The sequence below is a fragment of the Ictidomys tridecemlineatus genome, chromosome 9 (genome assembly GCF_052094955.1).
Source record: "Ictidomys tridecemlineatus isolate mIctTri1 chromosome 9, mIctTri1.hap1, whole genome shotgun sequence".
NCBI classification, from domain to species: Eukaryota; Metazoa; Chordata; class Mammalia; order Rodentia; family Sciuridae; genus Ictidomys; species Ictidomys tridecemlineatus.
In genome coordinates this window covers 18,409,257-18,697,614 of record NC_135485.1, presented here as the reverse complement: position 1 = coordinate 18,697,614, position 288,358 = coordinate 18,409,257, and the positions used below count along the sequence as shown (strand labels likewise).

Here is a 288,358-nt window from a genome sequence, read left to right as displayed (position 1 = left end):
ACACGCTGACTGCTGTTGATAGAAAGTTGCTATGTGTCACATGACTACACTGTACCCATGATTCCACTGCTGGATGGTATTGCCTGAGTTGAGGATAAGGGTGACATTTCAGTTCAAAAAAAGAGCCTTCTTTAAAGAGAGAGAGAGAGAGAGATCAAGTTCACAATGACACAGGTATTAAGAAGCTTTGGCAAAACCCACAAAGATTGAACTCAAATGCCCCAACTTTGGGCATCAGTGGTGCCTGGTTTTAGGGGCATCTTCTCCTTTCTCCTCCCTTAGGGACGCCCACCTCCGTCTGTCCAGCGGGTGGGAAGGGGTTAGACAACACAGGACCCTTTCCCTCCTGGATACCAGCCTGTCCTGTTCAGCCCCCGTGGTTCATAGGTCAAGGCCATGCTCTTCAGATAAGACGCTGGGTGCCTTTCCCACACCCTAATCTAGAGACGAGAAGGGAGCGCCTCCCAGACTGGTGATAACTGCCTGGGCAAGGAACCAAGGGAGGGGACACCACTGTCCCTGATCTCCTCTTGCTGCTGCTCGGGCCCTTTGATGGCCCTCCTCACTTCACTGTTCAGGAGCTCCTTCCCCAGGAGATGGGGAAGACTTTGAGCTCTCTGGAAGGGGAAGGGTGTTAGCTGGGGATACACCAGCCTTCAACGTATTTATGAACAGCTCACTGTTTTTGGAGAGTGGGGCCTACTGGGAATTGACCCCATGGGCAATTAACCACTGAGCTACATCCCCACCCTTCTTTTGTATTTTATTTAGAAACAGGGTCTCACTGAGTTGCTTAGTGCCTCTCTGCGGCTGAGGCTGGCTTTGAATTTGCAATCCTCCTGCCTCAGCCTCCAAAGCTCCTGAGATTATGGGCGTGCACCACCACACCCCTGTACAAGTAGCCCACTCTTTAGTAGCTCAGTGTGGTCTCGAATCCTGACTCCTCACTTAGCCACCCTTTCCAGTAGACTCATGGACCCTGAGACTGGGTGTGGGATTTTATCCTAAGTCACCAAAGAGAGAACAGAATCCCACAGCTTAGCAACTAACCATCAATCACAAAGCAGGTTAAAAGGGTTGGTATCTGAATCTGAGACTATGCCCCCAAACCTTTCCTGCCAGGCTACATGGAACCTCTGTACATGGAGTGGAGAGACAGGGATGTGCCTGCTCAGCCCCGGGACACCAGCAAGACCTTCCCAGGTACCTCCTGGGAGCCCAAACCTAGGGAAGAATTGGACCAGTGATCAGGCGCCAGGTGAGGGCTCCCAGTTATGTTTGGATTTCAGAAACACAAGCAATCACTTTCTAGCATAAATATATCTCCTTCCAAAGACATAATTGACAGGTGAGTAAAGATGATTCACTAAAATTATGTCATCCTGGTTCATTGATCTCATAAGGAACAAACTATCTAAGCATAAAACATTGATTTTAATAGACTGCTATTATTTTCTTTTTATTGTTGAGATTAACCTAATCTTAATAGACTAAATGATATGGGTGTTAACCAAAACATAGAGTGTGAGATGTTAACTGTGGCTCAGGTAGGTTATTGTATAGCGCAGCACTAAGAATCAATGTGGGCTGTAGTATCTCTTCTCTCTTTATCTTTTGTAGTTTACTGGAACTGGAAAGATAAAAGTAAGCTCTTGAAGCCATCTTGTGAGTCTTTTATAAATATCAAAACTGAAACAGAAAGATGTAAAAAGTGTTCAACCCAACTAATTAAAAGAGTAAAATGTTACTTTTCATTTGTAAAATGAATAAATAAACTGCATCAGGGTAATAACTGGAGCTGCCCAGCTGTGGGTGCTGGGTAGGTGGAGGTGGGCGGGAGCTCACTCTCCACACCAGAAGGAAGCTCCGCCTTCTCAGGAGCAGTCTGGCAAATACATCAGAATATCCTTGACTCACAGATACGGCTCCTAAGAGTGTCTCCTACGAACATAACTTGGCTTTCGCCAAGATGGCACCAAAGATGTGGTCACCAGGCAGCCCTCCGTTCCCACCAGGGCTGGGGACTGGTTCCAGGACCTCTGCAGGTGCGCAGGTCTTCGGATGCTCAATTCACTTGTATAAAATGGTGTCGTATTGTATATGACCTACATACGTCCTCACCTCTGGGGACTGAACCCAGGACTTCATGCATGCTAGGTAAGCACTCTACCACTGAACTACAGCCCCAGCCCCCTCTTACATACTTTAGATCATCTCTAGATTGATTATAATGCCTAATGCGTTAGGGACACATGGCTTCATTTGCATGGATTTAGAATGGTACTCAGTAAGGGGCAAATTCAATTTTTGCTTTTTGGAGTTTTTGGAATTTTTTTTTCCCTAGGGTAGTTTTTTTTTTTTTTTTTTTTCCATTTCTTTTCCTTTTTGGTAGTGGGGATTGCACTCGGGGGTACTTTGCCACTGAACCACATTCCCAGTCCTTTTTATATTTTGAGACCTGGTCTCAAATGAGTTGCTGAGGCTGGCCTTGAACTTGCAATACTCCTCAGCCTCCTGAGTTTCTGGGATTACGGGCATGAGCCACTGCCCCTGGCTTCTGTACTATTTTTGGCCCATGGTTGTTGAGACCCACAGGCAGGGCTAACTGTATGGTGATATATGTAATTACATAGAACATTGACTGGGATTATGCAAGATTAATAATAAGATGTGTGTATATGGTACATACTATATACAGACAGCATGCCTGTCCCTCTACCCACATCCATGTGTTCACACTCTAAGTGAGGGAGGTAAGTCCTGCATATTCAAAGGCAGCATTTTAAAGGTTGTTAGAAGAATATACCAAGACACAGAGGTGTGCACTGAGGGCCGTCCTCCGTCCTTGTGGGACAGGGACCCAAGGCTGAAGGTGAAGCAGGGCTCCTGCAACCAGAAGGTGGAACATCATGGGGACAAAGCCACATGCTGAGGGAGGCCAGGAGGAAGGAGCGAGGAGTAGGAGTATCGGCAACTTGGGGGATCCCTTGCACCCCCAGGGTTCCAGCTCCAGTCTGCTTAGCAATTCGCTTGTTCTCCCCGGAAGCTCTTAGAAATTTCTTTTTCTCAAAATCACGCACACACACACACATACACACACACACGTACACACAAACACATCTATTTATATAAATGTTTAATTTTTATAATTCATATATAATTTAATATCGAGGATGTGAATGACTTAAGAAACATATAAGATGTATGTGAAAATCTTATGAAAAGTCATGGAAGACTTGAACTTGTATTTTCACCCAGTCCTCAAGACAACACTTCACGGGACTTATTAATTTGTTTTCTACACCCACTAATGTTACAGAGATTAAGCCTGGCACAGTGGTGCACTCCTGTAATCCCAACAACTAAGGAGGCTGAGGCAGGGGGATGGCAAGTTCAAGGCCAGCCTCCGCAACTTAGCAAGACCCTGTCTCAAAATAAAATACAAAATATAAAAAGAAAAATAGAAGGATTAGAGAAATTGCCCAAGTCCACAGCTGAATTCCAACTAGATTCCTGTGTTTGTGCTGACTGGCAATTCCTGCCAGCCAAACAAGCTGACATATATTAATGAAATAGCAAAAAGTGACTTTGAATATTTCTATACCCCAAGATTACTCTTTCATGCAAGTTCTGGCTTGAAATTATGGTAAATTTCTAGTTGGTCGTAAAAACTAAGCATATATTTTTTATGTGTATCAAGAACCATCTAACAGTGAAAGGAGTTTTGGAGTAAATATTCATCAGATTTTAAAATAAATAACCGATGAAGATGTACCTCAGGGCCTTGGCGCCTGCTTTTCTCTCTGCCTCTAAAGCTCTTCCCCTATATACTGAGCTAACTAGCTTCCTCACTCCTGCTAGTCTTTGTTTAGATATTACCATCAAAACAGAGTTCTTAGCAAGACATGGCGGTACATACCTGTAATCCCAGCAATTTGAGAGACCAAGGCACAAGGATATCAAGTTTAAGGCCATCCTCGGTAATTTAGTGATACCTTATCTCAAAATAAAGTGAAAAGGTCCCGAGATGTTGCTGGGGATAGAGTGCTTGCCTACTGTGCGAGGCCCTGGGTTCCATTCCCCGGTGCCATTAAAGAAACGGAAAAAAAGTTCCTTTCCTGATCACTCCATTTCAACTTGCAGTCTCTCCTTTAGTCCCCCCATACTGTCCCTCTCTACTTTCTGTGTCATTTACCTGCTTAGTGTCTTCTCCCCATTCCCCACTCTAGCCCCTCCAGAGTGGAAGCTTCAGGATGGAAGCAGGAATTTCTTCTGCTTCGTCATCAGCATTGAGAATAGGGCCTTGGTTCATTTATTTTGGGGGATCTGGGGATTGATCTCAGGGGCGTTTTACTATGAGCTACCTCCCCAGCCCTTTTTATATTTTGACACAGGATCTTGCTAAGGTGCCCAGCTGGCCTCAATTCTGCAATTATAGGCGTGTGCCTCGGTGTCCGGCAGGAACAATGCCTTGTAGTGCGGTACTGGGGGGCCTTTTTATATTTCGGTGATACAGGATTGAACTCAGAGCCTTGCTCCCGTGAGGCAAGCACTCACCACTGAGCTACGTCCCCAGTCCTGGTACTCAGTGCTTGTTGAGTGAATAAATGAGCGAACAAATGAAACTAGAACACAGTGCTACTAGCAAATTAAGAACTGGATTCCAAGGTCATCCCAAGGTCACAAAAGAGGGACAGGAGAGACATGGTTTAGTTCTATCTGCTTTTGCACTTTCTTTTTTTTTTAATTGTACAATATATATATTTTTTAATCTGTTTTAAATAGTTACACATGACAGCACGATGATCTTGACATATCATACCTTTGAATCAGATGGGGTCTGATTTCTCATTTTTCTGCGCGTACAGGTTGCAGAATCGCATTGGTCATGCAGTCACGTAGATACCCACAGCAGTAATAGTGACTATCTTATTCTGCTGCCCTTCCCTCCCCCCTTCCCCACCCCTCTCCTCCCGTGCTTTGGCACTTTCTGTGATTCATTCTTTTGATGTCCTCTTAGGACTCATACCATGGGACTTATTCGAATTCTGATCGCAGGGTTTCTCTGTCTTGTGTGAGTGAGCAGCTGTTAAATCATGTCTTTTCTATAGCAGTGTGAAAAGCTGTTGCAGAAATAATGTAAAATTTATTTCTCCATTCTGCTATTGGTGGGTGTTTAGGTTGATTCCTGTTGGGGTTGTTACGATCCACGCTGGAGTCTCCACTGTCTCAAGTTCTAGGCGTGTGAAGAATCTCTCCAGAAAGGTAGGCCCTTTCCCCACGATGCCAGGTAATGCCAAACTGCTCCCAACACCACTGAACTAATCAACAAGGCCCCCAGCACAGGACGGAGTCGCCGTAATGCCCCCCTCTTCCCCAACACGTGGTGTCATCAGGCTCTTTCTCTTTGCTATTCTGGTAAGAATAAGATGGCCTCGCCCTGTGGTTTTATTTTTAAATCCCCAGATGATGAACCAGGTTGGCAGTCTCATTCTAAGGTGTGTTTGTAGCTTTTGACTTCTTTTTTCTTTATCCCATGACCAAGCCTTTCTTGTACTCAGCCACCTGTATGTTCTTTTTAAAGTATTTTTAAATATTTTGTTTTATTTTTGGTGAACATGAATATGTTGCACATATTTAATGGGCTTTAGTGGGAAGATGATGATTTGGTCCTGGGGATTGAAACCAGGGGCACTTTACCACTGAGTTCATCTTCAGCCCTTCTAATTTTTTTTTTTTTTTAATCTTGAGACAGGGTCTCCCTAAGTAGTTGAGGTTCTCCTTCAACTTGGGATCCTCCTGCCTCAGCCTCCCTAGTCAGTGAGATTACAGGCATGCACCAGTGCACCCTGCTTCAGAGTGGTATTCCAGCCCTTGCATACAGCAGGCATTGATAAAACCCAGCTCCCTTATCCACCCTGTCCCACCCCTCCCCAGCCTCTAATCACTAATTTTATGTTGTTCTATCCTGGTCAACATATTTGGGCTTCCACATTTGGGAGAGAACATGCAGAACTTTTCTGTCTGGGTCTGGCTTATTTCGCCTGACATAATGTCCTTTAGTTGCATCCATTTAGCTGCAAATTCTTCTTCGTGGCTGAACAGTCTTTCACACTCACCTGTGTGCATAGACACAGACACACTCACCCAGCCATTCCAGATCTTTGCTCCATAACAGAGCCGCAGTAGATGTGGCCATGCAGGTATTCCTTTGGTACACCGATTTCGTTTCCTTTACGTGTGTCTGGAAGTGGGATCCATGATCTTATAGCAGATGTCCTTTTACTGTTCTGAGGACCCTCCACCTGTTCTCCCAATGGCTGTCTTAATTTATATTCCCACTAACAGTGAATGAGCTCTCCTTTTCCTCCACATCCTCACCAGCATTCTGTTTGTTTTATTTTATTGCTGTTGATGATGATGTTTGTGGTCACAGGAGATTGAACCCAGGGGGCACTGTACCACTGAGCTACATGCTCAGTCCTTTCTATTTTGATTCGGGGTCTGACCTTGAACTTGGAATCTACGCGCCTCAGCCTCCTGAGTATTGGAGATCACAGCGCGTGCCGCCGGGCCAGCTATCTTGTTTGTGGTATTGTCTTGAGGACAGCCCTTCTAACTGGACTGAGAGGATGGTGTCCTGGCAGCTTTGATCTGCATTTCCCTGGTGCCAGCAGCCACAGGAATCAGCCAAGGAGGAGGCTGTCGATAATCCCAGTTCAACTCAGGAACCATCAGTGTTTTGTCACACGTCCCTGTTTAAGTCGATTCTGCCTGGTCAGTCGTCAGATCTGATTGAGAGCCGCAGCTACTGTCCCTGGAACCGGTGGTTGATGGGGAGCACCTGTCTCGCTGGTCACTGTGCTTCGCGCAGCCAAACGCATGGGAGACTCGCTGTAAGGAGAGAGAGTCTCTTATCTGGAGAGCACAGAGCGGCCAGTCAATAGGATGGTGGCCAGCTCCCAGGCTGCTGAAATGACCCAGCGAGTCTCTGACTTCAGTCCAACAGAGTCGGTTACATAGGGCTCAGCACCTTCGGGAGGCAGCTTGTGTGTCTGGGGGTTTTTTTTGGAACAATTTTGCACGTGGGAAAACACAGTGTGAAGGAGCTCCAGGTTCAAGACTCAGAGGCAGCTCTTTCTTTTTTTTTTTTTTTTTTTTCAATGTTGGGGATGGTACATCTCCCAACTATACCCCCAGCCAAGTAATTCTTAAACAGAACTAGTGTATCACATCCCGTAACTCAGAAGCCGCAGGAGGAGGGAGCCTGAGAACTTAACACTTCCATCTCCCCTCCTTCCTGCTGGGGAGGCACCAACCTCATTCCCAACCTCACAAGGCAAATGTAGCAAGGCTCAAAAAGGCAATAACACCCTCAGAACAAATGGACTCCTCATTACTGATTTCTAATGCGGTTTTCAGACTGGGAGACCCTCCCACTTCCATGACATGCCAGATAAGGTTCAACCCCATCTCCCCATTAGTAAGTACACAGCCAAGCTTGGAAACCAGGAGAGCGCCTCTTCAGGTTGCAGAGCAGAGAGCAAGAAGGACAAGGAGTCAGCGCGTGAGGGTGGCGGGAACAGGGAGATGCAGGTAGATAAATATCAGGGTCCTGACTCCTGAGAGGCGGCAGCCGAACGCGGCTCTTCCTCTCCCCAGTCACAGGGCTGGGGACTTCGAAACAGAGGACAGGTATCTGTCCTTTGGTTGGCCAGGGGTGCAACAAGGAGTCGAGCATCTTCCAGGGCCATGGAAAGTCAAAGGTCCCCTCCAGGGAAAGCAGGATGTTCCTGCCCAGCAGCATGGTTTCAATTCAGACCAAGAACCCAGTGTGAGAAGCTGGCACACAACTGGTCTGGAATCTGTAGGGTCCCAAACAAGCACCTGCACTTCACAGAAAGCAGCCCAGCAAAGATAAGTTCAGGACAAAAGCATCGCTCACCTTGGGAAGTAAATAACTGCTGTAAGAGAATTAGTAAACACACACAATGTAGCAACACTCAGAACCGAGAACTGTGGATAGAAAGCAAAATCAGGCCGGGCGTGATGGAGCACACTTGTAATCCCAGCGGCTCGGGAGGCTGAGAAAGGAGGACTGTGAGTTCAAATCCAGCCTCAACAACATCAAGGTGCTAAACAACTCAGTGAGAACCTGCCTCTAAATAATAAAATACAAAATAGAGCTGGGATGTGGCTCAGTGGTGGAGTGTCCCTGACTTCAATCCCTGTACCCACCACCCACCCCAAAAGAAAAAAAAAAAAAAGAAAGCAAAATCAGACACCTTAAGATCCTACCATTCCAACACGCAATGCCATGAAGGAATAAAAGGCATGAAAGGAAGAAAGAAAAGAAAATGAGAGACTATGTTAAGAGGGAGACCAGGAAAAGAATTCAAGTGAACTTCTAGAAACAATCGTCATTAAAATGAAAATTTCATGGGATGCCTTACATAATACACTGACCAGAAGAGAGAACCAATATCATAAATTGTAGACTTGAGGAAATCATCCAGAATGTGGCTGAAAGTATAAAAGGAATTCAGAGACACAGTAACAGCAAGTATCTCGTGAGAGTCCCTCGGGAGGGACAGAGACCACAGGATGGGGCACTAGTCACAGCCAGGCCCAGTGGTGGGGATGAGAAGAAGATACTTCACACAAAGAAGTCGAAGAAATCTTGCTGCTGACATTCCCTAAGAGAAATCCCACAGGTGACCTCAGCCAGAGCCAAACCACACCCAGACACAACGCCAGATGGCGGGAGCTCAGGGAGCCAGCAAGCTCCTGATGAGGAGCCCCAGACCTCAAAACCGTGGCCACACCTGAGGATCCCTGGAGCTTTGTTTTTTTTTAAAGGTGAAATAAAATCTCACCCAACAATAATGTAGACCTGGAAGAGGGTGTTAGGAGTTTAAAACCTCCCAAGTTCCTTGTATTGTTTAAGAAAATAATAGGGATATTGATTAGATCTAAACCTTTATTCCTGCATGCTAATCATTAACCACCAAAAGAATAGAGATTGAATGTTTAACTGCTAAGCAGGGGAAGAGGAGAGAGGTGGGAGGAGAAGCAAAGAAGCAGCATAGTAAATAGAAAACAGAACATGAAACAAGCCAAGTAAACCAATCCAGGGGTATCAGCAACCAGGAGAAATATGAAGGGCCATGCGGAAATTCTCAGATCTGCCTGGGAAAAAATAACCAGCACGTTCATCACAGCATTATTATCATTATTTGTTTATTTTTGAAAAGGAGAGGTTGCAACAAAGCCATCTTAATGAGTTAGCATTTTTATTTTTTATTTTTTAAAGAGAGAGAGAGAGAGAGAGAGAGAGAGAGAGAATTTTTTGATATTTATTTTTTAGTTTTCGGCGGACACAACATCTTTGTTTGCATGTGGTGCTGAGGATCGAACCCGGGCCACACGCACAGCCAGGCGAACACGCTACCGCTTGAGCCACATCCCCAGCCCCACAGCATTATTTCTGATAGAGAAAAATTAGACAAAATTCAAATTTATCATCCATGGGGTTCTAGATAAATAATATTGTGCATATTTATAATTTGGAACTCCTTATAGAGGGTTAAAATAAATGATATTGATTTTTAAATATTCATTATATAATAAATCCATATATAATACATTGTATTACATTTCATCTATGACATATGCATCACATATTGTGTATAATATATATTATGTAACATGCAATACACATACATATATCATGTGTAATACATATTATATTATGTAATATATTATATGTAATACATATATAATATAATACATTGTATTTATTTTATGATATGTATCATATATAAAATATGTAAAATATAATACAATGATATATATCATATATAAAATATAATTCAATAGATTATATATGTATTGCATATAAAATATATTTTATATGTATTATATATAATATATAATATGTATTATGTTGCATAACAAAATTGACATGATATCACATATTATATATCATTATATAATATTACATATATAGCATAATGCATATATTACATTATGGTATAATTAATATACTGACATACATATGTATATATAACTGATATATGATACAATACATATTATACATTTCATATAATACATATATCCATAAATAATATATATGATAATAGACAAAACAAGTTGCAGAAAGATGTATATGGCACAATGATATTTGTTTAAACTGTTTAAACAAAAAGTCTTCATAAAGTTTATAAATAATTAAACTATAGAAACCTGGATGGAAAGGACACAGGTGCTTCTGGAAGAGGTCAGAGCAGAAGGGTGGGTCTAAAAAGAGAAACTTCAGCTGAGTCTACCTTCTGGGATGAAGCTGGGATGGAACTTGGGCTGCGTGCACTCTAAGCACGAGCTCTGCCTCTGAACTGCACCCCAGCTCCAGGTTCTCATGATTTAATTCAGCAAATAGGTGTTAATGAGAGGGGCGGGCAACACGTAGACTGAGCCCAGAACACTGCTGGAAGGCCCGTGGGGACTTGGTTTAGTGGCATTTTGTGAATTACTTGAAGTTCTGGGAGATTGATGTCCAGTTAATTGAGATTTTCCTGTAATATTTCAACTGACAGCAGCCACAGTGAGTCGGGGTGGGCAGTGAGGAGAGGCCCATTCAGCCACTGGATATTTGATTCCCCGACTATTCCAGTTCCACCCAGCACCTTCCCAAGGCATAAATCTGGTAAAAATTAACACAAAGAGAGACATTTCTCAGATTTTCTCATTTACTAAAGTGCGTGCTGTAAGCAGTTATCTGAGTGGCCAGTATTTCACTAGGAATTTCAGCATTAAAACAACAACAGAACCTATTACCCCAGCATCCAGAAGGTTAGAAAAACAAGATCTGGCTTCCGGAAGGGGGGTGAGGCTTGGGCCTTTGCCCTCAGACCACAGAATCACTGCAGGTCATTACATTCTTTCCATTTGGGCTTTAATTGCCTCTCTCCCAGGCACAAATTTCCCTGCCTCTCCTCCAACTGTCTAACCAAGGGTGAGCTGTGAAACACACCAGAGCCGAAGTGAACTGGCTCCACACATAGATGGTGACCAACATGCAGCAGGGCTCCAGCCACGGTCTGGTTAACACAGGGGAAATTCTTTGGGCTACAGAAGGGTTGGGGGAATACAAAACCACTAGTCATGCCCTCCTAAGCAGCCGGTCAAGTTCAGTGCTGTACCGGTTCTGTGGAGGGGTGGGATGGATTCACCCATTCATTCCATGGTTGTTTTTTGAGGTGTCAGGCCCTGGGGTAGGAGATAGAGACACAGATCTGGGAGCCCTGTTGCTGATGGTCCACAGGGAAGAGCCGTCCTGCAGCATAGTTTTTGAGAGAGTTTTAGGCCACCCAAGTTCCTAATAGACTGCTAAATCGTGGGGTCATCCTGTATTTTTAAATGGAATTGGGTGTCTTTGTAAAAGGTGAAGTTGAATTCATTCCAAAATTCCAAAATCATTGGAAGTCTCAATAAAGAAAATCCACCCTGCCCTGCCACCTTTGAGTCCTACCCAGGTCTTCATTAAACACCCCAAAACTTTTAATCCTGCTAGAAAAGATACACAGTTACCACCTTAGAGACTTTCTGAGAAAGACTCAAATTCTAACCAAGGAATCCAAATAGAAGGAGAAACAATGTCCCACCAGAGTGTCAGGATGAAGGGGATTCTGGAGAGAAGGGGGCGTGGCGGGTGTGTCTCCCTAGAGAGAGGGCCAGTGGTCACTGAGCATCTCCTGGGTTCCAGGGACCGTTCATCCATGGCTCCTTCAATTCTCCAACAACCCTGCACACGGGCCAGTCTCACCCCCATTTTTCCATTGAAGAGAACGGGGTCCGGAGAGGGGAAGCTCTCCAAGGCCCCGCACTAAGGAGCTGACATCAGAGCCTTCCAGTCTGAGATCTGACCTTGAGTCCGGTGGTCTGAGTTGGGGGGAAGGATAGGATGTTCCAACGTCTCTGAATCAGTGCGTGCACCTCTGATTAACTCCCCCGAGAGGTCAAGGGGGCGTCTAGAAGGCAGCTGAGCAGCTGGTAACTAAGACATGGAAACTGGAAACCAGAGTGAAGGACTCAGCGTTTATACGTCTCTCTTGGTTCCTTGCAAGCTCTCTTCACAACCCGGAAGGCCTCGGGTTCCTCAGTACCCAGGGAGCAGGGGGGTCTTCTCCATCCTCGAGTTCTGGGTATTAAATTGTAAAGCTCGTCTGTGCACACATCAGCAATCGTGTCACCTCTGATAAATCTTGCTTACTATGAAGGTTGCTTTCCAAATGACCTGATCCAACTCAATGAATCATTTAACAGTTGATTATCTGATGGGGACGCTAAAGAACGAGAGACGTGGTCTCCCAAGGCAGTCTCAGGAGGAACCCATTTTCCTTCTCCCTGAGATTTTGTTTCACCTGAGGTTGGCTACGACGGGTGTCATGGGGAGACCCTTTTGTCCCCATTGTCTCCTGAGGGAACTGAGATCTATAGCTTTTCTGATACATGCTATTTATTTGGACATGGAGATACACGTCTCAATCCCCAGCCAGGGTCGACAGGGAAGGAGGCTCACCAGGTGCCCACGCCTGGGCCCAGAGCCAGGGAGGCCGAGGGCAGCAGGGCATGGCCCTTACTTGGCAGAATTTAGCATCAGCAGATGGAGAGTGAGATGCACCTGGAAAAGGGATGCCAACTCCACACTGGGGTGTCAGGGGCGCTTCTCAGAGAGGTACAGTAAGAGCAGACAGCACAGAGTGCAGGAGAGAGGTGGCCAGGCACCTAGGAGCTGTGGCCTCCCAAGCAGCACGTGGGCACAAGTTGGCCAGAGGCCAAAAGGAGCAGTCGGTGTCTGGTCTCCGTGGAAACCGTGAAAACAACAGTCACAGATGCCACTCAGCACAGCTATGCTGATTGTGTTGGTGTTGACATTACTACAAGAGCCACTGTCATCAAAAAAGTCCCACTTTTCTGCAGCATTGAAAATCCTTGGGTGAGTTTTCAATCCAACAAAATGTGCTCAGCACTCAATTTCTTTAGCCTTGGCTTTTTCAGAACGTTCAGTTTATTGTGTATAATAAAACGGTACAAAAAGTACTCTCATTATATAAAAACAGGGTATGTTCTAGATGCAGATGATTACAACCATTATTCACCTATAGTCATGCAGGTATAGGGACAATTCTTTTTTTTTTTTTTTCTTTTTCCTTTAGTATGAGGAATTGAAGTGCTTAGCCATTGAGCCACATCCCCAGCCTTTTTATGTTTTTATTTTGAGATAGGGTCTTGCTAAGTTGCTGAGGCTGGCTTTGAACTCCTCTTGCCTTGTCCTCTTTGGGATTACAGGTGTGTGCCACTGTGCCGGTGGGACAACTCTTTAATGTACAGAACTGTTCCAGGTATGGAGGATGCCTCCTGTCACTGTCTCCCAAGCACAGAACACCCACATTACAAAGCACCCCCAGGGAACTCCCTGTTGGTGGAGGTTGGTGATCCTGGTCCCTGTGCCCACCCTCTCCGGCCTCTTCCCAGGGAGGAGCAGTGACTTTCCCATGAGCATGTTGGGGAGGTCACCGCCCCTTCTCTCCTGAGGCGTGCTGGAGGGTGCCTGCACCCTTGACTGCTCCCATCTGGGCAGAAATGTTTCAAGCCTCTGGTCCTGCCCAGGACTGGTGGGGGCCAACTCTAGGAAGGACAGCAAGCCCGTTTGCCTCAAGACTGAAAGCCACGTGTGTGTCCTTGTCAATGACAGAGACGACTTTCTGAGTCACCCTTGGTCTGTCTCCTCACTCTCCTTCTCCACTGCTTGACAGCGTCAGGGGAAGAGAAGGGCCTTGTTCACTCCCCCCGCCCCCCCCCCCCGCCCCCAGCCCATCTGCAGAGAGAGAGGAGGAGGAGTGGGCCGAATAGGGCGCAGAGCACCTGTGGCACCCGACACTTCAGAGTGGTTTGCAGCTGCACGTCTGGGTCCTGAGACTCTGGAAAGGTAATCTTGGGAATTCTGGGAAAAGGCAGTGTGGTCCCCAACAATGCCACCTGCTATTTCAACTGTGGGATTTTATAGAGCCGTGTTTGGGGGGCACACAACATTTCATTTGTTTAAAAAAAAAAAAGTTCTAAAACATCTGATCTAAAGAATGGGCGGAGAGCAGCTCACAAAGGAGAGTGATGAAGATGTACCAAACGCACAAGAGGAGCAGAAATATCTGTGGGCCAGCAGTCAAAGGAGGGGGACATTCAAGAGGGAAGCAGTGGCTAGGGGCAGCAGTTGCTAGAGGAGTCAGGTGACAGGAGGCAGGAGAGAGACCCCTGCTTCTGTGGACATCATCATCCTGTTGGCAGGAACAGGCTCCAGGCAGTCCCAAGGGCCAGCCCCAAGTGGCAGTGGACTCAGGGGTCAGTAGAGAAGACAGGGAGCCTGGATGTGGTGGTACCTGCCTGTAATCCCAGCAACTCTGGAGGCGGAGGCAGGAGGATTGCACGTTCAAGGCCAGCCTCGGCAACTTAGCCAAACCCTGCCTCAAAATAAGAAATAAAATAAAGGATGGGATGTAGCTTAGTGTCAGAGTGCTCCTGGGTTAAATCTCCAATAATGCAGAGAGAGGGAGGGAAGGAAGGAGGGAGGGAGGGGGATGAGACTATCCAACTTGAGGGTGAATCAGGCAGTGAGGACTGGCCGTGCCGTTTCCCAGCGCCCGTGGGTCGCACACAATGGAGGACCAGTTCCTGCAGCACACTAGACAATTGAGTATTATTTGTGGCAGAAACCGAGAAATCCTTCTGCAAACAGAGTGGCAGAGACAGGTGGAGGAGCACAGTGGCCAGCCCTTGGCTTCGTCCCTGACGGGCTGGGCATCTGGGTGTGCGCATGTTTTTCCCACATGGAAAGGAACATGAATCTTCCCGGGATCACCATGTGTCAGACGGCAGCTGCAGCTAACAAGGGCCTCTCTGTCCCTGATGCTTTAGTGACTGTGGGGTCAGCAGGAGAGAAACGACTCCTCCTCCCCCACATACCACATCTTGGTGGTGACAAGGACATGGGTGCTGCTGCCCAGTGACCCGAGAAGTCACTGAGATGACATCATTAGTGCTAGAGGCCTCAAAACAGCTTCTTCCTTCCTTATGAGACCCAGAGAAAAGTCCCAGGAGGAATTAGAAAGCAATTCCAAGAACTCTGTGGGACAAGACCCCGGAGGCGCGTAGACCCGTGGACCTGGGCTCTTCGGGCTCCGGCTCAGCTCCCGAGAACCCTGCCTCCCAACATTCCATTCTGTCCCCCTCTCTCCCCAGCCAGCTCACCGACAGTCCCTGCCAGCTTGCTTTCGCTGCCTGCTGCAGGCAGAGGAGAGCTCGCGGGCAGGAGAGGCGCTCTGTGCACTTACCCAGGTGTGGTCCCCACAGCCACCAGGGAGCCTTCCTCACCCATTCCACAGGCGGGAAAAACAGAGGCCAGGAGGAAACAGGTGACTCACATGAGGTCTCCCCGCCAGCAAGTGAGGACCTAAAAAACCATCCCATAGTGAAAAGGGCGTGATGGTCGAGGCGCAGGAAGGAGCAGTCAACCAAGGCTGCGTGTCTGGGGAATGTGAGTCACCTCCCCTGCTCACCGAGTCACTTCTTGGTTCCTGAACAACAGTTAGCCAGACCGTCCCTCCAGGGGTTGGCGATCCAGGGCCCCAAAAGTGACGAGCAGCCAGGTCAGGCCCCTCGTTCCTGTGGCACAATAATCCATATGCTTTGTAAATCGTAAAATCTCCACAAAACAGAGAAGAAGTTAAGAACACCATTTTGTGGTTGAATACGTTTTTGTATATCCCCCAAATGGGATAAATGCACCTGTTAAAGAACATGATGTGAAGAGCCGTGAGTGGCATTTTAGAGTGTTAAGAGGGGAAAATTGCATGTGGACATGAGGAACAATAGTTGAGGGCTGGGGCTGGGGCTGGGGCTGGGCCTGGGGCTGGGGCTGGGCCTGGGCCTGGGCCTGGGCCTGGGGCTCAGCGGCAGGCTCTTGCCTAGCCTGCGTGAGGCGCTGCCTTTGATCCTCAGCACCACATAAAAAGGAACAAATAAAATAAAGGCATGCTGTCCATCTACAACTACAAAAAAAAATTAAAAAAAAAAAAACCAGTCATTGACTTTGGGAAAAATGAGATTGTGGATCTTTTATTCCTTTTTGATACTTTCTTGTGTTTCCAAAATTCCCTTCAAAGAACAAAACTTTAAAATGTGTGGGATTTTCGGATGCCCTTGAGCACTTACCAAAGCCATCCCCGGAGCTCTCCTCTCTGTAGGGTGCAGGGCTTTCAGAAGCCCGGGTGCCTCTACCAGGGACTCGCTGGCTCTCTGGGTCGTGGTCTCAGGTCACTCAGCATCACACCGTTTGGCCTGTCTCCTGCGTGCTCCCAGCCAGAGGTTCCAGGCTCCGGGCAGCACGGTGAAAGCCGCTGTGGTCTGGGTGCTGTGGGACACAGCGCGGTGGGAATGATCCATCCTGAACAGAAACTCCCGGGGACCCAGGATCAAGGGGCTGCCCCGGGCAGGGCCTTCTTGCTGCACTGTCCCATGGCGGAGAGGCAAAGAGAAGGTGAGACAGAGCTGCAGGGGCCATCCTGACCTTACTGAGGGGCCCCCTCCCACAGGGAGAGCAGGGACCCCCCACGAGGGCAGATGCCTCGCAGATGATCACCTCCTCGCGGTCCATCTCTGGATGCTGGTGCGAAGGTGTGAAGTTCCAGCAGGAGTTTGGGAGGGGAGGAGCGTCCTCCTGCCTGGGTATTCTCCATCGTCAGAGCTCGCAGCCAGGGAGCAGGTGCCAATGCCCTGGGGACCAGCCCCAGCATCCCCACTCCCCACGGAACTGACCTCGGGCTCTGCCCTTCACTTCACGGTGCTCTTTGGTGCCCCCAGCAGCCCTGACCCTGTCTGACGTGAGCACACGGAGGACCCAGGGGCCCTGTGACTTTTCGAGGTCCCATGGCCATAAGGGGAGAAGTGGAACCTGAGCCTCACGTCGTCCGGCTCTGAACCCACAGTGCCAGGGACACCTCCTCCAGGGCTTCATGGGCCATCAAGGGCCACCCTATGCTGGCCTTCAGGACCATCACAATGGTCGCAGATGACTCCTTTGGTGACAGACAAGGAGCTGACAAGTGTCCAATGCTCACTCTTCCTGGAGGGAACCTGAATCCCAAGTGAGCAACCAGGACCAGGCAAAACGGAATCAGATGCCCAATAAACCCAGTAATAATTTCTAAAAATGTTTATGCCTCAGGGAAAAATGGCAGCCCAGTCCTCACCAGGTAGCCACTCAACACCATCACTTGTCAGGAAAACGCAAATTAAAATCATTCTGAGACAATGACCAGAATGGCTACATTAAAAACTGACAGTTCCAAGTGTTGACAAAGGATGTGGGGCAACAGAACATTTAGACACTACAGGTGGAAGAGAAAACTGGTTTCACCACCGGAGGAAATTAGTTGCCATTATTTACTAAGACAAATATGCCTATCTAAAACCTGGAAAATCTACTTCTAGGTGTAAATGACGAGAAATGAGTTCATATAGCCACTCAGATATGTGTGTATGAATGATTATAGCAGCTTTAAAATGAAAGTTAATTAGCAGTCCAAAATAAGGAACAACCTAATGGCCATCAACAAGAAGATAAATGAATTGTAGTATCCATACCATGGAATACTACACTGCGATAAAAAAGAACAAATGTCTACTATGTAGAAGAACAAGCATAGATCCTCCAGACAGTGTGTTGAGTGAAAGTAGCCCACACAAGGGAAATACATGGTATATGTGATCCGCTCGTGTGCTGGAGACAGCTCATATTTCACCTGAGAACAAACCAGGATGTTTTTAAGAATTGTCTAAACCAATTGCTAAATATAGGCTTTCTTAAAAATAAAATCTGATAAACTTACAACTAAATAAGGTACATATAAAACAAAGGCGGTGCAGTCAGCACTCGGAATTCTTGTGTTTAGTCATTACCACATTTGAATATCATCTTTGCAATTGAGGTGATTCGCACCTATTGAATCTGTTTGGTGGGCCAACTACAGGACTGGGTTGGAATGCACATCCATTTCCAACTCCACGTTCAACAATTCCACTTGAAGCTCACGTCAGCGGAGGTGGTTGCCAGGGAAATTGACCAAGGTGCAAATCAGGGCTTTTTTTTTTTTTTGACATTTTTAAATTTATTCTAGTTTGTTATATATGACAGCAGAATGCATTACAGTTCATATTACTCATATAGAGCACAATTCTTCATATCTCTGGTTGTACACAAAGTGGAGTCACACCAATTCGTGTCTTCATACATGAACTTAGGGTAATGATGTCCATCTCATTCTACCATCATTTCTAACCCTATATCCCTCCTTCCCCCCACCCTCTTCCCTATCTAGAATTCATCTATTCCTCCCATTCTCCCCTTCCCTACCCCACTATGAGTCAGCCTCCTTATATCAGACAAAACATTCTGCATTTTGTTTTTGGGGATTGGCTAACTTCACTTAGCATGATCTTCTCCAACTCCATCCATTTTTCTGCAAATGCCATGATTTTATTCTCTTTTAATGCTCAGTAATATTCTATTGTGTATATATGCCACATTTTCTTTATCCCTTCATTTACTGAAAGGCATCTAAGTAGCTTCCACAGTTTAGCTATTGTGAATTGTGGTGCAATAAACATTGATGTGACTGTGTCAGTATAATATGCTATTTTTAACTCCTGCTGCACTTACCTGACAATAAATAACCAACAGGGGCTATTAAGTGGTTATAAAATTAGCACCAGATAACACAATTGAATAATTGGGTATAGACCGAGGAGTGGGATAGCTGGGTCAAATGGTGGTTCCATTCCAAGTTTTCCAAGGAATCTCCATATTGCTTTCCATATTGGCTACACCAATTTGCAGTCCCACCAGCAATGCATGAGTGTACCTTTTCCCCCCACATCCTCACCAACACTTATTGTTGTTTGTCTTCATAATAGCTGTCCTTCTGACTGGAGTGAGATGGTATCTTAGAGTAGTCTTGATTTGCATTTCTCTAATTGCTAGAGATGTTCAACATTTTTTCATATATTTGTTGATTGCAATCAGGGCTTTTTATCTTTTTTTTTTTAATTGTTGTTGTTTTATTTGTTTATTTAAGACAGGGCCTCACTAAGTTAGTTACCCAGGCCAGCCTAGAACTTGCAATCCTCCTGCCTCAGCCTCAGCCTCCCCAGTAGCTGGGGTCACAGGTCTATGCTACTGCACGTGACTCAAATCAGGGCATTTGGGGAGGGAAAAAAAAAAAGCCAGTTGTCAAACATTTACTAGCTCCCTGCTGTGGTTCCATTTGTATGAAGGAAAGCTCATGTGGGGGTCAGGAGTCAGGAATGAGATGCCTGGGTGGGTGTTGAGGGGCTTCTGCCTGAGGGGAGGAATGCAGGACCTTTATTGGGTGACGGCAGTGTTTTAAATTCTGACCGTGGCTGGAGTTCCATGATGTCAACAGATGGATGTGCTTGACTTTGTGCAGGTGACACCTTGGTTTAATTTCTTTATTTATTGCAATACTAGGGATTGAACCCCGGGGTCTTGCATGTAACAGGCAAGTGCTGTCCCAAGCACTAAGCTACACTCCTAGTCCTTTTTATTTTTATTCTGAGGCAGGGTCTCCCTAAATTGCTGAGGCTGACCTTGACCTTGTGACCTTCCTGCCCCAGTTTCTGGGTAGCTAGGATTATAGGTCTGCACCACCAGGCCTACCTCTGATACCGCACCTTTCAAAATAAATTTTCAAAGGTTTTTCTAAAACAGGTACTCTGAAGGGAGCTCTCTCTGCGGGAAGGTGGGAGGTCTGGCGTACCACAGAAGTCATCCCATCTTTGCAGGGCAACCTCAGCTAGCAGAGATCCCGGAAGGCGCGTGTCGGTAACGATCTCCTATAACTAGCACATGAGCTTGGAGGACAAGACTGGCGTTGAATTAAATTTTATTATTGGCCGATGGTCCCCACTCGGTGCGGACAGCCAGAATAATAGCTCATGTTTACTGAGCACTGTTCTCGGGGCTTCCCGTGGCTTGATGCATTTAAACCCCTCAAAACCCAACAGGATTTTATGATCCCCATTTTTCAGATGAGGCAAACTGGAGGCAAAGCACGTGACTGACCACAGACCACACAGCGAGCAGGAGGCAGAGTCAGGATCTGAACCCAGTGACCCAACTCCAGGGCCCGCGTTCATTGCTACACTCACCTGACAATAAATAACCAACAGGGGCTATTAAGTGGTTATAAAATTAGCACCAGATAACACCAAGTGTCCCCTCTTCTGTGTCTCAATTACCTGTACCTGTGAAAAGGGACAGATAGGTAAAGTCCAAACGTCTGGCCTTGGTGACCTGCGTGTCCACCCTTTCCGACGTGGCAGGCCTGTATGGGACCTGGCCAATGTGAAGTCACCCCGAAGGGCAATAAACATAACTGATTGCAGAGGATTCCAGATGGGAGGCTTTCCGGAGGTGGCAGGAGTGAAACTTGGTCACCTGTGCCACCAGGGACATGGGAGTCCCAGGTGAACGCAGCATCCCCGAACTCACCAGTTTGGGATCAGCCTTGGCAAGACAGAGATTGAAGTCCTGAAGTGCAGTTCCCAGAAATCACCACCTTGACCCACCCTGTCTGAGCATGTGACGTTCCTCGCACACAACTCGACCTGCAGCACAACCAGGGTTGGGAAACTCGCTCTCCTCTGAATTAGTCCCCGAGCCATTGTGGAGACAGCCAGCCACACCTGCAGGCACCTTGTCCCTGCTTTGACTCGGGAGAAGACTCACGTCCAGAGGGGGGGTTGTCTCAAGGGACCCGAGAGTTGGCAAGACGTCCTGGCCTCCCGGCCACCCCTGGGGCCCGCTGCACCTTGCAGCATTTGGTGCCCAGAGGGGCCTCCCCAAGACAGAGAGCCTGCCCTTCCTGATCAGGCAGTGAGCCCCGCACTCATCTCAGTGATGACGTTGGTCCAGCGCCAGCAACATCTGGGAAAGCCCAGCAGAGCCAAGTTGGGCACCTCTGGGGACACCCCATGGATCCCACCGCGGGAGCTTGTCCGGAGCTTGACAGAGCGGGGCGCCCTGTGGGTCCCTCTCCACTCAGCCTCCACCAGCTTTCAGGCATCCACCATCCTCCTGGATCTGCCTCCTCTCTCCCGGGTTCCCCCATTCCCTTCTCTCCTCCCCAGAGAACAGAACGAGGCAGGGTCCAAGGAGTGACCTGGATTTGCAGGCACAGGCCTGAGACCTGGCCAGCGGCCTCCCTGGTCTGATTACAGAACCTGATGATAGAACAGGTGCCTCCAGGGCTACCAAGGCCTGGGAGAGGCTGCCTGCAGGCAAGGAGCTGAACACACACCAGGCTACTAGAGTGCGATGGGCTCAAACAAAAGGAATCATAATAAAAACCCCTCCTCCATCTGCTCCTCCCCTAGCCAGCAAGAGAGATCAGGCTTCGAACTCTGGAATTCTGCCTCTGGGTCCAACTGAGCGACTTTGGAATGTTCAAGGTCTTCCCATAAGAAGGTCCCCAGCCTGGAACCACCTTCCCTTCCACTTTCCAGTCACTAGGAATACGTGAAGGCTCAGCCCATCTCTTATCCTGCCTCCTCCCGCTTCTTCCCAGCACTACGGGTCATGTCATGACACTCGGAAGCCCTCAGGCACAGACCCATGACAGTCTCTTCTTTGTGGTGCCTTCGCTGACTGCCCCCTGGGGGGCGACCACCCTGCAGCATTGCACCCCCACGCCAGGTGCGGAAACCCTGGAAGCCAAAACAGGGCTGTGAGAGGTTCTGCTGCCCACAGGTGACTTTGCCTAGAGGAAGAGGTGGCACAGAAGGACCAGGGGAAACTGCGGGGCTGGTGGGAGGTGGGTAAGCCCCAGGAGGCCCGCACCCTCCTGCTGGAAGGAGGCTAAGGGGCAATCAGATTGTTTTTCACCTGAGCCCTGTGGATTCCTGGAGATTCCTGGAAAGGCGTGGGGGGAGGGGACAGGGTGACAGAGGTGGGAGGAGCCGCTCTGGATTCCCCTCCCCGTCCAGAAAGGAAGCCCTTCCACCGTTTTCCATTCTGGGCCAAAGTGCACGAGTTTGCTTGAGGAAAGGATTCGATGGCAAAAAGGAAGAACCAACGAACGGTCTATTCCAATTCGCCCATTTCACACATGAGGACAGCAAGGCTCAGAATATCCCTCCGGCTGTCCAAAGTCGCAGGCAGGGGAGCAGACCCGCCAGGCCCTTGTTGGTCACCCCCAGCCTTGACCGCACGCTGCAGCAGAAGCCTGGCATACCCCCCCACCCCGCATCACACCCAGCTATGACAAGGCCACAGAGGAGGGTGGGTGCCACCTGTCGCAGGAGCTCAGAGGAGGCTGGCGCACTGGGAGAACCCTGCCGAGGAGGAGAAGGAGGAGGAGGAGGAGGAGGAGGAGGAGGAGGAGGAGGAGGAGGAGGGCGGGGACAGAGTGGGGTCTCACCCCTCCAAAGCACGGCCCTGCACCCTGAGCTCAGTTGCTGTGATACTCCTTCCTCCTGCGCAGACCTTGGGAACCCCCGCTCCAACCCTGAGTGTTAAGGTCCCCCTGGTCCTCACACCAGTGACTCAGGGAGCACCAACACAAAGAAAAGGCACAAAGGCCTCTCTCATGGGGAAGGTTTCCTCATTTGTGTCTTTTGAAACCAGCAGACATCAGACAATGGTCCTTTAAGGATTTACCTCCAGCCAGAGCTGCCTGTTGGACCAGAAGTGTCTCAAGACAAAGCACACTCCGAGGAGAAATAAACAAGAGCTATGTCATTTTTTGTGGGTCCCGGTTGTCTGTATTATTGTCGCCACGGGACATGCAACCCTACCAACTGAGTCCCGTCAGGAGCCAACCCAGGTGTGGGAGGCTGGCTTAAAAATGAAAATAGGGCTGAGTGCTTGGGGCATGCCTGATGCTGCTTAAATGCAGGTGATGGTGTGCTCAAACACACAAGGACTCATGGGATTGATAATATCACAATCTTCATTTTATAGTGTAGGAGACAAGGCACTGAGAGGTTAAGCAACTTGCCTAAGGTTCCACAGCTTAAGAGAGTCAAGTTTGGTCTTCTTGCAGTCTGGGCTCAAAGCCACACCCTTAACTACCTTGCACTGCAGTCTCAGCACTTAGTAAAACCATATCAGAGTGTCTCTGGGGGAGCAAAGCAGAATGCACAAAATGATGAGCCCTTTGGCTGGTTTGATTCAGAAAGGGCAGTGAACATTCCTTAGGGCGAGACTGATATAGATTTGAAGATTGACATTTACTAGGGTTATGACCTTGAATGCATGGGGCTTTCTCTCTTTGAACTGCTCTTGCCTGGTGGAGTGAAATAGAGGTGTAACCCCATTCCGGCCCTTGCTAAGGGTGGATGCGGAAGCATTCTGTGCACCCCACTCCCAGCCTTTATGTACCTGAAACTCCCACCCCTTGATTAACAGAAACCCATGTTAGTTTGCTAAGGCTGCCACCGCAAAGTCCAACCAGGTGGCTTGAACCCTGGAAATGGGGCATGGGGTGTCTCAGTGCTGAAAGCTGGAAGGTCAAGGTCAAGGTGTCTGCTCCAGGCCTCTCTCCCAGCCTCTGGTGGCCTCCAGCTTTCCTTGACATGACACTACCCTGAGGCCTCACAGCGTCTTCCCTCCCTGCCTGTCTGTCTGTCTGACTGTCGGGGTTTCTAAAGTTCCCCTTTTTATAAAACACTCTTCTTGGATTCGGAGACACACAAATGACCTTACTTAAATCACCTGTAAAGACTCTATTTTGAAATAAGATCGCATTTACAGGTAGTCAGGGGTAGGATTTTGACATTTGAAGGGGGGGTACTGAGGATTGAACTCAGGGGCACTTGACCACTGAGCTACATCCTCAGCCCAATTTTTTATTTTATTAGAGACAGGGTCTCGCTGAGTTGCTTAGCGCCTCGCTGTTGCTGAGTTTCAATCCTCCTGTCTCAGCCTCCAGAGTCACTGGGATTACAGGCGTGCACCACCACGCCCAGCAAAGATTTTGACATTTTATTTTCCTCAAAGGGGTGATGGGATGGTTCAGATATGAGGTAGCCCCCAAAAGCTCATCTGTGAGATAACACAAGAACTTTCAGGTGTGAAATGATCACATTATGAGGGTGTAACCTATCCAGTGGATTAATCCACTGATATGGATTAATTAACTGGCAGGTAGGTATAGGCAGGTAGGGAGTAGCTAGAAGATGTAGGTCCCTGAGGCTTGACTTTGGGGTTCATATCTCGTCCCTGGTGAGTAGGGTTCTTTCTCTCTGCCTCTTGGTGGCATGCCTGAGCTACTGCTCTGCTGAGCCTTCCCACCGTGATGTTCTGCCCCACTCAGGCCCTCGCTGTGGGGTTGGCCTACTGTGGACTGAGCCTCTGAAACCATGAGTCAAAAGAGACTTTTCCTCCTCTTTGCTGTTCTCATCAGGTCTTTTGGTCACAGAGACCAAAAAGTCGACTAAAACAGGTGACATCACCCCAAGAGGACAAAACTGTCATATTCTTTTTATGTATTAAGCACAGATATGCACACAGTGGTGAGAGAAGGGGAAATAATTCGGCTCTACTAAATCACTCAGTATGTGGGTCACTGTTTCCCCAACACTCATGGAGACCCACGATAGGATGGGCAGTTGCTATGATTTGAAGGTGTCCCCCAGAAGTTTGGGTGCTGGAAACTTAATTCCTATGTTAATGGTACTTGGAGGATTAGGATTAATTAGGATTAGATGAGGTCACAGGGTGGGGCTCTAGTGGTGGAATTAATGACTTTATAAGAAAAGGAAGAAAGGCCCAAGGTGGCAGGCTTGCTCTGTCTGGACACGTGGTGCCCTCCGCCATGTTGTCATGCAGCAAGAAGACCCTCGCTGGACACCACACCCTGCTCTTGGACTTCCGTGTCTCCCAAGTCATGATCCAAGGAAACTTTTTATAAATTACCTGGGTCTCAAGTACTTTTTACCTGATCAACAAAAAAATGAACTAACACAGCAGTGTTCTAGGAGCCGGGGCTACAACAGTGAACAGTAAATTCATCCCACTTTATGGAGCTCACAGTCTAGAAAGGGCGGAGATGCGGGGAAGACAGACCATACCCGGAGGAGAGAGCTGGGGACTGCTGAGATTTTTACGGAGATGAAACTATTCTATGTGACACAGACATGATGGATAAATGTCCTTATGTGTTTGTCCAAACCCACAGGAACGGAGCAGTATAGAGAGTGAAGCTTAATGTGCACCGGGGACAGGGGTGGGTACCTGCAGCATGGATCCGTTCATGATGACAAAGGTCCCACACTAAAAGTGAGATGCCAATAATAGGGGGAAACTGTTATTAGGGGTGGGGGGTGTTCTGAACTCTGTGTACTATCTGCTCAAATATTCTGTAAATCAAAAACTACTAAATTAATAAAGTCTGCTTTTTTCTTTTTTTTTTTAAGCTATGGTTTGAACCCACGCAGAACTACAGAGAAAAGAAAGAGGGCACCACTGATACGTTTGGAATCAGAAGGTCTGGCAAACAGAGCTGAAAGCCATTTGAACTGTGAACGTGAGGGAAGCCGACTCACTTGGGTCCAGGGACGAGAATCAAGAATCTGTGCGCCTAACAGGAGGCAGGAGAAAAAGCCCACCCAGGGAGCACCTGGGGAGAGCTGCTGAGCCCAGAGAAGCCACTCACCACAGCTGGAAAAGAACTTGAGTCCTAAAGTCTTGAAGCCACAGCTGCCTGGAGTGGGAAAGGAAGCCAGGCAGGATCCATGTGAAAGGGAAGTTCAGGGCTGGCGACAAGGGAGATGGCAGCGGAGGCACATGGCGGGATTTAGGAGCTAGGAGTTGAGAGGAGATGGTGGGCCACGCTCAACGCCCTTCTTCCTCCCAGACGCATCTCCAGCTTCCTACTAATTACCATGGGTTTCCTGAGGTTTTCCAGTTGTACTGAACTATGAGAAATAATAATAAAGACACCGGACACTCTCTTATACCTTAATTCACCACGGGAGCCTCAACATCTACCACGTTGCTCCTGGCAGGGACCCCACAGGCCTCAACCTTGCAATGAGAGACTTGTGAGCAAGGATCAGACCTGCTGGGTTGGCTGGAGGCAAGAGCAGTGCCCTACTTTGGATATGAGGTGTCCCCCAAAAGCTCATGTGTGAGACAGTGCAGGAGCTTTCAGAGGTGCAATGATCAGACGATAAGAGGTGTGGCCTAACCGGTGGATTAATCCACTGATATGGATTCACTGGGGGTAACTGTAGGCAGGTAGGGTGTGGCTGGAAGTCTCTGGGGTTTATATCTTATCTCTGGTGAGAGGAGCTCTCTCTCTCTGCTTCCTGACTGTCATTTCCTCTGGAATCCACTCCCTCCACCAGGATGTCCTGCCTCACCTTGAGCCCAGAGCTTTGAAGTCGGCCCACCATGGACGGAGACCCCTGAAACTGTGAGCCAAAATAAACTTGTTCTTTTCAGGTGTATTGGTCACCGCGACACCAAAACTGACTAAAACAGGAGCTTTCGTCAACCCATGAGCTGCAGAAGTGGACTCTGAGTCTCTGAGTCCCCAGAGAAGCACCAGGGACTGTCAGAAGCACATCCAGAGGACACAGCCCTGCCCTGTCCTTCAGGGGATTGGAGTCTCACCTGAAACAAAGAGAGAATAAAGGAGGAGGCAGTAGTGCTCCCAGAACAGGACAGAGAATGAGCGCCAAGGGCTGGATGTTTCTCTCCCTCCAGGATTCACATTGGATTCACATGTCAGAACCGTGATCCTCCACATTATGGTCTTTGGAGGCGTGGCCTTTGGAGGTGTTCAGGTTGAGATGACGATGGCATTAGTGCACCTGTAAGGAGATGAAGTCCCCCTGTCTTCTCCTCTCCTCTCCCCTCCTCCTTCCCCCATCCCTTCCTCTCCTCTCCTCTCCTCCCTCCCCTCCCCTCCTCTCCTCCCTTCTGCCATATAAAGACTGCAATACTGCAAACCAGGAGGAGAGAGCTCACCAGGAACCAGAGCTACTGGAACCTTGACCTTGGACTTTCTTGACCTTGGACTTCCCAGCCTTTAGAACCTGTGGGGATAAATAAATGTCTGTGTTCCCAGTCTGTGATATTTTTGTTATAGCACCTCAAACCCCAGCTAAAAGTCAAAGGAGAGTTCAGGTTATGTGGGCTCAGCTGGGCTTCATCTTTAAGAGGGAGTCTGTATGTTGAACAAGGACCGAAGGCTACAGGACGTTAGGAGGATGGCATGGCAGCAATCAGGGGACCCAGGGACACTGCTGAGACAGGGTCACTGACCAGATCCTAGGCAGCATCACATCACCTACCGCTCCCCCACATTCTCTCCCTGCCTCGAGCCCCGTCCTCCTCCTGCCCAGAACACTCTCCGCCTTCCTGCAGTCTCCTCTGTCAACGTGATGTTCCTTCTTGGGGCTGGGCATCGAACCCAGGCTCTCGGGTCCCAGCATGTACTTCACCACGGAGCTCCACCTCTTGCCCACACACGACCTTAAAACCAGCATCAGCCAGGTGCAGAGCACACGCCTGGTTCAGGAAGCTGAGGCAGGAAGATCAAAAGTTCAAGGCCAGCCTCAGCAAGGTAGAGAGACCCTGTCTCAAAATAAAGAATGAAAAGGATTCAATCCCCAGTAACAAAAAAAGAAAAGAAAGAAAAGTTCAAGTTCTATCTTTGTTGAGAAGCCTAACATTGACCTCATCTTTCTTAGAATTCCACGGAAACACCGGTACACACCACCCACAGGGTCTCCTCACTTGCAACGCGGTATCATGATATCATGCTGAACTTACAGGATATCAGGCTCCACTGGAGGCCATTTCTCCCTGTGTCACCTTGAGTGGATTATTTATCATCCCCAAATCTCAGTTGCCTGATTGGCAAAATGGGGAAAAAAAATGAGAGGATCAAATCTCTGAGGATGTAGAGTCATGAGAATTCTTGTGCATTATTATTTGGGAATAAATTGATCCAAGCCCTTTGGAAATGTGTTTGCTATGTCTTTTTTTTTTTTTTTTTTTTTAAACTGAGGACTGAACCCAGGGGTGTTTAACACTGAGCTATATCCCCAGTCCTTTTTATTTTTTATTTTGAGACAGATCTCACCAAGTGGCTGAGGGCCTTGCTAAGTTGCTAAGACTGGCTGTAAACACGTAATCCTCCTGCCTCAGCCTCCTGACTTGCTGAAACTATGGACATGCACCACCAAGCCTGGCTTTTTCCATATTTTTATTATGCATTGTAATTATACATACTGGTAGGATTGGTGGTTACATATTTGTGTGAGCACATGATACAACAATATAATTTGGTCCATATCTTTCTCCAGTATCCTACTTCCCCCAATCCTCCCTCTCCCTGGTCCCTTTCCTCTACCTACGGCCTCCCTTTGATTTGCATGAGATCCTCCCCACATGTTTCTTTTCCTCTTTCCTCTCTTATTGGCTAGTGTCTTCTAAAGTTAAATCAATACCTTCTCCAAGAGCTAGAAACTCGATCCCTAAGTACACAGATACACTATAGAAATGAGAGCTGATGTTCACCAGGAACCATGCATCTTACGTAATTATATCATATAATCATAATAGTCACAGAAACAGCCCAAATTCCCATCAGCTGTAAAATAGGTATTGTTAATAGCAGCCTATTTGTATAATGGGGTATTATATGGCAATGAAAATAAACTACTGGCACAAGCTCAGAGGGACCGTGATGAGTGAAGGCATCCAGATGCACATAAGCACATATGAAGGTCAGACGGAGTGATTCCATTTATACAAAATAAAGAACCAGCAAGTTGGGTGAGGATGGAGGGCAGAAAAGGATATTCTCCGGACACTGAGAGGGGGTGAGCATAAGGGATCTTTCAGGCCGTCAGAGGTGCTATGTACCATCTGGGTGGCAGTGATCTGTATCCATGTAAATAACAGGCAAACCACTGTTTTAAAAACATAAAGTGTGGGGCTGGGGATGTGGCTCAAGCGGTAGCGCACTCGCCTGGCATGCGTGCGGCCCGGGTTCAATCCTCAGCACCACATACCAACAAAGATGTTGTGTCCGCCAATAACTAAAAAATAAATATTAAAAAAAAAACCAACCACGTAAAGTGTAAAAAGTAGGCCACACCCTGGGGATTTTTGCAATTTACTTCAAGTTCTACTTCAACCAGGAAATAAAAAGGAGAGTTGGATTTATAGGTCAGAGGTAGAGCCCTGCTTAGCGAGTCCAAGGCCCTGCGTTCGTTCAGTCCCCGGCACAGAGTGGAGGGAAGCAGGGAGGGAAGGAGGCCGGGCGCAGGAGGAGGGCTCTGGCCACTGCCTTCCTGGCTTCTGCTATCTCAGCCCGGGAAGCCACCCTCCACACAAAGATGCAGAAGACTTTATTTTTTCCCACCAGGACACCACAGTTACCAGTACTGGCTAATTCCCTACCTAAAAAGGGTCTGCAGAAACCCGGTGTCACCTCCCCACCGACTGACACCGTCCTTGCCTCCTGGACTTGCTCATCACCTGCCTCTCCTCTCTCTGACTTTGGGGGCCTCCGTAGTGCCCCGTGGACTTGCCCCTGCTGCTCAGAGTGGCCCAAGTGGACCCCAGCTGCCTGGCTGCACCTCCCTCTCTCCTCCCAGGTCACCTTGCCTCACCTCTCCCCCACCCTCTTGTTCTCCTGGGCCTTCGGCCTCTCCTCTAGCCCCCCCCCCAACACCCAGGGCATGGCTTCTCAAGGGAGGGGCCATCCTGTAGGGCTGCCTCAGCTGAGGGAGGCTCCTCTCGGGGCCATCGGTGGTCACGATCCTCTCCTGATTTCTCTAGAATACATATGCATCTTTAAGATTCTTCAGAAAGGCCCAGAGAAGAAAGCGGAAGTCATCCTTTGTCTCCAGATACCACACTGTTAATGCCGAGGTAACCAGCAAGGCAGCGAGCTCAGGACCCGGGGCCACTGTCTTTAGTTTCTCGAGGTCACTGTGAGAGGAGGGCTGTCCACTCGCAGTCTCTCTGTATATCTTTCATTATTTTGTTTAAAAAAGAAGAAGGAAGAAGGAAGGAATTATACCGTACGTCTCTTTTTGTACTGACTTCTCTCCGAATCTACAGGTAGAAGGTGTGCTCTGTTGGGGGCAGAGGGTGTGTGGCAGATGTTCAATCAGGCATTAAAAAAGACATCTACTGGAAAACCAGGTATGAAAACAGGTTTCAGAAGGCCCTTCCAGGACAGTGAGCCGCTCCAAGACAGCAGGAGGGAGGGGAGCTCCTGTGGGTGCTTCCCGAGGGCCATGCTCCTTCAGTGTTTGCCCTGCAAACTGAGGTCACAAAGGCAGGATAGCCTGTCCCCATTCCTGGCTGTGCGCTCAGTGGCCACCCCTCTGTCCCTGGGGATGGACATCTGGCTGCGCAGATCAGACATAAAAGGAAACATCAAGTTGGACAGGACCAAACGAAGCTGAATTACAGACTGAAGGTCCCTAGCCCCTCTCTGCTCCAGGGCTCCGACAGGAAACTGTGGCCCTCTCCTCTGCCTTCCCCCCGCCTCTCAGACCTGGGGGGTTCCTCCCTCGTGGTCGCTGTCAGGCAACTTCAGTGAAACCCAAGATACAGGACAAATTCCCAAGGCTGCCACTCACTGCCCCATCCACACTCAATCGGCCAACGTGGGAGCCACGGGCGCAGGTGGCCCCAGAGGACTGGAGATGGGGGAATGAGACGGCAGAACTGAGTCTTTAGTTTTTATTAATTTTAATTCAAAAACTAAAGCATGTGAAATCTTTTCCCACCATTTCAACTTTATTATTTTGCAGAAAGTGTATTTCATTTTAACCATGACATCACCTAAGATGTGATCAGATACTCCATTTTGTAGCTAGCAAATATCACTTTGTGTACTCTACAGAAACATATCAGTGAATTTCTTCAGTTCAGACTGTTTTCTATGCACCTATGTAACATTGTTATGTATTTGAATTTTTCTGCACAGAGGTACATAGATTTCTAAGTAAATCTTCATGAATGATGAAACTAAAATCTTCACTATAAAGTAATTTATTTTTTTCTAGCTTTTAAGAAAGTATGGGCACGTTTTTAATCTTTAAACAAAATACATACTACTGATACAAGATGCACAGGTAGCACTACAATCAGAAAAGTGAGCAAAAAGACAGTGAAAGGCAATTGCAATTTGCATTAAAAAATTTAAGACAATAAAGTAGACAATATTTTATTCTGAAGCAGTGTCAGAATATACATAGTGTATATGGTCGAAAGTTTTCTTTCATAGCCCGGTGCAGTGGTGCAGGCCTGTGATGCCAACAACTTGGGAGGCTGAGGCAGGAAGATCAGAGTTCAAAGCAGCCTCAGCAACTTATCGAGGATGTAAGCAACTCAGCGAGACCCTGTCCCTAAATAAAATATAAAAAAGGCTGGGGAAGTGGCTCAGTGGTTAAGCTCCCCTGGGTTCAATAACCAGTTAAAAAAAAAAAAAAAAGGTTTTTTTCCTTTTCTTTTTTGCTATCTGTCCTTCTTTGTTGTGTGTGGTGCTGGAAATTAAACCCAGGCGCTCCTTCATGCTATGTTGAGCAAGTGCTCTACCACTGAACTATATCTGAAGCTCTTTAATTTTTTTTTAAGACAGGGTTTTGCCAATGTGTCAAAATGCATTCTGCTGTCAAGTATAACTAATCAAAACAAATTAAAATTTTTTTCTAAAAAAAAGACAGGGTTTTGCTAATTTGCCCAGGTTGGTCCCCAACTTGCAAACTTGGCAATCCTCCTGCCTTAGTCTCCAAAGAGCTGGTATTTCAGGTATACCAAAAAAAGCATTCAATAGTCAAAAAAGAATACATCAAATTAGCTACCTAAAAGCAGAATTAAATGTTCAACAAAAATTCAATTTTTTCTTAATTTTCTTAATTTTTAAATAAATTTAAACAAGATATACACTTATAAATTTGGCCAGTGCTGAAAAGCTGGGATTCTTTTTTTCTGTGTGTGTGTACCGGGGATTGATCCCAGGAGTACTTAACCACCAAGCCACATCTCCAGCCCTTTTTATTTTGAGACAGTGGCTTGCTAAGCCGCTGGGGCTGGCTTTGAACTTGCAAACTGCCTCAGCCTCCTGAGCCACTGGGATTACATGCATGTGGCACATGCCCTTCAGAAAAACACTTATAGATGAAGAAATTTGTTATTGTTGTTTTTGTTTTGTTAAAAAAGTTATTTTTCAACAATGGAAATAGTGTTAGGAAATTTTACAGAAAATACAGAAAAAAGATTTTACAAAAAGTAAAAGCTCTTCAATTTAGCCACCAAATTATTGTCCATAAAATACAAAGACTCTTCTAACAATAGCAATCAATAAACTTGAAAAGTCACAAATAACTTGTCCTTGGTCAAGCAATATAATAGCTGCTGCTCAATTAATACTTTGGGTTTATTCTATCTCCAAGGACTTCTAATTTAAGAAGAAAATTTGTCAATTCACAGTCTACAAAAAAAAAAAATTGAACACATGACATAGATTTTTAAAAATCTTTTATGTCTGTCAAAGAAAAATTCTAAACAGATAAGAAAAAATTAGTTTCTTTCACCACAAATGTTAGCTTTGCTGCGCTAGTTCAAATATTCCATTCTTTGGAATTTTCACGTAAGGGACTGGTATTTGCCTGATTGCATATTTCTTTATATGATACATTTTGAATATATTTATGTGACGCTTTCTGCAGCATACTCTGGGAAAAGCATCGTGAATATATAGCTGTTAAAACCATTCATTATATACAGTCACATACTGTGAATCATCTTCAGTTTATGGAACAGTTGAAGGAAGTAGAAGACAATGGATCTAATGACCTTTTGTTCTTTGTCAGTTTTCTTTGAATCGTGGAAAAGTTTAACAAAGACTTACTGTCTCTTTAACTCCAATTCCAGATTTTCTTGAAACAAAAGGAATGATTGCCAAATGTTCAGCCAACAGAGACAGAAAATGACAGTATGACTTCTGTTTTCTCCCCCAAATCAGACTGCACACGAATGAGTAAGATTTAAAACTCCAAGGCAAGGAAAAATGAATTTATCACATAGTTAGGCAGGTACTGGAATTTATGTCGAAACTAAAACTTTTAAAAGAAAGAATAATAATAACTTTACCTTTTTCTGACAGGAACCAGTATGCAAATTATTTTAGTGGTAATTGACAAGTGTCATGTAAATCAGCTGCAAAGACTGGAAAATGGGAAGGACACTGTTGTCATTGATAACCTTCTAAATTGCTTTTCAATTTATGCAATATGCTTCTGCATTGACCCAAGAGTTAGCCAACTTATTTAACTCAGATACAGTTAGTTTTGAAACTGATACACTAAACTACAGTCTAATGAATTCTTCTTGGAAAGAAGAAAGAGGTTTGTTAATATGGATGCAAATATTAAAGAAGAATTTGTTGTTGTTGTTGTTGTTGATATAGAAAACATTTAAATGTATTTGTAACATCTTAGGTATGTGAGTCTACTTTTTCAATTATAATTTCATGAAATATAATAAAGATGAAGTATTCCAATGAATGGTTTGCATCTGAGTCAAGATACGTTGCAAGTAAAAATCAAACACTGAATCTCTCAGGAAAAAAAGTATACAAAATAGCCCATTAATAATTATCTTGGGGCTGGGGTTGTTGCTCGGTGGTAGAGCACTTGCCTGGCATGTTTGAGGCAGTGGGTTCTATCCTCAGCAGCACATAAAAATAAATAAAATAAAAGTATTGTGTCCATCTACAACATATATATGTATATATACAGATTTTCTCAAAGAAATAATTATTATATCACTCTCATTTTGAAATGATAATATTTTGAATATATTAGATAAAATAAAATATAATTTCACCAATTTTCAAAAATATGGATACCAAAAATTTCTGAAGTATGCATGTGACTCCCATTGTATTCCCAGGGAATTGTTCTGACCAGGAATGTAACTGCCATGCTCATATGAAAAGGTGCTAGGCCTTTGCCTTATCCGCTGTCTATCCCAGAGCCTAAAGGTAGCGCTGGGCACATGCCAGGTGCTCAGACTGTCCTGAGCTGTCTTTGCAGGGCATTTTGAAGTGGCTCTACACTTTGACTGTAGGTGAATGACCCAGTTTTTCAAAACTGTTGGGAAGAACGTTTTAATCTGCAAATAGAGTGTGTTCATTATTACTCTGTAGGAATTTCATAGCTATCGTCTAATATATTAAAACCTCATAAGAGACTGCCTAAAAAAAGGAATATGATGGCTAAATAAATGGATCTGCCTACAACTTAGGTGCTGCACCACAACATCTTGGTGAACTGCAGACCCCGTATACAGTGCCAGTCCCCACGAGGAAGTTGCCCCGGGCTGGGGGTGCAGCTCAGTGGCAGAGGGGGTGCTAGGCCTGTGTGGAGCCCTGGGTTCAATGCCCAGGAGGGAAAGAAAAAGGCTTCCTCCTCTGTGTAAGCATACTGTGTGACAGTCACACAGTGATGGAACCACCTCTGGACACCTTTCTCCAAACATACACCTGCCAGAGAGAGGCCCGGGGCTGGCACACCCACCACCAGGATGCAAACTCGCCCTCTCAGGAAGATGGCCCCGGGTCACTTCTAAGAAACAGGGAGGGACTGCGGTTTGCTCAATGATTTTCAAGAAAACGCCACAGGCCTGAGATGCTGGGCTCCAGCCCAGGCCTCGGACCAGCCCAGGGAAGAGCCAAAGGCTGTACTGGAGAGTGCACAAACACACCAGCCGTGCTCCTGTCATCAGGGAAGACGTGGGCACTTGAGTGAGGGACCCAGGAGAGGGTCGGGCCATGCCAACCAGGACATTTGACCTGGGAGAATTTTCACAGTTCACGAAACTCCTCTGGATGCATGGGCTCACCCACCATTATCCCTCCTCCCTCATTTTATAGAGGTGGAAACCGAGGCAGAGAAAATTTAAATTTTTAAATTTAAATTAAAATTGTCCAAGGGCAAATGCAGAGCTCAGGTCATGAACTCAAGCAACTCAGCACTGGGATTATCACACAGGTGGGAGTCCTATAGGGCCAAGTTCAAAGCCATCTTCTCCCACACAGCAGCCAGGTGTCCTTGGGCAGGTCGTTCTGAGTCTCCATCTTCTCAAGCATGAAACAAAGAAGTTAGCGTCTAACCACAAGTTTGTTGAGGAAATTAAATGAAAAGTTTTTGTAAAGACTGAGCTCTTGGGAAGAGTAAGGATTCAGGACTAGTGTCCATTGTTATGGTGACTCTTGCAGCTTTAGGACTTTTCCTCTGATCTGAGCTTGCCCTCTCGTTGTACAAACGTCACTGCGATCGCCGCAGTTTACTCTGCGATACTTCACGAAAGCCAACGCGCTCTCCGTGAAGGGGGGATGGACGTTGACAAGAGCCATTTGGTGGGATCAGATCTATGCATCCCAGGGCTGCTGAGCTGTCCCCAAACCAAAGACCCCACCCCAGAGACAACGGCAAGCCTCTGCTCTATTTTTATGGCCAATCCATACCCACAAGCTTTGCTGATCCATAGAGTGAATGTTAGAAACAGAGGTACCTAGAAGAGAATGCTGATCAGCCTAAGAAATAGGATCCCACTGATAAAACTAGTGAGACTCTAAATGTAAGTGGAAAATCAAAATAAAAATCTCCTCCTGCCCTTACTTGATCCTTCACTGTTAACCTCCAGGGATGGCACCAGAGTCTTGATCCCTCAAAGAACCTGTGTCCCACGGTGAACCCAGAACATCCAAGTTTCCTCAAGGGGGATTTTTATGGAATTTGGAGACCATCAAAGGGGACAGAGGACTAGGACTTCACAGAGCTTACAGACCATGGTGCAGCTCTCCTGCAGGGCCATTCTGAGGCTGTGGGCTGATAAATGTCCCTGTGTGTAGTAACCTTTCGTCTGATACTTTCTTTCCTCCCTCGTAGGGAGGTTGGGAGGAGGTTAGCCTTCAAATACCTCTAACCCTGAGGGCTCCAGTATTTACCAAAAAGAGCCTAATCCTCTGCCTGATCAAATGGACCAGCCAACTTGTAGCCATGGCTCTCCCAGTACCTCACAGAGCTGTAATTTAAGTCCCGATAAGAAATGCATGGGACAGTCCCATATAGGTTTTAAAGAACCATATGGACGGTAAGAAGAACAGGACGCTAGCACCTGTCTGCTTAGCCTCCTTTGCTGGTTCTCTCTGGGATTCCATCTTCAAGCCCTTTCTCATCCACATGCAGTCTGTGGCCCTAAATGTCCACCAGAGGCAATCACTGATGTGCTGTGATGTGATCTCTGGCTTTGGCCTCTCCCTGAGCTCCAAATGCCTGGTCACCCAACTGCCCTCTAGGCACGCCACCTCAAGGACGTCTAGCAGGCATCCCGGCCCCCTCATTCCCACCATCATCATGACCTGAGTCTCACGAGTCATGACCTTGTGCGTTAGCGTGTGGGTCTGGATGTCCCTTAAGGGTTCCCGTGTCGAAGGCTTGTCCCCCCGAGGTGGGACTCTAGGGGAATGCTTAGGCCATGAGGGCTGTCAGCTCATCATTAATTCATTGAGGGACCCCTTAATAATTTGAATGAACCTTTGGAAACTGTAGGAGGTGGAACCCAGTTAAAGGATACACTTGGTTTTCTCAGGTGCTCAGTCCCAGCCAGACAACACTCCTATCGACAAGATGGCACTGCTCAGGCCGAGACCCGGGAGCTGCCCTTGGCTGCCCTCTTGCTCTCGTTGCCCACGGCCCCCTCATCTACTTCACCGTGCCTTCTCACTGTCTCAGAGGACGCCATCTAACCTCCACCATCTCTCACATATCCCTCTAGGAGCCTCTGAACTGGTGTCCCTGACCTGACCCTCCCCCACCATGAACCAAATGACTTTTTTGGTGTGGGGGAGAGGGCACTGGGGGTTGAACTCGGGGCCACTCGACCACTGAGCCACATCAGTGGTCAAGATCCTCCTGCCTCAGCCTCCTGAGCCACTGGAATTATAGATGTGCACCACCACACCTGGCCTGAATGACTTTTTTAAAATGTGAATTAAGGACTAGGAACAGAGCTCAGTGTGCTGCCCAGGAGTGCTTACCTGCCATGCACGAGGTCCTGGGTTCAGTCCGGAGAGCTAGCCCTCGCTGGCTCTCTCCCTTCCCACTGTGGTATGCTCCTGCTGCTGCCTCTTGTGGGCAGCAGACTCAGCCTTGGAATGCAGACTGGCCCCAGTGGCCTTCCAGGGGGGCTTTGGGGCCTTTGGCCTCATGCTGGGGCTTCATCCTTGGCCTCTGTCTTATTCTGAGCTTTTGGCTTCCTGGATGGAGCAGCACCTGTCTCCCTGCTCCTCGGCCTACAGACTGCCATTGTGAGACATCTTGGCCTCCATAAGTAATAACCTCCCCCCTTACATTAAAAACCCAAGTCAAACCATGGGGCTTCCCATCTTACCTCCAATGGGCTTCTGTTCTCTCCCACTAGAACCAAAGCCCTGTGGGGGCAGGGGCTTCGTTTTACTCACCAAAGTTTCTCATTACCTCCCACATCATCTGGCAAGAAGAGAGCGATGGAAAACCATTTGTCCAACAAATCAATGAGTGATTTGCTTAGTGTCACTTCTACGTGACCTGTGGAGGTGCAGAAGCCCATCCATGAAGAGAACGTGGTAAGTCCGTAAACAGAATACCACTCAGCAGTGAAGGAGAACCAACAGAGGCAGGCACAGTGGTCCACACACCTGTAATCCCAGCGGCTCTGGGAGCTGAGGCAGGAGGATTGCAAGTTCAAAGCCAGCCTCAGCAATGGCAAGGTGCTAAGCAACTCAGTGAGACCCTGTCTCTAAATAAAATTCAAAACAGGGCTGGGGATGTGCCTTAGTGGTTGAGCGCCCCTGAGTTCAACACCTGGTACCTCCCCCAAATAAAAATATACAATAAAATATGATTCCCAAATCCATATTATGAAATATTCTCTTATGAAAAGCATTCTTCAAATACTTTTTCTTACCAAGGTGTAATTGTATATATGTGTATATTCTTTTATTTGGGGTTGTGTTATAAAATAATGATCTGACTTTGTTTTTCTAATAGCCAGTTGTTTTAACATTGTTATTTGAATGGGCCATCCATTTCCACTGACTTCATTTATTCTTGTGTATATATAATGTTCCATACATGCCTCTGTCTATTTCTAGGTTCTCTATCCAAGTCCAATTGATCAATTTCATCTTCTCTATAACAATACCACCATGTTATGATTGCAACAAGTTTGGACAAGGTTTTTGTATCTTTAGAACAAGTTCTTTACTCCTCACTTTTTCAATCATTCGGAAGAATTCATCTGCATGTGCTCTCCAGATGAATTTTAGAATCCATATATTAAATATCAAGAAAAATTGTACTGTCTCCTCATTGAAATGACAGTGGGTTTATGTTATTTATGGAAAACTGATTTATTTAAAATATTTAATCTTCCCCTCCTGGAGTGCAAGCTGTCTCTGTATTTATTAAAATATCCTTTTGCATACTTGAACATTTCTTTAGATTTGTTCCTGGGTTTCTTATTTTATGTTATCTTGGTCTATTTCATTTTGCTTTGGCTATAGTACTTTCGTGAATGGAGTTTTTCATAACATTTTGTAATGTATTGCTTTTATATAGAAAACTCTCTAATATTTAAACACCAATGTTATAGCCAACAACCTTACTAAACTTTCATTAGTTTTAATAGACCTTTTAAAATTGAGTTCTTAGCAAATAATCATATTATCTGAAAATAATAAACCATTTTGATCTTTGTAAGCTTTGTTTTTCTGGTTTTATTACAATGGTTAGAATCTATCTTGTTTTAGAGTGGTTTGGAATGCATGACAAGGATGGAAAGAAAATTAAGAGAGATGCACAGAATCCAAATAAGTCAGCAAGAACTGGGTCTATGCCCTACGGCCTAGAGCAAGACTTCCCGCAGGTGCCAGGAGAGAGCAGGAGAGGCGTCAGGCAAGGCGAAGGGCAAGACTGGACAGCACTGCACAGAGCCTGGGTCCCAACACCTACATTCCCAGCAGAAGAATCGTCTAGGATAACCTTCCTTCTGCAAAGTGAGACAGATAATATACTTGTCTATCATGACTTGACCTATGGGAGGAAGAAGAATCCTCCAAGAATGAACAACCACAAGCCACCTTTAACTATGTTTTACAGAAAAATCTGCACCACTTCTATAATTGTTTGTTTGTTTGTTTTTAGAGTTACCTTGCAAATGAAAGGTAAACCTCTCTGGAGGAACCCACACTTCAAAGAATTCCATCAGGGCAAATTCCACCAAAACATCACAAACACACACACACATGCACACACATACGCACTGGGTTCCAGAGTAGCACTAACCCAGGCAAAGAGAAGACAAGGGAGAAGATGAATCTGAGGATGGACGTAGAGATGGAGATGGAAAATACCCAAGATTAAAAGGTTCATAGGATGGGCTGATCAGTAACTGGAGTTCCTCAAGAAAAAGAAAAGAAACAAAGATACACTATTCAAAGAGCTTATGGCTGGGATTTTTCTGGGGGAAAAAATTATCAAGCAGATAAATGAAAAGAAATAATGTACAGTCGCTAAAGAGAAGAGAACGCTAAAACAAATGGAATATCATAAAAGCAGCCAGAGGGGAAAAACCAGATTCATTCTACATAGGGGCCGAAGAAAGATATGTTCAAAATGCTGAGAGACAATAACTGCCAACCTAGAATTATATCTATAACCATGCTCCCTTTCAAGATTAGAAAAACAATAAAGACATTTTCAGATTAAAGGAAAAAAACAACCCCTTTCCAGTTTGCTCTGAGACTTCACTGAAAGAATTTCTAAATTATACACCGGATTCTGTATCAGGAAGATGTACAGAAAGGTCAGAGATAAAAAGGCAGCCACAGACCAGGAACAAATTTAAAAAGTGGGCAACAAGAGACCACCTCTGTCTCCCTCTTTCCTTCCTCCTCCTGGCCACATCTCACGGAACTGAGGGCTTCACCGTCTGTGGACTTTGTGCTAAGCTTATAACAACCCTGTTATGGTTTGGATCTGACTGTCCCCCAAAGGCACAGGTGTGGAAGGCTTTGTCCCCAATGCAGCAGTGTTCAGAGGTGGGATTTGGGGAACTGACTGGATCGTGGGGCTCTGGCTTCACTGGTCACCCAATGCGTTCAGGGATTCATCATTGAATGGACTATTGGGAGGTGCGGGAAAGTGTAGGAAGTGGGGCCCAGTAGAAGGGACGGGTCCTTGGGGGGTGCCCTTGGGGACTGACATCTTATCCCAGGCCCCTTTCTCCCCTCCCCTCCCCTCCCCTCCCCTCCCCTCCCCTTCTCTCTCTCTCTCTCTCTCTCTCTCTCTCTCTCTCTCTCTCTCTCTCTCTCTCTCTCTCCTTCCCAGTTGACATGACCCGAGTAGTTTTCCTCTTCCGCCATGATGCTCTGCCTCACCTCGGGCCTAGAGCAATAGAAAGAGTCAACAATGAACTGAAACTTCTGAAACCAGGAGCCAAACAAGCCTCCCTGCCTTTAAGTTGTTTTTCTCCTGCTATTTGTCACGGTGACCAAAAAGTCGGCTCACAGACACCCTGTGAGGGAAAGAAGATCGTCACCATCTACTGACTCTCCTGAGGGAGGGTCAAGGCACGAAGCTTGGGCTGAACTTGCCACCTAGTCCAAGTTCACGTGGAATAAAAAGGCAATAAGACCAAATTCAAAATGCAAAGAAAACCCTAGATTCTCATTAGGGAGGAACTAAGAGTAGAGGCATCCAGAGAAATAAACCTGGGATACGAGATTTGACTTCCATTTCAGGGTATAATGGAGTCAGCTGACCAATCCATGTTCCCATGGAGAATGATTAGGAAGCCAAAGAAAAAGTTTTCAGAATCTGCTTCAGATTTTTCAAGCAGGAGGAAAACCACATGGAGGCAGCTCCTAGTCAGGCAGATGGAAACCAAAGATGAAGATAAAAGCTTAAAAGCAGAGAGAACCTTTAATGGAAAAGCATTAAAATGGAAAAGGTGGTTTTTAATCAAAAGAACGCAACTCAGAAGAAAAGGTACTACAAGAAAAGAACTTCCCATCTAGGGTGCCAAGGCTGTAATGGAGCCGACTCATGATGAAACTAGCCTTCAGCATTGAAAGTCAAAAGACAAGCAGAACAGATCATTTTCAGCCACTAAAACGGAAAGAAATATAAAGGACTGTTCTTCAGACAGCAAGAAAATAGTCCCCAAAGAAATAAAGATGAACAAAAAGGAAGAGAAACCCCACAGCAAGGGTCAATGCAAGTGAATTGACTTCAGAAACAATAATAAAATGCAAATGCCTTTGAGCCAGAATTTCCACCCATAGGAATTCCCTTAGATAAAACGCACATATTCTACTCCTCGCCTCCCTCTCCGGTCCATTTCCCATGCTTCTGTCCCAGGAGGTGGACCCTTCTGCGCTAGGCGGCCTGGGCCCCCTGCCAGCGGGTCTTTGGGGTTGCATCTGGTTCCACTCTTGGCGGGAGACTGCAGTCGGGAAGAGAGGTCAGGCATTTCCTGTCCGCTCCCTCCATCTTTGGAGGCTGTGTCTCTAGAAGGACACGGCTCTGCTAAGTGTGCCTCCTGGGCTTTGGTGCTACCATCTCCCTGGGGACCTGGAGGAGGTAAGAGCTTCCTGCTGTTGGCAGCCCTGGGGGTCCAGCATCCATGGACAGTTCCCCTGGCCTTGCCCACAGGAGTCCCTAGGTTTGAATTTCCTGAGTTTCCGTGCTGCTTCCTTCCAGAACTCTGACTGCTGCAGATTCCAATGCAGGGATTATATTGAAGGATTATTGATAATAGTAAAATATTAGGAGGGAAGCAGCCTAATATCTACCAATCAGGAAAGTGGATACATGAACGATGTAGACTCATATAAAAGAGTACAATTCCACCATTCAAAAGAAATAAAGTACCTTAATAAGAACTCACAGGGAATGTCCTCCACAACTTATTATTAAGTAAAACAAAACAAAAAAAAAGTGAGAGAAACATTCGTATCATAAATTCTCATTTGTATAACAACAGTGTTTGTGTGAATGCATATACATAAATATCTCTGCAAGAACAAACAAAAATGTGACAATTTTGGCTGAATCTTATTGCCATCTTTGAATCTTGTTTTCTCATGTGGGTGAATTGCTTTTTTTCAAAAATCCTTTTAAATACCTTTTAAAGGAAAAAAAAACCTTTATTAGACCCAGAACCAACATTTAATCATTTGGCAAATCTGTTTTCTCTCCACTTCTAACCATGTTTCACTCTTAAAAACACACCATCAGCCAAAACCAACCTCTTAGGTTGGACTTCAAAGGAACTTGAATAAATCAAAGGAAGAGAGACAAAGAGTGCCCCCAGATTTCAGTGACCTTTGCCAGGTTTCTGTGTAACTCTCCTCCTTATCAGCAAAGATAAGTCTCTTCAAGATTGATAAAGGGTCTAGAGGGGACAGAAGGACAGGAACCGACTATTTACATCCTCTCCCCACCTGATCGTGCCCTTGGGTGAGTGTCACTTCATCTGTAGATTTTCACACTCTCTGGATGCTCCTCGTGTGGGTAAATTTCTGTTCACCTCTTGCAGGAGGTGAGTGAGGCTGAACCCAAGACTAAGGTCTCTCCAAAATAGCAAAGGAGTCACCAAGTAGTCATTCTGCCAAACAGCATGAAAAGTAAGGCAGACAGTCTCGCTGTCATCTTTATCCACACACACACAAAAAGTCGGGCTCTTCTGAAAACGTGGCATGGTGTGGCTAATGAAGACTAGGTCTCAGGGCTGGCCACGTTGCCCCGTCTGCCTTGGCTGCCAGGAAGCTCAGACTTGAATTGCTTCCCACCTTGAGAATCTTAGCGCTGCCCTGGTGCCTTTACATCTGCACACTGACTTGATGCTTTAGCATCTTTTTCCTTTAGGCCTGATTTGTGGGGTTTTGATTTTTTTGGTTTTGTTTTGTTTTTTGGTTTTGTACTGGGGATTGAACTCGGGGCCTTTTGGTCACTGAACTATATCCCAGCCTTTATTTTGTATTTTGAGACAGGGTCTCCCTGAATTGCCCAGGCTAGCCTAGAACTTGCAACCCTCCTGCCTGAGCCTCCCAAGTTGTCAGGATTACAGGTGTGCACCACCATGTCCAGCTTTATTTGTGTTCTTTAAAAACCATTCTTGTAGCTGGGCGTGTGGCTCAGCGATGGAGCCCAGGTTTCACACATGGGAGCCCCTGGTTCAATCCCCCCACCTAAGTAAATAAATAAATCTATAAGATTATTCTATAGTTTATATATTTCTGGAGACATGACAAATGCTTTTCAGGGTGAAGTAAGTTTTATCCATAAATGAAAACAGAAGTGGATCCACCCTATCGACCAGTCAGTTCACATAGTCAGTGGGGGGGACCTCAGACTTAGTTATTTAAAATTAGGGAATATTAATTAAGCCCTTAATACATGTCACTTACCGTCCTGGCAGCAGGCATAGAGCAAAGGAGAGAACAAAAGCCCTGCTCTCACAGGAATAGATCACAAACACAGGGAGCAGATAACAAGGACGACAATATATAATGTGACAGATGGTGATAACGCTAAGGAGAAAATCGTAGCCATCACTGGAAGACAAGTGGCATGGGAATGAGGACCTGTATGTGGAGAAGCCACGCCAAGCTCTTCTGCAAGTTGGTGACATTGCCGATGGGGACGTTCTGATCTTTCTTCTCCTCTCCCTTCCACTTGTCTCTATCCTCATTTATCATACCCTGGGCTTCCCCAGGTTTGCACAAAAAGCCACAGTGACTTCTCTCCCCATGTCCTGCTTCTCAAAGTCAATCCCATCCTCTGCCCTGCCCCAGAGGGATCTCATTGCAACAAACCCCTGATAAAGTGCATAGTTTCTGGACAGGAACTTAAGTTCCTTCTGTGTGGCTCCATCCTGCTCACCTTGAATGCTGTGACACTAGCGTATTTATTCACCCCAACCACGCCCCAGACTTCTCATCTCCAGGTCTCCAGTCAAGCCATTTTCTTTGTCATCCTGTAGGATCCAATCCAAACCTTGCCCTCCCCCGCCGCAGGAAGCCTTCCACAGTGCCTCCCGGGAATTCGGTAGCCTTGCCCTTGAAATCTGACGACATTGTTCAGAGAACTCCTGCAGCACTGAAGACATCATCCAGGCTTTAGTTGTGTATCTGCAGGTGTGTCTGTTTCCCCACCATTAGGACTTTCTGGACGTCTTGGACGTGACTACATTAATTCCTTGTTAAAATTAATAATAACTGCAGCTCATTTATATTCCCTCTCCCCATTCTCATATTAACCCTAGGAAACAGTAAAGTACTTATGTTTCCTATTTGTCAAGTTAGAAAGCTGAGGATCAACAGGCTAAGGGATTCATGGCCAAGAAAATGGCAGAGTTCAGACTACAGAGGTCCTACTCCACGTGGGTCACACGTGTGGGCTCAGTTTAAGCAAAAGCAGTGCAAACAGGCAAGAGTCCATGAAGTACAAAAGAATCTCAAAGACTGCTGCAAATTACAATGAAAAAAAAATACAGGCTCAAAGGTACCAGAATAGTTCAACTAGACAGGTGTCACAGACCAACCCACAAACAAGCCAAGAAGCCTACAGACCAAGCCACCGAGATCTGAGTGGTCTTTCAGCAGGGAGGAAGCAGGCTGGGCAGGGAAACCCTGCGGGTATTGTGAGATGGAGCCCGTCGGCCTCCAGTCACCCGGAGGATCATGCCTGCTTTGCAATAGGTCATCCAACTGTCCCTTTTGCTCAGAACTGCAGAGGTTCCCAGATGTAGGACTCTACTGGTCAAACAGAATCTGAGTCCCCACCAAACTGGAAGCAGCTAGTCACCTACGTAGAAGACTGCCTGCTGTTTTGGGGGAAAGATTAATGTTTACCTTGGGAAGTGTGCTTTCGAATTCCTCAAGCTCCCTCTAAGCTGGTTTATGATCCAGGCAAGAAAAAAATAGCCTTGTTATTTCCATGATACTTTTTTTTTCTTTCACAGAAATGTCATTACATCAATGAAATCTGAATAAATTCCATGTCTTTTCAAAAACTCCTATGCCTTTCACAGGAAAAGATGTTTTCACCAATATGAAGATCTTAAAAGGTGTGCCAAGACCTGGGAAGGTCATTCCACCAAGATTTTCCCAAGCGTCAAGAGCATTCCTGAGGCTGTCAAAGGGGCACTTCTAGTCACTCACTTGAATACTTGTCTCTGGAATGTTTTTTTAAAATAATTAGCTCTATTAACTTATAAATATTTAGTAGGTATGAAAGGACCTTTGAGCTACATGGTCATTAAAATAATAAGCAAAGATGGCCGGCTGCCAGTGGCTCAGCCATTTTGCTGGTGTCCGATGAATGGTGATATTTTAACAGGCATACACGTCTCAATTTCCTTTAGAGTAGATAAAGACCAGAATTTTTGTCCGAGGCACCCGCAGAAAGGAAGAGCTGTAGCCAAATTCATCAATCATGACTGGTTTATCTGACCACAGACAAAACCAATTATTTGTGCATTTTTACAAGTGAGGCCATCGATCTTTGATTAAAGCCCCGAGTCACAGGGAAAGCGTTTGAGGCACGTGCGTTTCCGTTGACACGCCTTGGTTTCACAGATCTCTCATCTCCAAGCAGGGATTCAGATTTGGACAGCACTTTTATGCACTGAAACCTGTAATTAATGCCAGACATCTCAAATCAATGAATGGCGTTCATTAAATGAACATAAAGGAAACTTCGTGCATGTGAATACTAATTTACCTTCCTTCATACTAAATAAGCCCTTTTGGTGTGGGTTGTAAATAAATAAATAAAGCAAGCAAGCAAGGAGGGAGGTATGCGCATGCAGGAGGCTGCTAGGATAACCCCCAAACAGGCCAATCCTTGATTCATCTTCCAATTCTAAGATGAACCATTTATTGAGTGTGTACTGTGTGCCAGGCTGTGGACAGTTATTGCTTCATTTACTCTCCAAAACAACCCAACAAAGTAGATTCTGGTTTTGGCATCCCTGATTTTGCAGAGGAGAAAATTGAAGCAAAGAGAAATTAGGCAATATTCCCAAGGTCACGCGTTGCAGGTGAAGTCAAGGCCAGGCCGTCTGACGGCAGAACCCACGTCTCCAACCCTGCACTCCTCCCCTCCAGGGCTCCACGCATGACCAGCACCCCTTCCCTCTGTACTAGTCACTCTCCACTCTCTCCCCTTTGTCCATCTTCCTGACAGACATCTCAAGGCTTCTTTGACCCAACATAGCCCCAAATGGACACACCCCTTTTGCCCCAGGGCTGCTGGTCCTCTGTGCCCATGTGTCGGGCATGGGGCAGTCTGTCAGTTCCCCTCACCTGTCTGCAAGCCTGGAGTGGCCGTGCTGTCTCTGCTCCATTCCCTGCCATGCCCTCTGCTTGGAATGCATTACAACTCTTATTAATCACACATATAGAGCACAACTTTTCATATCTCTGGTTGTATATAAAGTATGGTCACACCAATTCGTGTCTTCATACATGAACTTTGGATAATGATGTCCATCACATTCCACTATCATTGCTAACCCCCTGCCCCTTCCCTTCCCCTCCCACCCTTCTGCCCTATCTAGAGTTCGTCTATTCCTCCCATGCTCCCGCTTCTACTCCACTATGATTCAGAAATCATTCGACATTTGTTTTTCTGGGATTGGCTAACTTCACTTAGCATTATCTTCTCCAACTGCATCCATTTACCTGCAAATGCCATGATTTTATTCTCTTTTATTGCTGAGTAATATTCCATTGTGTATATATGCCACATTTTTTTAATCCATTCATCCACTGAAGGGCATCAGGTTGGTTGGTTCCACAGTTTAGCTATTGTCCACACTATGAAATTCTGTTTAATGCACAAGATTATTAAAGATGTTGTGTAGTTACCTGCAGGCCGCGTGCCTAAGATGTTTATGGAACATAAATAAATTCATGTTTAAACTTGTGTTCCATCTCAAGATATCTCATTGAACGTATGAAGATATTCCAAAATCTGAAATTTTAGAATAAGAGATGAGGTGTATTTGGAGCAGACTCAGACAACATCTGAACTCTTCAGTTCTCCTCTTAAGATGTCACATCCCTCCCTGGGTGTGAGCTCTGCCACATTTCCAGAGAAGACCTTTGAGACCAGCTTAGAACCAGTGCACAGAATCCCACCATCTTCCACAACACACGCTGAGCACAAATCTCGTCAACTGGTCCCTTGTTAACTGAATGCAGACCACCCCACCACCTGGTCACACTCAGTGCTGCTGAACATATCTGCACTTACTCTCAGCTCCCTTCTTCCTCTTAGAAAGGTAAAGGGTGCTGAGATGCACGATGCCTTCACTTAAACCATCTCTAGTTTATGGGATGTATTGCCTTGGATTCTAGCTTAACGCTCGCTCAAGCCAGAAGAGCCAACTTTGAATCACCATTTTTGTTTGAAAATGTCAACTTTGCTTTACTTTATAATGGCTTTTTATTCCCTTTATTTAAAAAAAAAAGTGTTTATTTTTGTGTAATGTAGTGGGTCCTCCCAAAATTCATGTCCACTGGGAATCTCAGAATGGAAGTTTACTTGGGAACAGGATCTTTGCTGCTGTAATTGGTTAAGTATCTGGAAATGAATCATCCTGGATTCAGGGTGGGCCCTAACTCCAATGACTGATGTCCTTGTATAAGGAGAAGACAACACGAAGGTGGATTGAGAGGTTGGAGTGACACATCTATAAGCCAAGGGACCTAGGCATCTCCAGAAGCTAGAAGGGTTCTCCCCCAGGCTGAAGGACATGGCCTGCCAGCACCCGTCCTCCAGACTGCGACAGAGTTAATTTTGGTTGCTTTAAGGCTCTGAGTCTGTGGTCGTTGGTTACAGCAGCCCTAATGTAAGTGATGCACGCAGTGGTTGAATGTTAAGGTATACGGTGAACGGTCTGCAGAGCTCCCTCCACCTGCTCCTCAACCCTCTGCCCCTCCACCCCAGGAAACCAGGGTTACCAGTTTCTTGTGTGTTCTTCCAGAAAGGTGCACATGCCTGTATGTGTTTGTGTGTGTGTGTGCATGCACGCACACACGCGGGCGCACACACACACTATCAAATATGAATATATATTCCTACTTCTCCCACTCCTTACCCAAAATGTAGCAATTTCCACAATGTTCTTCGGCACCTTGTTTTTTCATTGAGCAATGTATTTTATGATTTTTTTTTCATATCATTCCATAAAGATTATCTTCATCTATTTATTTATTCACTTCATTTGTATAAATCAACCATCATTTAACAAATGCTATCCAGGAATTTGGTTTCCAATCTGTTGAAGCTTAAACCATGCCCCAGTGGATGACCTGAAAGGACATTATTCATAGATCAATTCTACAGATCAATTCTCAGAAGTCCAGGGCTGAGTCAGGTGTCAGCGCCATGCTCCCACATATCCCCCTGGGAGCCACCTCCTCGAGATAGTCACAAGCCCAGGCTGGAGCTTCCACACTTTACAGTAAGCCCTTCCTTTAGGAAGGGTTAGAGTTAGGGTTAGGGTTGGGGTTAGGGTTAGGGTTAGGGTGAAAGGGTGTCTGTCTCCCCCCAGCCTCGCCAACAGGACAGGTCCCTGAACCTGAGACATTTTGCCAATCTGAGGTTAAAAAGGACATCTCAGTGCCACTTTTTCTATTTTTTAATTTTTTTAAAAATATCTTTTATTTTTATGTGATGCTGAGGATCGAACTCAGTGCCTCACGCATGCCAGGCGAGTGAGCTACCTTTTGAGCCACATCCCCAACCCTATTTTTCTTATTTTTTGCAAGGTTGAACATTTTTCAACAGATTGAAGAATCATCTGTTCTCCCTTTGCTTTAAACTCCCTGTTCATTCATTTATTTTTTTTAAAGAATCTTATTTTTTTTAAAGAGAGAGTGAGAGAGGAGAGAGAGAGAGAGAATTTTTAATATTTATTTTTTAGTTCTCGGTGGACACAACATCTTTGTTGGTATGTGGTGCTGAGGATCGAACCCGGGCCGCACGCATGCCAGGCAAGCGCACTACCGCTTGAGCCATATCCCCAGCCCCCATTCATTTATTTACTTACCTTTTTTTTTTTGCCTTTTTTGCTAATAATTTCCTTTTTCCTATTAATTTCCAGAGGTTTGATGTCCATTAGAGAGATTATCATCACCTCTGCTAAAATCTCACCAAGTTAACTATTCATCTTTGCTAATGATGTTAATAACATCTAAAGGTAGAAATGTTATTCCATATTTTCTTCTATATTTTTGTGGTTTTATTTTACACAATAAGACTTTTATCCTTTTGGAATTTTCCTGGTATAAGGTTTTCTTGTAAATGTTCTTTGACAAGTAGTAAATTTTGCCCCTCTTCTATATTTTTTCTAGTATGATATTTGTTTAAATGCTGTGCTAATTACTTTTTTAAAAAAATAGTAAACATTTATTGGGTTGAATTTTCCCAGAATATCCACTGGGGAGGGAATGGTAGGGGACAGGATATCTCTCCAGGCTTCAAATCCCCAAAAGTCTCCTCTTCTCTGCCTCCACCTAAGCAGACAGCTTCCTGCCCAAATGGCTTCCCTTGTCTTTCTACCACTCTGCCTCCTCCACTGCTTCTCTGAATACAACTGGGCCTAGGAGAGCCTCTGCTCCAGCCTATATGTCCCACCTCCTCGCAGATAGTCATAAGCCCAGCCTGGAGCTTCCACACTTTACAGTAAGCCCTTCCTTGAGGAAGCATATTGTGGCTGACATTTTCTGAGATATGCCTCCTCTGAGCCACTCTGCCACCCCAGTGCTGCTCTGGACATCCTTGCTCATGGAGGAACCTCTCTGACTGGGGCTTCTGGGCTGGCTGTGGCAGCGGCTATGCTGCTGGGGATTTTTTCCTTATTTTATTATATCCAACTCTCATGTCCATGGTCTGCTTTGAAGGTCCAGTTTTAGGCTCCGGTAAAGTCCCTCCCACCCTCCGCTGCTTTTTTTGCTCACCCACCTTTCAGAGAAGCTGCCCGTGGGCTTTCTTGGAGTCAGGCCGTGGAGTACTGGGAACTGGACCCCCTCTACCCTGCTATCTTGGATCTCCACGATGTCCGTCCTTCCACGTAATTTCTCACCTCAGATATTTTGGGCTGCCCTTAGAGACATTTTAGAGTTTATGGATTATTTTCACCTGTTATTTTATCTGGAAATGTAAACCGTGTGGAGAATTAGAGATGAGGAGAGAAGTATTTCCTGGCCTTGTTGTTTTTGTGTGATCCCCAGGAACGGAAGGCTTATGTAGCTGGAAGACACTGGAAGTCTTCCAAGTTGGTCCTTTCTCAATCATCAGGTGGCCTTTCCCCTCGGCAGCACCGGGGGCCGGGCTGGTTCTGCATGAGAGGACCCAAGATAGAAGTTCCTTGGATCAGACAAGGAAGGGATCAGTGGAATGAAGACATGGGTTCTCACTTCAGGGCCTGGCTTCCAATTCTTTCTCTTCCCCTTCTAACAGGGTGACCCTGACCAAGTTGAACCTCAGATTTTTCATGTTTCAGATGAGAACAAAAGCATCCACCTCTGGGGCTGGGGTTGAGGCTCCGTGGTAGAGCGTTTGCCTAGCACATGTGAGGGTTCGATCCTCAGCACCACTAAATAAATAAATAAATAAAGGTATTATGTCCATCTACAAATAAAAAATATTTTTTAAAAAAATCCACCTCATATGGTAACACAAGGTGGTGGTGACTCAGATGGTGGAAATACTATAGTTATTAACTCTAAGCGATCTCCGTGCCCCTTTCTTAGAGAAAGACTATAAGCGTAACTGGGCAGCCTGCCGCGGTTCTGTCCTTCGCCAGACACCACATGAAGTATCTGACACACTTTGCCTTGTCACAATGGAACATCTGCTCATCCGAAGTCAAAATCAACAACAAAGGAGAACTGAAACAAGATTGGTCCCAAGATGGCCAGAACATGGAAAGACCCCAGAGCAGGGCCCAGGTTTCCCACAGCCCCGGAGCCCCGCGTCCCCAGGGATCTGTCTTTACACCTTAGGAAACAGCTGGAGGACAGAGCCACATCCACCCTGAGAAGCCCTCCCTTCCGGTAAAAGTGCCACCCACGGCCGGGGCTTCCCAGATCATGAAGGAGGATGAAGGCGGACAGAGAAATTATGGGCTGCTTGCATGAGCTCCCTGGTTCCGTGGAAGGTTTCCACACCCAGGCAGGGAAGGGGCGGAAACTGGGCCACTGCTGGAGGAAGTTCCCCAACCCCAGGCCCTCGAGGTCAGCCATGACGAACCAGCACCAAGCCCCCCCAGGGCCGGTGGCTCGCGGTTATGGGCTGAATGTGTCCCTCCCTCCCCAGATTCGGATGTGAGATTCCCATCCCTGAGAACCACAGACGGCCACCATGTTGGGAGACAGGGTTGTTGAAGAGGCACTAAACTGGAAGGATGTCATTAGGCTGGACCCTCATCCTGTGTGACGGGCATCCTTGTGAGAGGAAGAGGGAACTGAGGCACAAACTGGAATGGAGGGAAGAGGGTGTGAGAACACGGTGGGACGGCGGCCATCGACAGAGGCCATCGCCAGGCAAGGACAGAGCCTGGGCTGGATCCCCCATCGCAGCCTCCGAATGAACCCACCCACCCACCCACACCTGACCTCAGACGTCCCATCCAGCGCTGCGAGAGCAAAGCTATCGGTTCCTCATCCTTTGTTATAGCAGCACTAGCAGACTCATACAGTCATTTATGGAGGGGGTTCAAGAAGCAGGTGACCTCCGAACTGTGTCATGGGGTCACACAAGAGCAATGGCTCAGACAACACGGGCCAAGCCGCTGGGGTTGGGGTTTGCGTCATGTAGCTCTAAAGAGCTACGTTCACCAACCAGTGCACCCCGTCACCCATACCATGGCAACACGCCTGCCCAGCTCTACCAGACCCATCCACCCCTGTGACCTCTCCCCCGTGTAGACCGCCATCGTTGACAGCCAGGTTTGACAGCCCAGATGTGAACAGTGCAGCCAGCACAGCCCATCCTGAGCCCCCCAGAACTCCGTCCCCTGCTTCCCGAGCACCTCCCATGCTGCACTGCGCTAAGTGCCCGGTGTCCACGCTGCATGAACTTGGCCTCAACCCAAGAGGTACCGTGGCCCCATTTTACTGGGTGAAGGAGCTAACGCTCAGAGAGGTGGAGTCAAGCACCCCAGGCCACCCAGCCCACCGGGGCCTGGCCTCCTGGTGTCTGACCCATGCCCCACGAGCAGCTGCGGGTCTTCTGCCCTTGGCCAGCTCGTCCTGACTCAATCCTCATCTCTTCTGCTCCTTGGGTAGCGACTTGGCCAGGCTGAGGACGTGCTCTGGCTCCCTCTCTGTGGCCTGGAGACCTGGCCTCAGAGGTGACTCACCATCTGGCTGTCCTGAGGGAAAGGGTCCTTGCAGCAGCCACACCCAACTCATCAATGAACTGTCCCCAGCTGGCAGCAAAACTCAAACCCACATGGTTCCAGGGGAATGTGGGCTCCTGGCTAGCCGAGCCCCTCTCTGCCCTCTTCCTTGCAATATCCTGAGCCCCCAGAAAATCACCTATGGACATCCTAGAGCCAACAATGTGGGGCAGTGGTCAGTCACCAGGGGTCTCTGGCCGGTGGGGCATCCTTCTCCTCTATCTCCTGTCCCCTCCGCTGCATGGGGAGGTCCTCAGGGTAAACACGGTGCTCGTTCTCCTGCCTATCATCTGCCTTGGACTAAAGTCTCAACTTTCTTCCTCCAATTTCATCAAGTTACCCAACAACAACGTGTGTGCCAGGCACCATTCCAGGCTCGAAGGAGATGTCAAGCCCACAATGGAGGCCAAGTTCAGCAAGGTGTTCTGACAGGCTCCGGGCACAAGACGGCTGGCATGGCACGGGGTCCCAGCTCTCGGGAGCACGGCACTCTTCAGGGGATGAAGACACTAAGAAGCAGACAGAAATGAAATGACCACACCGTGATGACCACAAGCCCACCGCAGAAGAGGGCTCAGCTGGAATTTGGAAGGGAGGGCAAAGGGACTTGCTGCTGTAGGATGCTTGTGTGTCCCCCAAATCCCACATTAAGCCTGACCCCTCAGGTGTTAGCATTTGGAGGGGGGTTCTTGGAGGTGATGAGGAAATGAGGGACTTCCATGGATGGAATGATGATTCTTGTGGTACCGGGGATGGAACCTCACACGTGCTGGGCAAGCACTCTACCGCTGAGCCGTGGCCCCAGCCCATGAGGAGGATTATCACCCTTTAAAAAGAGGCCCCACCAGGGCAGGGTGGTGCACGCCTGTGACCCCAGCAGCTCGGGAGGCTGAGGCAGGAGGATCGAGAGTTCAAAGCCAGCCTCAGCAACAGCGAGGCACTAAACAACTCAGTGAGACCCTGTCATTAAATAAAATACACCCTGGGGATGTGGCTCAGTGGCCGAGTGCCCCTGAGTTCAATCCCTGGTCCCAATAAATAAATAAATAAATAAATAAATAAGGCCCAGAGAGCTCCTTTGTCCCTTCTTCCATGTGAGGACACAGCAAAAGGACAGCCCTCTGTGCACCAGGAGCCGACCCTCATCAGACACTGAATGGACCCTCAGTGGAGGACTTCAGCCTCCAGAACTCTCAGAATAAATCTGCAGCTTATCGGTTGGGTGGCCTCTGACACTGTGCTATAGCAGCCCAAATGCACTCAGTGGCTAATGGGTTCTGGAAAGAAAAAGGCCAAGGCTTGTACCCAGCTCTGCCATCTGCCACCTGAGTGGCCCCACGTGATCGTGTCCCCTCTACAGGACAGGTTTCCCCGTCGACAGCACTCCTTTCATGGAGTGGCAAGATGAATGCAGGAAAGGATGCAAGGGGACAGGGGAAGGTCCTCGGGAAACAGACACGCTGGCCCAAGGCCATTAGGGGCCAGCTGGCTGTGACTGCCGTGACCTACTCTCCTGAGCCTGACACCTGTCAAAGCAGCAGCTCAGCAACACCCCACCCAACCCAGGGGCCCTGCCCTGCACCCGTGAGACACCTGTGACTGGTTTTGCAGGAAATCTGCCTCCAACATTCAGATGCCAATTAATACTAATGTTCAGATGAAGAAGGAGGGCCACGCCCTTCGTGCCCCAGATCAGCTGGCACGGCCACCCCAAGTCTCTCAGGGCCAGCTCCTCAAGGAGCGTGAAGGTCTTGCCCAGGGGTCAGCCTTCAAATCAAATCCAATTCAGGCTGGAGCACTCGTCTGCCCAACGCGGACTCGTCCGAGCCTCCACGAGCAGGGTGGGGCTGAGCGGGGGTCACTGTGGGTTTCGTCCCCCTCACTGCTTCTCCATCGTCACCAGCCCCTGATCATCGTCCTAGCTGCATCCCTCAGGACAAAATTCAGATCCACCTCCTCGTGGTGACCTCTCCTGATCCAGACGCCCCACCACTGTGTTCCTACATGGCCCCACCATGTGACGTGCTCGGTCCTGAGGTTGGCTTCCTGGTGGCAGCCACATGCCTCCTGGTCTTCCTGTGTCACTAGAGTGACCTTCCTGGGGGGTAGGTAATGGCCTTTTACACACACATATGCACACGTATGTACACACACACACACACACACACACACACACAGTGCCAATCCAGTGCTGCAAATAGAGTAAAAGCTTCATAAATATATGAGGAGTGGTTATTTTTAAACCCAGTTTCCCAATTACAGATTCAAAAAAAGTGCTGAATCTGTAAACTTGGTCCTGAATATACAGACAAGAGTCCCTGCTCTCTGTTCTGAAAATATCCAGCCAAAATTGTCACAAAGGCCACGGATAAAAAATACTCTGCAAAGCACGAGGCGGGACTGGTGTCATTGCTGGTGGTGGTGTTGCTGGTGTCCTTTGATGGTGAAGATGATCATGATAGAAAGGTACTTAAGCTTGGCTGGAAGAGGGGAATGGCGGGCAAGAGACCTGGATTTGACTTTTTTTTAGAGAGAAAATCTTTTTTTTTTTTTTTTTTTTTTGTAGATGGACACAACGCATTGCCTTTATTTTTATGTGGTGCTGAGAATCGAACCCGGGTCCCACCCGTGCTAAGCGAGCTTTCTACTGCTGAGCCACAATCCCAGCCCTGGATCTGACTTTCAAGATAACACCACGGCCTTGGACCGACCCTGTCGACTCCAGCAGCACGGCCATCTGTAAACCAGGAGCGGCGTCCTGTCCACCTCTGAAAGCCTTTGCAAGTCACTCTGACTTGGTGGCAGGTGCTTCTCCGGGGACATAGCCAAGCCTGGAGTCCCCATCACACCTCCCTTCCAGAACCAAGTGCCAGTGGAGCTCAATTCTGAGATGGGTCGATAGTAAGAGCCAAGCCTCCAGCTCCACCAGTGTGTCCTTGAAGATGTCCCCAGCGCTCCTCCACACATGTTCTCCCGACACTCATTCCCTCACACACCCTGCAAGGTGCATGCCGGAGATGACCCCACCACGACTCTTACAGCAAGGCATACAGTCACCGTGTTGCTGATGCTCGAAGTCACTGTCACCCCTCAAAGAGCCCCAAGCTGTGGTTCACCATGAAGAGCCACGTGGAAGCGGCCTGGTCACGGCGTGGCACACATAACACGGTGAAACACGGGCTGTTAGCAGGCTGAAAGCAATTCACCCTGGGGGTGCCCCAGCTAGAGGAAATAGCAATCCCATACCTCACCCCAGAGGCCAAGTTTTCTGGGTCATTTGGCCATGGGAGCCCGGTCTCACCCCACTCTGAACACTCCCTCCACCCACAAGGGGTGCAGGGGAATGGCGGAGGACACGTGGGCATGCGTCTCTCTGGTGGATCCCAGCCAAGGCATCAGGGTCCCTGGAGGAGACACATTGACCCCTGGGCCCAGCTCGGGAGCTCCTTGTGGCTGAAGAGGTAGGAAAAGCGGAAGAGGAAGGGAAGTATTTATTTCAAAGCCCCCGGTAGACTCGGAGCCAAGCAGACCCTCCCATCCCCCATCTGCCCTTTACCAGATTCCTCCAGGAAATCTCAGCCACCTCTCCAAGATCTCTCTGCCAGGCTCTGATGTCACCTCTCACTGCACCACAATGGCTCATTGTGCGTCCATTCCCTGTTTTAATCACTTGCCATAAATTAGAGAAATTCAGAAATAGAGTCAAGTCAGACGTCTTGGCTTGGGCACAGCAAGCAGAGTTGAGAAGTCATGCACCATTGAACACAGAGGTGCTAAGTGAAGGTCTACTGAGGGAAGCTTCCACATACCCACACGCCCTCAGCTTCTCCAACATTGACAGGCACGCTTGGGCCGAAACCCTGAGGAGACTTGGCTGGGGAAATCAGATCAGGAGAAAAAAAAACCACAGATACTCTATTTAGAGGCTTTACAATGAGGCCCATTTGTCCTATAGTGATGCTCACTAGTCAACAAGCTCCACCCACCAATTTTTTAGTGCCTTGTCCTTAAAGATGGATGGGCAGCCAAGGAACACCAGCCATTTAAGAAAGTTCTTCCACAAGAAAGACAGAGACCAGAACAAATCCCACAAAGAAACTCACGGGAAGAGACAATTCAGAGAGCAGAAATAAACTTGAAAGTCCACAAACACTATCTCAGAGGTAAAAGAGATTAGAATGTACCCATGGAAAAAGAACAGGATGCTTGAAAAAGGAACACTCCATAGCAAAACAAATACAGCAACCGAACTAAAAAAAGAAAATGAAAAAAAAAAAAGCAGGAAAAATCATTAAAGAAATAATAAGAAGAAAATAGTTCCCAAAGAACAACATTTTCAGATTTTTAAAGGCTAGTAAACAGTTCATACATTTTAAATTAAGCCCCATTCTGAGTAGCATGATGACATCTCCTGCTGTCTCATTCTATTCTGCCCAGGATGTGAATCATCCCCTTGACCAGGGTATCCACACTGTATATGCTACCTACCCTTTAGTCACTGAGTAGTTATGTCAGTTATCAGAGGGATTGTCATGGTATCTCAGGTTCAAGTAACCTTTATTTGACTTAATGACCTCATAGCACAAGAGTAGTTATGTCGGTAGTTGAGCTATGCAAAGATGATATAAAGTGATTCCTTTAAATTTAAAAAAAAGGTGAATGTACAATAACATTTGAGAGAGAATCACATTTACATAACTTTTATTACAGTGTATTGTGATAATTGTTCTTAGTATTAGCGACTGTTGTAATCTCTTACTGTGCCTAATCTATAAACTTTATCATAGGTAAAAAATATAGAATGTATAGGATTTAATATTTTCTGTAGTTTTAGGCATGCATTGGACATTTTAGAAGGTGATCCAATAGATAAGGGAGGATCTCACCCCTTCCTCCCTACTGCCCTCCTTCCCTCCCTCCCTCCCTCTCCCCACCCTCCTCACTGCTTTGAATCCATCCTGTGGCATCTTCTGTCAGCACCGCCCAGTCCCTCGGTTCCAGCCAGCCTGGCTCCCACCTCTCTCCAGGGGAAAACAGCCTCGCGCTCCTGCGAGGCTCACCTGGCCTCTTAGCTTTACTGTCACTTACGTGACCATTCCCCTCATTGAATTCCCTCCATTAAGAAGGCAGCCTCCTGGGCCTAAGCTACTTACTGCATATCACTATGAAAAATGTTTTCAATTAAACTAAAATATTTTGAACTTCTAGAAGAACTGACAGTTGATAGTATAAATTAAAATGGAAGTCGCGGTTTGAACAATTCCAGTGGGAGGCCCCGTGAGACAGACTCAACAGGCCACACCCGTCCTCCAGGGCAGAGGCCACCCTTTCCTTCTCCCACCCAGAGCCCAGCACAAGGTCCCTGCGGGATGGCGGGTCCTAGTGGACGCAGGACAGACGAGACAGGGCCATGTCAGGGTCGAGGTCCAGGACTTGGTGACACAGGCCAGCACCCACACATCCTCTTGGGGCCCTTCAGGCACAGGCCACTGGAAATGATCATCCATCAGCCCAGGGCTCCCTAAAAACTGGGTGTCCTGCTCCACGACCCTCGTCCCACTTCCTGGGCCCCAGCCTCCCGGCACTCGAGGAGCTGGAGGTGTCTGGCTGGGGTCTGAGACAACGCAGGCGCTTCCTCTTCTCTTTACCCCAGAGAAACCTGCAGAGTGCCCCCAGGAAGTGGGACGCTCCCTTCACTGGTGAGGATAAGGTTGAGCCTGTCCCCTCTCCAGGGCTTTGTAAAAAGGGAAACAGCCTCTCTCCCTGTCCCTGCAGCGAGTGACAAGACACAGTGGGCTTGTCCATCCCCATCTCCTTCCGTCCACATCAGTAAGAAGCAAGGTGCGAAGCCCAGGGCGTTCCGTGTGCCCACTGACCCGCCTCCTCCTGCCCCAGGGGTCCCGCTCCTGTTTAAAGAAGAGAAAGAAGAGCAGGAGGGAAACGGAGGAGGAGAGACCCCCATGCAGCACAGGCGCTGGCGGGCGTAGGGTCATTTCTTAATGAAAAGACCCGGGGCCTCGTGCGGCTGAGCCCCAGCTGCACCACTGACCACCCCCAGCCCTTTTCTTTCACTTTAGTCACATTCATTCATCTGCCTATTTGTGGTTTATAGTTTGGCACAAAATATGAAAAAAAAAAAAACCTCTGGAGTTGTACTTGTTTGTCTTGTGCGTGAAATGAAGGGGCGGAGGGAGGGAGTGAAGAGACTTCACCGTCCACCTTGTTGGCCTTCATTTCTTGGGCCTGAGGGCAGTTTTTCTTCCAGTTTCTTCTTCTTCTCGTTCACATTGTCTTCTCCTTCTCCGGTGGCTTTGCTTGATTTCTGAACAAGAACAGAGTCACCTGCGGGTTGTTTTGAAGAAATGAGGAGGGCCGGGTTTAAATTCTGGTTTTAAAGTCTGGTACACCAGAATCTAAAGTGTTCATCTCTGTTTTCCAGATTCCAACCATGAAAAGTGATTTCTTGCATCAGAAGGGAAACAGAGGCCCGTGCATCTCACTTCCCTCTAGCCACCCTGCCATGCCTGGATCACCCAGGAAAGTTCCCAATACTCCAGCAGGACCCCCTGAGCGCAGGGCCCTCTGAGCAATCGCCTCAGACCCGCTCCTCCCTTTCACTGTTGCAGAGGGAAACAGAGCAGAGTGGCTTCGCAGGGCCCAGCCCGCTCTGGACTTCTATTCTGCTTCTGAAAGGACTGGGAAGTTCAGTTCTCCCTGGTTCTTGGTTGGGTTGTAAACTGCACTTATGAAAGCTTTCTGCAACTGTTTTTGGCTTCTTCTTTTTAGTTCTGATCAACACGTTTATTTTCCCAATAGACTGTAGGATCTTTGAGAGAGGAACTATATCTGAGTCACTTTTTAAAACATCTCTCATACTGTCTATTAAGTTACCTGGAACCGGAAAAAAGGGCTTCATCAGTCATTCAACAAACCTCTACTGGGGGACCTACTGAGTGCAACCATTTCACCGAGTTGAAAATGGTTGCACTCAGTAGGGTCAGTCCTCTGGGCAGTCCTCCAGCATCTTCAGGCAACTATTTAAATGGATTAAAAAATCCAAGCTCACCTCCTAACCTCATCCTACTGGAACCTGGGTTCTGTCTCTCAATAGGAACCGACAGGGTAGGAGCAGAGAGATGGCAGTCATATAAAAAAGAAAAAAAAGCTTTAGAAGCATCCTTGCTGGTTTCTGGAAACCTGATTGGAAGCCTCCATGAAGCTCCTGGCGATGACACATTCCTGCCACGTGCCACGTGGAAAAATGGAGGCCGTGGCTCGGGTACCAGGGTCCTAATTCCTGCAGGGCCTCAATTGCAGGCCAATCACTCATCCTTTCCACAAATATTGATTGATTACCTACCGTGGGCCAGGCACAGACTTGGCTCTGGAGGCGCACAGAGGAAAGCTGCGGTTAGTGGACAGAGAGAAGTACAAGCGGCCAATTATGCAATGTGAAATCCCTGGGAAGGGACGGCCAGAGAGCACGGCGGTGACAATAAAGGAGGCTCTCTGGGGCTTCGCGGAACTTGGCACAGACAGGGCTGCAGTCAACAGCGTGCAAGGCTGAGTCTCACAAGCAGGAGAGGAGGGCACCCCAGGCAGACAGCACCGTGGGCAGGGGAGGCGGCCAGTCGTGAGGACCGGGGACTCAGGAGAGAAGCTCAAGGGGGTGCTGGGGAGGGGCAAGGCTGAGCAGGAGCCCGGAGCCGGCTCACAGAACCTGGTATGCCGGGCAAAAGGGGCTGGAGACTTGTAGGCACTGAAGGATTGTGACTATCTAGTTCTATCTAGTTCTTCAAGTTAATATAACACACATGACTACGATCATTTACCTGTTAGAAATATAATAGGTGTCTTTCTAGTTGTACCTTAAACATTTAGATAAAGAATGAGACACTAATCTCTCCTTTATCCGTTCTAGGTTTGCCAATTTTGCTATGTCCATGGGCACTGGCTACAGTTAAACTTGGCTTTCTTCCTGATTTTTCTTTTCCTTTTCTTGTCAGCAAATGTTTTAGTCTGTGGTTTTGGTCTGAGGGATAGACACAAGGAAGTTAGGAGAGTTTAAGAAGGAGTACGTAGTAGTGTGGTCTGAAATTAAAGCAAAAGAAAATGAGCTTAAACACTCCTGATCAGCTGAATGTGGTGGGACGTGCCTATAATCCCAGCACTGGGGAGGCTGAGGCAGGAGGATCACAAGTTCCAAGGCAGCCTCAGCAACTTGGCGAGGCCCTAAGCAACTCGGTGAGACCCTGTCTCTAATAAAATATAAAAAGGGATTAGGGATGTGGCTCAGTGTTTAAGCACCCCTGGTTCAATCCCTGGTACCAAAAACAAACAAACAAACAAAAACCCCTGATCGTCCTATGGGGAAAGTAGGAGAAGATTTGGGTCATTCTGGCATCGGGTGGAGGCTGGGGAGAGAAGGGCATAGTTGGACAGAACAGCTTCAGCAGGGAGGAGGTAGATAGGACATGGTTACCACCGGGAAGGATAGAGGGTCAGAACCAGTGTGGGCAACCGAGATGGAGAGGAGGGGACAGGGGACAGAGGGAGAGAGGCTAAAGGGGCAGAATTGACAAGGTGGGGTGGCTCATCGCCTGTGGGGGGGGAGAGGCAGGACTGAGAGATGGCCCTGGGTTGGTCATAGCGAGGTCACTGGTGCTCGACAAGAGACGTTCCAGGAAGCCGTAGGAACAGCATGTAGTTTGGGGTGAGCTGCAGAGAGACCTGGAGGGGTGGGGTGGGGAGAGCGCTGGGGAGAGCGCTCGCTGGAGGCGGGGGACCAGGAGGGTCCTGAACTGAAAGATGGGCCCTCTTATCACCCCTTGTGTGCTCACAGGAACGAGCCAGCAAAGGGGGGGAACCGGAGAAGCCGGAGGAGGAGGAGGGCCCTGCAGGGCAGAGGCAAGCAGGATGGGCCAGGAAGGGCATGACCGGCTCTGGGAGCAAGGCAGAGAGGGCCCATGCACGGGCAGGGGCGTCCGCTGCTGGGGTCCAGCTTCTCAGTGAACTGTAAAGCACATCACAGCTGAGCCCGGGAGGGGAAGATGGTGTTGGAGGTTAAGGAGGGAGGAGAGCAGGGAGGAGAGAGGAGGGGGGAGAGCAGGGAGGAGAGCAGGGAGGAGAGCAGGGAGGAGGGAGGAGGGGAAAGAGCAGGGAGGAGGGGGAGAGCAGGGAGGAGGGGGGAGAACAGGGAGGAGGGAGGAGAGCAGGGAGGAGGGAGGAGGGGAAAGAGCAGGGAGGAGGGGGAGAGCAGGGAGGAGGGAGGAGAGCAGGGAGGAGGGAGGAGGGGAAAGAGCAGGGAGGAGGGGGAGAGCAGGGAGGAGGGAGGAGAACAGGGAGGAGGGAGGAGAGCAGGGAGGAGGGAGGAGAACAGGGAGGAGGGAGGAGGGGGAAGAGCAGGGAGGAGGGGGAGAGCAGGGAGGAGGGGGGGACAGGGAGGAGAGAGGAGAACAGGGAGGAGGGAGGAGAGCAGGGAGGAGGGGGGAGAGCAGGGAGCAGGGAGGAGGGGGAAGAGCAGGGAGGAGGGGGAGAGCAGGGAGGAGGGGGAGAGCAGGGAGGAGGGGGAACAGGGAGGAGGGAGGAGAACAGGGAGGAGGGAGGAGAGCAGGGAGGAGGGAGGAGAGCAAGGAGGAGGGGGGAGAGCAGGGAGGAGGGGGAACAGGGAGGAGGGAGGAGAACAGGGAGGAGGGAGGAGAACAGGGAGGAGGGAGGAGAGCAGGGAGGAGGGGGGAACAGGGAGGAGAGAGGAGAACAGGGAGGAGGGAGGAGAGCAGGGAGGAGGGAGGAGGGGGAGAGCAGGGAGGAGGGAGGAGAGGAGGGGGGAGAGCAGGGAGGAGGGGGGAACAGGGAGGAGGGAGGAGAACAGGGAGGAGGGAGGAGAGCAGGGAGGAGGGGGAGAGCAGGGAGGAGGAGGAGAGCAGGGAGGAGGGGGAAGAGCAGGGAGGAGGGGGAGAGCAGGAGGAGGGGGAGAGCAGGGAGGAGGGAGGAGAGCAGGGAGGAGGGAGGAGAGCAGGGAGGAGGGGGAAGAGCAGGGGAGGAGGGGAAGAGCAGGGGAGGAGGGGGAGAGCAGGGAGGAGGGGGGAGAACAGAAAGGAGGGGAGAGCAGGGAGGAGGGGGAAGAGCAGGGAGGAGGGAGGAGAACAGGGAGGAGGGAGGAGAACAGGGAGGAGAGCAGGAGGAGGGAGGAGGGGAGAGCAGAGGGAGAAGGCGGAGATGGCAGGGGAGCCCACCCCCGGGGACTCCGGAGGACACGTGGGAAAGGGCAGGGAGGGCAGTAAGCAAGCCATTGAGAGCCCCTTCCCATTCACACAGGGCACGTCCCCTCCAGCTCTGCCTCCAAAGCCACAGATAGTGGCAATATGGTAGGAACAACCTAGGGAGGCAGGACCAGGGTGGATCCTGGGTCCCCTGGGCACCTCGACTCCTTCTCTCTCCCCAGGCTGACCATGACTGAGATCTTGTCCCCACATGACCACAAAGCTCTCTGCCTTCCCAGCCACCAAGAGGGGGCTCTTTCCTAGAAGAAGGAGCCATTGATGTGGTGACCCCTAGGAAATGCCCGCCTGTCAAGAGAGCCACAAGAGCTGAGAGTGACCAACACAGAGAGGGTGTCCGTTTACATGGTTTGATCAGACATCAAGATGGGATTCGCTTTTCTGTCTACTTCTGGGTTTTAAATGCTCCTTCCCCACCTTGAACCTGGGAATTTTCACTGTGGCTAAATGTGACCGGCATCCGCCACCCCAGCTCCAGACCCCTGACACCTGGGCCCACTCATTCCCCCGCGGCTCTGCCGTCTGGTCCATGGGAAAGCTGCAGCCCCTCTGGGCTAAGCCCCGCAGAAAGACACAACCCCCCCCCCCGGAGAGATAGATAGTGCCTCCCCTCCACAGGATGGTTCCAAGTCACTTGTCTATCAGCAAAACCCAGGGTCCTCTTAGCTGTATTCCAGTTGATGAAAACAAGGACAAATGCGAGCCATGGTTTATAATCCTATGACAGGCTTTAGGGGAAAAAAAACAACCAGTACGGTGGCCATCTGATGTCCTGCACCTGATAAGGTTTTGCTGTCGCTCCTCAGAGGAGCATGTTCTGCAGGGCAAAGAGAATGAAGTCACCCAGGTGCTCCGAAGAGTCAGGAAGGGCCTGGATGGGGGACCTGTCCTCCTCACTGGCAGCATACCAAGGTGAAGGTAAAAATCTGGCTCTGGCCAGGGGCCGAGGTGTGCCGCTGTAATCTCAGGGGGCTGGGAGGCTGAGGCAGGAGGATCAGCCAGCCTCAGCAACCTAGCAAGGCCCTAAGCAACTCAGCAGGACTCTGTCTCCTAAAAATAAAAATGAAAAAAGCGCTAGGATGTGGCTTAGTGAGTGTGTGCCCCTGGGTTCAACCCCTGGTACCAAACAAAACCAATAAAACTGACTCTGCCAGCAGGTATGAATTTGAGCAGTGACCCAACCCCACTGAGCATCAGTGTTCTCGCCTCTAAATGAGTGTGTTCTCAGTACTCACCTTCTTGCCACTCTGGCGACCGCAGGGGCTCCATTTTTAACACAAACTAAGCTTTGAACACCGAGGCACAGGAGCTCAGTCAACGTCAGCCCATCCGTTCCCAGTCTGCAGTGATTCTCGGTAAAACTGATGGAGTCCAGACCCAACTGAGCTGGAATCAGGCTCCACAGAGACTGAGGCTTCCCAGGCACAGAGTACACAGGAAACAGAGCCGATGGAAAGGCTCCCCAGCTTTCTGGGTGGGCCCCACTGCAGGGTGGGGGCGCACCTGCTGGTACCTGGCCTAAGTCCATCCCTTCAGGGCCCAGGACCCTGGGTTCTCCGTCCTATTTGACAGACTTTGGGAGCAGAGTGGAGACACAGGGAGGGAGGGGAGGGGTCCCAGGGGGGTCCAGGATAATGAGGAACTCTTTTCCGTTTACTTTTCAACTGAAAACTCTCTGAGGAGGGTTTCTTCCTCCTCCTTCCCTCACAGTAGCCAGCCTCGGGGGTCTGTGCTGAGAGCTTTTGGTGACTCAACACCTGGTCTCTAGTCAGTGCTCCATAAGCGTTTGGTGAAATCACTGGGATCGTGACCATCTTCTGTGACACTGTCCTTCCCGCAGTGGGCTCCAGGCCCCACCAAGGGTTCCCTGTTCCCTGAAAGGAGGCCTCTCCCTCTCCAGACAGAATAAACCTCCCTGGGCCTGGAGTGTACCCCCAGCGGCTGTAGATGGCAGTTATTTTTGAACACGGCTTTTCCTACGAGATTATTTTCTCCTTGAGCGCAGACATCAGGCCTGCAGCCCCCGGGACATCCAGGACAGTGCAGACACAGCCTGGGGGACAGGGGGCGGGAGGACTCCCGATTACCTTTCTGGGCAAAGCAGAAAATCTCTGCTTATGGAGAGTTCAAGGAGGGGACAGCCACTACAGGTAGAAGTGGGAGGAGCTGGGAAGCTGAGACCGGAAAACAGGAAGGGGTGGAGGCAGCACCTGGCAGGACCCCCTCCCCTGTTGGGGTCATCAAGGTGCCATTTAAAGAGCTAGAGTCCACCTGGCCAAGCCCAGGTAGGGCCATTACTGCCCCTATGTCAGAGTCAGGCACACCCCGGGCCAACGTGGACTCCAAGACGTGTCCCACTGCCACGAAGGTTTTCAAGTCTTGGTGTCATGATATATTCTCCACCTGGTCCCCAGTTTTCCATCACCATGGCAACAAAATCCCCTGCAACAGGCGGCCGCCAGATGATTCCATCTTCTCCACGGAGCTTGTGCCCAGATAATGGAAGATGTACTCCACCATCCACCGCCTGAGCTGTATTCAGAGGCTCCAAAAGCATCTCGATGTTTCTATCCTGGACTGGCTTCACCTGGGTGGGCTCAGAAGGGGCAGTGGCATTACAAAGCCACCATGGGGACAAATTCCTGCCCCACCAACGATCCCGAGGAACCCTGACAAAGAATGGAGAGGTGACAAGGCCGCCTGATCTGTCCCTTTCCCGGAGCTTACTTGGGATCAAACTCACGTTAGGTCACAGGATTGATCCTTAACTTATCAACGTTCATCAGCAATATCAGCTGGGAATTCAGGATTCCTGACTCTGCCTTGCAACGGAGGAGCCATGAGCCCTGAGCCAAAAGCGCTTTGGGTTAACACAGGGAACGTGGACGAGGTCAGCCACCGGGTCTAACCGGCGACCTCGGCAGACTGGCCCCTACGGCCACTTAGGCCACGGCTGATGGCCACAGGACTTCCAGGACTCCCATGCCCCCTGGCCACACAAGCCCTCTCCCATCACAGCTCCAAGATCTGCTGCAACCGCAGGTCTGTGGCCAGGCTGTCCCCAGTACTCCACCCCTGAGGCCAGCACTGTGTCCAGATCCACGCCAGGACCACCCCCACCCACCTCTCCATTCTTTGCCGTTTCTCAAACTGAACCAGAATCACTTTAGACAGTCATGCAAGAAGATGCACGTTTCCTGAGTCCAGACCAGTCCCCTTGATGCGGGAGCCTGGGAATCCACATGAATACAGTCACCTGCCGCCTCTTCTGAACGGGGGGGGGGGGGGGGGGGGGGGGGGGCTAAGACGCATCTGCCACCTGCCATCTTCAGCCCCAAACGTGCCGTGGTTCTCAAAGCTCCTCCCTGGGCTGGGAGAGGGGAGGGGTGACATGGCCTCCGAGAAAATCAGGGTCAGAGTCGGGGTGTGTCGGGAGAGAAGGGCCACCGAGCGAAACGAGAACCATGCAGAGGGCAGCACGGGACCTCAGGAGGCAGGACGGGGACCTCAGAATAGGCAGCATGAAGATGAGGGTACGGGGCAGAGGAAGCTGGTCCTGAGAGGGACAATACAGGTTAGAAGGGGCAGGGGGCCTATCTCCAGCCCCTGGGAGAGAGCAGCCAAGTGCAGCAACAGAGACCAACCTTCAGTTCTGCCTTCCGTCCAGCTGTGCCACACTGGGTAGGTCACTGGCCCTCTCTGAGCCTGAGTGTCCCTCTGTACAGAGGAGCTGATGATGGTCCTTGGGCTGCCCACTGTGAGGAGGGGCATGGAGTAAAGGGCTTTGGCTGCAGGGATTCTAGGCATGTCAAAGAGCTGGCAGGCGTCATTAGAGTTGTTATCAGGGCCCAGGTACAAGAGGAGGACCCCAGCCTGCAGCCCTGGCACCTCACTTCTCACTTGCGTAGGGCTTCTCTGCCTACTCCCTGTGTGTTCTTGGGCAAGATCCCTAACTTCTCTGTGTCTTTGTTTCTTCTGCAAAATGAGGCTCATTCTTCATAGGGTTGTTGAGTGAATTAAATGGATTAACGTTGATAATGGACTTAGAACTTGACGGGTGGCTGATGTCCACACACACTAGGGAGCAAAGGGCCTCTTTGTCAAGGAAGCCATGAGGGAGTGGACAGGTTCCCGAGGAGAAAGAAACCACATGCGCAGCTCCTCCTGCACCTGTCTCCACCTAGGAGAAAGGAGAAAGGCCTGGTTCTCTGGCCTCGGTTCTCCGGCCTCGGACCTCCGCCTCGGACCTCCGCCTCGGACCTCCTCCTCGGACCTCCTCCTCATACCCGCTTCCCCACAGTGGCTGCCGTTTAATGCCTTACCACGACCGGCCGCTAGAGGGAGCCCCTGCCCCCGCAAGGCAGCTCCAGAGACCTTGGCCTTGGCCTGGGGCAAACTCGAAGCTTCCTAGCTTGAGCCTTTGTATTCAGGGTGGTGGATGTTGCCAGTGAAGTCAAACAACAAGTGCTGGCGAGGATGTGGGGAAAAGGGTACACTTGTACACTGCTGGTGGGACTACAAATTGGTGCGGCCAATTTGGAAAGCAGTATGGAGATACCTGGGAAAGCTGGGAATGGAACCACCATTTGACCCAGCTATTGCCCTTCTCGGACTATTCCCTGAAGTCCTTAAAAGAGCGTACTACAGGGATACTGCTACATCGATGTTCATAGCAACACAATTCACAATAGCTAGACTGTGGAACCAACTTAGATGCCCTTCAATAGAAGAATGGATTTTAAAAATGTGGCATTTATACACAATGGAGTATTACTCAGCACTAAAAAATGACAAAATCATGGAATTTGCAGGGAAATGGATAGCATTAGAGCAGATTATGCTAAGTGAAGCTAGCCAATCCCTAAAAAACAAATGCCAAATGTCTTCTTTGATATAAGGAGAGCAACTAAAAACAGAGCAGGGAAGAAGAGCATGAGAAAAAGATTAACATTAAACAGGGACCAGAGCGGGGAGGGAAAGGGAGAGAGAAGGGAAATTGCATGGAAATGGAAGGAGACCCTCAGGGTTATACAAAATTACATACAAGAGAAAGTGAAGGGAAAGAGGAAAAAAAGGGAAAGAATGAATTACAGTAGAGGGGGTAGAGAGAGAAGATGGGAGGGGAGGGGAGGGGGGACAGTAGAGGATAAGAAAGGTAGCAGAATACAACAGTCACTAATATGGCATTATGTAAAAACGTGGATGTGTAACCGATGTGATTCTGCAATCTGTATTTGGGGTAAAAATGGGAGTTCATAACCCACTTGAATCAAATGTATAAAATATGATATGTCAAGAGCTTTGTAATGTTTTGAACAACCAATTAGAAATGGAAAAGAAAATATCAAGATAGGAAACAACCTAAATGTCTATCAATAAAGATCAGCCAAATTATTGTAAAAAACAACAACAACAACAACAACAAAAACAAACTCGCAGCTTCCACCTTCCCGAAGCCCAGGCACCCGATCCCTGCTCTGTGCACGATCTGTTCACGCCGAAGCTACAAGACGGGGGCCTTCACCTTGCCCCGCTGTCCACTGAGCCAACCAACTGCCCAGCCAGGGAGGGGGCAGGTTAGCCTAGCAGGTCCCCGGGGGCCCTGGACAGCGTGGTCCTCTCCCTCCACCTCTGGGGAACCCGCCGGACCCCACCAGGGAGGACCCTCACCTGCTCTCCCCGCCCCTCACCTGGTCTCCCCGCCCCTCACCTGCTCTTCTCCTCCACAGACCTCCAGGGCAGAGGCTGGGCAGGGGCTGGGGAGGCCATCGGCTCTGCTGAGGTCATTTCCCCAAGCAGGGGGCAAAGGCCACGGGGAGACTTCGCCGGCCCCAGGGGCTGTTCCCCAGGCGGAGACTGACCCCGCTCAGGCATCTCTCTTGGGGGGCCTTGAAGGAACCCCACTGGGCCCTGCCGTGGGGGACAGCAGTGCTGCGTGGGCATCCCCAGCGCGGTCAGCTGGCTCAGGGTGGCCTGGGAGAGGAAGGGGAAGGAAGAGGGAGGGCAGAGCCAGACGGTGAGGAAGAGGGTGCCAGCCACCTGCTCCCAAAGCCACAGGGCAGGTGACCATGGACTGAAGCCTCAATGACCATGAGCCCAAGGAAACCTTTCGTCTTTATAAATGATCGCCTCGGGTATTTTGTCTCACAGCAGAAAACTGACGAACCGTGACTGCTCCCGTGAGTACAGGATGGAAATGGGGGGCCAGGGCTGCCTCAGGGTGGAGGAAACCCCCCAGCCCCACCTCAGCTCGGGGCCAGACCCACATCCTCAATGAAGACGACCTGGCCCCAGCACACACTTGGTCAGTGAGATGAGGACCAGACCTCATTCTGTGGTCTCTGTTGAAAGCCCAGGAGCCAATCTCACCCTAGGAAGGACCCCAGGCACCCGGGTCAAAGGTGCCAATCTCACCCTAGGAAAGACCCCAGACACCCGGGTCAAAGGTCGTGCTTCAAACCACCCGTGAATATTCCCCAAAGAAAAGAAATCGGACATCGGGGAAATGGCCCCAGCCGAGAGCAGGATAGGGACCCACAGTGACTGAATGTCATGTGAGATCTAGATGGGATCCGGGCAGAAGAGGGCACGGAGCAAGATCCAAGAACCCTGGATGGAAGACGGAGGGCAGCTCATGGTACTATAACTAGTGCTGGATGACGCCGGCCCTCGCTGGTGACGGAGGCCAGGTCGGGTTCACAGTGGGCAGCAAGGGGTGGCCGTGGGAACTCCGCCCGCAGCCTCACACTGTGGGACTGCAGGGGCCGAGCCCGTCACCAGCCTGATGGGTACAAGGACAGGCTGAGGGAGGGAGCCCGGCTGTGCGTGTGACCCGCTGGGCACACGGTTGGCAGCTGTTGGTCAGCGGATCCTCCTCCAAAGGCCAGGAGGTGGGGCGGGGCCAGGAACCACAGCAGCCATGGCGGACAGAAGTCAGCCACCCAGAATGTCTCCCTGACATTATGTTTCTTATTTAAATATCTAAAGAAAATGACTAAACATTAAAATCTCAACAACCTGGGAGCAGAGATGCAGGTGCCCATTTGGTTCCTTCCTCACACGTCGATGGTCACCGTCTCTAAGGTCTCATGAAGTCCATCCTGGGAGCCGTGGACTCAACACCCGAGTCACCCTCTCTCACCCCTTGCCTCCCCTGTCCTGGACACCCCCAGCCTGCCGTCATCAGCCCCGCGGCCAGCTTGCCCGTCCATGTCCCTCCCTGGCATTTGGGGCGTCCACCCAGGTTCAGCAGGGCGTTTGCTTCCGGCTGTTGGAGCAGCAGCATCTGCTCGGCAGCCGCTGAGAGCCCTTGGGCAGCCGCTGAGGTGCTGGAGAGCCTTCGAGGGTGACCAAAGGACCAGAGGAAACTTCCTCTCCTCAGCAGGTGACTCTCCTCGTCAGAGGTACCGGGAAGCCTGAGGACACTTGTCCAGAATCAAAGCTGCCCCAGGAACTGCCACCCAGGGGCACCCAGAAGGTCGGGGACACTCTGTCCACCCCTGCTGGGGCCCTGCCCTGTCCACACCCCAGGAGGGGTCTGCCTCCCCGCAGGGCACACCCCAGCCCCAGGGCCCCAGGGCTGCATGGTGGGGGCAGCAGCAAGCACCCCTCCACGCGGCTCCCCGAAACCCGTGCAGCAGGCCTTTAAGGAAAGATCTCACCAGCTTGGCTCTGTGTCTTCCCTCGGAAACCAAAAGCATCTCATCGTCACGACCCCCACCCACACGGCCCCCAGCCCCCCGGGGACCCAGCCTCCTCCAGCCCCCGTAAAAGTAGGATGAGAACCCAGGAACTCCAGGGGGACTTCCATGTGGGGGAAAGACAGGAGGCTGGAGTGGTCCGGGGGACCCAGTCTTGGGTCTTGCTGCCCCACCCCCGGACTGGACCCCATTCTCCCTCCACTCTGCCAGGTGTCCCCACTCCTGTGCGCCCACCCTGAGCTCCAACAGGCTGCTGCACACTCTGCCCAGGCAGCAGGCAGCCAAGCCAAGGAACCCCACCCCCGGGAACTGACCCTCAGAGCCACAGGCGTGAGCAAGGAACAGAGCCACGTCACAGCCGCAGGGACACAGGCGGGAGAACAGGGAAGGCATGGGGGGGGGGCCTCCCTGGGAAAGAGCCCTGAGCAGAGGGACATCTGAGCCCTGTCATGGAGACAACCGGGGAGAAGCCGTTTAAGAAGGACCTGAGAGGAGGTGACAGAAGGTGCAGGTGACAGACCTTGTTACAGTTCTGGGAAAGCAATGTCATGGCTGCCGTTTCACAGAAGAAGAAACAGAGGGTCTGGAAGGTTGTGGGGCTCACCAAGACCACACAACCAGCATGTGTAGCTAAAGCCACCTAGTCTGACTCGGAGAGCTGTGCCGCGCCTTTCCCACTGTCTACCAGTGTGAGGACAGGTACAGGTCATGTCCCTTAGATGCTCACATTTTAGAAAGCCCAGGCAGTGCTGGTCCACCTGGCTGGATGGGGACAACCCCGGGGACACGGCAGAGCACGCCACAATGAAACCTATTAAGATCTCTGCTGTAGAACCCGCTCGTCAGCACACTAGTAGGCTAAATGCAGCCGTGTTACAGTCTCCGTCCAGGTGAGGCTGAGCCACCAAATCCAGGTCACATTTGATGCCAACTGACTTGGATTTCAGCGCTGGCTGCGTTTCCACCGAAGGTGCAGCTCTGTGAGTTCTAGAAACAGTGGCTCTGTGAAGCCAGAGGAGCAAAGCCCCCTGGAAATCAGGCCACCTGCGTTGACCTCCTGGCACGGCCCAGCCTGCAGTCAGCAGCCAGGGCGGGGACTGGGTGCCCACTTCCTGCTTGGCAGACGGGCAGGGGCAGCCCTGAGCTGCTGGCAGCAGGCAGAGGAAAGGGGAAGGGAGGTGCAGGTCCGCGGGCCACGCTTACAAAGGCCTGGGGGAGGCCCAGCTCTCGGAAGAGGCCACCCAAAGAGCTTCCCTCTCAGCTCTCCGTGCCCTGGCTGGTCCTGGGCTGGATTGGAACACCTCGCCAGAACAGGGAAGTTCTAGGGACAGACACAGAAAAGCACTTTAATTTAAATTTCTACAAAACCACCTTCCTTTCTGAGTCTTGGTCCCCCGGGAGATGCAAGGCGATTCCGAGATCCCCCCGGGGCTCCCCCTCCCTCCCTGTGCTAGCCACCCTCCCCACTCAGCTCCTTGGCGGGGACAGCACCTGCTGCAGGGGGAGCAGAGGAGCCCCTTCTTCCTTCTGCACCTGCTGCAGGGGAAAGCAGCCTCCCGGCCAAGGTCAGGTTGCAACTCACAGCCGAGGTTTCACCTCTGCCCTGGTCAGCATTAAGAGTCAGCATTAAGTGTAGACTCGTGGGCAGCCGAGGGGGGGGGGACATGCCGTAACTCTGGATTTCCTTGGGAAGTGGAGGAAACATCCATCATTCATTCTACAGATGTCTGTGGCACCAGGAGTTTGGGATGCATCAACGAACAAAGCCACAGAAATTGCTGTGCTCGCCTGCAGACCCGAATGTCAATTCCAAACATTCCACGCAAAGGTGCTGGAGTCCTGAAGAGAGGGTACCAGCACGGGGCAAGGGACTCATCCTCCGACCTCAGGCCATTGGTCACAGAGCACAAGAGCCCGGGCCTGGGTTCATTCCCGCTGCCTCTGTTTTAATCTTGCCTCTCTCACTGACAAAACTGCAGTTTTTCTTTGTTGTATTTGTTTTCTTTAAAAAAAAAACATCTAAAATGGTAGTCACCGTGAACTTCAAGGTGCCAGTCTGGCCGTTTTAGGTGTCCAGTTCAGTGGTGCTGGCTACTTTCACCCTGTTGTTTCTTCCTGAGTTTCAATAAGTCCCGGCTCCCTCATGGGTTCCGTGGGGGTGACAGTAGTGGGTGACCGCGGGGATTACATAGGACGGTCCAAGTGGGAGGACCCAGTGCCGGCCTGTACCAGGAACCCAGCAAACACTGGCCGCTTTAGGCAGCCTCCTCCCTGCGTCCCTCCTGCTCAGACCACCTTCGAGGCATGCTGGCCACCTCTCGATGACTAACATGTCCCCACATTGAGTGCACCCCCCATGGTGTCACCCAGCTCATGGGGCCACCGTCAGATCTAGTCCAGCCTCTGGCCCAGCTTCCCCGGGGCTCATCATCCTGGTGGACAGCGGCCCCTCTCCTGGCCAAGCTCCTGCCCAGAGGGCGGGTTAAACCCTGGGGTGGAGGCCCCGAGCCCTGCCCCAGGGTTCAGCAAGTGTGAGGAGCCCCAGGACCTGACTCCGCAGCCAGTGGCCTCCTCCTGAGTCTCCCCTCCAGCGAGCGCAGTTCTTGAAACAGAAGCTCCTTGGGCCAAACCCTCCACCGTCCTCCCCTGGGGCAGACCCTGCAGCCCTGCCTGGTGCTCCAGGTCCGCCTGGCCCAGTGCTCCTCCCCTCTCTGCACACCCTAGGCCTCCGCGCTGCTGTTCCCTCCGCCAGGAAGACATGGATCCCGCGCTCACCTGGCCCCGCACCTCACTCGTACCTCTCACGTGCCCACCTAACCGGGAACCCATCTCCTCTCTGCCTCCCTCCCTCCCTCCCTCGCTCCTCAGTCTGCTTTGCGTTCCTTCATACATGGCACCATTGCCTGAAATCAGTTTGCTTATTCACTTGATTGTTATCGATTATTGGTTATTACCCTCAGCCATTAGAATGTAAGACCACAGGGCAAGGACTGGCTGCTGGTCAGTGTCCCCAGAGACAGGAGCACTAAAGGTCTGCTGAATGAATAGACAACACTGCACCTTCCCCACATGGCCATGGGGTCTTCCAGGCCCGAACCTTGCTCAGGCCCCTGGCTAGGTTTCTTGCTCCTCTTCCTGAGACCACTCCAGCCATCCTCAGCTGACTTGCAGGTCCCAGGAAGTGACCCAAACACGGACACTTCCAAGCTTTTGCACATGTGCTGTGGATCTGGAACATTCCTCCTCGCCGGGTCTGCAGGAGGACTTTCGTTTACAGACCCAGCTCAAGTGCCACCTTCCCATGACACCTCCCCAGGCTCCTGAAGACAGAGCCGCCCTGTGGCTCCTTTGTCTGGTACCACCCTCTCCTGGTCCCTGCCCCTCTCATGTCCTTCAGATACTCCATCTGTGACCTTGACCAAGGCCTGGGCCTCCTTCATCCTGCATGCGGGAGTCAGACTGGAGTCCAGCAGGAGGGCATGCCCAGGTGTTGGCTGAATGGAGGAGAGAAGGAAGGGGACCACCAACCCCACCAAGTCCGACTTCTGTCATTGTCACCCTTAACACAGCAAGAGTAGCTCGTGCTGGTTGTCAATGCCGATACCCGAGTGTCCAGATGGAGCCTTCCCAAATGTCCCAGGACTCTCCCCGGCTGCTCCTGACCCGGGTTCTTCCTCCCAGGCAGCCGGCCAGGGGTTTAGGGAGTGGCTTCTTGGCAGGGCCCTACCTGGGTGCTGGGCAGAGGAGGGAGGGCTGAGGCTGGCTGCGCTCACCACAGGGTTGACCTCTCCCCTCTAGGAGGAAAACCCCTCAGCTTTCCCCTCTTCCCAGAATTGAGGAAAAACATGGGTGTGGGGGGGCTGCTTCTTATCACAGCAGAGTGGCCAAATACAGATTTTCCCAGAAAAGTTGGTAACGTAGTGAAACGGCTTGGTCGAATGTTGGACTGTGTGGTTTCTCAGGCTTTATCAGAAACTCTGAAAACAAACAGATTCTTTCCCAGCCGGGACCCCTCCTGGCCTTGGTGTTCCGCTTCTGCGGAAATCAAATGCAATAATGAGTCCCTCTGCAGGCCTGGCCCCCGATCAGGTCCTGACCCGGCAAACTTCTGGTTTAAAAGGTGACATCTCAGGCTGGGGACTCGGTGGCAGAGCATTTACCTAGTGTGCTGGGTCCCGGACCAAGCACCTAAAGAAAGAAAAAAGTTGGCCTGTCATGTGATTCCACTACAGAGGAAAGATGCCCTGAATTGTGAGAAAATCCTCTTTTCCATTGAATATTGTGATTTTAAAAGGCGATATTTTTACTCTGAAAAGAAGCCGGTGAGAGAACAAGACTAATGGCTAGAGGAGCAAAGACCAGGCTTAACGTGATGGTGGTAGTGATGTTGAAAAGTAAGATGATTTTTAAAAAGCAAGAAAAGGCATGTCTGGCTTGGCGCCTTTTCCAGACTTACAAATGTTAAATCTGCAAAACTTCTAAGGAGTTTAGCTCAATATGAGGCTGATACCCAGCCGGATCTGTGGCTCCCTCTAGTGGCCGGATGCATTTCTGCATTGGCCACTTCACAGGTGCTGGGGACCCAATTTCTGCCCCAAGGCAGCCCAGGAACGAAGACCTGTCACTAGCTTTCTGGAGTCTACTTTTTTCCTCACCGTCACTGCTCCCCTACTTTCCCTGTTCTCTAACCCCCAGCTCCACTTCATCAACATCCTCTCCTATGGGTTTTTGGGTGTGTGTATAGTGCCAGGGATTGAACCCAGGGCCTTGTACATGCGAGACAAGCACTCTACCAACTGAGCTATGTCCCCAGCCCCTCTCATAGGTTTTTAATAACCAAATAGATCAAGTCCAAACTTTAATGTGCATAATAAATTATATTTGTCCAGTAACCAAAGTTCATAATTTGCTTTTGCTCCAGTTGTCTGATCCTATCCTTGTAAGGTAGATAAACTCATTTTACAGTCAAGCAGCCGGAATATCAAAAAGGTAAAGTGACTTACTCAAAATCACACAGTTAAACATAGCACTAGGAATTAAATTAGGATAGTCTGAGTCCAAATGATAAGGTTTCCATTTCCACTACAACAGATTTTGAAAGGGGGAAGTTGACTATTAATGTGAAATTCAGAGAAGTAGTAAAGAGGAGTTAAGTTTCGTCGCTTTTATCAACATCCCATGGGGGAATAAAGCATTTAAATGAGACAGTATAATCAGAGAGGATCACATTGCTTCTCACCACATCTGAGGGGCTGATTCAGAAAGGTCCGTTAGTGCTAAGTCCCATGACACACAGGGTATTGTAAAGGCAAGCTCTGCCCCAACTGGCGGTTGGAACTAGGAATTCAAATGACCTGGGACAAACGAGAGCCCTCCGTGAAGCTGTGTGGGACACACTCTCCAGTGTATTCCTCATGAATTCCAGCACCCTGGACAGATGGCGGCCCCTGGCAGGCAGGTCATCATAACAGGGAATTTCCCAACTAGGGATCTCTGAGGAGAGATCCCAGGGGCCTAAAGTCAGTCCAAGTACCAGAGTCTCTCAGTGCCAGAGAGGCCCCGCCGCCTTCCTGCTGTGCTTTGGTAGACACCTCGGAGGGGGTGTCAATTGGTGTAGCCATTTTGAAACCTGTACCTTGCCACCCGCTCCTGGGTATAGACCCAACAGAAATGCTTAAGTAGATTAACCAAAGTGCACCTCTGAGAATGGCACAGCCAGCCAGGTGCGGTGGTGCACGCCTATCATCCCAGCAGCTCGGGAGGCTGAGGCAGGAGGATTGAGAGTGCAAAACCAGCCTCAGCAACAGTGAGGTGCTGGGAAACTCAGTGAGACCCTGTCTCTAAATAAAATATAAAATAGGGCTGGGGGTGTGGCTCAGTGGTCGAGTGCCCCTGGGTTCCATCCCCAGTATCCCCTCAACAACAACAAAAAAAGAATGGCACAGCTGTCCCCAATGACCCAAGCTGGAAGCACCCAAATGCCATCAACAGTGGGTGGAAGACAGAGCAGAAAGGCAAAGGTATGAAAAATGAGAGAAATAAGACCAAAAAAGGGAAGAGGATCCCTTTATATGAATTTCAGAAAAAGGAAACAGACCAGTGAAGAGAGTTAAAAAAACTAGGGAATTTTTTTTTTTTTAAAATTCCAATACAGCAAAAGCAATTCTAATGGGAAAGTTCACAGTAATCAACACCAAATCAAAAAAACAAGCAGAAAGATCCCAATGGACAGCTCATGGCTGCACCCGGTGGAAACCAGAAGAACATGAACAAACCAAACCAAAATTAGTAGAAGGGAAAAAACAGTAAGAATCAGAGCCTACGTAAATGAAATAGAGACTAAAAAAGACAATGTAAAAGGTCAACAAAATGAAAAGCTGGTTCTTCAAAAAGATCAAGAGGATCGACAAATCCGTAGTTAGACTGATCAAGGAAAAAAAAGAGAGAGCACACCCAGATGAAATCAGAGTCAGAAAAGGAGACTTTCCAAGTAACAGCACAGGGTGCAAAGGGTCACCTACCTGTCAACAGACTTGATAGGCCGATCCCTGGCCACGTACACCCTACCAGACGGAATCATGAAGACACAGGAAGCCTGAACAGACTAGTAACCTGTAATGAGATTGGATCAGTTAAAAAAATCTTCTATCAAAGAAATGCCCAGACCAGATGACCTCAATTCTCACTTCCACCAAGCACCAAAGAAAGGATAATACCAACGCCTCTTTTTTTTTTTTTGGTACTAGGAAGTGAATCCAGGGGTGCATACTGAGCTACATCCCCAGCACCCCCCACTTTTTTTTTTTTTTTTTTTTTGCATTATAGTTAGAGCCAGGGTCTCACTGAATTACTTAGGGCCTCACTAAGTTGGTGAGGCTGTCTTTGAACTTGCAATCCTCCGGCCTCAGCCTCTGGAGCTGCTGGGATTACAGGCATGTGCCACTGCGCCCAGTCCAATTCCTCTTAAGTTCCTCCAAAAAGCTCAAGAGGAGTGGATTCCTCCAAACTCACGCTCAGAGCAAGTACTCCCCCAATACTAAAACCAGACAAAGACACGACAAAGAAAGGGAACTGTAGGCCCATATCCTTGACGACACAGATGCCCAGATGGTCAGCGCAATTCCAGCAAATCAAAGGCGGCAGCAGCACACTATAAAGATCGCTCCCCGTGGTTTCAGTCAGCTTCTTTGCCACTGTGACCAAAAGACTCGACAAGAACAATGAGAATCAGAAAGGTTTCTCCTGGAGCTCAGGTTCCAGAGGGGTCAATCCATAGATGGCCGGCTCATTCCTCGGGGCTCAAGGTGAGGCCGAACATCATGGCCAAAGGGTGCAGAGGAGGAAAGGGGACCGGGACATGGCCACCAGGAAGCAGAGAGAGAGCGTGCTCCACTCAGCAAGGACAAAATGTGACCCAAGGGCACCACCTTTCCCGGCTCACCCGCCTGCCCACATTTACCACCCAGCTAATCCCTTCCTGCGGGTCAGCATCTGGTTATAACGGTCAAGGCTCTCACAGCCCAGCCAGCTCACCGCTGAAATTTCTTGCATTTTCTCACCCATGAGCTTTTGGGGGACACCTAAGCTAAACCACAACAACCAAGAGCGAGTGGGATTCACGCCTGGAACGCAAAGACAGGTTGATAGATGCACAGCACACAGCACACAGCACACAGCACACACAGCACACAGCACACAGCACACACAGCACACAGCACACACAGCACACAGCGCACAGCGCACAGCACACAGCACACACAGCACACAGCACACAGCACACACAGCACACAGCACACAGCACACACAGCACACAGCACACAGCACACAGCACACACAGCACACAGCACACAGCACACACAGCACACAGCACACAGCACACAGCGCACAGCACACAGCACACAGCACACACAGCTCAGTAAACACCATCCACCCACCAACAGGAGGAAGGCCCTGAACCAAGCACCACGGGTGCCTGACACTTAAACAGGGAAATTTGCTTTGATCAGAAAGATAAACAATTGAACTCAAGCAATGAGGAGAGGCGGTGGCAGGTCCCCATGAAGGCAAGGCGGATGCGGCCCTGCTTTGGCTCCCACCTGAATGCTGCTGGGGTGGGATCGCCAGCCCCCTTGATAAAGATGGGGAGGCTGGGTGGCCTGGTCGGGTTCTCGGGCACCAGGGCTCGTGGCCTCCCGGGCCGAGCTCCCTGAGCCTCTGGTGCCATGGGGGCCTGGGCTGAGGGACGGCTCCTGGGAGGCCGCCTCCCAGCAGGAGGGTGACGTGCCTCCTGGGCAGAGGACTGGCCTGGAGGAGGGGAGGGACGGTGCTCATGCTGCAGGCACCCCGGGTCCCCACGGACAGAGGTCGCTCAGGAAGCCTGTGGGCAACAGGGGGGACCACAGCCCAGAGGAGCCCCAGCCCTGTGTCCAGGGCTGCGCTGCGCAGTGAACCCTCGGGAGCAAGCCAACCAGAGAGTTGGCTTCTGGCTTTTGAATGCGACCGTCCCTCTCTTCTGAGGTTGCACTTTCCAAGGCTCCAGTTACCGAGATTAACCACAGTCCAAAAATATCATGGAAAGTTCTAGAAAGAGACTTCACTCACATGACTTGTTGTTGTTCATCTCTTCCTGTGTCTGATAAAACTTCACCACAGGCAGATATGTATAGTAAAACAGCAATCATGGAGTTCAGGCTGGGGCTGGAGCTCAGTGGTTGAGTGCGGGCCTCACACGTGTGAGGCACTGGGTCCGATCCTCAGTGCCACATAAAATAAATAGACAAAATAAAGACATTGTGTCCATCTACAACATATACCTGGAGTTCAGGACTGTCTGAGATTCAACCACCACCACCAATAAGGGGGCGAGGGGGTGCTCCTGCATTGCAGGGTGTCTTGGTGAGTTTCCAAGTAGAGGGCCTGAAGAGTCACTCTCATGGGCAGCCAAGAATGCACTGAAACCAGACTTTATCTATGAGGTGATCGGGGCGATCATGGGACTCTTTAGATCCTTGATAATTTCACTCTCAACCGATTAAGCGCCGTCCTTGTTCCCACAAACCTTTTTGTGCAGTACATTTGCTTAGCAAATCTTTTTAAAAATTTTTAAAATTCCCACAGTAAGATCAAAACTTCCCTATTAAACACAAACAGGATCTGAATCTGTGAGCTCTGGCTCTGTGCCCAGCCTGCGCTCATGGCCACTCCACACCTGGCCACACCACTCCACCACAGCCCCAGTGCCGTGGAGCAGCTGCCGGCCTGTGAAGGAGAGGGCATGTTGGCGAGACCTTTGGGGACATTCACGGGGATGTGGCCGGGAGGCCCCGAGTCCTTCAGGAGAAATGATGTGTGTCGGGCTGCCTCCCTAAGCCACAGAGCATCAGGGGTGTTCCCTGGGTCACCAGCCCCAGGGTGAACCCGAGCAGCCGGGACACTGCGGGTCCCAGGTCAAAGGAAGAGCAGGGCTTGCTGTGCAGGACTTGAAGACAGAGAGACAGAAGACCCAGGAGGACAGTGGTGGGACGGCCCATAGAACAGGACTCTGACCCACAACCTGCCCAGGAAACCGAGCCCTTATCTACAGGAGCAGCCCAGGAAGCCAGCCCAGGAAGCCAGCCTGCTGTGAGTCACCCGCAGGGCCTGGATGAGCTCTTGTGACCACCAGGAAGCTACGTGATAACTTCTGCAGCAATCGCCCCAGACTCCACTGACCTGTTAATAACTGACAGCCTCCCGACCTGCTCCAACCAGACAGCCACTGAGCTTCCCTGCACCAACCACACAGTCGCCTGCTTGAGCTCAGCCGCCTGCAACTCCCCCTCACCCCCCTCACCCCCCCATCCTCCCCCCACCCTCGCCTGCAGCCTCCTGCTGAGGCACCACCTCCACCATGTGATGGTGACGGACTCCCTCCCTGGGCAGCTCTGAGCCCAGGGCTGGTGCCTGTTCTCGTTTCATAGGTCTTAAGGGTTTAAACCAAGCATGGCCCCTAGGAGCTGGGCCCCGTGTGGCTGCAGGTCACCTGCCTAGAAGACCCCCTGCACAAGCAGCACAAGCAAGCAAGCTGCTGCCCTCTGCAGGGACTTCCAACCACCTGCCACATCTGCAGACTCTGGAAGGGGCGCGCAGACAGCCCCTGTCTTTGGTCTGTGCTCCTTCCTGGCCCCAGGCCCAGGCCTAGACTGCGGGGCCCAGGAGTAGCCATAGGTCTGTGTTGTGCCTAGGCTTCCTGGACGGAGGCATTCTCCACTCCCTGCTTCTAATCCCGCCGCCAGCCTCTGCCACAGAGCACCCTCAGCTCCTCACGAGGCCACGTGGCTGCAGAGAGCGGTTCCCCCTTACCTTGGGTACTTCAGTTCCTCTGACCCCGGGCTGAGGGCTAGAAAGCCTGCAGCTTTGCCTGCCAGGAGCCGAAGGTGGGCTTCTCAGGCACCAGGAGGCGCTGCAGCCTCCAAACTGGACTCAGGCCCAGGCCCCATCAACTTCAGAATTAGGACCACCCAGAGGGCACTGTATTAGTGAGGATCAACAACCAGGCTCCTGGAAGTGTCTGTCCTCAACTCAAGGAGTTCACATGCCAGAAAGGAAATGTGCATGAACCACAAGTAAAGGGAACAGGTGGTAGATGTCAGAGATGTAGAGCCAATGATTGGGAATTTTGGTCTTATCCCTCACTAGCTGTGTGGCCTTGGTCAAGTTACCTAACTTCTCTGTGCCTCTCCGTCCTCCACTGCACAAAAGATCGATAAGGCTTCCTTCCTCCTGAGTAGTGCATTTTACTTAGGGCGTCATCCTGGTCGATGCTTAATGCATACATGAGTTCCATGAGAATTCTGTTGAGGTGCAGGTGCGGGCCAGCCAGGGATGTTGGGGGGAAAGCTTGGGGGAGTGAAGGGAGGCTTGGGAAGGCATTTGCATTTCTCCATTGGGGACAGAAAGAGTGAGAACAGGGGACAACAAACCTCTATTCTTGTACTTTAAGTGATACCCTTCTCCCCGAGGGCTGCCGCTCCTCTGCGGTTTGCTTCCCCTGGAGCACGTGACCGTCTGTCCTCAGGATTCACAGCGCGTCGCCTCCTGCTGCAAACACCGTCCATCCCTTTGCTCTCTGCAGATGGCCCTGACCAGGTGGGACGTGTCACCTGCCTGTTTCCAGATGGAGCAAGACTAGCTATAACTTAGCAGGACATTTAATTGGGCATAAAGGGCGGGATCGCGCTCACTTTGGAACTTTCTAGGAGGTGACAAACTGGACTCGACGACGCTTGGAGGATCGAAGGCTTTTGTTTTCCTGAATTGCTGAGCCGATTCTCAAATGTGCCCCTTGGATTGCCATTTCTCAGAGGCAAACTATGACACTGGCTGCTCCATCCCAAGATGGTCTCACCCCGCCGAGTCCCTCTGAGGTGCTGGATGGGGAAACAGGATAATGAGCAAGTGAGGCTTAATTGGGTGTTAAACGCTGATGCTCAGCTGTTAATTATTCCCTGTCACTGTATCATCGGGTCCCCAGCCCCCAGTGAGGGGGCCCCGCGAGTGCCTTTCTGGTCCTTACTTCGCAGGATCACACAGTCGTCCCCGCCTTCTCTGGTCCCCGGGGGTCTCCCTACTGCAAGCTGCCCACCTGCCTCCTGCTGGGCTCCTGTTTTCTTCCTCAGAACCATTTCTCTTCCTCTCCCCAAACTCACGGCCTTCCCCAGGACATTTCTCACTGGAACCTGTTCCTCTGCAAAATGCAAAATGATCTTGACAAATGGGGAACGGGGCTGGGGAACACTCAGGCCATTACCCTCGTCCCCGCCTGAAGAGCTGGTGGCCTCTCTGCAGATGAAGCAAGCCCGTGGGAGGAGGAGTCCCCGGGGACACGGTCAGCCCTGCCTTGCCGAGGACACCATGCCCGACGGCGGGGTGGGACGCCCGGGTCCCTCCCAGGCTCACAATGGCATTCCCAGAGCTTCAGGGGACAAAAGTCCTAACCCTACCTGAGGCCACCTTCCCTGCCCAGCTGATGAGGGAGCTCCGTGAAGAGTGAAGCCCGTGAACACACCCCGCCGTCACTACCACTGGCCTGTGCCACAGACAATGGTGGTCCTGCCTCTGCAGGAGCCAGGCCGGAGGAGGCCCAGGACAGGCAGCCGTGGGGGGAGCAGTGAGGGGAGGAACCAGCGCCCAGCAGGCAGTGGGTGTGGGGTGCTGGTTTCATGCCCAGGCCCTGCACTGGGGCCCCTGGCTGCACATCCCATCCCGCCCAGGGCCATGGAGTAGCTGTTGGTCAGTGCCCACCGCGTCTCAGTCTCCTCATCTGTGAAGTGAAGCTGAGAGCAGCCCTTGCCTGCAGGACTAGGGCGAGGCTTACTAAAGTGACGGTGGACGGGCTTGGCAGGGGCTCCATCACCGTCAGCAACCAGCGCCATCTGGAGTCGGACAAGCTGTTTGTATCCCGGCGCTGCCTCCTGCAAGCTGTGTGATCTGGGACAAGTCACAGCGACCTCTCTGAACTCCTGTGAGGTGAGCGACTCCTTCACTGCAGGCATGCGCAGAGCATGTGAGGATGGCTACTAACGCTTTGCTCCCATGGCCGACTTCTGCCTAGAACCTTGAAAAGCCAAATGGAGACCAGGAGAAAGCCCGGGGTGGCGAGCAGGGGCAGGGGCAGGCCCTCTGGCCACCAGAAGCCTGGGGACTGGGCTGGCCCCACCCAACACAGCATTTTGGGGTGTGGTTTGGCAGATCCAGAGATTCCCAGGTCCTGCTGGGTCTAGGACCCTGTGAGCTGAAGCCCAGTGCCACCTCTTGGAAACAAGGACAAAGCACAGGCCTGTCCTGCCTCGTTCCACATGGCCAGAGCTGCTGGACTAGGCACTTCCTTTTGAGGGCTTCAGACAACCCGGGAGACGGCTGGCAACTTGGACCCCACTGACCCAGAGCCGGGAGGCCCTGATGGGCCTTCATGCAGGCGTGTCCACACGTCCCGCGTTTCCTGACCTGGCCCTTGGGCAGCGGCGGCTCAGGCCACTCTCCTCAGCTCCGGCTGCCTCCTCCCTGGGTCACATGACATTGGTTCTGTGATCAGTGCACTAAAGATAAGAGCAGCCGTGTATGCCAACCTCCCAGGGCGCTCGGAGACAAGTGTGGCTTCCAGTTTAAAATCAGGCCAGAGCTTGCCTCCCCCTCCGTCCAGCCCCTCATCTTATCTCCCAGGTGTCGGAAGCACTGAACTCTGGCTGGTAGGGATTAGAAGGCATTGCCGGGCTTGGAGCTTGGCTGGCCTTTTGATTTTGCTTTTATATCCTTTATCAGCACGGTGTCTGTGACCTGCTCCTCGGCAGCTGCTGTGGGGCTGAGAATTATAACTCTGCCTTAGCCCACCTGGGCTTCAATCCCAGCCTCACTATGCACTAAGTGACCTCGAGTAAGTGACTGGTCCTCCCCTTGACCTCTCAAAGCCCTGGGACCTTGGAGGCACACGAGCTTCTCCTGGCCACTTCTCACCATTATCCTCTCCACCGTGGCTGCTGTTTTCTTTTTAGGTGACTTTAACAGTTACCTGCACAAGCCATCCGAAACCCTGATTACTCAGTTCTGGACCTATGTGCCAGTCCGCTTTCTGTTACTATGACAAAATACATGAGATGATTAAATTAAAAGGAGGAAAGGGTTTTTTGGTTCATGGTTTCAAATGTTTCAGTCCATGATTGCTTGACTGTCACTCTGGGCCTGTGGCAGTGCAGTACATCATGGCGGGAGCAAGGGGTGGAGGAGTCTCGTTCACCTCACGCAGCAAACCAAGAAACAGGAAAGGGGATCCCCATATCACCCTCAAGGGTTCTCCTGGAGGACCTCACTTCTTTCCAAGAGGCCTCACTTCCTAAAGGCTCCCCCACCTCCCAGTAGCACCCCAGGCCTTTAACAATGGGCCTTGGGGATCCTCCGATCCCAACTGCAGCAGCCTGCTCAGCTCCAGTGTTTGCCCTGCACCCCCTGCCAGCTACCCACTGCTGTGGCTATACGTCATCACCGAATATCACCTCCAGAATCTCCACTGCCAGTGTCCTGCTCTCTGGCCATCATTTCTCCCTGACTTTCCATCTCTCTTATTCTGAATCTGCCCAATCCTCCTACTTTCTAACCCACAGGCCCTATCACTACCACCACCCTACCTATTCCTTTTGCAAAGGCCTCGATAGTCTTTGTAATTTGAAGGGGGGCAAAAAATCCTACCCAAATTAGATCTAACTCCACCACTCTGAGCCTGAGGTGAGGCAGAACATCATGGCGGAAGGCGTGATGGAGGAAACCGCTCAGCTCACGGTAGCAGGAAGGCAGAGAGAGCGCGAGATACTGAGGACTCAACATAAGCACCGGGGACCTTCCTCCTCGCGCCATGCCCCAGCTGCCTACACCTGTCAACCTCTCGGTCCTTGCAAATTGTGACCCATCAAGTGGACGGCTCACTGATCAGAGCGCGGCTCTCCTAATCTCATCCCCTCCCAGCTAAACAGTCCATGAGCACAGGAGCTTAACACATGCCCCAGTCCAGCCTCACACCTGAGCAGCTGAGAAGACACCATTCCCTGGGCTCGCTCTGATTTGTACCCAAACCTTGGATGGCTCAAGGCTGGCACCTCCTCAGAGAATCCACTCCCGTGCCGAGGCAGAAGTCCCCACTGAGATCCCAACAGTGGCTTCCCAAGAAAATTGCACCTATTTCCAGGTGTAGAAACGCCAGCATCTGCCACCACCTGCTCCAGCCTGAAGCCGGCACCTCCACTGTCACATTTTAAGCCCTTTTTGCCTTGATACAAAGATATTGTTAGAATAAATTTTAAAAAACTAAAGAAAAAAAGATTCTGTCTCACGTGTTCCCCCCTTTTCTCTAGAATGGTCAATTTCTCCCCCACTTCAGTGAATTTCTTCAACTGAGGTTTAAACGTACACCACATCGTCCATCTCCGGCCACTCCATTTCTCATCCCCTCACAGCACTGGTCTCCACCCCTTGCCCACGTCCAGCTCACGGACATTCCAAGAAGGCTCCTGCCCTCCACCTCCTGGGGAAGTGTCTGCAGGGTCACCATCCGCTTACAGCTTTTCAGAGATCAAAGCCAATTCTGTCACCCTTTCTCCACTTCCTGGCAGCATTTGATAAGCCAGACTGCTCCAGGCTGATGGAACTCCAGTGATGACCAGTCACCTGGGTCTCCTCGGCCACCCAGGCCATCTGAGAGTTCCTGCTCTAGCGCAGCAGAAAACAGGGCCTACACCTCGTAGGGCCACAGAACAATGGCGTCAGCGCCTTCACCATCCACATTGACGGCAGATCTGAATTCACATCCCATGAGAAGAGACCATTTCTTTTTTTTTTTTGGCTGGTGGAGGGTGGTACCCAGGATTGAACTCAGGGGCCCTCAGTCTCTGAGCCACACCCCCAGCCCTATTTTATATTTTATTTAGAGACAGGATCTCACTGGGTTGCTTAGCACCTCGCTGTTGCTGAGGCTGGCTTTGAACTCAGGATCCTTCCGTCTCAGCCTCTTGAGCTACTGGGATTATAGGCGTGCACCTCCATGCCTGGCTAGAGACTGTTTCTTATCTATATTTTACCCTTTAGACCTCTTTGTGCAACAACTGGGCAGACAGCAGTGTGAACGAGAAAGGGCAGGGCCGTGGTTCCAATGTTAGCCATTCTGCAGAATCAACTAAAGTGTGACATTCGTGAGTGTGGCTCAGCAGCTGGCTGTGCATCTGATCGGGGCTCCTAAACACCCAGTTTTACTACCCAAACTGCAAGACCAACACAATTTAAAATAACAATAACATCTAACCTGTAACAGGAATCAGGAAGACAGAAAAGAACAACAAAAGTCTTGGGTCTCATTGGAGAATATGGGAACAGTGTCAACTCAATGGCAGGAGACAGGAACACACTTGTGTCCTCCTTCTAATGTTTAAAATACAGCAAGTGAGTAAGTACCAGTTTCATTCCTAGTCCTGTCACAGGACAGATTCATCATCCATACGGTGATAACTACACATCACACTTGTCTTGGCGCTCGGAGTTCAGCTGGCATACACCAGAGGAAAGGTGACATTCATGGACTGCAATGACTTATTACCAGAATGGCCCCTAAATACCAACTCAGCATCCACTACTCAGCTGAACATAATCTTGTTAGGGCTGGAATGTTAGGGCCCTAAAGGATTCGTTTCTACACGCTGCAACACATAAAGAGTTGGGGCACAATCACGCCCTCCCTCATCTACACAGATTTGTACAGATGTGGGCATCTTGCCTGTGTGATTAACCACCAGTTAGGCTCATTTCTAAAGAAAAACATACACCAATTTTCAATGCAATCTGGAGAGCAACTTATGATCTTACAACGAAGTAATCACAAACATCTAATTTCTAAAAAAGCAGCTTACATTAAAAAAAAATTATAGACCTTAGTGGGCACGGAAATGATCAGGTGATTAAACCATTTTAAAATGGTTCAAAATGCAACCCTGGACATTGAGTGGATTTCTGGGTGTCGGGGTTTTTAGCCTCCCCCCCCCACCCCGTTCCCTCCTGACCTGTGGGAGAGATTGGGGGAGCATGCCCCGACCAGGATGGGCCAAGAAAGGTAAAGGTTGACTGGCCGCCCACACCCAGCCCTCCATCGACGGAGGACAATCAGACACGTCAGGGAGAACTAAGCAGGATCTCGTTTATTGAGAAAACACACACAGCTAATATAACGTACAGGAGCCAATCAGGGTGGGGAGAGTTCACGTGTACACCCATCCTACAGGCAGTGATGGGAGACATGAGCTGTCCAAGTTGTCCGCGAGGGCAGAAGGGTTCTGAGCCTATCCTAGAGGTGGTCCAATTCTTTATCACAACCCACAGCAATGTCTTCTGGCTAATCGCTAGGTGCTCTCTTAGCCACACGTGGCCCCGAGACTGGGAAGCGGGTAGCAGCCAGCAAGTTAGATTTCCTCTTTTCTGATGAAACATGTCCCACATTACATCTTGCCCTACATCTGGGTACAACTTTCATAAAAATGTCACCATGTTTAAGTATCAGCAGGTTATTTGATCTAATGGAACAAGTTAGGTTTTTCTCTTTATTTTATTTAGAGACAGAATCTTACTGAGTTGCTCAGTGCCTCGCTTTTGCTGAGGCTGGCTTTGAACCCACGATCCTCCTGCCCCAGCCTCCTGAGCTGCTGGGATTACAATTGTGTGCCACCACTCCCGGCTTCTCTTCATTTTTTAAATGCTGTTCAGTGCTATCTACAATGTGCAGTCAGCTAAGGCCAGGCTATGTATTTGCAGAATAGAAAGAAATGTTGCACAAATTCATTCTTACGGAAAACTGGCATCCAGCTTAGCTTCTTTCCTTTTTAAATGTGTAGGTATTTAAAGACAAATTATTTTCCTTCAACGTCTAATACCAGGATTATACACACTCTACAAATTATCCTACAGGGGCTGGGGAGATAGCTCAGTGGTAAAGCACCTGCCTAGCATGCATAAGGCCCTGAGTTCAATCCCCACCACCAATATAATTTAAAAATAAACAATAAAAAATGATTTTTAAAAACTTACCCTGCTGAGAGGAATGTGTGATGCAGAACCTGTCTACGCTTCCACGATGTTCATGTTTTTATCATAAATGACAAATCTTTTAAAACACTTGAAAAATACTCTAGAATCTAGTAGTTTATTTTTAGGCTATCTAAAGTAGGTGGTTCCTTTAGCAAAGGGCTTAATGTGGGTGAGAAATATACCAAAACAATTGTTAAGTGAAAAGTTAGTTCTAAAAGAACAAATTATCATTTAGGTTCCTGAGAAACTCATTTTCTTCACTGTTTTAAACTGAGCAATGATTTAAATTTCAGTGGCAGCTTAAGAGAAATGGACTGTGTGAATGAACTTAAGATGTGTGTATTCCACAGGATGCGGTGTAGGGTTTTTATATAGGATGCCACCTATAGCCATACCCAACAAAACTGATAATGCAGGCATCTATCACCAAACTTTTTATACAAGCAGAAATCAAATAGAATTTAGGATTGCTATAGTGTTGATTTACTTAAGATGTCCCATGTGTATGTAACCAATATTCCTTTAATAAACTGTATTTTATTCTTAAAGAAAATGTAGCCCTGGGCCTGACCCTCATGTTCTGCATGAGCTTGAAGTGGAATCCATGAATTTGCATTTTTATTCATTTGTCTGGGCAATTTTGATATAGAAATGTTTTGTTCCTAGAAGTTCTAGTTTGCTAAGAAAGAAGAAAAAAATTAGAAGGTAAACACTGATTACCTACCATAATAACAACTCATTTCCGAGAGCTAATAAACACAAGCTTCTGAAGTTTTTAATTTTTTTTGGTGCTGGTAATTGAGCTCATGGCCTCACACCTACTAGGCAAGTAATTTACCATTGAGCTATAACACTAGCCCCAAGAATAGACAATTCCTAAGAGATCATTTCTGCTCTAACATATTCCTTACTTTCACCTTATTTTTATTATCTTGACAGTGTGATCCTAAGTACTAGCTCCCTGTGCTCCATGAGAAGTAAAAATAAGATGGAGGGTCAAAAGCAGACGCTGTAAATGTGAACTCTACAGAGATAGGTAATTGTCACAACTTCAAAAGCTATCAGAGAAACCGGTTAGCTCCAGTGCAATCATGGAAGGCAATCTCAGTTACAGCACCCTTTATTTACTTTTTTTTTTTTTACACTAGGGATTGACTAGGGGCACTTTACCACTGAGCTATATAATCAGTCCTTTTTTAATTTTTGAGTCTAACAGAATTTATTCAAGTGGAAATGGGAACAGAACTTCTGCAAGGCAATGGGGACCTGGTAGAGGGTTGTCTTTTTAACTTTTTGAGACAGAGTTTTGCTAAATTGCTGAAGTCCACCTTGAACCTGTGATCCCCTCTTGCCTTTGCCTTAGCCTCCCAAGCTGTTGGGATACAGGCGTGTGCCTGGCTCACAGCATCCTTTAGAAATAAGGCTTCACCACGTCTGCTTGCTGGAATTCCCTAAAAAGTATGAAAACAATTGGATTAGATGCATATAACTCCTCTAGTCATGTTGTTAAACTCAAGGCTATGCCATAGTCACATTTATATTAAAATGTTCTGAATTAAGAAGATAGAATGTTTTAGAATTTTGCTGAATGTAAGATTTTTATTTTGGAGGAAAATCAAGAACACAATAGGAGGGGAAAAAAGAAACACCAAAAAGCTACAAAGCCAGAGAATTGAAAAGACTTATCACCGTTAAGTCTGGCCAAAATAATAATTTTATTTAAATCAACACAATTTATTCTGGAAAAGGACAACACAGAACACTCTAAGTATGAAGTGCCAGTCTTTTTTTTTCCTGGTGGTGCTGGGGATTGGGCCTTATGCATTCGAGGCAAGCACTCTAGCAACTGAGCTACATACCCAGGCCAGAAGTGCCAGTCTTGATCAGGTACCAAGTCATCAACCACCATGCTCTACAAGTGCCCCTTGTTCAGTCCTCACATCCTGAGACAGGCATTCGATGGCCCAATGCATGAGGCCAGGTGCCGAGAGACCCACAGTGAAGTTCCACTTCTCAGGTTCCTCCATGTCTCCACAGTTCATCTGCTTGTTCACTAAATTCAAAATTCAAATGGAGTACTTGTGGCTACATATACTAAAGTGACGTCTAAAATGATCAAATTGATTCTAAATATTAAAGCAGTGCCTAGTAGTATAAAAAAATATAGCATACATCTAAACATACAACGATAAACAGAAAATTAACTCTATCTAAAAGAGCTTTGGTTATCAATTTAAACTTTACTTGAATTTAATACAAATCCAGTTCCTAAATATTTGTTACATATATTAAAAGCAGTAATGAAAACCCACTCTGTCACAATAGGAATGATCCACTTCAATTTGACATTACGAGAGAGTCGACCTCAACGCCCATCCCTGGCTCAAAAGAGAAGTCTGGGAGTTTAGGTTTCAACTTATGCCAATGCCAAAACCACAGGAAGCAAATGTGCATATATAAAAAAAATCTATAAATGTAGAAGTCATATGGGACAGATAGTAATAACTCACTTCTTATTGTGAAATTGTATTTCATTCTAAGGACAAGCTATAATTTTTTGTCCCTAATCTTCACAATTATGTGGTAAATTTGTGCAATGCATTAATTCTAAAATGCTCTGCAGCCTATCATTTCTCAACATTGACTGACCGTTACCTTGTTTGCAAAAGCTCATTTCAGATATTCTGTGCTATACCATGAACACCAACTATGAATCAAGACATTTATGTACTTTACATATTGATCAAGTTTAACGCCTATAATGTGTAAGGCTGCAGTTCAATATGCTTGGTCTCCTGACAATATTGGCCTTGCACCTGCACATAACACACCGCAGTGGCTTCCATTCAGGGTTCCCCTCAAACCCCAGTGGAGGTGCCCTGTGGTCCCATCAAAGGAAAAAAGTACAACTTTAGTTTAAGATCTTAACTGGTGTTATTTTATAATTCTAGAATTGGGCACCACTTCATCACATAAAATAGCACAGTGAAGCTCCACTCCACTGAGCAGAAGTTGATTATAAAGCCTAAGAAGGGCTGAAAAAAAAAAAAATAGAAGCAAAGAACAAAAAGCAGACTGATCATTTCAAAGTTACAGGGAGACAGAAAAATAGTGTCAAGTTACTTTTTGGTAAGAATCGAGGCAGAGAGAATCCCAGACGCCATGTCAATGGAAACTGGCCTGTTGGAAATTTTGGCTATTACCTCAGGCTCTTCTGATTTCTCTAGGTCAGATAACAAATTGGTTTCAGTCTGATGACAAGGGACTTCAATATGGGCAGTCTGTTGGGGTCAGTGCAGAAGCCTAGTCTAAAACAATGGCCTCCTGTAATTGTTTTTTTTTTTAACAGTACCTAAAACTCAAGTGTAAGCTGCCTACCTACTATTCAACTGACAAACTACACAGCATATAATCAGGAAAGCAGCTAGAGATATTTAAAGCTTTAACAAGTGATTCTTTCATTTATCAGTGAGTTGGTATAAGAATTCATACACAGGCCTTGAGCCTCTCTCTCTTGCTTGGCTCACTCTGCTCTACCTTATAGAGTGCTACTTTCATCTTTAATTAATCTGTACTTTGCCTGTTTAAAAAATAATAATAAATCATATATAAAATGGAATACCCTTTGAAGGTCACAGAAGAATACTAGCTTTCTGAGCCATTTGCAGTGGCAGATACCTGTTATCCCAGCAACCCAGGAGGCTGAAGCAGGAAGATCTCGAGTTCAAAGCCAGCCTCAGCAACTTAGCGAGATCTTGTCTCAAAATAAAAAATAAAAGGGCTGGGATGTGGCTCAGTGATTAAGTGGCCCTGGGTTCAATCCTTGGTACAAAAAAAAAAAGAATACTACTCTATTGGAATCAGCATTAGGAAGTCATCACTGGCTCTGCACTGATGCTGGATTACGGATCCATATTATTCATGTTCCCAGGTAATCACCAAGTCCTTAACCAAGTCCTTAACCAAGTCATAGGAAAGAGACACATCTAGACACTGCTGATTCAGAGAATCGAGCACAAAGAAACGTAAGGAGAAAAGATAACCCTGCGGGTATCAAGCAGTGTTTTTGCTATCTAAGTCATAAAAGGTAAGATCATCATGGGCTTAGAGTAAATTGGTATAATTTATTTTAAAACAAATTTGAATGTATTCTAGAATGAACTGTAAGGGTAAAATGGAAGTAAGTTTTTAAAATATTAGTTCATTAAAATTTCCAGTAATAAATTACTATTTCAATTCTTCCTCATATAAGAATAATTCTGGACATCTTTTTGACAGAAAATTTGCCTTTTTTATTCACATTCAATTTGTGTTTTCTTTAAACTCTAGCCCCACACACAGTATTAAAAAGAAACCTTAGCAAAAAAACTGTCTATCGCAGTGACCACACCACTAAAAGAAGAGGAAACAGAATATCAAAGAAATTAAATTTACTGTTTATTTCTTTGTTACACAAAGAAAAATGGTCCAAGACATCTCACTCCACGTCCTGTGAAACTGCTCCAGACCACTACTGGCAAGCTGGATCACGAATCCAGCTCAGGGTCAAGTTTTTCCACTTTGATGACGATCTCTGGGGCCAGAGCAGAAGCAGCCGTGTGCTGGGTCCCCACCTCCGGTTCAGACAGCGTCTCCTCCTTGATCTTCACGGGCTCACTGCCAGCCTCCTCCTCCTCATCCGAAGACTCATCCAGCTCCCATTCATCATCAATGTCCATTTCAAAAACTCTCACGTGACGGAGGTTTGAACTTAACTAAAGAGGAGAAGGCAATTTGAAGAATTTTTAAATTAATGACTTAACAAATACATTACATAAAACTTGAAGAATGGTTTTACAGAAAGTTATATTCCTACCAATTTACTATAAAACTACTAAACTCAGTCTTCATTTTATATAAAACATACAATAGGGGCAACTGAAGCAGATTATTATCCTAACTACATTTTAAGTTTTTTTACAACAAGAGAATTAAATAGCTAAGGCCACCACAAGCTCATCAATTAAACTGTAAATCACACAATGTTTCAACAGAAGAGCTTTTTATCATGTATCTGAATCTGAAGAAGTTTCCACAGAAGCAAGGTCCCTCCTGCTGGAACTCTTAGTGAACAAGTTGCAAATACTTACCACACAGGACACTTTTCGAAAACCATTCCCAGCAACATACTGTGCTTTCATACTTTCCAGTAACCTCCAGTGCTTCTCGAAATGCATGGTACGTGTGGGAATGACACTACATTGTTCATCTAGCCTGGAGGGGAAAACCAACCCAGGAATCAAAAGGGGATCCTCTTTCCCTGGATCACAAGGGGTGGCACCAGGGGCAACTGTGGGTTCTAATTGTACCCATATTCTCATTTCCAATGTATTAAAAAGGGGCCGGTTGGGATATGATTCTATAAAAATACTGTAATTCCAAACAGCCACAGTATCATCTTAGTAAGATTTTGATTCCTTTTCAAGGAAAACAAATGGCAACTTTTCGGTGGGGGTACTGAGGACTGAACTCAGGGGCACTCAACCACTGAGCCACATCCCCAGCTGTATTTTTTTTTTATTTAGAGACAGGGTCTCACTGAGTTGCTTAGCGCTTTACCATTACTGAGGCTAGCTTTGAACTCACGATGCTCCTATCTCAGCCTCCTGAGCCCCTAAGATTACAGGAGTGCATCAAGGCACCAGGCTGGAAACATTTTTAAATTAGAGAAGGGCTCTAGTTACTTAAAAATCTCAGTCAACTAAAGTTATTTCAGAATTGGCTGTGTATTCTCTGCATGGGTACTGAGGTTCCTAATTCTAGAAAGTACTAAAGGCACATCTAAAATAATTAATTCCAAACTAGGGTTAATACTACCCTTGAAAATAAAACTAAAGAGAAGTCCCATTCATCCTCTACTTCAAGGAATTTCCCATACTATCTCAGCAAATACTCTGGATTTATTATTAAAGCAAAGGGACAAGGAGAGCTAAATCAAAGTCAGCATTTTTGAATAAACAGTAGGAGTATCGGGCCGGGGCTATGGCTCAGTGGTACAGCACTTACATAGCATGTGTGAGGCACGGGGGTCAATCCCCAGCACCATATAAAAATAAACAAATAAAATAAGGGTACTGTGTTCATCTACAATTAAAAAACATATATTAAAAAAAAAAAGTGGGAGTATCCCCCTCAGCTGCCTCTAAGGTTACCCCTAGGAACTAGAAAACCATTATCTACCATATCTGTAAAAACCTGCAATCTTTGGTATATGTCAAAAAATAGTGAGTTTTTATATCAAGTAGACAGTCTTACTAAAGAGCTAGTTACCTTGTAGAGTACGTCCCAGTGAACTGATATTCTGCAGAATCTTCACTGTTGTATACTAAAGACAATGGCAACTGGACCAAGAGCCTGTCTCTTCCTTCACGTCCTATAGTGTCTTTAAGAACCACCGTTACAGTTTCATCATCATAGAACTGTGCATCTAAACAACTGTAGGTGCTAGAAGTGAAATCAGTTTTGTTATATCAAAAATGATCAGGACTACTGAAAATACTGTATGCATAACATTATACTTGTACCAAGCAGAAAAAGGTAAAGAATTAAGGGATATTCTTTATAGTAGACAATTAAAACATATCATCAGTTTGTAATAAAACCTTTTGTATTAATTTTCATAAATATAACTAGGCCTTACAAATAGGTAATAAAAAAAAAATCAGGAATCAAAAGGATCTTCTCTCCCTGGATCACAAGGGGTGGCACCAGCGGCAACTGTGGGTTCTAATTACAGTACTAAAAAACTCCCCACATCAACGGCTAAGCCTTAAGCCTGTGAAAATTCCCCCAGTGACACCTTATGTACACCTTAAGTAAACAGAAAACCAGAGTAAAACCAGACTTAAAAGTAAGGATTTCATACATGAAAAAGGTATAGTAACTCCAAAGACCTTATTATAAAAAAAACCTTGTGTGTAAGGAAGAAAAGAGTGAGAAAAAGACCAGCCTGCGATAGTGTCAGCTCTTTACCCTGGAAACCCTCTGGGATGGCTTTGGTACTGTTACCCTTTTGTATTCTAAAAAAAAAAATCCCAGCTCAGTGAGACTATCACTTCACTTTTTCTGTTGGCAACATGAATCTGAGCCCTGCAGGCCGTCTGGCCCCTGGAACCACATTACTTTCTTAGTAGACAGGAAACTCAAAAGAATGAATTCTTCCTATGAAAACACACCACATAAATTCTTGCAGGATAGTAAAAGTCTATTCAATTAGAAGTCGAATTATTTTCTGCATATAAATATGTAAAGAACCTGGCCCCTCTGTAGAAAGTAAGAGCCCTTCTGCCCATATCATCTCTGTACACAAGTCTGTCCACACTCCTCTGTGACTGCATTAAACTAAACAGACACATACAAGCCCACCTCACCAGTATCTGTACACATCATCCACACAAGGTCAAGGCTTACCTCCTCCTGACTTTCTCAGTTGTGGCATATGTGAAGCTCCCAAATTTAATACCAATTAGTCCATTACTTACAGATCTTGAAGAAAGAAAAGGGAAAAGACTTTGTGGAACAACTGGATAAAGCCAATAATCTAAATGCTTAGCAGTGTTAGTACACTTGATTGGCAGTGTTAGCACACTTACCTAAAACCTAAATCTCACAGCAAAACAGCACTATTTTCACTCCAGAATACTGGTAACTAATTTAAACACCTAGATATTCAAACCAACTTAGTTAAAATCCTATAGTTCCCAAGTAGCTAGATTCCTTAACTAAGGACCTCTGGAATGGCCAAATTGTTTTTCTTTGGCTGCATCTTGGTCTCAAAAATTTTTCTTTAAATTGAGATTTAAAACTATTTAAGGTATTAATGGCATTCTGAACATGATTTACCCTTTAGAATTTTCACTCTGGGTTCTCAAAACAAGTCTCTATGAGCAAAGGCCTCCGTCCAATGAAAGGCAAACTTAACCTGAGGTAAAAATTCTTTCACTAATTCAGTTGTGAACTTCTAGAAGTGCATGAGATAGCCTCCTGATTCTGCTGTCATATTTTTCCTAACCCGGGGGAAATACCACATACAATGGTAAGATGCCAATGTAAAATTAAGTAACCTAGAACAAAAAGGAATCATATAGCCTCCTAATTCAGTGTTATGATCTTAATGTTACTGTGAAAAATTTGACTGAGAACAGTTAAATGACAAACCTAAAGGTTAACTATGGAAATTCTGGAAGGAAAGCTGTATATGTTTTATTATAATAAAATCCCATATCTTTGACACATCTTCAAGTTAATACTTACTGAGAAATATCAGTATGTCTCCTTAAGATGCACATTTTATAAAGTGAATCTTCTAAAATAGTAAAAAGAAGATAATGTAGATTTGAAGTCTTATTATTCCACCTAGAGAAAAAAAGTTAACATTGTAATATAGTATTTAGTTATCTAAGCTTGGAACAAAATTGTACTGTTCACACAAGCTAGGGGAGAAACACAAACTTACAGAAAAGGAAATTTCAACAATCTACGTGTAGAGTCCTCACTAAAACAAAAAGGGAAAAAAGGTAAGAAAAATTTGAATGGGCTGCTAAGTTATACTACCCAACAGGATAATAGAATTACCTTCTTGCATCTCTGTATAAGGGAATGCAGATTGCTTGATTCATTGATTTTCCAATTACATCCTATATAAAGTAAGATTTAAAAATATGATTAGAGGGTCTAAGTAGGTAGCTCACTGGAAAAGCACTTGCCTAGCATGTGTGAGGCCCTGAGTCTGATCCCCAGCACTGCAATGAAATAAAAATATACTTAAGAGCACTCACATGCACAGAGATACTCTACAGAAAAGTGTAACTAAACATCACTGTTCAAGGGTAGTAAAAAAAGAAAAATGATCCATGTCACCAAACCTGCATACAAGAAATCTTAATGACAATTACAAAAGTAAGAAAAAGAGAAAGGCAATTTTGGGCTGAAAAGGACCGTGGAGCCAAGCACATGGCAAGTGAAGGACCACCTCCCTCTAGTCTCAGAGCATCAGTGCTTTGTTTATTTGGTAGTTAATATGAGTCACATCAGCTCTGTAACTAAGACTTTATGCTGAGTTTGTTCTGGGAGAATAAAATACTACAAATGCCAACACTTTAATATATATTTTTTTAATTTACATAAGAAAAACAACAAGATGGGTAAGACTGAACCACATGAAACTGACATTTTTGATAGCCAATACCAGCCAAATGTCAGCATTTTCATATTGTTCACTGGCATAATTGTGGTCCTTTACACAGTGAGTCAGATATTCTTGCTCCTATACAAAGACATGCATTCTTTCAAACTTACTGCTGGCTTTTGCAAACACTGATCAATAATGTTCTCCATCCGCCTTTTCACGAAATGCAACGATTTTCGAGGATAATAAGGAAACAGCAAAGGACTTTCTGGTTTCAAACAAAAACAGAAACAAAACCAAAGGTAGAGCAAACCAATGAGTAGGAGAAAGTGATCTACTCTTACAGCTGGCCTGCCCATCTCGTGGTGGAATTCTCACTATATTTTCACATATCTCATTAAATATGACCATGGCCTTCTGCCTCCTGTCACCCTCCTCCCTTCACCCCCTTCCCCCGGGCACTAAAAGCAACCACACTAGTGCAAGCTTGGCCCCACCAAAATCCAACAGTAGGTTTCTGTTGGCCATAAGAGGAAAGGAATGACTTGGCAACCATAAGCTCCTCCTTCCTATCTTGGCCATGAGAGAAGGATAAAGGCAGTGCAGTGCTGTTTTGGAAGAGTATGGTCCTAAACCAAAAAGGAGACAAGAAACCAGCTGTGTGTAAACAATCTCCCCACTTTTAAAAAGGCTACTTTATCAGTAGAAAGTTAGATATAGTTATTTCTGCTTATTACAACAGCCGTATGAAGTATATATCATCATCTCCAAATTACAGACAAAAAAAACAAAGGGGCTGAGCAGGTTTAGGCAACTGCCTGATGTAGAAGAAGTGTCTAGATCTTGGAATCCACCCATTCCGACTCTGCAGCCCAGTGTCTTCCTGGGTGCTCTGTAGTCACCTGATACAGCATCCCATGTCCCAGCTGAGCTGGCCAAGATGCATTTTCATCATGTTAGCATTTTAAGTCCCCAGCCATTGACAATGCTGTGCACACAGAAAGACATGTGGTCTTTGTCCTCAGGTCTTGGAACAAAGCTCCTAAAACCTATGGAATTTCCTGCTGTGATAGGAGGTCTTCTGTTTCAATGAGGCAATTCTGGAGTCTCTTAGACAGACTTTGGCTGTGGGCTGGTTGCTAAGAAGACCAAGCTGTGACCGAAGCTTGGAATTTTCAGCTCTATCTCCCAAACTCTTGAGAAGTAAAGGGCTGGAGATCAAGTTCAACCACCAACGGCCAGTGTTTTAATCAATGACATTCATGTGATGAGGCCTCCATGAAACCCCCAAACAATGAGGTTCAGAGAACTTCCTGCTGACACTGCAGACACCGAGTGCTGGATGGGCATGGAAGCTTCTCCCTCCGTACCTACCCTGTGTGTCTCCTTCTAGCTGGCCCTTCCTGAGCTACATTCTTTATAAAAAACACAGTGAGAAACCACAGTGTTTCCGATTTTTTTGAGCCACCCTTGCAGATTATTTAACCTGAAAGGGAAGGGGAATATGAGAGTCCCCTATAGCCACATCAGAGATGTGGGTAACCAAGGGACCTGGCACTTGTGATTGCCACCTGAAGTGAGGGCAGGTTGTCTCGTGAGACTGAGCCCTCAACTCTGTGGAGTCTGCATGAACTCCAGGTAGTCAGTGTAAGAGTTGAAGTGAACTACAGGACACTCAGTTGGTTTCAGGAGGGAAAAAAATATTTCAGTGTCAGCAGTAAATTTTAGAGTGTTTTCTACCTATCACACTAATAGGTTATGCCTTATTTGTTATTTTCTGTTTCTTTAAATAAAATGAACACAAAGAATAGGTCTGAATAACTTAGGTAAGTATTACAAACTATTAGCCAGTCTTAATTAAACATAAACACAGTCAAAGACTACCTAGTTCATGAAGTACCTTTAAGATGGCTGCTGTTCTGGAGAAAGTCATACCACTGGTTTCCTTCCGTGTTAGGGGGCGACACAAGATCATCATCTTCATCTTTCAAATACTACAGAGATAAAAATTTAAACTTAACAAAGAAAACAATAAGACCTTCCAAAGTATTTGATATTTTTCTATGTAATCAGTTAACCTGTTTTACTGCCAAGAACTCTGAAAGTTCACCACCATTTCCTGAGAATAGGAGGTGACCAAAATTTGCTACATGTCAAATATTTAAACAGACTGCACAACACTAAAATATCACTAAAATAATAGAATGTGATAGTTACAGAATGCATAAATTGAGCTTAAAAGTTTGTGTTTTATTTTCATGAGCTTATTTTAATTTTACATGTATAAGTTATAAATTAGTTTACACAAGTACCAACTATCAACATGATCTGTGGCGGCTGATTTCAAGGTGTAGACACAGATCTCATGATGCTTTCAGGGATCATGAGGTCAATACCAGTGTTATAGTAATGCCAAGAAGCCACTCACCTTTTCACTGTGTTGGTGTTTGCACTGATGGGAAAAACTGCCAACGCCTTTGTTGAGTACGGGTAGTGGCCCCAAATCATACCAGCAGCCACTGTATCCTTTTTTGCCACATCATACATTGTTTCATTTATGTTTTATGGAACTATTAAATTGTTAATTTTATCAAATCTCAACACTTGACTACACACCTTTATTATTCTATGTGATAGAATTTGGAGGTATACACAAAGCACTTTTGTTTCATTCCAAAGGAAGAAAATTATCTTGAGGAAGAGCACTTAATAAAACCATTTTAGTTATTAAGCCAGGCACTTTTTTAAAAAATGGAGTTCTAGCGGTCTCCTGTTAAGCTGAACTTCAGAGGCTTGCAAAAATACAAAACACCATTCTTGACTGACATTTTTGTAGTTATTTCATTAAAAATATTTATATTAACATATAATTATAAATGGAGCTCTTATTTTTAATGAATTAAAAATTTAATAATTTTTATGTTCTGTTTAATTCCTAATAATATCTACCATTTACAGACAACAACCCAATAACCCACATAAACAAACGCTCTTTGGGATCCTCAATAATTATTAAGAATTTAAGAGAGTTCTAAGACCAAATAGTAAAATAACCAAAGAGCAGCAGTTATTAAGCTATCAGGGCAAAACCACTATATAACTTGGTGTAAACTTTGGACAGTACAGTACATTAATGAAGATTAAAAGTCAGTTTCTAAAAATCAAACTCGGTTAATCCAAAATCCATACCTGACCAACTTTTTCAACATTGAAATATTTTCCTTTTCGATTATAAAGGTCTGGAGCCTAGAAAGAACACACAGTTTAATTCTTAAGTAAGCTCAAAAGAAAAGAAAAAAACTAAAGTTTAAGACAAAAATTTTAGAAGGAGCTATAAGTAGCAGTTACTCTTTTCTTTCATGGATTAAAAAACCTATACACAAACAGAAGTTCATATTATAGACTGTGTTCAATAAATAAGTACTACCATTAATTAGTTCAATAGTCTAAAAAATGAATTGTTAGAGACTTTAATTGAGTTAAATTTGATTATTTCTTATCATTGCCAGGTTTATTATTTATTTTCAAAAATAAATAATATTTGCAATTATTTTCAAAAAAGCAGCATTACAGTAACACCAAATTCCTACCTCATTAAAGTGTTCAGTAAGAAATTCAGCAACAAACGTGATATCTTTTTGAGTCATCTATCAACGACAAAAAGAAAACAAATCAAGATAAAAGGAAGCTTCCCATATTAAGTTATAGTTAGGAGAAGCAGCTCTGGTGCACTACTGCACAGGAGAGTGATTGTAGGTACCAATAATGTACTCAAGAGTCTGAAAGGCTGGGAGGATTCTGAACATTTTCTCCATAAAGAAATGATAAAAATTTGAGGCACTGAGTATGTTTTATCTGATTTAAATATTATGCAATGTTTCATGTATCAAACATTACTTGGTACTCAGTTTATACAATTTTTGTGTTTTTATGTATCAGCTAAAAAATAAATTTTAAAAATGGTTACTGTCTCTGTAAAGAAAGCCTCCCAATAAAACGAATATTATATAATAATAAATGTGACTTTTTTACTATCTACTAAAAGGCATGAGGGGAAACAGTTCCTTCAAAGAAATAGATTATGCAGCTGTGAAAATACGAACTCCTAAAATTCTGATAACGTAATTAACATTTTAATTCTATTTCTCAATCAGCTAATTCAACACCTACAGAACTCTTTGTGGCCTAAGGCTGTCATTTTAGGCCTTGTGCAAAAAAACTCCTTGTGTTGGGGGCCCTCCTTTGGGAAAGGAGACCGTAAATCCTTCCACCCTGACAAGTCACCTTAACCTTGGTGAAGGACTGCAAGTCCACAGTCATGCTTGCAACACTGTGGGCCTTGGCTGCTGGCAGCGATCCGACCTTTACCCCACCCTAGTTCTTCTAGCACTCAAAAACTTGCACATTAAGATCCCTCCAAATGATTACGTTTTATCTCTCAAAATAAAGTTAACAGCAATATAAATTTTTTTAAGTGTCTTTAGCTTTTGCCTGAATAGGAAAAACTTTAAAGAGCAATAAGTAAGAGGAACCAGTCAGGTGTGGTGGCACATGCTTATAATCCTAGCTTCTCAGAAGGTTGAGGCCAGTTTGGGCAACTTGTCCCCAACCCCATCTCAAAATAAAAAGGGTTGGAGACATAAGCAGAGTACCACTGGATTCAGTCCCGTTACTTACACACACACACACACACACACACACACACACACGTTTCAAGGGAGCCAAAGAATACAAAACACATAAAGAATACAAATATACTATATGGATTATAAGACCGTATGAAAATTATAAATTTAGACAGCCATAATTAAAGGTATTCTGTAAGATGAAAGAATATACATATTTCTTTTTAAAAAGTCTTAATGGATCTATCTGATGTCTACAGCCTGACATCTTGCTAACCAATAACTGTTTTGCTGGTCACCAGATGACCAGCAAAACTAAGCTCAACCAGGACATTACCAATACATTAGAAAAATATAGTTGTCCCTTTGTACCCACAGGGTCCTCCTCAGGCTTCTTTGGATACAGACATCTAGAGATGCTCAAGTACCTTATATGAAATGGTATAAACCCAATAACACATATACATCCTCCTATATACTTTAAATTATATCTAGGTTATTTAGAACGCCCAATACAATGTAAAGCCTATATAAAGATGTTACATTTTGTATAGGGGGAAATGACAAGAAAAAGCGTATGCAAATGTTCAGCACAGATGTGATATTTACGCAGAAAACTTTCAATCTGTGGGTGGTTGAACCCACTAACTGGAGGATAGGCAGGGCCCACTGTGAGCCTGTACATTACCTTATTCAGCTCAGGAAGCACATGGTCTTCTGTCATTCTCAACATTGCTGGAAACAAAGTTAAAAACTACCTTTAAAGGAAAACTAGGTACATAATTTCAATTATAGACACATTTCAATATAGAAATGTGTTTCCCTGGACTAAATCTCCTATTTTCAACAGTTTCTTTTACTAAGAAAAACATTATTTTTCTGCTAAAAGCATGAAGAACTTAAGTCTGATTCATATTTCCAGGGTCAAAACCAGTCTAACCATTCTAAACTATTATTTTTCTTTTTCTCCTTCAACTCAACCTGTTGCCATTCCACACAAGTCTACCTGCTGTCTTGTGTTAACACTGTGTGCAAGGATTTCTCTTTTTGCCTGTGATGTTTTCTGTCTTCAGATCGAGGAATTTTTTCCTCTAAAGTCTTATGATACCAAAGAAATGTGCTTATTTCCCTTAGCCTTTTTACTTACACAAAGACATTTGCAACAAGAGTTATAAAATACACACATATTTATATACTTCTCTTTAATTTAGTACATGGAGCAGGAGACTATCCTTTCATGGGGCTGTCCCCATTCAGCACTGTACTTGGTGTGTGTCCACTTACATGAAGACTAAGCAGGTGCACTACCCATGGTCCTGCCTGCTTGAATCCACTTCTTCCCTGTGTTTGGTGAGTAACAAGCATGTCAGAGGGACTTCTGCAAATACAGATTTTAGTCCCTGCCTTTGTGGAGATTACAGTTTACAAAACAGACCACCAAGGTTTAACAGCTACTGTTGGTGGCAGAAGCAGGATTACAATTAGGTGTCCAGTTCTGCAATCCAGTGTGCTTTCCCCAGTGTCATCGTCTCATGACAAAGACTGAGCAGTAATCCATTTCTCTTCTAATCCTGATTCCTACTGCGCCGTCAGGACAAGCAATTGTAGAAACTAAGTAAATTACCTCCAATAACTATAACTTTTCAAACCAAACTATTACTTTTGTTAAAGAAAGACTTCTAACATCTCAGTTTTAACAATGTAATTCATTTTGACAACCGGAATCACACTCTGATTCCCCATTCTGACTAGTACTTGTACAATTTTTAGGAAAATCTAAGAATTTCAAGCATCAAGATCACATTCAATCTTTAAACAAAAGCAATTTTATTAGGATGACAAATATGAAATCTTTTTTTATAATAACAGAACTGAAGATAAGGACATCTATTTAAAGGACACAAGTAATTTAGCAGCTATTTCACTCTTTAGAATTTGAACAAATATGGGATAAATTCCATTTGTAGCTAAATCTTGCATATGCTGAGGGATATGTATAGAGTGTTATTTCAAGGATACTAAGAGTTCACAAAAATAGCAGTATAAATGAAACTAAATAAGATGTATATATACTTATACTTATATACTGCAGAGTAAATATCCAGACATTTGGTATCAAATCAGTAAGTTAACTAAACTGGCAACATAAATACAAAGGCAGCATGGAGATGCAAAGACCACTGTGGTCTGCAAGCTATCAAGCTGGGGCCTCACTGCCCAAGGGTAGCGCCCATAGAAATGTTCAGTTCTGTGCTGCCAATGACCACGTCTCCTAAGAACTGAGTGCAGTCAGACCGACTATGAAACTAAGTAATTTTAGACAATTTCTATCAATTTAAAAGCCACTGTGGCTGGTGGCTACCACCAAGGGCAGCACTGATCTAGAGATAGAAGACCAAAGTATAAAACAGGAGCTACTCAAGAGCTTTAAAAAAAAAAAAAACAAGTGCTGGGGGCTGGGGTTGTGGCTCAGTGGCCGAGCATGCCACAATAACTAAAAAATATTAAAAAACAAACAAAAAACAAGTGCCCAATATATAACAGGGTCTGAAAATGTTATTTCAACACACAAAGCATTCGAAGGTTTAAAAAAAAAAAAAAAAGAAAAGAAAAAGGATGGGTCATCAATGGGTGACAGGGGCAAAGATGTTGCAAGTTAGCTCCATTCCTTCTGTGGGGAGGTAGGGCTGGTCATATGTTAATAACTACTGAAGGTGGCAGAAGGGGACAAAGGAGTTTATTTGAAACTTCACTGGAGTAACTGAAACAGTCTAAGATGATACTCGCACATTTTTTTAAAGTGTTAAAATAACAAGAACATAACTTACCTACATAGAGCCACCGAAAAAATGCTTTGAAGTTTTTCATACTGCTATCTATAACTCTAAGAAGATAAAAATAAATCAGAAATAGGATTATTATGTGGGTTTCATGTATCATTGCTCAATTTGTCATGGAATATAAAAATCCTTACTGTTCTATTTTATTCTATCTGGATGACATTTAAGTCTTTGGAACAGCAGATTTTACAAATCAAACACATCCCTAAAAATAAAATGTCAAAAAAAGCAAATCCTGATTCTTTTTAAAAACAAAACCAATAACTCACATTCTAACTGGTTCTAACTTCCTTGCTATAAACTGTGTAATAGTCTTTCCTGACATTCAGAAAAGTATGAAATCCTTTTGTAACTTTGCAAATCAAAGAAATCAGGAAAAAAAGAGTTTTCAGCATCATTCTCAGTTTAAAACAAATACTATTGGTCAGTTAGAAAAATATTAATTCCAACAAGAAAATCATTATTATAAGTTTGTAGTACATTAATACTTCTGATATCAACAAATATTATTTTCTTGAGTTGATTTTCCAATCTGACAACAATATCTCAAAAATTGAATGTTCACGGGCTTTATACAAATGAACCAAAATTAAGTTCTAAATAAAAGTCATTTTCATTTTGATGTAACTATTTCTGAATGCAAAGATTGGCGTTATTTTTAAAAATCTCTTTAAGCTCACATCTATAAGATAATTACTCCAAACAAATTATACCTCCACTTTTCACTCCTGTCTCAAGACTCTTTCCAAGCATGGAGTTTCATAACATAATTGGAAAGGTGGGGTCAGTATTATACACTCTTCTGTTTAAAATAAATTACTTGAAATAAAAAATACCACAACATCTCCTATGTTATGAGACAACAAAAACAAGCCTCTCTTTCCCAAACAATACCCTCATCCCCTTCCCAAGCAACCAAGCTAACAATCAAAATTATCACTGCTGATTTATTTCTCTACTTGTAACCTATAATAAAAATGCTACATCCTACTTACCTGAAAGTAACAAGAAATTAATGTACCTTTCATTCATATTGAAAGGTGATCACACACAAAAAAAACCAATATATTTGCTTTCAGCAAATGTGGTAAACCAAAGAATACTTCAAAATACAGGGAAAAGTAGTATCATCTTAACCCTTATGAGTCTGTTTTTACTTCTTTTATAGGTTGCTTCTGTATTTCTGAACCATAGCTAATGCATGTACCTATTTTTACCTGTTTTGATTTCCCTGGACTCTGTAAGCCCTTCTTATTTTCTTCCATCAGCTGTTTTTGCTACATCCTTCCATTCTTTCCCTGTCTGAAGGGCAATACTGCACCCCTGGAAACCCCTCTGCCCAGAGGCCTCCTGTAGCCTGCATCCTTGTTTGTCTGCGCACTGCGCTCCTGTTCCTGTGCAGCTGCCACACCGTACCTACTTTACTGCTTGCATGGATTAGCTCAGGGATTTCAGGATCATCTGGTTCTTTCCTTAATCATTTTCCTGAAACACATCCTTCAATAACTTCACTCAGAAAGTAGATGTGGAAGATAAACTTTTTTGTGTTATTTCTCTGATCCTCATTCTTAATTCAAGATATTAGCTAAATTTAAAATTCCAAAGGGGAAATACGTTCTCATGTAACTTTGGAAGCACTGCTCCATTATAGTAGATTTCCTGTTGGTGATGGAGGTTTTCTTGCTTCCTGATTTCTCACTTCTTAGAAGGGCTGTTTTTTGTTTCTTTTTGTTTCTTATCTCAAAGATCACTCTAAGAGGTTTAGTCTTTATCTTAGTATCTTGGAATTTTACATCACATCTGTAAGATGTGGGTCTTTTCATTCACTGTATTGAAAATAAGAGTTATTTTACACTGAACTCTATTGTATTATTATTTTGGTAATTTACTCTCCTCCCAGTCTTTTTAACTAGATTTTTGTTCTGCAAATCTATTTGGACAGATACTAGACTTCATGGATTGATTCCCTCAGGGGTGAGGCTGGATGGACAGGAAAACACAGTTTTAATTTGTAAGATCTCTGTGCTATTTATGTATGTTTTAATCACTTATAAGCATAATTTTGATGAAAATTTAAAACCTCACTTTCAGAGAATTAAAGACTAGATTCTTATTTAAGTGAAAAGTGAGTGTTCTCAGATCAGTGATCCTAGATAACCCCATTACTTACTGAAGAAGTTCATTTGCCTTGAGTATGAAAGAACCCACAGCAGTAATAGCATCTAAAGAGAAATAAATAAGTATCACTTATTGAATAAGTCAGCTATGTTTAATGCATTCTACTGAGAAATTAAATCATCACCTTCAATTCCTGTAGCATCTAGTCCAAGAGGCTCATATTTTTGCTTCCATGAAGCCATTCCTTTCAGTTCACTCAAATGGTACAATAAGGACTCTGAGCCACTAGTAAAACAGCAGAAATAAATATCATTACTATCATCAAAGTGGTAGGGAGCAACTACTTTATCTGAATATATCTAAGGTTTCAGAAACAAATAAAAAAAACTGAAGGAAACTTTAGTTTTCTTTCTACAGGAAATAATTCTCAGGCTGGGTTTGTGGCTCAGCGATAGAGCACTCGCCTAGCACATGCATGGCCCTGGGTTCGATCCTCAGCACCACATAAAAATAAACAAAATAAAGATATTGTGTCCAACTACAATTAAAAAATAAATATTTAAAAAATCTTAAAAAAAAAAAAAAGAATTCTCAAATTCTCATCACAGGTTTGAGGTCAGCCTCAATAACTAAGCAAGTCCCATCTCAAAATAAAAAATAAAAATACTGGGGATATAGCAAAATTGTCAAGTGCCCACGGTTCAACCTCTAGTATCAAAACAAAACAAAACCATAGCAGAAGCATCCAGTCATTATGACTGAGATAATATACACAAAAACGAGATTAGATTTTGTTAGATGATCAAAGTATGTTTCACAGTTTAACCCAATCATTTCTGGAGTACAGGGTGGGAGGGTGGGTAGTGCTGGGATTGAACCCAGGGCTTCACACATGCTGAGCAAGCACTCTTCCACTGAGCTACATCTCCAGCTCCAGTCCTACCTGGTACTTTTATCACAACCATTTGGCTATCTTGTTCACCCGACTATCCAACATTCAACAAATATTTCTTAAGCTCTGACTTGATGTTAGGCACTGTGCTAGATGCTGAGCACAAAATGAACAATAGTGACCCCTTGGCACTGACAGGACCCAACTACTACGATTGCCTTGAAGGAAAGGCAGTGGGTGAAGGCATAACCGAAGAACATGATCTAATCTGGAGGTCCAGGAAAGGCTTCTCTGAAGGAATGTACCTGAGAACAGATGAGCGCAAGCCGAGAGCAGTGTTCTGGAAAATGAGAAGGGCATTAAGAAGGCCCTGGGTGGGAAACTAAAAGGCCACTAGTGTGGGCAAAGCAGAGAAGTAGTATGCTAAAGGCCATGCAAAGGTCTTGGCTCTAAGAGCAAAGGGAAGTTCTCAAAAGAGTTGGCAAAGTTCTCAAAACGTCATTAGATCCACTGGGGAAAACACATTCAAGGGATAAAGTGTAGGCTTGAAGAGACCAGTGCAAAAAGTGTCATGGGGCTACAAGAGGACTGGAGTTAGGTACTCAGCATAGTTCACAAAACTAACTTGAATATTCAGCATCCACTTGCTGACTGCTTCACTAAAGTAGCTGTGGACAGAAATAGCATGATACCTAGAAGATCCAGGAGCAAGTTTTAGCTATGACTTTAACTACCAGCCAGCTGTAACACCAATTCTGAACTTCAGTTTCTTCCTGTGTAAAACGAGGATAACCAGAACAAACTGCCAAGGTGTTAAAAGAAAAAACACACACTATGCATTTACTTAATTTCATTGCTCAAAAAAGGGTGTATGACCTATTTTAAAATATATCTCATGCTTAACTGAAAAAAGGCCCAGACAAGATTCAGGCTGGTAGAAACATATTAGAAAATTATTTGACAAAGCAGAACTATCATTGTTGACTCTCTAAATCTTGGGGTATGCCAATATTCCTCTCAAATGGCAATGGAACAATTTTAGCTAGAAAAGCTCAAAAACAAAAATGCCAAATTGAGAAAGGCTGCACAGAGAGACTAATGACATGTACACATGGATAAAATACCAAAAAATTCTACATCACCTTCATACCTCTGTAAGTGACTTATAACCAATTTTTGTATACTGGAATATGATGACTCTATAGACTGGCCAAGCTTTTTTAAGCCCTAATTAAGAGAAGAAAATATATTTAGCATACAACTAGGACACTATATGCCATTCCAAAAAAGAAGAAACTGAAGAAGGTATTCATAATACATAAATACTTCAACAGCACCTTTACTGTTAACTGGTTCATCAAGAGGGTCTGAAGTTCAGCACTACAATGAAAAAGAAAGCGTTTTTAGTCATTTTTCCATTCAAAACTAGAATCCATTGTTTAAAACTTAAATTTCAAAATAGAAACAAGATTTTGAAACAAAGTAAACAGAAGGAACTAGCCCAACAAAAATGAGGGCTTTGGTATATTCACAAAGGGACAAAAATGATACAGCCCAGAAGCTAACAGAAAATGTGAGAGAATACACCGTATGCCAAACCAACACCTCAAATCAGGAAGGGAAGGCGAATACTCAATAATCACATGGACAATGATCTAATCACTTATAGAAAGAAAGAAGCTAAACTTTCACAGCATACAACCAGTACACCACATTTAAAACACATAAAGGAAAAACCCACAAGCCATAAAAAAACTCTAGATAAAGATACAGATCAATAATTGAATTTTTTAAGACAAATCTTTTTAAGGTACCAGAAAGATTAGTTTGGCTACATAAAAATTTCAAAACGTTTATCCATTTAATAAATACACATGCATATACACAACCACACTTACATAAAAAAAAATACATGAAAAAGCCCCAAAAGATATACACCTGAGGGGGTCTTATGTACTGCAATTTTCTACTTTTTAAAAGCAATCAGGTTATTTTTGAAATAATTACTGTTAAGAAAAGAAAAACAAAGGCGGGGACGGGGGAGGGGGAGGGGGAGCAGGAGCACTTATCCTGCTTTTATTACCTTGCTTTCCCCCACAACAACAAATGCATGAATTCATCCTGCACAGATGTAGTAGTGTTTTTTTCCTGAACAAAGCAAAAACAATTATGATATATACTTTATAAATTATAAGCATGTTTATTCAAAATCATAGGGAACACAACCCTATTTTAACATCTGCTCCTCAAGCCCCACCTGCTCCACTTCACAATCCTATCCCCACTTTAGTAGTACCAATGGGAAGAGAGTTTGTTATGGTTTGGATGTGACTTGTCCCCTGTGGGCTCATGTATTGAGGCTTGGTCCTCAGTGTGGTGATGCGGAAGTGGTAGAACTGTTAAGAGATGGGGTGCAGTGGGAGGTGGTTAGGTCATTACAGATACTGCCCTGGAAAGACATGAAGATAGTTCTCTTGGAACTCTGGCTAGTTTCCACAAGAGTAAGTTATCCTAAAAGGTAAGACTGATCCCTCCCCAGTCTTTGGCTTCCTGTCTTGCTGTGTGATTCCTCTTATTCATATACATGTTACTGCCATGAGACTCTCCTCATGAGAGGAAGAACATGTGGGGATGCATAGCCTTGGACTTTCAGTATCCAAAACTGGGAGTTGTTATAGCAACAGAAAACTAATACATAGTCCTTTTCACAAATCTGAGAAAATAACATATGAGATTAGACTAAGTCACCTGAAACAGATGATTTTAGCCTTTTATAAATCAGACTGATTTTTCTTATGTCCCTGATTGATAGAGTATATGTAGATAGTAGGCACTCTAACTCCATGGGAAACTACAATTACATTACCTGCACAAACTTAGTGAGACGAGAATCCATCTGCATCAGTATTTCTTCCCATGCTTCACACATACATGTTAGTGACAAATTTATATACTATTAGCAAAAAGAAAAAAATATTAAAACAGTAAAAAATACTTAAATAATATGTGCTTCTTATGTAAAGAGTCACAAAGAAATCCAGTATTTACTTTCAATCATTCTTTTATCTCAGTTAAGCCAGAAAAAGAGGAAATCAGAGCTAATCTTTGGTAACCCCTTAACTATAAAACATTTAATGATTCTTTGAACTTTATAATAAAATATTCTTAAAAGCTTTTTGGGGGAGGTAGGGGTGAGTATCCATTGATTGAACCCAGGGGCACTTTTTAATATTTTATTTAGAGACAGGATCTTGCTAAGTTGCTTAGGACCTTGTTAATTTGCTAAGGCTAGCTTTGAAATTGCAATCCTCCTGCCTCTGCCTCCCAAGCCACTGGGATTATAATTGTGCACCATCACACCTGGCTCATTCTTAAGTTTGTATCTGGTAAAACAAATATCCTCAAGCTTTTTATATGTTTAATGCATAGTGTAAACATGCTGATTTGTTCTGCTATTCAAATATTAAACAGGACTTTTTAAAAAAGCATTGATCTCTAGAAACCTCTGATGCCAAGTAAATTAAGGATCATAATAGAACAAAATCCATGTCCACAGTTCTCTGTGGCTCCTCTGTCCAGCCCTGAATCTAGCCTAACCTGCATCTCACTCTACAGAACACTGCAGAAAAAACACTGTTGGGTACTAAGCCTCGAGTCTTTGCACCCTTCTACTTGCACTCTTTTTCTTTCAGTACTGGGGATTGAACCCAGGGGCACTCCACCTCTGAGCTATACTCTCAGCCTGTGACATGTCGTGTTGTGTCACACCATGTCATGTCATTTTTGAGACAGGGCTTTGCTAAGTTGCCTGGGCTGGCTTCAAACTCAAGGTCCTCCTGCCTCAGCCTCCGGGGAGATGGGATTACAGGCATGTACCACCCCCACCTACCCAAAAAAGCTTTAAGAATATTTTATTTAATGTAAGAGCAGTCAATATGTAAAATTGCACTCTTGATACCACCCCTGCTACTACTACAGGGTGAACAAGGCTAGGCTGGCTCGTTGGAGAATGAGAGATATGAAACAGTACACAGCCATTCTAGCCTAGGCCACAGATTGGCTTGCGTGACCAACCTGAATGAGAGAAGCTGCACCAGGCCCAGATCACCAGAATCTGTTGGCTGAGCCCATCCAAACTGCTAATCTCCAGAACTGTGAACTACTCCGGGATGGGTTTATTATAAGCAGAAGCTAACTAGTATGGAGATTATGTTTCCACAATACTTTATTTATAATAAAGTGCAAATGAAATTTTATTTATGGAACATTTAAAAAGATTAAAACCATTCTTTTTCCTTTTCTTTTGGGAGTGGTAAATAGAGTTGGGTGGAAATAAATTCTCAATTAAATTTCATTTTCTTGAATTCATGAACATTATGAGAGGATTGGTAGACATCCCCTACTATAGATGGCTTTACAAAATAAAATTTTTAAGTTTTCTCCCTATGGAACTTTAAAAGCTTATAGTAAATACAAAAAGTAACTATAAATACCTGTAAAAGAGCTGAAATATGAGTAAACTTTCTGGCCATTCGAGTTACTTCAGGTAAGAAGGTGTACAAGAGATTGGTTTCAAGCTATAAAATAAAAAGAAATAAAGTACGTCACAATCAGATGCATTTTCTTCTTTAAAAGACAAACCTTTTCTTGCCCAGCTAAAAATAATTCTGTAATTAAAGAGAGTCTAGACCTAACTATTATAAAGACCATATCAGAATTCTGCCTGCTTTGAGCATAACACAGTGAGACTAACAGAATTCAACCTCAGGATTCCTATGTGTGATGGTGCCCAGGTCACTCTCTGGTCATCAGTCCCTTTTAGGTAGTTATAAATATGATAATCTATTTTGTAACAGAATTATGAGAAAATTAAAAATAATCAAAAATGTATGTCAAAATTAAATGGAAGTAAAAAAATTAAAGGCTATTGATAAATATACAGAAAATATCAATGATATGTGAGTTGTCTCTCAATGAATTTGTCATTAAAAGATATCTATTATGAGGCTGGGGCTGTAACTTAGTGATAGAGCACTTGCCTCATAAGCATGAGGCACTAGGTTCGATCCTCAGCACCACATAAAAATAAATAAAGATATTGTGTCCATCTACAACTAAAAAAAATATTTTTTAAAAAGGTATCTATTATAAAACTCATAGAAAGTGATAATTTTTATCATAGTCTAAGTGAAATCATGGTGATCATAGCTTCTCAGGCTCATGATGAGGAGCAAACACGAACAGCCATTGCAGTGGTAGGTTCTCTGACATGCTGGATGCAACCGAGACTGCTGGAACGCACCACACATACCACATCTTGCATCTTTTCTACTTTTTGAGAGTTCACCTGTACTTAGGTTAAGTGGCAGAGATATTTAAGATGAAAATTTGGGGAAGATTTCTTGGCAGGCAAAGCTATAATGCAAGTATCCTACGGGAGACCCTTCAAAATTTTCTCATCTACAATATGAATAGCAAACAATAAAAAATGGGTTTTCCCCAATATTAAATGTTCACTTTGCCCAACAGGTTATGTGCTGGCTAAGAGCACAGATGCTAGAACTAGACTGCTTAGAATCACCTTCTAATTCTGTGACATGGAGTAAGTTCTAGTTTCTCTGAGTGATCAAGTACTTATTTATAAAACAGGGATAATCATAGTACTTACCCATTAGAGTGCTGTGTTTGAAGCACTCAGTCATAGCACATGTTAAATGATCAGTGACGATTAGCCTTTAGAACTATCTAGGACAGAATCTTAAGAAAGCACTTGGACCAAAGTTACACTAGTAAAGAAAGCAATTAATATGGTCATCAACAGACCATTGAAACACTGTTTTGATGAAAATGATATTGAAGTACTTAGGGAAAATATACTATTTAATGTAAGAGCAGTCAATATGTAAAATTCAGAAATTCCAAGTATTTTTAAAATTTTGCTTTGGTGACTATTAAAGTATACTGAGATATAGGTAATAAAAAAACCTATAAAGGCTGGGGGTGTATCTCAGTAGTAGAAAGCATGTTTAGCATGTGCAAAGCCCTGGGTTCAAAGTTCACCACACACACACACACACAAAAAAAAAAAAAAAAAAAAAAAAGAAAGAAAGAAAAAGAAAGGAAGGAAGGAGAAAAATTCACCCCCAAAACAACAAAAAAGCCCCTATAAGGCCTAAGAAATATATAGTTGCTCTCTACTGTATCAAATTTCAATACTCACCTGAAAGTATGAAACTTCTGAAGCACCACTGGTAGAAACCTCTGTGACCACTGATAGCGACTTCAAATCACTTGATAAACATAATGCAAGACAAGTACCAGCAATCTGTAAAATAGTTATCAGCCACCCTGAGTACACGGGGTATTAGCACTAGGTCTCATCTGCTTATAATACTGAAAGCAAAAATTTAAAGTTCTGAACAATTAAAAACACACACTCCTGGTCCCTGCCATAGACAGGACACAGGTAGCAGGTGAAGGTTGGTGTCTGCCTGCATGGGCCTTCCCAGTTGAAAGAACACACAAATATCCTGATTCCTGCTCCTCCTCATACCAAGTGTTAAAAGAACCAACTATTCCAAAGTGCCTGTATTTTCTACCCCTTTAGGGAATAGTAAGAGTAAGATTTAAAAAAACTATAAAGAACAAGTGAAATGGCTAATTTGAACTGTCAACTAGACTGGATTAAGACATGCCAACAATTAAGAGGCTTCTAAGTGTGTCAATGAGAGTGTGTTTAGAAATTGGCATGTGGCATAGCACACTGAAATGGAGACCTTCCCTAAACATGGGCAGCACCTTCTAATAGGATGATGGCTTGGATGGAATAAAAATTGGGCGAATAAGGAAGCATAAGCAGATACAAGCTCGATTCTTCTTGAATGGTTCTTTTTTTTTTTTAAGTTGTAGATGGACACAATATCTTTAATCATTTATATGTGGTACTGAGGATTGAACCCAGTGCCTCACACGTACTAGGCAAGAACTCTACCACTGAGCCACAATCCCAGTCCTTGAATGGTTCTTGATTGCAGCTGTGATTGTTTGAGGATATCATACTCTCGCCTCTTCACACTCTTCCAAAGCGGAGTCTGCCAGCAATTCTCCAGGGAATTTTCAGAAGCATTTGATGAGCCAGTGTAGAACCACTGGTCCCTCTTATACTGAGGCTTTCAGCCTCTTGCACCGCACAGTTACTGGTTCTTCCAGCTCTCCAACCTACAGACGGCCACCATGGACTATCCAGCTTCTGGTCATATAAGCCAACCTAAGCCAATCTCTTTTTATAATTATATTTCCCATTGATTCTGTTCCTCTAGAGAACCCTAGTACAACAAGATTTAGTAATAGTGGTAGATTTGGTATTAAGCTTAAAATTACTTCTGATGACTTTCATTATATTCCAATCACAAATTCTAACTCCTATCTACTGCAAGTTAGAAAAAAATCATAATCAAGTAGATCATACTCATTTTTTGGTTAAAGATAAAAACTTGACTAGTTCCACCAATAGCTCCTAATCTCTATATACATCATTTTGCCACTATTTAATATTAATAAGAAAATTATCCTCTGAATCTTCTGGGAATGGTTGTGCATGCCTATAATACCTGCAACCTAGGAGGCTGAGGCAGAAGGATTGCAAGTTGAAGGTCAGCCTCAAAAACCACCCTGTCTCAAAGTAAAAAATAAAAAGGGATTGGGATATAGCTCAGTGGTAAAGCACTCCTTGGTTAAATCCCCCGTACCACCAAAAAAAAAAAAAAAAAAGAAAGAAAGAAAGAAAGAAAGAAAGAAAACAAATTGGTACAACCACTTTGGAAAGCAGTATGGAAATTCCTTAGAAAACTTGGAATGGAACCACCATTTGACCTAGCTATCCCACTCCTTGGTCTATACCCAAAGAACTTAAAATCAGCATACTACAGTAACGCAGCCACATCAATGCTTTAGCAGCTCAATTCACAAGAGCTGAATTGTGGAACCAACTTAGATGCCCTTCAATAAATGAATGGATAAAGAAACTGTGATATATATACACATACACACACAATGATGGAATATTATTCATCATTAAAAGAGAATAAAATTATGGCATTTGCAGATAAATGGATGGAGTTGGACAATATCATGCTTAGCAAAATAAGCCAATCCCAAAAAACCAAAGGCCGAATGTTCTCTCCAATACGTGGATGCTGATCCATAATGGGAGGGGGGGGGGCGGATTGGGGAAAATGAAAGAACTTTGATTGGGCAAGGGGGAGGGAGGGCTAGGGAGGGAAGGATGGGAAGGGGGTATGAATGCAGGAAAGATGGTGGAATGAGATGGACATCATTAACCTAGGTACACACATGACTTCACATACGGTGTGATACTACATCATGTAGAATCAGAGAAATGAAAAGTTGTGCTGCAATTGTGTACAATGAGTCAAAATGCATTCTGTTGACATATAAGCTTAATTAAAATAAATAAATTTTTAAAAAAAGAAGAGACTATCCCACTATCCACTGTATCCTCTATTTAAGAACTGAAAAATCTTGGTTTTATTCTCATTCCATAAATAAACTGCTATATATTCTATGATAAACAATATAGAACATTTTTAAAGAAAAACTTACCCCTGTGACTCGAGCAATTTTGAACATTCCATAAGCATAGAGCTCAATAAATCCAGAGCTTCCTCCAAGGACAAGAATATTCAGCCTAATTAAAAATAATGCAAAAAGCTGAGGACCAACCAACAACAGAGACGATTCAGTTCTTAAACCAGAAAACATGGCTACTGTTCCCACATAACCCACATGCTAACACTGCCCTGAACAGGGAACAAAAACCAGACAAATCTACTACCACTCAAGATTTATTGCATCCAGGCTATTCCTTTTCTTTCCCCAAAAGAACAATATAAATTTTATGTGCAGCCTAAATAAAAACCAGTTTATAGTAAAATAACATTAAAAATCATATTTATATGCAATCAATAACAAAAAAATCCTTTTTCTGGCTAATTTAAATTGTCATCAGTTTTATCATTGATATACTCTACTAAAAACAACAGATATTAACATCACTATGTTGTTTAGTGGTATTAATATCAACAATGAAACAACATAACAAAGGACTTGCTTGAAACTTCTGAAAACCGACTCAAATATGAAATATCAACTTAAAGAAATCAGACTTATTTAAGGTATCTGCAAGATTTACCTGACATCTCCCAAGAGCTTTATAATTTCATCAGAATTTTCTTCACTAAAATACAAAAATAAATTTGGTCATCTTTCAACTATATCTTCAAATAATAAAATATTACCTTACTTGAAAATGAAAAAGGTTTATCTTACCTAAATATTTTTGAGGTGCTGCTATAACTGGGGGAAAACAGATAAAGATAAAAAATACTATTAAAAGAAATATATATATATTTTAATGCATAAGAAAATTGCCACAGTATTAAAAATAAAGGACAGAGAAATGTGGAAGATTAATTCCACATGATATGATACTTACTTTTTTGGCAAGGTGGGCAGCTTAGGTAAGAGAAGATTTGATTCATCCTCAGCATTATAAAAAGATGTTAATACACTAAAAAGGAGGAAAAACCAAGCATTATAAAAATACCAAAGAGTTTACTTCTTTTTTCGCTAAAAATGTACATTTCTTTTAAAAGACTCTTAGTTTTTTTTAAAAAATATTTTTAGCTATAGATGGATACAATATCTTTATTTATTTTTATGTGGTGCTCAGGATTGAACCGAGTGTCTCACATGTGAGGCAAGTGCTCTACCACTGAGCCACGATCCCAGCCCAAAAAGACTTCCAGTTTTATAAAACTTATCAAGTAAAAAGATGCCACAATATCTTATCATCATAAAACAATCGTTCTAATATCACAAATGAGAAATGCAAAACTAGAAATTTGTTATTTTTGTAAAATAAATCATCCTATACATTTCACATTTATAGAAATGAATAATAGTAAGCAATTTCTCCACAAATGTAATATGCTTTTATGTACTTTCAGTATTCAGACACCAACTGAGGATTTATGACATCGTAACTCTCACATAAGAAACCATACTAAATGTACAAGTGTAAAGGGTAATTTTAAGGAACATTTCAATCATTCTATCATTTGATTATTGGTTTATGGCTTACATACACCTGGGGGGGAGGTGTTGATAACCCAGCAGGTGTGAGAAAATACCATGAATTTTGAAATAGTCTTAAGTACTACTTTTCTTTCCCAAGTCTACCTCCAAATGAGGTTGGAAACAAATGAGTGAACAAGTGAAACGTGTGACTTGGGGTGACTTGGGAAGTATTTTTTCCCACTTCGACGCACTGTAGATGAGAGATCCCAGAACCTCCACATAACATTTCTAAGCTGTTAGCAGATACCGTGTTAGGAATATACTCTGCAGGTAACTGGGCTGGGACGTGAACTGCAAGGCATGCTCTGCTCCTCCCACTTCTAGAAAGTCAAATAACCATTTGTAATTCTTTTTTTTTTTTGGATTAGACTTTAGCATTTTCTTTTTCTTTTTTTCCCCCCTCACAGCATCTCATTTGTAATTCTTAAGTTAGGACTTACAACTCATTTGATATTAATTTAGTGAAACTTAATTAAAAAGGAAAAGCTAATGAAAAGAAAGCTAATTTCCCTCAAAAGAAAAACAGTTTTCTTCCTTTCTTCTTTTTAACATTAGTCATAACTCAGTGACCCTTCAGTCCACCTTCACTGCAAGCCTGGTGCATTGCTTCACTACACACACTAAGGCAAAATACTTTCACCAAACAAAGGAAACTATGAAAACCATGGGCATGGAAAGAACTTATTCAGTGTCACAACACAATGCTCAACTAAGACACAAAAGACATAACTCCAGACCAAAAAAAAAAAAAAAGGTGAAACAGAAAACAGAATCTCAATTTTAATTAATGTTACTTGAAAGTATAAAATCATTGATATAAACTACTAAACAGGAATGAAGAGAAAAATCGTGACCATTCAGGCACTGCTGCTCCAATAATAGACTATCTTAGAAGAAAAAATACCCAGCACTGGGCTGGGGATGTGGCTCAAGCGGTAGCGTGCTCGCCTGGCATGCATGCGGCCCGGGTTCGATCCTCAGCACCACATACCAACAAAGATGTTGTGTCTGCCGAGAACTAAAAAACAAATATTAAAAAAAAAAAAGAAAAAATATCCAGCACAATATTAAAGCATTTTATCTTGATAACCTTAAAACCAATTTATTTTATTTACTTAATATTATTTATTTACTTAGGTACTGGGGATTAATCCACTCCTTTTTAAGAAATGCCAGCCTCAAACTTATGATCCTCCTGCCTTGACCTCCTGAGTCACATGGATTACAGGCATATACCACCATACTTGGCGTAAACCAAAATTTAAATGCAATGTACACTGAACACTCAAGACAAGTGTTTCCCCATTTCAAAACATGAAAATTTCCTGGGTATGCTATTGTTACTGCTGGTAGTGTTCTTTTCTGATTACTGTACCTGCTTTCTACAGTCACTTCCATCCAATGCATACAAGAAACTGGAGCCTCCACAGAAAAAGAATGCAAGCTTTCAGGCTTTTCTACATCACACAAAATAATTTTCTTGGTGTCAGCAAGAGCAAAGGCCAAAACTAAAACAAGGGGAAAAAAAAAAATCAAAAAAGATTATGTAACATTTGCAAAAAAATAAATGGGTATTTCACTTAATGCCCAGTTGGACTATTTTAAGCACATCCTAATCACAGAAATTAAACACTAAAGATATCTTTGCACATATATACATTTTTATCCAAGTTTATTTTCAATTGCTCAAATTTCATAAGCAATCTACTTTCTCACATATTGTCCTTAACATCTTAAACATCAAAAACTCTGGACTGTAATCTTACTGTCAAGCAGAAAATACAAAATGGGTCTTAATAGATTAAGAATTAACTTATCATCAAGACATATGGGTCCTATAAACAAGTTCAAAAGATAGGAAGTGATTCCATCTGCTGTGTTCTTGAAAAGTCTATTTATGTGTCTAACCCAGAATAGTAAACACCACCACCGAATACTGATGAGTCTTCCTCCTTTGACTGGGGCTGAATAATTATCTACTATAGTTTCTCTACATAAGTCACTACTATCTTCCTAACATATCCAATTTAAGAATTTCTAAACAGAGAGCAATGAAGTTTCACTGCACACCGCTACGCATAACTCTGCTGGATGTGGGGCAATCTGAGCCTCCTGTTTTAAAAAACAATGTAAAAGTATCTTGAAATGATCTTTCTATAACAAAAAACACATTTTACTGTCCAAAAACATAAAATGTACTTTAAGAAAATGATAAACTCATCTACTTAAGCATATTTCTATACACTGGCTTTCCACCTTTGAGATCCTGGTTTTATGATGATAGTAACATCTTGAAGACCTTGAGGTCCTCAAATTTTAAGGCTCTGGGTGTAAGGGCAGAGGTGTGGTGCTTTGCTAACAAGTGCAAGACCATGAGTTTGATCCCCATTATGACCAAAAATACAAATAAAAACAAATAAAAAACAAACCACCACAACAAAAGTCCCCTAATTTTACACATATTCTATACACATTCTGGGCAAAATGACTATAGAATGAGTATAGTGTTTTGGAAGCATTTTATGAAATCATACCAAGTTCTTCCCAGTCAGTGTTCAGAATGTTTATACAGCACTGCTTTATAAAGCCAACAACTGGAAATAATATACAGGTACATCAAGAGGGATATATTTAGTAAATTACAATATATAATAAATTAGCATGTTGTCATTTAACATTAATGTGTTAAATTTATTCATGCTGAGACAAAAAAAGAAAAAAGAAAAAAATCACACAGTAAAACAGCATGCATCAAATAACTTCTTTTGCTAAAACCCTACATACAGATTTCTATATGTACATATTTTATCAGAAAATGTCAGAAAAGTGTTCACCAATTGCTAAGTGATAGGCTTTCAGGGAATTTCTAGTACTTATGTTTATTTAGAAAAAAACAAAACACAAACAGTGAGGAGCACATATCATTTACTTCAGAAAAACAATATACTTTCTTCCTAAAACACCAATAATACAAATGAACTTTAGGCTTTAGGATTTACAATATTTTACTGTACATTCTACATGTGTACAACAGTTCATATAAGGACTGTCTCTATAAAATAACACATGGAAGAAGAGTTCAGTAATCAAAGCCATACCCAAACAACAACAGAAAGGTACCAAGAGGAAAAAGACAGCACAGAACTGCAAGAAACGGAGTCAGAGCTAACAGTCGTTTAGATGCAGTAAATAGACACACAAAGAATATTTATGAGCCACATAGTTAGTGCTAAAATATACTCTTGGGAGAAAAAGGCCAAGGTGGCACTGAACTGACTGGTAAATGACAGGTGGTACTTGGGTCAAATGGTGCAGCACAAGCACAAAAAGGAAAGAATCAGACCAAAACATTTGTATACTCCATTAGATCTCACTTCAAAGTTATCTTTGCCAGAGATATCTGCCAAAGAAGGAAGATGGTAAAATTCATCTGAGTTCTATGAAAAATTGTTAAAGCATTCTAAAAAATTAAAATCCCCAAACTTATAATTTCAGTGTACACAATTAATTCTTTCTGAAATAAGCTTTTATACAGAACACTCTTTATGAAAATAAGAAAGTTATTTTTTATAATATTATTATTACGTTTGCCATCTGGTCTCCAAGCCAGACAGGTTACTTCCTTTCCTGTATTTTCATTTGGTGGAAAACTCCAAACTCGATGAAAACTTGCAAGTCGATGAAGTAAAACCTAAGATAAAACAGATAAAATGTCAGAATTAAAAATCTATTTCAAAAAACAAAATAAAGCTAGATCCCCCCAACATAAGACTTTAAACACTTATCATCTACTGAGTAAAATATTTAACTATCAGAGGAACAGAAGACAAGTAGCTGAATGAACATAAGGCATTTTGAAAGAAAACGATAAAATAAGCATTTCAATTTAACCCTGTACTTGCACATTTTTCTTTTATATCAACAGATTTACCTTTTAGAAAGGAATAAAAAGACTATCCAAGAAAAAGACAACAACAAAAAAGAAACAAAGAACATAAATAGCACTTAAAAAGTAGCTGTAAATAGTAAAATAATTAAACTTTGGATCAGACAATTTGGCATCTAATTTCAGCTGTATCACTTTCTAGCCATGGATCTTGAATAAGTCACTTACCCCAGTCTACATTTGCGTTTCTGCACCAGTAAATGCCCACCTTGTAAGGTCAGTATGATGCTCCGGGGCCCCTTGAGCCTCAAAACTAAACCTGTCCTTACTCTAGCCTCTCTATATAACTAACCATTGGAAAAAAAGAAGAAAAGTTTCAGGACTGCATGAAAGGATCACTCCCCATCTCCTTAGTCCCCACACATGAAGCCTCACTAGTCTCCTGCCTTCCCTCACAGGTCAGAATGCCCTTCATTCCTGATAATATCAGTCACCTTTGGGAACCCAGGACTCCCAAAGAATTGCTCACACCTTAGATTTGATCCTCTTGTCTGGAATTACCTACACTATTTCTTTCTTCTGACACTCTCCCTTCACGTCCTTTGCAATTCATGATCAATCGGTCATCTTCAAAACACTATCTTCATCCTTTTCTCTGAAATGCACCTCTCACCTGAGGCTACTGCTTCCCTGTAACATTGCAGCTGGTGGCCGTTTCGTATCCCATGTCCTGTGTAGTCTTTCTACTGGGCTAGGAGATGAAGTAGGTATCCTCCTCGATTCTTAATACCATTTCTGGATGACTTCTTTAAAATCTCCAAACATATGACAGACCCCTAGGCCATTCTTCTCATTCCTTAAAGAGCTGGTCTCCTTGCTCACTCACATTTTCCAAAACTACTCATTATTACATTTGGTGACCGTTCTCAGCTGTCTCTCTCCAATGATCATATTTCCCTACTTCACCACAGCCACTCCTAGGTGCACGCCCCGGGCCTCGTCACTACCAACAGTTCACAATGCTGCCAAAATCTGTTTCAAACTTCCATTCCCACTTTCCAGCTGATCTCTACTAAGATCCAACTCTAATTCCTCAACCTCATCAGGGTATACAATCCTTTGATTCTACTACCTATTCAATGTCACTCACCCTGAAATACCCTCACTCGCCTCCTTGATCAGGTTAGAATCCAAGATTCATCACTATAGTCACTACATTTGCATGTAACTTCAACTCCTTTGCATCTCTTTGCCACACTTGTGAAACAACAATCCTGCTTAAGCCCAATCATGTCTGCATCCACAGAGCAAAACAGAATGAAGAAACAGGTACAAGCATACTCACTGCTTTGTCTACTAGGCCACTAACTTTCCGTAGTCCTTAATATTGACAAGCAATCCTGTTACACTTCCCAGACCCTCCTGTCTTGTCACCTTTTTCACACCTCTTCTCTCTCCTCCAAATTTACTTCTCGATATTCACTCAGACAATGCCCTTTGCTGCTTCTTAGAGAAAATGGAAACAACAGTGCCCACTATCATATACCCATCTGAATGCTCTTAATGCCCCAATATCTACCTTCCTTCCTACTACCATGACTGTATTATCTGTAAATCTCTCTAGAATCATGATAGAATTCCAAAGCACCCTGGCAGAAGACAGACTAAAGACTCACGGAGAGCCTTAAGAAACTAGACATCATACTGATACACTGAGTTAAGGCAGATAACATGGTAATGCAGTTTTACAGGCTGCTAGGATTGCCTTACCACCTAGTTTTCAAATTTTGGCTACACATAACACAACTTTACCTGCCCAAGGAGGAAAGATGCATAAGTGAAGGTTTCCTTACAAAATGGCTGCCAAATAAGACTACCCTTTAGCAGAAAACCGTCTACAAACTGGTTATACAAGATAAAGCATAATATAAATGACTAGAAACGCTGACAGCGTTCACACATATTGTCAGGAATCCAGTGACACGCCATTCTTTTTCAATTTAAAGGTACCTTCAAGTGGAAAGTGGCCATCCAACCCAGGTATAAAAAGTTGGACAACAGGACACAGAGCCTTAAAACCTCCCCTATTGGTAGCTACACCATGCACATTTGCAGTAAGGCTTGAGAACAATTTATGTGTATTCTGCTATTAAACTGAAAAAAGACTCAGGGCAGAATCAAGAATCTACCACTTCCTTGCTCCAGAGTGGCACATCATGCATGGGCTTTTCAAGAAACAAATCAAAGAATGGGGGCGACTTGAGGATGCAGGGCTGTGTTGTTGTAGCGAAAACTTCTCAAGACCCAAAATACAGGAAACTGGCATATAAATAAACCGTCTTCGGCAGATACAGTCCTTCACAGTTCCACTACTTAAAAGTTGACTGCCGCCTTGGAGCAGGGGCGGGGCACGCAGGTGGGCCGCCAAGCAGGAAACGGATGACACTCGAGCAGTCTGGCCCACGGGAGCCGGGCTGGGCTGGGGTTCTCGACCCAATGCCAGTGGACCCAGCCGGCTCACTTACCTCGCCCGCGGTGTTGGCCAAAGCAATGAGATCCCGCTTAGGCGACCAGACCAGGAAAATTATCTCCTGGGGCAGCTGCTTCTCTCCCACCACCCGGAAGGATGGGAAACAGGTCGGAAAACGCAACATAGGGGCGGCCCTGCAACCACACCCCAGTCAGAGGGCGGCGGAGCCCTCGGCACCGGCCTTGGGCGAAAAGCCAGACTCCCTGGGTCCCGGGGAGAGCCGCCCTGCTCGGCCAACGCGGCCCAGCTACCCTTCCCTCCACCCCGCCCCGCAGCTCGCTCCGGGAACTTCCGGCGCCAGGGAGTCCTCGCGAGAGGAAAGAGGTGGCGAGCAGGCGGGAGGGCTTGGGGCGGTCGGCGTGTTGACGGGCGTGCCCGGGGGAGGAGCTGGGCGGGGCCTGGCAAGGGCGGGGGCGTGGCGAGGGCGGGCTCGGGGCGGAGCTAGCACGGGGGCTGGCCCGGGGGCTGATAGGGGCGTGTCTCTCCGGCCACCCGCCAGTCGTGCGTGGGTGTTTTCAGGTCTTCGCAGACTTCAGAGTAATTCACTGCTGTAGGGAAAAAGGATCGTCGAGGATTTGGGAGCAAGGCCTTAGAGACGCTGTAAACTTTACGTCCTTATCAGCCAGGAGTCCTTTAAACGGTCTTAGTTCTCAGTCCTGGTTGCTCAGCAGAATTTTAAAAAGCTCGCCTCCCCCCTCCCAGATCAATTAAAGGGATTAATACCGAATGGGACCCAGTATTTATTTTTTTAAAAAAATATTTACTGTTTGGTTGTAGTTGGATACAATACCTTTACCTCACTTATTTATTTATTTATTTTAATGTGGTGCTGAGGATCGAACCCAGGCTCTCGCATATGCCAGGGGAGCGCTCTACCGCTGGGCCACAGTCCCAAGCCGGGGAACCAGTGTTTATTAAAACCCTTTAAATGACTCCAGTTTGCAGTTAAGGTTGGGGGAGAGCCTGCTTAAACTCCTTCACATGTGCAAATAATACTTTGATTCTTCGTCCTCTTTAAATATGCACCTCACAAGTTATTGGTGGTAGCAGCCCACTATAATAAATGAGGGCTATGGGCTCTCACAGGTTGATTCTCCAGCTAAGGTTTTATTATGTAAAAATACATGGTTACATGGACTCAACCCAGAAGGCTCCTAGCCTGGCAGGTGCTCCTTTATAAAAACAAACAAATAAATAAGAGTCAACATGTTCAACAGTTCCCACCTAAGAGAACACCACTGGGACTCCTGAATTGACATCTATGGGAGAAAGCCAGCCATCTTTCAGTAAGTCCAATATTCCTGCCCTTTTCTGAATCTGGCCCTTGAGGAGCAGGCATTAGATTCTTCTAGCAACAAATATGCAAGTAGCTGTTATGTATGCCAGTGCCAGGCACTGTTCTTATCTCTGACTCAATGCCTTCCCTGCTCCCTTTCAGACATAGGCTTTCCTACTCTTGCCTTTGCTGCGAGTACCTTAACATGTCTCCCCAATTTTCCCAGATTCAACCTATCCAAGGTGAAAATGGACTTGCCTTTGTTATTCATGAAATGCATTTTCATGTGTTTTCATTAATGATTTGGAGCAGCAATAATGGATAATTATATTATTTGTACAAATATTACTAGTACAGTGGGGGTCCAATACACTCCACTTAATGTTCTTATGGAAACTGAATGGCCATTTTTCTGGAATTTAACCTCAACATGAACCCCCATACAACACATAAAAGTGACTGTTCCAAGAGATATCAAAGGACAGAAGAGAATATAATTACCTGCATACCAACCTTCAAGGAAGAGTATGAATTTCCAAGAAGGCCTTTCAACACAGGAAACAGTGAATAGCCTTATAGGAGAATCACCTGTGTAATGGTTACTGGAAATGCTCCCAGTAGGACAAGAACTGTTAATACAGTGTTTTCCAGCCTTTTCTTTTTCCTCTGACCCCAAAAAAAGAGATTTCGGTTTCCTGGGCACAGTAGCACATGCCTGTAATCCCAGAAACTTGGGAGGCTGAGGCAGGAGGATCAAGATTTCAAACCCAGCCTCAGCAACTTAGCGGGGCCCTGAACAACTCAGTGAGACCCTATCTCTAATAAAATACAAAAAAGGGCTGGGGATGTGGCTCAGTGGTTAAGGGCCCCTGTGTTCAATCCCTGGTAGGAAAAAAAAAAAAAAAGATTGATTTTAGTTTTACTCTGTTTATTTGTCTTTCCCATCAGGAGGAAAGAGTGCTTTGTCAAACTTGCTCATTTGCACCTTTGTGGCGCAGAATCAAGAAGAAAGGAAGCCCAAGACTCAGGTGGTGCTTTTTAAGGAAACCAGAGCAGGAGAGTAGAAATATCTGCCGACAGGGGAGGAGAATGGAAGGAAAAATGGACTCTGTAATTCCATACTCTTTATATTCTCCTCTAGTGTTAGGAGGGGGTGCAAGAACTACCTTTCTAGAAATAACTATTTTTCTTGGGCTAGCTCATGTTAGTGGCATATTTTCATACCATGATAGTACAGAAATGGATTTGTGAAGGGCTAGGTAGCTGCAAAAGAAATTGGGAGGGAGAGTGTGACAGAATCTGATTAGTTAAGGCCTTAATTCTTAGGACAAGGGCAGAGAGTTAGAATGGAAAGGACTAGAAGTATAAAGACAACAGGAAGCCTAGTTAAAGGGATGGTGAGGCAGCTTCCAAAAACATTCCTGAAGCAGAACTGATTATTCATCAGGTTGGAGGAATGAAAAGGAAGGGAATAGTTGAGAGGCAGGCTGGAGTATGTGAGTGCACAGGATCGGGGAGCAGAGGGCTGGCTGTTACTGACTCAGGGAGCTGGGGTAGTGGAGCATGGGAGGGAGAGAGTAGAGCAGAGAAAAGAAGTTCAGTGAGGACTGTGTTAAGGCAGAGACGTAGCAAGGAAATCTGTGATGCCCCAGGCAACTAGAGAGGCACATGATGGGGGAAAGTCAGGGTCTGAACAAAGCTTTGGGATTCCCACATCCAGAGATGGAAGATGGAGTTGTATGGGAGGTGACCAATGCAAGCCATGTGAAAGGCTATTCTGAAGTCATGAAATGGGTGGAACACACAAAATAAACAAATTGTGAACTTGCTGGAAAAATAAATAAATGTAAAAGTTGATGCTGGAAGCTCTCTGTTCTATCATAGTTACATTCATGGGTAGGGGGACAACTGATTCAAAATGACAAAAGTAGGGCTAGGAGTGTAGCTCAGGAATAGATCTCTTGCCTAGTGTGTGCAAAGCCATGGGTTCTAGTACCTCCCAAAAAATCCCAGCACAAATAGTATGTGTTGCCTCGTGTAAATTAAAAGTCCAGCAGTAGCGAAGACTTGAAGACAGGCTGCAAGCAGCAGCAGCAGCAGCACCCCAAGGCTGGCTCCCCAGCAATTGAAGCTCCATGCTGGCTTCCCCACTGGAGAGAGAATGAACACTTCCTCAACCAGGAAACAAAAGTCCTGAGCTTCATTGTGACCTTGAACTCACCCCTATCACAAGCCTAGCCAGAACTAGTGGAACTAACTACCCTGAAGAATAATACTATCTTTATAAACATAAATTGGTATTTGCAACATGTCTGTGAAAAAGTCTGGGTTGCAAACAGTATATATTTCCAATTTGAGTTTTGGGGGTACTTTCAGCTGAGTCTGTATAACTACATGTAAGAACTATATTCGGAAGAAGAGGGAAATTCTAATGATGGTTATCCCTGGTTGTAGGAGTACAGAGCTTTCAATTTCCTCTGGTTTCATGGCTCATATATTAACTGGAAAATAAAAAATTAATTTAAATTAATTTAAAAAATTAATCCTCATTCTCTCCCATTCCTGGCCTCCCCATCTGCTGATAAAGACACTGGCCCGTCTATTCAGGCTTGGTTTCTTAGAGCTCACCTGCTGTTATCCCTCTGCTAGTCTGCAATGTACCAGGCAACTCAACAGTTTGAGACTCTTGGGACCATCTGGCTAATGGGCTAAACTCACCTCTCTGAGCTCTGAGATCTTCTTGCTCACTTTTGGTGCTATATTCCTCAATCTTGCTGAGTTAACATTTATACTACAACGACTGAAATCAAACAGTAGAGATTTTACCTTCACTTTATTGCAATGACCTTCTAAGCTGACCCTCAAGTAATTAAACCCATGTCTTAATGTTCCAACTAAAATCACATTGAATAAGTAAAATCAGATTGTCCTTTGCATTTGTGGAAGCTTTCCTTACCTAGGCACTCTAAGTGTATTAGCTTCTGAAGCTGGGGTGCTGAGGCATAAAGTAGTCTATAATGGCATTTCTACTTAGTGAGTTGGTATTTGTGAACACCTACTAATTCCAGGAAAACGTGTTAATCTGGCTGACTGTTTCCCACTAACTGATATCACTTACAATGCAGTCAGAGATCTCAGGTATCACCTTGTGCAAGGCACAGTTCTAGGAGCTCTAGTGAACAAGCCCAATGGCCCAATGACACCCACAGGTCCCTGCCATCAACAAGTTTCTAATACCTATAGGGTAAACAAGTTCATAAAGTCGTTCTACTATAGGGCAGGATTTAAGGACCTAAAAAGAAATATAAAATGAAAACCCACTAACACACACTTTAACACACTGGACAGAAAGGTACTGCTCCCCTGAAGAGACCAATAAGGACGTTGCAAAAGAGGTGGCAGCACATTGGACTCTTTTTAAGCTGTGGTTTTATTTTCAGAATTAGGCAAATCTCTCTCAGATGCCGAGTATTTTATAGATTGCTTTGAAGGGGCCAGATATCAACTCAAGGGTTTTTCTTCAAGTTACTCCCAAAACTGAGTCTCCTAATCCCATTCAATATTATTTAGGTCTGTTTTCCTTTTTTCAGTCTTTAGAATAAACAGACAGGAGCAAGTCCTTTCCACATCTTAGGCATGCCTACCATCTCAAAGCCTCTGGACAATTCTATTCTTTCCTCAGATTTTTATTGAGTACCTACTAGGCATTTAATAGGCATAGATAAGGGCTGGGATTGTGGCTCAGCAGTAGAGTGCTCGCCTAGCACAGGGGGGACCCAGGTTCGATCCTCAGCACCACATAAAAATAAAGGCATTGTGTTGTGTCCATCTACACCTAAAAAATAAATATTTAAAAAAATAAGCATAGATAAAATGTGTACTAACGTTGAAAGCTCAACTCTTTGGGGAAAATAAAATAAATGGTACAGAACACTGAGGGGTTCAGAGAAGAAGATATTGGATAGTATGTAGACTTATGGATTCAGAAGCCAGGACCTGAAGACTCCATAAGATTTCAACAGATGCCCAAATTCCAAGCAGGAAGAGCAGTATAGTATGAAAAGAAGGCAGCATATTACAGACTAAGGATCAGACTGATGAAGAAAAAACTGCAAAGTCTAATGGAGAGCCTAAAAATATGATGTGGTAATTCATTAAATTTGGTAATGTAAGAAGCAGATGAAATTTACCTGTAATTATTTATTTAAAATGTCAACTTTTAAAAAGTTTACAAATTTTTATCTGTCATATTTCAGACATTTTTTTCCCACTGCTGTTTTAGTAGGTATCTTAATGTTCAGAGATTAAGTCCTAAAAATTGGTATTGAGTGGGCCTGGGGCTCAGCAGTAGCGTGTGTGAGGCATGTGTAAGACGCTGGACTCAATTCTCAGCACCGCACATAAATAAATACAATAAAAGTCTATCAACAACTAAAAAAAAAAATGGTATTGAGTATAAGACAGAATCACCTAATTCCTTAATTCTAATTTTCTAAGATAACAAAGTTTTAAGAAAAATTACTCCTCATTAGAACTAATACTCTATTTCCTCAATTCTAAAGTTGTACTCTTTCTGCGTCTCAATATTTCTAAAATCAGAAAAATCTAAAAAATTAATATGTATATTAATAGAATAATGTTTCTTTTTTCTCCCCAGGAAAGCTATGATAATTTTTTTTTTTTTAAATTTTGGAGATAGATAGGGGTCTTGCTATGTTGGAGACTAGCCTCCAACTCCTGGGCTCAAGCAGTTCTCCTTCTCAGTCTCCCATGTAACTAGATAGAACCATACATACCAGGCTTCAGTGATGACTTTACCATTGATGTTATCTTAAAATTAAGGAACATGTAGATGAAAATAACCATTGATCATAGGGACCCAATTGTTTAGTGGTCAGAGTCACTCAGGTATGTCTGAGATTTTCAGAGGAGAATTCAAAGTATTTTACCAATATACAGTGAACACTATAAAAGTCAGGCAATATCCCTATCCAGGCTTGATTCAGAGAGGGGAACTCACAATGATTTTACAGAGTTTATGTCTCATCTAATCATCTCCAGACCTGCCTTTCCTGTCATCACAGCAATCACATACCAAAGGGAACAAGACAGGGCTATCGGTGTAGCTCAGTGGTAGAATGTTTATCAAGCATGCACAGAGTCCTGGGCTCATCCCCAGCACTGCCAAGGGTGGAGAGTGCAAAGAAGAATTCTCTGATGCTTATTAAGTCCAAGAGTTTTAACTCCTATTTTGAGGTTGCCTGATGTACACCACTACCCTATTGCTCTGGGCCATGCTTGAGTATTTCCCATCATGCGTTAAACAATCTTACTTACCTAAAATTATAACACCAGATGAGGTGCAGTACTCACAGGGCTTGAGATAACCGAAAGATGCCTTCAAATCAAATTTAAAGCAGTTGTTTGGGAATAAGTCACTAAGCAAATATAAATCATTCAAAAACTATTCAGTCTTAAGGAGATAATATCAGATAATGTTTATTCTGGTAGTTCAAATGACTCCCTTCAGAGCTAGACTATTGGACCAGCAGATGCCATTAAGTCCCAGGAGCAATCTTCATCTGTTGACAGAACTTGTCAATGACAGAGGAAAACTGAGAGCCAGGCACATGTATCTCATTTAACGTAATCACAAAAAAAACATGAATCAGGTGCATTAACACACACCTGTAATCCCAGCGACTTTAGAGGGATGAGGCAGGAAGATCGCAAGTTCAAGGCCAACCTTGGCATGTCTCAAAATAAAAAATAAAAAGGGCTGGGGATGTAGCTCAGTGGTAGAGTGCCCTGGGTTCAAACTTTAGTATGGTGACGGTGGTGACTGGGGGAGCGAACTTGAGTTAATATATACTGAGTTATAGCTATTATGCTCCACACTAGAATAATGAAGAAACTGGAGTTTTTTTTGTTTTTGTTTTTGTTTTTAAAGAGAGAGTGAGAGAGGAGAGAGAGAGAGAGAGAGAATGAGAGAGTTTTTAATATTTATTTATTTTTTAGTTCTCAGCGGACACAACATCTTTGTTGGTATGTGGTGCTGAGGATCAAACCCGGGCCACATGCATGCCAGGCGAGCACGCTACCGCTTGAGCCACATCCCCAGCCCCGAAACTGGAGTTTTCAGAGAGTGAGTAATTTGGCCATGGCCATGCAGCCGGGAAGTGTTCATCAAGACAAGAGTGAAGATTTTAATTACAATGCTCCCTTCTGCTACCAACCGCTATTCCAAAGAGATAAACTTATAGCATTGGTTAAGACATTGAAGTGACAGCAAGTCATGGTTCTAACCATCTCATTCACCCAATATTTACGTGAGTCTATACCATCAAGGACAACTACAAGAAGTACTGGAAAAATAAACATTTAATAATATCATTGTGACCTTTATATATGTAGAGTGCCTTTCCAAAAAATTCTTTCCATCATCAGATTCAACTGAAAAATAATTGTAAATTGTACTTTTCTTTGCAAGAGGAGTTATGCCACTGATTACTATTTAACAGAATATTTTCATATCTAAACACACTTTTATGTTCAATATAAACAAAATTTTACAGTTTTTTACTTTCATTTTCTTCTGAAATCATCTGCAAAAGAATGCTGTATGCCCACTTTTCAGGCAAAGGAGGTTAAAACAATAAGATTGGGAGAGATTTAGAAGAGAAAAGGCATGCAGAGTGCACCAGTAAACCCAGCTCAGGATGGAACAGCTCCCCAGGTCTCCAGAGAGGCAGAAGGGGAAGGAGAAGCCAGCAAATGCCACCTGCCTGTTATTGAGCTTAGAAAGGTGCATACGTTTAAAGCGACTGAATTTAAGTCCAGTATGGCACTTGCAGAAAATGGCATCAAAGGTTGGACTATAAATCTTTCTTATTCTCAAGTCACTGGACATTTAAGAGCAAAGATATTGATGGGCTCTCTCCCTCCTCTTCTTTCTCCCTGTAACAGATGTGTGATTCATGGATCGTCCTTCTGTGGTCTCCATTTTCATCTTATTACTTTTTCTTTGCTTCTGCTTTCTGACAGCTCTGAAAAACAAGGTGCTAAATTATTTTATAGAATGAGCACAGTGAATTATGTAATTATGGTGAAGTTTAATTAACTAGCTAACCAAATAGGAAAACAGAAGGGAAAGAATTTGCTGTATTGTAAGCATAAATCCTCAATATCCCAACCATAACAACAAAGAAACGGAGGCCTGACGGAGCAAAATGCTCGAGAAAAGACATGTCTTTAAAAGATAACTATTACAGATTTAGAACAAGCTATTTGGGACAAACACACCATGAAGGTAAATAACCACACCAACGAGTGAGTTCGTTTTTGGCTTTTGCTTTTTTCAGTGTATCTACACTGCTCAACTCAGCACTTCAATCTCCAAATGCCTGAATTATATTTTTTAGGACAGGGATTAATACATATGGCATTAGCACAAGTAGGAAAATGAAAGAGCACATTGGAAAAACTGACACTTGAAAAGGCCTATTTTTATAAACCCTGCAGCTAATTTTCCTTCCCTCTGCAGGTATAGAAATCCTGACAAGTGCCACATAGGCGGTCCACCTTTTGTGGTCCCTATCTTCTTGAAGACTAGTTTCAAAATGAACAGGCTGGAACTCACTTCACCCTCTCAAAACACTACACTACATCAGACAAAACAGATCCCTTCTGCAGGGTGCAGTGGCTCACGCCTGTATTCCCAGGCACATGTATCTCATTTAACGTAATCGGGAGGCTGAGGCAGGACGATCACAAGTTCAAAGCCAGCCTCAGCAATTTATTGAGGCCTAAGCAACTTAGACTCTGTTTCTAAACAGAAAATATTTAAAAGGCAAAAGGGCCGGGGATGTGACTCAATGGTTAAGCACCCCTACGTTCAATGTCTGGTATAAACAAAACAAAACAAAAACAGATCTTTGGGCTTGGATTGTGGCTCAGTGGTAGAGTGCTCGCCTAGCATGCACGAGGCACTGGGTTCAATCCTCAGCACCACATAAATGTAAAATAAAGATATTGTGTCCACCTAAAACTTAAGATTAAATATTTTAAAAAACAGATCTTTTTGTTTCTGGTGTTCTCTGAACTAAGTTACATGCAATCTGTGCCTGGGAAAGATTACTGGTGCATTCATTCAACATCTCCAGGGTAGCAAAATCATGCTCTTTATAACATCAAGAACCAAGGAGTGGGCTGACACTAATAGCCACTGGCACACATGGAAACTTCCCTGGCTGCCTAGGAATATCAATCATTAGAGTCTACCTCTCATAAGCCACAGCAAACTCAGCCCTTCTTGGTCTTCCCAGGACAAAACCTGGGAGAACTTCATTAATAGCACATAATCCTTAATGAATCAAACTTAAGCCTCACTTTTTGTTCAATCAGCATGGTGTTTGTTAGGTGTGGGGAACACAAAATTGAATGGACATCATCTTTAAGGAGCTAGGAAGGAAACTAAGCAAGGCAGATGTCACCCTTCCCCCAACTACTTTTAGGTGAAGAAATTGAGGCTTTGTACAGAGCAATAGTAACAAAAACAGCATGGTACTGGTACCAAAACAGGCGGGTGGACCAATGGTATAGAATAGAGGACACAGAGACTAATCCACAAAGTTTCAACAATCTTATATTTGATAAAGGGGCTAAAAGCATGCAATGGAGGAAGGATAGCATCTTCAACAAATGGTGCTAGGAAAACTGGAAATCCATATGCAACAAAATGAAACTGAATCCCCTTCTCTCGCCATGCACAAAAGTTAACTCAAAATGGATCAAGGAGCTTGATATCAAATCAGAGACTCTGCATATGATAGAAGAAAAAGTTGGCTCCAATCTACATATTGTGGGGTCGGGTTCCAAATTCTTTAATAGGACACCCATAGCACAAGAGTTAATAACAAGAATCAACAAATGGGACTTACTTAAACTAAAAAGTTTTTTCTCAGCAAGAGAAACAATAAGAGAGGTAAATAGGGAGCCTACATCATGGGAACAAATTTTTACTCCTCACACTTCAGATAGAGCCCTAATATCCAGAGTATACAAAGAACTCAAAAAATTAAACAATAAGATAACAAATAACCCAATCAACAAATGGGCCAAGGACCTGAACAGACACTTCTCAGAGGAAGACATACAATCAGTCAACAAATACATGAAAAAATGCTCACCCTCTCTAGCAGTCAGAGAAATGCAAATCAAAACCACCCTAAGATACCAATCTCACTCCAGTAAGATTGGCAGCCATTATGAAGTCAAACAACAACAAGTGCTGGCGAGGATGTGGGGAAAAGGGTACACTTGTGCATTGCTGGTGGGACTGCAAATTGGTGCGGACAATTTGGAAAGCAGTATGGAGATTCCTAGGAAAGCTGGGAATGGAACCACCATTTGACCCAGCTATTGCCCTTCTTGGACTATTCCCTGAAGACCTTAAAAGAGCGTACTACAGGGATACTGCCACATCGATGTTCATAGCAGCACAATTCACAATAGCTAAACTGTGGAACCAACCCAGATGCCCTTCTGAATGGATTAAAAAATGTGGCATTTATACACAATGGAGTATTACTCAGCACTAAAAAATGACAAAATCACGGAATTTGCAGGGAAATGGGCAGATTATGCTAAGTGAAGCTAGCCAATCCCTAAAAAACAAATGCCAAATGTCTTCTTTGATATAATGAGAGCAACTAAGAACAGAGCAGGGAGGAAGAGCAGGAGGAAAAGATTAACATTAAACAGAGACATGAGGTGGGAGGGAAAGGGAGAGAAAAGGGAAATTGCATGGAAATATAAGGAGACCCTTATTGTTATACAAAATTACATATAAGATGTTGTGAGGGGAATGGGAAAAAAAAAAACAAGGAGAGAAATGAATTACAGTAGATGGGGTAGAGAGAGAAGATGGGAGGGGAGGGGAGGGGAGGGGGGATAGTAGGGGATAGGAAAGGTAGCAGAATACAACAGTTACTAATAGGGCATTATGTAAAAATGTGGATGTGTAACCGATGTGATTCTGCAATCTGTATAAGGAGTAAAAATGGGAGTTCAGGGATAAAAATGGGAGTTCATAACCCACTTGAATCTAATGTATGAAATATGATATGTCAAGAGCTTTGTAATGTTTTGAACAACCAATAAAAAAAAAAAGAAACCAAAAAAAAAAAAAAAGAAATTGAGGCTTTGAAGTCCTATATCATCCAAACAGGAAACAACAGGACCAGCTGATTTAGATCCTGTGCTTTTAATCACCTTGATACATATACTCTAAGTTACTGAAGTAAAATGCTAACCATATAGTAGTCAGTCATTCAATAAACATTGGCTATTATTAGTAGTTTTACATGATCATTATGTGGAAGTTTGCTTGACAACATTACTTTTTTCCACATTTAGATTCTGCACTATAGACTCGGATATCTCATCAGTTCATAACAAAAAATCCTTATAAATTTATCTCTTCTCTCCCCCATCCTTCTTTTTTTAAGAGGATAATTTCCAGATAAGTAATGATTTAGCAAATTTAATGAAGTAAAGTGTTTTCACTAATAGCAAAGTCAATGAACCATGTGTTTCTATATACAAAATTTAAATTTCTCTTCAGTTCATCTACCCATAAGTAAGACTAAAAACGAACCAGATCTCACTTGGGAATATAGTAAACAAAACCAGAAGGAAAATATTTACAAATATTCATTTGTAATGTAAATAAATAAACCTTCCAGAGATAATGTCTTTTAACTGTGATGAACTTATTGAGTATAATAACTTAACTGTTTTATTCTACCTTAAAATTAAATTGACCTAGTATCTGTCCTCTAAATGCAAGGATTTATGTAACTGATAAAACGAGTTTTAACCACAAGAGGGAGCCAGCACCATTCCAGTTCACACCTAAAGGAAAATTACCACTTAGAAAAAACAAAGAATGAGACAGTTGTAAAGAGCATAAGTTTGGGAGACCTTTTACAACACATGCGATAAAAGGCTATTAAAACTATTTTGATGAAATAATAAATAAAATACTATTATGATGAAAAAATAATTTTGCCTTGCCAATTTCATTATGAACATTTTTTGAAAGAAATAACAAGTTTAGGATTCTTCTTACAGAAGAAAGTAATAATACTATTTAAGAATTATCAGGAAAACCACATTTCAAAGGATTTGCTCTTAGAATTAAAATTGTTATAATCTAACATGAAATATACTAGATGATTTCCCCCAATGAAAACAACATTAGTATCAAATACACTAGTCATTTAAGAAGCATCGAAGAGCCTACAATTACCAAAATGCCAACTCAGTTTCTATGTATACTAAGTTCACAGAATTAAAGGCTGAACCTGTCACTTCTGTTTTCACCCAAAATTACACCATAAATTATGCAATAATTCCAGACTAAAAGTCAGAGGTTTCTAGGGAAAAACAAAAGATTCATTTAATTATTGTTTTTTAGATTCTACTCTACCTTGGTCTACCTAGTGAAAATAATTAAATTTGAAAAGAGGCAGTTTAAATAGCAGGCAGAATTCAAGTGGCTGGACTTTAATGGAAAAAAAATTCCAGTCTGGTGAGGTGGCATACACCGGTAATCCCAGATACTAGGGAAGGTGAATTAAGAGGACTGCAAGTTCAAACTCAGCCTCAGAAACTTAGTTTCATTAAAAAAAAAAAAAAAAAAAAAAAACTAAGGAGGGGCTGGGATTGTGGCTCAGTGGTAGAGCGTGAGCCTCGCACGTGTGAGGCCCACCTGTCCTCAGCACCACATGAAAATAAATAAATAAAATAAGGTACAATACAAAAAAAAAAAAACCCTAAGAAACGGGGATACAGCTCAGTGGTAGAGAGCCTGTGGATTTCATCCTCAGTACCACAAAAAATACTAACTTCTACTGGGGGGGGGAATAAATAAATAAATAAGTAGAAAATAATCATAAAAGCATCAGATATTTGTAATACTAATCTAACTAATCTAATGGATTTTCATCACAAATCATATGATACAGTTCCATATTTTTATCCTAATTTTGATTTTGACATAAATGTTAAATCTGGCTATCTGGTAACCTGCAACTAATAACAGTGATATTAAATAGTTTTTGTTGTTTTTGCTTTAAAAAAAATCAATAAAACAAGACAACTTAATCCCTAGAACCTCTTTTAGTTTTTTTTTTTTTTTTAAGTATAATCATTCAAATTCACCCCATTGCAATAACAGTAGTTTTTCTAAGTATGGTACTGTCACTGGTATAACTTTTGCTCTGAGTTACAATCAGAAAGAAATAATGGTGGGAATAGTGAAAATAATCACAGGAAAAAATAATAATAGAAATTTAAATATTTAAGTATTAAACATGTCTCAATATTTTCAATGAAACTGGATGTAATTTAAAGAAATAACTTCATTTCTCACTGCGTGGAATCAAATGAAATTCCTCTTGAAATGCCTTCTCTATCCTTTCCACCGTTGTATGTCTGTATCTGATCTGTGCCTCAAGGCCTGACCTAAATATCTTGTCCTTCCATAACGCCTGAACTCTCATTTCAAAATTATGATTCTATATGAACCACAGATGTGAAATCACCTTCCACCTCATGTTTGGTTATTTCTGTGTGTCACCTGTAAAGCCCGGAGCTCCCTGAAAGCACCCTTTCAGACCTCTGGGCATTCTCCCTCCCCCATCTCTGTGAACAATGTCATGGCAACAATAACAAGTTGGCACTTTTGAATCCTCTGGATGCCCTGTACTTTTGTAGATTGTTCCATACAAAGTACACAAAGAAAATTTTTTCTAGTAATTAAAAAATTCAACTAACTTGTTAGCTTTCTTAGAGGTGCCAATGTTAGGACAAGTACTGCGTTTGTGATCTAATTCACCACAAATAAAGCAGCCATCTTTCGTCCCCTCACAAGAATGATCTGGAACAGCACAGTGATTGCAAATGCTACAGTGGATCCAGGCTGTAAAATAAAAATTGAAGTTTTAGAAGTTCACTCGATAGAACTTTTAATTTTATTGACTTTTAAGGTAGAATGCAAGAATAGCATTTATTTTAAATGTTGTGGCTGGTTTGCACAGCTAGTTTAATTTGGCTAAAGAAACCAAAGAGGGTAGAATCCCACTTAAACCAGGTAACTTCTGATTTACAAGGCAACAAATTCAGCCCTTCCTCAAAAGTCATGAGCTGAGAGCCAGTCACAGTGGTAGCTGACTGAGTAGCATAGTGCCCTATTTAAATTAGTCAAGCCAAAATAATAATAATAATAAAACAATTAGTCAAGCCAAATGCCACAGTGAAACAGGTTAGCAGTCATCTCTCCCCATGGAAAACAAAACATACAGGTTGGTAATTATAAAGATTAAAAAGCAAATAAGTTCTATCAGGTCTCTACATTAATTACTTTTTCTTTTTAAATGTAATGAAATAAAAATACTACTTAGAGGAAGAACTCAAAAATGTTTACAGAGAGCTCAAACACCAGTCTCAATACTTACAAGGCTTTACACATTTTTTGCAGAGAAAGCAATGGTTCCATTTCCTGCCATCCTACAAAAACAATTTTTAAATTATATTTGTTATTAAAAATCAAGTTCCACAATTAAAAATTAAAATGCCTTATTAAAATCTATGTAAATTATTCATTCCTTATTTCTCTCTTTCCTGGGCTTCACAATTAAATACTCTGATTTTAATTTATGCATTTCTCTACTCAATTCAAATGCCTCCTTGATGGGCCTCAATTTCCTTAACTGTGAAATTAGGAGATTTATCTAAATGATCTTGAAAATCCACTCCAGTTCAAGCAACCTAATCTGTACAAAGAAGGATTCATAATGAAAATTTCAAGAGAATTAATGATTCATAATTTTATGTGTCTATACTATATAATCCTTAATGACATTCATATTTGAGAGCTTTAAGTAACTTACAAAGATAGATTATGGATTACTATTTGAGTAATATTAAAACTGTGAAGTAAAATATACCGAGAAAAGTACATAATACACATGTCTAATTTAAGGCATATTTTAAAGCAATACTAAGGAAACCCACCAGGTCAAGAAGCAGATATCACCAGCACCCAGACCCACCCCAGGTGCCCCTTCCCGTCAGTGTCCCTCTTTCCCCAAGAACAACAAATACTATTCTGGTCTTTGAGATGTTCATTTCCCTGCTCTTTTTACGTTTGCCATTTATATGTGCATCTCTAAATAATAATGTTTTGTATTCCTCCATTTTAAACTCTACACAATCTGGGCGTAAATACAGATCATTTCTAAACTAAGTGAAAATATATAATCAAAAGTATTTCTATAGTTAAAAACAAGTAGAGTACAACTATAATGCACCCACAAAAAAAGTGGGGGAAAAAACAAGCATGATCAGTAATAATTTTTCTAATATTTATATAAATTCAGCCTTTTCTTGGGAGAATAATTTGTGTTTAATAGTACCCCCCCTCCAAAAAAAAAAAAAAAAACTAGCATCCTTTTTCTAATGTGGAAATAAACAAAACTGAAGGGGTATTCTTTCTTCCTAAAAATGAAATAGAAGGTTTATCCATAAAGCCCAAACTTGGAAGCAACCAAGAAGATGTCCTTCGGTAGGTATCTATCTGGTGGATACAGTCATTATACAGTCATCCAAATCCAAAGAATGTGCCACACCAAGAGTGAACCTTCATGTAAGTCATGACTCATGGTGTTACGAAGTGTTGATGGGTGCGTGCATCTACTGACAGTGGGGCCTATGCTTGGGAAGGTGGGTAGAAAGAACATGGGAAATCTCTGTACCCACTGTTCAATTTTGCTGTGAACTTAAAGCTATTTTAAAAAATAAAGTTTATTAAGACAAAATAATAAATAGGAGACATGACCCTTATAGTCCTTCCTTATCTGTAAAAAGTGGAGAGTAACTGTACCTACCTCATAAAGCTGTTGTGAGGATTAAATGCATTAATCCATGCAAACCCAAAGCTCTTAGGAAAGGGCCTGACATGTAAAAAGTGCACCACACATGTTATTAGTTATTACTACAATTAATAACAGTGATGGTATCCATAGTTCAATGCCTTATTTGAAACATAATAATTTTTCCCTCAACAGACATACAAATCTAGTACTACAAATCTAGTACTCACTTAGTGACTTATTTTAAAACACTCCTAATTTTATCAGTTACACAGTATCATATGAAAATAAATTCAAGTAACTGTTGATGATGATGAAGGCTATTAAGTATTTTTAAAAGCCTGTTGTACTCTATAACTAGAAATAAAGTACTATTGTATTAAAATATACTTAGCTGGCAAGGATGGGGTGGGGATATACACTCAAGGACATTGCTTATTGGACTGCGAATTAGTTCAACCACTCTGGAAAGCAGTATGGAAATTACTCAAAAGACTGGGAATAGAACAAGCCATCCCACTCCTTGGTATTTATCCAAAAGAATTAAAACCAGCATACAATAGTGATACATGTATACCAATGTTCACAGCAGCACAATTTACAACAGCCAACTTACGGAATGTGCCTAGGTACACATCAACAGACAAATAGATGAAGAAAATATTGTACATATACAAAATGAAGTTTTACTCAGTTACAACAAATAACAACATTATGTCATCTGTCAGTAAATGGATAGAACCAGAGACATCATGCCAAGTAAAATAAGTCAGATTCAGATAGTCAAGGGTCAAACGTTTTCTCTCATACAAGGAAGAGAAAGAAATAAAGGGGTGGGGATGTTCTTACAAAAATAGAAGGGAGACCCATAGAAGAAAGGAAGGGAATCCAGTGAGACAATATGGGAAGTACTGAGGAATGAAATCTACCGAAGTATGTTATATCCAGGTACAAATATACCACAAGGAATTCTACTTATATGTATAATGACAATGTACTAAATAAAATAATAATAATAGAAGACTGGTAGAACAAGTGAATGGGGGAGGGAGGACAGGATGGAAAGGGAAGTTACTGGGGAAGGAGAATAAGCAACTATGTGCATGGACAAATATGACATATCAATCTACTATGTATAATTACAATGTATCAATTAAAAACAAAATTCTAAAAGGAGTCTTTTTATAGATTAAGAATTAAAGGCTGGGGTTGTGGCTCAGCAGTAGAGCGCTCGCCTAGCATGTGCAAGGCCCTGGGTTCGATCCTCAGCACCACATAAAAATAAATAAACAAAATAAAGGTATTATGTATAACTAAAAAATTTTTAAAAAAGAATTAAGAAAAAATACATTATATAACCAAACTGTACCTTGGATGTGCAAGAATCACAGTGCTCACAGTGTTGATTCTCAAGAGAAACATATCGTTGACACAGAGGGCAAAACCTAAAGAGATATGAAACAACTGCTTATATTTATTGAGATTCACAGAGTAGATAAAAGTTTACAAAGCACTTATTCCAGGAATTGGAGGTAATCAGAATTCAATTCAATATGAAATTATGGACCAAACTCAACAACAACAGAAAAATGAAATGACTCAATATTGAAAGCACTTCACTGTTTTAGTTACACATAACCATATTTTCAGTGATGTGAATTTCAAAGTCCTATTGTGATCTTACCTGTACCCTTCTTCAGTAGGAAGGATTATTTTGTTGGGTGGAATGTTGGTAAAAATACGCACAGGAGACTGTTTTCGACCCTTCTTTCCATGTTTATAAAGTGCATGATTGTCATAATCTACCTAGAAATTTGAAAAAAATTAAGGTAAAAAAATTTACTCAAATGAGCCAACATTTACAAAGCTTTTCAATCCAATAAACAAACAAGCTAATGCCAAGATGCAGGTGAAACCAAGGTACTTAATAAGAAATTCTTAAAAGTAACAGTTCACGGGCTGGGGATATGGCTCAGATGGTCGAGTGCTTGCCTTGCATGCACAAGGCCCCGGGTTCAATCCCCAGCACCACAAAAAAAAAAAAAAAAAAAAAAAAAGGAAGAGCTTCTTACTTAATAATTAACAGCCCAGAGAGTCCTCTATGGCAGTACAATTTCATCATAAAAAAGGTAAAATCTTTCATGACAAACTCATGTTATCTAATACTAAAGGTACAATACTAATCTTTTACCTAACACAACAGACTTTATTAGAAAGAAGAATTTAGCTTTTGGCCTTAAAAGACTATGCCTTCAAAGATATATGCTAGCTTTTTGGAGACTGAGTTCTTGCATGTGAAGTTGGCTAGATGTCAGCTTTCAGTCCACCAGGTCTCAGGGCGGCCTCACTGTGACCTCCACTCACCACAGGCCCTCTAGCATTCAGGCAGAGCACAGACTCAGGGGTCAGACAGTGGCTTTCCCAGTAACTTGTTATGTGACCTTAGGAAAGTTTACATATTTTCTATCAGTAAAAGGAGGGTTTTGTTTCCTGCCTTAAGGTTACTGTGAAGGTTAAGTGGGATTATGTATGTAAACACTTAATCTAGTGGGGGCACAAGGTAGAAAGGCAGAGATGAAGGGAAGGATCCACAACTAACAGGTGTTCTCCCCACAAAGACTATTTCAAATATGTACCTCTCCCCGCAAGATCCCTAACTCAACTGGCAGTTTCAGATTATCTTAAAAGTAAACTGAAACTGGGCTGGGGATATAGCTCAGTTGGCAGAGTGCTTGCCTTGCATGCACAAGGCCTTGGGTTCAATCCCCAGCACCAAAAAAAGGTAAACTGAAGCTAACAAGCATGATTTCTACCAGCTTCTATTATCCACACACTTCTCAATCTTGTTTACAAATCCACTTGGCTCCTCAATCCATCTTTCTATAGATCAGTTATTCTCAAAATGGATCAGTAAGATCAGCTTTCCTGGGATCTTATTAGAAATGCAAATTCTCACCCCACCTAGGACCTAGCAAATTAGAAACTTAGGGAGTGGAGCTGAGTTAGTCAGTTTCAGCACATCTTCCCGGCAAACTCAAATTGGAGAACCAATGCTTTAGATTATTCACAAGAAGACCGTGAGAATACCATTTTTAGGAGCCCAATACAGGTGTATTTTTTTTTGGGGGGGGTGTACTAGGAACTGAACTCAGGGGCACTCGGCCCCTTCAGCCATATCCCCAGCCCTATTTAATATTTTTTATTTAGAGACAGGGTCTGAGTTGCTTAGCACCTAGCCTTTGATGAGGATGGCTTTGAACTTGAGATTTTCTTGTCTCACCCTTCCAAACCGCAGGGATTACAGGTGTGCCACTGCGCCCGGCCCAATACAGGTGTGTTCTAACTTTCAAATAAGGTATAACAAATTGTTTTGATTCTGAACAAGAATACACTTAAGAATGTATTCTTGTTCAGAATCAAATTGGTCTGCAAATTGGCTATTTAATAAATCACAAAAATATAAGGAACTGACAATGAAGAAGGAGATCTTTGAAGGTAGATTCCTAGGCTCTCTCTCTAGGGCCTTGCAAGTTTAATGCCAATGCCCATCAAATTACAGATGAACACATTTAGGAAGGGCCGTCAACAAGCTTCAGTAGTGGAGGAAGCTAGGTAGAAAATGAGGAGCCCCAAGGGATGATGCGAAAACCCCCAGGGGTTTCTGGCTGATTGCCAGCACTGTGAGCCCTCAGTCTCACCTAACAGTATAGTATCCTAACAAGGGAAGTAACAGGTGGGACGGCATTTGCAGCCCAGCATTCAGTCATTACATTTTAAGAGACACATTGATAAAACTGGCTCATTTCTACTGAAAACAATGGGAATGAATCAGATTTACAGTTAACAAATTGGGGGTGTTTATTCCGAAAAGAGAAGACTGGGAGGGACGGACAGCTATTTTACAACTGAAGGGGCGTCATATGAAATAAAAAATTAGACTTATCCCTTATTGCCTCAGAGAATACAACTAGGACCAATGGTTAGAAGTTAATGGGAAGCATATTTTATCTCAATATGAGAAAATTTTCTAACGATTAGGGCTATTAAATAAATTGAGTTGCCTTGTAAGGCTATAGGACTCCGCTGGCTGAAAGCACTCGAGTGAAGCTAGATGACTGCTCGGCATGAATTCAGCAGAGAGGATCATTGCATTGGGAAGTCAGCCCAGGTTACCTCTGTTTCTTTCCAACTTTCAAAATTCTGTGAATACATGTTACCTATTACAGACTAAGATACGAAAATAGATTCTACTTCACAATCACCTTTAAAAAGTACCATAAGTACTTTGAAATCGTTTTAATGATTTAAATTCACAACTTTTCCCTAATGTACCACTGTGGATTTGAATATACAGTTCCTTATTTAAATTCAATAAAGACATTTTGAACATAAATTTATGAATGTCATAAGAAAAAAATCTAAGAGAATCTTATGAACATTTTCTAATGTTGGAAAATAATACTGTGGAAAGGTTTCTGGTATTTGGCCATCCTATGCAATGCAACAGATAGCAGATGGAAGATAGAGAAAAAAAGAACAATTTCTTTATGGGTACCAAAGGAGTCAGAGAATGTATGTGTCAGGAAGGTGGCTGACTGCTTGATTTTGCATAACCTAATTGAGATTATTATTATTTTTAAATGCGGGTTTGTTGTGCTAATTAACTATAAACATATGGTATGTAAAATGCATGCTGCTAGGGCAAATTAATGTACCTCTAACATACATCCATATTTCATAGCTTCATCCACACAAATAAACCTCCTGTGGAAGTGCTGTAAAGCAAACACAATTTTGCAAATTGCACATCACTAGTGGTAGAGCTGATACACCATCTTCCCATCATTATCCCTGACATTTCACTCACAATGATGATGAGAGGCATTTTCAAATAGAAAATTTCTCCCACGAAACTGATTAATGTGATGAAGTACTGTATAGAAATGAGGGAAAGCACAAAATCTCTGCAATTCCTAGCTTTTAATTTGATCTATACGCAAATATCCTCTGTAACATGAGGGTGAAACTAGTTATACGGAGAACCAAGACATTCAGGTCAACAAATATTTGTTTTGCACCTACTGTGCTCCAGGCATTATGTCAGGTACAAAGATTAAAGATGGAATACAAGTACTCCCATGACGCCCTGAGGACTGTTCTTTTAACTTCAACAGACACCAAAGGTCCCAAATGCATTCCACACACCCACCAGCTTCTGGTAAATCTTTCAGTTATATTCCCGTATCTTAGGTAGCCCTTAGTTAAAATTCCCATGTGTCTCTTACCCCCCCCCCCCCCGTTTATTATACACTGAGTTTCAAAGTTTTAGTTGACATCTTTTAATGTGCAATAATTTCCCAGAAATTCCTGTCAAAAGAGTTTCTTTTCTGACCATAAAGCTAATGTTGAAAGTTTTCTATGCAGGCTCACTTCACAAAAGAGTAGCTTTGACAAAAGCAAACAGCTGTACCTTCCACACTTCAGGTAAGTGTCCAGGTTAAACAGAAACAAGAGAAAAGAGAATGTTCAATGAGGAAGAAACGTGAGACCACCGAATTCACAAGTGGTAACTATAGGACATGAACACCGACACTCCCTGACTCTGAGCGGATGGCAGACATCACTATTCAATCATGTTACTCTGCTGCTTGAGGCTGATAGCCTCAACAAATCCAGAAAGTCACTTCCATTTATCAGATTTAGCACTAAAAGTGAAACTTATTTACCATCCCTTTTCTGATTAAATCTTTCTTTTTCCCAGACATAACTCCTCTCCCCTCCACTCAGGTACTGGGGATTTAACCCAGAGACTTTATAACTGTAAGGTACATTCTCAGCTCTTTCTTATTTTTTTATTTTTAGACGAATCTTGCTAAATTGCGGAGGCTGACCTCAAACTTGTGATTCTCCTGCCTCAGCCTCCGAAGTAGTACCACTACCCTTAGCTCAATCATTTTATTTTACAGGTAGGGAAACAGGAACCTGGAAAGATCAAGTGACTTCCCCCAAGATTAAATAGCCTCTAAATGACACTGACTTTAAATCAAAATTTCTTTTCATTATTACATCCTTCCTTTATAATCTGTCCTTAATAATAACTCCTGGTTTTCTAGGTCTTTGATAACTATTTTATTCTGCACTTATCAAGTGCTTTATCACAAGCCTACATAATTTATATTTTATGAATATTTGTAGCATTTATTCCTTCCATTTATCTGAAAAGTATTCCTAAAAAAGAGATTTAATGATTTTGGTTTTTTTATTGCACTGTGGCTTCAGGGCTTACAATCATTTTCAGCAATGTCAGAAAACATGCCTAATCAAGATCTATGGAGAAACATCTGTGAAGAAGGAGAGAAGACTTTCAAATTTTTCATTTGATAAAGGCTAATAATATTAAAGGAAAATAGTACCAGAAAATGAAGTTAAAGTAACAAAAGAAGAAAGCAAAAGGCTCAGAAATGAAATAACAATAGGTCCAGAGACATTTTCAAAAATAAAAAAGAAATGCAAAAAGCTCAAAGGGAGATACAGTAAACAATATTAATATACCAGGATATGTAGTGAAATCAGTTTCTCCAACATGAGCACATAATGAGCAGAACTATTCTTACTCTTAGTAGGACTCATGAAAAAACTTAGGTTTTATAGATTTTATTCTCACTCGTCTTTCCAAAAGTTGGCTCTTTACAAAAAAAAAAGACTTTCACCCTGTCAGCCACATATGATCTAACAAGAACCTGTGTGTGTATATGTGTGCACACACATGTGCACACTCACTAGGTTTGAACCCAGGGGCACTCTATCACTGAGCTACATCACACTTTTTTCTTTTTGAGGGAGAGTCTTGCTAAGTTGCCCAGAGGAGCCTAGAACTTTTGATCCTCCTGCCTAAGCCTCCCAAGACACTGGGATTATACGCATGTGCCACTGTGCCCGGCTGACCAGAACCATTTTTCTTCAATACACTTAATTGTTTATAGTTATTTCTTTCTTTTTTTAAAGAGAGAATGAGACAGAGAGAGAGAGAGAGAGAGAGAAATTTTTTAATATTTACTTTTTTGTTTTCGGCGGACACAACATCTTTGTTGGTATGTGGTGCTGAGGATCAAAACCAGGCCACACACATGCCAGGTGAGCGCGCTACCGCTTGAGCCACATCCCTAGGCCCTAGTTATTTCTAATAAAGTTGGGCCTTGCAACAACTATTCATCAAACTATCCCTGGATATTTCCTCAAGTTCTTGGTAACACAGGTTGCCCGAGTAAGCAGCACAGGAGGTTATGCCATATGAAACTCTCTCAGCCACTGCTTTAAAGAGCTCCTTTTCTTGCCCCTGTTACCATTTCAAACTCTTGTCCATCATGAAAACACTTATCTAAGTATAGATGCAATCATTATCTGAGGGACCTTGTCTTAGCCAATTTTTTTTGGGGGGGGGGTGATGGTACTGGGGAATGGAACTCAGGGCACTCAACAACAGCCATATTCCCAGCCCTATTTTTTTTTTTTTTTAATTTTAGAGACAGGGTCTCACTCAGTTGCTTAGCACCTTGCTTTTGCTGAGGCTGGGTTTGAACTCTCAATCCTCCTGCCTCAGCCTCCCAAGCTACTGGGATTATAGGCGTGTGCCACTGCACCCAGCTCAGCTAAATTTACATCTCAGATGTCATGTAAAAACAGGGCCAGAGGAAGAGATTTGCCTCATCGTGGGACTAACTAAATGACAACATTGCTGACAGCAATAGCCTCTACTCTACACTTGCAAGTGTTGAGGACGGGGTTCAGGCTTTTCATGCATCCTCTCTGAAGCAGATATTCGTTATCAGTGTACTCATTTAACAGGTACGATGAGCTTGAGAGAAGTCAGGTAGTCGGTCCAGGATTAAAACTCAGATCTCTTCAAATCCACAGTTCATTTAATTATCCATCTGACATACATGGGGCACCTACCAAGTGCCAAGCATTGCACTAGATGGTGACTTACTGCCAGAGGTAGCAGGTGCTACTGGAAGCTGGAAGGAGTTACTTAGTTAACATCTCCAGGATACATCAGCTATCTCTGTATCACAAATGTCAACTCTAGAAACAGAAACTAAGACAAGAAACAGAAAACTGGATGCCCTAAAAAGGAGAGTAAGTAGCTTTGAGAGGAATTATGATGTAGTTTTTGCCTGAAGCAGAGCTCAAAAAGTCAAGGTTAAAATGGCTTATGCTATGCATTTTTGGAAAGAAACCTGTTAATATGAATGGCTCAATAACTATAAAAAATGCCTATTAAATTTGAGAAAGTAATCTTGGTTTTAGAAATCTATTTCAAGGAAGTTATATAAAAACTAGAAAAAATTATATGCATTAAAGTTATTTACAGCAGTGTTATTTATAGCACCTTAAAGGTAGAGAAGCAACCTGTAGTCCAAAAAGAAGGGAATGATAACACAGCTTGTTAATGAAATAATCTAAAATTATTAAAATCTGTATTTTTAACAAGCACCTAGGGATTATAGACATTAGGAACCACAGAACAAGTTATACATGGCAATAATTTTAATGTATGACACAGCTCAAAATATTTTAAATTACTAAAATCATGGACAATCTTTGTCAGGATATTTATTTAAGCAGAATATCCATTCCCCAACCATTCCAGAAGACAAAATATTTACTATACCTGGTAATCCAGCATGCAAAAGCTGGGAAAAAACTGACAAATTCGGGACTCAAAAAAGTAAGGGAAAATCCAGAAAATGGGCAGCTCTTTGTGACTCTCATCTAATGGATCACAAAAAAGAAAAAGAAAAGAAGATAGCAATATTAAAGAAAAAACAAAACAAACAACTTTAATTGAAAAACTTTTGGTATTGGTAGAAATTTTAATCATGCAACACATTTCTCTCTCATACAAAAAAGAGAATGTTTACTACTATGCCATTTATAACTTGACCTTTCCCAAAGGTTAATGGAAATATTCTTTTATATCTAAAACAAAACACTGACTTTATCCACTCTGATTAATGGTCTTAGGAACAGCAAATATTGAAATGTGTAGTTGTCTGATAGTGTTTCAGATTTTGCTTGTACTGTGTCCCCAAAACACAATAGTTGTGTAGCACAATTAATGGAGAAGCTTGATCACGCAACTCCTGACTTTCTCACATTTATCATTTCACAAGCTAGAAGCTGTATCTTTAAAAATATGAATGACTACCTAATTAGATAATTATGTAAAATGCTTTGAAGTCCTAATCCACTCTAAACTGAATAATTGTCCCCATTCATTAACCCACCTCTAGGGCAAGAATCTATGTGTCCTCAATAACCACTACTACTAGCCTACTGAATGTCCTATTTCCACACATCTCTTGGGAAAGTTCAGAGATCTGGGCCTGAGATTGGGTGGCCTCTTAAGAGCTCTGGGCAAGACTTTAGGAACAGGGAATGTAAGGCCTGTAGGGCAGACATATGTCTACTTTATTCACTTATGTATTCCTAATACCTAAACAGTATCTGGCACACAGCAGCCACTCAGTAAATATTTATTGAACAAATGACAAGCCATTGATGTTCTTCCAAAGGTATTTTAACTAAAAGCCATTTTAAAAACATATGATTAGGATAATACAAAGTGTACTACGATAATGAAGTCTGCCCCATCATCAAGCAAGTGTGTTTTTAAAAAGAGAATAGCCAGAGACATGCATTTTCTATCAGTGCTCTGATTCACTGAGCTTGGCTAAAATTTGACAGAAAGTAGATACTTGTTTATTTTGTAGTCAGTAAAAAATTACACACCTTGGCTTTGACCTTCTTTCCACATAGCAATTAACTTCTTGAATGTATTAGCCAGAGGTTCAACCAAGCCACCAAAAGGAGGGTCTGTCACCAGAATGACTCCTTCACCTTTATCTTCCTGTAAAAATGCTCTGCATACTTCAAGGGCAGCCTGCAACAAATAAAATAAAAATTCATTTCTAAATTAGGACTGGAGAGAGGCACTTTATCCTATTTGGAGGAAAATGCATTAGACTCAGTCTCACTCTTAGTCCTGGAAACTTAAGGGAGTCACCCTGCCACTGCAAAGTCCCTCAGTGACATCCAAAGCCTGTCTTAACCTGCCCCCCCCACCTTTCAGATTTTATCTTTGGGTTCCTTGATAAGCAGGTTTTTAAATTGCAAATTCAAATACCATCACTATCAGATAACTACACATTTCAAATGGTTAAATTAAAAAACTAAATTTAGTAACCTAAAAGAGAGAAACTCATTACCCATGAAAAATATCTAAAATGTTCAATTCAACAAACAGGAGCAGGGACAGTGCTAAACCCTGGGGACACAAAGAAGAATAAGACAAGTTTTTCTCCTATCTGACTTGTCCACCACCATGAGTTCAATTCAATAACAGCCACAAATTACCAGTCAAAAATGTTTTTGAGAATCAGGTAAATGACAGGCTTATTTGAACATGCACAGTAAGTAAACAAACAAGTTCTCAACACAAAGCCAGGCTGGAAATGCACCTTCCCAACAGGATGATGTAAGTGTTCCGTAAATGCAAAGCCAACATTAGCTAGGATTTTTATCATCTTTTGCTCTGGGTGAAGTTAATAAGAGCTACACCTATCATATCATCTCCAGTCACTTGGAAGCCCTTTTTCAAGTACTCGTTTACAGAAGTAAATTGGCACAGGACTTTAAAGTATAATGGCATTTTAAACTTCAATAACTACATGTACGTTCTAATAAAATATATATTGTTCTACTACTAAATCAAAAGAAGATCCAACTGATTCAAGGGACAAGGATGACCTCCCGGTAGAACTCCTAAAGCAGAGGACGTACGTCAAAGAACAGCCATTTTCAGCCACTGCCCAGCACTTACTTCCTCACTAACATGAGCAAGGACATAAGACACAGATGAAATTGAAACCCTCTAAATTCCTTAGAGTTAAAAATAGAAGGAGAGAAAATAAAACAAGCTGTTTTATTTTGGATGTGAGGTATCCCCCAAAAGCTTATGTGTGAGACAATGCAAGGTTTATAAGGGGAAATGACTGGGTTACAAGAACCCTAACCAAACCAGCACATCAATCCTGAAGGGATTAACTGAGTGGGGACTGAAAGTAGGTGGGGTGTGGCTGGAGGAGGTAGGTACCTGGGCGCATGCCCTTGGGTTTATACACTGTCCATGCTGAGTGAGAGTCTCCACTTCCTAGTACAAGGTCCTGAGCTGCCTCTTCCTCCATACCTTTCTGCCATGATGTTCTGCGTCATGTTATATCCAAAGCAATGGAGCTGACAGTCTATGGACCTCTGAAACTGTGAGCTCTAAATAAACTTCCACCTCTAATTGTTCTTGTCAGTTCTTAGGCTACAAAACAGCTAACTAATACACAAACTAGCAATGCCTAAACTCCTAGCTTATTAGAAAACATAAAAAAATATATTTTTTTGCAGGTAAGAATCAAGAATCATGGCCTTCATGAGTTCTGAGGGTTCTAGTGTTGGCTACCTCTAGGAGACAGAAGTTGCTTATGCTAAGGTCCACAGCAACTGGGCTCTTCCCCTCACCCCAGTTACTACAGGGCGTGCCTGGCATCTTAATTAGTTTGGCATCCTTGAAGCCCCCTTACCATTAAGGCATATAACATCTTTTACACTGGGTTGCTATGATAAATCCCTGTGAGGGGAACTCTTGCTTTTTAAGCAACTGGACCAGAAAGTGCTGAGGTACAGCGCCCGAGTCCCCTGTGAGCCACAGAGATGCTGGTGGACAGGCAGATATTTTGCCAAGGGATGGCAAATCTCCATAGAGAAACTTTTCTTGCATAGGCAGGAAAAGACTGATGAACAGTCTTCTGTAGATCAATCTCTACAGTCGCAGGGCTAGCTAGAGGCTGCTGCTAAAATACAGAGTAAGGAAAGATGAGGTAGGCCACTATATTCTTTGAGCAAAGATAAAGTGGGCCTCAGCCATAGCAGTTTATCCGACTCATTATTTCAAAAACTTATTACAAGGTAATTCTATAAATTTTCAATAGTAAGTTGCAGAGTTTCCTCGAAAAAGTCTAACAACATGATACTTTTTGAAAATATGTGAAATCTCTAGCCAACAGTTTTTTAAATGTAATTTTACCCTTATTTGTATTTATTATTCAAAAAAAAAGGAAAATCATAGTTTGGTATTAAAAACAAATAACAAAACACCCTAAACCACTCTGCCTACTTTCCCATCACTGTCATGACCTGTCCTCCTGGCTGCAGTTTGAAAATGGCCATCTGGACTCCCCCACAGCAATATCCCACCAGCTCCACAACAGCCACGTTTCCAGACATCCCTTCCAAGCCTCCCTGCTCTGTTTTGGAGGATGGGATAGAAATGGCTGCAGGCCGTGCATAAGGCAGCTTTAGCTCCTCCTTCTCGGTCCTCGAAGAAAGTCCTGTTTCCACTGGGGCAATGCCTGCACAGTGCCCTCCTTGTCCCCCCTTTCCCACTGCCACAACCCTTGCTGAGGAGTCCCTTATAGTACAAGGTCAAGCAATTTTAAACTCCCCACCCTCCTTCACACTCATCTGATCAGCTCTCAAATCCCAGTTATCACCAACCACATAAACTCTGGGAAACAATGAAACACATCTAATTCTAAATGTTATTTATTTCAATACTTCATTTTAATGGCTATTGTGGCTGAAAAATAATGTGTCCCAAAGCTAAATTGTTTCAAATGAAAGAGTGCTGTATTTATTAAATCAGGAGACTCATTTTTCAATCCCAACCAATAATATAGTTTTTGTTTTCATTGAACCTAGGCCTTGATAGAAAGATAACAAAGGAGATACTCCTGAATTTGTTTTTCTGAAATAAGAAAAGCAAGAAATAAGGGTAATAATCCTTACCTTTCCATCAAAGAAATGATGGTTAAACATGTTATAATAGCAAAAGCTATCTTCCATATAAAACTGTGAATACCTGTAAAATAATTTATTATTGGAATTACTTGTCCAGCCACAGCCACACAGTAAGTAAATACTAACTAAACTACATTTTTATTTAATTAATTTATTTATTCTAATTTGTATATATATATGACAGCAGAATGAATTTCAACTCATAGTACACATATAGAGCACAATTTTTCATGGTTGTACACAAAGTAGAGTCACAACATATAGTGTTTTCATACATGTACTTGGAGGGTAATGATGTCCATCTCATTCCACCACCTTTCCTACCCACATTCCCCCTCCCTTCCCCTCACTCCCCTTTGCCCTATCTAAATTTTCTCCATTCCCCCCATGCTCCCTGCCATCCCCACTATAGATCAGCATCCACACATCAGAGAAAACATTCAGCCTTTGGTTTTTTGGGATTGGCTTATTTAGCATAATATTCTCCATTCTATCCATTTACCTGCAAATGCCATGATTTTATTCTCTTTTAATGCCAAGTAATATTCCATTGTGTATAATACCACAGCTTCTTTATCCATTCATCTACTGAAGGGCATCTAGATTGGTTCCACAGTTTAGCTACTGTGAACTGAGCTGCTATAAACATTGCTGTGGCTGCATCACTATAGTATGCTGTTTTTAAGTCCTTTGGGTAACTGAGGAATGGGATAGCTGGGTCAAATGGTGGTTCCATTCCAAGTTTTCCAAGGAATCTCCATACTGTTTTCCATATTGGTTACACCAACTTGCAATTCCACCTAAACTACACTTTTAAACTACAAATCACTTTCATAAAATGAACTTCATGATTTTTAGTTTTTTGAAATAAATAACACTTTCTAAAAGTTTCAGGGACTCTTAACAATGAATAATGAACTGAAATTATTTTCCCAAGTTTAATAAACCAGTGACAAAAGTATAGACTCCTCATACATGAAACACACATGTTCCTGTGGACCAGGAGACTATATATAAGCAACTGGATTACTGACAGATTATAATACAATTTAAACTTTCAGTTGGTTGGCAATTAAAATATATCTCTCATGGTTAATAATTTTAAGGAAAACACTAAATCAACATTTTTTGTGCTCCAGCTGTTAATTATTTTCTTTTGTGGTTAATAAAAAAAAAGATATAATGCAGTTTTTCTTGTCTAATGCAGATTAGTTTAATAAAATATGCTTCTCAATATCAGAGAAAAAGAAGTATGGGCATTCATGTTTATTGAATTAGTACCAGAAAAGAGGGACATTTATTTACTGAATGAACTATTTTATTTTTCTAATGTACTACTTTAAAATGCCATCATCAATGAATGAGAATAACAGCTTTGGGGATTAACATTTTATAAATTTTTGCTAATTTACCAGGCTAAGCTCTTACCACTTATGGTTTAAATTTGCACTTATCTGATTACTTACAAAGCTGAGTTTTCTATATCTCTTAGTTATATCTGTATTGTTTTCCCCATTTATGCAGATAGGTCTTATGGTCTTTTGTGCTGATTTCCAAGTTTTTCATACAATATAGAAAACTTTGTTATCATAAAAGAATTTTGAATGTTGTCTGTTTTAAGTAATTCATAGATGAATCACACCATGTCCTTGGGAATTCATAAACCATTGGAAAGAATGAAAAAATCAGAGCCACATTCTTTTTCATTTGACTTCTGACAAACCATGAGAGTGGCATTTCTCTGCTTGTATGGTTACTCTCAGTCACCTGCCCTGCCCATTACCAACTGAGTGTCCACCATGAACACTTAGGACAAACAGCCCAGGCTTATCCCCTTCCTGTTCCACTGAGGTCAAGAGCACAGGTTCTACAGTCAGACCCCTGGTTTCAATCTCTGAGCAGTTCCCTTACACACTGGGCAACCATAGGAAGTTAGTGAACCTCTGTGAGCTCCAGCTTTTTCATCTGAAACATGGGGAAAATAAGTTTTACCTCAGAGGACTTCACAGAATAAATGAGATAATGTATGTAAAGAGTTTCATACTGGCTACATAGCATATACTAAAATGCTAAATAGTATTTTTTTAATAAATATCAGTCATGAAGATTTATGTCTTAATATATCTTGTGTTAGAGAATTACGTTTATGTTCAACAAAATATAACCTAAACTTTTTTCTTCCTAATTTGTGGAGATAGAGTAACAGCTGTTCACTATTATCTGTAAAATATACTGTAATGTCATTTATGATACTGTTAGCACATCTGCTGATTTCATAAAACATTAATTTGCACTGAATAAACAAAAGGCTTGGATAACTGAAAAATATTTAAACCACATATTATAACCTAATAAACATTCCAGAATCTGTAAAGCAATGTTAATAATCACCAGTAAACAAATATATCTTCCTATTTAACTAAATTTTAAATAGCGATTTTTTAAAAAAGTACTTCAATACTAGCACAGCTATGGGTCAACTATTATTCAAGGATGCTCTTGTTTCTTGCACTTCCTTGGGAGTAAAAGCAAAGAAAAATACAATCCCCTTCTAATTTAATCTCATTTTTTTCATTTCTTGACAGAGATACAAGAGTTGTTTTTGAAAATTAAAAGAGAAAATTTGATTTGCCTAAAATTCAGTACAGCACACCTGTCCAAAACATTATGGGCAGCAGTGTGCAGAGCCAGAAAAAGGAAAAAAAAAAGCCAAGAGACTTCAGTTCTCAGTTTCCATCAAGTACAAATGAGGGAGCATAATTATTCATATTTTAAATTATAAAAAAAATCACTCAACATTGCCCTCTTAAAATGAAATTGGTCACAAAGAATTACTCTCTCCATTGAATAAAGCAAACAAAACCAATCAGAAAAGCATGCACTTGAAACAGCTCAAAAGGACATTCATTTAATTTGGCCATTCATTCTCTTTAAATGAGAGTCAGTTACCAAGTGTGAAACATGCTCTACCCACAGGAAATGTAATCAAGAGCTGACTAAAATTAGTTCATAAAATGAACCTAAGAAATTCATTTTTTGATATAACTTTATTTGGATAATAGTTTGCCAAATAGAGTTTCACATCTTTCCTGCTAAAATTAGAGCACATAGAAATCCATCTTAGCAAATGTTAACTTCATATCTAACAACCCCTGAAAAGGCTATTTATAGTCCACATGGAGAAGGCTGGAGTTGAGGCAGTCCTGCAGCCTGGGACAGACCTTATCAGGCAATGAGAAACCAGAACCAAAGTACCCAAAGTAATTATTCATTGCCACTCATACTCACCAGATTCTTTTCCTGATCTAACGTGTGTGGTCTTTGAGAGAAATCTGAACCAACCACAGCTCCATCATACTGTAAACATGGACCACACATAGGGTACACTCCATGCCCCCAGATATTATATAAGACCTAGTAAGTAGGAAAATCTCATGTTCAAGGACTAAAAGACCATATTTCTTTTTCTTTTTTCCTTTCCCTTTTCCCTTTTCCCTCTTTTCTTTTCCCTTCCTCCCTTCCTTCCTTCCTTCCTTCCTTCCTTCCGTGCAGTACAGGGAATTGAACCCAATAATACTTTACCACAGAACCACATCCCCTCCCTTCCACCAAGCCTTTTTTTTATTTTGAAACACAAAGTTGCCCAGGCTGGCCACTAACTTGCAATTCTCCTGCCTCAGACTCCTAAGTCACTGGAATTAAAGGCATGTGCCACCACACCTAGATGGAAGACAATATTAAAATGGCAATAATCTCTAAATTAATCTTAAACCACATGCAAAAAATCTCAGTAGGGTGGCCACAGTAGCACTTGCTTATAATTCCAGTTGACTTGGGAGGCTAAGACAGAAGGATCACAAGTTTGAGGCCCACCTCTGCAAAGCTTAGCAAGACCCTGTTTTATTCATTTTGCTTGTGTGTATGGTGCTTGTGTGTATGGTGCATGCAAGTCAAGCACTCTACCAACTGAGCTATATTTCCAGCCCCCTTTTCAAAATAAAATATAAAAAGGGTTGGGGCCATAGTTCAATGGTTAGGCACCCCTGGGTTCAATCCCTAGTACCACCAAAAAAAAAAAAAAATTGTAAATATTGACAGGCTGATCCTAAAATCCACATGGAAATGCAAAAAAACCAGAATAATTAAAACTACCTTGAAAAAAACAAAGTTGAAAGACTCACATTTTCCAATTTCAAAATCCACTATAAAGCAAAATATATAAATAAAAACTATGTGGGACTGGCATAAAAATAGAAACAGATTAGTGGAATAGAGTCCAAAAATAAATCCATATACTTATGATCATTAGTTTTGCTTAAGATATGTAGGCCATTTTATTCATTCATTCATCATTCATTTATTTTCTGTTTGTTTGTGGTGCTGGGGATTGAACCCACAGCCTTGCACATACCAGGCAAGTGTTCTACCAATGAGCTACACTCCTCAGCCTGGTCACTTAGTTTTTAGTAGGGTGTCGCAACAATTCAATGGGAAAAGAACAATGAGGAGTCACATGCAAAAGAAAGAAGATGAATCCCTACCTCAAAGCACGAATAAAAACTGGCTAAAAACAGATCTAAGACCTAAACGTAAGAGCAAAAACTGTAAAACTGTTAGGATTAAACATAGATATAAATATTATGACTGGATTTAGGAATCATGTCTTGCACATGACACCTAAAACACAAGGAGGAAAACTGGATTTCACCAAAATGAAAAGACAACCCACAAAAAAGGAAGAACATACCTGCAAATCGTAAATCTGATAAAGGTCTAATATCCAGAATATATTACTAACTTTCTGAATTCAACAATAAAAAGGTAAACACTTAAAAATGGGTAAAGAATTGAAAAAATATTTCTCCAACAGGTAAACAAATGGCAATGAGGAGATAACGCTCAACATCACCAGTCATCAGTGATTGCTAATCAAAACCATAAAGAGCTGCAATTAAAAAAGATGAATAGTAAGCATTGACAAGGACATGAGAAATTAGAACCCTCATACATCCTGGTGGGAACAGAATGTGGCATGGCCACCTTGGGAAACAGTTTGGCAGAGCCTCAAGAAGTTAAACCTAGCCTGGCTCATTGGCACCCACTTACAATCCCAGAGACATGAGGATTCCAAAGTTTGAGGCCAGCCTGGGCAACTTAGCAAGACCCTGTCTCAAATAAAATTAAAAGGGCTATGGGTATAGCTCAGTAGTTAAATTTCAAATTTCATCTATGGGTTCTACCTCAAGTATCACCAAAAAAAAAAAAAAAAACGGTTCAATAGAGTTAAGTTACCAGGCAATTTTACCTCTAGGTATGCCTGTTATGGGCTGGTTTGTGTCTTCTCAAAATTCTTATGTTAAGTCCTAGTCACCAATACTTTGAATATCTGACTATGGGTGACAGAACCTTTGAAAGATGATTAAGGTAAAATGAAGCCTTTAGAAAAAATTTGGACACAAAGACACCAGAGATGAGTGTGCATTAAGGACCACACGAGGAGACAGTGGTAAGGCAAGCCAAGAAGAGGGGATTGAGAGAAACCAAATGTGCTGACACCTTCATCATGGACTCCCAGCATCCAGAACTGTGAGAGAACAAATGTCTGTTGCTGAAGCCACAGACGGTGATATTTTGTTTCGGCAGCTCTTACAAACTAATACAATACACAAAAGATCAGACAACATGTCTATTTTATACAAATATAAAACTCATACACATTTCATAATAGTATTACTATGTCAAAAAGTAGAAGCAACCAAAATATCCTTCAACTAATGAATGGATGATTAGTCAGCTTTGTGTCACTACAATGAAATACCTAGGTAGCTAACTTTACACTGAGAAAAGGTTTATTTAACTCATAGTTTTGCAGGATGAAAGTAATTTGGTGGCCAACTCTTATTTACATCATGTCCTAAAAGAGATGGAAATGGTGGCTGCATGTGCAGAGCAATGTAGCAATTTGACTATATCAAAATAGAAGAGGGGGTGGGAGGGCAAATTCAGGCTTTTATAACAATCCTGTGAGAACTGCCAAGGAGTCTCACAAAACCTGCCTTCCAAGGGCAAACCCTGACCTAGGACTCCCACGAGGCCACTCCTCCAACTTCCCCTAGCACCACCCTGGAGCCTAAGCCTTTAACATATGGACCTCTGGATATCTTTAACACCCTAACCACAGCAACGGGTAAACAAAATTCCCTATATCCATACAGTGGAATATTATTTACCCATAAAAGAAAAATGTAGTACTCATACATGGATGAACCTTGAAAACATTATGCTAAGTGAAAGAAGCCAAACTCAAAAGTTCATCTACTGTATGATTCTACTCATATGAAATACTCAGAAGAAGCAAATCTATAAAGACAGAAATTAGACCACGGCTGCCCAGGGCTAGGGGTTGAGGGATGGGAAGAGACTAATCACTAGGAGAGCATTTCTTTCAAAGGTGATAAAAATGTTCTGGAATTAGTGATGATGGTTCTACAACCTTGTCGAGATACTGAAAACTACTGTTTTGTCAGTGTTGAAATACATCTGCATTTTTAAAAAATAAAGAAATATGCCGGGGCTGGGGATGTGGCTCAAGTGGTAGCGTGCTCGCCTGGCATGCGTGCAGCCTGGGTTCGATCCTCAGCACCACATACAAAGATATTATGTCCACCGAAAACTATAAAAAAAGAAGAAGAAATATGCCCAAAATATAGCAAGTGGAAAAAAAATACTATATGAATCTACTTTTTAAAATGTTTATATGCTTAAAAAAATGTAAAAACCCAAATCCAGAATGTTTTGGGTGAATTAAAGATCGTTCTCCTTTAAAAACTAAGACAATATAAACCAGATAGTCCTGCAATTTGAACAATTTCCTTGACTCTGTCTGTGTGTGTGTACAGAATAAATTTACATATATATGTTACATACTTACATATGTAAATACAAACAGACACACACATATATACATTTGGGGGGGACGGGTATGGTATGGGGGATTGAACCCAGGTTTGACACATGTCAGGCATTTTCTTAGTTTCTTTCTGCATAAATCATTCCACCACAACTATTTTGTGATAGGTGGGGGATACTAGAAATTGCACCTTGGAGTGCTCTCCAGCCTTTTTTTTTTTTTTTTTTCCTTATTTTTTAAACTTTGTCTTTCTGAGTTGCCCTGGCTGGGCTTGAACTTGCAATTCTCCTGCCTTGGCCTCCAGAGTACTGTGATTACAGGCCTGCAGCATAATGCCCAAATCCACCACAACTCTCTTGAAGAAATCTTGCCTTTTCAGAAATCAAAATCATTATATGACTTTTAATGTAACTCAAAGAACTATATACTATTAGAAAGATAACACTGTATGCTTTTCACTGAAGGTGCCAAAGGTAGGAGAGAGTGTTCTTGAAAACTGTATATTTTGTCCTGAATTATTTGATTATGGACATCTGGTTTGTTTTATTTATTTATTTATTTTATTCTCTCTAGCAACTGAATCTCTCCTCTTTCAGTCAAGCACCTCTTACCTATGGAAAACCTACTCTATGTGGCTGGTCCAGGGCTGGCCCGGGCACAGTGATGGCTGTGACCCAGGCAAGCTGACTGCACTCCCTGAGTTCTGCTGCTGCAGACCCTGGGAAAGACGGCTGAGACTATACACGTTTAACAGTGCTGTCAACAAAGTCCCAGCATACAAAGGAAAACTGTCTACACAGAAAAAGAACGGGAGAGAAAGAGCACTAACGACACAATGTGAGGCTCGGGCTCTCGCCTGGACTGAGGCCTGCTGGGTCCTAGGCCCCAGGAATGAAAACCAATAGTTCCTGCACATGATTAGATTTCACTTCTTTGTACCTCGGTTTACTCATCTGGAAAGCAAAGATGATAACAGCCTCCATCCTATACATTATGAGGAATGAGTTAGAATAGGCCTGACGTGGGACACGCAATTTAGAAAATACCAGCTACCATTAATACCGACATGCTAAGAACCCAGTAGTCAAACTTCTACCTTTAAAACAATGCATTTATAGTTACCTTAGAAACGAATATAGAATTTTTAGAAAAATTGATATACCCATAGGGTGAAATATTTTACAGCTATAAAAGTTATGAGGTTGTTATGCACTAAGATACATATGAGTATTGAAAGAAGTCAGACACAAAGGTCACTTTTGAGTGATTCCATACCAATGTCCATAACGGACAAGCCATAGAGACAAAAGTGGTTACCAAGGTAAGTGAAGACAGGGTTTATTTCCAGTGTGATGGAAATATTCTGGAAGTAGAGAGTGATAATGATTCCACATACGGTGAATACACACAAAACCCACTTAAAAATGGAGAACAGGATATGAATTCTATTTAAATTTTAAAAAACTAAGTTGTCTTTACAAAGAAATCTGTATTATCATTTTGCCAAGGATCACTTGTGTTGAGCAGACTTTAGCTAACTATGCTAGTCCGGTTAACAAGAAATCAATAGATAACAAGTAAACGCTGTTAAAAAGGAAAGACATAGTATAGGAAAGGTCTAAAAAATGCAGTTGCTTATTTCAAGCAACATAAAATTGATTTAGGGACTGGGGATGTAGTTCAGTGGTAGAGCACTTTCCTAGCATGTATGGACTCCCCCCCTAAAAAAAGAAAAGATGTAAGGAAGGAAGGGAGGAAGGGGAGAGGGAAGAAAGAAGCAGAAAAAAATGACTTAGAAAGCTAAAGAAAAATAAATTACAAAAGTTATACTGTTTAATGTAACATTTTACACTTTAAAAATCTGTCTGCCCTGTTTTTAGGGAGAGAAAGCATATCTGATTTCATAGATTCTCGCCAACAAATACTGGAATATTGGCCAAATATGCTCCAATTGGATCTAAATAAAAAGATATACCATGTGTGATAATGTATTAAGAACATGTTCTTGTTCTCGAATCTTGTGAAAGATTATAAGACGCTAAGAGCACAGTGTATATATAGCCACCATGAACTCCTGGGATTCAAACAATTATAGAAACCAGGAGGAGTATGTTCAGTTCTGCAGAACACAGGAACAGGAGGTGGACACAGGTGTCGTGTGTTAGCAACCAAAGGTCGGCTTCCTGGAAACACCCACCAGTGGGGCACTTTGGCATGTTCCTCGCTTTGCCTCATCGTGTATGACCCAACACATCAGAGGCGATTTAATTCTCACATTCTTCCACAGGATTCAGATGCTAGCCAGTCCTCTACCTTGGGACCTGTCCATTCCTTTCACATCAGGAGTAGCCAGTGAGCCAGTAGGACATTATCTGGTAAAATATATTTTAAAATGTCTGACCCCACTTCAAAGATCTGCTGATGAAACAAAGTACTAGAAAACTTTATTTATTGGTTATTTGTCCTGTTTACCTTAATTTTTTTTTAATTATTTTTTAGTTGTCAATGAATTTTTTTTCATCTATTTATATGTGGTGATGAGGATTGAACCCAGGGCCTCACACATGCCAGGTCAGCACCCTTACCACTGAACCACAACTCCAGCCACTGTTTATCTTAATTTTGAGACAGGGTCTCACTAAATTATATAAGGTCTCTGTAAATTACTGAGGCTGGCCTGGAATTTATAATCCTCCTGCCTCAGCCTTCCAAATCATTGGGATTACAGGCGTGCACCACCACACCCAGCAAAATCCTAGAAATATGATTAAGCATGAGGAAGTTCAGTTTATCTTTGACCTCAAGTACATGAGAAGAAACTTCCTTCAACAGAAATTCACCTGTAGGGGCTGGAGTTGTGGCTCAGTGGCAGAGCACTCACCTAGCATGCATGAGGCACTGGATTCAATCTTCAGCACTACATAAATATAAAGATGTTGTGTCCACCTAAAACTACAAAATAAATATTTATTTTTCTTTTTTTTTTAAGAGAGAGTGAGAGAGTGAGAGAGGAGAGAGAGAGAGAATTTTTAATATTTATTTTTTAGTTGGCAGACACACATCTTTGTTGGTATGTGGTGCTGAGGATCGAACCCAGGCCGCACGCATGCCAGGCGAGTGCGCTACCGCTTGAGCCACATCCCCAGCCCCAAAATAAATATTTTTTTTTTAAAAAAAAGAAATTCACCTCTATGTCACAACTAAACACATTCATAGAAAAAATATCTAGGAAGTACACTAGCAAAGAGAGAAATCAACTGCTTCCCTACTGAAATATGGAAGATCACATATTGAGCTTACATGATTAAAAAGGTTCTTCATAACCAACTACTACTTGTAATTGTTAATTAAAAGTTGTGTCAGGCCAAGAGTGGTGGCATACACCTACAATCCCAGCAGAAGGATTGCAAGTTTGAGACCAGTTTCAGCAACATAGCAAGATCCTTATTTCAAAAGTAAAAATTAAAAAGGACTAGGGATGTAGCTCAGTAGTAGGTGGTACCCCTGGATTCAATCCCAGTGCTGAAAATAAAAGAGAAAAAAAAAAAAAAAACTTGTGTCAGATTATAACAATTAAGAGGAGAAAAACATAAAAAGAAACAGGAGACAATGAAGGAGAATAAATATTACATTTTGTAAACCTACCGAAAATCAATGTCCAATAAAAGGCTTTTAATATGAGGTTTCTTATCACCTGGTTCTGTCAACCTGATCAGCTCATGCAACCTAAAGCAATTAGCAAAAGCAAATTCAGTAAGAAATTACAAATGTCATAGTTAATAAGCAAACAAACAACAAAATCCATCAACTTTCTCTCATCTCTCTGATATTTCAATGAAACTCCAAGGAGAATCTGGCAGGCATAACCAAGGTTTTAGTTTTGCAAATACTTTTAAAAGGGCTGAACTCTTCTGAAACAGAGATGTTTCATAATTTCATGTTTTAAACAATTTTGATCTCAAATCAGAAAGCGTCTCCTAAAGGAGTATGTGTTATTTATAAGGAAGTGTCTCCTATCAAATATATCAAAAAGAAATTTACAAAGATTTCTCTCAAATGGAATACAGGTGGCAAACTCAAGAGAGAGACCCTGTTTTCCACCTCCTTTGAATACTCAAAAGCTTCATGCCATACCCTACACAGGCAAATAACAACTCCATGCATCTCCCCACAGTTTAAATAATAGTGATAGAAAAAAGTTTTTAACAATCATAGAACATACCTTGGTGTTCCAACACACAGTACTCTTCTGAATCCCAGGGCAGAAAGGAGGTCTACTAGGAATTGACAAGTCCGATCAGCAAACAGGTACTGGGCATTTGTCTTCTTATTTTCCAATGGATAAAGGAGTTGACTGGGCCTTCTTAACTGGGTGACAGAGACATCACCCACCATCTGATGCTCATGATGATCCCCCCAGTCATCTGGTAAGAGCAACTGCTGACAGCTCCGACAGAACTTTCTCTGACTCAAGGGCAACTCAATAAACCTCAAATACCTTCAAGACACAATGAAACACAGAGTAGTATATTTTAGGTTTGTTGCTATAAAGACAATGTATTTTTGCTATTTTTAGTACCCAAAAAGTATTCTTATTTTTATCCTAAAGAATACTGCCCAAAGAAGCAAAAATAAGAAAAATCTGTAGCATGATGGCTAGAATTTATGTCTAGCTATATAACTACAAAGTGGAAACGAATCAGCAATTTCATAAGAATTGAGATGCTCCAATTTAGTCACTGAATGAAGATCAATATCCATTTAAAATGTGAATATAATATATTACTCAAACAACTTAGTAGTAATGGCAACTACTATCATGTTTAAATTTATTGACAAATCCATGTGTTCTAACTTTGAAGTGTTAAACAGTCTGGCTCAAGTTGACAGTCATTTTAAAATGAGAAATTAAGATCATTCTTCAAGTTCTTACGGTATACTTAGCAAGAAAAATTACCTCCTAAAAGAAAAGATGTTCTCTTCTGCTCTCAGCAGTACTGATGGAGGCTGAAGCAAGCACAAACCCTAACAGCAAGACAATATGTAAAGCCTTAAAAAGAACCTGACTGATGTCCCACATGTTTTCTCAAAAGTCACTCTGATACTTGATTTCAAAGTTACCATTTCTTTTTTTATTTTTCCCTTCATTTTACTAGAGACCATCTAAGAGAGAAAATGATAATCAAAGTCAGAATGTGGGGCTGAGGATGTGGCTCAAGCGGTAGCGCACTCGCCTGGCGTGTGTGCAGCCCAGGTTCGATCCTCAGCACCACATACAAACAGAGATGTTGTGTCCACCGAAAACTAAAAAAAAATAAATACTAAAAAAAAAAAAAAAAAAAAAAAAAAAAAAAAAAATTCCCTCTCTCTTTAAAAAAAAAAAAAAAAAAAAGTCAGAATGTTTTAAAAACTGCTGATTTGGGGGGCTGGGACTATAGCTCAGTGGTAGATTGCCTGTCTCACATGTGTGAGGACTGGGTTTGATCCTCAGCATTACATAAAAAATAAATAAATAAAGATATTGTGCCCATCTACAACTAAAAAAAAATATTTCAAAAAATGCTGATTTTGTATATGTGATGAAAACAGAATAAAAACACAAAAGGAATATAAATAAGATTATTGGTGACTACAGAGGATGAGAAATATCTAAATTTAGGCATGTTAAATAGTGCACTAAAGGATTCTACAATTTCACAAGAGTCCAACAGTTTGAATGGAACTAAATTTGAGGACTATAATGTAGAACCTGTAAACTTAATAAGGAATTGAGCAAGTATTAAAACTTTTTCCACCCAAGCAATTTCATTTCAAAGCACCCACAGCAGTGACTAAAGATATTCTGAATGGCTACAGCAAGAAATCAGCTACCGTGCCAGCAATTTAAATGTTTCAATTTCTATGATAAGTGTTCATTTGACAGATTTATCCATGACTAGAAAAAAAAGAGATGGATAGTAAAAGAAACTTCTTAGTAATTCAAAGTAAGAATGTCAGTAGGAAAGGGCCCCCAAGACATGAAATGCAAATGGAAAGCATCAGAAGCCCCTTCTCAACAACAAACACACTTCATTTACTGGTACTCCCCTTCAACACTAAATGGTATCTATTGAAGATTTCCACATTCAGCCTTGACAGAGTAGCTAAGGCTAGATTTACCATCCTAGCCCTCAAAAAAAATTTTTTGTTTTCATTTTCAAAAAAATTTTAAGCAGACAAAACATATGAAACAACCGTTTTAAAATATTGGACAACTGATAGCCCAAAGTAAAGGTCAATGAACTGATGTGACAGAGTAGAGAATTTGGGCAGCCTAAGACAGCCAGAACTCAAGTGCAGAGCACTCCTCACAGAGTATGTGAGAGCAGAAAGCTGCACACCAGAGAGGAACAGGATGGGGTGCAGGAAAAGGGAGTACACTCCCAGGTTTGCTGATGATGCCCTCCACACATGCAAGTGGAGAAATACCCAAGGCTAAGGAGAGAACCACTGGAAAGGAGCAAGTGAAAGAATTTCCAGAACACTCACACAGGGCCCAAAATAGTTTGTCCACCAATAAGCCAGAGTGCAAAACCCTCAAAATGCACAAGCAGTGGGTCAAGTGCTCAGACGGGTCCTGCCTCAGTGATGTGGAAAAGCATCCCCACAGGTACCCTGGTGCACCCCTGTGATCCCAGTAACCTGAGAAGCTGAGGTAGTCAGGTCACAAGTTCAAGGCCAGCCCAGGCAATTTAGTGAGATCCAGTCTCAAAATTATAATTAAAAGGGCTGGGGATAGAGCTCAGTGGTAGAGCACTACTAGGTTTAATATCCAGTACTGCACAGAAAAGGAAAATAAATAAATAAATAAAAAACAGGCCTGGAACTGCTCTGTCCTGCCTAAAAAGCTTAAAAACAAATTTTCAAAATCAGGCCAGGGGCAGTTCTAGCTCCGTGGGAGAGAACTTGCCTTGCATATGTGAGGTACTGGGTTCAATCCTCAGCACCACATAAAAATAAAATAAATAAAAATATTGTGTCCAAAATTAAAATATTTGTTTAATTAAATAAAAGCATACTTTTTCTGTAAAGGATGACAGTATATATATTGAGCTTGAAAAGCCATATATTTTCTCTGTCAAAACAGAGAAATTTTGTTGTTTTAGCACAAAGCAACCACAAAGTAAATGCAAATGAATAGACCTGGCTGGGGCTGGCCTACAGCCTTGGCTTGACAGTGCACAAACTATTCTGGACCCTGTACGAAGTTCAGGAGATCCTGTTCAAGAATATCGAACTACCAAAAAGTATTTTAACAGTGTCCCAAAACAAAGGTCAAAAATATGAAAAGGAGAGCTGGGGATGTGACTCAGTGATAAAGCAGTTGCCTACCACGGTTGAGGCCTTGAGTTCAATCCCTGGCACCACAAATTAAAAAAAAAAAAAAAGTAAAGAAAAAAAATATCCAATGTGCAACAAGGTAAAATTCACCTTGCCAGCACCCAATCAAATATGACCAGGTAAAGCTGCTTCTCACTCTCAAGAGAGCCTGCATTCTCCCTTGAATGTGTATCTATCTTCCTAAATAAACCTCTATGCCAAATAAATAAATAAATATTATCAGGTAGGCAAACAGGAAAACATGACTGTGTACTATGGGGAAAAAATAAATCAATCCAAATCAAACTATAAATGACAGGTGATCTAACCAGAAACAGAGGCCCTTACCATAACTACATTCCATGTGTTCAAGAAAGCAGAGGAAAGCAAGGGCCTGACCGTGACAGGCGGGGCTGCAGCTCAGTGGCAGAGCAAGTGCTCAGCACCCACCAGGCCCCAGGTGCCATCCGCAGCTCCAAAAAAACTAAAAGTAAATAAAATAATACATGCATGGAAATATAGCAAAGGACCATATCAAACCTATAAATTTTTTTAACTGTCTGAAATGGGAAAAAATAAGCTCTAGATAAAATAAAAATAAACGGAAATTTAGGACCTACAGAAAAAAAGATCTGTAGTGAAGGAATGCTGTCAAAAACTATCCAAAACAGAACATCAACGGGCCTCAATAAGAATAAATGGAGTCCCCAAATGGGGCAGAACAGAAGTTCTGGAAAATTTTCAAAACTTCTCAAAAGATCCAACAAACTCAGACAACCACAACAGAAACACAAAGGAAACTACAATATACATTAAAAAATTATTCAAACTCAACAATAAACAAAAAACCTTGAAGACAGAGGAACAAAGAATGACATCAGGTTCCCCACTGAAAACAATGCAAACAAGGGGAAGTGGAGAAACACCAAGTCTACACACAGTCTCCCAGAAACCTAAAGAGAAGGAGCCTCTTCGCAATGCATTCCATGAGGCCAGCATTATTCCAATACCAGAACCAGAAAGAAAAGAAACTACAGACCAATATACCTCATGAACACAAACTCCCAACAATTAACAAATATTACAGATCAAAACCAGCAATGTACTAATAAGTAATAAATCATGACTAAATATAGTTAATCTCGGAACATAAGGTAGGAATGTAAGGTTGGAATGCAAGGTTGCTTTAATGAATAAATTCAATCAATGGAGTCACCATATTAACAGTCTAAAAAAAAGAAAAACCAATACACCAGATACAGAAAATAGCCCTTGAAAAATCAAGTATCCTATGACAGTAAGAATTTTTTATTTATTTTAATTAGGTATATATGACAGCAGAATGCTGTCACTGTACATAACTGCAGCCCAACTTTACATTTCTGTGGTTGTACATGATGTAGCATCACACTATGTGTAGTCACACATTCCACCATCTTTCCTGCCCCCGTGCATCCTCCCCTCCCTTCCCTCCCCTTTACCCAATAAAAGTTGTAAGAATTCTTAAAAAAAAAAAAAAAGGAATCAAAGAGAACTTCTACAGTCTAATAAAGATCATCCAAGAAAAATTCACAACTAGCATCATACTGATGAAAGTCTGCTCTCACCACCTCCCACTCAACATAACTATAGAGTTTCTCACCATCTAATGAAACAAGATAAAAAATAAAAGCCATAGATTGGAAAGGAAATATTAAAACATCTTTATTAACAGACATGTAGAAAGTCCTAAGGAAATCTTCAAGACACCTGCTAAAATATGCAAGATTGCAGAACAAAAGATACACAAAATCAACTGTACTGTTACAGACCAGCAACAGACAATCAGAAACTGACATTTGAAAAGAATACTATCTAAAACAGCATTAAAATATATGAAGGCTAGGGGTGGTAGCACACACCTAAAATTCTACTACATAGGAGGCAGAGGGATAGCAAATTTGAGGCCAGCCTGGGCAACTCAGAGAGACCCCGTCTCAAAATAAAATAAAAAGGCCTAGGATTATAGCCCTTTTATTAAGGACAAAACAGACAAAAGATGTACAACTCCAGCACACTGAAAATTTAAAAACATTATGGGGGAAAATTAAAGATGAGATAATAAACAGAAAGATAAACCATGGAGAAAACTCAGTATTTTAAGATGTCTCAATCGCAATCCCAACAAGGCTTTTTGTAGAAACCAAAAAACTCATTCTAAAATTAATATAAAAATGAAAAGGAACTAGAATAGCCCAAACTACTCTGTAAATATACGACAGTTAGGAAGATTTAAACTACCTGATTTCAAGAAGGTTATGATGAAGTCACAGTAATCAAAACAATATGGTATTTATGTGAAAACATACACTTTTCACATAAAAAGAAAAAAATATACAATGTGCAACAAGATAAAATTCACCTTGCCAGCACCCAATCAAATAGGACCTTTGACTTCTGTCAAAAGAACCAAATAGTGTCCAGAAAAAGCTACACACATATAGTCAACTGGTGTTTTATAAAGATACTGTAACCAGCTGAATCACAAAAGGGACTTTGGATATATGATTAAGTCACAGACCCAAGACTAAAACCTAAAACTACAAACTTTCTAGGAGAAATTAAAATTATACAGTCAAAAAGATTTGGCAGGGTTTTTTGTTGTTTGGTTTGTTTTTGTTTTTATGGTACTGGGAATTAAACCTGGGTGCTCTACCACTAAGCTAATCCCCAGTCCTTCTTATTTTTTGAGATATGCTCTCATTAATTTGCCAAGGCCGGCCTTAAATTTGCAATCTTCCTCCCTTAGCTTCCTGAGTTGCTGAGATTACATAGATGAACATGAAAAGACTTCTTAAATAGGACTTGGAAAAAAAAAAAAAATGGGCTGGGAATGTGGCTCAAGCGGTAGCGCGCTCGCCTGGCATGCCTGCGACCCGGGTTCGATCCTCAGCACCACATACCAACAAAGATGTTGTGTCCGCCAAGAACTAAAAAATGAATATTAAAAAAAAGTTCTCTCTCTCTCTCTCTCTCTCTCTCTCTTTAAAAAAAAAAAAATAGGACTTGGGCACAAAGTATAAAAGAATCAATGACCTAAACTTCTTCAACAGATAATATATGGGGCTTTGGGTATAGTGTATGCTTAGCATGCATGAAGCCCTGGGTTCAATTCCAAGCACAATAAACAAACACACACACACATACACACACCTCATAAGCAGCAAAGGAAAAATTAATTGAAATTTAAAACTTTTGTGCATCTAAGAACAGCATCAAGAAAGTGAAAAGGCAACTCAAAAATGGAAGAGATATTTGCAGATTATATATTGAGTAAAAGAATGACATTATAACATATAAAGAACAAAACTCAATAATAAAAAGACAATTAGTCCAATTAAAAACAGCAAGGAATAGACACTTCTCCAAAGAAAATACAGTTAATAAATACAACGAAAAGATGCTCAACATCATAAATACAAAGGAAAACCACAGAATTATATCACTTCACAATGGCTACAACTTTAAAAATAGGTAATAATACATGTTGTAGACGTCCGAAACTGGATCCTCATACACAGCTATTGGGAACGTAAAATGGCAACCACACGGGAAGTCTGGCCATTTGTAAAAAGCTGAACATCATATGATCCAGCTATGCAACTCCCAGCTATTTACTCAAGTGAAAAAAAAGTGTGAGTCCATACAAAGACTTATAAATGAAAGTTCACCAGAGCTTTATTTGTAGAAATCAATCACTGGAGGAAAACTAAATGTCTTCAACAGGTGAACAGACATGTCTATATAATAAAATCTTACTGGGGAATAAAAGAAACAAACAATTGACAAATACATCAACATAGATAAACTTAAAAAGAAAAAAATGATTCTAAGTTAAGGAACACCACCCCCATTAAAAAAAAAATGGTACAAACTGTTACAATCAAACTTATATAAATTTCAAGAAAACGCAAACTATTCTGTAATGACAACATGCAAATCAGTAGTTGATGGAAACCCTGAAGGTGAAGGGATAAGGGATAATACAGCAGGAAGAAATCGGGGATATAATGGTTATGTTCACTATCCTGGCCATGGTGATGGTGTCACAAGTAAATGCATATGTCAAAATTCATCAAATTGTACATTTAAATATATGAAATTTATTTTACACAAATTATTATACCCTAGAAAAGCTGAAGAGATAAAAATAAAAAGTTATTTATAGAGGAAAATTAAAGATGAGATAGTAATCAGAAAGATAAACCATGCAGAAAACTCAATATTATTAAGATGTCTCAATCGCAACCCCAACAAGGCTTTTTGTAGAAAAAAAACCCTAACAACCCACAAATCACTAGTGACCAGAAATCCCTGCTTTTCCGGGTCATTTCCAGCTTACATCTGCCATCCTGGAGTTCTATCTGGTTAGTGTCCCTTTCACTTTCAAAGAGTCCAGATTTGGATTAAAATTATACAGTCACCCTGCATAGGACCCCCATCATCTTATGAAAGTTCAGTCAAATTTGAAAAGTGCTATATCAAAAAGAATGTTTCAATGAACTTAATATGTACCAAATTTTTAAAATACATGTTCTCTCAGAACAACAGCCCCGATTGGAAGTGGCTGAAATACCAAATCATTATTCTGAGAACTGGTTAAAAAGAACAAGAGAAGGACTGGGGATATAGCTCAGTGGTCAAGTATATGCTTGCCATGCACAAGACCCTGAGATTAATCCCCAGCACTGCAAAATAACAACAAAAAGAACAGAAATTAGACATTTATTTTGTCTTTTCCCACATAAGCTGTAACATGGAAAGCTAAGAATTCATGAGATAAGGTTTCTTTATAAAAGAATTACAGCCAGTCATGATGGCACATTCCTGTAATCCTAGTGGCTCAGGAGACTGAGGCAGGAGGATCAAGAGTTCAAAGGTAAAGGGTTAAGCAACTCAGTGAGACCCTGTTTCTAAATAAAATACCAAAAAGGGCTGGGATGTAGCTCAGTGGTTGAGTGGCTCTGAGTTCAATCCCTGGTACCCCACCACAAAAAGAATTACAGTTCATAATGCATAAGTCTCTAGGCACTTATCATCAATTACCTCTAAAATCATTAGGAGAAAGGTTGATGATGAACTGTATAATGGCTGGTGTAGGTTGGCTCACACCTGAACACATGATCAATCAATCCCAGTAACACAAAGAACGGCCCAGTGTGGTGGCCTATCTGTAATCCCAGCAACTCGGGAGGCTGAGGCAGTAGGATCACAAGTTCGAGGGCATCCTCAGCAACTTACTGAGGCTCTAAGTAATTTAGCAAAACCATATCTCAAAATAAAAGTTTTTTAAAAGAACTGGGGATGTAGCATAGTGATAAGTTGCCCTTAGGTTCAGTCCCCCCGTATCAAAAAAAAAAAAAAGGAAAAAAAGGTCACAAATGTGAACTAGAGATTTTCATGTTATATAAAAAGAAATAAAGATTAGATGGTAAATTCTAAAAGCATAAGCCAGTAGAGCTGACCACAGCTGCCTCTGGTGGGAAAAGGCAGGTGTGGAGACAAGAGATCTCGGTTAGTCTTTATCCAGCCTCACAGCAGAACTGCAATAGACTGATTTTTATTGAGACATAATTCACACACTATACAACTCAGTGGTGTTTAGCACACTCAAAACGTTGTGCTGGGTCACCACAGTCTAATTCCAGAACATCTTCATTACCCCAAAAAGAAACCTCCTCCCATCAGTAGCTGTTCCCACTGCCCCACCCCAGCCCTTAGTAGCACTAATTCACTTTCTGTCTCTACACATTTTCACACTCTGGATGTTTCACATAAATTGAGTTACATAGTAGCCACATATAGATTTTTATCTAGAACTTTCTGATTAATAAAAGACTTTTCATTTAAAAAGTAAAAACTGCTTTGAATCTTAGCCAAACAGAAGAAGAATGAAGACACTACAGCCAAAAGGCTTCAGTGGGCCCTGAATCCACTTAGCCAGATTCAGACTGGGCAAATGAGGGAGCTACAGCGCAATACAAAATGTGGATAAGACAAATCCAGATGAAAGGAGAAAGAAGGCAGGAGCCAGTGTAAGCACAGTGATTTTCTCATGTTGTAAAATGGGTCATGGGCCAAAACATAAAATTGAAAGCTGAAAATCAAGTTAAAAACAGTTAAGGGCTGGGGATGTGGCTTAAGCAGTAGCACGCTCGCCTGGCATGCGTATGGCCCGGGTTCGACCCTCAGCACCACAAACAAACAAAGATGTTGTGTCCGCGAAAACTAAAAAATAAATATTAAAAAAAAAAATCTCTCTCTCTCTCTAAAAAAAAAAAAACAGTGAAAAGCAATTTTGAAGACATAAAAGTTAATTCTGAAAATAAATAATTAAAATCAGCAGTAGTTATGGAGAAGGAAAGACAGGAAGCAGAGACGTACTACATCCATCATTTCACAGTTTTTAGAGGAATGGAGACAAAAGAGAAAAGGATTAAACATAGTATAGAAAGTTAGGAAGGCAAAACTAGAAAACACAGAAAAACCTCATGAAAAAAGAAAACACAGATCACATAGTTAACTTGAGCAAAAAGAAACAAATAGAGAACATAAGCATTGTAGCAAAACTAAGATTACACAACCACTAAAGCCTGTCAGACTGGGTCACAAAGTAAGACTTAACCACCCAATTTCATCACTTCTAAGATGTGTATTTTTTCACTTTTTCACGTGCATGATATTGGGTATGGTTGATAATTGCCATCAGCTAGGCAGAGGGGATGGCGCAGTTCGACAGTATGCCCACATGCAAACTTAGTCCTGGCTCCTGACACTGCGCTGTCTCCAGGCAGCTCTGGGCAACCCCAGAATCACAGGGAGAGCTCCCTGCCATGGCCACCTTGTCAGTACCAAACACATGACTGCGCATGCTCTGAGTATCCAGACAGAGCAGCAGGTTGTGCATCTGGCTGGAGAAGTACATGCTCATCGTGGAGCATCCAGCACAGCTACCAGGCTTTGCAGGACCTGAGAAAAGGAGGAAGATCCCACCCACAGGTGACACAGATGAAGTTACATCAGATTCTGATACTCGAACATAGGCAAAAGGACTACTCAGCACACACTGTAACACCAGATGAAGGCAGAAGCTGCAAAAACACTAGGAAAAGAGGAAAGAAAGTCCCAAGGTAGAAAGATTCACCCACCATAGGGACCTAAGTTTATTTTCAAAAGAAGGAAGAGTGCAACACTGCTAAGCGAACCTCCACTTACATGATGCATCTGTATGTTGATACCTCCTTCAGGTACTTCCAAATTGCCCTTAGGAAAGCTTTACTGCTAATTTATTAAACTTTTCTTGACAAAAAATAAACTGGGATCTTGGGCATATATCCCTTCAAAATCACAGCATCATCACTCAACTATACTACTTTAAATTTAATATTCAGACACAAGGCTTTTGAAGTTTGGTAGAAAAACATGAGACTGTTAAGCACTAAGGATTACTCAGTGCTCGCCCCCATCTTATTCGTATTTACAGCACATGCCCTGGGGGGAGAGGAAATTCATTCTGCGAATGGCTCAGCATGATCACAAATTGCAGGCTAGCATTTTGAAATGTCATTTTTATTGATCTCCATTTGATGTTCCATTTGCCTTTCCTGGAGTACACAAATTATGTTTATGGCATTTCTCTAATAGCAAACCTTGAAAATCTAAGTTAAATGAGCTCTGAAAAAAAAATAACCAAATGAAATATCAACTAAACAAAATTATCTGGATGTACATAAATTAACACTGATTTTAGCATTCGAATTTGTCTTTCCTAAGACTTCATAGGTCACAATAAGGGTGCAAACATACTACATAATAGAATATTAACACATTTCAGAGCATAACAGGCAGCTTAAAAGCTTAAAAAAAAAAAAAAGGAAAAGCAAATCTCAGGCAGAAAATTTACATCTGTCAATTGAACTCCTATAAAACATAAAGCATGAAGCTGGGCCTGGTGGCATATGTCTATAATCCCAGTGATTCCGAAAGCAGAGGCAGGAGGATTCCAAGTTTTAGGCTAGCCTCAGCAACTTAGCAAGACCCTGTCTCAAAATGTTAAAAGAGGGCTGGGGATATAGCTCAGTGGTAGAGTGCTTACCTAGCATAGACCAAGCGGTGGGTTCCACCCCCGCCCACTGGCAAAAAAAGAAAAAAAAAAAAGCATGATTCAAGGAGTTGAGATTAGAATAAATAAATATCAAATCCTATTCTGCAAGCTAGAAACCTGTGCAGCACTGCAAATTCCATGATTTAAAAAAAATAGTAACAAAAGTCAACTTATCTTGCCAGTTACCATCGTGCCTTTCTAAAATTTCAAAAATAGTCAATAAAAAGCTCTTGTTGGTGCCCAAAAAGAGATGTGCATTAATAGGTACAAAGTTTAAATGCAGTTTAGAACTTTCAAATATAGTAGCTCTTGAATAAGCTAAATTTATAAATGAGTTGTATGAAATTAAATTATACACATTAGAAAATAATCTCAAGTAGGAATACATCATACTTGGGTCCTTTTACATACAAGAATAAACTGCTAGTCTCAAACTGAAGACACTTTTAATAGGTAATTAATTAAGGATTTGACTTTAAAAAGCCAATTTTCAGTAGGATTTATCTTAAAGCACCACAAAATTTCAGAATGACTGATTTCAAACTTGTACCCCACATAAAGCATGTAAGAAAGCCCAGAAGAATCACTTAGAAAGTGTCGCAGTGAAATCAATGACAGCACATTTCAAAAACTTTCAACTTCTACTCATCTTCCAGCACCTATTTGAGTACTGTGTCCTTAAGCTGTATCGATCAACTAATTTACAAGTTCCTCACTTTCCAGAGCATGTAGTCTTTTCTATGAATACTGTTGATGTCTAACATAATCTTCCTCATTCTGTAAATCTTTATATATACATACATATATATATATATATATGTATATGTATATATAATATGTATATATATATCTCAACCCATTACTAGCATTTTAAGTTCTTTATTGAGACTTCAACAATACCGGATGAATACATGATTGAATGGATGGATGGAAGCTACTAGAAACAAAAGCCAAGGTCACAAATGGTTTCAGGGCTGGGGATATAGCTCACTAGTACAGTGTCTGCTTTGCTTGCACAAGGCCCTAGGTACAAGATCCAGCACCATGAAAGAACAAATGGTTTAAGATGTTGAAAACAATTTTATTAAGACAAGCTTTCAAGGATGAGCACAAGATACATTAAATTATGGTCCCCAATAAATAATCTTTTGGAAATCCTCTAAAACTTCATAATTTAGCAAATGATTTATGTTTTCATTAATATATGTATTTCAAAAATTATTTATTATCACAGCTGGGAACATGGCTCGATGATAGAAGGCTTGCCTAGCATGCCGGGTTTGATTCCCAGCTCTGGGGAAAAAAAAAAAATTCTTTATTATCAAAAAAACACATTCTGACAGGACAAAGATAAGAACAGTGGTTTAGCTCTGGACTAAAATTTTATCATATAGGGAAATAAGAACACCTAGATTTTTTTGAATTTAATTGAATCACTAATATCCTTTGTAATAACATGAAAAACATGCTTATCACATAAAAGTAGGGGATAAGGGCAAAGTACAAGACTCTGTTTACATTATGACTACAACCTTGTAAAACAAAGAAAACTTGGCACAGCAAAACTCACCAGCCGGAATTTCTACAAAATGAACAAAGCAATAGGTTCAGGTGTGTACATAGTGTTTCTCCTCTTTCCTACGTCTTCAATATTCTATTTTCTCTCATGATAACCTCATCATGGTGTAATACTATACCACTCCTTACCTTTTAACTCTCTGTACCTCCTAACATGAAATCATTATACAACATTTACTAATCACTATCTGCTTTTATGTTTTAAAATGATGCTTTAGAGTCACAGAGTCACACCTCAGTCATTCTTGCAGCATGAACTTCAAGTTATTTAACTTCTGCAAGTCTCAATTTTCTCATCTAAGTAAACTGCCTAAGCAGGATTAAATATCATCTCATGAGAAACATCAAGCACAGTGCTAACCTCACAAGAATGTTCACTTTACATTAATTTCCTTCTCAACAGTTTTTGTTGTTGACTGAATTCCCATGCAGTGAGAAGACATCTCTGATTAAGTACAGCAGTTAAGAGGTGGCTACATTATCTTAAGAAAAGCTTTATCCTTAAGAGGGCTTTAAAAGCTAAGAAGCTCAAGGCTGGCATGGTAGCATATGCATGTAATCCTAGGGACTTGGGAGGCTGAGGCAGAAGGATCATAAATTCAAGTACAGCCTCAGCAACTGAGCAAGGCCCTAAGCAACTTAAGTTGTCTCAAAATTTTAGAAAATGGAATGGAGATGTAGCTGAGAGGTAAAATACCTCTGGGTTCAATCCCCAGTATCAAAAACAAATACAGCAACAACAAAAAAGAAAAAGCAGCTCAGGAAAATTATTTCAAGCAGATCTCAGTACTCCTTTGCACTTAGCCAGAATGAGACCCCACAACTCTGAATATAAGCAGCCTGGGTAGCAGGAGGAACTATCATGAAACTGCAAAACCTTTTGTCATTAGCAACCGGGATCTATTTTTATCATCATTATCCTCATCATCATTTGCAGTACTGAGGACTGAACCCAGGAGTGCTCCACCTTTGAGTACACCACAAGTCTTTCTTATTTTATTTTGAGTCAGGGTCTTACTAAGTTGCCCAGGCTGGCCTCAAACTTGGGATCCTCCAGTCTCAGGCTCCGGAGTCACTGGTATTACAGGTGTATGCCACCACCTGTCTTAGACCACAGGCTTCTTAAGGAGCTTCTTTCAGCATATAGAACACCATGCCTTTGACACAGGAGAGTAATGAACTGTACTCACGGAGTTGCTAAGAAATTAAATCTATGACTCAACTCTAATTCACCCAGTGAAACATCTGAACAAAGCAGATTCTTAAAAACACATGTATAACTTTAAGAAATTATTTTGGTTTAATATTTCAAGAAAGAAACATTACAGTAAATCTTCATGATATTGGATTTGGCAATGACTTTGCAAAGGGAAGGTCTCTTTGTTTTTTTTTTTGTTTTGCAGCACTGGAGATTGAAGCCAGACCTGGCACCTGTTGAGCAAGTACTATACCACTGAGCTGCATCCCCAGTCCTTGCCAATAGATTCACAACTCTTGATATCAAAAGTGTAAGCAACAAAAAAAAAAATTAATAAATTGAACTTCATCAAAATTAACATCTCTTACGCATCAAAAGAAACCTCCAAAATGGGCAAAAATATTTGCAAATCCCATGTCTGGTAAGGATATAACATCCAAAACATATGAAGAATTCCTGTGACTCGATAATAAAAAGTTACACAGTCCAGTTAAAAATGGACAAAGGACTTGAACATACATTTTTCCAAGAAAGATATAAAAGTGAACAATGCACACATGAAATGATCAGGAACATTAGTAATTAGGGAAATATTTTTAAAAATCAAAAAACTTCTGTAATACCAGCTTTTGGGAGGTTGAAGCAAAAAGATCATAATTTTGAGGCCAATCTAGGCAACCAAGCAATGCTTTGTCCCAAAATAAAAATCAAAAGGGGTTAGGGATATAGCTCAGTTGTATAGTGCCCCCAGATTCAAATCCCAGGGAAGGAAGGAAGGAAGGAAGGAAGGAAGGAAGGAAGGAAGGAAGGAGGAAGGAAGGAAGGAAGGAAGGAAGGAAGGAAGGAAGGAAGGAAGGAAGGAAGGAAGGGAAAAAAATCAAAATCATAACATACCAATTCACAACTACTAGGATGACAGGATGGCTATCATCAAAAAAACCCTCCAGCATTGGCAGGGATGTGGAGAAATACCCATACATTGCTATAGGAATATTAAAAAGGTGCAGCCACTATAGAAATGTTTGTCAGGTCCTCAAAAAACTAAACAGAATTATCACATAACCAGGCAATGCCCTAAGGTATCTATCAAGAGAATTAAAAAACAGATTCAAATAGGAAATTGTGTGCCAACTGTCACAACTGTCAAAAAGTGGAAACAAACCCAGTGTTTGTCAACAGATGAATGGATAAAAAAAAAAATGTGGTATATACATATAATGAAATATTATTCAACCATAAAAAGAAATGGCTTTCTATCATACACTACAACATGGATGTGCCTTGAACACATTATGCTACGTGAAATAAGCCAAAAGAAAACATTGTATGATTCACTTACATGAGATACCTAGAACAGTCACAGTCATAGCAACAAAAAGCAGACTGCTTACTGATTAATGTGAAAAAATTCCTGTTTGAAGTGATGAAAAAGTTTGGGAAATATATAGTGGTAATGGTTGCACAACATTGTGAATATAATTAATGTCATTGAACTGTACACTTAAACATCGATGAAATGATAAGACTTATGAGATAATATATATATATATTACCATGATGTGTGTGTGTATCTCCACAGTAAAAAAAAAAAAAAGTAATTTAAAAGAAGAGAAAAAAATAAAAAAGATATACATAAACAGCTAAAATAATAAAGATGATGCCATAGCAGTACCTTTGCACACACTGTGTTCGGGACAGAGGAGGCTGACATCTTTGGTTATGAGCTTCTCGCGCAGCAAGTCTAGCTCCTGACAACTGAAAGACAATATAAGACCCACTGAACAAATTATCAAACATGTTACCACTCTACAAAAACTAGTATCACATTCTGTTGCAATCCAGCAGTAAGAAATTTTAGCAGCAGAATGTTATAAACAGCATTCATTTGAGGGAAAACAAATCACATAAAACTAGGAAGATTCTATGACAGTCTGAAGCAACACCCGATATATTAAAGCACTGAGAAATTCGTTCTTACAAAGTGATCTTAACAGGTCTACAGAAGAGTGGTAAAGAGAGCATCTTCCCATAAAACTAAAAAGGCTGAAAATTCTCTAGTCAGAGCTTTCAGAAACTTTAATGGGAACTGAGTCCAAGAGGATACCAAGCTTATAACTATTTCTCCAAGTGCCTTCCTCAGTCACCTAGTAGATTAAAGGATATTTAATGCAAAAATTAAAAAAAAATTTAAATGTTTTCCTAGTTCTAGGAATGATAACCTAGAGTCTTCTGGGAGAAATCTACACAGTATTTGCAAATGGAATGCTTGAAATTGAATATTTGTGCGCCCCCCAAAATTCACATTTTGAAGCCTAGCCCTCAATGAGGTACTGGTTGAGCATCCCTAATTTGGATATTCGATATATACCTAGAGCAGGGGCTTGGGGAAGTAATTAGGTCATGAGAGCTGAGCCTTCATGGATTGTAGTAGTACCCTTTGAAAGACAGCTTGCTCACTCTAGCATGCACATGCTCTCATATTCATACTCATCCATCTCCCACCCTTTCTGCTATGAGAACACAATGAGAAGACAGTCATCTGCACACCAGGAAGTGGGCCTTCACCAGACACTGGATCTACCAGGCCTTCATCTTGGACTTCCTGGCCTCCAGAGCTCTGAGAAGGAAGTATTTGTTGTTTAAACACACCATCTATAGCATTCTTGTTACAGAAGCCCAAGCTAAGACACAGAGAATCAGTCACCCAATACTAACACCTCAGCAAATCTTGAGGTGTGGTGATGCATGTCTATAATCCCCACTTCTAGGCAGGCTGAGGCAGAGGGATCACAAGTTGGAGGCCAGCCTGGGCAATTTAGCGAGACTATTACTCAAAATAAAATATATAAAAATGACTGGTGGCTACAGCTTAGTGGTAGGATGCTTGCCTAGCACACATGAGGCCCTGGTTCAGTCCCCTAGTACTGGGGGTTGGGAGGAATTCAACTCACTAAATGTTCAAACTGTATTTCCATTGGTTTAGACATTCTCAGTAAAACTGACAGTCACTAAAACTAAAAAGCTTATACTCAGAAAATTGTTACCTTTTCATCTTCCCATTGAAAAAAATTACAGTCTTTTCTATCTCTACAGGCTGAGCAGGCATAAAACCTTCGGGTTTCTTCCTTCCCTCGGTTCACCTTGACAAACAGAAGAGTGGGTCCTAATTCCAGAATAGGGAAAAACAAGTCAAAGGACAGTCATCTACAAAGTCCTTAGTTTTCATTGTCTTAAATAAAAACTTGTTTAGGCTGTATGCACAATTTATCATAACTAAGCCCTCTGCTCTTTTTTTAATATTTATTTTTTTAATTGTAGTCTGCTCTCTTTAATAAATTTTCTTTTTCCAGGCACGGACTACTCAGTGGAAACCAGTGGTCTCTACGAGACAGAAAATGCATGGCCTGTACAGCTGCTGCCTATGTTGTCAACGTTACAAACTTTCGGGTCTTGAGAATAAAATCCCCAAGGATCGAGAACCTGCCACCTCCAGAGCTTTACTGAGCTTTTATGGTAGGACACACCCTCTCTGTAGGAGAGAGAGGAAAACTGGTTTCCAGGTTCATTCTGCCCTTCTCCCTAACTTTCTTCTTAAGACAGCAATCCACAAAGACGCCACCAAGTACTTGTCCCCGGGAGTCACCCAGCACCACGCAGCCCTCCGCCCACCCTGGGCCCTCTTCACTGCCAACAAAGACCTAAGACCCTGGAGCCAAAACCACAGCAGCAGGGACTTGGGAGGGCTTCCCAAATAAGTGGTCAAACACGAGGTCCGGGAAAAAAGGGCGTTTTCTCGGCATCACACATGATACAGAACAAAATCTCTTCCAAAGAACAGTCCTAAAAGCCCACAGCACTTCCAAGCCGCCCCGCGACCGCAGCGCCGGGCCGCGGGGCCGAGCCCGGACGCCGACCCACCGTGAGGGCAGAGCGGGGCGGCCGCGGCAGTGTCGGAGGGGAGCGCCAACTCCACTCCTGAGTCCCCCTGCCGCCTGACACCCGCCTCAGCCTCCACGGCGGCGGACCGGTTCCTGGGGGCCGCCATCTTCCCACCGCCGTCCCGAAAGCCTCAGTCTGCACCAAGGAGGCTGAGAAGGAGCGCCGCCTTGACCCGGGGCCACGCACAGCGCCCCCGCGCGTCTGGGAGGAGCTGGGGGCCGCCGCGCGGAGGCCTCGCCCCGACACTCCGCCCCCGCCCTCCCTGAGCTGCCCCTAAGGGGTCCCCAGCCGCCCGCTCCTTGTTGGACCTGTGACAAGAGCTCCCCTCTATCTGCCTTGTCTTAAGCACCTTCTTTCATAAGAACATAGCCAGGAGGTGAGATGAATCTTTGGAACAAAGATTGGCTCAGATTGTAGGCCCAAAAGGCAGCGTCCCCACCAAGAGCAGCTAACCAAAAACTGAAACAGCTGCAGCAGCTGCACTTGACGGAAACTTTTGTTTTTACCAAGTGACTGTGTCGTCTCCTCAGTCTCGGACGATATTTATAGATGTCCATAAAAATTGCATGCACACTGACATTGGCACATCAGAAAGAAAGAAACTGTCCCTATGTGCCAATGATACATAAAATTGTCTACCTAGAAAATGCCAAAGAATGTACGGTTTTTACAACTTCCAGTTAAAAGTGAGTTTGGCAAGGTTGCAGGATATGAGATAAACATACAAACATCAATTGTAGTTCTATATACTAACACTAAGAATATCATTTACAATTGCTCAAAGAAAGGAAATATGTATGACTCTAACATAGCATATACAGAAGTCATGAGCAGAAAACTACAAAATGCTGATGAAGAAATCAGGGATGACAGAAATAAATGTAGAAGGATAGATACTGTGCTCTTTATTTGGAAGACTCAACATTATAAATATGTTATTCTTCCCAGGTTTAGGACATGCAGGTTTGGTGCAATTTCTCTCAAAATTCCAGCCAAATACAAACAGTTTTATGCTGAAATTTATATGGAAATACAAGAGAATAGCTACAATAATAAGAATAAAGCAGGAGGAATCGATCTATGTAATTTCAAGGCTTACAGCTGCTGTAATGAAGACATACCACATGTGTACATATGTGAGACTATAAATGAAATAGTCAAATGTCATCTGTATTATTTAAAGAATTGATACACATACAAATTTAGCATGACCCATTACTATGACATATTATTTGAAAACTATTGCTCTTTGTCATTCACACTCTGCACATGTGCCAGTAACATCTGTGTCTGTGATGTAACATTTTTCTGAGGTATCAGCACAAGTTTCCAGACATCGTAATATTGTACTTCTACATCTGAAAGATAAGGAACTTTCTGGTCCCAAGCATGATGCCCCTTGGGGGAATTTTATCTCAAGACTTAACTACCCAGTCACATTATCATTTATTTTAAAATGTCTTCTGTATACATTTTGTGATCTGCAAAAGACTTGTTTACAAAATTTTCCATTGAACTCATGAAATCCTACCAACAAAATTAGTTTCTGAATTTCTAAATTTCATTTGCTTGTTTAAATCACGATGATTCTGTGAGGTGGCCTCTGTAAGCAGTTGAAACCAGTGTGGTGAACTTCCCAAGCAAATATCCCAACAGGTCTGAGGCTGGTGCTCAGTGGTGGAGCACTTGCCTGGTATGGGCAAGGCCTGGGTTTCCATTCCTGGTGTAGACTGTGCACACACACACACACACAAAGTTAATCCAGACAAGTAAATGACAGAGTAGTCAGAGATAGTAAAGTTTACAAAAATAAGGCAATTATCTCTTTTTTGAGGGAAAACTTTGAAGAGGAAAAAAAAAAAACCCTCACATCGTATTTAGATACACCGTCCTATTGCTTAACAACAGGGTTTGTTCTAAGAAACACATCCCTCAGTGATTTTGTTGTGCAAACATCATAGAGGGTGCTTCCACAAACTGGGAAAGTCATGCCATCACTAGGGATATAGATTTGGGGGACCATTGTCATGTATGGGGCCCATGGATGATGGAGAAGTCCTTTTGGGGTAGCTGACTGACTATGGTCAATAGTCAAGGTTGGCTACCAGCTAAGGAGGTCATGGAGATGAGCAATTAGTTGTAAATGTCTCCTTTTGCTGCCTAATAGTGGTTTTAGTTCATATGGGGAAAATCCGGGAGCAGAGACACACCAGAGACTCAGCAGGGTTCCAGAAGGAAACTAGAGGCACAGCTGAAGATAGGCCCTTGACATCTGAGCACAGGTGGACACCACCCACCCCTCCTGTCACCCAGCGTGGGATCCAGCAGCTCCTCCAGCAGAGGTTGGGGACCATCTGGTGAACTTGCAGTGGAAGTCAGGAAGTCTCATCCTTGACTTTAGTAAGAGAATAGAGAGGTGTGTTTTGAAAACTGTCAACTCCCAAATCTTCCTCCGATAAAATGGTTGAAGCCAGAGGAGCATTTTGTAGTTGGTGCCTGACCATCTTCTCTGTCTTCTCGTACCAGGACCCCCAGGGCCACAGGTGTCCTTTGGGAAGCCAGCCCACCCCAATTCTAGCCCATGCAGTGTGAGAGGTACCAAGAACAACCTGACCGCCTTGGGTTTGGGCCAGTGCTAAAATGGCTTTGAGAGAGAGACCTGGGATGCCTAGAGGTTTTATCAGTTCAGGGACATCCATGACGCATCTGAGGGGTGTGGCTCTGCAGTGTCCGCTGCCCAGACTACACCATGATTGTTACGGTTGGGACACGAGGTGTCCCCTGAGCACTCCTGTGCAGATGCAGGAGTGTTCAGAGGTGAAAGGACTGGATTGCAGGAGTTGCAGCCTCTTCAGTCCTTTGAATGGACTAACTGGTTGGAAACTGTAGGCAGGTGGGTTGTGGCTGGAGGAGGTGGGTCCCTGGGGTGTGCCCTGGAACAGTGAGCCAGCATAAACTTCCCCTCCTCCTGGTTGTCCTGTCTGGTATTAGGGTCGCAGCCACCAAACCTGACTGACAGAGGCACTAGTGGCTGACGGATCCAGCTTCACCTTGGCCGGTGAACTCAGCTCCGTGTGCCTCTTGTCTTCCTCCGGGGACCAGCAGACCACCGACCAGCCCAGGTGTATCTTTCTCATGAGGAAGGCAGACACAGGACAGCCAGTCATTTTTGTCCTATGGAGCCAAACTGATGTCAACGTAGGCTGAGGAGTTATGACCAAAAATGTGTGGTTTGTAACTAAAAACTCTTCAGATTATGATGCTCCTTCTGTAAAAATGTAAAAAATTGGAAAATTACTATTATTTTGTTTAAAAAAAATCCTACCAATGTGTCTGATGCTTTAAGTGAATGCACGTATGTGTGCACGGATGAGTTCACAGGGGCCTCGTTGCCCCCACCCTCCAGGGGAGGAAGCAGGATCAGAGGCTCCAGAGCAGGAGGAGTCAGCCCAGAGTCAGGCTGCCTTGCTCGAGTCCCAGCTCCACGCGTCCTAGTTCAGGCTCCGACCTCATCCTCCTTGTTCCATACCGTGATGATGACCATCGTCCCTGCCCTTCTGAGGCCCTGTTAGGAAGACTTGAAGGGAGAATCCCTGTGGGCACTCCTCAGGTACCTGGACTAGCAGCTCATATGGTCCTGGTCCCTTGTTGTGATGGCTCAGGATTAGAGCTGAGCTAGCATCTGAACCCAGGTCTGTCCCTGCCACAGTCCTCCCCCTGCAGTCTCAGTGGACTGTCCTTTCTTTATGGGACAGACGGGCTGCCTGCTCCTCCTCCATCCCACACTCCTTACCGGTTTGCTTGGCTAATACCTGCTCATTGCCCAGGTAGAGCCCATGCTGCCCCTCCCCCTCCTTCCCTTCCCTCAACCTCCTCCTTCTCCCCCTCTTCCTCCTTGCCCTCCTCCTCTTTCTCCTCCTCCTCCTCCTCCCCTCCCCTCCCCTCCCTGTCCTTTATCCTCCCCACCTTACTCCTCCTCCCCCTCCTCCTCAGTGCTGCTGTGACACCTGACTGCACTCACAGCTACAGTGCTATTGCCCCTGTACACAGTCACCTCATTGCTGGCTTGTGCACCCCGATCTCTGAGCCTTTTGAAAGCAATAGTTGTGTTTTTCTTATATCAGCAGTACTGGCATGTAACAGATACTACTGGTTCAATAACAACTCTAATCAGATTTTTTAAATCCAAGAACATATGAGCTGAAAGGTACCACTGAGCTGTCTCCTCTAATGAATCTACAATGGGCCCTGCCACCTCCTAGGGGACATTTTGGAAACACATGCTAGTGTTTCAAGCTATCACAATGATGGAGGGACACTTCCTGTATTTGGAGGGGGACTGGGTGCTAAAGGACAGATAAGACTAGAACAGTCCCACACATTTCTAAACAGACATTTATTTAGATGAATAACCTGTTTATAATCACTTGAGACTCAAATCTAACTTTAATTTACACAAGGTATTTTTGTACAGTTTTAATGCCTCTGAATATTCCATGATACAACCATTATGTACATCCGGGGGTCATACACTGCATCCAGAAAAAGTTGCTTGTTTTTTTTTTCCCCTCACCATTGTGGAAAAAAACCACATGACCAAAACCAGCAACGTGGCTGGTGGTACCTGAATGCCCAGGACCATCCTCCTGCGCCACCTGCACCTGTGGCTCCTCCCCTCGGGATCACCGTGTCCATCATGGAGCAAGTCATTCCAAATCAAAGCAGGAGCGGTCTCCCCTGTGACTGCACTTGGCCAGGCTTGGCAGCTCTAGGCCGGGCTCAGCTGGCAGAGCTGCTCCAGGCCTGGTCAGCCAGGCAGGGCTTCTACTTGGATTGGACCCATGCTGCTCCGTGTGTCCCTGTGGGGCCAGGCTGAAGGGGCAGCAGAATCCTGGAAGAGGCTCTCCTTGTGAGTTTTGGCCAACGCACAAGAGAGCAAGTCCCACTGCACTGCGGATGTCAAGTCCCACTTCAGTCTTGTTTGCCATTACCCACGCGGCCCATGCAGGAGGTGGAGATGGAAGAAAGTGATATTTTTTCTTTGATGTGCTGGGGATGGACCGCGAGGCCTCACACACGCTAGGCAATTGCTGCACCACTGAGCTACGTCACATTCTCAGGCCGAAAGTGAATAGTTTTGAACAAATATCTAATCTACCTCAGTGCTTCTTTGGAAATGATCTAATTTAGCTAGCCCTGATTTCAAACTGTCATCTATAAAGAAAAAGTTCCGTTTTGCCTTATTTAAGTTAGATCCAAATGTTCTCATTATAGCAAGTCCATGCCTCTGACAACCACAGTGCAATCTACCCATGTGGTCATGCCTAAGTGTTTGCGTATAAAATAGGTATCTTACTATAAGGAACTGTTCCATTTTAAATATATTTATTTTATTTGAAATTGAGTATATAAATGCACTATATTAACTGTGAATTTTAACTATGAATTTCAAGATTATCAATGAGGTTTTTATGAAGAGGAGCCCTGAGCCCACCAAGATTGGGAACCACAGAGGTAATCCAATATAGGGACAGGGGGGGACAGTAGAGTTGAGTCAGAGAGACTGCAACAGGCTCATTAAAATCGGTGCAGTGGAGCAGGCCTGTTGTCCCAGCAACCTGGAGGACCGAGGCAGGAGGATTGCAGTCAGAGACCAGCCCGGGCAATCTAGGGAGATTCTGCCTCAAATAAAACAAAAAGATCTGGAGATATATCTCAGTGGTAGAACACTTGCCTAGCATGTGCAAGGTCCTGGGTTCAACTACCACCACTGTAAAAAAAATAAGAGTAAATGGTGGATTCAAAGAAGCGACCATTCTTGGTGATTATCAAGAATACAAATAACAGGAGCTGGGGTTATAGCTTAGTGGTAGAGCGCTCGCCTAGCATGCACAAGGTGCTGGGTTCGATCCTCAGTACCACATAAATGTAAAATAAAGATATTGTGTTTGTCTAAAACTAAAAAATAAATATTAAAAAAGAATACAAATAACAATTAATGTTGGTGAGGATGTGGGGGAAAAGATACACTCACTCATTACTGGTAGGACTGCAAATTGATGCCACCACTCTGGAAAGCATTATGGAGATTCTTCAGAAAACTTGGAATGGAACTACTGTTTGACCCACTCCTCAGTTTATACTCAAAGTACTTAAAATCAGCATACTACAGCGATGCAGCCATATCAATTCACAATAGCCAAGCTATGGAACCACCCTAAGTGCTCTTCAACAGATGAATGGATAAAGAAAATGTGGTACGTATACACAATGGAATATTACTCAGCCATAAAGAAAAATGATATTATGGCATTTCCTGGTAAATGGATGAGACTGGAGACTATTATGCTAAGTGAAAAAAGCCAGTCTCAAAAAATCCAAGGCCCAATGTTCTCTCTGCTATACAGAAGCTAGCACACAATAAGGGGTTGGTAGGGAAGAAAAGAAGTTCACTGAATTAGATAAAGGGGAATGGAAGGAAAGGGAGGGGGACGGGAATAGAAAAGACAATAGAATGAATCAGACATAACTTTCCTACGTTCATATGTGAATACACGACCAGTGAAACCCCACATCATGTACAACCACAAGAATGGGAAGCTGTACTCCATGTATGATATGTCAAAATGCACTCTACTGTCACATAACTAAAAAGAACAATTTTTTTTAAAAAAAGAAGCAGCATCTGTTCTCCTGAATGACTTCATTTCGTCCTTCCCTCCCAGCTTCATCGCCTGCTGGAAGAGAAATCTGTCCCCCAAGCCCTGGCACCCGAGCCCAGAGAAGCCTAGCTGCAGCATGCAGATGCCACCTGGCCAAGTTGTTTGCGTATGTGTACCTCTGGGTGCCCTGCATTCGTCCCTTCCCTGAATAACCATGGAGTTATTGTTCCAACCAGGAAGAAAGTTTTCTGTAGTGTTCCCTGTTTGACGAAACTAAAAATAGACTCCTTCCTACTTCACCATGTCTGCTCCCTTTGTTAAATAGACCAACTTTTGGGAGTGGCAGATGACCAGATCTGATACCGCAGGGTCAGCCTCTGGCCTAGGACTTCAATAATGACACCTCCCATTGAATCTTGCTGTCCTGTATAGAAGTTATGTAACCCGGGGCAAATGGCATAACCTCTCTGAGCCTTTCTCGGGCTCACTATGGAAGTAATGACACATAGCTCTTCCAGGTTGTGGTAAAAACCAAATGTGATAATGTGTGACTTTCAGGATTCTGGCAGGAAACTGATGACACACTCAAGTGGGGTACTGAGGTGGTACCAGTCTTGGGGATCAGGAATGGGTCCTTGTTCCGTCGGTGCTGAAGATTAAACATCTGAGAAACACCAAGTCAAGGGTAGAAAGCAAGTTTTACTTAAGGGAGTAGACTTCTCTGGAGAGCTGGGGACCACGGGAGTGGCTGTGTCTTGCCCTCTTATAGACCCCCAGAGCCCCACCTTCTCTTTCTTCTCCGCAGGAGTCTCAGAGCAGGCAGGAGTAGTGCAGGGGGTGATGGCTTGCTTGCGCTGGGAAGCGGGATCCTTGGAGGTGTTAGCACCCCTCGGGCTGGACAGTGTGTTAGGGATTACCCAGGGATAACCTCTCTGCACTCAATCCTTCATTATCCACACTGACTGCCAGACCTTCCCACCTGCCTCAGTTTGTTGAGGAATGTGACATTTCCTGTCCCCTCAGGCCAGGTGGGGCTGCAGGCAGATTGCTTTTTGGCAAAGAAAGCATGTGGGGTGTCTATACAGAGGGCTCATTTTATACAATGATTCTCGTAACCTCCTGTTCCCACATTCTCATCTATTTGTCCCCTAACAGGGGGACTTTTTGCCCAGGTTGTGAGTTAATTTCAGGTGAACCACCCAAGGACCGTGCATGTCAGGCCATTAACAGCAGGGTGCCACCTCCACCCCAGGTCTATGCGGCCAAGGGAAGACAGAAGTTTCTGGAAGTCAAAGAGAATAATTACTTGGAAAAAGTCAGCTGTCCAAGACCTGCTACAATGGCCCCCAGTAGAGGATCTCAGTCAACCATGACAAGCCCACAGGGCAGAAGTCAGGAGGGACAAGAGAAATTATGGGGGATGGGGGGAATGAAAAGACATCTCATGCTCAAAACTGAAAAAAGTAGCACCATGAAAATGTCTGCACTACCCAAAGTCAACTGCAGAAACGGGGGGTGGGGGATCAATACTCCAGCCTCACTCTCTGGCCCTCAGAGCTTTCTTCATCAGGGCCTCTTATTGGCAGAGGCAACCAGAAGTGAGAAGTGTAGGTTGCTATTGTCCATCAAGGTCAACCTCCAACACAAAGCAGAGGGGAGGGTGTGGAGCGGACTTAGCAGAGAAAACAGACCCTGTCCAGAGCAGCCTGGAAATCAACTAACAGAGCTCCTGGCAAAGGAAGGAACCGAGACATACAGTAGCACTGTTACGTAAGTAAGCAAAGGCCCACACACGGGAGTGTATACAACACCACAGCCACAGGCACCCAGCAAGCCCCAGTAACCTGCCCCACTAATAAGGAGCGCCTCCACTACAGTCTAGTTGACCTCCTCGTTCCAAGTCTAAGGCTTTTCCTTGGGGTATTCCTCTGGAGATTAGGAAACAGCCTGAATTTGCCCTACTCATTCTGAAGGGGGAACATTCCACCTACTGAGGGTGGAGATTGTGGGGCTACAACTCCCCCACCCTGACAGGCCCCAGAGATTCTGGGAGTGGATTTGGGCCTCCCAGCACAGGTAATAGATCCACATATGTGCATCCTCGCCTCTTTAAAAGTTCTCACCCCTTCCTCTACTGTTTTCTCTTTGTTTTCCACTATACAAAGTCTAATCTGGGACAGAAAAGATCCATTCTTTATAACAGTAGAGGAAGGGGAAATCCTACCAGCATCTTCAAGGGATACAATAGCATTAAATATATATTGACTATCAGAAAATAAATTAAATAAAGAATCTTTAAACATCACAAAAGCTTGTAAAACTGCATTAAGCTCTACCTTTTGAGCTGATTGTTTGGGTACTAAAAATGTAAAATTTTCATCAGGGGTAACTACTGCTGCTGTACCATTATTAGACCCATCAGTGAATATATTTGAAGCATTCATGATAGGTGTTTTTCTTGTCATTTTAGGAAAAACTATAGGATGCTTAGACCAAAAAGACAACAAAGGATTAGATGGTAAATGATTATCAAATGAGACATTAGATTTACATATGATTATTGCCCAAGTATTTAACTCATTAGCTAACTCATCAATTTGATCCATAGTATATGGAGTAATAATTTTATTGGGAGAAATTCCAAACACTCCCTTTGCTGCTCTTATTCCTTTGAGTATTAATTGTCCTACAGCCTCAGGATACCTAGTAAGAATAGTGTTAGGAGAATAAGATAAATGTACCCACAATAATGGACCTTCTTGCCAAAATACACCTGTAGGAATATTTTTTGTTGGTAGTACAATAAATAATAAAGGCAAACTTATATCAATTCTATCCAAATGCATATTTTCCATATATGTTTCAATAATTTTTAATGCCTTTCTAGCTTTAGGAGTTAACATGCGGGGTGAATTTGGATCTGACAGACCTTTTAGAATATCAAATAAAGGTCCCAGCTCTCCTGTTGGTATGCCTAGATAAGGCCTTATCCAATTTATGTCTCCCAATAACTTTAGAAAGTCGTTAAGTGATTTGAGTTGATCTACTTGTATTTGAATTTTTGGTGGACGGACCATGGTTGAGGATAATAGAACTCCTAAATAATTAATTGGAAAATTTAATTGTACTTTATCTATTCCTATCTCTAGATTATAATTTTTTAATAAGTTTGTGTGGCATAACATTCCAGCAATGTGTTTTTATCTTTATGTGCTAATAATACATCATCCATATAGTGAAATATTTGTAGTTCAGGATTTTGATTTCTAAGTGGCTGGATTGCTTTGTTAACATAGATTTGACACGTAGTTGGACTGTTAGCCATCCCTTGAGGGAGTACTTTCCATTCATATCTCTGATCAGGTCCTTCATGATTTAGTGCAGGGATAGTAAATGCAAAACGTGGACTATCCTCGGGATGAATTGGAATCGAAAAAAACAATCTTTAATGTCTAAAGCTAAAACATGCCAGATTTTTGGTAAAGCAGACAATTGAGGAATCCCTGATTGAGCAGGTCCCATAATAACCATCTCATTATTAATGGCTCTTAAATCTTGCAATAATCTCCATTTACCAGATTTCTTTTTGATGAAAAAAATGGGAGTATTATGGGGAGATGCAGAAGGTTGTATATTCCTTCTGCTAATTGTTGTTTGACCAGATCATGGGCTACTTGTATCTTTTCTTTAGTCAGGGGCCACTGAGGAACCCACACTGGTCTTTGTGATTTCCAAATAATTTTGATTGTCTCAGTGGCCCTTTCTGAAAATCCAACCCATGTCTGTCTGTTCCTTGATCTATTTGTATTAGTGCTGCTATACCTTGTTCTTGTTCTCCTAATATTTTTTCTTTCCTAAAACCTTGTCTAGCCCTAGTAGTGGGAGCATTAGGATTGATGTTATTTGTTGACATCAAACCTAATTGATCTAGGACATCTCGTCCCCATAAATTTATAGGAAGATGATCCAATACATATGGCTGTATAGTTCCTTCACATCCTTCAGGATCCTTCCAATCTAATATCACTGCACTTCTATGGGGATTAGTCGCCACTCCTAGGCCTCGAAGCATTTGAGTGGCTTGTTGTAATGGCCAATGTTTTGGCCATTCTTGACGAGATATGATGCTAAGGTCAGCACCTGTGTCCAGTAGCCCATTAAACTCATGTCCTTGAATATTTAGTTTTAGCATTGGGCAAGAATCTAAATTTAAAGACAGCATAGCCCAATCTACACCTGTGGAGCCTCATCCCCTGGAACCTCTTTTTACGCTACGACTAGAGAATTTATTATGTAGGCTGGGTATTATTAACAACTGTGCTATTCTATCTCCAGGTGAAATTACTGATACACCTCTTGGAGAACTAGCTATAATTTTTATTTCACCTACATAATTGGGATCAATTACCCCAGGACTTATCATAAGTCCTTTTAATGTAGATGAACTACGTCACAATAATAAGCCTACTGTTCCTTGGGGAAGAGGTCCTTTTACTCCTGTGGGAATGATTTGAACTCCCATCTCTGGAGTTAGTACTGCTCTGGCAGAGGCGCAGATGTCCAACCCTGCATTCCCTCGGGTTTGTCTGATGAGGGATTTAATGGACAATGTGTCCTGGGCACTACCCTGATGGTGTTTCTGGGTTCCTCCACTGCCCCGTATATTTGTGGTTGTGGGCTCCGGAGCATTGGGCCCCCCAGTCCGTTCTTTGGCAATGGAGCCTGATGCCTTTCTCCACGATATCGTGGGTAAATACCTGGTCCTTGTCTGTTTTTTGATAAAGGAGTACCCTCTATGGTGGTTTGAGAACGGCATTCATTAGCCCAATGTCTCCCTCTATGGCATCTTGGGCAAATACCCGGTATTCTATTCCTTTGATATCTAGTTTTGTTAAACCCTCCTCCTATGGGGCAACTCCTTTTAAAATGTCCTGTTTGTTCACAATTATAGCATGTTTTTGGCCTGGCATCTAAAGCCTGTTGTACTGCAGCTACCAAGACTTGCCCTTGTTCATTAATGTCTCTACATAATTTAATATATGTGTTTAAATCTTCATGTCTCCATGGTCTAATAACCTCTCTGCAGCAACAATTTGCTTGGTCATAAGCCAGTTGTTTTATTAATGGCATTGCTTGATCTGTATCCCCAAAAATTCTGGCAGCTGTTTGAATAAGCCTATCTACAAAGTCAGCGTGAGGTTCAATAGCTCTCTGTATTACCTTAGATACTGATCTTGTAAATCTCCATGTCCTTGTAAAGTCTTCCATGCCCTAACTGCGTCTGCAGCAATTTGTGCATATATAGCAGGACCATATTCAATTTGTTGCCATTGACCCTCATAAGGTCCCTTTCCTAACAACATATCTAGATTTCTTTGAGGGTAACCGGCTGCTGCATTTCGCCTAGCTGTCTCGGTGCAAAATTCCTCATTGGGAACCTTCCATAACAAATATTGTCCTCCATTTAGCACAGATTTACACATGCTAGCCCAATCTGCTGGCGTCATGTCCAAGTTAGTAATGGACTCGACCATGCTTACCGTGAAGGGAGCTTGGGGACCATAGGTTGTTACGGCCTCCTTTAACTGCTTCACTGTTTTAAAATCTAAAGCACGGTGAATTCGCTGCCCTCCTACCTGTTCAAGTACAGGGCATGCTAATCTTTGAGGTCCTGTCTCAGGATCCCATTTATCAACTATGCGGTTTGAGGGCCATGCAGCTGTCTCCATCCGTGGGGCTGTTGGTTGAATTACGCCCTCTGGTAATAAAACAGAGTTAGTAACAGCCTCTTGTTGTGGCCTTTTTCCTAATAACCCCTTTTCCTTTAAATTTTCTTCCTCTGTCTGACTAGCTCGAGAGACCTTCTCTTTTGCTTGATCTAAAATGTCTTTCTCCATGGTCTGAACCTCTAACAATTTACTTAACACCTTTTCGGTTTCTTTTTTTACTAATTTCTAATCTACTATAAAGATATCGCAACCCAATAAGATAACCCAAAACAAAACCGAAACTGAATGAAACAAAAATGGAATAAAATTCACTGTATCAATTTTCTCTTCCTCGGGGCTGACAAACTTCAAACCTTTAGCCAACCATTTTTCCCAGTTTGCTTGAGAAATTTCTAGGGATAGGCAGCTTGAAACAAAAACAAAATAAATCAAAACAAGAACACATTGTTTTTTGAAATGGTCACCCATTCTCTTGCCTTCCCTCAGGGGCGAGCAATTTCACTTATCTCCAAGTTTCAGACGTTCCGCGTACAGGCCACCAAATGCTGCAGTCTGGCTGGGCACAAAATCACGAGCCACTCACAGCTTTGTAGATTCAAACAGCAATTCTTTATTCCTGAATTCACACTGGCCCTCTACAAACATGTTCTGGGGAAAAATTCACGTTCTGGGCCAAATCCACGTACTCCACCAGGCTCTAATAGGATACACCCTATTCCTGGCAGGGTACACCTTAAACCTGGAACCGCCCTAAACCCAAGGAGCAGGATACTCCCTAAAACCTGATCTGCCCTAAACCCGGATCCGCCCTGGTCCTTGAGCAAGGTCACCTTTCTCAAGCATACATGCAATGTCACTGCAAATGACCTGAGTCTAAGATAAGCCCATTTCCACAATGGAGAGTCCTTCCTCTAAGCAACATGGGGTAGGCTGACAAGAAAATTTTGATGCATCATTCCTGCTTGGCAATGGCTCTCAGCAGGAGAGATGGCCTTTGTCAGCTCTGACAAACTCTTGTGTGTATCTCTGCCTGGTCTCCATCTTTCACTTCTCGCTCACCTGTCTCCCAGTTCCTTACTTTCCTTTCACCCTGGGACTCCCAATAAATCTGGAGGGCAGGAGGAGCACTTCATCTCTCTTCCTCTAAGAGGACCTACTCTCTCATTTGAGGGTGTCCTCCTTTCCCCTTTCCCATCCCTTCTGATAAACTCACGCCTATTACTCTGAGCATCATGTCTGAAATCTTTGACTTGGTTGCAAGAATCAGGGTTTGAAGGGAGGCCTCTGCACTGCCTCAGTTTCCCAGATGGCCCCAGCTTGGTAACATTTGGTGTTTCTGACTGGTTTCAGGGCCCCTCTCACTTAGCGAAGCTGTTTCTTCTGGCCTGAATAAATCTTAATCTTTTGCACTCATTCTCCGTTATCCATAGATTTTATTTTTGGAGTTCATGAGACAAGAACCCCAGTGATTATAATGCAGAGGCAGGGAATTTGGTTTCAATAAATATAGTTTCAATACATTTTATTCAAATCCAACTTTGAAGGAAGATGGAAGAAATAAATTGCTTCAAACGTCCCACTTCTAAAATACCTGAAAATCACCAGAACTCTTAAAGGAGGTATGGGGTAAACACTAATCAGTGCCTAGGAGAGCTGGCAGTGAGATAAGGAATGGAATGGAGAGGGGAAGCTGGTCACTTCCCTTATCTCCAATCTTAAGGAGAGGATCTAAACAGAATGACCTTAGTTATAAAGTAAAGGAATGTTCTCATAAAACATCTGAAGAAACCACTTGCACACTGGGCACATGACCCATCCTATGTATTTCCCCTGCTTCTAGGTACCACGTGGCCCTCCTTTGGATCCAGGCCCACTGCCCAGCAAAGAATGCATAACCAAATAGCTAAAACCCTCCATTGCATCTCCCAAGTTCTTTTGTAGGGATTGGTAAACTGTATGCTTGGGGTGTTTGCAGCCCTGGGTTGAACAGGTTGAGGCAGGGAAGTGACAAAAGGCAGGAAATACGCACATGTAGAGTCATTCAGCCTGCTATAGGCAGCCTAGATGGGCTAGCTTGGTGCCCGTCTTCCTTGGCATGTCAGAGGTGGGGGCTCCGCTTCTCCAGCTTCCTTCTGTCAGCAGGAGATTCGAATGTATTCCCAATTCAAAGAAGGGCTGGGGACCCAAATTCAGTCTGTTTTGCCAGTCTTTTATTTAAATTATTTTTTTATTTTGAAACATGTTCATGCTAAAATTTCTAGGCTCATCTTGAAATTGCAATCATCTTGCCTCAGTCTCCCAAGTACCTGGCATTATAGACATTTGCTACTATGTCCCACAGAAACTGAGCTTTAGATAGAAATTCAGGACATTATGTATTTTCACCTCCTTGCAGAGGGCCTAGGGAGCAAGCTGAGTCTTGACTGGATGTTAAATTGCTTAGAAGCCAAGTTGGGACAGCTGCCACACTGGTTTAAACCAGTACTTTGGTTTAAATTCACTTCCTGATTATCTTTAAGTACTGCAATTTAAAACAAATACTTGAAGGTAGAATAGTTTTCTGGAATGTTCTCCCAAACCACAGTGAGATAAAAGGCAATGTTGTTCACCCAGTGGTATCCAGGATCAAGCATGTGGTTAGACCAGTTCTCTCAACCATAGATGGTTCTGGATGTTTACACAGCTTTCTCATCCTTGGGTGAGTGAGGCTGCCTGGCTTTCTGCTGCTTCTGCAGGTCTCAATAGTTTCAGTAGCCCGACTGCCAGGGGGATTGTGTAACCAGAGCCTCTGGGGCAGGCAGGTTCCTGGAATCAAAGAAAAAATCATCTCTTTGCTCACAGAGGTTAGCTGCTTCTTTTTGAATGTGCGCTTTCAATTTTCAGATTAAAAAACAAAACAAAAAAACCCCCACAAACTCACAGAAGCAAAGGCCACTGACTGCCAGATTGGCATTTCACGGGTAGGCACATATGCCAGGATTCTGACAGCTTTTGAAATTTCTCTTAGTTTCTCAGGAAGTAAGGTTGAAACAGGGAAGAGAAGCTCCAAAGGAGTATAGGAGAAGTTTCTGGAGAGAAGGGGAAATTCAGGGCCAGAGGGTTCTTGGCACTGGGAATGAACCTGGAGTGCCTTACCACTGAGTTCCATCTCCAACCCTTTTGAGACAAGGTCTCATTAAGTTGCTTGGGGCCTTGCTGAATTGCTGAGACTAGCCTTGATCTTGTGATGCTTCTGCCTCAGCCTCCCAAACTGCTGGGAATACAGGCATGGGCCATTGCCCCCAGCAAGAGTTTTTGTTTTCTTCCAGAACTTTTAGCCTTACAAACTCATTAGCTCTTCTAGGTGTACATATGAGATTAAGATGAAGTCTCGCCTGTGTGCACCCACATGCACGTGTTTATGTGTAACATGCACTTATTTTCTATTTTGGAACCATTTGTTGAAAATCAGTTTACTATTTGTGCAGGGTTTATTTCTGCGCTCTATTGAGAATATTGATCTGTTTTGCTTATACTTTTTTCTTTATCACATTTTTAGTACTTTACCACTAAGCTACATCCCCAGTCCCTTTTTTCGTTTTTTTGAGAGGGAATCTTGCTAAACCAACAATGATCTTGAAATTGTGACCCTCCTGCCTCAGCCTCCCAAATCACCAGGATAGGCATGTGCCACTATACCCAGCTGTGTTTATACCAATATGACAACATCTGGATACTGCAGCTTTTTATGTCTTGATATCAGGTATCTGAATAAGTCCTCCAACTTTGTTCTTGTCCATTTATCTTGGCCCAAACATTTCTATATGCAATTTTTTTTAAGAGGAGCAAAATGGATTTGGACTCATGGTTTCAGAGGTTCAGGCCATGGTTACCTGACTCCATTGCTCTGGGCCTGAGGTGAAGTAGAACATTATGGTGGAAGGGCAAGGTGGACAAAAGCTGTTTCTTCATGGCAGTCAGGAAGCAGAAAGAGATCATGAGTTAGAAACAAATAATTCCCAAAGCAAAATTCCAGTGAACCACTTCCTCCAGCCACACCCCACCAGCCTACAGTTACCACCCACTAATTCATTCAAATTATTAATCCATCAAATGGATTAATACACTTCCTAGACTACAGCTCTCATATTCTAAATATTTCACCTCTTGCATTAACACAGGAGCTTTGGGAGGTTACTCATATCTAAACCATAACATTGCACCCCTTGCCCCAAAAAGCTTATATCCATCTCACAAAGAAAAATGCTTTTGTCCCATCTCTAAATGTCCCCATAGCCTTAACAGTTTTAGCACTGCCCAAAAGACCAGGTCCAAAGTTTCCTTTGAGACTCAAAGCAAACTTGTGGCTATGAACCCCTGTAAAGATCCAAAGCAAGTTATGTGCATTATATATTATGTCATTAGTAAACATTTCAATTTAGGGGCACAATAAGAAGGGATGACACCAAAGCAAGACCACGATTCAACTGGGCAAACAAGTCCTGTAGCTTTGTGTGTGGCCTCTCAGGCACATGGCAGCAGGATGTGATCCCCAGGGCAGACGCACCCCCGGACCTTTCAGGTTGCAGCCAACATGGTCTCTCTCTTTAGCCAGGAGCTTTTCTTGGCACAGGTTTCATGTTACTGGTATCTCTTCATCTCAGAGGTCTACACTGTAGCTTTGTCTTTGTCTCACAATCTCACACATCTCCCTCTCAAAGGGATGCTCACAGAGATTCCAATCCTGCTATATGTTGCCTGGCCTCCAGGGCCTTTGAAATCTTTTGGAAGTCTTTATGACCCCTTTACCTCCAGCATCCTTCATTCATGAATAACCAGCAGCATATGGATGACATCAAGGTCTGCCATCCGCTTGAGCAGCAGCCAGGCCCCCTTGGACCATGGCTGCAGTGGCCTCTTGAGTGCCTGGGTGGCTGAGCATCATGAAACAAATCCTGGGAAACAACTTTCTAGGCATCCCTTTGTCAACAGGGTGCCCCCAAGGTCTCTTAATTAAGAGTTTTCACTTCTAGACCCTTTAACTTGCAGGTGGGTATGGTCTTGTTGATTCCTGAGATGGCCTCAAAGAATCTTTCCTATTGTCTTAATCCAACATACTTAACTTCTCTTTAGTGGCCGGCCTTCCTTGGCCCAATATTAGGTATGTTTCTTCTATGGCCAAACTGTAAAATTTTTCAAATCTTTCCTCTCTGCTTTTTGCTCCCTAGTCTCAAAGAACACCTGGCTAAAAGCTTTCAGCAACATCATGCCAAAACCTGAATGTTGTGCTGCCCTGAAATTTCCTTTGTTAGATTAGTCCACCACTAATCTGATTAATTCATACTTCACACAAAGTCTCAAGACAAGACAAAATGTAGGTAAGTTTTTGCCAGAATGTAATATGAATTAACTCTAGTGTAATTCCCTAAAATATCCTCCTTCACATCTGAAACTGCCTAAGCACAGTCCTTACTGTCTGCATTCTTATCTGCATTCTGGTCTACTGAGCTCCCACCAGAATCACCCACTTAGCTTTGATTATAACATTCTAATCCTGCATTTCCCACTTTTCCAAACTCCTACAAACCAATTCCAATGACTTTGAAACATATGGTCAGGTGAGTCAGAGCAATGACTCCACTTCTCAGTACCAATTCCTGGGTTAGTTAGGTTTTTGGTGCTGTGACAAAGATACCTGATATGAACAACCCAGAGGAGGAAAGAAGTGTATTATTTTTATTGGTGCATAATAATTATACATAATGATGGGATCTACAGTTTCAGAGGTTCAGTCCATGGTTAGTTGACTCCATTGCTTTGAGCCTGAGTGAGGCAGAATATGGTAGAAGGGCATGGTGGAGGATAGGTGCTTACCTTATGGCAGCCAGGAAGCAGTTCCATATACACTTTAGAATTAGCTTTTTAAAATTTTTTACCTTAACAAAAAGGGTAAATTTAGAATTAGTCAGCTGGATCTGTTTAGGTAATCCTAATTTTGTTGGCAACCTCTAAAGCAGCATAATCAGGAGCCTGTCAAATGTATGCCTTCTTCTCTCCATCAGGCCTGATCAGGGTGTTAACCTTGGCCACATCAATGTCATAGAACTTCTTTACAACTTGTTTGATCTAATATTTGTTGGCCTGGACATCCACAATCAACACAGTGTGTTGTTGTCTTCAATCCTCTTTGTGGCTGACTCAGTGGTCATGGGGAACTTGATTATGGCATAGTGGTCAAGCTTGTTTTCTTTCCAAGGATATTTGGGCTGCCTCCAGGGCCGCAATTGGGCCATCGGAAGGTAGGTGACATGCAGATCTTCTTTTCACAACTATGAGGGTCCTTCAACACTGGCTTCTTGGACTTCAAAGCTTTTGCTGGCTTCAACTTTGGGAGGGGCAGGAGCTTCCTATTTGGCTTACAGCACCATCTTGAGAAAAAGGTTAGAATTAGCTTTTGACAAAAATTTCAGATAGGATTTTTATGTTGAATCTACAAATTTGAGAATTGACTCTTGATATTTTCAACACATAAGTATGGCATAGCTCTCCTTTTGTTTAAATCTTTGATTTTTTTTTCCAATGCTTTTATAGTTTGGTGGAGAGATCTTGCTGCTTTATATAAATTATATACTTTTTACATTTTCTTTTATTCTAATATTGCTTATTTGTAAACCTTGAAAAAATATTTTAATCTTAATTGTTGTCTTTGATATTTTTACATTTTCTATATGCATAATTACATCACTCATAAATAATGAGTGTCATTTCTTCCTCTCTAACCCTTATACCTTGTACCTCTCTCTTTCTTACCTTTCTACACAGGTTAGGCTCTTCAGCACAACACTAAGAGGTGAGAGCAGGCATCTTCCTCAAATTTCTGACCTTATGGGAACTGTGAGAAGACAGAAAAATGGCCTCTGAAGATGTCCATATCTAGGGATGAAAGTTAAAGCTGAAAGGGAGGAGGGGAGAGGAAGGGGAAATACTGGGGAATGATATTGCCCAAATTATATTGTTACATCATGTGCAGGTACAAAATATGTAACCACAAACCCCACTATTATGACTAATTACAATGCATCAATGAAAATATGGAAAAAGTTCACAGTTAAAATTAAGATTGTATGTCAGCAAATTTTTGAAAAGGAAAGGAGCTGATGGGTACAGCCCAGTGGTAGAGCATGTGCTTAGCATGTATAAGGCCCTGGATTCAATTCTCAGCACAACTAAAAAAATGGTAGGGGTAACATTATCCTGTATTATCTCGGTGGGCCCAGTGTGAACACCAGGGTCCTTCAAAGTATGAGAGAATGGAAGGAGGGAGAGGCATAGTGCCTAGGAATGGGAGCCTAAAGGGAAAGCAATGGATTCTCTCGTACAGCCTCCAAGAAAGAGCCATGGGACACCTTGATTTTAGTCCACTGAAACTTGTGTCAAGACTTTTAAAGTTGTAGAACTACCAGATAATAAGTTTGTATTGTTTTAAGCCACTAAGTAAGTATGTGACAATTTGTTATAGCAGCAATATAAAATATACAAAGTTTTAGATTTTTCAACCCTTAGTATGATGTTTTTGATGTTGGCTATTTGCTCTTGTGTTCCTTCTACTTGATTTCTTTCTTTTTTTCTTTTTTTGGTACCAGGGATTGAACTCAGGGGCTGAGCCACATCCTTAGCCCTATTTTTAATATTTTATTTATTTTATTTAGAGACAGGGTCTCACTGAGTTGCTTAGTGCCTCACCTTTGCTGAGGCTGGCTTTGAAACTGTGATCCTCTTGTCTCAGCCTCCCAAGCCACTGGGATTACAGACATGCGTCACCACACCCGGCCCTTCTACTTGATTTCTTTTTTTTAAAAATTTTTTTTATTGTTGGTTGTTCAAAACATTACATAGTTCTTGATATATCATATTTCACACTTTGATTCAAGTGGGTTATGAATTCCCATTTTTACCCCGAATACAGATTGCAGAATCACATCAGTTACACTTCCATTGATTTACATATTGCCATACTCGTGTCTGTTGTATTCTGCTGCCTTTCCTATACTCTACTATCCCCGCTCCCCTCCCCTCTTCTCTCTCTACCCCCTCTACTGTAATTCATTCCTCCCTCTTGTATTATTTTTCCCTTTCCCCTCACTTCCTCTTGTATATAATTTTGTATAACCCTGAGGGTCTCCTTCCATTTCCATGCAATTTCCCTTCTCTCTCCCTTTCCCTCTACTTGATTTCTAAAACCGGTTTTTAACTCAATATTTCCTTAAAGCTGTCAGCTCTCATTTTATCTTCTTGTTGCTTGTCCATCTCATTTTCTGATTTTGATGTTATTTTGCTCTTAGCTTCTATCATTTCTTAAATTCCTTTAGCACATTTTATTAAAATATTAAATTGAACCAGAGATGATGTCATGTGCCTATTCTCCCAGCTACTTGGGAGGCTGTGGTGGGAAAATAATTTGAGCTCACAAGTTTTAGACCAGCCTGGGCAGCAAAGTAAGACCTCAACTGGGGGTAAAAAAATGAACTGTTTTCTTCTGCTTCATTCTTATGGCTGGGATGTCTTCATTTTCTATGGTTATGTTAAACAGATAGTTATCCTACTTCTTTTCAGAGTTGTAAGATGTAGTCATGTTTAATCGAGATGGATTTTCCTATTATTTTTTTCAAGTGTCCTGTGCAGGAGGTTCAGGTAGCCCAGTGATAGAGCATTGCTTAGCATGCACAAGGCCCTGGGTTCAATTCTCAGCACAGCTAAAAAAAATGGTTCTAGGGCTTTGTCAGTAATTACAAAAGTTATGTGTTTTACCACCTCTTTAGTACTGTGTGAATTCTCTTCCATTTGGTACTCTCTCCTAGCAGTAGTCTTCTAACATAATTCTTTTCCATTTGGCAGTATCTGAACCATTGTTCCTCTATTGCAGGGCCATTCCCTTGGTGTGTTCTGTTTCCAGCAGTGTCTTTCATAACTTTCTTTCTGCAGGCTCCTTTTTTACTAGCTGCCAATGGAATGCTGGGAAGCCTTCATCCCCCTTTTGATTCTGGTTTTTGTATCTACCAATTGAGAGAGATCCTCCTTTTGAAGCTGAGTAGATGGTAGCAAATTCTGGGTTCCCTGGCTCTTCACATGCTCTGCTTTTCTTCTCTCAGGTTGCTTTTCCACAGCTAGTGTTCCCATGTGATCTTGAGGCTCTTGATGGTTTTGATCCAAGCTGGACTTTGATCCAGAACTAGAGAGATCATCTGTCACCTATTTTTGGTGAAATGGTATCTCGCTGTATTTTTTGTTACCCTAACTGAGTTATGGAGATTTAGAAACCATTGCTACTACCATACTTCAGGTAAAATTGCTTTTTTGATATTTTACTTTAGAGAGTAACTGAGTTATGGAGATTTAGAAACCATTGCTACTACCATACTTCAGGTAAAATTGCTTTTTTGATATTTTACTTTAGAGAGATGTGTTTTTGATTTTAAAGTGACTTCTTTCTGCTCATGTCACAGCCCAATGCAGTCAGGAGGCTATACTGGTAGTATTTCTCCAGCACTGACTCCTGTGCCCAGATATTTCCCATCTGGTAAAGTCTTTGCTTAAAATTAAATAAGAAGATGAGAGGGGTCAGTTATGGCAGTAGTTTCACTGCCAAGCCTGGAAGTCACACATATCACTTATCTCTACATCTCCTTGGCCAGAACTCACTCACATGGCCCCAAACTGCAGATGAGACTTGGAAAGGTAGAAAAGCACTAAGAAATCAAGTCTATAAAGTCATCCAAGCAACTCAGTGAGGCAGGCTGTCAACCTAGAAAGTCACCTCTCTCCCCATATCCATACAAGGTACCTGGTCAAAGAGCATGTCATCACTGTTATTTAATAAGGTTTAAATTTCATTGCATAGTACTTAAATATAGAGAAAAATCGCAAGCTCGGTTATAGCTTAGTGGAAGATCATTTGCCTAGCAAGCACAATGCCCTGGGTTCAATCCCCAAAACAAAATGAAAGTTGTATAAATCAAATTATTTTCAAATATGCAAAAAAACAGATCTCTACAGTCATCAACTGGTGACAAATAAAGGGGCAGACAAAGGCAGCATGAAATGTAAAAAGATTAAGAATGTTTCTGACTATGAAGATTCCAGTTAAATATATCCTTTGCATTACAGAGTTAAACAATACCACTAATATCCCAAGTAAGAAAAGTGGTAGTTTGCTACCATTTATAAACATAAGCATGTTCACAAACACTTTAGATATTAAACATACATACATACAGGAGAAATCTAGCCTCAAGACAATGAATTTTATAACCTTTAGTCTACCAGGTTTGACAATATAAATATACTCACTGAAGACAAGACAGTATTTAAATAAGAATTAAGTTCATGAAAGTTTACAAAACATAGCCAATGCCAATGTACCCTAACTTGTAAACTTATCTTAAATATCTCAACTTTACTTTTGTATCATGGTCAGACATTTAAAAATATATTCACGTTATTTTAAGTTATAAAACAGTAGCAATTTACTAAGTTCTCCATTATAAAAATTAAGATAGTAATTCTCAAAATACTAAAAAAAATTGTTTATGAAAGTCAGACAGACCCATATCACAACAACTGATATCCTTCCTTTTAGATACATCTTCAAAAGGCACATTTTGATTACTAGTATTTACCTAAAGATATGTACTTTGAGTTGTACAGTAATTTTTCCATTTAGCTCAAACTGAGTAAATGGAAGGTTGAAGAAGATAGGACACAGGTTTCCAATTAGCTCCTCAAAGGCAGCAATATGCTCATTCATCACATCCATGAATATCAAGAGTGATTTGAGGAAGAGACTGCAGATCTGTCCTATATCCTAAAATAACCACTTGAGTATGGTTTTTACACAAAATAACTCATTTTTTAAAAATCACGAAAAGTAAACCTAAAAAACAAAAGACCAAGACCACAAATTGCCCAGTTTAGTCCAAGTAATGATGTTACTAGCTCTGAGACTGAAGAAGAAATTAAACTTTTCTCCTCTGGAATCACATCTTTATATTAGGCTCATTTTAATTTAAATCACTTTGTGACTTAATAGTGTTATAAATTCCAAGAATATGAGACATACTCATATTCAAAATAAAATATAAAAGTAAACTTCAAAATCAAATATAAATAATTTGTGGTTCCCTCTTATGTTTCCCTCTAATTTGGGCTAATCTAAAACTGGTTCTAATTATAACAGCATCTATAATTTGAAGCACCACTATTATTTTTAAGAACTTATTATTGAGAAATCCATAACACAATCCAATACACACTTTAGGGACAGTTTACTTTTCAGTGACTTTAATACTAACTGAATACTAAAATGAACAAGACTCTGAAGTACTGATTGATTCAAATCATTTGATCTCATGTAAGAAACAAAAGGGAATTTTTAAGGTTCTTGTGAAATTTCAAAATACTAGAGATCTACCTTAAATTTACATTATTCCCCTCAAGTCTCATTTGAATATATCCATTTTAAAAAAATTTTTTTAATTGTAGATAGACACAACACCTTTATTTTGCTTATTTACTTTTATATGGTGCTGAGGATCAAACCCAGTGCCTCACACATGCTAGGCAAGCATTCTACCACTGAGCTACAACCCCAGACCCCTATCCATTTGTTTTTTAAAGGGGGAATATTTTTCGATGTTTTTCTCTTACGAAAACAAAATAAATCATCAAAAATATGCCAAGGTGCCAGGATGGGAGCATGCTCCTGTAATCCCAGTGGCTTGGGAGGCTGAGGCAGGAGGATCACAAGTTCAAAGCCAGCTTAAGAAGGTCATAAGCAACTTAGAAAGACACTGCCTCAAAATAGAAAATAAAAATGGGTTGGGAATATGACTTAGTGGCTAAGTGCCCCCGGGTTCAATTCCTGATTACCACCCCTCACAAAAAAAAATTTTAAGGTACAAAAAAGAAAATGGTCTCTGTCACTTCAACAACATTTAATTTTTAGGTCCCCCAAAATGACCACTTTAGCGGCACTTATTCAAGTTCTAAAATAGCAGCTTTTAAAATTAAGGCAGCATTGCTTTATTCTTATCTATTTTTCTACAGACTACTCTTAAGTTCACAGGAATGGTTTCAGATTTACCCTCCCTCAAAGGTCTTTTGTAATGCAACGTAAGAAGAGTTAACAAGAACATTCTTCCCAATGTTTAAAAAATACAGAAAATGTCATTGTATTCAATGTCAACAAATATCTAATTTTTCTACTTTAAATTATACAGTAATTACAGTCATTCTAGCTGTGTAAACCATGAATTTACCTTTTACACTACAAAAACATAAAATACATATTTTCTACAAAAATACAATGTAGAAGACTTATCACTTCTTCCCTGATATAGAAATTTAATATTTGAACAAAAACTGTAAACTTTGATTACATTCAAAATGTAACCATTTTAAGGACTTAAATAGTTTTGGCATCTGGAGCTCTTAACAGCAGATTTACATTGCTGCAATGTTTTAACAATGCAATAATGCCCAACAGTTGTTTCTCTTACACCTGCTACCAGGAGGAAAAAAACGGTTTCCTGCAATGGACAGTCTGGGTAAAGGAGCTGCCTGGGTGGATAATCCGACCCTGACTTCCCCCTTTACTGCGTTCCACAATCACACAAGGCATCTGGACCAGCTGAACAGGACTCTTCCCATCTCTCAGTGCCTGAGTAAGATTTAAGATCTACGGAAAGAAGAGAGATTTTCATCAATTCAAAGAAGCCAAAAAGCCTCCACTGACATTATTATTTCAATCATTTAATCCACCATAATTTTTATTTCACCCATTATGCACAACAGAGATTGTGATAAGTAACTATTATAATTCTGTCTTTAATGCACAAAATTAGAGTAACCTACTAATTTGGTAACTTTAAAACACTTTGGAATGCATCTATGTCCAAGAGCAATGAAATCATAGACTAGATAAACTGAAAGGTTCAATACATTTCATCTCACACAGAACTTAAACAAATAATAGTTTAAATATTTGCCTTACTCATTTATTTGACTAATAAATTTACTGCATACCTACTATGCATTAGGCTCTATTCCGCGTGCTGGGGATATGATAGAAGTACAGCAAAATTCCTGCCTTCTTTTTATCAGGGGAAGGGGACAATAAGCAGAAGTAAGTAAATTATTTCATGTACTAGAAGGTGGGCAAGCATGAAACAGGCCCAGAGTGGGTTAGAGAGTTGGGGGAGGTACCAATTTCAAATAAATTTTTATTTAAGAGTTTATTATAGGAAAAATCAAACTTGGAAGAAATATATTCCATGTTCAAAGATACCTAGAATTTTTACCTTTGAGCATACAAATAAGGTTATGAAACTCAATTCATAGCTTAGAGCCTAGTCTATTCTTTGTTCAGATAAAATAAAATTTTAATAATTCATTTTTCTTTTTTTTCTGCATATTAGGAAAAATTCTTTTATCATGTACTTTAAATTGATATCTCCTTTAGGTACTCGAAAATATCTAATATGCACTTCACTGGTTCTTTAATAAAGATTAGTTAATAATGATAAGCATGAAAATGTCAACATACAGCCATACTAACTAATAAGCTTCATAATATTTTGAATACTATAAATGAGATGGTTGAGCTCCCAAAGTATTTAATATATCACAGAAATAAATATTTACTAGCAACAGTAGTTACAGATTATATTTGTTTTAGGATGCCTTTTAAGTTTCCCTCTTACAATTTTCTACTTTGGTTACATTTGGACACAAGAAAAAAAGAACTTATAAAAATTTAAGTTTATAAGCATTGTTTATACCATGAAAATAAAATGGAGACCAGCATGTGTAAAGAATGAAATGTTCTAGTTAGTTTTTTCTTTTTAAAAATTCTATTCCACAAATAGTAAGTCTAAATATAGCATTTTAAGTAACATCTAAGATTTTCCTGATGTTAATTACAATGCACGATTGTTATAGAGAATCTGAAAAATAGAGAGGTACAAGAAAATGAAACTCACTCCACAAGATTATATGGATTTTCAAAGTATTATAACAGCACAAGTTACTCAATCTTAAAACAATCCTGACTATTAATATTTCTCTGGGATCAAAAGAGACTCGATAATCTTGCATTTATCTACTAAGTAAACATTTACAAAGAGCTCACTGCATAGGAGAAGAGACAAAACAGAAAGGAAAAACAAAATGAGCCTTGAAAGAACTTATACTCCCATAACAAAGGGCCACAGGAGCAAATAACTGCAGTGCAGTGTGAGAAACACTTTAGCTGCAGGAAATTGTGCCCTGACTTTAAAATCCGATCCCTTCCCCATGCCCAGTTTTTTTTTTTCCACTTCTCAAAGAATACACAAACCTTTTATTGTATGTTTAATTATAGAGGCTTGTTTTAAAAAATACAATGGACCAAACTGCAGGCAAGAGGAAACACTGAAGCTCTCCACCAATGTCACACCTGATAGCTTGATAGGGACATCTGCGATCTGGCAAAGACAGGTGGCACAAACTCACCTACTTCATACAGACTGCTTTCCTTTAGATTAGTTCACTGGCCCTCAATTTCAGTTGGCAGAAGAATCACTGTGCCATACACACGAAACCATAGATACTCTAACTTAGGGCCGTATGCTATTTTCCAATAGGCATATACTCAACAGGCTGATTTAAAAACCAACTTTCTGAGTCCAACAGACACCAGTATACTCCCGGGGAGTGCTGCAGAAACTGCCTCCCCTGAGTGGCAGGAGGAGCCTGAGAAGACCAAGCTGGAGCTTGAAGGGAAGAGGGAGAGGCATCCAAGGAGGGCAGAGCACAAGAGCTCCATTGAGAACTGGGAAGAAAGAGCAGTTCAGAGAAGCTAAGAAGCTCGGGAAGTTGCAAAACAGCAAGAGGAAGGGGCGGTGTGATGGCTGGAAGCTGACTGTGAAGAACCTTGTTGGCTGTGCTGGGGGGTTGGACTTGAGCTTGTGCACAAGAGCAAGTTGAGGGAGCTAGCTGCCTTGACAAAAGACAGGATCACAGGTGTTTTTAAGACTGTGTTCTCTCTCCCTCTCCATGCAGTGCAGGGAATTGAACCCAGGTGCTCAAGCATGTTAGGTAAGCCCTCTACCACTACTCCCAGCCCGGTCCTCATTTTACTGTGGAAGAGATAAGGATGTGACTTAGAAGATGTCAATAAATCCAGAAATGAGATGATAAAAGACCTCAGGTAGACGCAACGCCAAAATGCTGCAGATTTGACAAGCTAAGACAGATCCCCGATTTCATAGATACAGCATGTGACTTAGGCCCCCTCAGTCATGTTTCTTAGGATCCATTTTATGATCCTAGAGCCTCACAAAAAATGCAGGTGACAGTAGTTATTGTGAGGGTAAATGACAACAAACATAAAACACCCAGGAAAGGGTCAAGTGCTTAGGGGGTACTAAAATTTTAGCTTCATTTTCTTTAACATCAATAACTTAATTTGCTTTTAAGATTCTGGTTTGTCAATCAGTGAATACAAGCTAATTGTGTTTTCTTAAAACAGTTTTATTATTTCTGCCGTTTTTCAGATCATGGGGAAGATATACTTCATATTTCTCATAACCAAATTACTCTGAAATTCAGTGTTCCATGCACAGGTAGAATAATGAGTTTTGTTGAACCTAATCATTGCCTATATTGTTAACTAATATAAAATTCAAAATGTCATTTAGCTCTTACGAATATTACCAGTTCTGAATTCTAAGAAATGCCTTCATACTAGTTCCAGGCCACATCTTCATGTAAAGAATTAGAGCATGTCACTGGTTATGTGTATAAAACTAAACTACTATAAACTAGGGCAAAAGGCTTGGTTGTACACATCACAAATCATTAAGATAGTGAATAAAACTGGAGGGGAGAGGAATTTAAGAGATATTTATAAATGATAAAACATGAGCATTTTGACTGAATTAAGGAACTGGCTGAAATAATGATTCTGTTGTTCAGAATATAAAATGTACTGGTGTTTTTTTGTTGTTTTATTTTTTGCATGTTGTTAAGTGTTTGTTTTATAGGTACTGATTTATTTTCAGATAAAGGACAATATCTTATTTTTAGGCCACCTTTCAACAAACAAAACCCCACCTAAAACCAGAGAGCTACACAACCACACACATACATAATCAGGGTACATTATTTATTTATTTTAAGAAACATTTTTAGTTGTAGATGGACACAATGCCTTTATTTTGTTTAATTAGTTTTTTGTGTGGTGCTGGGGATTGAACCCAGAGCCTCACACATGCTAGGCAAGCGCTCTACCACTGAGCTACAACCCCAGCCCCACATTATTCTTTTTGGATATCAGAAAGCTCAAACTCAAATTAAAATTTAAAAACAAAATAAAATAAAACAAATTAAAACATATAACCTAGATATCATCATTTTCTCCGCCCCCCACACCCCAGATCTTGGTCCCGTCATTTTTTATCTATTTTTATAAGCATTTTTATAATATGTTAGTTCCTATGTGAATGAGATAGGATAGGAATAAACACATTGGAAACAGCAGCTACTTACTGGCATGCCTTTGTAGCTAACCTCAGAAATGAATGTTCCCACGCCTCCTTGGGGAAGCATTTCTTAATTTAAATTTCTCATGTGCTAACTTTAATCCACAAGTAAAGCTAACAATATTATTTATAGCACTTACTTATTTGCTTATTTAAAATAACATTCCTAATATAAAGATACAGGGGTCCCCTCTTAACTATGATTTCAGTTACCTGCAGTCAACCTTGTTCTGAAAGTATTAAATGGAAATTTCCAGAAATAAACAATGCATGTTTTAAATAACTTATTTCAGTATATTGCTATAATTGTTTTATTTTATTACTGTTATTGTTAGTCAGATTTTATCATAGGTATGTATGTATGCATAGGAAAAAACTGTACATATAGTGTTCAGTACTATTCAGTTTCAGGCATTCACTTGAGGTCTTGGAACATATCCCCAGAAAAAGGGAGACTAAAAGATACCTTCAGGGAGAAGAAAACCCCAGAGGATGAAGCATAGTGATATGGCAAGACAATTTGTTTCAAGCAAAAAGGTCAAAGAAGGATATAATTCTTCACACTTGAAAATGTTACTCAAACATATTTTGGAATGGTTAAAAATTTCTGCAATTGAATTATAATTACTGGTCAACTAATCCCTTTATCCATGCTCAAATGCTAAAAGACTCTCCTAGCTAGGCTCCCTGGCTCTAGTCTCCTCATCTGCTAAGCAAATCTGCACTCACTGTCCAGCCTCGTCTTCGGCAGTGGTTCAAACCTCTTCTGGGTTAGGAATCCCTTCACTGAGATATAATTCCTACCCACCCCCATCCCTGGCAAAATGCACATACAAAATTTCACACATAATTTCAGGGAGTACAGAGAAAAAAACAAGGATAAGGGTTTTTTCACACTCTTCTTTTTCTTTTTTTTCCATATTTATTTTTTTTGTAGTTGTACACAATAACTTTATTTTATTTATGTATTTATTTATTTATTTTTATGTGGTGCTGGGGATTGAACCCAGTGCTTAACACATGCCAGGCAAGTGCACTGCCCCTAAGCCAAAATCCCAGTCCCACCCCCAAGCCCCTTTTCACACTCTTCTTTAATGCTAAATTTCTAATTACTCTAATCCCTGCCATGTGAAATCAATACTCTGATTCTCAAGGCCTTCTATATAAATGGGTTATATCCTACCAGTTCTGCCATAAGTACTTGATGAATTAATAAAATATCTGATTTGATTATATTTACTTCTTAAAATTCTACAACACAATCAATGCAAAAGCCAAATTCATCTTCCTTGCCACAAGTACTATAGCAAACAGTTATCTTAAATTCAATGTATGTTTTAGGAAGAGAATGCTAATTTGGAGTTTACTAAAAGTCAATCTTTACAGTATGATATATTTTCACTGCAAGGTTTCCTTTTGGAATAGTCAAGGAAGCAGATGCCATGTGAGGTGGCCTAGCCTGTAGGTCCACACCAACAGACCTAACACTGTGTGTCTCTATTAGAGGAGTCGAGGAGGAGGAAGGGTAAGAGGATTGATTTAAAATTATGTAGTGCCCTGACTCTTAATCAGTACTCAACTCTGATGACACGGTTATTTACTGATGGCTCTAGCAAAGCCAAACATGTTCCACAAGGAAAATAATCTAATGGACTAGAACTTGGTATTGAAGATCCACACACGGGGACCTGAGGGAATAAAGGGTACTAACGCTCAGGAAAAGAGCCAATGGGATGATGACTCAGGGGCAGGCACTGACAACTGGTTAAATACACCACATTAACTAGGTCCAACGTGTCTAATATATAAGACGACAGAGGAAAGACACTACTTAAATCAATTTCATTTCTAATCACAGGTTACAGTGATAATGTCTTAGGAAGTTTTAACTTAATCATCAAAAAGAGACCTACCTGACCCCTCATCACAGACATCTGACTTTCAAAAGTAGCTTTGTCAAAACTTTTGTCAGTCTATTACAGAAAGGAAAAAAAAACTATTATTATTCCAAAACTCAAAACCTTTGAAACAAATATAGAATTAAAAAAAAAACTGTTCCATATAGCAAACAAAGTCATTTGAAATTTTTCTCAATTGATAAAATAACAAGAATATTCTCACTTAACGTACTTTTTCCATACTCCTAGAATGACAAGGAAAATTTAATTTGTTTATATCCAACTTGTTTCAGAAAAGATTTAGATGGTTTTCTAGACAATGAGTTCAGGCTTTTCAAGAATTAGATCACAGCAATCACCAAACTCATATAATTCATACAGTAATTTTGTAAATATTCAACTTTTAAGGAAAGCAACATCACAATTTTGATGTAATCTCACTTGAAAAGATACTCATAGTAAGTGTAACTTTACAAAATTTATGCTTCAGGAAAATAAAGTTGCTAAATCCTGTTATATTAGGTTCTACTGCAAGGCAAAATACAAGTAGTAGTAAACTAAATTAGCTCTACTTGGAAACATCTTTTTTTTTTAGGTGTGATGGTAAATGTCTATGATCTCAGCAACTTGGGAAGCTGAGGCACGGGGACTGCAAGTGTAGGGCCAGCCTTGACAATTTAGCAAGACTCTGCCTCAAAATAAAAAGTAAAAACAAAGGCTGGGAATGTAGCTCAGTTGTACAGCACCCCAATGTTCAATCCCCAGCACTGGAGAGAAAGGAAAAGAAAAGCTCTTTTTAAGGTTTCTTTCTTTCTTTCTTTTTTTTGTAATAATCAAACTAAACATTTTTTAAAAACACTATGCCGACTGTTTGCTTTATTTATTTTTTCCTTTTTAAAAATTGTACAAGCACCTGGGTTATAGATGAGAGCCAAGTATCAGAGGTAAATACAAATAAACATTGGTATAAGATAGACATGTGTTTGCATTTTAAATCTGGGCAATGAAAACTTGACCTTTCTCAGCACTAGCTTCATCAAGGGTGCTATAGGGTTGTAGTAAGTTTTAAGTGAGACATAAATAAAAAAGCATGATGCTGCCAGGCCCTGTTTCACATGCCTGGGACCTTAGCTACTAGAGTGGTTGAAGAAGGAGGATCCCAAGTTCAGGCCAGCCTGGGCAACTTAACTTAGTAAGACCCTCTCTCAAAATAAAAAACAAAGGGTTGGACATAATAGCTCAGTAGTAGTGTGAGTGTGTGCCCAGCTTATGTGAGACCTTTGGCTCAAACCCCAGTTTAAAAAAATAATAATAATGTGCAAACATCATCTCCACACACAAATTAAACTTTTATTTACCTTAAAAAGTTCATAAAGATCTTCACATAAATCTTGCACAAAGTTCATGTCAGAAATATATGGCAGAACCAAGTTTCTTGTTTCTTCAGAAAAGGGAACTTTTGCTTGAGGAAGCCACGCCCAGTGAAATGGATCTAATAGAAAATAATCAGTGGCAGAAAATGGTTTATTTAGACTCACATTTATCTTGTTTCTTTCCTACAACTCCTAGGTCTCCCAAAGAAAGGACAGGAGAGAGAAGTTAGGAGAGTAAACTATTTTTTGTAATTCAAATTAATCAGATTCCAAGTTCAGATAGCCAGTTCAGATGGTAAAGCACAGTAAGGTCTAACCTGAACTAGTTATATTTTTGAGTTTGAGATGGTAAAGAATCAGAATTTGTTGAGGCTATTTCAAATAGTTCTATCAAAAAATGTATTTGAATCTCTCTGCACACTGCAGGAGGTACTAATTGCATGTTAAAGCTTTTCCTCTGGCCCCCATCTCCTGGAAGGTACCTCCAGTTCCCTTCTTGTCTTTCCCTGAAGAGTTTCATAAAGGGAAAGCCCTTATTCTTTGCCTGCCTTCACTTCTTATCCCTCAACTTCATCCAAAATCCCTCCTTGGACCCCCGAGTCATCCCACAAGGGCTCTCCACTGACCCACCTGCAGTCCTCATGCTACTTAGTCTCTGCAGCAAGGAGCACCACCGTTCTTATCACCTTTATGAAATTCCCCCTCTATGGTTCTGGAGATACCACTCTCTCACAATTTACTTTCTGTCTTATAAGTCGCTCCCTCCCTCTTGTGCTGGCATTTCCTCCATTCTTTCAACATTAGCGTTCCTCCAGACTCTAAACTCAGTTCCTTCCCTTCTTTACTTATTAAGCATTCATGAAACATTTATCAGGCTCTTATTTCCTAGCACTGGATTAGGCACTGATGTTTGTTCTCCTTGATTTCCCTGGGTGATAGCAAATACCACCATGACTACCACCATGGCTTCCAGATGACAACAGTTTAAAAACTATATTCTCAATAGTAATTCCTCTTTAAGTTCCAGACCTTTAATACCCAACTACATGTTTGATAAAATTTACCAACCGTCTTACAGAAAATCTAATACTTTAAAATGTAATTTGAACACAGTTTCCCAAAGATTAGGAAAAATAAAATGGAAACAAGACAATTCAATCAACAAAAGATAGGAAAAGCAAAAGGGAACAAATGAAAATTCACAGTCAGGAGAAAAAAAAGATAAGATGGCAGAAAAAAGTTCAAACAGTTTATTAAGATTTAAACTATGGAGTTAAGTGCACCTATTACAAGACTCAGACTGGGTTAAGAAAAATGTACCCAACGTTGTTTATTAGCCATACACTTAAAACAAAATGATGAAGGTTAAAAATAAAATTGTCTAATACCAGGTAAATGCCAACAAAAAGAAAGGAAGGGATAGCAATGTTGTAACAGGCAAAATAAAAAGCAAAAGATGGAGAGGGATAAAGGGCAATATAATTCACACAGATTAAAAACAAAACAAAACAGAAAAACCACCAAGAACATAAAACACTGGACATTTTTGTGAGTGAAATACAAAGTAAAAAATGCAAGAAGAAATCGACAAAATCACAATCAAGGTGATCTTAATTGCCTCTCCAAAATTAAGTAGTTTAATTAAGTGGTCAAGAAATAAGTCAAGGATTTGATAGGACTAACAACCAACAAACTTTAATTAGTAGACATAGACAGAACTTTTGCCAAAACATTTTTTTCAAATATAGTCCTCCAAATCAGCCACATATAAAATCATAAAGTACATTCTAATGAATTGCAAAAAACAATTCACTTGTGTGCATGTACGAATATAGAAGAACAAATTCTATCATTATATATAACTACAATGCACCAATAAGAAATGTGGAAAGAGAAAAAAAATTCACATGCCATTTTCATGGATCACAATGAAGTAACATGGACAATTGCAACAACACACACTTAAAAAAATGTCAATAATCAAAACAACCAATATTGAAATCAAATACTTCTAAGTTACTTTTATCAAAGAAATCAGAGAATACAAATAAGCAAAGCAGAACAATATGGCAGAACTCATCCAATCAGTAGTTTAGCTGAAATGATACCCAGATGAAAATATATGGCCCAATAATAGCATTTATAGTGCCATAATTTGGATTTTGAATGTCATCCAAAGGGCCATGTGTAAAATGCTCAGTTGTCAGCCTGTGGTGCTACTGGGAGGTGGTGGAACTTTGTGAGAGGAAGTTAGGTCACTCAGGGTGTGCCCTTTAAAGCAATATTGGGACCTGGCTTCCTCTTGTCACTCTCATTTGCTTTCTAGCAGCCATGAGGTAAGCAGTCTCTGGTACATGCTCTCACCACGATGTTCTATGCTACCACAGGCCCAAATCAACAGAGCTAAAAGACCATGGATGGAAACCTCTGGAACCATGAGCCAAAATAAACCTTTTCTTTCATTAAGTTTATTTTCTCAGTTACTTTGTCACAGTGATGGAGAGCAAAAGAGGATGAACATAATAAAAGATAGAACACATAGTTAATGAAAAAAAAATCAAGCAAGCAAACTGAAAATCTGATCAATAAAATAACTTGAAGCAAGATAAGTAAGTAAACAAATAGTCTAATGCTTAACAAGCAACAAATCTTTGACAAGCTTAAACATTAAAAAAAAAGTAATTCATAGTAGAAATTTAAAAGAGGTATAATCATAGAGATTATTTTAAAATTTTAATTACTACATATATTTTAAACTACGCAAAAATCAAAAAACAATGTAGTAAACTCCCACATTCCAAATAACCTAATTTAGTTATTAATAAACTTTTGTGAAATTACTTCACCTATTCTATCTTGTCTCTACCTCCACCAATATTTAAAGGCAAATTCTATATATCACTTCATTTCATCTTCTAAGAAGTTAAAATGCAAAGAGGGGATTAAAAAAAATTGGTGGGGTGGGGACAAGGGACTGAATGCAGGGTCACTTAACCGCTGAACATCATCCCTAGCCTTTTTTATTTTTTATTTTGAGACAAGGTCTCATTAATTTGCTTACAACCTCTCTAAATTGCTGAGGCTGGCTTTTAACTCATGATATTCCTGTCTCAGCTTCCCAAATGGATGAGATTACAAGTGTAATTAAATGCCTGACATTTAATTTTTTTAAGTTATAAAAATCTGAAACTTCAGATATCATAGATAATTTTGAGTAAACTTAAAAATGTCTGTAACTGGCTCAAGATATAAAAAACTTGGTATTTAACCATAGAAGAGACTTGGAAAAAAATTAAATCACTATTGAATGGGAGGGGGGCAGGCCTAAATCATTTTATAAGTGAATTCAACTCACAATATTAACCAAACAATAGACAGCAAGACCCATGCAGTACACATCTTTGTATTCCCAGTGCTTAGAACTGAATCCTAACAAATGATTATACTTATACTTCATCCAGTTCTGTTATTTTGATGTCTACACATCTTGTTCCCTCCCTGCTTTGGAAAAGAGACTATGATAGAATCTACAGATAGTTCTAAATACTCACATGTTCTCCATTCATCAGGATGTTTAAAAGGAAATGCTAGACCATTATCAATTGCAGCTACTTTAATAAGCAATTCTTTATCATTGATCCAGTTTAAGACCTAAAGAAGAAAGAATGATCTGTTGGTAAAAGCACCTATATAAATATTTCCAAAGGATAAATTATTTATAATACTTACTGAGGTTTAAGGACATATTCTTTCTCAAGAGTCCATAAAAGGGCTGGGGTTGTAGCTCAGTGGTAGAGCGTTCGCCTACTATGTGTGAGGGAGGCACTAGGTTCGATCCTCAGCACCACATAAAAATAAATAAAATAAAAGTATAAAAAATATTTTTAAAGAGTCCATAAAAATTAAAATTGTTGCAAAAAAATGAAATATAAAAAAAGAAAATAAAAATCAAAACCAAAACAAATTCACCCAGGAAGGGAAGAGACTATTTTAAAAAACCAGTAAGAATTTCACAAATGCTAATTTAAAATTTGACACAACATGTTTACTTGGTAATGGTTTCACTTTTGTCCCCTGTTTTTGGAGAGTTTGAGAATATTAAGACTTTAAAAGTGATATTCTAAGCTAGATACAGTGGTGCATGCCTGTAATACCAGCAGTTTGGGAGGCTGAGGCAGGAGGATTGCAAGTTCAAAGCCCTCAGCAATTTAGCAAGCCCCTGTCTCAAAAAAAAAAAAAAAAAAAAAAAAAAAAAAACTAAAAAAGAAGCTGGGGAATGGCTCCATGGCAAAGTGCCTCTGGTTCCATCCCCTGTACCCCACCCCCACCAAAAAAAAGTGATATTCTAGATGCATTGCTTAGATGTTTGATATTTGCAAATATTATTGATTTTCAATAATATTTGCAAAATATTATTGATTTCAACAACTTGACAAAATTACCTTATTAAAATTTAGTCTTTTTTATAGTCCCATGGAAACAATTAGGTTACATATAAAGTATTTCTAAAGAAAATTCCTCTAAAAGACTATAAATAAATATAATAAGGTCGAGCAGAAGGAACCTCAAGATATTCTTGACTACAGAATGTAGGCCATTCCTGACTTCTACATTCTTCTGTAGCAGAAACCAAGACCTCAGGAGGAAGACAAAGAGTATTTCCCATTATATAAAGACAGGTGGTTGGCATTAGTAAGTGTCCTAGATAAAAGAGCAAGAAGTGAAAAGGGCTATTTTTAAATTAAAAATTCTACTGTGAAGATGTGCCAGGTTTCTTTGTTTCTCTTAATTTATACCAAATCTCACCTCAATGAACATACACAAAATACTCAGGGCAAAAGAAGAAAGTTTTCAACAAATTTAATTATCCAAGATATACCAATAAAACAAATTCAGGAGTTATTACACACATATATATTTTGTATATATTTTAAATCTCTTTCTGCTATAATTGCCATTTATTTTCTATTTCTATCATTCTTTTTCCTATTTACAACTTTGTTGAGGTACAATTTATACAAATAAACCTTACATGTCAAAGGGTCCTATTTGATAAACCTGAACAGATGTGAAAGCTTCACCCAAAAGTTTCCTGAGTTCCACTGCAGTTCATGCCTCCCTCTGCCCCGTCCCTGGTACCCACTGGTCTGCCTTCTGTCAGTAGGGGCTGATCTGCATTTTCTAGACTTTTATGTAAATGGAATCATACAGTATTTGACCTTTTATAGCTTCTTTCACTTAGCGTAGTTTTAAAAAGATTGATTCCCTTACTATGTGTATCAAGTTTGGTTTTTTTTATTACTAAGTATTGCATATGTATTTTAAAATTTCCTGGATAAACAATTAAAAGTACAAATGCTTCAAAGTGATGCAAATATTTTAAGTGACAATTTAAGAACACAGAAATTATAAGTACTGGAGAAATTATTTTTCTTAATCACTTAAAATTTTCTCAAAAGTGGGGCCAGGTTGTTGCAAACTTTAAAAAGTCTAAAAATGTCTTATGTAACTAATATGTGAACTTAGGTTACTCAGAGTTGATAGTAATGAATCTAAATTTTTTATAGTGTTAAGAATCTCAGTTTGGGCTGGGGATGTGGCTCAAGCGGTAGCGCGCTTGCCTGGCATGCGTGCGGCCCGGGTTCGATCCTCAGCACCACATACCAACAAAGATGTTGTGTCCGCCGAGAACTAGAAAATAAATGTTAAAAATTCTCTCTCTCTCTCTCTCTCTCTCTCTCTCTCTCTCTCACTCTCTCTTTAAAAAAAAAAAAAAAAAAAGAATCTCAGTTTATTCTGTGTTAAAACCAGCTACTAAGTGAAAGTTTTCTTTAAGTTCAGTGGGTATAAGTCATAAGTAAAGCATACATGTTCCACTGCATTAGGTAATATTAGATTACCTAATACTGAATCAAAAACTCGGAAGGAGCCAGTGCAATGGTATACACATGCCTATAATCCCAGCACATTGGCAGGCTGAGGCAGGAAGATCACAAGGTTCAAGGCCAGTCTCAGAACTAGTGAGACCCTGTCTCAAAAATAAAAAATAAAAAGAGCAGGGACTGTGGCTCAGTGATATAGTACCCTGAGTTCAATTCCTAGTACCAAAAAACTCAGCAGGAACTGAACTAATAAAATACAAAAATACCAGAAACCTTAATTACATAAAAGCAAAGTAAAAATGGTCATTCTGCAAATTTCCCAAGCTCTAAAATAAAAAGATACATCTGGTATCATTCTTCTATTTTAATACAAAACAAAAAATAAAGCTCCCTAGAGATAATAAAAATTAGAATCTGGAAATTCAGTGTAAACAAGTGACAGAAAAAAGATGAGAAGAACAGAATTAAAATCAAAGATTTAATAAGGGAAGGAGGAGATAATGGAGAATAACTTAATTTCAAGAAATCTTTTACACAAATTGACTGTTGTATATGTGTGTGTGTGTGTGTGTAGATATAGATATATTTACTTATTCATTTTAAAATTTGCTTACCTCATGGTCAGTTTCTTTTTTACATTTCTCCTTTTCATATCTGATTAACCAATTATCATTTCCTCTGTCTTTTAAAAGAAACAAAAAAATTTGTTAATTGATTTTTATGGGCATTATAGATGAAAATCAATGGGAGAAATCTAGTCACCTGCCGATTTTTGAGATTTTCATTTATTTTCTATAGCATATGTCTACCATATCAAAGTTCCGATTTAAAACTAAACAAACAAACAAACAAACAAACAAAAAACCCCATAAATATTAGCGACCATTTATTGAATGTTTTCTCTGAGGCGGATACTGTTCTAGGGGCTTCACATGTGTTAATTTAATCCTTATAACCTACTCTGTGAGGGAGATATGATTATCAGATTAAGGTTACTAAAATCAAGGGTAACTTCTTCTTCACCTGAGAAAGAAAAAGCATCTACCCTTCCTGCTAGACAAATTTCCAAACAGGCTACCAGGGTACTGGGGGTACCCTGGACTACACACTAATTTTAGTTATTAATTTAAGATCATATTAATTAAGAAGCTCAATGTAGAAAATTACATGATGCTTTTTCAGAAGCTAATATGAATGAGAAAACATTTCAAACCAGTAGTTCTCAAACTTTACAGTGCATCAGAGTTACCTGGAAAACGCATGAAAACATAGTCCTTGCCCCACTGCAGAGTTTCTGCTCAGTAAGTCTAGGATATTGTACAAGAATGACCCTGAGAATCCAGGGAACTACAATTGGGACCTACTGCTTTAGACTGTCTACATCCAAATTTGGAATTAGATATATTTCCTTACAAAGCAGAACAAATGAAAAGTTTAATGTATTTGTAACCATACTAACAATTACACAATGTCAAAATGAGCATCTAAACTAAATTATACAATCAAGTTTTAATTTTTCATATTACGCAGATAACATTTCTAATATCTGGCCTTGTCCTGCTCCTAGGAAATTTCTCTTTAGGGGCCAAGAATTGATCTCTGTCACCTAGACAGGAGCCTGGTATGAGTCAAACCCCCCAGAATAGGATTAATTATGCCCAGGAGAGTTTGTACTATGTCTGTTTTGAAAACAGGTAGAAGAAGTAGCTTTAAGATTTTTGCATCAAAATTTTATAGCTCTGATTTAGGTAACAATAGTATATAGTTTGAAAGCTAACGAGATTGGAGTGAACAAATGAGAGAATTTCAATACCTGTGTTTCTGATGATGTAATCCAAAACAACTAATCTTTCAAATTGTGACTGAAATTGTTTTCTAATATTCTCAGGCAAAGGATCAGCTTCAAATTTCCTAAGCCAATATTCAGCCTCCTTGTAACCTTCAACAAATAACTGAAAGGAACCAATCTACAATTTTAAGAACTATAGTTAGAAACGAAAGTACAAGAACAAAGGGTTTAATTTTTAATTTCTCAGCAGTACTGTCACAAAATGTTATACAAAGATAATAAGAAAAATAGAAGAGATAACGCTAATTTAGATAAGCATATTTATCAAGAAACCTATTTTTACACACTAATTTTAAATAATCACATGAAGAACACACAGCAAATAAAAAATGTTCAACCCTAGACTATTAAGGAGCATTGCTAGACTAGACTTTTAAGCAGCTATTTCGGGATAATCAAAAAGGAAAATAAATATATGCCCTCAAGGTGACATTCTTAACAAGAATGCTGCTTTCTAAAAATATTCATTAAAGTGAATTTAATTATGGAGGCCAAATTGAACATCAATCCTGATTATTTCATAATAGTGCAATTTTAACTCATGAAAGAAACGTTTCAAGATTCTTCTTAAAACATAAAATACAGAAAATAATTTTATTTTAAAAATAATAGTGGATTCTTTGAGTATTCAGATTAGAGATCCTGTCACAAATTTTAAAAGAACCAATCAATTAATCATAACCTCTATAGTGTTTTTTTACAAAGTTCTTTCCTTGAAAATATATCCATCTTAAAAGACATTTTTGTTACTAAAATTTACTAGTTAACATTAAACCATGTATTAAAGATGGAAATAGAAGTTTTCAACAGCAGATGATGCCTGGGTACTGAGCAACCTTCAAAAATGCAAACAAATCACCACACACAAAAATCTATTCCTTATCCCAACATTTTATAGTCTTGTTGTTGGCATGATTTTTTTTTTAAACAATTCCAATGTTTTCTTTAAGGCACTTACAACTAAGTAGTAGTAGTCATTAATATGGAAACCATAGTCTCCAATAGTCATGCTTATTTTAGCACATCCAAGAAGGAAAAGGACTTACAAAAAAATCTTAGAACGCCAAGTTTACTTGGAGTACAATTTTTAAAATTAGTTAATCATGAATTTCCACTCAAAGTCTTTTATCTAGATACATGTAGAGCAAAACCAAAACAAAATCATAGGTCAAGTCTATTTTTAAAAAATAAATCCTAGAGTTTTTCTAGGATGCCTTTTCCATTAGCCCTCTCCACCTTTGCTTAGTTAGCTGCTAATCATCTCTCAGTTTATTTTAAAGTGATCAGAAAAAACAAAATCTAATGTGCAGTGAGCAAACACAGCTGCTACCATTTACTGAACCATAACTATGTACCAAGTACTTGACTTGAATTTCTCAAGTTTATCCTAAGAGGTAGTTCATGTCATTCCCTACCTCATAGAAACTAGGGCTGACAAAATACAGACCCTGCCCAAGGTCTCATGCTAAGTAGTATAGAGATAGGATGGAACCCAGCTCTGACTCGAGATCTGAACTTTTGGCCATTACTTTATAAAGCCTTTGATACAACATCATCTGGGAAACATTCCCTGCTCCTCCAGACTCAGTTAGGCATCCCTCTTCTGCATCTTGTCTTTGTGTGTGTGGTGATGGGGATCAAACCCAGGGCCTTGGCCTGTTAAGCAAAAGCTCCACCACTGGGCTATAATCCCAGTTCTAGGCATCCCTCTTTGAACCTCTCAAAGCTCCTGAACTTACTACCTATCAAGCACTTTATCAAACTGCATTGAAGTGGCTTGGTTACTATGAGCTCCTCAAAGAGGAAAAAGGTTTTACTACTATAACCACAGGCCAGAGTGCGATGTTTAGCTCTAAGAGATCAGGCTAAACCTCCCAACTACATCCTAAGTACAGCTTATCATAGTAACTCACCTTAGGAGGTAGTCCTATCCGATGAAACTTTCTACCTACTTTTGGCACTTTCTGTAAGGCATACTTTTTGCCTCTTGATTTTGCTCGGTCAATTGCACTGTAATTAAATGTCTCACTGACAAGCCAAACCACCTAGAAACACAGAGTTCAGAAAAATGGTCAGAATTTGCATTATGATATTTCTATCCACGTACGCAATCAAATTCACTTTAATCCTGTAAATGAGCAAAGTTTAAGGCTATAGCTGAAAATCTAAGATAGAAAGGCCAGGAGATTTTGTGAAACCATGGAACATATCTCTTTTCTCAAACAGGTAAAAAAGTGACCTAAAAATTTCTAGTGAAAAAAAACTAAGCAAGAGTTTTAAATTGTAGAATTAGATATGAACATTTTGAGGATGGCAACAATTAAAACATACAAAGGCCAACAAGAAACCAATAGCAGCCTTATAAATAGCTATCTTAACCTTCCACGAATCTTGATCCCTCATTTTTGTCTACTTTCTAAATGCAAGTCCTTCCTCCTCTCTGTGTTAGCTCCCGTGACCTCCCAGGAACAAGAGCCATTCTCTTGCATGCTTGTGGGTCTATGTGAGGTCAAGTTAGCAGCTGCTCATACTCTTGAATTACCAAGAAGGGATTCCACTTTAGGCTCTCCAATTAAGTTATTACCAAAGTACTCACAGACAAGTGGGCTAAGTATTTGACTGGAAACCCACTCTGCTTTACCTTTGTTTTAGGTACAATGCCCAGATGAAGCTTTTCATCCAAGAGGTAGGCCCCAGCCTCAGAAAGGTAGCCCTGGTTGGGAAGCAGGCAGCCTCTGCCAAAGCAGCAAGGGCAGCAGACCTTGTGGACATACTTGGTCCATTTTGGATTCAATTGACCATAAGGCTCTTCTGATTTTGGTTTAAAAACACCAATAATTTTCTAAAGGGGTAAAAAGGAAAAATCTTTATTAGGCTTTTACATGTGTGGAAGCGGACATATATATCAAACACATTGATATCCATTATTTTACATATAGATTGAGAGAGAGAGAGAGAGATAATAATCCACAAAACACATTCTCATAATTTGTTTCCTCCTTGACTCATATTTAGGCATAACCTTCAAGTGTTAAGAAGTTTGTTTTCAATCACATTTTACTCATTTCCATTGAGGATCTAAACTCAATAATTCCTTGGACCAGTACTTTTCAAATAGTGCTCTGACAACCTTAGAAGGTGAGGGCAAGGGTTCATGCCATTTAACCTGTGACCCATGCCATTTAACCAGATTAACTCATTTGTTTTATATTAATGGACTTCGAGGTTAAAAAAAGATGTCTCACAAATTTTAAAAGTTTGAAAACCACCACTTTAGGTCAAACAGTGTTACTATTCAGAATCTATTAAACACCCAAGCCACGAGTTTGTTTAACATCTACTTTCCCCACTACGGCGTACATTCTAAAAAGGCTGGAGCTTTGTTAGTGCTGCACCTCTAGTACTCAAAGCCATATATGAAACACATTAAGTTTCCAAGTATTTTTTTTTAAAGAGAGAGTGAGAGAGGAGAGAGAGAGAGAGAGAGAGAGAGAGAGAGAGAGAGAGAGAGAGAATTTTTAATATTTATTTTTTAGTTCTCGGCGGACACAACGTCTTTGTTGGTATGTGGTGCTGAGGATCCAACCCGGGCCGCACGCATGCCAGGCGAGCGTGCTACCGCTTGAGCCACATCCCCAGCCCAAGTTTCCAAGTATTTGCTAAATAAACTAATAAGTCTATGCCAAAAAATATTTCTCTAAACAAAAAGAATAAGATACATTGAATAACTATGCTGTCAGCTGCTCTTAGCCTAAGACTTTCCCAGTTATGTTTTTCATGAACCAATCTTTTAAATAAACTCCTTTATTTAAAAGATTGGTTCATGAATGTCTAAAATCTCTATAACCTTTTGTACTGATCTGATACAACATATATATATATATATATATATATATGTATTTATTTTACATATAAAATAAATACATATATATTTTTTATCTTAACTTTTAAGGGAAAGGACTTTGCTATGTTGCAAAGACTGGTGGCCCCAAACTCCTGGGCTCAAGTGATCCTCCTGCCTCGGACTTCTGAGTAGCTGGGACTACAGGCATATGCCCTTGTGCCTTGTGCCCAGGTACCTACAACTCTCTTAAAATCTCAAAGGAGGTCTATGCTTTAAAATTACTTCGAAAATATAACTTTAGTCTTTGAAAAAAAGGGGGTAAAATTGTGAACTTTCTTATCTCTCAAAAGAGGACTTGCTGGTTGTGCATCAGAAGGCTTTTAGAAAAAATGAGATCAATTTTTGAAAAATTCTAGACTAAGTGGAAAAAATTACCATAGAAATTTCTCTTTTCTGCTCCAGAATCATTTATTCATTTCACTTTTGTGCATTTCAATGACTTCACACTTCAGGTTACCCAGCCTCCTTCCCTTGGCACAATGCCAGAAAAAATATATCTAGAGAAAAATACAGCCTTGAAAAAAAAAAAACAACCAAACATTGGAAATGACATTAGACAAGTTGTGAAAGTTTCAATTTCTACTCTGCTTGGCAAGTATGGTAATAGACTGTTTTAAGGTGAGAACTTATTGACATATGCTCAACAAATCTCCAAGTGAACAGGGTATTCAGTAATTGCTTGAAACCAAATAGAAGCTGTCAGAATAGCAATCTATAACTTAACAACAATTAGCTCTATTTCTATAGAGGAGGGTGCTTTAGTAAAAAATAATAACCAAAAAAATTGTGCTTTATTTCACAAAAGAGGGTGCAATCAAAATTAATATCTTCAGAAATTCACAATGACTTCAGATTTAAGTTAGTGATTTCCAAAATTTTCTTAGTATATAGTAGGTCTGTGAAATTCTCACCTTCTTAGGATCCTTTACAAAGTAACTTCCACTTGAGCCTTGAGAAATTCTTTGTGGAAAAACTCCCAATTCTATTGCTTGTTCTGCTCTCAATATAATATCGGCAAATTCTGGATCATCCAAGAATGCATTCATCTCTGAAAGGCCCGTGGTCACTGCATTAAGAAGAAAGATTAGCCTCGAGAATGCTCATGATATGGACCTAATCGTGTGAATTTGGTTATTGGTGTTAGGACAGAGGTACAAAAAAATATAATTAAGTACTACATGGACAGCTTTGATCCTCCTTCCTGACCACTTCTAAGTTCTAAACAATGCCATATGGAAAAAACTTTACTATTTGTTGAAAAAAATCACACAAATACCTCTCACTTCTTTGAACTCCTCTGCAATGATTCTGTCCTTCATCCTTCTCTAGCTCTAATTCCATACTCTTGTCTCAAATCCTATCATCAGTAACTACAACTTCTCCACAATTTTTCAAGCACCTCTTAGCTTCCCAGTTTAGTCCCTCCAGCATAAAATTCACTCATCCTACAGGAACCTACAAGCACTGATCTCCTTGTTATCCTTGGTCTTTACTCCCTTCATGTGCCCCACTCCTTGACCACCTTAAATATGGCCTATCATTACAGAATCACTCTTCTCCCTCCCTTCATCATGGTCACCAGGAAAAATCCCAGTCCTGGTGAAACCTGTCTGTTGACTCTACGCCTCTGCCAGGATAGCTGAACTTGACCAGAGAAACGCATATCAACTCAAATTCTCAACACCTCTTCTCCCACCCTCTCTCAGCAGATTATCTATCTAGCTGCCTACTTCATGACGTAAAAAAACAATATATGTCTCATATATACATATATATATGTGTGTGTGTGTGTATACACACACGCATACACACAGCACCACACCTACTGATCCACTGCTTAACTATGGGTCAACACTGATGATTTCCAATTTCTCTCTCAGGCCTGGGCTTGCAACTATTATTCAACATCTCTACTTGGATGTTAACAGATGGCTCAAAGTTTATTACCCAAAACTCAATTCTTCATCTTTAACACCCCCCACCCCAAGACTTCATCTCCATTCCTCCCTGTTGTAGCTGCTGGCAATTCAAAATCTTCCAGTTGTATAAACGAAAACAAGCTGCAGAACCTTAGAATCATTCCTGATCTTCCACTCTCACTTTCTATCTCCAACAAGAAAGTTGTGTAGGCTCTACTGCCTAGTATCTGGAGCCCAGCCTCTTACCATCTTCCATTTCTTCCATGTTACTTAGGTAATTATCAGTTCTTGTCCAAATTATTATAAGAGCCCCCTAACTGGTCTTCCTCTTTCACTCCTGTCTTTCTACACTCAACCAAGCAACCATAGTAACCCTCTCAAAACAGGACAGACTGCATTACTCCTTTGTACCTAATAGTTCAAGGGCTTCCCATCTCACTCCAGAAATGAAGTGTGTCTTCTGCAGTTTCCGCCCTTATCTTACTAGATCTGCCATCTGGAGCAAAGGCCTACTGCTTACCCTCTTCAGTGATGCCCATCAAATAGCTGAAGGGCCTTTCTTGTTCCGCTGAGTCTTTCTCCACCTCCTTCCACACTGAAGTGTTCTCAGGCTTTTCAGCATCGTACTTGTCCTCATTTCCTGCCTCAGTATTTCACGTACTTGTCCTCATTTCCTGCCTCAGTATTTCAATGTTTCCTCTCCAAATATGGTCTCCAGAACCAAGTAACTCATGAACAGAATAGACACTTCATCCTCAATCTTGACACTGACCCAAAAGAAAGAGTCCCTAGAATACTGTAGGAGTTCCTCAGGAGTTCCATCAGAATACTAATTTATATTGAAATCGCTGAACTCTTGGACTACTCTTGTTCTCTCACAGTCTACACCTGAACAGCTCTTTTGGACTACGCAAGACTTCACATTATTACTAGTAAGTGTTACCAAGTTGGCTATAGGTTAGGTGCGTCATAGAACCTCCTGTTGTTCCTATCATGAAGTCCATAGTCATTTGTCAAATACTGAACAATTCAGTTTCAACCAAAATCAGATCAATTAGAAACATTTCTGTAGAAAATAAAGCAGGATGTTCTTGCCACATTATTGAGATAATATCATCCTACAGGAAGCTACACATTTTTTTTCTTTGAACATGGTTTGCATTTAGCATCAAAATCCAGAAGGGCACTTAAAAAAAATAACTGGTCCTATCTAATTACTGTCAGAAAAAAGACCTATCAATGCTTCTAAAATAAAAGCAAGTGGTTTTTAGTAGATAATTTTTCCTTAACTGATTCATTACTGACGATTACATTCCATGATTCTCTGCATGCTCATTACTTAAATGTACTTTGATAATGAGTTTAATGTGAAAGGCACCCCCAGATATTATACTGCTTCATGCAACATATGATATGGATAATCTGGTTTGAAGGTTTATTATCAGTTTGATTTTTAATAACTCAGTGCTGGAACAGAACCCAGAGACTTCTGTTCGCTAGGCAAGTGCTCTAGCATACAGAGCTACACTGCAGCCCTCTGGGTTTTTGCTGTGTGTGGGGGGGGGGGCAGGGGTATTGGGAACTGAACCAAGGGACAACCTATCAATGAGCTACATCCCCAGTCCTATTTTTTTTAATTTTAAATTTTGAGACAGGAGCTAAGGCTAACCTTAAACTTGCAATCCTCCTGCATCAGCCTCCTGAGTTGTTAGAATTGTAGGTGTGCACCACCATGCTCAGCTTTTATTTTTATTTTGAGATAGGGTCTCACTAAGTGCTGGGAATGTGTTAAGTTGTCTAGGCTGGCTCAAACTTGCAATCCTTCTGCCTCAGCCTCCCAAAAAACTAAGATTACAGCATGTGCCACCACACCAGGCTATCTTTGACATATAATTATATTTATATACATTCCATTAAAACTGTGGTCACTGGGGCTGGGGTTGTGGCTCAGTGGTAGAGCACTCCTCTAGCATGAGTGAGGCCCTGGGTTCGATTGGAACCACCACATAAAAATAAATAAATAAAATAAAGATAAAAAATTTAAAAAGCCATGTTTCTAAAAAAAATTGTGGTCACTATCTTAAGAAATAAAGTATGGCATTTTGTGTTTGTGTCAGAATATATTCAAAATTATTTTCTAAGTAGCCTCATATACTCCCTTTGGGTCAATGCTAGGAAGAGACGGTGGCCTTCTAGTCAAGTTCCAGTCTTGTTCAGGCTCCTCACTTTTCACAGATGTCCAAAGCACCCCTGAAGCTTTGCTGCTCTCATGACTATTCCAAGCTTCTTTCCCATGGATATTTCTTATTCATCTTTCACACTTACAATACTATAACAAAATGATCTAAGTTCCAGGAAAGCAAAAGATCTTTGTTTTGTTCTCTGATGTATCTTATGTGCCTAAAACAGAGGTCCTGGCACATGGCAGACCCTCAATAAATTTTCTTCAAAAAATAAACAAACTAGCTGGGCACTGTGGCATATGCCTATAATCCCAGCAGCTCAAGAGGCTGAGACAGGAGGATCAAGTTCAAAGCCAGCCTCAGCAACTGCAAAGCACTAAGCAATTCAGTGAGACCCTATCGCTAAACAAAATACAAAATAGGGTGGGGGATGTAGATCAGTGGTTGAGTGCTCCTGAGTTTAATCCCCAGTACCAAAAACAAAAATAAAAATAAAATCTGATCATGTCAATTAAAAAAAATTAACCATCTCTCCCATCAGCCACACTTAAGGGTTATTACCGATCCTTTAGAAAATAGAAAATAAAAATGGATTAAGAGAGCCCACTGTACAGCCTTTAGGTTCTTAGCTGAACATAAAAATACAGGGTAAATTACCAATTTTAAATTTAAGTAATTAAACAAACAATTAAAACAAACCCATCCTCCCTTAAGAGTTAGAATTACCCCTTTCCCATCTTTCCTTACCTTACTTACCCACTAACCAGAATATTACTAGAAAAAAGTGCTGATAAGTCTGATGAACTGAACGCTACTTTTAGGGTTCCAATGCTAGATGTCACTGACTCAGCTGAATCTTCCCTGTCCCCTACACATCTAGGGCACTGCTCCATGTCTCTGTGGAACCTCAGATTTACCAGTCAGAGTATGGACAGTGTGTTAGAACTACTTCTTCTAATTGATTAAGTCCTCCTCCAGGCTACACAGATGTGTAGGGAGGCATGCATGTGAGAGGTCACTATTCTTTCAAGATCTTGATTTCCACAGGTACCCTGTAGGCATACATATTTGATGAATGATGTATCTCTAATGAATGGAAAACAAAGAACTGTGTGTGCTGTATTCTAAGCAACAGCTGAGGAATAATCTCCAACACATTCCTGCTCCATTTCAAAAACTCAGTTATGGTGACTGTCAGACATCTGCAACTTCTACTCTTCTAAACTTTCCTCTAAATGAAACCAGGTTATCAGTGTCCTGAACGTGGATCAAGCCACACTGTTAACACCAGCTACTAGAATTACTTCTATTGAAAAGGACTTCAGGAAAGTTATAAGAACTAGACTTATAAATTCAATCACTTTTATTTCAAACATGTTGTTCAGCTTATAGTCTCTTCTCCAAGAGAAGGCATGACAAGTTATCATTTGTCAGTTCTGTTTTGGTTCAAACAACAAGTTCAACTTCATGGTCTCCCTAATTGGTTTCTTTCATGTTAGCTATTCAGTAATCTTATTTCAGTACTCTTATTCCAGTCTCCATCTTATTTAGTTTACTACCCCTTTTCTCATCTTTCTTCACATTTATATGATTTTCTAATTTTGAACATGCATTTTTTGAACATGAATTGAACGCTACCTTTAGGGTTCCAATGCTAGGTTATGGTGACAGACATCTGCAACTTCTACTCTTCTAAACTTTCCTCTAAATGAAACCAGGTTATCATTTAGGGTTCCAATGATTCAAGCCATCGTGAATCATTAAATGACATAAATAAAATTTCATTTTCCTTTGTGAGTTCTAATTGTTCTGTTAGGCTCTCCAACAACAGACATGTATGTGCTCAAGTCTGTACTAACTGGGACCCTGGAGAACTCACTTCACTTCTCTGTGCTTTATTAAATGGGAATAAAAAAATAGCACTCATTTCATAAGGTTGGTTAAAAATTAACAAATACGAACTACATAGAACTATGCCCAGCACATACCAACTGCTACATAGATATTAGCTTTTATCATCTTTAATACTATGCAATTCACTGACTAAAATGATAAGTAGGACAAGGAATGTCATTACTCCTACTTTGATAATGACTTAACAACCAACACTATAGTTTTTGCTATTTCTAGACTTTGTCAAATGCCTTATTAAAGATAACAGACATGTGACTAAAGTACATAAAGTTCCTGTTTTTATAAACAAAACAGCTAAGCATCATAAATGATGTTAATCTAAAGGCAAGAATGTCTTAGACCTAAAGGTGGTTTGATGGAAATTGGATGGTAACAGACAAAGGAAATAATGGCCTCATTAAAAAAAAAAAAAAAAAACTAAACTAAATTTTAAACCAATCATAAGTATTTTTTTGGGGGGGGAGATCTCTTTTAAACACCTTTAAGTAATGTTTATAGTTCAAAACTATTTTAAAATCCCATTTTAAAAAACTCCATAATAACCAAAGTAACAATTATTTTATAACACTTAGGGATCCAGCTGGGCGCAGTGGTGCACGCCTATAATCACAGCAGTTCAGGAGACTGAGGCAGGAGGATTGTGAGTTCAAAGCCAGCCTTAGCAAAAGCCAGGCACTAAGCAACTCAGTGAGACCCTGTCTCTAAATAGGGCTGGGGATGTGGCTCAGTGGCCTAGTGCCCCTGAGTTCAACACCCCCCGCCCCATCTTACCTAAATAAATAAATAACATTTAGGCATCTATAGCAAAATGGAAAAGTGCAGGACATGAAAAAGAATTAGGCTTTATCTAGTTCTGTCTTTACCACTTCCCAGATATTTGACTCTGGGCAACCCACTTACCTCTGAAGTTCTATGAACTACCAACCATCACAAGTCTATTAATTTTACCCAAGAAGGATGGTCAATGAAAACTAACTATAAATTGTGATAAAAATATCACCATTAAAGAGGTAGGCCTTCTTTTCAATAAGTCATATGTATTCTAACTACCATACTCTAGCTTCACTTTGACTTTTTCTAACCTTAACATTATTTACCAAAAAAACTCCTCACTTTCACACAACAAATGCATTTTCTGGACTTTTGGCCCTAATAAAATCTAGCTATGATGTTAACTTTGAGGTGGAAAAAGGCAAGCTATCTATGAGGATCTTGGTTACTTCACAGACTGGATTCTAGGTAATAGAAGTCCAAACTGCCAGTGTAGTTAGGTGAATGTGATCCATTTGTGATCTGGTTCCAACTTCATGTTTGTTTGCTCAACCAAGGGTCATACTGAAAACGCACCCATTAGCCTAACTGTATAATAGTAGCATAGATGCACATCAGAAATGTTGGTTAAAGCTTAAGAGTGGGCCAGATGGCTTCCTCTTGGCCTCTTCAATTTAGAGTATTTATGTTTGAACAGAAGTTCAAATAGAACTTGAGTAACTTACTCTATCCCAAATTCTTTACATACATACTAGTACATACTAGTAGCAGGGCAGGTAAAAATCTGGCAGTTCAAAACTCGGGAAAAACTAAGCAATATTAATACAAACTATCTTTTTTGTAGCGTTTAAGTGCTGCAAAGAAAGATAACTCTAAAACACCGTGTGCACACCATCTCTTTAAATCCATCCTAACTCTGGCAAGTAGGTGTAAACACCACCATTTCACAAACAAGTTGGTCTCTTCTCTAGCAATAACTATATCAAGTCTACTCGATTTACATGAAATTAGTCTCACTTCTCTCCACAAGCCCCAAACTCACTTCTTCAACAATGATCTATGCTAAGCAGCATGCCTAAACTTTACATTCAACTGCCCTCTTTCAAAGGTGATCCATTCATTTAACAGTGAAAAGGTATGTGTTTTAACGCATAATTATAGAAACGACTCAAGAAATAAAAGCTTTGTAAGAGATAGATAGCAGGAGCAGGAAATTCGTCTCTGCCCCCTCTAACTAGCGTCACAATAACATTTAGTTGGAAAACGTTTTGAAACGTTTTTGGATATTCTTGCTGTACATCTCTCTCTTTGCTGTCATCCACCTTGCAAAGTCACAACTCTAGGAACTTGTGGATAGTTTCGAATTATTAATTCAGAACTCACGTCCAAACTTGAGCAAACAACTTACGTCACTCTGTTTTCTTCAGTGTCTGGCTACAGTTTGGACTCACTTTGGGGGAAAATCTAAAGAACTGGGAGTTTAATGACAATCGCTGGTCCAGCCTACAGACAGTGGACAAGGCGAGAGGCGGCGCGGGGCAGGTGTCCGCGCCTGGGCTGGCTACTCGCCCCGCGACAGGGAAGCCCCTCCATCCAGGCGAGCGCAAGCCAGGGGCGCAGCCGAGCCAGGAGCGCTGGCAGCGCGGGGAGCAGCCCCGGGCCGGGCGGGAAGCGGGACGCGCGGCGGGGGCAACAGGCGCTGGGGACGCACGCGCCGGGAAGGGAGCGGGACGCACCTGAAACCGAGGAACGGTTCTGGCTGTGGTCGGTGGGCGAGCCGCGGGTGGCCCCCACGGCCCGCGAGACGCTGCGGGACCGATCATTGGGCGGGAGCGGCAATTCTCCGTCGCGGGCCTGGAGGGGGGCGGCCGCGCCCTGGTCGCCAGCTCCCTCCTGCTGCCTCACGGCGCACCCGGGCGCACCCCTCCGCGGCTGGGCCCAGGCGATCCGCGGCAGCAGCGGCTCCCGCTCCTCGTCCTCCTCTTCCTCCGGGTTCCCGCCGCCCGCGGATCCCCGCCGGCCGGGCTCGCAGAGCTCCGCCATGGGCTCCCTCTTCGTCTTCCGTGCCGAGACCTTATCAGAGCGGCGGAGTGCCGGGGCCCGGCCTCGGCATCGCGGCAAACTGGAGTGGCTGGGTCACACCGACGCCACCTCACCAGCACAAGGGCCAGATCGGGGCCCGCCCCGCGGCTGCCCCGCCCCGCCCTGCCCTGCCGCCGACCACGCCCACCGCCGACCACGCCCCACCCCTCGGCTCCGCGGGGCGCCGCCCTCGCGCCTGCGTAGAAGGATCAGCGCGATGGGGCGGGGCCTGGGCGGGGCCTGGGCGGGGCCGGTGGGGCAGCCACCTGCCAGCCAAGGCCAGAAAAGCGCAGGTGGAGACTGCTGTTGCCCCTACACAGTGCCCACAGCAGTTATTTCCGCGGAGGTCCTCCTCACTTCAAACTGAATAGGCTTCTCCTCCTACTACAGAATTTTCACTTAAAGTTTATCACAGGTTTTGCGATATATGAATTTATCTGAATGGCTGATATTTGTTTCTTCTATTAAAAGCCCATTAAGGGGGTTGGGGCTATATATTTATCTGTACTGGGACAATCCTGATAGCAGACTTTGTATTCTCCTGTTTTCCGAATTATCTAGCTAGAAGTTTATCAATGTTTAAATTCTTTTCAAAAAGCCATCTTTCAATTCCATTCATTTTCCGTTTTTGAGTTCATCAGCTTATACTCTTTTTCAGTAGAGGTTTGATTTTCTAGTTGCTTAGAGAAGATTCTAGTATTGGTTGAAGACCTTTCTGCTTTTTAAATATGCATTTAAAGCTATGAGTTGTCCTCCAAGCATTGCTTTAGTTGAATTCTGCTATTTTTGATGTGTTGTGCTTTCATTTTCATTCTGATGAAATTTTTAATTTCTCCTTATGATTTCTTCTTTGACCCATTTCTTTTGAGTGTGTTGTTTAATTTCCAAGTGTTTAAAGGTTTTTCTAATTAATGTTATTTCAAATTTAAATTTGTTGTAGACAAAGATTCTTTGGCATTTCATTCTTGTGAAATGTGTTAAGACTTATTTAGCCTGGTATAGTATATACCCAGGTGAACATTACATGGTCATTTTTAAAAGAAGATGAATTCTGCATTTGAATAGTTTTGAATTGAACTACTAATTGAATCTATAAATATAAATTTAGTTAAGTCACCTATATCCTAAAAGTTGTTTTTTTTTTTGGTCTAGTTCTATTTCTTACTAAGAAGATTATTATGATTGCTATTTATTATTATGGATTTGACTATTTTTTCTTTTAGTTTCATGAGTTGTGCTTCCTGTATTTTGAAGATGTATTACTAGGTGTGTGCATAAGAGTTTCATGTCTTCCTAATGACTTTTTTGAAAGTTTTAAAAATTAAACTTTAAACAATTTAGTATTATGGACTGTTCTTCCTATCTCTATTAATGTTCTTGGCTTGAAGTTCATTTTGAGGGATAATATTAACTATTCTAGACTTTTTAGGCTGTTTACCTTAGGTAAATCTTTTTCTACTCTTTTTAATCTATTTGTGTCTTTATACTTAAAGTGTGTTAATATCCTGTAGATAGTTTACCATTGGTTCTTGATTTTTTAAATCTCTGTTCTTTAATTGGGATTTTTAGTCCCTTTACATTTATTGTAATAATGATGTGGTTTGATTTAGATCTCTCACTTTTCAATTCCTGTACTGTTTGTTTCATCCTTTTACTCCCTGTTTCTCCTTTTCTGCTTTCTTTAGTATTAATTCAGTATGTCTAGTTAGTTCATACTAATTTCATTGGCTTTCTGCTGTACCATTTTAATTTTTAGTGGTTATGCTAGGACTTACAGTATGCATCTTTAAATTATTTTGATGTATTGAGAGCTTTTATTATACTATTTGACATAAAATGCAAGCATCTTGCAAAAATGTAGTTCCATTTATCCTCCACCCTTTATATTATTGTTGCCATGTACACTAAACCTACATGTTTTAATACAGTGAATGATTTTTGGCTTAAGCAATCATATCTTTTAAAGAAATTAAGAAAATAATTTATGGTATTTTATATTCACCCACATTTTTAGTATTTCTTGTGTTCTTTGCTCCTTCCTGTAGATCTGAGTTTCTATCTAGTATCATTCCACTTCCTTATGAAGAATTGTTTTAAAAATTCCTTATAATGCAAAATCTGCTGGTGATAAGTTCTAAGTTCTTTTTTTAAAATATGTTTTTTAGTTGTCGATAGACACAATATCTTTATTTATTTTATGTGGTGCTGAGGATCGAACCCAGTGCCTCATACGTGCGAGGCGAGAGCTCTACCACTGAACTACAGCCCCAGCCCTCCAAGTTCTTATTTATTTGAATTTATCATTATTTTACCAACATTTAAAAAATATTTTCTCCAGACTTAAAATAATAGGTCAATTTTACTCACCTTACTCAACCATGTTCAAATTCTAAAAATGTCATTTCGTTGTTCTGTGTCCTTCATTGTCTCTGAATCAAGTCCAGCTACCTAACTGTCTAATCTGCATCATGCCCTTTTCTCTAGCTGCCTTGAAGATTTCCTCTGTATCTTTGGTTTCCAGTGGCTTGAACATGATGTCTTTGGAATTATTTTATTCTATGTGGGTTTTGTTGAGTTTCTTTAATCTGTAGATTTATGTTTTCTATGAAATTTGGAAGGATCTCAGTTATTTCTTTGAATTTTTTTTATCTGTCCCATTCTCCCTTTCCTTTCCTTCTGAGATTCCTGTTACATGTATGTTTTACTCTTACATATTGTCCCGAAGATCAGTATGGCTCTACCTACCTATTTATTTTTCAATAGTTTTTATCTCTGTTCTTCATATTTGATAATTTCTCTTAATCAGTTCTAAATTCAGTGAGCCTTTGATTATTTACAAACAGTTATGAAACCCACCAGTGAAGAGCTTTAAAATTTCAAGTTCCATCGCTTTTAGTTCTAAAGTTTCTGTTAATTTATTATGACCATATATTTTATTAAGTGTGTGTGAGAGAGTGTGTGTGTGTATTGACTGGAGTCAACATCTACCTGATATTTTTCTTTCAACAATCCAACTGTTGCTTTCTTCTGGGCTCCTTGAAGTCTCCCCCATGCAATGCAGTTCAGAGGTTAGGCAAGGATCTGAGCAGAATGTATGTGCAGATTTAGGGGCCCTCTACCCCCCTGACTTATTCCATTTCAGGATTTCTCTCTTCCATTTCCAGCTGCTCTGGGAGCCCCAGATTCCATCCTCTACTCCTTAAGCCATGGAGGTGTGACTTTTTAATTGAGTCCCAGCTGCCTTGCACAGTGCCTGCGAGGAAGTGCCCCAAGATAAAACGTATGGACATAAACCTCACTCATTGTATGTCCATCCTTTGAAGAATAGCCGTCTTTTCAGTTTCTGCCCACCAGCTTTTGATTACTTTCCAGTGTCTTCAAATCACTGTTCTTAGATTTTTTCCCAAAGTGTATAATTTTTATCTTTAGAGGGTTAGTTTGATATAATCTCCTGTGACATATTGCAAATGCATAGTGAAATGAATATTTTCATTTCTCAATTTATGGGTTGATGGAGGAATATTTCTTGTATCTAGATGAGAGAACATTTAGCATAAATTCTATTTATAGTTTTTAGTTTTTATAGATTTAAATGCTGAGAAAATTTGTCCAAATAAATAGATGAATGTGGGAACCATTTTGCAATGGCAAAAAAAATATCACTCTCATTTCCTTCCAGGGTATATGCTAAAGATTGAATAATGCTTTACAATCAAAAATTAATTTTTACAATTTATGCTGAGACATCATTTAGGTCCTCCTTTGTTTTGAGTCATTCAATTTCTGGAATATATACCAAAATGACTTTTATAAGCCATCAAAAATACCAATAATAGGGCTTATTAAAGTAATAATAATTATACCTTAGTTCTTTCACCTCAAGGCATCATTTTTTCTTTCTTTTTTCTTTTGATTAAACAAGGAGAAAAACAGGGGATGCCTGTCCCAGAAGCTGTGATTCTGCTCATCAGTAGGAACAGGGGACTTTTAAAGAAGTGACTCAGAGGCTGTTGAAATTGTAATTCATTTGTTAATCTGGGAGACAGTCATTTCTGAGATCTTTTAGTACCATCCCCAAAGTCTGGATTAGTTCATTCCTACGGTGGGTGTACTCAGGGACAGATATATCTTCCTAAAATGGGGAAGAAAGGTAATCCTGTTTCCCTGAGATTAGGGTGGGGGAGTGAGTACAGGGGAGTGGGGAGACAGGAAGAGAAAGAAACATGTCCATTTTAAAAATTAAGTTGCAGGGGCAGAGCAGCACAGGCTACGTTCAAAGCATAAAGGGATCACTGTTGTATTTCCCCATGTGGATTTCTACATCCCATTACTATGGAAAAATGGGTGATGACATCTTCAAGTTGCTTCCTGCTGAAAGAGGGCAAAGTTGGGGGAAGTAACCCAAAGTTCTTGTTCTCCATCAGGTGGGGCGTGGACATTTAGGGTATTCAGCATCAGAGGAGTCCATTGGTCCACGGTGGCAGATGGCAGGTCACTAGACAAGGCATACTTAGGGCAGGGATCATACTAAACCAACAATAAACAAGACAGCAAAACATACTTTTTTGTAAACAATTATACAAAAGTAATACGTATTTTTTATGAGGAGGGGGACTGGGGATTGAACTCACTGAGCCACATCCCCAGACGTATTTTGTATTTTATTTAGAGACGGGGTCTCACTGAGTTGCTTAGTGCCTCACTTTTTGCTGAGGCTGGCTTAGAACTCGTCATCCTCCTGCCTCAGCCTCTGGAGCCCCAGGAATTACAGGCATGCACCTCCACGCCCAGAAAACACAAAAACTATTTCAGTCAGTCTCTGAAAACCACAAAGACAGTAACTCATGTCAGTGAAAAACAGGTTGAGATGAGCAATGCAGGAAGTTAGGAAGATTTGTAAGTCTATGAGATCAGGTTCAAATTAACTCAAGACAAATTTGTGATCATTGTTATTGGGCATTCCCACACAAGAACCCTTCCTTTGTAGCCTCCAGCTGTACTTACTTTTGGTAGGGCTGACACAAGTGTACATCTTAAGTTATATTAAAAGAAATATTTTTTTTTAAATGTCCAGGTAAGACTTTGCTTAGGCTTTACTCTCTTGCCAGTTGTTAAGACCAAGTTGGTCAAAACTGACCTTGTTCCTATCTACTCTTTTAACAGTCAGCTGAGATTCCTCTTGGGGACATGTGTGAAGTCTCTTGGCTTGTTTAGCTTTCCTCTACCCATGGTGCCATTTTCCAGGGCAGGTCAAGGTCTCATTGACCCTAGTGGAAGTCTCTTGGAAGTATCAGGGACATTTCCATCTCCATTGCCCCTCCTCTTTGCAGAATGTGCACTTGTTGGCTTCCTGTTCTCTCGATATCCCTCATGGACAGATTGGGACTCACCAGAGTTGCAGGGCCCAGAGAGGGGTCCCAACATTTGAAGCGTCCTGGCTGAATGTAGAGGGCAAAGGCCAAAACATTGGCTGCTTTTTTCTTTTACTTACTTGGCTTTGTTCTCCAAGTTTTGGGTTTTAAACATCTAGCAAGTCAGTTTCACCAGTCGAGTAACAGGTTATAACTTCAATATCTATAATATTACAGATTTGGGGGTTAGTATTAGTACTGGAAGTCGGCACTATATACCGTCTGTCCTGTAAGTGATAGCTTCTTATCTCAAATTAACTCAAGTTGTTTTATTAGAAGCAGTACCTCTGCAAAACACTAACAGGCAACAGTCATAAAGTTTACAAGGAAAATACAAGATGAAATTAACAAAGCAAAAATATATCCAATTTGTATAGTAGCTATGAATCAAGAAAAATGATTTTTATAATCTCACACCTTTACTTAGTTATATATTATATTCCCTGTTTATTTTGGGATCACAGTAGTCTTTACAACAAAAATTGATCTTTTGAACACAACTTTAAATGAGCTGAAGTCTAGCCTATTTTGGAGTCATTCTAACATGGAGTAAAGTGAAAGCCAGAGTCTTATCTCAGGTAGGGCGGGATTCTTGACAAATAAAGGCACCTTATTTTTAACTCAGTGCTGAGAAAATAGAAATATCAGTGTTTCTACAGGTCTCTTGTTGATAACATTTTTTTTTCTAAAATGCTTTTATCTCCTTATGAGCTTTAAGTATATTTTTTGTCAGAACCTTGGACCTCTGATAAGTGGATGCTGATCCATAATGGAGAGGGGGGAGGCATGGGAAAAATGGAGGAACTGTGATAGGGCAAAAGGTAGGGAGGGTGGAGGAAAGGGTAGGGAGAGTGGGGAGGGTGCATGGGGGCAGGAAGGATGGTAGAATGAGATGGACATCATTACCCTAGGTACATGTATGACTACATGTATGGTGTGACGCTACATTGAAAAAGTTGTGCTGCAGTTGTGTACAATGAATCAAAATGCATTCTGCTATCATATGTACCTAATTAAAATAAATAAATTAACTTAAAAAAGAATACAGATAATTATAAATGCTGGAGACAATGTGGAGGGAAAGACACATTTATATACTGTTGGTACGACTGTATATTAGTATAAATACAATGGAAATAAGCATGGGGTTTTCTCAGAAGACTAGGAGTGAAATTGCCATGCAACCAAACTATACCAATTCTTGGTATTTGTCTAAACTAAACCACTTCTTGGTATTTGTCAAAAAGAATCAAAGTCATCATACTATGAGGATAAATGCATAGCCATATTTACAGCAGCATAATTTACAATAGTTGAGTTATGGAACCAGCTTGTGTCTGTCAATAGATGAGTAGATAAAGAAAATGCCATATATGTCTGTAACTGAGTTTTATTCAATCATAAAAAAAGCATGTCATTTGCATGAAAATGGATGAAACTAGAGAACATTGTGTTAAGAAAGTCCCAGTCAGACAACCACAGGCTGTATGTTTTTTCTCACATGTGGCAACTAGAGAGAAAAAGGGGAGGAAAGAGGCCTCATAAAAACAAAAGGAAACCAGTGAAGTACAGGAAGGTGGTTAAGGGGAGGGAGTAGGGGAGGTGTTGGAAAATGAAATAGATCCAATTATGTTACGTGCAGGTGTGAATATATCACAATGAAGCCCTCTGTTATGTTTAATTATAATGCACCAATAAAAATTTTTAAAAACCTTGGAACTTCAGTTTTTCTCATTCAGTGAATGAAAAACATCTAACTTATAAGTTAACCAGCAATGCTGCTTTTGTCAGTTTTCTTTTTTGGGCCAACTAGCCAAAACAAGATTTTTTTTTTTCAATTTACATGAACAGGTTAAAATATATCCCTATGTTGGTCTAGAAATGTACGCCAGAGGCAAAGCACTTGCTTAGCAGGAGTGAGGCCCTAGGTTGGATCTCCAGCACACATCCCTCCCCAAAACACCACAAACATGCACATAAACGTGGTGTGTGTGTGTGTGTATCAGGTAGGCACCCTCTCCCTGGCATGAATCAAAATTCCAGACCCTAAGAAACAAAGCAGGTGTTCAGCATAAATGATATGGTTTGCAAAAATAGTTTTGACCCAGTGAGCCATCCTTATCAGGACTCCAGGAACGCTCCTGATATCCAACCACAATAAACTATATATATATGCACATACACACACAAACACCCACACACCCCTCAGTTTGGAACTCAAATATTTTGCTCCCTCCAATAGTTCTAATACTTTGTATATTTTGTTCCCTTGGGGATGCATTCTTTGATATGAAATTCGTCATTATTCCCCAACCCCCACACTATAATACATGGGATCTGAACATTTCAATCTAGGCCTAAATGCACCACATCCAATGCCACCATCATCCTTTAACAAGAAAAGCAAGAAATGCTGCTGCTATTTCATGGTGCCTTTGTCAAAGAAGACTTTGCTGACATCTGTATTTCAAATTCATCCTTTGTTGGGAGCCTCAGGATTGCTTAGACTTTGGAGCAGAATCATGGGAAGATTCAGGATAGATCTTCTTGTGTGCCGCCATTCAGCTCTGGCACTGACCATCGAGAGTGAGGGCAGACCTCACCAGTTAAGGGCTCAGTCTTCCACAGGACTGCTGTCACTTCAGATGCCAGCCACACTTCAGAGGTCCCTCACAACTGAATGGGGGATTGAAGTATGTGCTTGCCAGAGTCTTGGTGAGTCCACTAGTAAAGGCATGTTTGAAAGAGTTCTATAAGAAGTGTTAAAGTGAAAGCCACCAACCTTCCACTTTTCTTTGCGCATATTGATATTTTCTCCTTTAATATCAATAAGACAATCTGGTTAGAGGTCCCCAAGATCACCCCCTGTTTTGATGAGTCACCAGGAGGACTCACATTCATATTAAATCTGTGACTTGTTATAGTGAAAGGCTACAAAGAAAATCAGCAAAGGGAAAGGCACTGAGCTAAGTCTGGAGAGAACCAGGAGCCTGCTTCTAGGAGTCCTGTGGAGTCACACAGGACACTCTTCTTTCACCAATCTATATGTTGTGACAACACATGTGAAATGCCTGTGTACCAGGGAAGGCCATTAGAGACTCAGTGCGCGGAGATGTTCTAAGGCTGATCAGGTACGCAGTCTCTCCCTGGCACGAACCAAAATTCCAAACCCCAAGAAACAAAGCAAGTGTTCAGCATAAATGATATGTTTTGCACAAGCAGTTTTAACCTAGTGAGCCATCCCTATCAGGACTCTGGGAACACTCCTGATATCCAACTGCCCACATATCAGCCATGAACCCACCTTACAAGTAGGCCTTTCTAGGGATAGCTGTCTCAGGCTGCCATATTAACTCTTTTTGCATACAACCTATCAACAAGACAAAGCTGAGTTTATTGCCTACTGTGATAAGGAAAACCAGTGTCTCAAATGTGGCTACATCCTCAAGGGTAAGGGCAAGTTTAGAACATTTTGAGATTGAAAGTTTGGTTTAAGGATTTGCAGGGCCCAGATTAGGATTGAATTAGGATTAGTAGAAACAGCAGAGCAAGAATTTTTGAAACAAGAGATTCAAAGAACTTTGTGACCCAAACTGCCTTCTGATGCTTGATTAACTCCTCAGGCAGTCCCTGTAATGAACATCTAGTTATTTGTATGGATAGGAGTCAGATAGATTAGTAACAGTATGCTAATGAAGATGTTGGACGGTAAAGTCAGTACTGACAGATGTGGGTAGACAAGTGGTTTCCTCTCAGTAAATATGAACTTTTAAAAAATGTGGAATATTTTAATTAGAAAGTAGTTTGAAAGTGAAAGTCAAAGTTCACTCATGCCTGAAGTTTCTAAGGAAAATGACTAGCAATAATTCACTATACTCCCTAATTGGGGGGAAATTGCATTGATTTTTTTCCCCCAGAGATTTGACCTCTGATCCATCATCATAATCTGAGACTGACCTCCAAAAACAAAGCAAACATGCTTGATGTGAAGGGTGGTTTGAGGGAAGGGAAGAAAGGATGGGCAACCACACACACCAAGCATCTACAGAGCACCTGCTACGTAACAGTCACGTGCACTGCTCGTATCACCTCTGTCTTCACATCACCCCTGAGAGGTTTTACCCTCTGTTTCACAGATGAGCAGCCTGAGATTCAGAGAAGCTAATGTAACTTGTCCATGTTCCCACAGCTAGTCTTGTGACTTGAACATAAGTTTCTTGTCCTCAGAGCCCAAGTTACAGGTTACATCTTATCAAATGACTTTAATAATTTTAATTTTTATCGATACTTATTTTGGGGAGGCAATGTTTAAAAATCTGTGACTTTTCTCCACTCTCTGATTGTTCTCTGCACCCCCCCAAAAAAATAAAAAAAAACCCATCTGCCCTCTGTGCAACAAATTAATCTATTGTACTATATGAAAGGCTACCAAGATGCTGAAAGGAAGCTTTTCACTCCAGTTAGTTAATATGTTTTGGTTATGTACTCTACATCAGGGACTTTGCCAAGGAAGACCCTGGTCTGGCATGGGAATGGGTTCAAGTTCAAGGTTGTGGCAATGGTTAAGAAATATACATGTATTTAGGCCAGGCTTGATGGTACATGCTGGTGATACCAAAAGTTCAGTCCTTGTCCCCATTCTGAGCCAAGATTGAAAAAAGAAAAGAAAAAAGTGTATTGATTTGCTAGCAAAGGAGAAAGGCAAGGGACTCTGTCACAGAGGCTGTCATTCTAACTGCCAAGGGAAAGACACAGTTTTATAAAGGGGATCAAGGGGCTAGCAAGTGTGAGGCACTGGGTTTGATTCTCAGCACCACATATAAATAAATAAGCAATATAAAGGTCCACTGACAACTAAAAAATATTTTTTAAAAATGGGGGGGGGTGTGGAGCATCAAGGGCTGTTTTCCAAGTATATCAGTACATGTAATTAATGCCCAGCTCGTATCCTTGGGAGAGTGTATCTCCTGTTCCCAGGCCTGGAGTTTCTTTATTCTCATGGGCAGTGAGTGCAAGGACAGATCATTCAGCTGACAACAAGAAGACTGTTCATCTTATTCCCCCTGTTGTTAGGGAAGAGAAGAGAGAGAAAAGGGCAAGGGAAAAAAATAAGTTTTAAAATAAGCTGCCCAGTGGTCAAGCAGCAAGGTTTATATGCAAAGCATGAAGTGGACTCCATCACAGGAAAGGGACCCTCCGGTCACACTTGTAGTTCTAGCTACTCAGGAGGCTGAGGTGGGAGGATCACTTGAGCCCAGGAGTTTAAGACCAGCCTGGGCAACACAGTGAGACGCTGTCTCTAATTAATTAATTAGTTAGCACATACATACTTCATTAAAATGCACTGATACTTCTAATTTGTGCTGATTGCCTTATTTTTAAGAAAAAAAGTTTAGCGCTGTAAGCAGACCATTCAATTTTTCCTTTTCTTTCCTTCTTTTTTGAACCCGGGACACAACCACTGAGCCATATCTCTAGCCCTTTCTTATTTTTTTTTAAGTTTGAGGCAGGGTCGCATTAAATTGCTTAGGGCCTTGCTAAGTTGGTCTCCTGCCTCAGCCTCCTGAGTCACTGGGATTACAGGTGTACACTACCACTCCTGGCCTCTTCCTTTTTTAAAGACAGGTTCTTCTAATATTCCCTAGGCTGGTCTGGAACACCCGGGCTCACGGGATCCTCCCGCCTCAAACTCCTGAGTGCTGGGACTGTAAGTGTGCACCAACGTGCCCAACTCGTTTTTCATTTTGATGAAAGAAAACTAAAATATCTAAGTGCAAATACAATTCCAGTTGCTAGATAAACCCAGCAACCAGAGTGCAGGAACTGAGGTTTCACAAGTTTTATACACTTTGAAATTTCCCCAGATTCTTCTTTATGTGGTGCCGATCTGTAATAATTAGTTTAAAGGGGGGAAAAAAGCAATTAAATAAAGAAAAGGCCATCAGCTTGTCAGCAGGAACACGGGGAGCTGGAAAAACCATGTGCCACTCCTGCTGGTGTCGGGGAAGAGGAGGTAAGTGTTGGCAGGTGCTGAAAGAAGTGGAAAATAGGCCAAATCCCCAGGCCCCAGGCAAAGAGAGAAACAGGGGGAACAGGTCAGGGCCTGCAGAGGCCTGGGGCTTAGTCCTGGATTGTTTCCTGGGGCTGTCATAACAAATGGCCAGGAATTGGTGGCTTTAAACAACAGAGATTTATTCTCTCACAGTCCTGGGGCCTGGAACTAGCTCAGAATCCAGGTATTGGCAGAACAATGCATCCTCTGAAAGTCCTGGAGGAGAGCTACTCCTTGGCTCCTCTGGGGGCTCCTCGGTGTGTCTTGGCAGGTAGACAGGACATGGCAATCTCTGCTCCATTGTCACATGGCCTTCCCCTCTCTGTGTGTCTCCTCTTCTTATAAGGACAAGTGCCCCTGAAGTTAGGGTCCTCCCCAATCCAGTATGAACGCACCTTAACCAATTATATCTGCAAAGACCCTATTTTCAAGTCAGGTCACAGGCTGAGGTTTTCTGTGGACATGAATTTTTTTGTGTGTGTGGTGGGGAGGGTGGCTATTCAACCTATTCCAAAACCTATCACAGTAATTTAGAAGGACACCCCCAGAGCCTCGGTGGTCCAATAGTATAGCTTTCCTAGCCAGAACCTGCAACCAGGAAAAGGAACCCGCTGAGAAACCTAAACATGGTCCCAGTGAAAAGGGAGCCCTCGAGGACACCCCTTCCTGTGTGTGACCAGATCCGTGCTGTTCCGTGGATGAAAAGTCCATGATTCCAAGTTTCTGACAACAAAGGTCCGTCTTGAAAACCTGCCCAAAGCACCTGCCCAAACATGCCTTTCCTTGTGGACTTACTTGTTCACTTGTGTCTAAGACTCCAGCCAGCACACCCTTCCCTCCCGCCGTCAGTCGTGAGGGACCTCTGAAGTGTGGCTGGCATCTGAAGTGACAGCAGTCCTGTGGAAGACTGAGCCCTTAACTGGTGGGGTCTGCCCTCACTCTCGATGGTCAGTACCAGAGCTGAATGGCGGCACACAAGAAGACCTATCCCGTGCTGAGCGTGTTCCATTAACTGCTCAGGACGTCCGGAGTGTGCCCCGAGCTTCAGCAGTAGAGTCCCCCTACCTCACTGGGTCTGATAGGCCAGCTAGAGAAGACTAGGAGAGGACAGGATGTGCCAACTTAGGGAGAGACAGGACGTACCAGCTGTCCAGACCTGTCTTCACTAAAGGGATCTTGTACCAACTTAGACACACGTCCAGACCCGACTATGCTGAAGTGATCTTGCACAACTTCCTCCTGGAAGGTGCTTTTCTGGGCTTTGTCATCAAGCTGGCTTCAAGGTAAAGGAAACTGACTTATCCAAGGAAGCGCTGGCCATTGGAGATAGTCACTCTTGGCACCGAGGAAGCACTCAGGAGTGGCTGCCCAGGAGTTTCAGGTTCCTGAATTAGACTCTGGACCTCTGCATATCATAATAAAAAGTAAACAACCTCACATGCCTGTACTATTTTTAACTTCTGATCTCGGAGTCATCACTCTGGGTAATACATTAGATGTAAAAGAAAAGCAAAGACATAGTCCCAATCATTCCTGCTTGATAAGAAAATTTTCAAATGGCATGTTAAGCTATGAAGTCATTGTCCACGTCTACAGAACTCTCCTAATGATTTCATCTGGGCCTCCTCCCATCCCTCCATCTTTCCCTGTTCATTCTTTACTGAAAGGTCTCCTGAATCCCCCACCTTCCTTCTTTCTCCTACTACTACCATAGCCCAAACCGTCATTTTCCCTAAACATCATTTACTCCCCCTGTGAAAGCACCTGCAGCCCCCTACCATGAAGAAGACATTGAGACCTTACACATCTGGTCTTGCATTCAAGTTTCATATCTTGCATGGCTTCTCAAGCACATGGGCACATTAAAAAATGTGCATACCTTTTCCCTTCTTAACCTGGCCGCTGTTGATTTGGTTCAGCAGACTTAACTTCCAAACCTTCAGAGGGAAGGTTTGAATTGCCTTATAGTTCCCTGGGCTTACGAGACCCTGTGAGCTCTGAACCCTGACCACCTCAATAATTGTAAGCCAGTCCTGGCTTCCTCTTTATTCTAGGACTTGACTATATGCCTGCACCCAGACCATATCAGTTAAGGTTCTACAAAGAAGCAGAACCAATGAGATACACAAAAAATTTATTTTTAAGGAATTGACTCACATGATTGTGGGGCCTGGCAAGTACAAAGTTTGCAGGCATCGACCCTGTGGTTGCAAGGAGGATTTCCTCCCTCACACAATTCTGTGCTGACCTGTTTACCTGTCTGTATTGCCAACGAGAACACGTGAACCAAAAACCCATGCTCAGTTCACTTGATGCCCAACACAGAACTTGCCACATACTTGGAACTCAGTAAATAATCACCAAATGAACGCTTCTCCTCCGTCTCCATTGCTATGGTTGAAGAAGTGAGGTTAGAGACCCTGAATCTGTGATGTCACCACAAACAGGACTGGAGCTGGACCAAGCTCCTGGCTCCTGCCTGTAAATTTGGACTCCTTGACACTTGGCTGCTCCTGTTTGTGCTGGAAGGTGAAGAGCCGCCAGATGTGTGAGAGTTAGCTTTAGCTTTTAGAGGTTTGTGTGTGTGTGTGTGTGTGTGTGTGTGTGTGTGTGTGTGTGTAGCTCTTCTGTATTAAAAAAGGCACACGCAGGCTCCTTAAGTGATTGGTCTTGTTCTTGTTATTCCTTAAGTAGGACCAGGGTGGTAAGGATAAGAAGAAGCTCATGTGGCCGGAACTGCCATCTCGCTGGGCTGCGGGAAACCTGCCCAGGAACTGAGCCCAAAGCAGCATGAAGTTGCTGCTCACCGTGTGGGCCAGCTCTCGGCTACTGTTCTGTCCTTCCTGCTGGAGCCCTGTGGTGACCTGCCGCCCGCAGTCCTGCCTTCCTGAGCCTGTGGCTGCTGCTTCATTGCAGGTGGGGCTCTTCGGGTCTTCCCTTTGCAAGTTCTCAGCGTCTCTGGGTTGAGCTTTTCACACCTGGCGTGTCACAGGTTAGCCAGAAACTGGCTGTTTTTATAGTCAAGTGGCTATGATGGGGGAGGGCAGGAGGCCGGGAGATCACCTGGAAGAGAACATCTTTTCTTTTTTAAAAAATACTTTTAATTAATTAATTAATTAATTAATTAATTAATTTAATGCGGTGCTGAGGATCGAACCCAGTGTCTCACACATGTTAGGCAGATGCTCTACCACTGAGTCACAACCCCAGCCCTAGAATATATTTTCTCTACAAAGACTGTTGGGGAGAATTTTTACTTATTTATTTTTTCTCATGACTAAAAGTGAGGCAGGCAAAGTCACTGACCTTCTGGTCCTGCAAAAAACAGGAGCCACAGTCTTAGTCTGTTTTCTGTTGCTATAACAGATTGTCCCAGACGGGATAGTTCATAAAGAATAGGGGTTTATTCGTGTTTTGGTTGTCTTTTTTGCTGCTATAATGAAAGGACTGACCCGAACAACTATAGAACAGGAAAAGTTTATTTGAGGGCTCAGGATTTTTAGAGGTCCCAAGCCACAGACAGCAGGCTCCCTTGAGGTGAGGCAGAAGGTCATGGCAGAAGATTGTGGTGGAGAAAAGCAGCTCACGTGATGGGCACGAAGCAGAGAGACTCTACTTCCCAGATACAAATACACACCCCAAAGCCACAGCCCCAATGCCCTACCTCCTCTAGCCACACTCCACCTGCCTCAATTACCACTCAATTAACCCCCCCCCCCAGGGACTAATTCACTGATTAGGTTAAGGCTCTCACAAAGTAACCATTTCCCCTCTGAACCTTCTCACATTGTCTCATCCATGAGCTTCTGGGGGACACCTCACCAACAAGCCATAACAATTTACTTCATGGTTCTGGATACTAGAAAGTCTAAGCTCCTGGTGTGGGCATCTAGTGAGGGCCTTGTGGCTGCATTATAACATGGTGGAGGGTGTCCTGGCCAGACAGAGCAAGTCGGCCAGCTCAGGTCTCTTTTTCTATTGTTATAAAAGTCACTAATGCCATCATGGGGCTCCATTTGCCTGACTTTGTTTAATCCCAATTACTTTCCAAAGGTCCCATCTCCAAGTAACATTCCGATGTGAATTTCACATGAACTTTCCAGCACATGAACTTTGGAAGGACATATTTGAACCACAGCACAGTCCAAAGTATTATTGTATAGCAAGATATAGTAATATTTTTAAAAGCTCCAGCTCCCTTCTTTCTACCATATATATGGTGGCTCTCACTTTTCCTTTTCATGTTAAAGATCTGGGCAGGGGGCAAGCGGTGCTGGGAGTGCTAAGACAACAGGAAGCATGGAAAGTGGTGGGAAGTCAAATAACCTGGGATTGCAGCATGACCTGATAGGGACAGTGACACGTGTATTTAAATGAGCCGAGTTCTGAAAAGCGATGTCCATGAAAACAGACAACCAAGTTTTATTCTAATTTCTTTTTAAAAAAGAAGATTTTAATCTAGTCTGGTAGAGTAGAAGAAAATAACTCAATGTTCTGAAAATAAATTTCCCAGAGGAGGCCATTAAGGCAGCCCTTTTGTTTCCTGTCATACTCTGAATCAGTTACAAGGACAAACTCTATTTGTTTGGGTACATTAATTTTGCTCAATGGCCTTTCTATAAAATGAGCATCAAATTGATGGGACTGGACCTCAGTAAAGAAGAAGTTCCAATTTTCTCTGGATGGATTGTTCTGGACGTGCAGTGGAAAATTATTATTAATAGCAATTCATGTTTACTATCCAGTGAGCACGAGAGAGAGAGAGAGAGGGAGAGAGAGATGGAGTTTAGAAATGCAGCTGTATCCAGCTAAGCACTGAGCACCACAGGACAGGCTATGGAGCAATGACCTGATCTGAGTCTCTGTGGCTCATCTGCGGGGCCATACTTGATGTATTGGACCACACAGGTTTTTTTCTGTGTCTTAGTTTAGAAATTTCAGTGGGAGTAAGATAGGTTTTGAATACGATCAGAGTTATCTTCTTGTAGGTACCGTGGGATGCGGATGAGCTAGAGGTATCCTTGTGTTTATTTCAATCATTCACGGAACCACGGGGAAGGGCTAAACAAGCACGTTTCCTTCCCTCATGGAGTTCAGATTCTAGAGATGAAACCTGGCCCCCACACCTTCCTGATTCTGATTGGGCTTTCAAGGTTCAAACCAAAATAGAGGTATATATATATATATGGTGGCTCTAGATTTTGCTTCTCGGGTAAAGGGATTGAGAGCCCAGTGTTCTGGAAGAGGCTATGAAGAAGGAAATGGAAAGAGGTAAATAAAAACTTCATCTTCCTAGGGCTGAGTCAGAACCCAGCTAGTCCCCAGGGACAATGGGGTGCAGAGTTGCTGTGACCCTCATTTCTCAACAATGTGTATGAGTCTGTGGTTTGTGTTCTGTGTGTTAAGACTCATTCCTGATTCCATTTCTCCTTCCCTCCTGTGGACATGAACAAAGACCAACCAAATGAGAACAGGCAAAAGCCCTCAGCTCAGAGCTGCCCAGTGACGGAGTCTGTCACCATCACATGGTGGAGGAGGTGCCTCATGGTGGAGGAGGTGAGCCCCAGCAGGAGGGCTGCAGGCCAGGGAAGCTGCAGGCAGCTGAGCAGAAGCAGGTGACCTATGTGGTTGGTTCAGGGAACATGAGTGGCTGTCTAGTCGGTCCTGAGGTGGAAGCAGGAACAAAGGTCGGGGAAGCTGTCAGTCATTAATCAAGACCCAACTGTGTTGCGGTCAGGTTGTTATTTGGCTTCCTAGGCTGTTTGCTCCAGATAAAGGGCTGATTGCTAGAGACTGTGGGTCAGAGTTTTATTTTTTATATGGTCTGGGACATAGTTGATTTGCATATTTAGTCTTTCGCTTCTTGTTTTACCTGGGTTGCTTCATCAATTCTAACTTTAAAATTTTCCATGTTGCTATATATGGCGAGGCACACCTATAATCCCAGAGATTTGGGAGGCTGAGGCCGAAAGATCTCAAGTTCAAGGCCAACCTGGGCAACTTAACAAGATCCAGTCTCAAAAAACACAAAAAGGGCTGAGGATGTACCTCAGAGGTAGAGTGGCCCTGTGTTCCCCAGTACTGGGGAGAAAAATCCTCTGTTTTATAAATATTTCTGCAGCCTTTATGGCACATCTACTAAAACCTTTTAATTACAAAAATAATGAATGTTTTAAAAAGAGACCAGCAAAAGGAATAAAATTTGATAAATTCCCACCAACCGTGTCCCTGCTAACAAATTTCTCTACATTGTCCGTTCATCTATGCTAATACAATCCCACAGTATTTTGTACATTCATAATTCCTTATAAATAGTTGCTGGTGTGTTTTCCATTGAGAGTTTGCAGAGTTGGGGAAGATTTTTTTTTTATTCACCCCTTACTCTCCAAGCCTCACATGGTGCAGGGAGCATGGTAGCCTGTTCCATCTTTATTAACTGAATATTTTATATTGAATTACACAAAGTTGCCTTTTTTTTGTAAGTCCAAAGTGATCAAATAATGGGCAATTTCTCGTGGTTGGATAGATGGGTGGATGGATGGATGGACAGATGAATTGAATGCCCTTAACCATCGTCCGTTCTATTCTACGTAACTAATGATTTAAGCATGACAGTTCTGAATAAACGGGCTGTGGCCTTTTGACAGGAGGGAGACATCTCTGTTTTCTACTTTCCATTTCTTGTTATTTGTTGTTATTTCTTCTATTTGTCTATCCCTGTTATTTAGCCAATTACCAAATGGTCGTGTTGATCCTTTTCATCCGCCTGTGCATTCAACTTCTTTATAAAACCACAATCTCCCTGTCATGAGTAGATGGATCATTTTCATTTTTCAATTATTTGAGTCTCCAGTTTAGGACTTTGGTTAATGGTTTGGTTTTGCAAGACATTGATTAGAAATGTCTTTCTTCTTCTTTTTTTTCCTGATTACAGCATGCATATCTTTTCCCTAGCTATCTTTTATTTGTATCCGGTAATTTAGATCTAAATATATGACTATGGTCATCTGCCATGTACTATATTATGTAAATTTTTTAGGAAGCAAAATTGTTTTTTTTTCTTTAAATCATTTCAAAGGTTGTCATTAATCAGAGTAAGGATTTTGGAAGAAAATCTTGGCAAAATTAATTGTTTTGAATAAAATACTATAATAATAGCAGAATCATTGTTGCCAACTCCTGTTCGATACTCCTCCTATGATCCTGTCCATGTGGAGTATCTAGAGAGGAGTCACCACATAAATCATCTCTGAGACTGTGGACCGCACAGCTTGGTATTTTAAAAGCTACAGTTAGTAGTCAAGCTTGGAGGAGAGGAATGGAGTCGGCCGTTCTGAGAGCCCTTTTCTTCTAGCTGTCTCTTGCAAATTCTGTGATCTTGGCTGTGTTCACTTTCCAGTTGGAGTCTGAGTTCTCTGCTCTGTAAAGTAGAGATAATGTTGTCTTGTAAAAAATATTCATTGTTTCGGGCTGGGGATGTGGCTCAAGCGGTAGCGCGCTCGCCTGGCATGCGTGCGGCCCGGGTTCGATCCTCAGCACCGCATACCAACAAAGATGTTGTGTCCGCCGAGAACCAAAAAATAAATATTAAAAAATTCTCTCTCTCTCTCTCTCCTCTCTCACTCTCTCTTAAAAAAAAAAAAAAAAGAGAAAATATTCATTGTTTCATTGAACACACCCTGACTTGAGCCTCCAGGCCTCCTCTTGGCTGTCCTGTTGGGTGACACACCTCCATTCAGGACATTCCTGTTGCTCTAGGCTCTGGGGTTGCAGTGGGGAGAGAGGCAGGCAGGGCTTCCTAGACTCTCCTGTGGTCAGGACATCACTGGCCACTCCAAGGGGTTGGTGACTCACTTCCTGATGCTGGCATGCTGTGGTTGGAGGTAAGAGTATTTAAGTTCAAGTCTGCAGTAATTTGATTTGGGGAAACTCTGAATTTTTTCTTCTCAATTCCTTCTGCAGGAAAATGTCAATTAAGATTGGGGACATGTTCTGCAAAATGTGTCACTAGGTGATTTTGTCATTGTGCAAACGTCATTGAGTGTTCTACACTAACCTAGATGGCGCCTAGGCTATCAGGTACATGTATGGCACAGCCTATTGCTATAAGCTACGATGACCAAACACACGGGGGGATTCCACCACAAGATAAAATATGGTCAAGAGACACAGCAGATGTGGGGCGAACGAGGCCACTGAAGAGTGACATGGCTTGTTATTTTACTTTTTTGTTATTAAGTAGGAGAACCCTCTAAAATGATGATAAAAAGTATAGGATAGTAAATACTAAACCAGTTACATAGCTGTTAACGATCATTAGCAACTTTGCTGTTAATGTTAATTATCATTAACAAGTATTAAGTATACTACCTAGTCAGGTATGTTAGACTTCTATGGGAACTAGCAGCCCGTAGTTCTGCTTACACATCATCACCACAAGCCAGCAAGTTGTGCATTGCGCACAACGTGCCAACCACGCTGTCACTTTGTGATAGAGATTTTCAGCTCCATTATGAGCTATGGGACCACTGCCAGACACCTGGCCTTGTTCACCTAAACGTTGCTATGCAGATATGACTGTTGTGTTTTCTGCTTCCATAATGGTCTAGGCTGTTACACCTGCTCACGGTTTATGGGCTTTATCTTTATTAAATGAGATCACCAAGCCTGGTGCAGCGGTGCATGCCTATAATCCCAGTGACTCAGGAGGCTGAGGCAGGAGGATGGCAAGCTCGAGGCCAGCCTCAGCCACTTCTCAAGACCCTCTCTCAAAATAAAAATTTTAAAATGGCTGGTGGTAGAGCACCCCTGTGTTCAATTTGCAGTAACACATGCACCTGTGCACACACAAGGAAGAGCATCGAAAGACAATATCTCCTGAGCACCCTTTGTAAACTGTAAATATATAATAATTGGTGATGAAAAATCTTACTTTTTAATTTTTATACTTAGGTTGGTTTGAGGAAAGCAGTGTGACAGTATGTTTCTTGATTAGAGTTAATTGTTTCCAGAGAAGTTTCTGAGCTCTTCCTGCCGCTGGCCCACACAGTTTTATCAACAGCATCACCCGAAGGCCTCACCCTTCACTCAGTGTTAACTGGGAAACATTTAAAAATACCCACCCACGGGCCTCCTGTGAAGGAACTTGGCTTGTAACCTCCAGAGGTTGGGCAATAAAACAACTCCCCCGGAAACTGAGATGCGGTCGAGGGTGCAGCCAGGGCTCCTCTAGCCTCCACTCCTGAAGTCTTTCTAGGAAACCTTCCGCATCCCCCCCGGCCTCCCTCCCACTTTCTGGAAGGTAAAACTGAGGGCCTGGGCAGCTGCGTACAGAATGTGCCCTCTGCCACTGCCAAATGGCACGGCAGCATTTCATGGGTTTTATAGTCATCACAGAATTGCTTTTTCTAATTGAGTGCTTCACAGATCACAGAGCACTTTCAAAAGCCCCATCTCCTTGAAATAAGTTCAGTTTTTAAATTCAGATACAAAGAAACATGTGCTCATTATAGGAATCTTAGAAAGTGTAGAGAAGCTGAAAGAAGATTTAAAGATCTCCCAGGCCAGTTGTGGTGCTGTGCACCTGTCCCAGCTACTCCAGAGGCTGATGTGGGAGGACGGGTGGAGTCCAGCAGTTTGAACTTTTTTTTTTGATACTGGGATTTGAACCCAGGGTGCTTAAACACTGAGCCACATCCCCAGCCCTTTTTATATTTTATTTAGACATAGGGTCTTGCTAAGTTGCTTAGGGCTTCACTAAGTTGATGAGGCAGGCTTGGAACTCTCGATCCTCCCGTCTCAGCCTTCCAAGCCACTGGGATTACAGGGGTGTGCCACCATGGCCAACTGAGCCCAATAGTTTGAGACTAGCTGGGGTGACATAGCAAGACCCATCTCTTTAAAAAAAAAAAAAAACAACAACAAAAAAACAAACTCCTAAATCTTATTGTCCAAAGGCAGCCATTGTTAATATTTTATAAATTTCCTTCCAATTGTTTCTAATCAATTAGTTAAAATTTTTATCATAAAATTATGTATTCATGGCAAATCAAATACAAAGCTTATAAAGCAAAACATAAAAGACCTTCTCCTCTTCCTGTCTCCTCCCCTACCCTCACCTCTCTCTTCTTTGCGAAATTTCATTATCCAGAAACAGACATTGTTAACAGTCTTTGCATTCGGACCCTTTCAGATTTTTATTTTCTATGTGCACAAGTTTAAAAAGTATTGCTTTTCATGTTGTATTCTTAAAGTAGGCGCAATTTCTATCATTGTATCATATATCTTGAGTACTGTTCTTAATGGCTGCACAATATTCTATCATGTTTATAATTTTTCTTAATAATTTATATAATTGGCTTAATTGATGATGTTGAATAATTGCACCGTTTCTAGTGTCTTACTATTATAAATTCTGCAGCAAGTCTCTTTGCTCACACAGCACTTTCTGTTCTCCTGAAGCAATTTCTGTTCATAAATTCACACTCCAGGAGAGCATTCCTGGGTCATATCAATAGCCCTTTGGCTATGCAGGTACCCACCTCACCTGTTTTATGGTAACACAGAGAAAGGAGCATGGGTTTGGGGGGTCAGATAAACTTGTATCCAGATCCCGGCATTGCTACTAACTGGCTGTGTGACTTTGGATGGTCGCTGACCCTCTGGGTCATACTTTGCATTTGTTGTATAGAACTAATAATGGCTACTTAAAAATATTTTTAATGAACATTATTTTGCAAGGCTCTCAAGGTTACTCCCTCCCTGAATAGGTACTGGGTCAAAGATGTGTCCCATACCTGTGAAACAGCAACTTCTTTTGGCCTTTTAAAAGTTGGAGGTGCGTCTTATACTCAGTAAAGTGCACACATTTTAAGTGTCTGGCTCATTTTTTTTTTTACATATATAAACAATTCAGATGAAGACATGTAACAGTCCCATCACCCCAGAAGATCCCTGGTGTCCTTTCCTAGTCAATAGCTAGCCCTTCCCAGAGGTAGGTGCTGACTTCTATCAACATGGATTAGTTTTTGTTTTTCCTGTTTTAAATTTTAAGAAATCAAACCACATGTATTTTTGTATTTATGGGGTCTTCCCTCAATAATCGTGTCCGTATGATATACATGATGTCGTATTAACAGTCTGTCGGTTTATATTGAGTCCTTTTCCAGGTTGTGACTGTCCCAGCCTTCGTCTCCCCTCCTGCTGGTGGCTCCTGGGTTGCCCCTAGCTCGCAGCCCTTACGAGCCCTTTCCACACGTCTCTAGTGGACACCTCACACTGATATCTCTGCACAGACCTAGGGACGAAGCCGCAGGCTCCCGGGGCAGGTGCGTGGTTAGCTTCAGGAGGTGTTTCCTTGATCTTTGAGGAAGTCAGGTTTTGGAAAGCTCAAGTCCCTGCTGTGGTCTGCAGGGGCTGTGCTCCCCAGGGGCTCTGTGCTGGAAGCCTGGTCCTCACGGGGGCAGTGTGGGCCAGTGGTGGATCCTTGGGAAGGTGGGCTCAGGGGGAGAGTAATCTCTCAAGAGATTGAAGTTCTGCTCTCCCAGAACCCTGGTCAGTTCCCAAGAGAGGGGATTATTCCAAAGAGAGCAAGCTGGCCCCGAATCCCCATGTGATCTCACTCTCTCACATTCGCTCCTGCCTTGGTACCACCTGCCCTGTTGTGACGCAGCCAAGGGGGACTTCGCCAGTGGGCCAACAGTTGTGCTGCCCAGTGTTGAACTTCAGCCTCCAAAACTGTGAGTTAAATAGACCTCTTTTCTTTATAAATGACCTAGCTTCAGATATTTTGATGTAGCAATAGAAAATAGATTTGGACTCTCATTTATTTATTAATTCAGTAAATGTGAAGTATTGCAGGCATTGTCCTAAGTCCTAAGTTGGAAGGACTCCAGAGTTAGTTAAGGGAGAGAATCAAAGATTTCAAGAAGGATCACTTTTCCTTTTCATCATGCTGAATGTATCTCGGAGCACTGAGCTTTGTCTTCAAATCTGTACCCTCATGGTCCCAAGATGGCTGCCTCCAAGTATTGTATCATTCCAAGACATCATCCAAAAACAAAAAGAAGGGAGCGTGGGGAAAGGTTCTCCTGTGTGTGCCTGTGTTCCGTTTTTAAGTGTTTTAATCTGGGAGAAATTTGCAAAACTTCCTTCAGGCTTTCTCTCTGGTCCATTCTCTAGGTTGGGTGATGTGCTCAAGCCCTAGTAATAAAGAGATGGGAGATAAAAAGTGGCCAGCATTTCAAACTTCCTCAACGAGAAGCATATTCAGCCAGTAAGGAAGGAGGAAGTAGTTATAGACAAGCAACCAACAGTATCACTATTTTAGAGCAGTTTAAACTTGGGTAAACAGCTTACTCTTACTGAGGCTAAAGGAAAAATGGCAATTAAATCAGTAACACTTGCTTTAAAGATTGAGGTCAGAATTAAATGAAATAAAATAATGTGATATAGTGGACACATAATAGGTGTCCTTTATTTTACTCCCATGCCACTCGGCACTGGTGGAGATTTCAAGGAGTGTTTAGATGGAAGACCAGGTGAGCAAAGCAAAGAATAAAAATAGAATGCTTTTCACATTGTGATGGAAGTCCACATACTTTGCAAATGGCGTGGCTAGAGAAATCGTAGCTTATTACTTCAAAGATGCAGAAGAGAATGTGGACATCTGAACCAGTTGCTGGGAGATGTACTGTGGTCGACCAGATTGTGTTGCTTCCCAAATACGTGAAAAAATATGCACACACGAAGGTGGCTGGGTACCCAGGGGGCTTTATTTTTCACTGTTTGTTTTAATAGCTCATGAAAATATGGTGGTGCTTTTTTATGGCTGTAATGAATTTTAGGAATATGAGACTTAATTGTGGCTTCCTGGTACTAAATCTTTTCAGGGGAGAGAGGAGAGGACTTAGCCTGCTGCTTCTCTCCATGTGAGCTGGTGGCCAGTGCCTCCTTCTGTGGCTGTTCATGCTTTCCTAAAAATTGCAGGTGAGTGTGGAGAGAAGAAGTGACGATTTCAAGAGCTGATGCCTAGACAACCTGGTGTCATCTCTCCTGAGCTTCATTTGCCTTCCTCAGATTGATTCTCATTTTTTAAATACACATCTTTATGTATAGGATGGATTTTTTGGCATTAGAAATTTAGAAATATAGAATGTGTCAGACTCTTTGATTTCAATATCAGAAGTGCATCTTAACTTCTTTTTTAAAAATTTTTTTTTTTTAGTTGTAGTTGGATACAATACATGTATTTTATTTATTTTTTATGTGGTGCTGAGGATTGAACCCAGGTCCTCGCATGTACCGCTGAGCCACAGCCCCAGCCCGCATCTTAACTTCTGAACCATACGAAGAGAGTTCATTGACTCACACAACTGAAAAGTCTAGATCACACTGACTCAGGCTTGACGGGATCTAGGAGTTCAGAATGCCACTTTTTTGGTATGCATGTGTCCTGTCCTGCCTGAATACTTCTAAAATGGTTTCATTCTCAGGCCAGTCCCTAGTGGTGACAGCATCCTTCCCAGCATCATTTTGTCTTACTAGCAAACCCAGCAGGGAAAAACAACAACAACAAAAAACCCCAAACATGCATTCTTTTGCAATAGTTTCAGGAAAAAGTGTCCACTCTGAAGGGGAATGGTAAAGAGAGAGGTGGTGCCGACAGAGAGCCGCAGTGCAGGCGGAATCGTAATTAATAACTGGCGTCTGGTTGGGCAGCGCCTAGACTGTCCCTTTTAAAACCCATTTTGAAGGAAAGAGAATTGGCGACGATCCTCCCAGTGGCTCTGTGTGTAGCCGTGAGTCACGTCTTTCATCCTCTCCATCTTCATTTCCCCATCTCCTCTTTCTTTGCCTCTCCAGTGCCCCAGGAAGTGGTGGGTGACATCTGCTCTCGTTGGGGTGACGAGGACGACAGAGTTGTAGTGGTGGTGGCTGCGTTGGGGAGTGGGGTCTCCTTAACCCAGCCCCATTTCCCCCACAAATCCCCAAGCCAAGGAGAAAGGAGGAAAAACCTCGGCTTCACTAGGCAGATCCTGCTTCTCACTCCCCACTGGATTCCAGTGGCCTAGTCCCTGACCCTCAGAAGAAATTTGAAGAATCTATAGGAACCCCCCCCCAACACTCTCTCTCTCTCTCTCTCTCTCTCTCTCTCTCTCTCTCTCTCTCTCGTTGTCTTTATTTTTTTTTATTTACTTGTTTGCTATCAGGGATTGAACCCAGGGGTGCTTAACCACTAAGGCACATTCTCAGTGGGGTCTCACAAATTGCTGAGGCTGGCCTTGAACCTGTGGTCCTCCTGTCTCAGCCTCTCCCGAGCTGCTGGGATTACGGGTGTGCACCACTATACCAGGCTCTTTAATTATCCTCAAAGCATGGGCTATAGAGCTCTAGTTCCTGGGCTTAAGGTCAGGCATCTCAGCTCTGCCCTTACAAACGGTGTGTATTGGGTGTCTTACCTAACCTCTCGGTGACTCAGTTTCTTTATGGAAAATGGAGATTATTACAAGATTTTTGAGGGAACTGAGAATTCATACATATAAAATGTTTATGTGATAGAATGGATTTCTAATCATCTCTATAAACAGATATACACCTCCCCACCCCCTTGAAGATAGACTTGGCCTTGTGACTTGCTTTAGCCAATGAAATGTGAGAGAAAGCGGCATGTGCTAGCCCAATAGGACCAGGCCAGATGCAAACTTCACGGATCATCTCAGCTTTTTATTTAGGAGATTTCATGCAGGAACAGGGTGGCGCCTCTGATGGACCCACTTTCCTGGTGGAAAATGAGCCAAGGGGAAGCTTGTGCTTGTAGGTTATATGGAGAGGTGACCTAATTATTGCCAGAGCGTGTCTACTGGAGGGTCTGGGGTCAGCAGTCAGTGGGCCAGATGGAGGGTCTGGCATCAGTGGTCAGTATTTATCTCTTTCCCTTCGGGGTCTCATTGACTGTCACTGAGAAAGGACTTATTTTGCCTTCTTCCCAGAGACTGCCAGTCTAGGCTTGGATGGACATTTCCTCCCCAGGGCTTGTCTTGTCCCTGGGAAAGAATGTACTGGGAAAGGATCAGTGCTCTCAATGTATGGCTTTCTTTTACTCTCCCTTTCCCAGGCCGCACTATGTGGGGGTTTTTCATTTCCATATCCAACAGCGTCTATCACTTCTGAGTGGAAACGTGAGTAGCCTGTGTGTGTTGTGATCTGTGCTGTGTAATAGAGAAGTTTGCCTTGTCCCCCAAAATGACTGGCCTTTGCCCCCAGCGTCTGTATCACATCTGATAGAAACATCCTTGATGAGGGCAGGGGCTAGCCACATGGAGTAAGTCATGTGGTTTAGGGTCTGTCCTTTGGGTCACCTGGTGTCAGCCGACCTGGATGCTGGCCAATGGCCTGTATCATGCCTCTGGGACGAAGCTCCAGTAACAACTCTGGACACGGAAGCCCAGCTGAAACACCTGGGTGACCAGTACCCTGTGTGCCTTGTCATGGGTCGATGCCAGGAGACAGTGTCCTCGGACACCGTAGCTTCGTGTTTGGAACCTTCCCAGATCCTGCCCTGTCTTCCTTTCGCTGTCCTACACTGGAATTGTGCGTGCAGCAGTTTTCAGCGAGCTTCGTGAGTCTTTCATGCGACTTGTGGAAACTGAGGGCTGTTTGGGGATGTTGAGCTTGTGTCCAGTGGCTAGAGTCAGGAGTGAGGCTGTCTTGGAGACTGTGCCCCCAAATCTTGTACTTTCACACCACAAAGAAAAGTAGCTCAAAATAGACCAACCACCAACAGGTAAGGGCTGACACTATAAGATGCTTAGAAGAAAACAGATGGTGGAAGAATTCACAGGAGGGTAAATCTTTGGGAATTTGAACTAGACAATGATTTCTCAGATATGATACCTAAAGCTTAGCAACTAAAGAAACAAAGGATGAATTGGTCTTCATCAAAATTAAAATTTTAAAACTTCCTAGGACACTATCAAAAAAAGTAAAACAAAAACAAAAAAACTCAACCATGAAATGGTGGAAAATGTTTTCTTTCATTTGTTTGTTTGTTTATATTTTGAGACGGGGCCTCTAAGGTGCTGAGGCTGTCCTCAACTTGATCCTGACTCAGCCTCCTGAGTCCCTGGGATTACAAGTGTGCACCACTATGCTCAGTAGAAGAAAATATTCTCAAGGCATATTTTTGATAAGGGTCTAGTATCCAAAATATATAAAGATATTTTATAACTCAACATTTTATAAACAATGAACAGGCAACTCATTTAAAAAGTTGAATAGGAAGTTTCCTACAAGAAGATACACAGTGGCCAATAAGTGTATGAAAAGGTAGTCAATATCATTAGCCATCAGAGAAAGGCAAATCAAGGTCACAATGAGAGGAGGAGGAGGTGGCGGACTGGAGGGAAGCTGTCTTTCATTGGTTGGTGGTCTGGGATTCAAGCACTGGGAATACTGCCTCTCTGAAGGTGGGTAAAAGAGGGATTTCACTCAAACTGAATATTGGACACTTAGACTACCTTAGAGACTTAGAAATTTTTTGGGACATTAAATAAGGAAAAGGGACAAAATTGGAGCTCAGCTGCTTGAGGGAAAAGCAGCATTAACACACAAGGACTGAGAAAGTCGAGAAATACTGCAGACAGTCTCAGCATGGAAAATCCAGAGATCAAAGGGGCAGCCTGCCCTAGGCAGATACAATAAATTGGCATACCACAGGTGACCCGATTTACCCAACCGTTCATGAAGAGCCCAGACAGGAACCACCTTGAGGTGACTGTGCTGTGGCAGCACCAAGAGGAACCAAGAACTGCGATCCCCTAGATCCAGCCGGGTCCAATACAAAGTCCTGACATACACCAGCATCGTGAACTAGAGTGTGCCTAGCAAATCCTGGGAATATCAGGTTTGACGAGTATTTTTCCAAGGGGGAATACAAGTTGGGGAGGCTGGGAGAAATGTGCTCCTTCCCCCCTTTAAGTCCTGTGTCCTGTAGGACCACTGCAGCTGGTTGGGAATTTGAATGGGCAGGTGTGACTGCCTTTGCTTGGGGACTGAGCTCAGGAGGCTGGGAAGGGTGGTATCTACAGGCAACAGAAGTGTTGACGGACCAGCTTCCCCATCTCATGAGTGGAACCCTGGGGTGACTCCTGGGGTACAGTCTCCAAGTGTAGATTGGCAACTGTCAGGCTCTGGAGGTGCATTGATTTAATGTCTCCAGACTATTTGCCAAGAGATAAATCAAGCCCCGCTAGACCTAAGCCCCCTCCTAGAAGCTCCATCTCCAGGAACTCTTCACACAGAACCCAGCAGTGACTCACCCTGGGAGTGGAGCTGACAGCATTTCCCATCCCACCACACCTCCTACTGCCAAGAAGGGAAGCTGAGAATTTTTGAACTCCAACTGAGATCTCCGTGAGCAACACACCAAATGGAAGGGTTTGACAGCCATGCCTCTCCTCTTTCACTTAGTGCACACCTGATTTGGTCAGCTTTCTGCTGTGACTAAAAGATCAGACAGAACAATTTTAGGGGAGGAAGTTTATTTGGAGCTCACAGTTTCAGAGGTCTCAGTCCATAGACAGCAGGCTCCAGCCCTTGGGACTCAAGGTGAGGCTGGACATTATGGCAGAAGAGTGTGGTGGAGGGAAGCAGCTTACATGGTGATCAGAAATCAGAGAGACAGGGTCCACTCTCCAAATATGAATAAATACCCCCAAACCATGCCTTCCATGCCCACCTCCTCCAGCCACACCCCTGCAGTCTCAGTTATAGTTAATCCCACCAGGGGATTGATTCACTGATTGGATTAAGACTCTCACAACCCAATCATTTTTCCTCTACAATTTCTTGCATTGTCTCACACGTGAGCTTTTAGGGGATACCTTACACCCAAACCATAACATTCCTCAAGAAGAATCAGAAAGAGAGACAGACAGCAAACTTATATTCTCATTGACTATTTTGTTCACCACAATGAAAACAATTTCTTATTTTTTCATTAAGATTCTCCATATTTTTAGTGTGTGCAGAATGATTCATGGACATCTGTACATATATGTATTTGTTTTTGTTTTCTCATTTCTAGCATTTTTATATGTATTTTTAGATGCTGATGGGCTTTATTTTATTCATTTTTATTTATATGCAGTGCTGAGAATTGAACCCAGTGCCTCATACATGCTGGGAAAGCTCTTTAACACTGAGCTACAACCCCAGCCCCACATTTCTAGCATTCTTTGAAGATAATTATTTTTCCTTGCTTTGTCTTTTCAGGGTTAGGGTTTTTGATTAGTATATTTTGGGTTTGTTTTGTATTTTTTTACTATTCTGTTTCCCTTGTTTCTCTTTCTCTTTCTAATAGCCAAATTCTATTCTTCTCCCTTTCACTCTTTCTTGTTTTTTTTTTACTTGTTTTTCTCCTCTTTTCTCATAACCATCACATCCTACATCTCTTCTGCATTTCTCTGTTCATGTTTTGAAATTGCACACTCTTCTCTACCACCTATTGCTTTTTCTTTCCTCTTAATTAACTTTATTCTTAACATTTTTTAGCACTAATTGGCTTATATAATGCCAGCTCCTACCACTAATGCTGTAGCAATTATCAATGCTGCAGAAGTCAGAGATACACCTAATGCTTGATTCTATGCTAGACATAATACATGATTACTTACTGTTTTTACTGATGGAAATTGCTGATAGTACAATTTCTGTTTATTGTACCAATTAACATTATAGATGTCATAGTAGGACCCAAAGTATTTAGTTTAATGCTAAATATTGTTTGCATGGGTTGTTGCTACTGTTTGGCTCTCCCTAACCTGTGAGGCACTGGAAATGGAGAGGAACACTATAAGTTCATATGGTAGAAACTCTGCTGCTTCAGATTCATTTGGATCTATGAGTAGACACACAAACAATATGAAAAAAAGGGGGGGGGGAACAAATCATCCCAAACAACCCAGATTGCCTCAACATCACTGCACTGACACCATTGTGGAGGAGATATCAGACAAGGAATTTAGAAAGTTCATCGTCAAACTGTTCTCTATGAGGTAAAATATGACATAAGAGAGAAAATACAAGAAAGGAAAGATCAATTCAATAAAGAGATATCGATTCTGAAGGAGAATCAATTGGAAATTCTTGAAATGAAGGAATCAATAAATCAAGTTAAAAATTCAATGGAGAGCATCACCAATAGACTAGACCACTTGGAAGACAGAGTTGCAGGCAACAAAGACAAAGTACTTATTGAAAATAAAGTTGATCCTGGAGAAAAGATGTTAAAAGATATTGACCAGAATTTTCAAGAAATGTGGGATAACATCAAAAGGCCAAGTCTGATTCATTGGGATAGATGAAGGCTCTGAAGTACCAACTAAATGAATGCACAATCTTTTCAATGAAATAATATCAGAAATTTTCCTAAACCTTAAGAATGAAGTGGAAAATCAAACACATGAGACATATAGGACTCCAAATGTACAAAATTACAACAGACCTATATATTATTATGAAAATTCCTAACATACAGAATAAGGATAGAATTTTAAAAGGTTCTTGAGAAAAATGACTGGTCACATTTAAACCAGTCCAGATCTAACCCAATTTCTCAACCCAGACCCTAAAATACCAAGTTGTGACAGGAAATGGATGCCAACCAAGAATCCTATTTCCAGCAAAATTAAGCTTCAGAATTGAAGATTAAGTAAAAACATTACACACACACACACACACACACACACACACACACACATACACAAAGAATTCACAACTAGAAAGCCTGCTTTACGAAATATACTCAATAAAATATTTCATCAAGAAAAAATGGAGACTAAAAATTAATACCTGCTGATGGTGAAATGTGATGGACATTAATATCCAAAGTACATGTATGAAGACAAAAATTGATGTGAATATACTTTGTATACAACCAGAGATATGAAAAGCTGTACTCTATGTGTAATATGAATTGTAATGTATTCCACTATCATATATTTTAAAAAGATTTTAAAAAATGCCTACTGAGAGAACTATAGCAAAAAAATAGAAAAATCAAAGGAAAATCTAATTCAACTTAAAAACTAGAAATAAGTCAAAAATCAGGAAATAAAAATAATCTCTCCATAATAATAGTGAATATAAATAGTCTAAACTCATCAATCAAAAGACATAGACTGGGGCTGGGGATGTGGCTCAAGTGGTAGCGCACTCGCCTGGCATGCATGGGGTGCTGGGTTCGATCCTCAGCACCACATAAAAATAAAATAAAGATGTTGTGTCCACCGAAAACTAAAAAATAAATATTAAAAAAATAGTCACATTGTTAAAAAAAAAGACATAGACTAGTAGACTGGGTTAAAAAACAAGACCCAACAATATGCTGTCACTAGGAGACTCACCTCATAGACAAAGACATCCACAGGCTAAATTTGAAGGGATGGGAAAAACATATCATTCACTTGGATCTTATAAACTAGCAAGGGTTCCTATTCTCATATCAGATAAAGTGGACTTTAAGCCAAAATTAATCAGAAGAAAGAAAAATGTAATTTTATATTGTTTAAGAAAATCATACAACAAGAAATAACAACAATAAATATTTATGCCCCAAACAATGGAGCATCTACATATATCAAACAAACCCTTCTCAATATCAAGAATGAAACAGACCAAAACACAATAATACTAGGTGACTTGAACATGCCTCTCTCTTTACTAGAGAGGTCTTCCAAACAAAAGCTAAATAAAGAAGTTATAGAACAACAACAACAACAACAAAAAAAAACCCAATTAATATTTTAGACTTAACAGATGTGTATAGAATATTTAATCCACCAATGACTGAATATGCTTTCATCTCAGTAGCACATGGGACATTTTCTAAAATAGACAATGTTTTAGACAATTCTCATCAAATGTAAAAAAAGAGAGATAATACCCTGCATTCCATCAGATCATAATAGAATAAAATTAAAAATTAATGACAAAACAAAAAATAGTAACCACTCTAACACCTGGAGATTAAAGCATATGTTATTGAATGGTGGGTGGGTAGCAGAAGAAATCAGGGGTGAAATAGAAACTATTTAGAGGTAAAAGAGTATAAAATGACACTATGAAAGGAGTTCATAGAGAAAAGTTCATAGCATTGAGCTCATGGATTTAAAGAAAAGAAAGAAGCTGGGTTGGTGCAGTGGCACACGCCTGTAATCCCAACAGCTTGGGAGGCTGAGGCAGGAGGATTGTGAGTTCAAAGCCAGCCTCAGCAACTTAATGAGGCCCTTAGCAACTCAGTGAGACCCTGTCTCTAATAAATATAAAAAAGGGCTGGAGATGTGCCTTAGTGGTTAAGTACCCTGAGTGCAATTCTTGGTACAAAAAAAAAAAAGAGAGAAAGATACCAAATAAATAATCTAACATTATATCTCAAGACCCTAGAAAAAGAAGAACAAATCAACACCAAAATCAATATAAGAAGGAAATAATAATCAGAGATGAAATTGAAACAAAAAAATTCAAAAAATCAACAAGATAAAAAGTTGATTTTTTTGAAAGAATAGACAAAATTGATTAATATCACCACAAACACTGCTGAAACACAGAGGGTAATCAATATTTTGAAAACTGATACTCAAATAAGCTAGAAAATCTTGAAGACCTCAACAAATTCCTAGAGACAAATGACCTCCCCAAATTGAACCAGGAGGATATAAAACAAATTAAACAGATCAATTTCAAGTAATGAAGTTTAAGAAACCATTTTAAAAGCCTATGAGCAAAGAAAATCCCAGGACCAGATGGATTCTCAACTGAGTTCTACCAAACCTTTAAAGAACAATTGATACTAATCCTTAAATTATTTCATGAAATTGAAAAGGAGGGAAGTCTTCCAAATTCATTCTATGACGCTAGTATCACCCTGGTACCAATACCAGTTACAGACACATCAAGGAAAGAAAACCTCAGACGAATATCTTTGATGAGCATAGATGCAAAAATTCTTAATGAAATCCTGGCAAATCATATACAAAACCATATTAAAAAGATAGTGCATCACGATCAAGTGGGGTTCATCTCAGGGATGCAAGTTTTGGTTCAACATATAGAAATCAATAAAGCTAATTTACTACATCAATAGACTTAAAGGCAAGAACCACATAATTATCTCAATAGATGCAGAAAAAGCATTTGACAAAATTCAGTATCCATTCATATTTAAAGCACTAGAAAAAATAGGGATAAAAGGAACATAACTCAACATTATAAAAGCTAAATACAATAAGCCCAAGGCCAACATCACTCTAAATGGAGAAAAATTGAAAGTTATTCCCTCTAAAAACAGTAACAAGACAGGGATGCCCTCTGTCACCACTCCTATTCAACACAGTCCTTGAAACTCTAGCCAAAGCAATTAGGTGAAAGAAAGAAATTAAGGGAATACAAATAGGAAAAGAGAGCTCAAACTATTTGTGGATGACATGATCTTATATTTAGAAGACCCAAAATACTCCACCAGAAAACTTCTAGAACTTATAAATGAATTTAGCAAAGAAACAAGATATAAAATTAACACTTGTAAATCAATTGTGTTTCTATACACCAATGATGAATCAGCCCAAAGAGAAATTAGGAAACCATCCAAGTCACAATAGCTTAAAACCAAACCAAAGCAACAAACATAAACTTGGGAATTGATCTATCAAAAGAGGCGAAGGACCTCTACAATGAAAACTACACAACACTAAAGAAAAAAATTGAGGAAGACCTTAGAAGATGGAAAGATCTCCCATATTCTGGGATAGGCAGAATTAATATTGTCAAAATGGCCATATTACCAAAATTGCTATACAGATCCAATCCAATTCCCATTAAATTCCAATGATGTTCTTTATAGAAACAGAAAAAGCAGTCATGAAATTCATTTGGAAAAATAAGAGACCCACAAGAGCCAAAGCAATCCTTTGTGAGTAAAGTAAAACAGGAGGCATCACAAAACTAGACCTTAAATTATTCTATGGAGCTACAGTGACAAAACCAGCATGGTATTGGAACCTCAACAGGCATGAAGACCAGAAGAACAGAAAACAGAGACAAACCCACATAAATATTTCATACTAAATAAAGGTATCAAACCTTACATTGGAGGAAAAAATAGCCTCTTCAACAAATGGTGCTAGGAAGTCTGGAAATCCATATGTAGCAAAATGAAATTTAACCCCTACCTCTCACCTTGCACAAAACTCAACTCAAAGTGGATCAAAGACCTAGGATTAGACCAGAAACCCTGTCCCTACTAGGAGAAATTGTAGGCCCAATACTCTAACATATTGGCTCAGCAACTTTTACTTCCTTAACAAGACATCAAAAGTGCAGGTAGTAAAATGAAAAATCAATAAATGGAAAGGCATCAAACTACAAAGCTTCTTCACAGCAAGGAAATGATCAAGAGCGTGAAGAGAGCTTACAGATGGAAGAAAGTCTTTGCCACCTGCATCTCGGATAGGACATTATTCTCCAGGATATACAAAAACTCAGAAAACTTAACCAAAAACCAAATAAACCAGTCAATAAGTGGGCAAAGGAACTGAACAGGCATTTCTTAAAAGAAGAAATATGAATGGCCAAAAATATATGAAAAAAATCAACATCTCTAGCAATTAGAAAAATGCAAATTAAAACTACACTGAGATTCCATCTCACTCCAGTCAGAATGGCAATTATCAAGTCTTCAGTAACAGTAAATGTTGGCATGGATGTGGGGAAAAAGGTTCACTCATATATTGTTGGTGGGACTGCAAATTGGTGCAACCACTCTGGAAAACAGTACAGAGATTCTTAGAAAACTTGGAATGAAACCACCATTTTACCCAGTTATCCCATTCTTTGGCTTATTCCCAAAGAACTTAAAATCATCATACTACAGTGATCTAGCCACATCAATGTTTATAATTCACAACAGCACAATTCACAATAGCTAATCATGAAGCCACCCTAGGTGCTGTTCAACAGATGAATGGATAAAGAAACATTTGTGTATATACACAATGGAGTATTACTCAGCCATCAAGAAGAATGAGTTTATGATATTTGCCATTAAATGAGACTATCATGCTAAGTGAAATAAATCAATCCCCCCAAAACCCAAAGGTTGAATGTTTTCTATGATATGTGGAATTTAACTCACAATAAGGGTGGTGAGTGGCAGAATAGAAGAAGTTCAGTAGATTAGACAAAAGGAAATGAAGGGAAGAGAAGGAGGATAGGAAAAGGAAAGAGAGTGGAATGAATCCGATATAATTTCCCTGTCTGTATGTTAATAAGCCACAGTGAATCTCACCATCTTGTACATCCACAAGAATGGAGCCCTAGTTAGAATAAGCTATATTCCATGCCTGTATAATCACATCAAAATGGAAGCCAGGCACGGTGGCACAGGCCTGTAATCCCAGAGGCTCAGGAGGCTGAACCAGGAGGATCGTGAGTTCAAAACCAGCCTCCACCAAAGCGAGTCACTAAGCAACTCAGTGAGACCCTGTCTCTAAATAAAATACAAAATGGGGCTGGGGCTGGGGATGTGTCTCAGTGGTCGAGTGCCCCTGAGTTCAATCCCAATACCAAAAAAAAAAAAAAAAAAGGATTCTACTGTCATGAATAACTAAAAAACACCAATTAAAAAAAATCACAGTGAGATAACACAACACACTGCTGTACCTGAAAGGGCAACAAGTGTTGAGCAGTGTGTGAAAAAAAATTGGAAACCTCAGACATTTTTGATGGGATATAAAATGGCACAGTTGCTCTGGAAAATGGTCTGGAAGTAACTCTAGAAATAAATGCTAGATGTATGTTAAATATATGCTCAACAGACGCCCTATTAACTTTACTCCCAGGAGCAGCATAGACCCCAGGATATTGAAATGATATGAACTGATGGAACATTTCTGGGGAGCAGATTAGAAGTCGTTGCTGTCGCTCTAAGTGTGCGTATCCTTCACCCATAAATCCCACCTCTGGGAATAGATCCTAATGAGATATGTTAGGGCAAGAGTGAATATGTATAGATGAGATGGCTCTGAAGTGCTATATAGTAAATTTGGAGCCAACCTAAAATATCTATCAATAGGAGCGAAGTTATGATACAGTTTTTATTAGGAATACCTAGCTCTTGTTTTTCTTTTATAATGTTTTTTAGTTGTACATGGACACCATACCTTTATTTTATTTATTTTCATGTGGGGCCGAGGATCGAGCCCTTTGCCTCACACATGCGAGATGAGATTCTCCACTAAGCCCCAATCCCAGCCCCTTTCTTTTTCTTTTTAAAGGAAAACCCAGCTCTTCTTTAACAGGATGTAGGTGCTGGCACATGACCCCTTTGTCCTCTAGTTCTGTCCTTTCTTTGGGTTGGAATCAACGTCTGGGACAAGCATCTCTTTTTCCTTCTCACTTGTGGGCACAATTCCCAGCAGATGAACCGTGGATTTGAAAGAACAGAGCAGGACGTGCAACCTTTGTAAATCCTTTCCTGACAGTTCCTGCTCGCTGGCGGCCATGCTGGGCTGCTCCTGTGTTTCTCCTGAGGAACTGGGGGCAGAAAGATGCCTCTGGGTGTCCTCCAGGGGAGAAGAACTGACCGAGGTCCACGATTTCAGCCTGAAGGAAAGTCAGTAAGAGTTTCCCTGGCTACCCCTGAGGCCTGCAGACCCACCGCAGGAGTCCAGGGCCCGCCAGGCCCTCTCCACTCACTGAGCAGGCTTCCCCGACTTGGGGCTCAGAGCCCTTTGGCAACCTAAGCCCCCCACACGTAGGCAGAAGGTTGGAGGCAGTCTGGCTAATGGCTGGGCTCTGTTTGGAACCGAGTGGTCTTTGTATCTTTGGTCCTGACCTTTCTACCCCACTGCAGTGAACGTTCGCAAACCCTGGCCTGAGAGTCGGTGTGGAGGAGGCGAGCCTGAATCGTGACATGCCCTAATATATGTACGCCAGGGTTTGAATATGGTTTGTCCCTGAGGGTCCTTGTGTTGGAAGCTTAGTCAATGTTGAGGTGGTGACATCTTGAACATTGTTTCCTGGTGGCAGGTGACCACGTCACAGGGACTCCAACTTCATGAATGGGATAGTGCTCTCTCATGGGAATTGGTCAGCTCTCTTAGGTCTGGATTAGTTCTGGAGAGAATGGGTTGTTACAAGTGAACATGGCATCTCCCCGAACTCCTCTTCCTGCCTGTGTTCCTGCTATGTGAGGCCCTCACGAGAACCAAGCCACTATCAGCTAGGCTCTTGATCCTCCAGAATTATGAGATTAAACCTCCTTTCTTTACCAATTACCCAGCCTCCGCTAGTTTTTTATAGCAACACAAAACAGATTGAGATCTATTCATTGAAAGATGTTCATGATATATGAAGTAGAAAAAATGTTAAATATATTAGGAGATGGATATATTAATTGCTTGATGTAGCGATAATTTCACTGTGTGTATTTATATCAAAACATCATGTGCATATCTAAAACATGCACAACTTAAAAGATTGAAAAATGGTATATATTGTGATTTCATTGTTTATATTAGAAGAGTTTGCATAGAAAAAACATTTTGATGACTATAAATCCAGTGTGGTAACCGTAGCTATCACTGAGAGGTGTGTTTTTGGAAATGATACCTATTTCTTTTATATATTTTACAAGTGTTGGATGTTTTTACTTTTAACAAGCATGTATTACTTTTATAACAGAAAACAAAACCTGTTTTTCAAAACATGGCAATGTGAGAGGATCAGGTGGGTATTATTGTCTTGGTGGGTGGCTTTGGGCTTGGCAGTGAGTGAAAAAGCACAGAGCACAAAGGTGATTCCAGTCTGCTGGCCAGAGGGTGCTCACTGCCCACACGCCTCAGCTTGCTAGATGTTGGTGGCCACATTTCCTCCTTTGTTATTCGGAAGTTAGAGGGTGTCAGAGTTGGCTGGGCTCAATGGGGGCTGTGACAGACTGAATTGTATCCCCAAATTCATATTTTGAAGCCTTCACCCCCAGTTCTTCATATGGGGACTAACCTTTAGGTCTTTAAAGAGGTGTTTAAGATGAGGCCCTCTGCACGGCCCCTAACCAATCTGACTGGTGCATTTTTAGGGGGAAGTTTGGATACACCAAGAAAAGCCACGTGAGGACACAGGAGAAAGAGTGGCCATCCGCAAACCAGGGAGCTCTCTGGACTCAGAGAAAACCAAACCTATTGACACCTTGACCTTGTGCTTCCAAGCTCTGGAACTGTGAGAAATAAATTCTGTTGCTTAAGTCATTCAAAGGGATGTTTGGTTATGATAGCTCCAGGAAACGAATTCAAGGAGATTCACAACTTTAAGCTTTTGCACGTTGAGATGGGCAAATATTTCAGCCAAAACATTTCACAGATGCTGCCTTTTTTGCCTTTCTTCAGAATACCTCCCTCCAGCAAGTATTTCATAAGCAAAACTTCATCAAATAAGTTGTCTCTATTTATGATTCCACATAATTATAGGCCTCCTCAATTTCATTTCATTCCAGTACAGAACATAAATTTATCCAATTAAAAATAGGTGCTTCAGCAAATGATTCATCCTGCAAGTTGAGATATTCTCAAATGCAATTATAGAATTGCAACATTAATATTGTATATCATTTGAGGCATCATTGTTTAACTTGTTCACTACCTCCAGTGCCTAGGAAAGGATAAATTTTAAGTTTCCCTGCTTGAAAATAATGTTTTTACTAACTGCATTTTGGCACTTTATTTCATAAATACTTAATAGAAATTTTTCATGATCATATGAAAAACCTTGTTATTCATCAGAAAAAAATATATCAGTTAAAAGTTACTTGAGAGATCATTGCACACTAGAATGGATAAAGCCATGAAGAGTCACAATCCTAAGTGTTGGCAAAGATATGGTGCAATTGGAGCTCTCATTCATTGCTGGTGGGGATGCACAATGTATATAGTAACTGGTAATTAAAATTTGGCATTATCTTACACAGTTAGATTCTACTTCCAAGCATTACCTAAGGGAAATGCATTCAAACAAAAACAGGTATGTGAATGTTCACAGCAGGATTATTCCAAACAGGCCCAACTGAAAACAATCCAAGTGTCCATCACTATTGAATGAAAAAACAGATGACAGTATATCCATACCATGGAAAATTACTCAGCAATAAAAAGAAAGGAAACATTGGTAAAGATAATGACATGGTTACATCTCAAAAGCATTATGCTAAGAGAAGCCAATCACAAGAGACTCCATACCATAAGTCCACTTACATGAAATTCTATAATATGTAAATGGTGAGAACATCGAGTTAGTCAGCTTTCTGACACTGTAACAAATACACAAGATAAATCAGCTTAAAAAGAGGAGAAGTATATTTTGGCTCATGGTTTGGGAGGTTTTGGTCTATGATTGATTGGCCCTTTTGCTTTGGGCCTCTGGCAAGGCAGCCCATCATGGCAGAGAGTATGTGGGGGAAAGAAAGAGAGAAGAGGAAGATAGGTGTCCCATCATGCCTTGTGGGGACATGCCCACAGTAATCTAAAATATCTTGGTAGACATCATCTCTTAAAGGTTTTCCACCTCCCAATAGGGTCTACAGCAGGGATGGGGGGACACCAGTCACTTAACCCATGGGTTTTGGGGTGACATTCCAGATTCAATGTATTGCAGACATATACAGACATGAGGAAACTTTCTGGCTTGAGCAATTGCTCTATTTCTTGGTTGTGTTGATGGTTAAATGATGGTATACAACCTCTGAAATGTACTTGGACACGAAAAGGTAGTATAGGTAATACTTTGATGAACAACAACAAAAAAGGACACCATTTCCAATTAATTTTAAACAACATGCAACCAAAATTTAGAGGACTTGTTTGCAAAAGCTAAATACAACGTAGAATCCTTACATTGGTTTGCAGAATAGATATTCAGAAGCTCAGGCATTTTTAAACATCAGATTGATGACAGGCAGCAAAAAAGAAAACACGCAGCACTATATTGAAATACGGTAAGACACTCAATGTCAGCCTTGTGACAAGATTTTGTAATTCAGTCGTTCTGTGCACATGTTAACATATTTGTAAGTCTAGGCAATTACAGATTATTTCTGGTAGCTGAAAAAATATTTTTCAGCGCTAGAGATTGAAGTCAAGTCCTTACACATGGCTAGGCAAGTGCTCTACAACTGAACTACAACCCAGCACTAAAATAATCATTGTTGGACAGTTTGAATGTAATTATAAATTACACGTGCACCATATTCAATTGCAAGTAGATCTCTTACTTTGGTTAAAAAATACCAAATTTATCAAAAGTTTGTGTTCATATTATGAACACAAAATGAGTCACTTTCTTCACTGCTGAATTTGTAATTGATTGTGGAATAATACTCATAATTAATTCCACATGTCTAACCTTCAAGAGGATTCATTTCAAAAAGTTTTACTTTGATTCTATGGAACAGGGGGAAAAAAACTGAATGATCATGGGGCTGAACTGCTTCCCCATTTCAAGCAGCTGAAGGCAGTGAAGCAATGACACCACTCTCTGGGGAGATTTTTCTTCTTCACATTTACTTCTATCACTTCTTCTATAGACACAGGGAAAAAACAGGGGACAAGGGATGAGCAAAGGTATGAACGTTGTTTTGATCTAAGGGAAAAGCCACGCATCATAGAGTGAGAGCTAAATCACCTTCTGCAGTTACACAGGTTGAATGGCCAACTTTGGATATAAACTTCTTAAAATAATTCCTAACTTTATAAGTAGGTAATGATGTTTCTCCAAAAATTTATACTTACTCATATGATCAGAGAAATCATTAAGGCCCTGACAATTGTGGTAAAGTTAACAAATACTATGTGGATATATCTTATCATTTATTTTCCTGGGAAACAGACATTCAGAACTCAGTTTTTCACTTAAACACACTTTGTAATTCTTGAAAAGGGTCAGGAAAAGACACATGGATTATTTACCAGTCATTCTAGAATGCTCTGTGCTGTATATGCATCTCATGACAACTAGATAAGACCATGGAAGAAATTAGTACAACCTGGAGGTCTTGCAAACTCATCCCAGTTTATATCTCTTAGGGAAGTAAACTTTGCATATAGTAAAAAGCATAGATTCTAAATGTGTTCCTCATAGGGTTTTAACAAATGTTACCCCTGCCCAAATAAAGTATAGAATGTTCCCATCACTGCAGGAAGCTCCCCCACTTCCCCTCCTGGCTAATTCCTAGCCCCACAGGAGACCTGTTTTCAAATTTCCATTTCCATGGGTTCATTTTTAAGCTTCTATAAATGGAATCACTCAGCATGAATTTTTTTGGAGTTTGGCTTCTTTACCTAAAGTGAGATTCATCTACTTTGATACATGTACTAATTCATTCTTTCGTCATTTAAAAAATTGCTGAGTAGTCTTCTATTCCATGGATTTACCAAAGTTTATTTATCCATCTTCCTACTGAAAGACATATAGATTTTTTTTTTGCTATTATAAAGGAAGCTGCAATTGATGATTCTGTATACGACTGTTGTAGATGTATACTTCCTTTGCTCTTGGGTGGGTATGTAGTCATAGAGCTACTGGATCTGAACTTAAGTATAAGTTAACAACTGCTGACAGATGGTCTCAAGCAAGACTAGCATTTTACACTTGGGCTTACATATGAACTCAGTAACATATGAAAGCAACATATAAAAAATGTCATTTACTCCACAGTGTTAGAGTCTTTAAACAAGTCAGGATGGCACCTGGCAAAATGCCAGAGGGAGTGGTTTGTGAAGTAAGGCCAGCGAGCCATTAAGTGTGGAGATTTCTTATTGGTTGACTGATGTATCTAGTTTATGTTAATTAAGATAAGCTGTGCAAAATGTATAAATACTGCTCTTGTGCTACAATAAACGGCTCCCACTCCTGCTGTATCAATCTACACAAGTTGTTCGTCACCCCCCCCCCCCGGGTATTTTGCTGCAGCGGGACTGCGGCACTGCAGTCTCACCAATGTCTGAGTTATCACCCTTTTTAATTTTAGCTATTTTAGTGGGTGTGAAATGATATTCGTTGTGGTTTTAGTTTGCATTTTCCTGAGGAACACCTTACAAAGAATAACTCCTTAGTGAAGTGTCTGTTTGAGTTTTTGCTCACCTTTTGGCTGAGCTTTTGGTCATTTTTATTATTGATATATAGAGGGTCAACCCATATTGTGGATATAAGTTCTGAGCTACATCTATGTCTTCTGAATTTTTCTCCGCTTGCTTTTCACTTTCTTATTTGTGTCTTTTAAGGCATAACAAGCACAGTATATTGATGAAATCTAATGTATCAGGTTTTCTTTTACAGTTAATGGGGTTTTTTTTTTGTATTCTGTCTGTCTAAAAAGGATCAGTTTCTTAAAAGTATTATTTGATGAACAGAAGTTTTACATTTTGATGGAGTCTAGTGCGTCAACTTTTTTCTTTACGAGTTAGTGCTTCTGCGTTTGTTCTAAGAAATCTTTGCCTAACCCAAGGTTTCAAAGGAATTGCTCTTATTTCCCAGAAGCATTATAGTTCTATCTTTTATGTTGAGTATATGATTTATATAAAATTTCAGTGTCTGAGTAATGTGATGGAGGGATCAGAGTGGTTACTTTTTATGCATGTTAGTCAATTTTTAACTTCTCTGAGTCTCATTGACCATCTGCAAAGTAATTAAAGCCTGCCCCAGAGATGTTGAGATAAATAAGTATTTAGGACATAGTAGGTGTTGAACAATGTAGCTCATTCAGGACCATCCTAAAATTTTGTAGGTCCTTCCACAGATAGTCCTCCTGGTCATTTTTCTTATACTCCATCATGGCCTAAGTCCCTCAATTAATATTAACACAGATGCTCTTAACAACCATTTGAGCACCACCATGAATCTGGTGCTTCTTATACCCGATGCCAACTCTTGGAGGAAGTGTTCATTCTGAAGCCAGAGGTGGTTGAGAGAACAAGAGTTTCTTTCCCAGGGAAACAGTGACTCTGATATTCCAGCTGAGGCCCAGGATCCCAGCCCACATCCCATCCAGTACATGCTTTTGACTTCTCAGTTGGACCTGTCGTCTGTCATGAATAACAAGGTCTTCTGGAGTCCTTCGAGTGTGTTGTGAGTAGCGCCTGGAGACACACCCCAGTGTTAGCTGATGGAGGTGCCGTTTCCTAGTGCATCTACCTCCATGCTATCAGTGGTCTCCAGATGAGCCTCTGGGGCTTATCCTTGACATCCTGGGCGGCTCCTTCTGCATCACCTCTCACATTCGCCTCTGCTATCCATCAGTGGTCCACGCCCAGGGAAGCACAGTCCTCCAGGGAGCATTTGAAGTGTGTGTGTTGGCTGGGGTGGGTTTGGTACTTTGGCCCTAATGGCACTTGGTGGTGGCCAGGATTCAGGGATGCTGAGTATCATGCCATGAACCAACCAACGAATGAATGACTCCACCCACAGTGCCAGTAGCACTCCCTCCAACATGTCAGCTACACCCAAACCAAGCCCCAATCCAAGCCATCTCCTCTATGATGGCTTTCTCTACCCGCCAGGCCGCGGTCATCTCTCCCTGTTGACTGACTCCCTGCCATTACCTCCTCCATCCCTTCTCTGTAGATGGTCCTCCTGCGCCTGCTTCTCTTCTCTTCTTGGTGTGTGAGTCTGTCTGTCAAAGTATGCTGGAGGTGCTTTGGCTCCAGGAAGTGAGTCTGTTCTTTTGTATCCATGAACACAGCACCTCCTGAGCTAAGCCACTCGGTCAAAAATGATTTAAAAAGGTTTCAGTCGATAGAACCCTAAGAATTTCTTTAGGGGTTGTAGCAAGAGAGACATGAACAGTGGCCTTTGTGAAGAATGAGTATAAACATGTATGCTACAGCGTCCTGTGAGAGACCTGGGGGCTGGGTGGGTGGGATGGGGAACCTCAACCCTGGCTGACCTTTGCCTGGGGCTCGGGGCAGCTTCGGAGCCAGGAGACAGCTGTGCGAAAGTCAGCCCTCCCGTCAGCCCTCAATCCTGTGCGAATAGTCATCGTGATTCATGCACCAGGCCATTAATCCAGCAAGAAGCTGCTAAACGGACAGATGAACAAAAACAGGAGGCCCTTCTGAGAGCCCTAAATTATGTCTCATAGCAGCTTTATGTACTTGAAAGTGAAGGGTATCCCGTGAACACTACGGAAGGTACCTGGAGCCTCTGTTTCTAATAGAAACTTGGGAAATTCCATCAAACTGCTAATAAATTGAGGACTTATGTTGTTCAGTGGTTGGGTTGGCACAGAGATGAAGAAAAGACCACACTTGATCTTTCAGGAGATTTCACTCACAAACAAGTGAGAATTTTTCTTGAGTACTGCTATTCCTTTCCCTGCTCCCACACCCAGTGCTAGGAACAAGGCCCTGAATCCTGCTCTCTGGAATTCCTCCAGCTCTTCGCGCTTGTTTCCGAGGCCTCCTTTCCTAAGATCTGCGTGGCTGGCAGTGACAGCCTCCTACCTGGTTCACTGGCCTTGTGCACACTACCTAAGTGCTCCACCACTGAGCCACACCCCAGTGCTTCCTGCCCATTCTCATCCAGCATCACACACCAACAGATTCACCATCCTTCAAAACAACATGGTCCTCTCACGCAATAATTGATGTGAAGTCCTTTAATAGCTCCTCTAAAAAAAAAAAGTTAGTTGTGTTTGGACACAATACCTTTATTTTATTTTATTTTATTTATTTATTATTTATTTTTTATTGTTGGTTGTTCAAAACATTACATAGTTCTTGATATATCATATTTCACACTTTGATTCAAGTGGGTTATGAACTCCCATTTTTACCCCATATACAGATTGCAGAATCACATCAGTTACACTTCCATTGATTTACATATTGCCATACTCCTGTCTGTTGTATTCTGCTGCCTTTCCTATCCTCTACTATCCCCCCTCCCCTCCCCTCCCCTCCCCTCTTCTCTCTCTACCCCCTCTACTGTAATTCATTCCTCCCCCTTGTATTATTTTTTCCCTTTCCCCTCACTTCCTCTTGTATGTAATTTTGTATAACCCTGTGGGTCTCCTTCCATTTCCATGCAATTTCCCTTCTCTCTCCCTTTCCCTCCCACCTCTCATCCTTGTTTAATGTTGGTCTTCTTCTCATGCTCTTCTTCCCTAGTCTGTTCTTAGTTACTCTCCTTATATCAAAGAAGACATTTGGCATTTGTTTTTTAGGGCTTGGCTAGCTTCACTTAGCATAATCTGCTCTAATGCCATCCATTTCCCTCCAAATTCTATGATTTTGTCATTTTTTAATGCAGAGTAATACTCCATTGTGTATAAATGCCAAATTTTTTTTTATCCATTCGTCTATTGAAGGGCATCTAGGTTGGTTCCACAGTCTTGCTATTGTGAATTGTACTGCTATGAACATCGATGTAGCAGTGTCCCTGTAGCATGCTCTTTTTAGGTCTTTAGGGAATAGATCAAACCCAGTGCCTCACAAGTGCTAGGCAAGCAGTCTACCATTGAGCTAAAACCCAAGCCCCAGCTCCCTGTTTTTTTAAGGATGAATTCAGACCCCTTCCTTACCAAGATTCTTCACCATCATGTCCCTATTTGCTTCTCCAGCCTTTACACAGTATGATCTTCTAATCTGGACTCCTAGTCCTTTGGTTGGTTGTCAGATCTCTATGTTCCCCCGGTAAAATGTGACCAAGCCCCTGACCTGCTGACTGTGCTTTCAAGATTCATCCCCTTATTTTCTCCCCCTCTCCCTGAGTGAGGGGCACCTCTTATTTGGGCCTCTGCCACCCAGGAGCTTGTTCACCTATCACATGCACCATACCTGTTTTGTACGTCTCTTTTCATTGACTTTGATAGTCTCAACCAAAATGCAAGGACTATATCTGATGTGTCATTGTTCAACATCTACTAGAGCACCTGGCACCCACTAGATGCAGGGTTTGCCACCTGTATATGAATGAATGCCTGTGCAAGGTCATGATAAGTAAGACAAGAAGCCTTACTCAGGGACAACTGTAACGTGCATTTATCTCCACGTAATCTCTGCTTTGCTTCTAATGCTGCACTTGGAAAAATTTTCATGGGCAATTGAATACCTCATTGTTCCTGAATGATGTATGGGAGTGGTACGATCTTAGGAAAGAGACAAGGTTTAGTATCTCTGGGGAAATCAAAACACACGTCTCCAGTGTACTTCTCTCAAATAATATAAGCATTCATGTTCGATTGATCTGTGGATGGAAGAGCTATGTTTTAGCAGATTGAACATTTTGGTTAAATACTTGAGTTTGAAACTTCATGGCTTTATTAAACAATCTTGTTTTGCTTTTAATTCAGTTTTATTTATTTGAACTTCGTGGACTGTGCATCAGTTTCCTAGGGCTACTGTAACAAATGACCCTCGGGAGCCCCAAGGAAAACAAACCCTCCCACAGTTCTGGAAGCAGAAGCCCACAGTCCAAGTGTTGGCAAGCTGCACTCGCCCCGAAGCTCTGGGGGAGAACCTTCCTGGCCTCTTCCAGCTTCTGGGGCTCCAGGCATCCCTTGGCTTGTGACTGTATCACTCCAGTCTCTGGCTCTGACATTACAGGACCTTCTCTTCCGCTCTTTCAAAAACACATGGATTTAGGTAATTACCTGGCTAATCCCGGATGACCTCATCTTGGGCTGCTTAGCTTAATTATACCTGCAAAGACTGTTTTTCCAAAGAAGGTCACATTCACAGGCTCTGGGGATTACCATGTGGACAGCTTGGAAGTGGGAGGGCACCATTCACCCCTCTACCCACAGCCAATAGTCATTTTAAATACATTTGTAAAATGCCACTGGGATAGAATTCCAGGTTACATGGATATTTTACCTCAATTATAAATTACTGTTTTAAAGTGCTTGAAAACAGTCTTACTCAGTTTGGAAGGAGCTACACAGCATGGGGAGCATTAATATTAATATTAAATGGGGACGCCACCTACTGGTGGCTCAGATTCACAGCTGGCAGTGTGGGGAGAGAACACTGAATGCAGAAACCTGCAGCCGCACAGATGACCCCCTGGAGTGTGTGGCACCTGTTGACACACCTGGCTATTCAGATGCGGCTCCTTTTCCACTCTGCGCCTCAGTTTCTTTACCTGTGAAGGGGAGGAATCATTCGCTCATTCCTTGTTTATTGAAACACTATTATTAGGACAATCACTAGGTAGCAGGGATGTAGTGATGAATAGTGTGAACAAAGTCCCTTACAGATAATAATTCCACACACAGGATTGTTGTATGGTCTAAATGGAATAATTCAAATAAATATGTGGTACAGCAGTTATTGGTATTGTTATTCTTACCTTTAAATTCTGTTTTTTGGTTTTTTTTTTTTTTTTTGGTACTGGGTATTGAACCCTGGGTGCTTAACCACTGAGCCACATCCACCAGCCCTTTTTATTTATGTGGCTGTTTTCACTAAGTTGCTTGGGGCCTTGCTAAGTTACTGAGGCTGGCTTTGAACTTGTGATCCTCCTGCCTCAGCCTCCTGAGCTGCTGGGATTACAGGCGTGCACCACTGTACCTGGTTAAATTCTGTTTGATCCAAATGCTTATTTAGAGTTGCCTGCCCTGGCATTATTTGTTGAAGATTGCCAGACTTTTGGGGGAAGACCTGTTGGTTCTTGCTCTCTGCAGTTTTCTCTGCCTCTTCCTGTCTGGCTAGCTCTTTAGATATGAACAAATTATGAGGTACTTGGAATTGCAAACCAAGAAAAAGAAAGGAACCTGGAGACACACTTTTCTTTCCCTCTTTCTCTTCTCCATTCCAGGTTCCCCTTGGTTTGTACATTCTAGAAGAGACCCTTCATTCTTTTGATATTATTGAATATCTTTCACACGTTGGATAATCCATTCAATGTTGAATATACAAAAACAATGAACTGTGGTCTTACAGAAGCCAAGAAAGTTCCAAATTCAAATTCTAAAAATGGGCTGAGTAGACACTGGTGTTTCCAAAGTTTAAGAAGAAAGATATCCTCCTCCAGGGAGTATTTGGGACAATGTCCATCAAACCCCAGGCCTCATGAGTTTTATAAATTCAAATGCAATAGCTTCTCAATCTTTTGGCTAAGATCAAGTGTAGTATACCTTTAAGTTTAATGTCTAATCTGTCCTCTATCCAAGGACAATATTTTTGAGAAGACAGAAATGCTGACCCTGCTTTGAACATTACACCATGTTTTTATGCATCTAATATATAATAAGCTTTGTATAGGAACAGTTTTTTTTGATGTGATAAAAAAATAAATAAAACATTTGAACGCCACACCATGTCACATTGGCATGGGATTTTCCTTGATGTCTTCATCCTCTGCCTTTGTCTGCGTTCACTTGTTCAACGGGACTTCTCTTAACATCCTGAGAAAGAAATGTTCCTAGGCTCTAAAGAACTCGGAGTATAGTTTTCAAATGTACATTTTCCAACACTCACAGAATTTCAAGAAGTGCGCCATTTGCCTAGGGGCAGATGATTTCAACACTCTCTCTTGTGATAAGTTGGTGATTGGGAAGCTGATACATGAGTCTAAGGCATTACTATTCTACATTGATGCTTCCGAGGAGGAAGTTAGTCAGGGGAATTTTTTCCTCCCTCACGTTTTATCCCTGCTGAAATAAGTCAAAATACCCTCCGTTCTTTGTATTCAAAGGTGACACGGGTACCAGCACGACCGTCAGCGGCTGTCAATCCCCAGCTTTTGGAAGCCATGTCACGGTGCTTTCCCTTGCTTTTCAGTTTGCTCAGCATGTCTTTGAAGCATCGCTCCACTCATCTCTTCCACAGCTCACTGTTCAGCCAAATTGCACTGTTTCAGCAGGAAGTCAGTTAAATACCTAAAAGCGAGTGGCAGGGCGTCTCCTTGCTCTGGACTTCAGTGTGTGCTTTTTAAGGAGCAGCCTTCAGAGAGGCAGCATCTGTACCCCCTGGACCCCCTGAACCTGTGCACCCTACACCACAGATTCCTGGAACTCATCCCCAGACCAATGGATTCAGAAATTCTGGGAACAGATTAGATAATCTCCGTGTGTGTGTGTGTGTGTGTGTGTGTGTGTGTGTGTGTGTGTGTGTGTTTTGCTGGGGATTGAGCCCAGGACCTCACACATGCTGGACAAATGCTCTACCATGAAGCCACTTCTCCAGTCTGCAATCTGCATTTCAAACAAATGAGCCTCAGGATTCCTATGCACTGGTATTAAAATCTCTGAATCGAGGGCTTCTGCAGTCACCATCCACGCCTTTGTAGAGCTTTGTGTCTTCATTTCCACAAGGGGTCATCAACCATCTGCAGAAGCTCATTCCCAGAAACATACCTGAGTATCTCCACAAAGGGGAGGCACATTCCTATGATTCAAATCTTCCCAGAAAAACCTCCAACCTTAAATATATTACGGGTCATATTTGGAAAATGTCCCACTTGGCAATTGAGTGATACCATCCTAAATGACGAGGTAGATCCTGAACAAAGAAGACAAATCAAGTTCAAAATGTTAACATACATTGAAAGAAGAGGAGTTTGAATAGTGGGAGAAGAATTCTGTATAACCTTCAACAGAAAGGGAAAAAAAAAGCCCTCAGCTCAGCTGATAGACAGGCAAGAACATTTTCTGCTTTATATTAATAAAATGAAAATGAGGGCACTACCTGGAGCCTTCTTCCTAGACAGGTGGACTCCCAGGGCTGCTCAGGGCAGTCTATATCTCTGGCTGCTGAGATGCTGTCCAACGGCCCAGAGCTCCATTTATATCTGTGTCATTCCTCCAACCACAGACAGCATTTCTGCTTAAGTCTTTTTTTTTTTAAACTTGTGATTTTGAAATAATTATAGATGTGCAGGAAATTGCAAAAAAAATAAATCAAAAACACAAAAATTATGTATACAGAGGTCCCATACACTCTGCAACCCAGTTTCCTCAATGGTAACATCTGTCACAAGTACAGTACAACATCAAAACCAGGAAATTGACATTTGTCATTGGAACAATCCACAGGGCTTATCCAGATTTCACCTATTTTACAGGCACTGCTGGTGTGTGTGTGTGTGTGTGTGTGTGTTATTCCCTGTGATTTTATTACATGTATACATTAGTATGACCACAAAACTAAGCTGCAGCTCTAGTCTATTACAACAGGGACCCTTCGTAGCTGTGCCCAGCCCCTGCCATCCCCACTCCTGGCTCTAGCAGTGACTAATCTATTCTGTCTCTTCAATTTCACAAAATCATTTTTAATAGTGTTTTACTAGCCTTGAGGCAACCTCCAATCATGCTGAGCTTCCTGCTTAGACTGTCCAAGTTGTCTCTCAAGATACCAATTACTGTTTTTGTTAGCACTCGAGTTACAAAGTTGCATAAATTTTTAGTGGTTTGACTATAATCCTAAAATTCCTAAATGCATTCTTTTTAATGTATAATTTTGCTGAGTGTGTGGTTTTCAGCAATATCTGTTCTGTATCATAAGAGAAATATTTGTATAATGGCTGAAACATAATAGAAGTTTATTTTTTTACTCACAGAAGAGGCCAAGAAACATTTTATGTCTGGCAAGCATTTTGTGGGGACTGGTGTGGGGGGTGGCACTCACTGTTTTTGTTCATGAACTTTTGAACATGTTCTTTGTTATTGGCTCAGTCCATTCCCTGTTAGTATAGCACAATACCCAAGACTGGGGTACTTTATAAATGAGAAAGGTTTATTTCAGATCATGGTTCTGGAGGCTGGGAGATTCAAGGTCTTGGGGCCATATATCTTCTTGCTGTTGGGGATTCACTGCACAGTCTGTAGGAGGTAGACAAATTAGTTCCACAAGAGATCTACTCTCAAGATAACCCATTTATCCTGAAATGGATTGATCCATTCATGACCTCAGAATTCACGTAATCACTTCTTACAGGTCCCACTTGGTCCCACCTCTTAATAGCTCACAGCAAGGATTCAATTTCAAAGAGTTTTTTTTTTAAATGGGGACTTTTAAGCTGTAGCAATTATCCTTAATTATGAATCTCAACTCTAATCTCATTTTCAAAATAATCATAAATTAAAATATGCATGTTTTCATTTTAACCAAAGATAATACCATTTGTCAGACATCACTAAAGAACATTGCTAAAGAATTTGGCTCTTGGGGCTGGGGTTGTGGCTCAGCAGTAAAGCACTTGTCTAGCACGTGCGAGGCACTGGGTTCACTCAGCACCACTTAAAAATAAATAAATAAATGTCCAACTTCAACAAATATATATATATAAGAATTTGGTTCTTAAGCTACTTCTGAACAACTGTGATGGTCAAGTTTTGTGAACCAGCCCCCCCCCCGCCCCCCAAACCTTCTTCCATCCTGTCTTCTCCTGTACCAGCAACTCTCCCAGCAACTGTCAGCCCCTCATCTGCTTCCATCTCTCCACACAGCCAGGCCTTTCCGCTTCCTTTCTTTAGAGAAGGCAGCTGCCCTGCCAGTGGGAAGGGGAGACTGCCCTGGGTCAGCCCTGATCACAGGTGCGTCTGGCCAGTTCGAGACACTGCATGGGGAGCTCATTTGGCAACATCTCTAATGTAGACTTTATCAGTGATAAAGATGATATCTTGGGCTCTATGTAGCTTATTTCTTAATTGGTTCAAAACCTGCATGGGCAAAACACTTGTATTTATTGGGCCTCACTCAAAGTGCCTAAGAAAATACGTAGACAGACAGACAGACAGACAGACAGACACACACACACACACACACACACACACACAGAGCTTTTGTTTTCTATAATGAAACTTCAAAGGAGGAAGATGACTGTTTTGTTTGTTTGTTTGTCTATTAAAGCTCTGGTAGGGAACAGGTAGAAAGGAAGGGATATTGAAGCAACTAAAGAAGTAAGGAAATCTGATCAAAATATGAGGATGAGGTAAGGTGAGTGGCCACGTGGGTTCTGCTTCTATTGGGGACATGGGATATTGCTGCTCAAAGCTTTAATAGTGTTGAAGAAGAATCTGACATTAGAATTCTTAGATCTGAATGGAGTGGGGCATGACTTCCATATTCCTGATAAGCTTCAGGTGATACTGATGACCCTGGTCCCCAGACATCTTGAGTGGCAAGCCTGTATGAGATCGGGAATTACTACCCTTTGCTCTCAATGATAACTCATCAATGTATTTATTTTTAAGCAAATTTATGCTAACAGTTGTTTTGATTAATCTTATATTTGTGATGTATATGCAATTCCCTAAGTATACCCCCTTCTGGACAGGTTGCTCATGTGACTCACATGCCCACACCTTCCAATGACCCCTTTATCAATAAGCTTTGGAGTCTTTCACAGGCCACTCTAAAGTGCAATGGTTTAAAACCACCACCATTTATTTTGGTCATAGTCCTGGACTGGGTTCCACTGGGCCATATTACCAATCTTTACGGGGCTTACCTGTGC

General features: G+C 42.1%; 3 protein-coding genes, 1 long non-coding RNA gene and 2 pseudogenes across 12 annotated transcripts; 1 reads left to right on the top strand and 5 right to left on the bottom strand.

The window, feature by feature from the left end:
* Positions 1-57,585: 57,585 nt before the first annotated feature.
* On the bottom strand, positions 57,586-80,411 carry LOC144366638 (uncharacterized). Of its 4 annotated transcripts, none has more exons than XR_013425736.1 (3): positions 80,331-80,411; positions 77,141-77,231; positions 57,586-58,961 (listed from the first exon to the last, which is right to left on the bottom strand). It is a non-coding gene; the product is annotated as an uncharacterized LOC144366638 (long non-coding RNA). The 4 variants fall into 4 exon arrangements; XR_013425735.1 differs by lacking the exon at positions 80,331-80,411 and adding an exon at positions 79,221-80,286; XR_013425737.1 differs by lacking the exon at positions 57,586-58,961 and adding an exon at positions 74,571-74,807.
* Positions 80,412-92,626: 12,215 nt separating this feature from the next.
* On the bottom strand, positions 92,627-124,721 carry Anapc4 (anaphase promoting complex subunit 4). 3 transcript variants are annotated; one of them, XM_005318915.5, is made up of 28 exons: positions 124,422-124,718; positions 121,596-121,701; positions 119,386-119,518; positions 117,367-117,441; positions 117,201-117,227; positions 117,064-117,108; positions 116,475-116,559; positions 114,073-114,177; positions 112,346-112,429; positions 110,719-110,805; positions 109,936-110,000; positions 109,190-109,232; positions 109,003-109,079; positions 107,145-107,245; positions 107,013-107,064; positions 104,831-104,886; positions 102,691-102,737; positions 100,968-101,024; positions 100,567-100,623; positions 99,278-99,371; positions 97,548-97,645; positions 96,825-96,886; positions 96,706-96,744; positions 96,504-96,605; positions 95,661-95,735; positions 94,521-94,694; positions 93,341-93,464; positions 92,627-92,965 (listed from the first exon to the last, which is right to left on the bottom strand). In XM_005318915.5, exons 1-28 carry the CDS (start codon positions 124,548-124,550, stop codon positions 92,738-92,740), a joined length of 2,427 nt encoding a protein of 808 aa, XP_005318972.2. In that variant the 5' UTR covers positions 124,551-124,718; the 3' UTR covers positions 92,627-92,737. The 3 variants fall into 3 exon arrangements, with proteins under 3 accessions (XP_005318972.2, XP_077877280.1, XP_021577720.2); XM_078021154.1 differs by lacking the exon at positions 96,706-96,744; XM_021722045.3 differs by lacking the exon at positions 93,341-93,464 and having other exon boundaries at positions 92,771-92,965; positions 124,422-124,721.
* A 6,455-nt stretch (positions 124,722-131,176) lies between these two features.
* Positions 131,177-182,815, bottom strand: Zcchc4 (zinc finger CCHC-type containing 4). Of its 4 annotated transcripts, none has more exons than XM_021722046.3 (13): positions 182,654-182,815; positions 181,780-181,898; positions 180,408-180,490; positions 164,680-164,955; positions 164,103-164,183; positions 153,536-153,608; positions 150,431-150,581; positions 149,310-149,410; positions 142,323-142,444; positions 142,008-142,083; positions 139,223-139,274; positions 138,543-138,687; positions 131,177-132,763 (listed from the first exon to the last, which is right to left on the bottom strand). In XM_021722046.3, the coding sequence occupies exons 1-13, from the start codon at positions 182,778-182,780 to the stop codon at positions 132,613-132,615; spliced, it is 1,557 nt and encodes a 518-aa protein (XP_021577721.2). In that variant the 5' UTR covers positions 182,781-182,815; the 3' UTR covers positions 131,177-132,612. The 4 variants fall into 4 exon arrangements, with proteins under 4 accessions (XP_021577721.2, XP_005318973.2, XP_077877281.1 ...); XM_005318916.5 differs by having other exon boundaries at positions 131,177-132,748; positions 182,654-182,814; XM_078021155.1 differs by lacking the exon at positions 138,543-138,687 and having other exon boundaries at positions 132,581-132,748.
* A 17,943-nt stretch (positions 182,816-200,758) lies between these two features.
* Positions 200,759-204,757, bottom strand: LOC144366637 (large ribosomal subunit protein uL23 pseudogene; annotated as a pseudogene).
* Positions 204,758-204,896: 139 nt separating this feature from the next.
* Positions 204,897-235,512, bottom strand: Pi4k2b (phosphatidylinositol 4-kinase type 2 beta). Its single transcript, XM_005318917.5, has 10 exons — positions 235,051-235,512; positions 227,439-227,593; positions 225,265-225,465; positions 224,537-224,668; positions 222,588-222,741; positions 221,389-221,456; positions 218,444-218,543; positions 214,878-215,011; positions 213,535-213,594; positions 204,897-207,777 (listed from the first exon to the last, which is right to left on the bottom strand). Exons 1-10 carry the CDS (start codon positions 235,355-235,357, stop codon positions 207,604-207,606), a joined length of 1,485 nt encoding a protein of 494 aa, XP_005318974.2. The 5' UTR covers positions 235,358-235,512; the 3' UTR covers positions 204,897-207,603.
* Positions 235,513-283,995: 48,483 nt separating this feature from the next.
* LOC120892489 (U2 spliceosomal RNA) lies at positions 283,996-284,147 on the top strand (annotated as a pseudogene).
* The last annotated feature ends 4,211 nt before the right edge of the window (positions 284,148-288,358 follow it).

Coding starts and splice junctions, on each gene's coding strand:
- Anapc4 (XM_005318915.5), bottom strand. CDS start 124,550: ATGTTGCGTTTTCCGACCTGTTTCCCATCCTTCCGGGTGGTGGGAGAG. Junction 110,001..110,718: donor GTCTCACTAAGTTTGTGCAG/GTAATGTAATTG, acceptor TGCTTTGTTCAG/GAAAAAAACACTACTACATC. Junction 95,736..96,503: donor AGACATACTGATATTTCTCA/GTAAGTATTAAC, acceptor TCTTTCTTCAAG/ATCTGTAAGTAATGGACTAA.
- Zcchc4 (XM_021722046.3), bottom strand. CDS start 182,780: ATGGCGGCCCCCAGGAACCGGTCCGCCGCCGTGGAGGCTGAGGCGGGT. Junction 164,184..164,679: donor CTGTGTGTTGGAACACCAAG/GTATGTTCTATG, acceptor TAATTGCTTTAG/GTTGCATGAGCTGATCAGGT. Junction 142,445..149,309: donor TTTGCATGCTGGATTACCAG/GTATAGTAAATA, acceptor TCAAATTTCTAG/GTAGATTATGACAATCATGC.
- Pi4k2b (XM_005318917.5), bottom strand. CDS start 235,357: ATGGCGGAGCTCTGCGAGCCCGGCCGGCGGGGATCCGCGGGCGGCGGG. Junction 221,457..222,587: donor TTACATCATCAGAAACACAG/GTATTGAAATTC, acceptor TTCTTTTAAAAG/ACAGAGGAAATGATAATTGG. Junction 218,544..221,388: donor AAAAAGAAACTGACCATGAG/GTAAGCAAATTT, acceptor TTTCTTCTTTAG/GTCTTAAACTGGATCAATGA.